This window comes from Xiphias gladius, chromosome 2 (genome assembly GCF_016859285.1).
Source record: "Xiphias gladius isolate SHS-SW01 ecotype Sanya breed wild chromosome 2, ASM1685928v1, whole genome shotgun sequence".
Taxonomy (NCBI): Eukaryota; Metazoa; Chordata; class Actinopteri; order Istiophoriformes; family Xiphiidae; genus Xiphias; species Xiphias gladius.
In genome coordinates this window covers 76,579-357,571 of record NC_053401.1, presented here as the reverse complement: position 1 = coordinate 357,571, position 280,993 = coordinate 76,579, and the positions used below count along the sequence as shown (strand labels likewise).

At 42.1% G+C, this 280,993-nt stretch overlaps 18 protein-coding genes and 1 long non-coding RNA gene across 41 annotated transcripts in view; 12 read left to right on the top strand and 7 right to left on the bottom strand.

Moving 5' to 3' along the window:
- The window catches only part of LOC120801193 (potassium voltage-gated channel subfamily D member 2-like), a 73,201-nt gene extending 68,591 nt beyond the window's left edge, over window positions 1-4,610 (top strand). For 2 of the 3 annotated variants that reach the window (XM_040147835.1, XM_040147826.1), the window contains 3 exons: window positions 298-393; window positions 1,105-1,343; window positions 3,202-4,610. In XM_040147835.1, coding sequence (XP_040003769.1) covers window positions 298-393; window positions 1,105-1,343; window positions 3,202-3,388 — 522 coding nt within the window. In that variant the 3' untranslated portion in view covers window positions 3,389-4,610. The remainder of the gene's footprint in view (window positions 1-297; window positions 394-1,104; window positions 1,344-3,201) is intronic. The other variant, XR_005709062.1, reaches the window with a different exon arrangement.
- An 8,231-nt stretch (window positions 4,611-12,841) lies between these two features.
- Window positions 12,842-25,884, bottom strand: tspan12 (tetraspanin 12). 2 transcript variants are annotated; one of them, XM_040150104.1, is made up of 7 exons: window positions 24,905-25,884; window positions 22,911-22,993; window positions 21,398-21,533; window positions 18,333-18,398; window positions 15,950-16,057; window positions 15,411-15,554; window positions 12,842-14,698 (listed from the first exon to the last, which is right to left on the bottom strand). In XM_040150104.1, exons 1-7 carry the CDS (start codon window positions 24,968-24,970, stop codon window positions 14,360-14,362), a joined length of 942 nt encoding a protein of 313 aa, XP_040006038.1. In that variant the 5' UTR covers window positions 24,971-25,884; the 3' UTR covers window positions 12,842-14,359. The 2 variants fall into 2 exon arrangements, with proteins under 2 accessions (XP_040006038.1, XP_040006048.1); XM_040150114.1 differs by lacking the exon at window positions 24,905-25,884 and adding an exon at window positions 23,740-24,330.
- A 1,490-nt stretch (window positions 25,885-27,374) lies between these two features.
- ing3 (inhibitor of growth family, member 3) lies at window positions 27,375-34,370 on the top strand. Its single transcript, XM_040147393.1, has 12 exons — window positions 27,375-27,520; window positions 27,662-27,733; window positions 28,920-29,020; window positions 29,527-29,592; window positions 30,278-30,374; window positions 30,526-30,597; window positions 31,226-31,342; window positions 31,450-31,613; window positions 32,522-32,712; window positions 32,983-33,175; window positions 33,670-33,708; window positions 33,984-34,370. The coding sequence occupies exons 1-12, from the start codon at window positions 27,493-27,495 to the stop codon at window positions 34,098-34,100; spliced, it is 1,257 nt and encodes a 418-aa protein (XP_040003327.1). The 5' UTR covers window positions 27,375-27,492; the 3' UTR covers window positions 34,101-34,370.
- Window positions 34,371-39,730: 5,360 nt separating this feature from the next.
- Window positions 39,731-84,052, top strand: cped1 (cadherin-like and PC-esterase domain containing 1). 4 transcript variants are annotated; one of them, XM_040151571.1, is made up of 21 exons: window positions 39,731-41,227; window positions 50,337-50,511; window positions 53,593-53,687; window positions 53,789-53,873; window positions 54,314-54,383; window positions 54,481-54,628; window positions 55,299-55,429; window positions 56,530-56,602; window positions 59,770-59,916; window positions 60,765-60,869; window positions 61,527-61,633; window positions 61,752-61,822; window positions 62,534-62,720; window positions 62,798-62,969; window positions 78,022-78,121; window positions 78,264-78,400; window positions 78,747-78,967; window positions 79,064-79,165; window positions 79,527-79,614; window positions 80,323-80,469; window positions 82,577-84,052. In XM_040151571.1, exons 1-21 carry the CDS (start codon window positions 40,955-40,957, stop codon window positions 82,790-82,792), a joined length of 2,850 nt encoding a protein of 949 aa, XP_040007505.1. In that variant the 5' UTR covers window positions 39,731-40,954; the 3' UTR covers window positions 82,793-84,052. The 4 variants fall into 4 exon arrangements, with proteins under 4 accessions (XP_040007505.1, XP_040007498.1, XP_040007508.1 ...); XM_040151564.1 differs by having other exon boundaries at window positions 61,749-61,822; XM_040151574.1 differs by lacking the exon at window positions 82,577-84,052 and adding an exon at window positions 81,817-81,933 and having other exon boundaries at window positions 61,749-61,822.
- An 865-nt stretch (window positions 84,053-84,917) lies between these two features.
- wnt16 (wingless-type MMTV integration site family, member 16) lies at window positions 84,918-92,494 on the top strand. Of its 2 annotated transcripts, XM_040140769.1 has the most exons (4): window positions 84,918-85,018; window positions 87,129-87,355; window positions 89,750-90,039; window positions 91,301-92,192. In XM_040140769.1, the coding sequence occupies exons 1-4, from the start codon at window positions 84,927-84,929 to the stop codon at window positions 91,757-91,759; spliced, it is 1,068 nt and encodes a 355-aa protein (XP_039996703.1). In that variant the 5' UTR covers window positions 84,918-84,926; the 3' UTR covers window positions 91,760-92,192. The 2 variants fall into 2 exon arrangements, with proteins under 2 accessions (XP_039996703.1, XP_039996692.1); XM_040140758.1 differs by lacking the exons at window positions 84,918-85,018; window positions 87,129-87,355 and having other exon boundaries at window positions 89,768-90,039; window positions 91,301-91,751; window positions 92,077-92,494.
- A 4,562-nt stretch (window positions 92,495-97,056) lies between these two features.
- On the top strand, window positions 97,057-138,169 carry stab2 (stabilin 2). 2 transcript variants are annotated; one of them, XM_040143226.1, is made up of 69 exons: window positions 97,057-97,192; window positions 99,836-99,960; window positions 100,055-100,170; window positions 102,052-102,137; window positions 103,049-103,115; window positions 103,242-103,337; window positions 103,571-103,693; window positions 104,781-104,977; window positions 105,519-105,646; window positions 105,729-105,862; window positions 106,397-106,476; window positions 106,753-106,902; window positions 108,353-108,490; window positions 108,602-108,664; window positions 109,242-109,358; window positions 109,952-110,005; window positions 110,106-110,186; window positions 110,538-110,690; window positions 111,390-111,449; window positions 111,576-111,677; window positions 112,074-112,160; window positions 113,543-113,651; window positions 113,735-113,915; window positions 114,359-114,452; window positions 114,610-114,768; window positions 115,677-115,772; window positions 116,098-116,190; window positions 116,272-116,319; window positions 117,003-117,136; window positions 117,358-117,460; window positions 117,749-117,826; window positions 117,920-118,009; window positions 118,117-118,224; window positions 118,424-118,555; window positions 118,676-118,804; window positions 118,892-118,954; window positions 120,036-120,134; window positions 120,242-120,437; window positions 120,524-120,619; window positions 121,159-121,216; window positions 121,380-121,453; window positions 121,650-121,775; window positions 121,946-122,019; window positions 122,170-122,241; window positions 122,966-123,085; window positions 123,167-123,211; window positions 123,289-123,381; window positions 124,200-124,355; window positions 125,498-125,626; window positions 125,846-125,905; window positions 126,121-126,297; window positions 127,125-127,214; window positions 127,294-127,440; window positions 128,345-128,404; window positions 128,497-128,620; window positions 129,607-129,756; window positions 129,848-129,952; window positions 130,739-130,846; window positions 131,768-131,961; window positions 132,047-132,188; window positions 133,295-133,428; window positions 133,500-133,665; window positions 134,787-134,893; window positions 135,062-135,181; window positions 135,264-135,410; window positions 136,158-136,268; window positions 136,411-136,542; window positions 137,254-137,364; window positions 137,687-138,169. In XM_040143226.1, exons 1-69 carry the CDS (start codon window positions 97,097-97,099, stop codon window positions 137,744-137,746), a joined length of 7,653 nt encoding a protein of 2,550 aa, XP_039999160.1. In that variant the 5' UTR covers window positions 97,057-97,096; the 3' UTR covers window positions 137,747-138,169. The 2 variants fall into 2 exon arrangements, with proteins under 2 accessions (XP_039999160.1, XP_039999153.1); XM_040143219.1 differs by having other exon boundaries at window positions 136,158-136,280.
- A 299-nt stretch (window positions 138,170-138,468) lies between these two features.
- Window positions 138,469-144,776, bottom strand: ovch1 (ovochymase 1). 3 transcript variants are annotated; one of them, XM_040143239.1, is made up of 13 exons: window positions 144,490-144,606; window positions 144,080-144,166; window positions 143,550-143,733; window positions 143,205-143,280; window positions 142,277-142,466; window positions 142,047-142,186; window positions 141,059-141,209; window positions 140,931-140,972; window positions 140,453-140,675; window positions 140,219-140,376; window positions 139,970-140,068; window positions 139,540-139,676; window positions 138,470-138,984 (listed from the first exon to the last, which is right to left on the bottom strand). In XM_040143239.1, exons 1-13 carry the CDS (start codon window positions 144,572-144,574, stop codon window positions 138,823-138,825), a joined length of 1,734 nt encoding a protein of 577 aa, XP_039999173.1. In that variant the 5' UTR covers window positions 144,575-144,606; the 3' UTR covers window positions 138,470-138,822. The 3 variants fall into 3 exon arrangements, with proteins under 3 accessions (XP_039999190.1, XP_039999173.1, XP_039999182.1); XM_040143248.1 differs by lacking the exon at window positions 144,490-144,606 and adding an exon at window positions 144,613-144,776 and having other exon boundaries at window positions 138,471-138,984; XM_040143256.1 differs by lacking the exons at window positions 142,047-142,186; window positions 142,277-142,466 and having other exon boundaries at window positions 138,469-138,984.
- An 841-nt stretch (window positions 144,777-145,617) lies between these two features.
- parp12b (poly (ADP-ribose) polymerase family, member 12b) lies at window positions 145,618-154,416 on the top strand. 3 transcript variants are annotated; one of them, XM_040143304.1, is made up of 8 exons: window positions 145,618-146,189; window positions 147,562-147,697; window positions 149,991-150,255; window positions 150,432-150,527; window positions 151,226-151,352; window positions 151,444-151,612; window positions 151,915-152,035; window positions 152,556-154,416. In XM_040143304.1, exons 1-8 carry the CDS (start codon window positions 145,870-145,872, stop codon window positions 152,654-152,656), a joined length of 1,335 nt encoding a protein of 444 aa, XP_039999238.1. In that variant the 5' UTR covers window positions 145,618-145,869; the 3' UTR covers window positions 152,657-154,416. The 3 variants fall into 3 exon arrangements, with proteins under 3 accessions (XP_039999238.1, XP_039999226.1, XP_039999247.1); XM_040143292.1 differs by having other exon boundaries at window positions 145,618-146,204; XM_040143313.1 differs by lacking the exon at window positions 152,556-154,416 and adding an exon at window positions 152,208-152,242 and having other exon boundaries at window positions 145,618-146,204.
- A 2,908-nt stretch (window positions 154,417-157,324) lies between these two features.
- On the top strand, window positions 157,325-174,426 carry si:dkeyp-27e10.3 (UPF0606 protein KIAA1549). Its single transcript, XM_040152568.1, has 20 exons — window positions 157,325-157,472; window positions 161,245-162,579; window positions 162,918-163,000; window positions 163,445-163,744; window positions 164,048-164,234; window positions 164,844-164,903; window positions 165,310-165,461; window positions 165,739-165,916; window positions 166,542-166,720; window positions 166,810-167,015; window positions 167,469-167,596; window positions 167,912-167,926; window positions 168,885-169,093; window positions 169,177-169,412; window positions 169,898-170,033; window positions 171,145-171,339; window positions 171,527-171,579; window positions 171,666-171,793; window positions 172,068-172,222; window positions 172,786-174,426. The coding sequence occupies exons 1-20, from the start codon at window positions 157,325-157,327 to the stop codon at window positions 173,008-173,010; spliced, it is 4,308 nt and encodes a 1,435-aa protein (XP_040008502.1). The 3' UTR covers window positions 173,011-174,426.
- A 2,198-nt stretch (window positions 174,427-176,624) lies between these two features.
- LOC120798745 lies at window positions 176,625-179,583 on the bottom strand. Its single transcript, XR_005708739.1, has 3 exons — window positions 179,100-179,583; window positions 178,722-178,911; window positions 176,625-177,630 (listed from the first exon to the last, which is right to left on the bottom strand). It is a non-coding gene; the product is annotated as an uncharacterized LOC120798745 (long non-coding RNA).
- Window positions 178,737-189,210, top strand: svopl (SVOP-like). 2 transcript variants are annotated; one of them, XM_040143279.1, is made up of 16 exons: window positions 178,737-178,930; window positions 181,219-181,347; window positions 182,199-182,290; window positions 182,471-182,569; window positions 182,737-182,808; window positions 182,902-183,026; window positions 184,260-184,323; window positions 184,640-184,765; window positions 185,260-185,388; window positions 185,613-185,686; window positions 186,668-186,864; window positions 187,531-187,642; window positions 187,757-187,838; window positions 187,942-188,031; window positions 188,121-188,234; window positions 188,333-189,210. In XM_040143279.1, exons 2-16 carry the CDS (start codon window positions 181,245-181,247, stop codon window positions 188,342-188,344), a joined length of 1,491 nt encoding a protein of 496 aa, XP_039999213.1. In that variant the 5' UTR covers window positions 178,737-178,930; window positions 181,219-181,244; the 3' UTR covers window positions 188,345-189,210. The 2 variants fall into 2 exon arrangements, with proteins under 2 accessions (XP_039999213.1, XP_039999205.1); XM_040143271.1 differs by having other exon boundaries at window positions 182,196-182,290.
- A 5,366-nt stretch (window positions 189,211-194,576) lies between these two features.
- LOC120804093 (protein-methionine sulfoxide oxidase mical3b-like) lies at window positions 194,577-221,670 on the top strand. Its single transcript, XM_040153298.1, has 33 exons — window positions 194,577-194,840; window positions 195,059-195,266; window positions 195,346-195,462; window positions 195,562-195,663; window positions 197,113-197,268; window positions 197,348-197,448; window positions 197,724-197,981; window positions 198,109-198,224; window positions 198,326-198,452; window positions 198,929-199,022; window positions 199,148-199,295; window positions 200,113-200,309; window positions 200,892-200,992; window positions 201,084-201,146; window positions 201,803-201,982; window positions 203,092-203,169; window positions 204,571-204,657; window positions 207,318-207,406; window positions 208,498-208,643; window positions 209,870-209,973; window positions 210,780-210,852; window positions 211,002-211,167; window positions 211,986-212,230; window positions 213,997-214,677; window positions 214,757-214,845; window positions 215,961-216,035; window positions 216,361-216,423; window positions 216,524-216,769; window positions 217,716-217,809; window positions 217,931-217,981; window positions 219,007-219,106; window positions 219,244-219,317; window positions 220,276-221,670. The coding sequence occupies exons 1-33, from the start codon at window positions 194,577-194,579 to the stop codon at window positions 220,458-220,460; spliced, it is 4,878 nt and encodes a 1,625-aa protein (XP_040009232.1). The 3' UTR covers window positions 220,461-221,670.
- A 2,965-nt stretch (window positions 221,671-224,635) lies between these two features.
- Window positions 224,636-234,098, bottom strand: lta4h (leukotriene A4 hydrolase). The gene is made up of 19 exons (XM_040150981.1): window positions 233,862-234,098; window positions 231,280-231,410; window positions 231,066-231,186; window positions 229,462-229,530; window positions 229,153-229,257; window positions 228,492-228,544; window positions 228,333-228,405; window positions 227,241-227,381; window positions 227,067-227,090; window positions 226,904-226,974; window positions 226,507-226,618; window positions 226,251-226,395; window positions 226,042-226,145; window positions 225,791-225,861; window positions 225,651-225,705; window positions 225,473-225,568; window positions 225,324-225,406; window positions 225,135-225,239; window positions 224,636-225,001 (listed from the first exon to the last, which is right to left on the bottom strand). The coding sequence occupies exons 1-19, from the start codon at window positions 234,009-234,011 to the stop codon at window positions 224,863-224,865; spliced, it is 1,848 nt and encodes a 615-aa protein (XP_040006915.1). The 5' UTR covers window positions 234,012-234,098; the 3' UTR covers window positions 224,636-224,862.
- A 901-nt stretch (window positions 234,099-234,999) lies between these two features.
- On the bottom strand, window positions 235,000-243,315 carry LOC120798626 (ADP-ribosylation factor 4). Its single transcript, XM_040143052.1, has 6 exons — window positions 243,083-243,315; window positions 242,606-242,686; window positions 240,671-240,780; window positions 240,343-240,414; window positions 238,932-239,057; window positions 235,000-237,344 (listed from the first exon to the last, which is right to left on the bottom strand). Exons 1-6 carry the CDS (start codon window positions 243,147-243,149, stop codon window positions 237,258-237,260), a joined length of 543 nt encoding a protein of 180 aa, XP_039998986.1. The 5' UTR covers window positions 243,150-243,315; the 3' UTR covers window positions 235,000-237,257.
- A 748-nt stretch (window positions 243,316-244,063) lies between these two features.
- Window positions 244,064-250,156, top strand: gcc1 (GRIP and coiled-coil domain containing 1). Of its 3 annotated transcripts, none has more exons than XM_040143040.1 (5): window positions 244,064-244,192; window positions 244,297-244,329; window positions 245,310-245,830; window positions 247,485-248,159; window positions 248,345-250,156. In XM_040143040.1, exons 3-5 carry the CDS (start codon window positions 245,441-245,443, stop codon window positions 249,602-249,604), a joined length of 2,325 nt encoding a protein of 774 aa, XP_039998974.1. In that variant the 5' UTR covers window positions 244,064-244,192; window positions 244,297-244,329; window positions 245,310-245,440; the 3' UTR covers window positions 249,605-250,156. The 3 variants fall into 3 exon arrangements, with proteins under 3 accessions (XP_039998974.1, XP_039998956.1, XP_039998966.1); XM_040143022.1 differs by having other exon boundaries at window positions 244,064-244,197; XM_040143032.1 differs by lacking the exon at window positions 244,064-244,192 and having other exon boundaries at window positions 244,204-244,329.
- A 655-nt stretch (window positions 250,157-250,811) lies between these two features.
- Window positions 250,812-262,517, bottom strand: dennd6b (DENN/MADD domain containing 6B). The gene is made up of 20 exons (XM_040150842.1): window positions 262,277-262,517; window positions 261,137-261,175; window positions 260,979-261,021; window positions 260,786-260,895; window positions 259,776-259,856; window positions 259,007-259,112; window positions 258,843-258,922; window positions 257,026-257,088; window positions 256,889-256,944; window positions 256,551-256,673; window positions 255,822-255,917; window positions 255,415-255,509; window positions 254,305-254,370; window positions 254,121-254,185; window positions 253,946-254,035; window positions 253,476-253,529; window positions 253,268-253,377; window positions 253,065-253,167; window positions 252,451-252,525; window positions 250,812-252,019 (listed from the first exon to the last, which is right to left on the bottom strand). The coding sequence occupies exons 1-20, from the start codon at window positions 262,421-262,423 to the stop codon at window positions 251,897-251,899; spliced, it is 1,725 nt and encodes a 574-aa protein (XP_040006776.1). The 5' UTR covers window positions 262,424-262,517; the 3' UTR covers window positions 250,812-251,896.
- Window positions 262,518-262,940: 423 nt separating this feature from the next.
- Window positions 262,941-265,295, bottom strand: lamtor4 (late endosomal/lysosomal adaptor, MAPK and MTOR activator 4). 4 transcript variants are annotated; one of them, XM_040139993.1, is made up of 5 exons: window positions 265,190-265,295; window positions 264,922-265,005; window positions 263,447-263,564; window positions 263,168-263,285; window positions 262,941-263,134 (listed from the first exon to the last, which is right to left on the bottom strand). In XM_040139993.1, exons 1-4 carry the CDS (start codon window positions 265,190-265,192, stop codon window positions 263,188-263,190), a joined length of 303 nt encoding a protein of 100 aa, XP_039995927.1. In that variant the 5' UTR covers window positions 265,193-265,295; the 3' UTR covers window positions 262,941-263,134; window positions 263,168-263,187. The 4 variants fall into 4 exon arrangements, with proteins under 4 accessions (XP_039995927.1, XP_039995912.1, XP_039995904.1 ...); XM_040139978.1 differs by having other exon boundaries at window positions 262,941-263,131; XM_040139970.1 differs by having other exon boundaries at window positions 262,941-263,124.
- Window positions 265,296-265,998: 703 nt separating this feature from the next.
- atp6v1f (ATPase H+ transporting V1 subunit F) lies at window positions 265,999-268,019 on the top strand. The gene is made up of 2 exons (XM_040139958.1): window positions 265,999-266,292; window positions 267,333-268,019. The coding sequence occupies exons 1-2, from the start codon at window positions 266,135-266,137 to the stop codon at window positions 267,532-267,534; spliced, it is 360 nt and encodes a 119-aa protein (XP_039995892.1). The 5' UTR covers window positions 265,999-266,134; the 3' UTR covers window positions 267,535-268,019.
- Window positions 268,020-269,560: 1,541 nt separating this feature from the next.
- zgc:193726 (uncharacterized protein LOC561161 homolog) lies at window positions 269,561-276,995 on the top strand. Of its 5 annotated transcripts, none has more exons than XM_040149237.1 (6): window positions 269,561-269,690; window positions 269,820-269,882; window positions 270,962-271,009; window positions 271,238-271,288; window positions 275,549-275,584; window positions 276,262-276,995. In XM_040149237.1, the coding sequence occupies exons 1-6, from the start codon at window positions 269,581-269,583 to the stop codon at window positions 276,395-276,397; spliced, it is 444 nt and encodes a 147-aa protein (XP_040005171.1). In that variant the 5' UTR covers window positions 269,561-269,580; the 3' UTR covers window positions 276,398-276,995. The 5 variants fall into 5 exon arrangements, with proteins under 5 accessions (XP_040005171.1, XP_040005194.1, XP_040005202.1 ...); XM_040149260.1 differs by having other exon boundaries at window positions 276,267-276,354; XM_040149268.1 differs by lacking the exons at window positions 275,549-275,584; window positions 276,262-276,995 and adding exons at window positions 271,531-271,545; window positions 273,343-273,445.
- The last annotated feature ends 3,998 nt before the right edge of the window (window positions 276,996-280,993 follow it).

Sequence of the window (280,993 nt, the reverse complement as noted above, 5' to 3'; positions counted from 1 at the left end):
ACACATTTAGGAAAGAAGTGATAAAGCTGCTGCTCGGCTGCTGTCGGTGTTTGAACCAGTGAGAAACTAGTCATTTTCTAACTAACTCTGACACAGGAGGGGATTTTGGGCAGAAAACTGGACATCTGTAAACGTTCTTACAGCAGACTGTTACCAGAAAGGGGTGAGAACGTTAGCCCTGACCAGGCGTGTGGCAATGGAGTGGCCTGTCTTTGTACTGTGGTTCTGTGCAGAGTGCAGGCGAGTGTGATGGTGGGATCACTGTGTGGTCATTTGATTTCTGTTTGTGCCCTGAAGGCGTCCAAGGAAGCAGGACAGGCGCTGGTGTGTAATACCAACCCCAACTTTGATGTGCAGCATCATCACCTCCTGCACTGTCTGGAGAAAACCACAGTGAGTTCTCACACACACATATACACACAGACACACACACACACACGCACAGACACACACAGAAACACACACACAGACACACACACACACACACACACACACACAGACACAGACACACACACACACACACGCACACACACACACACACACACACACAGATGCACAGACACACACAGACACACACACAGACATGCACAGACACACACACACACACACACACACACACACACACACACACACACACACACACACACAGACACATACTGTCATTTCTAAACTGTACAATAAGTGAGTTGTTTGATTAGTTATCCTTTCTGTTGTTTCCTTTCTTTTTGTGTTTAGGTTTAGGTTTTGTTTTCTCTCCTCTTGGTTTCGTTTTGTCATGTTTGATTAGTTATCCTTCCAGTTGTTGGCATGAAACCAAAGTTTCAGTCACTCACCCAATGTTTGTTTTTCCACTTGCTTTTTATTTTCCCTTATTTTGATTATTTGTGTTTACTTGTGTGCATTATTCTTTCTTTCTTTTCTATTTCTGCTGAGATTTGATCCCAGGTTTCCAATGGTGTTTACTGCTGTTGGCCACTGTGACAGTGTCTCTTTTGGTGCTGCCACTGGGAGTCGCCAGAGTCCCAAATTCTAAGATCTAGTAGCTTTGATGTGATAAAGGTTTACTGATATTAATTTGATTAACACCCCACCCGTGTTTCTCAGAACCACGAGTTCGTAGACGAGAAGACGTATGAGGGGAGCTGCAGGGAGGTGACTCTGGTGAAGCAGGTTTCTCGTTCTTCATCCATCTCCTCCTCCTCACCTCACGGCCTCACCTCCTGCTGCGCCCGCAGGAAGAGGAAGACTTTCACCGTCCCAAACTCCAACATGTCTGTGGGTCTGCAAGGCAGTGTCCAGGAGCTGAGCACCATTCAGATCAGAGAGAGACCACTCATCAACAGGTAGGAAACAGAAGACCCTCAGGTATTACACTGTAAAAGTGTCAACGAAGAGGGAAACATTAACATCCGTACAGTGTGAGGAGGAAGATGTTAAAGGAAAACTCTGTATTTTTGTACCCATGCATTTCTTTTAATTAAGGTGATATTTTATCCAGTTATTTATTGGGGAGCTCCATATGAAGGTTGTAGAGGTCCTCAGAGAGGTTAGCAGACATCCTTGAAGAGATTTCCGGGGTCATTAAGGAGGTTGCAGAGGTTATTGAGGACATTTTGAAGGTCTTTAAAGAGTTTGGAGGGGCCCTTGAAAAGATTTAAAAGATATTTGGGGAGGATTCAGAGTTTCCTGTGAAGGTTGTAGAGGTCTCAGGAGGTTCTAGGAGTCATTAAGGAGGTTGGAAAGGTCAATAAGAAGGTTTTAGTTGACCTTGAGGAGACTGCATTCCTTTGGGGAGGTTTTGGAGTTCGTCCCAGGATTCATCGACGAGGTACCACAAGTCTTGAGGTTCCTTGTGTTCCTTGTGAAGGTTCAAGAGGTCCTGAAGAAGTTATAATGGTCCTTGGGGAGGTTGGGAAAGTTCTCAGGGGGCTTGATGATGTTCTAAAAGGGTCCTTGATGAGGTTTTAGAGGAACTTGAGGAACTGCAAGTTGCAGAAGTGCTTAACAAAGCACAAGAGGTTGTTGAGAAGGTTTTGAAACTCCTTGTTAAGGTTTTATTTATATTCAAGTCATTGATATATTAAGTCCTTAAAGAGGCTGTAGAAGTCCTAAAGGAGGTATTAAACATCGGTGAGAACGTATGAGGGATCCTTGAGGACTTTGCATCGGTTCTTGAGTAATTTAGTGGTAAGGCAGTATGAAGAATCAGTCCTGTTACTATGGTTACCTGCAGTTCAATAAAGCCCGAGCCTTCATTCAGAGTGATGGTTAAACTGTTGAGCTGAAGTAGGATTGACTATAACGGACAGCTGACAGCCAATGAGAAGGCAGGAAATTCTCAGGCTATGATGTAAATTCAAATATAATGACCTTCTTTTTTCTTCCAAAACCTTCTTTGCTAAAGCTTAGTAGTTGCATCTGAATGTGATTTGTAAAGTATGAGGTTGGAAAAAAATACTTTTCCTTTTATAGAAGAATTGAGCAGGAGACGGTCTGACATAACTTAACTTATAAATATATTGAATGAAGTTATAAACATTAACGGTTTGAGCCACAAACTCAGACACACTGTTTATAAACACATGGCACCAGAGATCATGTGACAGTGTATTCCCATGTACAGTAAGAGAGAAGGAATCCAGAATATGTCCAGCTGTGGGAGGTCTGTGAGCTCTGGGAACTTTCTCCTAAACAAGGACAGCTGGGAAACCAACTCCTCCCTTTTTATATCCTCCTCCTCGCTCTGTCTGACTTACTCACTACTGAAACTCTTCATCTTAACTCTTGACAGACTCAACGTTTTAACAGTCATTGATCCGACGGCTGTGTGTAAATACGATTCCAAATGAAAAGTAGCTGTCCATATAGCTGCTAACCAGTGAGCCTGGACCTGGTGACTCACTGGCCGGAGGCTGAAAACATGGACATGGCCCCAGTGCAAAGTCTAGAGTCTCAATATCCACCAGCAAAAGGAGCAGTGCGTGAGACAGACATCTGCCACACTGATTTTTCTGCCTGATAAATAGCACATTTCCTTTAAAAGTATCATACTGCTGTACTGCCACCAGTTTCTGCAGGACCGCTGCGTGTAAATTTGGCTGCAATTGCACAATGCTCAAGAGTTTCTTTAAAAAATCACAAAGACTCGTGAACGTGTTTTACCAATGAATCGAAACGTTACTCTTTCCTCTCTCTCTGTAGTCGTTCCAGTCGATCCAGTCTGAATGCCAAATTTGAGGAGACGGTTCCACTGAACTGCAACCAGCCGTACATCACCGCTGCCATCATCAGCATGCCCACGCCACCTGGCACCACGCCCGAAGGCGACGAATCAACCAGCTCCACCGACTACTCCCAGGCCAACATCGTCCGGGTGTCAGCACTCTAGATAATATCGCCCCCCTCCAACACGGAAACACAGCCTAACCCGGCAGGAGGACGACGGGGGTTCAGGGTCGAGGGTCGACAGCCCCGGCACCACAACAGACTCAGACGGCAGGGTTGGGTAGCTGCACCATGTGTCTACGCTGGAAGTGACGGGTTAGCTCAAATGATTTTCGGCTCCGCCTCTCGTGGAGGAAAACATCGATCTGAACGCAGCAAAATGCAGCCAACCCCGCCTTGGATTGTAACATTTTCTGCGTTTTCTTTTAGGAAGGATTTTTACTCCAGCAGTGAAACATCGAAGAAGAGAAAATGATAGCGCTTCGGCTGATAACTAATCTCTTTCTGAGATAAATTTAAACCGTTGTCGTTGCTATTTTTCCAATCCTGTATGTCTTCAAATTTTATGTTGTAAAACACAAAGAAAGCTGATGCTAACGTAGATTTGTTTATTTTGAATGCAGCGTAAAGGAGACGTCTGACATTTTAGGAACTACACTGTTAACGATCTTACCAGAGTCAATTTTCGATATCTTTTTCGCCTAGCATAGCACAGAGACTGGATGCAGGGGGAAACTGCTAGCCAAGCTCCAGCGAAAGTGAAAAAAATTCAATCTTTCAGCAGCTCCAAAGCTCTTTGATTTACATGTCGTATCTCAGAATCAGAATGAAAAAAAACTTTATTGATCCCAATCAGTTAGGAAAGAAGGAAGTAAAGAGCATAAAAGTGAAAACAACTACTATAAAACAGTTATGATAATAAATACACAGTAAGTGAATAGAAAAATGTACAAATGCAAATGTGCAAAAAGTAAAGTGTACAGTGTTCTGTGATTGATGTCCCTGCAGATCATGAAGAAGCCCTGGGGGGCAGAGTCTGCCATCTCGCAGCCATAGAACTGATTACGTCCAACAAGTGAGAACCCGTGAACATTTAGTACGGACGTAGCCCCACGGCTAACAGTTTGATACCTGGGACGCAGGAACGACTTGGCATCAAAGAATCATCCAGTAGTTAGTGTGCCTCCAAATGACCTCTGCTAAACCATGTTCTTGTCAAAGACAAAATTACAATTTTCTCTCTCCATGGTGTCCTATGATTCTTTTATCTGTTGAAGGAGTTGGGCTAACGGGCTTCCAGAGCTAAATGTTCCCAAAACCACAATGTCTCATTTTCTACTTCCAATTGTGTGATATAAACAAGACACAATATTTAAAGTAAGATGGCTTTGAAATTGGTGGGAGAAACTTTTCTCCTTGTAAGATAAGCTTCCGCTCAGCCAGCCTAGAAGTTTTCCCGTCTTCTCATCTTGCTCTTGGTATGTTAACCCTGATTCAGGACAGTGTGGACAGTCTTCTCGTGGAAAGCTTCTCACGGGTATTTCGGTCACTCAGTTGTCACTCAGTGAAAAATATGTTAAAAACAGGAACTCACCATGTGGATGAAAATAAAGTGTTGAAAATGCTGAGGCTATGTTTCAGAGCTACTAGTGATTTATATGGTAGTTTCATTTAAATTACATCATATTTTTGTGACGTGAACCTGGCTGACATTGGATTTTTCTCCACTTTAAAACTGCCTACTGGTGAGTTTGTATTTTGGAAATGTATCCAATAACTCATTTTATGAGCTGCCGAGTGACTGAAATGTCCAGGCTCAGGCTTTATCAGACTTTTATTTGTGGCCTCAACACTCCATACGATACTTCAAGATTAATGTGAAGATTTTCACGTTTTCACGTGATCCTGTTCCCTAAACCTTAGAGGAAAAATAAGGATGTTAAAATTTGCCTGTTGTCCAGCAGAAGGTTGCATCTTCAGAAGGATTTTCATAATCTCACAGATGTTTGCTCTGCCTGAATGATAAACTTTTTGCAGGGGGTGAAAACGACATTTGAATTCAAAATTTCCTCTACTTCCATAATGTTGTGTAAAGGCCAAGCTAGCACTGAGGACATTGAGGTCACATACACTCAGTTGTAAGTTTACGAAGTACACCTAAGGCGTTCAGAAAGTGTGTTAAAGAGGTGTTGATTCAACTGTATGATCATTCTGGAGGCTGTTTAACTGTATTGTGTTATGTTGACATGCGTTCCTATTATTTTGTCCACCCCATTCAAATCAGCGAAGGTACGCTAAACAACAGACACGCACAGTTCAAACAGACCACATCCTCCTCGGCGATCACACAGGTGAATCAACAAGTCTCTGAAACAGTTTCAACACCAACTGAACATCAGGACTTGGCGGAGGAGTTATCACAGGCCTGTCGGATCAGGCTGACCAGCTCTAGCGAGGTGTTCCTAATAAACTGACAACTGAGTGTATGATACAATTCTAATTACATAACTACAATTATATAATAATATACATTTATTGTTTTATTATTTTGAAGCCATCAAAAGAAATTTGCCTTTGAAAGAAGTTTTACAGAACATATGACTGAACTGAAGCTAACTTAATGAATATAATATCGAATGGGACTTGGACTATTTTTTTTACTGCTATATTACTTTATTTTATTCTAATTGTGTTATTTTGTTTAGATGTTTAGTTCCTTTTTTTTGATTACTATTTATTTTCGATTCTATATTTATTCTATTTATTTATTATTTTTGATAATCATCGATACACTTTATTCATAATTTCTTATTTTTTGTTCACATTTATATTTCTTCATCTATTCTTTTTATTTGAGCTGTTGATTTTAATTCTCGAAGTTGTGACCAAATCACAGAGTGGTTGTAAGGAGTGTTGAGGTCTTAAACGTGGCTTTCCAGGACCCTGATGTAGTGTGACTTCTGGATCAGGGCTGCGTAAGATGGTTAACAAATGTTCTTCCCGAAACGATGAGCTTCTTGTTTTAATTCGCTGAGTTAGAGGAGGAGGTTTTGTATTTGCAGCTTGAGGTGGAACGATAAGATGAGGAGGACTTTCAGCATGTTCAGTATCTGTGTGTGTTTGACTGCATGGGCCGGGTGTGTTTTCATTTGTCGGGTCGCTCCTCTGCATGCAGATCTGATCGAATGTGTGTACGACCGAACCGCGGCGATACGAACGGTCCGGGTCTAGTCCTGACTGTGTATATATTCGATTTTTACCTGATCTTTCTGTCGGAGCTGACCACCTTCCTCTCTGCTGTACAGAAACATGAACACAAAAGAAACGCCATCTTGAAAAACTTTGATGTCAGTTTGTGATAAGAAAAATCTTTTTGTCTTTGCACTGGAGCTGGCATTTATCTTATCTTATCTAGCTCTCTCGCTTGCTGGTTTATTTAACGCACATGTTGCCTAATGCTGTTGTTGTTGTTGTTTTCGTACCAGGGTTAAATCACTGTGTCGGGCAGATACTTGGACACCTGTCTTTTATCAATTCACAAGTTGACAAAACTGGTTTCAGGGACAGAACTGGTTTCTGCACTGTACTAACAGCTGCAGCCACAATTTAAAAATATAAAGCTATTATAATGACTACTAATGAACGACCCCCTTGTATCGTAAAATGGCCCGTCACTACAGCCCTCTTTCTTTCACACACGTATGGGCATTTGGGGGCGGGGGCCATTTTGTTGGAGGTGCAAACAAAGAGGATATCGGCGTTGAGATTGCAAGATCGATCGATGGTCGCTCTATTTTCCGGCCTCCTTGCAACAAAATTGAAGACAATGGATAGTAAAAGCCATTCAGCCATTAATCATTGCTAATTAATTGGATTAATTAATTAATGATGATTAATAATTGATGATTAATGATTGTTCTCACAAGTAGACATCTACTGAATGAGGTGGTACTTAATCAGTCGTTTCGGAACAGTTTGCAATAAATGGAATTCAAGTACGCTCTGAAGCAGTTGTAAGTATCTAACACGTTACTATGTAGAACACTCACGCAAATATTAATATTCTCAAATTCCAAACAAAGCCATTGTGAGTAATCAATGTATCAGCCGCTCATAGCACGACCTAACGATTATAAATATCTCAAGATTTCGATGATTTGATGCAGGCTACTAACCAGGGGTGGGTATCAGGTAGGATCATTCAACAGAACATCTCCAGACAATCTGTGGGGACGATCACGCGCCAAAAAAAAGCACCGCCTGTCGGGTTTCTTTGCACCTCCAACACGTAACGTGACGTCACTGTGTGTAAGAGAATACGAAGGGCAGGAGGTGCTGCTAGCAGCTTCTTAATTTCTACATTTCATCAGCTGCACCAACATTTATTTTGTGAGTTAGCCAAACTTCTGTCTAGGCTAGCATTTTAATAGTTAGCGAGGACTGTGCGTTTTTGCTGTTCACAAAGACCAAAAGAGTGACGAGTCTGGGCGTACACGTAATTCCCCAGCACCGTACGTTGTCGCTAGATAGCAGTCGCGTATTGATCATATTGATCGACAACTAATACTAGCATGGTAAATAAAAGTCAGAATCCCTCAGTGATACTTTTAAGAATATCACATAAATATCTTGATAACAGGATCTTCGGACGTTCAGGGCAGAGCAAAAACTTTTACCGTCAGTCTGTGAATTTATAACATTAGCTAACGTTAGCTACGTATCATTAGGTCAGCGGCTTATGGTCAGACTCACGGTTTCAACAGGATCAATTTATATGTTATCTGATGTCCTCAGCTTTGACAGACAAGACCTACCAGCAGTTTGTCATTATGACCGCAAGTAGACGCCTACAAAACAGTCGTCATTTACTTTCTTTTGCACGTAATGATTAAAATAATGAAACAGTAGTTTGACGTATCACACTAATGAAGCTGTTTTCACTAAAGCTGAGCTGCAATAAACTGTAGAAATGTTATCTTACTGATTCTGACAGCTAAGGGAATTAAACATGAAGGGAAATTAATTTATTCGCTTTTTTTTCTCAGACTGAAATGTTCAGATTGACGTAATCTCATGTCTGTGTGTTATGTACAGAGCTAGCATCAGGAAAAGTGTATATATATATATATGTGTGTGTGTGTGTGTGTGTGTGTATACGCTTGTATATGTATATCTATATGTATATGTATATCTATAGATATACATATAGATATATTTATATATGAATCACAAACTGTTGTTTTTACAGATTCTGTTTATTCTGCTTTGTAGGTGTTAGCAGGTGTGTTTACACAAAGCCACGCTAGCTGTGTCCCCCGGCTTCCAGTCTTGGAAGCACGCTACGCTAGGCTAGCACAAAAATCTCACTCTCAGAAGTAAAGGGATTAAGAGTATTTCCCAAAATGCTGAACTATTTCTTTTACCGTCAGAATTAGGAAGATAATATCTCTTCTCCATGTTTTAGAAGGCAACACCAAAATCTGTAAATGTTTTGGTGAATGTTTTATGTTGCAGTCCTCATTTTGCTTTCCTTTGGAGCCCCCAAAGTCCCAAAATATTGTATTTTTACCTTTTTATATTTTAACTTTTTATCAGTTTTTTTTATCTGCGTTACGTTAAACATTACATGATTCGCTGATTTTATTTCATTGTTAAGACTTGTTTCACAATGACAACTAGTCATTGAGAGAGAATATTCAGTAGTTTGGGTTTGAGTGGAGGGTTTTACTGTAAACTGACAAATGGGAAAACACTGAAGATTTCTGACTTTTGGTATGAAACCGTTTAATGTTGGATAAGTGTTGGATATTATTTCTCAGAATCATCGGTATCTGCCCCAAATGCTCGAACCCGAGTCACAGCGTACCATCTCACTAGTGGTGAACTGAAACGTCTAAGGATGAACTCTGGATCCATTTTGATACAATGACAATGTTCCTTTTCCTACCAAACTATGAAAACGCTTCCTTCCGCTGTGGGGAGATTTTGTTCATTCACTGTTGGATTTTACCGATTTGATGAGGATTTTTTCTGGATTCACCTTGTGGACGTTTCTGTGCCACGAGTGGATTAAAAAATTGTCGGGAGAAAAGAGCACAGCAGATCACGTTCAAATGATCTGCATTTAAATGTTTGCTTTGTCTGCCATCGGAGCGCCAAAGTATTGTCACCTGAACATTTGTGGATGACTGAAAATCAGTTCAGTATCGATGCAGTTATATTCAAAAAAGTTTAAATGACTGATATTTCATCGTTCAATGCTGGCATTTCATCTGATTGTTTTTCTTTGTTGACAAAGGTTTCCCAAATTCGACTTTTGAGGATTGAAGATGCAAATGGCCAACCCGGCTAGCTGCCCCCTAATTAACCCCCCATCACCAATCACTGCTTGACAGTAATGTTACATATGCAACCAACTTCTTTTTAATTTTTTCTTTTTTTGTTTTGGAAAGACTCCGGAAATAGGGAAGAGGAAAGAGGGAAAAAATCTCTAGAAACATATTTTTGAGGATCATAATGTAGAATTTTGTTTGTAAAAGAAAGAAATGAGGATTATTATGATTACTGTTGCCAGTGCACATGTGCTGTAATTGTTCTTTGGTGTAGTAAATCATTTCTTATTGTTTTCAATAATTTCATAATGAGGTGTAGTGCCCTATGTTCGGTTAACATTCCACGTGGTATTTTTCTAAAGCGTTCCCGATACAACGTGCATGCGTTTGGACCAGTTGTCATGTCGGAGGGAGAAGGTATTATAAAAGGATTTACCTGTAAATTTAAGACATTTTGCGGATGATTGTGATCATTTTACTTTTGATATGTTACAGCTTGTGTTATACTGATAAAAAAAAATGAATTATTGAGGATAATATTAAAAAAGAGAAGCTTCCATGGTTTTAGTCCGGTGCAGTGTCTGAGTAAATAAGAATAAAAACATTGTCCTATTGAAACACTCAAGCAAGTCTGGGTGTCTCTTTTCATTCAGAACGGATGGTCTGAATGCCCCAAAGCACACGGTCAACCTTTCTATTTTTTTTGTGTCTGTAGATGAAAGGGGACGTTACAGTACAATAAGATGCAAAAAGAGCGGATACAGTGTGATATGCTACAATAAAATACGGTGCGTTGCAATAAGATACCACACATGACGAGAACATTATATCCCATATATGATAGGATACAAGGACATCTGGGAACAATGCGAAATTACAGACACGACGCATCATGACGAGATAAAATGACGTCAGAACCATATGTTTTGTTGTGATAAGATATGGTACACCATAAGCAAATACGATATAATAAGAACTGCTATGCTAAAGCGTGATACGTCATGATATGATATGGGACTTAATAAGAAGAAGAAATAAGAAGATCTGATATGATGTACTGTATATGTGTTATGATACGGCACGCTACAAGATAAAATCCAGTCCGTTACAGTGAGCTACAGTACTTTACAATAAGACACAATACTATACACTGTGACGCAATCATGTACTATTTACAACGCGATGTCGTAGGTTACCAGAAGCTCAGGTACATCAGAGTAAAACACTTTATGATATTGTGATAAGATCTGGTGCATTACGAGAAAAATAAGATAAGATTCGATACTTTACCTTGCGGTAACGTATGGTACATTATGATAAGACCGGATATGATTTGATGTTACAGAGAGATGTGATAAGATACAGTGGGATAAGGAATCGTTGAATGGGAAATGTTACGATAAGCCACGGTAGGATGTGACATATAGAAATAGAGAGCTGCACTCATGGTGTCACATCTGGGCTGCCCTCTGTCCCACCAGCTTCAGTAACTGGAGGCCATTTCCCACTCGCCATCTCCTTCATCAGCCTTTATGAGAAACTGAAACGTGTTTCTGGGGATTTTCTGTCCATATTCTAAAGCCCAATCGCCACCGACTAGAGCAGCTGGGATGACAAATGGAAACCTTCGTGATTTTAACAAGTTACCAAGTGAGCACAGAAAAAACTAGAGCTCCGAAGAAGAAACTACTTGTAGTGTTCGGTCCTCCCTGTCATCCATCATTACAGACATGTCTGAACTTGCTCATGGACGCGCAGCTTCTGTCGAGCAGTAATGTTTAGCCCACGAACGCCCAGGGCCGGAGGGAATGGGACCTTGTTAATGGCCAGTAAAACTGTAGATACCGAATAAACAACGACATGAGATCGTTTCACGACGAACTACCTTATTTACCTAAACACATCAAGCCTGCCACGTGTCATTCTGTTGTGAGAGGCTCTTTTCAGAGGCTGGATCTCTAGTTCCTGGCGTAGTTGTAAAAATCAGTGAGGTCTTCTTACTTCTGGATCAGAGCCCAGAAGTTCTGGTTTCACTTCATCCCTCTACGGACCCAGTGCGTAAAGGGAGATGATCGTGCATTCGTTGGACAGTGACACACTGATTTTAATGGCAGCAGGTCGTCTCCAACAGCTGAGACATCAGTGGAGATTGAGGGTAAACGAACTATTAATACTGTTTACAGTGGTTGTGGAGGTAAGATTTCATACATGCTGGATGTTAAGAACAGCTGAGACTCTGTACATATGTGTGTGTTGTGATCTCCACTTTCTGCAGCAGCTGCAGCAGGACTTCAGGAATGAAGGTGAGATGTTTGTGAATCCAGTGTTTCTGAGCCTTAAAGCTTCTCTCAGCAGCTCAGATAGACGCCACCAGAAAACCACGTGTCAGAGTTTCTCCGTCATTTCCACAAACTGTTATAGTGCTATGAAAACTTACGTTAATATGACCATGTAATATGCACTCCGTGTCCACTTTATTAGGTACGAACGCACAGTCTGCGCCTTGTACTGGACTTCTTTATATTCAGAGGCGTTCCCAACATTCGGACCCCCTCGTGTATGTTGATAGGGAGGACAAAGAGAGGAGGAATGAGACCGCTCTCAGTGGGATGTAGTCCAGGACAACACTGCCACCTTTACCTCTGAGCTCAGTAAGAATCCCAGACCCGAACTGACACATTTCTGACAGTGTCAACATCTGAGCAGGTCGGTTGTATTGGACTAGACTGTACAGGTGCAACTAATAAAGTGGCCACTGAGTGTGTGTATCAATAGATAATTCTGAATTTTTCAGGCAACTGAATATCTAAAATGTGAAACTGAATCACCACTGAATACTTTGTGTTGAAATTTAAATATCACTGAAATATCTGACTTTGAAAAACCATCGGTCTGAATTATGTGGTTTGCTTTCTCCCCTTTAAAATTTCCAGTGGGTCATTTCAGCTTTTTAACTCAAAACTTGAAGTTGGGTCAAATTGGACCGGTGACATCCACGTGTTAACATTTGAGGTGAAAAATTCAAATCTGGCAACTCGAGAAGCTTTGAAGTCGGAATTTTTTCAGGATTGGAATTTGAATGTCCACATTTTACCAATCCGCTCTGAGCAAACTCATGACCTGACCAACTGAATCATTACATTTTACAGGTAATAATTTGTGAACCAAATTGCCCCTCGGGGACATGAAAGCTCTACCCTATCCTTACTCCACCCGGGTCATCTGCAGAGTCTGGCAACTAAATCAAACATCCACGTTCTGAAGACAGTTCAGTGTCACCCTGCTTTAATGTTTAGTTTTTATTCCAGTGATAAAATGATCAAACGCTCCAATAACTGTGAGACAAATATAATTAAATATTCAACACCATGCACAGTTTCTCATATACAATGTAACACTCCGATAAACACGGTTGCTTATCTTCCAGTGGGTTCTGACACGCCTCAGCAACAGACAGAAACAACTGCCTTTTGTTCTGAAAGTTCAGAAAAATGTTTTTAATACGGTCTGGATGAAAAAATTTCAAACAGTGAACGTCAGGAGGTTTTTCTGTCTCTTTAGTGGTAAAAGTGAGTATTCCCAAAATTCCTCCTTTCTCAGACAGTGGTTCTTTCCTTTCGTGTTTCGTTTCACGTTCTTGTCCAGTGGAGAACCACAAAGTACCAAAAACAAAGTACCACAATCCATCCTGTTTCTGCAGAATTAGCCCAGGTTCAGTTTGTAGGTCACGGAGCCTTTTCTCTTTGTACCGCTGACGTGTTCCTTCCTTTGTGTTTTCTTCGAATCTGCTGTGATTTAATTAAAAGTGAACCTCAGTTTATTCCAACTCTGGTCGTTTTTATGGTTTTCTCCATCATTTCTATCAGTAATAATAACATTGTACTCGCAAAGGTCATATCTGACATCTAGGAACATGGTGACATGACAAAAAAAAGAAAAAGAAAAACGCAGTCAGACGATCAGACAGATTGGACAGAAACTAGATTGATGCTACTTGAACCCAGCTCAGCATCAGTTTAATTGCATCACCTTCCTCCGCTTCCTCCCACCTGTGATGTTCCCCAAGGCTCCGTCCTCCGCCCTCTTTTGTTCTCTGTTTTCACGCATGTTTTCTATTTATCAGTCACACCCAGCTCAAGCTGAGTCGGTCTGATCCGACAGTCCTGTGATAAATCCTCCTTCATGGAGGTTCTAATGTTCAGTCTACGTTGAAACGGTTTTAGAAAGATGTTGATTGACCTGTGTGTTTTGAAGGCAGCAGGTTGTGGTGCTTCTGGCTTATACTGTATTGTACTGAGGTGTTTCTAATTTTTTGTTTGCCCTTGTTGATAAAAATGGGTCGGACGAAATATTTGATGTTTTATCTGTTTCGTTTGTTTTCCTCTTTTTCAATCAGCTTTTATTGCTGTTTATTTTTATATTTTTGTACATTTATGTGCCTGAACTGCAGCCACGGTCGGATTGACCTGTTAGGGCGGCCTGGGGAGAGACCTTGCTGTTTGACCCATGCTGACCCTCCCCGACAAAACCGTGTGAGCACAGCTACTGTAAGTGGAGTGGGTCAAATGTGAAGCCGAGGGTTCCCGGTTTCCTACCTGTGTGATCGTCTGTCTGCTCGTGTTCGTTTTTAGTCGGGTCAGCACCCTGTTCTCAGATCTCAGATATTAACATGGTAAAGGAAAATGTAAAATGTAATTACAACTGAACCAAATTATGGATAAACCAATGAATAACGAGCCAGAATTTTTCTGCAGCTTCCCGCGGTTGGCTTCAGGCCGCGGCTTGAAGCCGCCCTGCGTCTGCTACGACAGACGCTCCATCTCAAACTGGTGTTCGTGTGGCTTGGAGGCAGCAGCAGCAGGGATGTTAGTGCAGCCTTTATTAGTGCGGCTGCAGCCTGATTTTGAAGCTTCAGCCGAGGGTCCGTGCGTCACCGTAAGCGGGGTGGAATCGTCCGGCGGCGTCGGCGCCGCTGTGGAGTCCAGCTCTGGAGACTTTCGTCCATAATAAAGCGCCCAGAGCAGCGTGAGGGTGAGCGCCATGGCCAGGATCTGAGCCACCCCGATGGACACGCCCAGGAAACGCAACACCTGCAGCTGCTTCGTCCCACGAATGAAACTGTAGATCTTTGGACCACAGCCCTGAAACACACACAACCCATCCAGGAGAAACACCAGGGACAAAGAGCAGCCATCAGTCTACAGCTGTTTTAAATTTCCTACGCTCACTTTTCTTTACAAGCTGAAAAACCCCCACTCTGGATTAGAGCACAACAGATACACCAGCATGGTCGATGTATTGTGATGAGCTAAAACTGACTGATACGATCTCGTCACAGGTAAATCGGTATCCTCATGTATGTGGACAGAAAATCACAGGAAACGTCCTGCTTCTTTGAAGACTTTGACAGGTCTGTAAAAGACACGTTTACATTTAGTCTTAGTCCAGCTCTCTCCTGTTAACAGGAACAGGATTATTTTTAATCTCTCTGTTGCCGTGGAGACGTGTGAACGGTGGATGGCTGCAATGTGACGATGCTGCGTCGACACTGCCACAAATAAAAGATGAAGAAGAGGAGGAGGAAACAGACTCACTGTAATAATTTACTTTAAAAGTCTGTTTTCATCAGCCTGTATCCTGTCGCCTCCATCAATAAGTCACGATTTCCTCAGTTTAGAGGAAAACTGTGTGGAGATCTTGTCACGTTGTTGCTATTTTCTCAAAGCTCCACAAAGACGTGAACAAAAAACAAACACGGCTTAAATTTCCCTTTCAAGATTTCAGCGCTGACTCTACGAACGTCGTTCCGGATGAAAACCCTCTCTCGTCCAATCAGAGTCGGCAGGGTCTCACCTCTTGGTGCAGGTCACTCAGGTCGTGGTAGTGGGCGTGGCGAGCACAGCCTGGATACTGATTGGAGCAGCAGGAGTCAGGTGGCCACTCCATCTCGGTCATCTCCAGCCAATCAGTGAAGTAGATCACCCCGCAGCATTTAAACTGTCCGCAGGTAAACACACAGGTCACATGACCACAGGACATCTGTCTGTGTGTATGTGTTTGTCTGTTTGTCTGTGTGTGTGTGCGTGCGTGTGTGTGTGTGTGCGCGTGTGTTTGTGTGTGTGTGTGTGTGTGTGTTTTTCTGTTTATCTGTGTGTGTGTGTGTGCGTGCGTGTGCGTGCGTGCGTGTGTGTTTGTCAGTTTGTCTGTGTGTGTGCGTGTGTGTGCGTGTATGTCTGTTTGTCTGTGTGTGTGTGTGTTTGTCTTTTTATCTGTGTGTGTGTTTGTGTGTGCATGCGTGTGTGCGTGTGTGTGTGTGTTTGTCTGTTTGTGTGTGTGTGTGTGTGTGTGTGTGTGTGCGCGTCTGTGTGTGCGCGTCTGTGTATGTATGTTACCTCTGTCTGGAAGCTGTTCCAGGTGTGTGTGAGCCACTGGTAACGCTGCAGGCCGTAGTTTGGCATCCGAGACTTCAGACTGATCATGTCAGAGCGCTGCACTGGCGGCTGAACACACACACACACACACACACACACACACACGATTAGCCGATCAGATATTCATTTTAAGTCATTTATGAAATGAAAACATCAAATATCTGTAGGTTGCAGCTGGTCTGACCTGAGGATTTATAGCTTTTCTTTGTCTTGTATCGTATTTTTCAAACTGAAACACTTTGGGTTTTTTGTTTGGACATAAAGTCGCCTGCACACTGTCAACACTTCACTGTCAACAGCTAAGTTTCAGTACCATCATCAGGAAATTCATAGCGACAAGTGACAACAAGTTCAATTGCTCGGTTTCTCATTATAACGAGGGAAAAAAAGATGTTCTAACAAGATATTTTTCATTTTATAATGACATTTTTTTCTTTTGTTGTTAATTATTCTTATTTGAATCCAACAAAAATACAACAAAAGTTATTTGATTTAAGAAGATTCGCTGATTTTGTGTAATAAAGTGAGATAAAGGGATGTGATGTTGAACAAGAAAAGGTTTCTTCCTAAAATCTAATTATTTATTACAAACAGAAAAATATGTCATTACAACATGTTAGTATATCTCGGTAGAACTAGAAGAGGATCTTCTGCAAACAAGAAAAGCGAACTTAAGATCTTTATTATTTAATTTGACATTTTCTGTCATTGGACCACAGACCTCTAGAAGAGGTTTGATTTATCACTCGCTGCCATCTCGGTGGAACTGTAGTTGAGGTTTGGTTAAATGCGAAGGAAGTCTGGGCGGAGCTATGATGGGATGACTGAGGATGAAACTCTTCGGTTCTTGATAGGCGAGACTTCATGAGTTTAAAGACGCATTGAATCACTTTCTTTTATTGTGCCAACGACAGGACGAAACGTCCACTTACGTCCACAACAGGAAAGTTGTCGCGACATATATGGAGGATGAACCCTTCAGGTTTTCTACATTGTATGAATATATATTTGAAAGTAAAGTTAGTTATATTTTATTCTTTCGTTCTCGGACTGCTACTGCTTAAACACCCCCCCGATTTGATAATCGGCCTGACAGCCAGGTGTCCGCTCTCTGCTCCGCTGATAAGAACCTGTCACACTGACTACAGTACCCACAACCCCCTGCAGGCAGCCAGGAAGGCAGGTGAGGCCTGGGGTGATGGAGTGCAGGTGAGATAAAAAGGTAAAGACACACACAGCTGCGGTGAGATAAACTACAGCCTGAAGCAGAGAGAGACAGAGGCTGGAGTTTGTCTTCACAGCGACTTCGGCCGCTCTGTTCCAACATAAAGCAGCAGTTTGTAAAGTTCTGTCTCCGTTCGCCTGCATTATTTAGCTTAATGCTCCTGCTGGCGTGTTGTTGTTGTGTCTCTGTGGTGGGCGGTGAAAGAGGAGCTGATCTGTGAGCAGCGGCGAGCCGGACATGTCTGACATTTCTGGTTATTCTTAGAAAGTGAGACGTGTCGGTAACTTAACTCTGCAGCTGCTCAAGACCGCAGCTCTGATTGGTCGTGACGGACGTCCAGTGGTGGACCAAACATTCACAAACTCTATGAAAGGAAAAACTATCACAGTATTACACCAACCTCAGGAACAGAGTTGTGTAATCTGAAAAGAAAACACATCTTAATATTATTAGAATAAGTTGAAAAGTTACATTTTATAAATAGTTGTAATTTTACGAGAAAACACATCCTGAGGTAAAGTCGTTTACAAGAAAATGATACGAGATGAAGTCGTCAGTTTGAGAAAAAATAATTTTAAGGAAAAGTCCCGATATTACGAGACAAAGTTGTAGTTTAATGATAAAACTTGTCAGGATGTTATGAAATGAATAGAGTGATTTTACAAGACAAGTCATAGCAGTTATAATGTTTCGAGAATAAAGTTGTAATGCAAAGTCTTCATTCAGTGACGCAGTTTTAATAGTAAACTTTTCAAGTATTAAGTTGGAATTTCAAGAAAACAAGATAAGAGTCATAATCATATGAAATAAAGTTGTAATTTTATGAGAAAGCATCGTGATATTTTGAGATAAAAGTCCCAACTTTAAGAGAAAACACACTGTAAGATTACAGGATAAAGTTTTGACTTTACAAGAATAAAGTCTCCATTTTATGAGAATATATACCACAAGCTGAAATAATAATTTTAGACAAGACTGTTTGACTGTTGTTTAGACAAAGATTGTAAAAAAAAAAATTATATACCTGCTGTAAACAAAGCTCTGTATTGTTTATAGAATCTTTGGGACACTGTCAATTTCTGATGTAGTAAAGAGAAATAAACCCCTCAGTTTTCTCACCTCATCATAGGTCCAAACAGCGCTGGCCAACTCCACACAGAAGATGACTAAGAGGCTGCCGAAATACTGAAACAAAGACAGGAACAGACACGAAGACAGTTTGTTTAGTCTGAGGAACATGTTCGGTGTCAAACCTCCTCTGTGACCTGAGGACTCAGGTTTACTGCAGAGACGTCTGGAATAATGACAGGATGTGCTGTAAGTCAAATGTGATGTCGTCTCCAAAAAGGTAAATCATCAGAGTGTTTGTTCCTATTGTGGCTGTCATCAACCCTGCGGCCTGTAGGGGGCGCTGGCAGGACATTGCGCATTGTTGCCCTCAACTAGTTAATATAACAGCGAACGAACTCAGGTACAGTGAATAAGGTACTGAAAGTAAATGGGGAGTTCAATGTGCACGTGGTTATTGCAAACACGACAAAGATAACGTGCGCATGTAACAGCAACTCGCATGTTTGTGTGTGTTACAAGTAACGGAAATGTAAACACGGGTGTAACTTCCACTAACAGGGAGCATATGAGGCAAGTTCACGCAAATTCACAAACCTCATTACACACAGAACCGCAGCTAAAAGAATATGGCAAATATTTTCTATTTTGCATTTAACATGAATTTACATACAAAACTAAGCAGAAAGAGAAGAGAATATATTGCAAATTTGTGTATTTGATTTCTTTATCATTTATACCAATATAACTCCAGTATCACAGTTTTTCATAAAAACCTGTCTGTGAGTCAAGGAGTGTATCGCCAACATATATCACAAGTTTACATACGGATGTAACCACAGAATTTTGTGAATTAGTGTAAACGACCCGTTCGACACGTTTCTGGACGTAACTCACTGCAGCTCAGGGAGAGTGTATGTCTCTGTGCATGGAAATGTTAACAAAACCATACTGCCAGTTTTTATTTTTCCAGAAGAAATAGTCGAATCTAACAGGAAATACTCCAGGAAAGAGGCTTCAGACCACATCTACACACACACACACACACTTACTCAGCACAGCGAAGATGAATGTGTGTGTCCTCGGTGTGTTTGCAGAGTGTAAATATCAGCAGACTGATGGTTTCTGCTCTCTGATCTGTTAGTGCTGAACTCCATTTAGAGCTCACACACTGAAACAATGCACACTCAGAAACACAGACACACGCCATACACACCCTCCCTCTGCCGTCTGTCAGGTTAGTGGGAGGATGGACTTTTGACCTCCGCGATTCATCCAACACAAACACTTTAACACACACACCTCTCCTTCCACAGTGAAAAGCAGCAGGTGAGAAAATATGAACCCACTCTGAACCTTTTTTCTCTTTCTGCTGGAAACCGATTCGGCCAGAGATCAGGAGACAGATGTTTACAGCTGCTGCAAACCCAGCCCTTGTCCTCACTCTGATTTATGACAGAGGAATAGGACAGGGTCAGAGGTTAAAGTCAGCCTGACACTGAACACATGTCTCTGCATCTGCAGGTCAGATCACCAGCAACCACCCTGAACGTACAGAGGAGGAGCGGGACGAAGGGTGGTTGCAGCAGCTGAGGTTTAAGTTTAGTCAGAGGAGATCGGTGTCTTTGAGTTGAGGGGAAACCTATTAATAATCGACCTCCTCCTCATTTAATGGAAACACAGTACGTGACACAGAAACCTCAGAGAATGACCGTTGACACGTCTGCGTGAAGAATCATCATCGTCCATTTCACACGTAATACATGTTTAATACGACCTTCACCACGAAACATGTTCTATTTAGTTTTTTCAGAAAAAGTCAAACCTCAATATGATCTTCTGCAAATAATATAACAACATCTGCAAACAAGATATCAGATAAAATCTTGTTTATTATTTGATTATCTTGCGCAAACACGACAAAAACTTGTGTGTCACTGAGTCCGACGCGCTAGAGGAAAGGTCCCAGAGCCTAAAAACTAAAGGGTTCATCCTCTGGAAAGCAGGAATATAAAGAGTCACCATTGCATATTCACGTACGGACAACTACGGGAAAGAGTCTTGCACTGATGTGGTCAGAGCCAAGACAGATTTTGGTTCGTTGTTGACAGATTTACTGCTGCTCTCTGAAAAAATAAAGTATCCGTGTAAATTTCCCATTCGTGCAAATAATAAACGTCGCATCTGTTGCTGCTGTTCACCTCCTCTGAATGAGAGCGGCTGTAAATCTGGGACGGTCCTACTGAGTCTTTTTAAAAACAACAGGATGAGGTGGAGCGGTTGTTTCTATTGTGATGTGATCTCCCAGGTGTCCTGGGGGTGACAGAGGTAGGGTGGGGGCACTTCCTGTCTCTACCGGTTTCCCATCATCCTCTCTTGGAGTCCATTCATGGGCCTTAAGCTGCTCTCTGTGTCTCAACATCTAGTCTTTCAGGGACAGACTGAAGGAACAATCTTATCTCCTCTGAGGGACAATAGAGACACCTGACACCTGGCCCCGCCCACTCAGCTGACAGCAGACAGGTGATCTGCACCGCAGACCGGACCCCGTTCGAAAAGCAGACAGACTGACCTGTGTTCGGACCTGATCTAACCGTGAACTGCATGTAATGAGGAGGACGTAGACAACCTGTCCATGTAGTTCCCACAGCGGCTGAACAGTGAAAAGACACAATAACCAGGTTTCTATGAAACCGGAGATCTGTCTGCAGACTCCGTGGTAACCTGGTTAATCTTCATCAGTTCACATGTAGCAGGTCAGTACTTAGATTTCTCTCTTACACACTCACCCTGTTTTGGAACAATGACCTACCTTCGCTGGGACATCAGTCAACTCTGAAACTCTGATTCTCTACATTCAAATTCAAACTGGAAAACTTGACAATTTATGAATAAATATATTTTTTCAGGAAGGATGATGTCGTTCAGTCCGACACTCATTCATCACAGCTCCGCTGAGTAAACCACACACTTGTAAACACTGTAGGTGGGGGAGGATGGATCTCCTTGATAATTGACTGAGAGAATTAGCTGATTTTGAGGAAGTTATAATCAATACATTTTCTTTCAACTGGTTAATTGTCTAATGATACACATTGGCGGGGATGAACACGTACCCAGGACAGCAGCAGCGGGTTACATTTGAGCGTGCCGCAGTATCCCACCATGGCCACGATGATGAGAAAACAGCACACGGCGATGATGACGGGATGGACAGCTGGAGAATACGTGAGGACGGCTGCTTCCTCCAACCTGCGGACACACAAGCGGAGTCAAGACTTTTCCTTTATTTATCTCTCTGCCGCATCCTGATTAATCCTGCAGCTCGAACGGTGAGCGAACGTTGCAGGAATGTGAGCGAACACGGTTTGACTCAACTCCTCCCGCGTGGATGAGAAATGAGCTTTCCGAGTCCTCACGGGGTTTATACAGGATACATGCATTTGGAATTTACACACACTGGGCACTTTCATCTCTGGCAGAATAGATCTCCCTTTGTGAAATACATATTTACACGTTTACATGCATTTTGATACCGTCAGTAAAATCACCTTTAGTATTAATCGTTTCAAACCTGATTTTCATCGTCGTCCCCTGACAATAATCCTTAGGAAGAATCTGAATTTGAATCATCTGAATTGCTACGACACAAATCGGAGTAATTTCATTTGATGTGAAATATTATAATATTATTAAGTGGTGTTTGAAAATGTCTTACGTTGGCACCGTCTGGTGGTCGTATCAAGAATGAGAAGTTAGCTTCACTGTAGAGATGCATGGTGTTGAAACTACAGTGGTGGAAGAAGTACGCACATCCTTTACTTAAGTAAAAGTGGTAGTAAAGTAGTACTAGTAGTAAAAGTCCTGCTTTTAAATACTTAAAGCATCAAGAAGTAAAAGTACACGTTTTAAAGAAAAAGGGCTCCTTTGATGGTGCTGTATAATAAATACATGTATGGTAGGATTATTATTACTGATGTATTAATGGGTAAGTTACTGTTGTGGTTGGTTGAAGTGGAGAAACTTTCAATTATTCTGTTGCAGAAACTGCTGGAAAGTTTTAATCGTGAAAACTCTTCAATCTAATGAAGACATTTCTAATTATAATTACGTCCTAAAAACCTTGTTTTCTTCAAACCAATTTAAAAAATCTGTCAGTGCAGTAGGAATACTGAATTCACTGAGTTTTTACTTTAAATTTGTTTAAATGATCTGAAAAGCAGATTCAGACACAATGAGGCAGGAAAAATGAAACTGTCTTAGAAAAATGCTGTAAACTGCACAGAAAACAGGTTGGAATATTCCTACTGCACTGTGAGAGTGAAAAGTGCAGTATTTGTCTTTGAAATGTGGTGAAGTAGAAGGAAGCGTGAAATGGAAACACTGAATTAATATACAAATACCTCAGAACTGTAAATAAGTACAGTACTTGAGTAAATGCACTTAGTTAGTTTCCACCACTGGACACAGAGTTGTTGGAGAGAGATCAGGAAGGCAGTGCGATGCTTTTAGATGTCGTCAGACGATATGTCAGACGACCAAGTTCACTTGGAGCAGCTCCACATCCATCAGGGCTCATCATCGGGTCTGACTGTGTTACCAGAACCCTGCCAGTCTGCCTGGACTCACCTGGTGTGGGCTGTCAGGGTCAGGACGGTGTTCAGAGAGTCTCTGATCCACGCTGCCACTCCCAGCACACATGCTGACATCAGCTGGACACACACACAAATAAACACACACAGAAATAAACACACATGGATCAGTTTCTGCTGCCTACAAATAACATCTCGGAATGTGGAACACTCTTTCACAGACAGACGGTGGCCTACTTTCACTGCAAACCTTAACTTTCACTGCAAACACTAACACTCACTGCAACCTTTACCTTTCACTTCAACTTTTAACTTCCACTGCAACTTTTAGCTTTCACTGCAACTTTTAGTTTTCACTGCAACTTTTAGCTTTCACTACAAACACTACCATTCACTGCAACCTTTACCTATCACTTCAACTTTTAACTTCCACTTCAAGTTTTGACTTTCACTGTAAACCTTAACTTTCACTGCAACCTCTACCTTTCACTGCAACCTTTAACTATCACTGCAACTTATGGCTCTCACTGCAATTTTCAACTTTCACTGCAACCTTTACCTTTCACTTCAACTTTTAACTTTCGCTTCGACGTTTAACTTTCACTGCACCTTTTAGCTTTCACTACAAACACTACCATTCCCTGCAACCTTTACCTATCACTGCAACTTTTAACTTCCACTTCAAGTTTTGACTTTCACTGTAAACCTTAACTTTCACTGCAAACACTAACTTTCACTGCAACCTCTACCTTTCACTGCAACCTTTAACTCTCACTGCAACTTTTGACTCTCACTGCAATTTTCACCTTTCACTGTAAACTTTAACTTTATCATGACAAAGAGTTTTCTCGCGATCACACACTCACTTTTGCATTTTGTCCAGACAGGTTATGCTAATATTAGCGGTGGAGAGCAACTAAGCAAGTGAGTTATATTCGGAGATTAAGATAATTAACTTGTGACCAGAAGGAGTCTGCAGATCGCATCTATCTCAGCCGGTTTCGTCCTTAGGCCGTGGTTGACAGTTAAATCCCATTATCCTGAAGTAATGATTTCATTATACTGTCAGGCATTAACGGCAGACTAGGCCTCTCAGCGATGACATCTGGAGTGCTAATTATGTTGTGTCCTTTGCAAAATGAGTCCTCTCATGTTTGAAATCGTCTCTCCCTTTGACCTAAATATACCAGAGGTTACGTCATACATCAGACAACATTTTAACAGTTACTTAAGTGAACTTGTCCTTTGACCCTTTGGGGTCTGGGATGTTGTTTCACGTATGATATGTTTTCACAAGTTTTGATTTCTTGTAAGGGGTTCAGTCCTGACATGAGAAACACATGACGTGCGATATCACACGTGAAATCCCAACTGCCACATGTGAATTATCTGAGAATCGTGTCTTGATATCATGAATTTATCACATGATAACAGCCGGAATGAAACTCCATGTTCCATGAATGAATTCATCATGTAAATGACTGTTTCACGCGTTACATTGAATTGAAATGTGAATTCACGCCGTTTCACGTGCGATATTATTTGTGATCTCGTTGCTTTTGTAGGTGTGTGCATGTCTTTCATTTCCCACGTGAACTACCTGAAAATCCCACGTGGCTATGGTTATATGTGAAATTCTCCCATGCAGAACCATATCTCTCATGGCTCACCGCGTGTGGTAAGTATGTAAAAATGAATGTTTTCACGTGTCTGGAATGTCTGAAAGCCACAACATGCATGTGTGTGAGTTTGTGGGACACACTGTGGGAAATTCTCAGATAAAACCCCAGATAGTCTGCGCATGTTAGTCTATGCGCAAGACTATCTGAAGGTAACGTGTGCCTGTGTGTAAATATCTCAGGTCTCCACATGCGATAAACATGTGGGAGACTCATATTTACTGTAGACTTCGTGCCGTTTGTCCCTGTCCTGATGAGTTAGCGGTGAATAAAGCGGATTCGTCGTGTCAGCAGAAGCCTGACGGGGTTAGTAAACGTCCCGCAGCTGCCTCACACCGGCGGCTCCTCTCACCCAGAACAGCAGGTTGAGCGCGTACAGCAGGCAGCGCAGGCACCTCACCGCGTCCTCCCGAGCCATCCCGACCGGAGCTCCGCCGTCCGGCTCATCTGAGCCCGGGGCACCATGGCAACATGCTCACTGCAAACACACAACACGGAGCCCGGGGAGAGGTCTGCAGAGATTATCACTCATCAGACGGGAGCCTCTTCTGGGAAGCGGCGTGCTCCGTGCATAAAACCCGCATTCCGCTGTCTCGCGTCTCCCTCTCGGCTCTGTCCGGCGTCTTGTTTGAGCAGCTCGGGTTTATTCGTGAGAAGCTCCAGGAAAGTTTCACAACAGGTGGTTTCTCACTTTCCCCTCAGCCCCGCCGGGATGATGGAGTGCGCGGAGCTGCGCGCAGCGGCGGCGCTGACATTTCCAAATCAATCATCACTCACTTAGCGGGACGCCACCAGAAAAACCACAGCATGGATCCAATGTTAACCACTTTCTACAGGGATTCACAGACAAAAACCCGCATTTCACTTTTGGTATGTGATCCAGAATCTTCAAAGCGAAACTCCAAAGCTGAAAAACACTAAATCCAAATCCAGAAAACGGCACAAACATCCACCGGTCTGCTTCAAATCTTCCTTCACAACTCTCTCCTAAAGCTGACTTCCACGCGTAAACCCGCCCTCCGCTGCGTGAAAGCTCGACCCAGACTGTCGAGCTGAGGTCCGCAGAGTTGGCGGCAGTTGGAGCCGGAGCCCGGAGCAGTGTGGAGGGGGGTGGTGTGCCGTCCCGTCCCGTCCCGTCCAGCTGCCGTTTCTCCTTCTTCCTCACTAATTAAATGCGTGCAGCAGCAGCAGCAGCAGCAGCCGCTCCCTCCCTCCCCCGCCAGTGAGTCCTGGGGGAGGACAGAGGAATGTGTCCGCCTCCAGCCGCGGAGCCGCCGGGTCAGCAGGCCAACAGGCTGGGAGTGTTGTTGTGTTGAGGAGGACGTAGCTGCAGAGAGGAAAACAGGCAGACACGTGGAGGCCTCTGCTGGCAGCACGTCGACCCGCAGAGGGAGGAAAATGACAATAAAACAGATGTGTAAATAGGCGACATGCTCAAAAGTATGTGGACAGAAAGCGCTCTCTGTCTACTGGTTCATAACCTCGTACTTATGGCCAGCGTGCCGCGTGGATGATACGGCAGAATGCGATGCCTCTGTGTTTGTAGCTCTCCGGTAGCGTTAGTTCGACACAAACTGTGGGATAAATAGAGAGACGGAATGGCCAAAAAGATGTGGACGGAAACTAGGCGTTATCAGCCGAACTATGTGGCCAGAAGAAGGATAGATAAGTTATTTGGCCAAAAGTATGTGGAAGCCACCTATTGAGACGCACTACAGTATATGGCCAAAAGTCCGTGTATGTGGATGCAAAATGCCCGATAGGTAGATAGACTACTTGGCCAAAAGTATGTAGACAAAACCTACAACCTGTGTCCGCATATTTTAGGCCATATAGTCTATCTATCTGTCTGTCTGTCTTGTAGTTTGTGTCCACATACTTGTGGCTAAATGTGACATTGAGGCATTCTTATGAACTGTGGTCAGAGGTGAGATGGTTTAATTAAAAAAAACACATTTTTTCAGACCTGTATTTTTTATTTTTATTTGAAATCCCTTATGTTTGGTAAGAACCAATTCATTTGTTGGTCCACTTTACCTGAACGCAACCGACACCCACACTGATGATGCCACACAGCAGAAGTGAGTGCTGAGTGACAGGCAATGTGACAGGCAATGCATTGTCTAAAAAGACAATGCATTAATGCATTAATGTCCAGCTGCTACCTAAACCTCTCTACATCACGCCGATGTAATCATCATATGTACATTTAATACTTTCAGTTGATAATCACATTGGACTTCATGTAAAGTTATGAATTAAGTTGCAGCACACAGAATATATTTTGTCCCTTTTGGATAAAACAGTCTTTGAGGAATCCGAAAATGTTTCCAAGCCAGCTGCAAGTGTCATTAAAAGGCCTCAAGGTTTTTTCACATCAGATAAAAAAAAAAGGCTAATTTTGGGGGAGATTTATTTTTTTAAAGAAACATTATATAATGGATTGTTTTACGAAGATGCAGAAGCCCCCATTGTTGGTAGGATGTCTTCAGTAAATGAGAAAATAAAGTCTTACTGGGAACAATCGTAGAAAAAAAAACCATTTGTTTTGTGAATGTTCATAATGACAATAAAACACAAAACAAAGAAACAGGGTTTTAGTTATTTTGATGTTAGATCATTTCATAAATATGGCGATTTACAATATAATATATAAATAATTTAAATACAGTCATTTTGGGACTACTTTTGGGGCTGTGTTTAACTAGAAAACGAGCTGGACACGTTTTGAACTCCAACTCCCATGAAGCGCATGTTCTGCGGACGCAAATTAACGCCCGCGTAGGTTTCAACCAATCAGAGCACAGGCAGCCGTTTGCGTCACCTTTTCTGACCTCAGTTTTTCGGGGTATTTTTTTCTGACAGAGACAGCGACTTGCGGCGCCATATTGAAAGAGGGAAATTGTTCCATAAAACGCGTAAAACGTCAAATTTACCGCCATGCTGTACCTGGAGGATTACCTCGAAAGTGAGTATGCGACGGCATCAAAGCGGTGGCGGCGTTGTTGGGGCTTTTTGTGCGTCAAATGTACGTTATTTGCAGATCTGTGCGGCTCCGGCCGTTAGCCTAGCCGTGCTAGCAGGTAACGGCTTCTTCTTTTCTTGGCAGTGATCGAGCAGCTACCCATGGATCTCCGCGACAGGTTTACGGAAATGAGGGAGATGGACCTGCAGGTTCAGAGTACGTATAGCCAGCCGGTGACGGCAGTCACACCCCCCGCAACACACCGAGAACAGACACGTTTAACGTGCACACACAGCGTTTCGTTCAGACGTTTATAATTATTTATCATTGGAGTCTATGTGTAGTTAGCGCGAAGGTTAGCAGCAGCCGGTTAACATAGGCTAGCCGACTGGACCTGTTCTTAACGGGAGTGTTTATTTACTGAATACCACCTGTTTACACAGGTGTTACACCCTTCCAGTGACAGCCAGCTCTGTTGTCACTGCAAACGTTTTCATTATATATTTAATCCCAGACTATTTTTAAAGTCGGTACCAAACACACACTTGTTTATTTATTTTCGTATTTATTTTCTGGGACAGTGCACATTGATTAGTGTCACTGGGATTTTCATCTATTGTCCCTTTGCCAAATGTTAAATCAGAGATGACAACAACATGTAGAATTAAAACAGGAGAAAGCAGTTGAAAAAGCTGAGATGGAGCAAGGAAGCAACATGCAGAGTGGGACATGTACACAGCAGGCAGTTCACACTAAACGGTGTGAAGCAGACATCATGAAATATCATTACACTACAGACAATAGCGGTAAAACCAGATGAAACAAAAAACTGTATATTAACACCATTCAGCCACAACATTAAAACTGGTAACTGGTTTTAACGTTGTGGCCTATTAGACTGTATGTTGCATTGTGAGCTTCCTTTCTAATGTGGCAGCAGGAAAGGCAGTGATAATCATGTGAAAAGTTGAAATTGCAACATTTCCCACTGCAGTCACGTTATCCTTTTTTCCACTGTAGTTTAGATTTATTTTTGCTGTTTAAATAAAAAGACTCGAGATTTAAAACCTGTACTTATAGATCTACAACATCAGATAGATAAAATTATGTCACCAATATCACCAATGATGTCACAAAATCAGACCAATCAGTGAGAAGCAGCTGACCTGAGTGTACAATAAACAGCTGTGTCAGAAAACAGGGATCGTTTTGAAAAGAAAATTGTTTCATTCTAGCATTCTCACAAGCTGCTGAATATAAAGCATAACATCGTCTTCTAAAAAAAAGTGACTGTGGTTTTGTATTTATATAATTAGCTGATTTTTATTATCTGAAGTCATTTTCACCTGAAGGACATTTTTTTTGTTTTTGAAGTCTTATTTTCCTTCTTGTCCTGTTACAGACGCCACGGATCAGCTGGAGCAGAAAGTGATCGAGTTCTTCGTCAACGCAAAGAAGAACAAACCGGAGTGGAGAGAAGAACAGATGGAGGTTATTAAAAAGGTCAGAAAACCTGTTGGAAACCAGAGTTTACTGTTTGTAGAACCTTCTTATTTAACCAAATATGTTCAAGAGGAAACACATAATCTCAGTGACAAATTTAGATCTTGTTCCTCCTAATAGCTGAGCTTCTGAGAGGCCAGTACATTACAGATTTTGGTTGATTAAGGAGTAGTCACATGAGCCTTAAGTGCAAGCGAAGTTTGAATCTCTATTTACAGTAACATCCAAGGTTTCCTGCTGTGGTTAATCCTGGAGGTTACCTGCCTAACTGAAATAAAGAGCACCATGGCTAACATCAAAAGAAAGTAATAAACATTAAATGATTTTTTTTCTCCATATATGAGACCTGCACAAAAAGAAATGCATCAGTCCTATAAAAGTACTATAAACCTCAGTAGCTCTTCTGTCATGGAGTTGCATTGAATAATGACGTGCAGATTTCCTGGAAAGTAGTCTTTATAAAAGTTGGATCAGTCTGTAATTAATTTGTTTGACTTGTGTTCCAGGATTATTACAAAGCTCTGGAAGATGCAGATGAGAAAGTCCAGCTGGCCAATCAGATTTATGATCTGGTGAGTAAAAGGTGGTTAAAGAAAAGGCGGTCACAGTAGGTACAGACTGACCAGGCACTATGTTGTATTACCAAGAAAACATTTTCAAACTTCATCCACTGTTAGTAAACATTATTTGGAACATTTAATAAATCTCTACTTCAGTAAAACTCAGTATTTAAATTTTCAGGTTTAGTACTTCAGTGTTATTCAGTCAAACCACTGCAAGATGGCAGATATACAGAGGAAACTACTTCATCAATAGAGACACATAAAAACATGAACAGGCCTGATATGCGGTGAAAAACATACGGTTATGGTGGCACTGACTTTAATGTTAGAAAGTAAACTTTATTAACTGACACTGTGAGCAGGAAAAAAGCCTGATGATGTTACAGGTTATATTGTATATTTTACTCTCTGCTTAATGGCTGAGATGTTGTTATGCAGTAAAATCTGTAGAACAGAGTGTAGTAGAGGAAGTAACACCTGCAGATAAGACGATTTTATTTAAACAGTTAATTCCTGTCATTTCACAGAGGGAGTAGGTCGTTCAATTTACTTTTAAAACATTCTGATAGTGTCAGAATTAATTCATTGGCTTAACAAAATGAGTCTTTAAAAAGCCAAAGGACATTTCCTCTCACTGTCCTAAGCTGAGTGGCTTAGGGTATGTGTTTTTAACTATTTATCTATCTTTCCACAGGTGGACCGTCACCTGCGTAAACTGGACCAGGAACTGGCCAAGTTTAAGATGGAGCTGGAGGCCGATAACGCCGGCATCACCGAGATCCTGGAGAGACGTAAGTCACTAAGACTGACGGCTTTTGAAATCGTGTGTGTGCCGTTGATCACGGTTCCCCTTAAATGTTGATAGATTATTGGCATTTTTTTTTGACAAATATGAGGATGCTGATGTTATTTAATTTCCTGTGCTTTTCTTCCTCTCTTCAGGATCTTTAGAGATGGACAGTCCATCTCAGCCTGTCAACAACCATCATGTCCACTCTCACACCACAGCTGAGAGTAAGTACCAACCGATCTGCAAGTGTTCTTATTAGAGAAGCTCAGCTCTGCTGGATCGGTACCAGGGCCAATACTGACTTTATTAATCAGATCAGGTATCCGCCAGTTGCTACCGAGCTGCATTAAATACAGTTTCATCATCAATTTCATTATAAAATAAATGTTTTTTATGTCAGTTACATTTACCACAGACTTTCCATTTGGAAAAAAGAGATCGGTGTCATCTGATCAGTAATTGGTATCAGCAGATACTCTGAGGTGAGGTATCAGTATCAAGAGAGGAATGCGATTGCAGAATTTTTCAGTTCACACTGATAAGGCAAGTTTTCATTTGAAGAAAACTGAGACAGTTTAGATGAATATAGGTGCTGTGTATGATTTCATAGCAGAGCTTACCACAGATCTGTCTCTTGATGTATATGAGTTGCTGCGGCCCACGGGATTTTTTACATTCAGATATTGTTATTGGCCTTGAAAATTCAGCCCTGTTTTTGAAGTTGGTGTGTAAACAGTATGGACGAAGTGTGAGGAGGTTTTTTTAGCGTCTTCAGAAAAAAAGTCTTGGTGTTGAAATGTCTGGGGAGATTCTGTGATTTTAAACATATTTGTGCTCTATGTGTTGTAACAGAGAGGAAGTACAGCGCTCCAACTCACCACACTACAGAACATGTTCCAGAGAAGAAGTTCAAATCTGAAGCTCTGCTGTCCACGCTCACATCAGATGCCTCCAAGGAGAACACACCAGGTAACAGCACAGTCAGACACTTCACCTGTACACTGACTGACTGACTGACCTCAACCTGTAAACTCCTCAGTGTGTCTGTTAACTGTCTAACTCTGTGTCCCCTGCAGGCTGCCGCACCAACAGCACATCCTCGTCCACCAACAACGTGTACAGTGTGAACTCCTCTCAGCCTCTGGCCTCCTACAACCTTAGCTCTCTACCAGCGGGGCCTGGGGCTGGAGCTGGGGCCATCACCATGGCTGCTGCCCAGGCTGTACAGGCCACAGCACAGGTCCAAAAAGCATTCACACTCAGAGTTTTTTTTCAGAGGGGTAATTCTGGTTTGTATTTCAAGGGTTCTACTTCAGCCAAACACTTTGTCCGGAGTGAAATATCGCTGCAGTTCTTTTATATCACAGTTTTGGTTTCGGACTCCTGCGCGAACAAAACCAGACATTTAATCACATCAACTTGAACTCTGAGACTCTGATTTTTATTTTTATTTATTTTTTCTATTGTACAACATTTCGAATATGAAACTAGTCATTAATCACTCAAAAAAGTAATCGACAAAAACCTTGAGAGAAAATAGTAGTTAGTTGCAGCGAGATATGAAACCTTTCGTTTCAAGTCAGTGGACAGGAAATGAATCAGCATCTATTTTGATAATTGATTAATCGTTTGCGTCATTTTATTATAATTTTTTTTAATAGGCAAAAATCCCAGTATAAACAGTTTCTACCTTTTCAAATGTGAATATTTGCAGGTTTTCTTTGTCCTCTATGCTAATTAAATGTTATGATGCTTTTTTGGACTGTTGGTCGGATGTAGCAGGTTTGAAATAGTCATCTTGGTCTTTGGGAATTTCGGACCGGCACTTTGTACGCTTCCGCACCAGCGACAGCTGTGTTCGGAAGCATTACGTTTTCAGGTTGTCTCTCCATCTGTCTGTCCGGACAAATGGAAAGTCAAACAGACATATATGAGATTCCTATATACTGTGATATGCACACCTCTAATAAAATGCGAACTGTAAGCATCTTAATGTTGCCATACTAACATGCTTAAGTGCAAAACGTTTCTTGTGGTATGTTATAAACTAAACATCAGCTTGTTCACATTGAAGTTAATGTAAACAAACTAGCAGTACTGAAAAGAGTCATCAGTCACTTTTGTGATGATTGTTTTGTGTGTGTTCAGATGAAGGAAGGCAGGCGGACGTCCAGTCTGAAAGCCAGCTACGAGGCCATCAAGAACAACGACTTCCAGCTGGGCAGAGAGTTCTCTCTGTCCCGGGAAAACACAGGATACTCCTCCTCTGCTCTGGCCTCCACCCTCACCCAGACCCTCACCCCCACCACCACATCTGACTCCAGGGGACGCAAGTCCAAGTAAGACCTCCATACACCCACCTGTACTTTCATCAGCATGTCACCTCATACTGTGTGTTCATACAAGAACGACAAAATACAGATCTATAATAAATGATATCTATGACAGAAGGATGTGTCAGTGACAAACATGCTTATCTATATTAAAAATGTATATATCTTTGACAAATACGTTAAATTTATATCGGACTGGTTAGTGTGTCTGTTCAGACATTTAAATCATTGTAGGGAAACGGTTGCCTTATCTTTTCTTCTTCTTCTGTTTTCCAGAAGCAGCATCAAGTCTTCCAACCATCAGTCATCTTCATCGTCCTCCTCTTCCTCGCTCTCATCATGCTCTTCATCGTCAGCACTGGCTCAGGAGCTCTCCCAACAGGCCTCAGCTCTACCTGAGGCTGAGGCCAACAGCCAGGTGGACTGGACCTACGACCCCAACGAGCCCCGATACTGCATCTGTAACCAGGTATGTAGTAAAAGGAGAGGAACAGTTTCACATATTTAATACAGGCATTTTTTGCTGCGGCCTCTACCTGCTTACCTGTCAACATAGATAACATTCTTATGAAAACTCCCCTTCTTTCCTCTTCCCTTGGTTTGGTCCACAGAAACTTCGGTTTTTTATCATTTGAGTTTGGGAGTGTAATGTAATAAATACAGTAGAATAGTAGAAGCTGCTTCGCTGCCGAGAGAAATCTTCAATCTGGTTTCTCTGGAGAGTGAACACAGGTACATGAAAAGAACTGGAAAAGATGGAAAAGGGGATAAATGGCTTAGGACAGATGTTCAAACCCTGCCTACTTTTATACATTCACACACGTGGCCAGAGATGATGGACCGTCCATTTCAGAAAGTTAAAGGCTGTGTGTATTAAAATGTGCTCTCAGTTTCTGTATTAGTCTCGATAATAATAATAATGTGATTTTAACAACTAAAAATTTGAAAAATGTTTTTTTTCAGGTTTCTTATGGAGAAATGGTCGGCTGTGATAATACAGATGTAAGTGTCATGTTTTCATATTGTGGAAAGATATGACCCCATGCTTAGAATAGGTTGCCTACTTAATCATTAAGTAGTCATTAATAATTATGAAGTTGTTAGTAAAATTATTGGTGATGAATTTTCAATCAGTCGGCCAATCAGTTTGTTTCAGCTTTTGTTTAGAGTAACAGTCCAGGCAGCCTGGCTGGTTGATAGTAAAATCATAGAACTTTTTTTCTGATGGGTTCATTTGTTCAGTCCATATATAAATCTTTTATTTTCCCTCTCCCCAGTGTCCAATCGAGTGGTTCCACTACGGCTGTGTTGGTCTGACGGAGGCTCCGAAGGGAAAGTGGTATTGTCCTCAGTGTACGGCCGCCATGAAGAGGAGAGGCAGCCGTCACAAATAGACTCATCGCTGTCTTCCCGCCATGTTGGATTTTAACCTCCAGATCGTCATCGTAAAACACAACGACAACAACAAAAGCCAACACACTGCAGAGAGACAGAGGTCAGAGGCTGCTCACACACACAGCAGCAAGTTGACAGATAAAATACTTAGTGCCAACACAAATCGTCTTTGGAACAACAGAAATGGATTAAAACCACGTGAAGAAAAACCATTTGAGTTCTGAGATTAAAATCGCAAGTCTGAAAATAAAATCATCTCATAACTCATATGTTTTAGTTTCACTCAGTACAAATCATCCTTCAAAAATACCTGACTATGTCAAAGCCCGAAAAACTGCAGTAACTGTGTGTTTTCCCTTTATCTTCCTATTTGTCTTTATGAACCAGACTTATTCCCAGAATTATGATTTAAATCTTACCACTTAGAATTTATTTGATCAAACATGTCTTTAGTAAATTTATTTGATCAAATTAAAGTCAGAAGTCTGAAAATAAAATCCAAATTTTCCGGGTTCAATATTGAGATTAATGCCGTAACTCAGATATTTTAGTTTCACTCTGCCCTAAACAAACACACCGTTTTACTGCACCAGAAACTACAGGAATTAGTTTTTTTCATCTGGTCATGTTGTCAAAAGTCTTCTGAGGCCTCGTTCAGATCACAAAAGACTAAAATTCAAATTAAAAGTCTCCACTGAAAACCGGGACAATGAAAATATCAACAAACTCGACCTCTTGTTGAATCTGATGAAAACTTTGCATCATCCATCCGGATTATTAAAGACGTTTTCACACTGGACAAACAGGTGTAACCTGCAGTTTACGTGCGATTTTAAGGTCGGAGTTTCCCTTGGAGTTGTTGTGGAAATCCTAAAAAGGATCTGCAGGGATGACTTGACACATTTTGGGTCTTCACCTGAGGAACAAAAGAAGAACCTTGCACCCAGAATTAAAACAGGATCAAACTGAATCCGATTTTGGCCGTTACGTCAGCTGACTGATGCAGACCACACACCGAGCTCACCTGGTCAGGCGAGAGGTCAGAGGTCAACCTGTCAGGCTCAGGTTGTGGATTTAAATATAGAGTGTGATGGGGGATCAGAGCAAAAAACAAGCTCAGTTCTGAGGTTTATCTGTGAAACATCTGAAAAAGTCAGAATATCAGAATTAATGAAGAATTTAACTTAATCTCATAATTGTGATTTTGACATCTTCTCAAGCAAATTCAGACTTTGATAGAATTAAGTCAGGATTATTAAAGATGGCTGTTATGGTCACTATTCAGACTTTTACTCATAAATCTGACTTAAATCTCAAAATTCAGACTTTAGGAATGTTGACTTAAAGTTGATTGATTGATTTAAATCTTTCTGTGAAAAACATTTGATTCTTAAAATTTTGACTCTATAAACAGAAATTTGTCTTTTCTCAGTGTCTCACTTAATTTGCAAACTTCTCACAATCTTTAATGTCCAAATTTGATGTCAGATTTTTTTTACTTCGGACTTCCTCCCATTTTCTTCCTGTAAATCTCACTATTTAACTCGTCTGACCCATAATCCTCAGATTAATTTTGGAGCTGATTCTTCCCAAGTGGTTGTGCTCCTCTACCTGAAAAGAACTACAGGACGAGCTTTTGGACTACAACTACAGAAGCCTGACTAACCGTCTCCTTGTGTCATTAGAACATTTGAACCTGATGAGATTAAATGAGACTTTACAGACAAATTGATTTTAACATTTAAGAGGATAAAAAATGAACCGGAGCTGATTTGTTTCCTCTGACCTCGGTAAACGTTTTCAGAATGTACTGAGTCAGAACAAAGTCACAGCTGAAACGTCTGTGTGTGTGTGTGTGTGTCTGTGTGTCTGTGTGTCTGTATGTTTTCAGTCATTCTGACTTGACCGTGTGTTTGTTTCCAGGGATGTTTTTCAAAAAAAAAAAAAAAAAAGTCCAATAAAATGGTCAAGATGTTTGGTAAGTCCTGTGATTAAACTCATGTTTTCATATTTTACTTCCTTAATCAGTTGACCCAAAATAATATGCAGCTGATGATTATTTTAAATAATCAATTAATGTGCAGATTATTTTTTTCGATTAATCATTTTGTCTATATAATTCTAGATTACATCTTCGGATTTTTCAGTTTGTCCAACCAACAGTCCAAAACCCAACGATTCAGTCCACAATTCTATAAAACAGAGGCGGGCGGGAAATCTTCTTATTTGATATTTGAATAATATGCTTATTTGAAATGATCTTATTTGATAATAGTCGCCAATTATTTTCCTTTCAAATCAAATTGTTGCAGCTCAAAAATCAGTTCTAGCTCAATTCGCTTCAGGAATGGGCTGAAAAGTCACAGGTTCAGGAAGTGGTCGAGGCGTCATTTTAACCGGAAACAGTAAAAACAGGTCAAATTTAAAGCTGAAGTGCAGAGTCAGTGTCAGTTGGTGTGGGAATAGTGACAGCATCTAAAATGTCAAAAATTAGTTGGAGTGTCAGGGGAGTTATTTTCAAAGCTTTGAAAGATTTTATATTTTGTATTGAAGCACAGATTTCCCAGTGAAGCTGAACATTTCAAAGCTCAAAGCACATTTCCATGTGGATGTCGTGAATGACTGAAATGCATCCATAAATCATTAAAATAATATAAATAAATACTGCAATATGTTATATAAATAATTAGTTATATAGGTCAGAGTATAGTGTGCTTTGCTGAAAGTATATTGATAAAAATAATTTTCTGACTTGCTTTCAAAAGAAAATGTAATAAATGAAGAAAAGTGTTGAAGCTGAACCCACAGCAGCAAAAATTATTTCTGTACATAACTGTAGATAACGACGGTAATACAAGGCTCATTTCTACTGCAGCCACCGGACCTGGTTCTACACCAGGTTTCAGCAGGGTTTCTGCAGTTCTTAAAGCCTTAAAAAGCTCAGATTTCAGTTATCTCAAAAACAAACAAATAATCCTTAGAAGGGATTCGGTTTATTCATACAGGATCTTTTAATGAATATTCTTGTTTTATTTTTAAAGGAGTCTTTACTAGTTTGTTTTATTGAATTTATTTTATAGATCAGAAAAGAGAGAATTGTTGGGTTTCAGCCCGAACTTTAACATTCTGAAGGAAATTTGGTTGGCAGACGTTAAATACACAGGTCACTTGAATACATTGATGATTGTGGACAGCAACAATCCGAAGTCTCAGGCCCCAATAACGTTCCAGTCCTCCAACAAAACAAAACAAAACATAAATTGGTTATTTTTAATTGATTCACCCAATCAATTTTCTGCTGCATATCCAGGTCCAGGTTCTGTTTAATGATAAATTAAGAGTAGTACTAGTACTAATAATGAGACAAAAATACCATAAATTTCATGCACTTGTTAAAAAGAACTAAATGAATGAAAAGTATGAAAAATAGAAATCAAGTCTTGCATTTTTATTTTCGATTCTTTGGTGAAACAGGTTTTAAATTTAAGTAAAGGCCTGGCAAAGCATCTCAAGGGAGGAAACTCAGCGTTTGGTGACGTCCATGGTTTCCAGACATCAGACAGTCACTGACTGCAAAGGATTTTCATCCAAGTATTAAAAATAATCCTTCTATTTATAATTATGTTGGTTTGTCCAATTACTTTTGAGCCTCTGAAAATGAGGGACTGTATAAAAATGGCTGTAATTGCTAAACGTTTAATGTGATATTTTTGTTAAACCCCTTGAATTAAAGCTGAAAGTCTACTCTTCAATCGCTTCGTTTCAAATCCATCGTGGTGGTGTACAGACACAAAATTACAAAAACTGTGTCACTGTCCAAATACCTGCGGACCCGACTTTAAATATAGAAGCCGGGATGAAATCAGAGGAAATTGTCTGAAATGGAAACTAGACTCTGCTGAGAGACGTCCTGCTGCTGGTTGACGAGGCCCATCTGAGAAATCAGACAACAAGGAGAATTTATTTCCACACTGACGAGATCAGACAGAGAAGATGACTGTGAATCACATCAGGGTCAGATTTATTCTGTTTTTTTGTCCGTAGCCGATAAATGACTAAAAAAGGAACAAGTGCTGTAACATCCCGTTAAATGTTCAAATGCAAATACTCGACTAAAACTACTCAGTGGTTAATGACACTGTGTCGGCTCGTGTATTGTTGTTACTGTGACCGTCTCTGTGCTGCAGTCCTGGAGGATCTGCTCTGAACCAGCCTCTCACTCTGCAGCTATCTGACGTTTCGCAGACTTTTACAGTCAAAACAACTTTGATAAATAGTTTTTGTTTGGAGGTTTGTGAGTAAAAATGACAGGTTTTTACTTCTTAATCAAACTTCTGAAAGTCAAATATATAAAACAGTCCCGAGCAGACACGGTGCAGAAGCTACATGTGAGCACCAGGGGGCTCTGTAAGACAGGAAATCTGCAGGTCTTTAAAACAGTGAATTCAGTTTCCTCAAAGAAGAGGTTAGAGGGTTTAAAGAGCGTTAAATGTAATGAAGCAAAGACTTAGATGTTGTCAGTTGCTGCTGTGGCAGTAAAGTTAGCTACTGGATGTCAGGAGACGTTCTCCACCTCCACACTAACGGTGGCTGAGCTGCAGGAGGCTGTTGAGTCAAACTCAGACCGGTCAATATTTAACTGAAACTGGCATGAACGCTTTTTACTTCTTTGATCCATCCCTTATCCACTGCTTATTAAGGTCCAGGTCTCTTTGGTTTTATTAATTCTATCACCAGAATTATTGTTATGTACTGGGAAGTACTGAATAATGTTATAATGATGACAAATAATCTCACTCCATATGTCCCTGCTGGTTTTCCATCGTACTGTCATGCTCAGACGGTATCATCATGAAACGGGTATTAAATTTCATCCTGCATGATGTTAAAAAGCCTTTAAAAGTCACCTGGTGAATCCTGATGAAAACCTTGTTGAAGGATTTAAAGGGTTTTAAAAAATCTTTTTAAACATGTTGATGGTTGATTTTAATTATTTGTGTTTGGTTTTTTTTTAAAAACAAAAATGCCATAAATTTGATGGTTTCAGGTACTCGAATGCAAGAATTTGCTTCTCACAGGATGTTAAGGTGGATATTTTTTTTAATTTTCTTTTTTTCTCTTTTTTTTTAGCCCTCGTTGCAGTGAACAGAGCTTTTTTTTTTCATGTAGATGGTTGAAAGGGTCTTTGAGGAGTCTGGAAATATCTTGAAAAAGCAGTAAATAAACCTCTGGCAGGGTTTTTCCAAACATCAACTCTTAAAGTATTTTAACTAAAACTGATGCTGAGCTCTGTGGCAGGAATGTAGTTAGATCACAGGCACAAACTGAGGCAAATGAAGACCATGTGAGAGGGTCGAAAGCCCTGAAACAAGCCTGGAGATAGACCTTGAGATTAAATTGTTTTATCACTTGGTTTGTGGAGCACATTCAGCCAACTTTGCAACAACCACTATGCATTCATGTAGGAGGGCTGTGCCACCAAACTCCACTCAAAACAAGGACGTTTTTAAATTTGTTTAGTGTGTGTGTGTGTGTGTGTGTGTGTGTGTTCCCGAAATAACCCAGCCTTCAGAGTGTTTCAGCAGGAGGGAGGGAGGGAGGAGGGTGAGGAGGTGCTGACCTACAGAGTCGCAGCAGAATTTTTAACTGACCGGAGTTCAACTGAAAAACTGAAGAAAAAACCAAGTCCATTTTGAATCTGTGCAGAAAAATAAACCCAGAGAAGAAGCGAAGAGTCCAGGTCCATCCGGCGAAGGACGGACTGGAAATCTGACCACCGTGGCTTCTTTTTTCTTCTCCTGTTGGATTTAACTCAAACCAGATGGTCCGCCTGCCAGACTCCACCGCCAGACTGGTTGTTTTTAACCTCTCCCCGACGCCACCGAACTTCGTGTGTGTTTTTCGTCTAGTTGTAACCCTCGACTTTCAACGGAAAATGCGTGGTTGTAGCTCTGTTTAATGGGTCTTTTGGGCTTTTCCCCGTTCTTCTGAGGGTCCCGTTAGGATTCCAGTTTTAGTTTGACTTTTCATCAGCTGACAGGACGTGGGTTTTTTCTGCTCAGACGGGGATCAAAACGAAGACGCAGCACTAGGTCGTAGTGCGGTGTTGCGCACTCTGGATTTAGGAGGATTCTTGGGAAATCATCCAGGAGAATCATCTGCCTTTGAAGTGTCATGGCCATCTTTAAACCCACATGATCTCACCAAGGGAGGCAGAGGATGAAGCTCAGCCGCTTTGAAGCGCCGTGCGTTTTGGCCGCTCTTCTTCTTTTTGGGTCTCCGCGGCGCACAGAGCGTCCGACTCAAAATTAGGGAGTTTTAAACTGTGATTCGTTATTGATGAGAGGTCCTTGGATTTAAAGCATGACTTAATACCTTCCCGTACTCTCACGAATCCACTAGTATCTTCGGCATAAATATAATTCATCAGAATGATCTCTATTTAGATAAAACAGTCACATTTACCAAACTTTCCAACAACCGATATGCACTCATGTTTGGGGGGTAGCAGTATATCGCCGAACGTAACTGAAAATGAGTCTATTTTAAAATGTGTCTGGTTATCGATAAACGTTCTTGGGGTTAATGGCACGAGTTAATAGCCTGCCCTTTCAGACTCCCTCGGGTCCACTAGTAAAGTTGGGATAAATATGATTCAACAAAACTTATTTTAATTTTAGTGACACGCTCGCTTTTACCACATTTTCTAACAGTCCCGATGCATTCATGTTAAGGTGGACAACGGGCCGAACCTCACTTAAAATCATCAGGCTCTGAGGACTGAGATGAAGCGGATGAAGACGAAGATACAAAGGGAAACCCTCGGGGATGTAAAGTGAAGGTTTTTCCTCTCATGCGGTGCCTCCTGGCTTCAGCCGGCGGACGTCTCCTGAGGGACTCCGGGATGCTGCTGCGCCGCCGGTCCTGCTCCGGCCCGCTGCTGCTGCTGCTCGGGGTGGCGGTGTGTCTCTTTTACCAGACCCTGATGGTGGCCCGGAACCGCCTCCGGTCCGGACATCAGCTACCCGCCGCTGATGTTCGCAGCAGGAAATCTTCAGATCAGGTCCTGGTGGAGAAGACCAGAAGGTTTATTTCTATTCTGGAAACTTTACAGAGAGAGACTCAGGTGAGTTTTACCTGCTCCTCAGGTGTGTGTGTGTGTGTGTGTGTGTGTGTGTGTGTGTGTGTGTGTGTGTACGTGTACTGTGGCGAAAACTGCTTCCCCAGACTCCGTTACAAATTCAGGCAATTAAAAATAATTTTATCTGTTAATCATTTATCAGACACTTTTGGGATTACCTGTAAATTCTGCATCGTCCTCCAATACCACAATGGCCTATTTCTTTCAGTTTTATTTTATTTCTTTAAAATAAACATTTCAACTGGTGGACGTTCTTTGCTTATTTTATAGTAACTCTAGATCTCACGTTGAGCCTTAAACGTTCTTGTTGACCTTGGGTCAAAACGTAGTTTTCCGTAGCTTTCAACAACATCTCAGGATCCACTGAGGAAGACAGTGAGCCTGGGGTAGAACGCTTCTGCAAAGCTAGAAGGTGAACCTTGAGTTTAGGCTTTTTTATTTATTATTTTTTTCCATCAAGTGTCCATCATAATGTTTAATTTTAAGAAAACACTTGCATTGAAAAAACTAAGAAAAATTCATGTCAGGGGGCAAACTAGGATTTTGCCAAACTTCACTCAGAGTTTAAAATTTGCTTGATTAATGGCAAAAGTCTTTGGAATAAAGATAGAGCAAATACTTTCTTAGACTCTTGCAAATTGACAAGTAAATTCAGCATAAATACTATCCATTAAAAATGTATGCTTCAGTGAAACACCCACATTTAACAAACATTTAATAGAGACTTTCTTTTGCTATTACTATCACCAAACTTCATCCAAAAAAATTGCATTTTAAAATGTGTTAAAAATTGTTCATCTTCACAACAGTAGCAAATAGTTTTCTGGACTTTAAAATATCAACTCAAGAATGTGGAATGAATATAATCCGTCAAGAAGGAATTTCATTTTAATAAAACAGTGATATTCTTATCCAATCCTGGAGAAAACTACTATTGCCAATCTTCATTTAATACAGAGCATTTTAAGATTTGTTTTTTAAGATCTTTTGTAGATTCTGATGGCTCTACTGATAAATTCAGTTTATATGTTTATTATCCAGCAGTACAGTCTTTATTAACTAAAATGATCTATGAAATCATTTTACCAGTGCAGCAGTTTGATGAATTATAAGAATACTAAACTGACCACAACATCAACCTGACTACTTAACCCTTCTGATCAACATTTTATAAAATGTTTATTTTGCCTTTAAGCATGATATCTTAAAAGAAACAGATTTTTGAATGGAGTTTTGTGTGTATAGTGTCAGTAACAGAAGAGAAAGCGTCATGCCTGCTGTGCCAAAGCTCCCTCTGGCTCATTGTTCCAGTATTTTTAGATTATAAGGGGATCAATGGCCGTGTGCACCAGGGTTTCATTTTACTACAGGATAATTGACAGCTGCAACGCTCTATTGTTTACATACGTGTTCTGTTTACACAAGGAACAGTTCTGTTTAAATAAGGAACAGTTCTGTTTACGTACGTTTTCTGTTTACATAAGGAACAGTTCTGTTTACGTACGTGTTCTGTTTACACAAGGAACAGTTCTGTTTACACAAGGAACAGTTCTGTTTACGTACGTGTTCTTTTTACGTACGTGTTCTGTTTACATAAGGAACAGTTCTGTTTACACAAGGAACAGTTCTGTTTACACAAGGAAGAGTTCTGTTTACGTACGTTCTGTTTACACAAGGAACAGTTCTGTTTACGTACGTGTTCTGTTTACATAAGGAACAGTTCTGTTTACGTACGTGTTCTGTTTACCTAGGTGTTCTGTTTACATACGTGTTCTGTTTACACAAGGAACAGTTCTGTTTACACAAGGAAGAGTTCTGTTTACGTACGTTCTGTTTACACAAGGAAGAGTTCTGTTTACGTACGTTCTGTTTACACAAGGAAGAGTTCTGTTTACGTACGTGTTCTGTTTACACAAGGAACAGTTCTGTTTACGTACGTGTTCTGTTTACATAAGGAACAGTTCTGTTTACGTACGTTTTCTGTTTACATAAGGAACAGTTCTGTTTACACAAGGACATAAGGAACAGTTATGTTTACGTACGTTTTCTGTTTACACAAGGAACAGTTCTGTTTACACAAGGAACAGTTCTGTTTACGTACGTTTTCTGTTTACATAAGGAACAGTTCTGTTTACACAAGGAACAGTTCTGTTTACGTACGTTTTCTGTTTACATAAGGAACAGTTCTGTTTACACAAGGAACAGTTCTGTTTACGTACGTGTTCTGTTTACATAAGGAACAGTTCTGTTTATGTACGTGTTCTGTTTACATAAGGAACAGTTCTGTTTACACAAGGAACAGTTCTGTTTACGTACGTGTTCTGTTTACATAAGGAACAGTTCTGTTTATGTACGTGTTCTGTTTACATAAGGAACAGTTCTGTTTACACAAGGAACAGTTCTGTTTACATACGTGTTCTGTTTACATAAGGAACAGTTCTGTTTACATACGTGTTCTGTTTACATAACGAACAGTTCTGTTTACATACGTGTTCTGTTTACATAAGGAACGGTTCTGTTTACGTACGTGTTCTGTTTACATAAGGAACAGTTCTGTTTACGTACGTGTTCTGTTTACATAAGGAACAGTTCTGTTTACACAAGGAACAGTTCTGTTTACACAAGGAACAGTTCTGTTTACATACGTGTTCTGTTTACATAAGGAACAGTTCTGTTTACGTACGTGTTCTGTTTACGTACGTGTTCTGTATACATAGGTGTTCTGTTTACATAAGGAACAGTTCTGTTTGCACAAGCAGCCGTATTCACATACGTAGATGTGAGTATGTGTCAGCACGGTCACTAGTTCTGGGTTCTAGTCTGTGCAGACGAACTTTATGTCACATGAACCAAATTTTGAGTCTGGTCTCTAGGTCCGTAGAGGACCAGAAGCGGTCTTGGTTGGACGTGCAGGTATCGAACCTAAACTGGATGTACGCATGTGAACCAGGACTGGGCCTGGGATGACCCACATGCAACTAATTTTGATCTGCATGTCGCTGTGACGTCAAGATGTTTATTGGGAGAATGCTGATCCCCAAAGTCCCAAAATATTTTATTTTCATTGATCCTTACAGATACTTACGTGCAGAGTTAGAAGCTCAGAGGAGACCTTTACACAGTCCTGAGTCCTGATCCGGACTAATCAGTGTCATGTGACATTACTGTCCTGAGTTCACAAGATATAAAAATCTTTCCTGACACTGGAGGCTGTGTACACAGTTCTGAAAAGCTGAGTCATAACAACCAAAAAGCATGGAATTTTTTCTTTTGATTCAGCCCATGAGCTTGTGTGGCTGAGGACAGACTGGTTGTCTTAACTATAGTAATGACAATAATATTATATTTTATTTATAGACCTTGTTGTCCTCTGCCTGTTTTCATTACGTTGTGTTGATGTTCAGTGTTGGCTGTCAGCCATCAGCTGTTCACCTCTCTGGTTTCCCTCCACAACTTCCAGTCTGACTGAGAAAACCTGCACTCTGTCTGCTTTTTACTGCAGGGGACAGATCCACAAGAGTCCGCAAGAGTCCAGGAGGGTCTATTTTTATGTCATTCTGCAGTCTGTGGAGTCCGAACAGAGGTGGGGCTGAGAGAAACGTAAACCCACATAAATCAGTTCAGACGGTTTCCTGACCGTCTGTGTGCATGTGTCCCTCTGTAGACACGAGAGACGCAGCGGTCAGTTAATTAATCAGTGAGTTGACAGAAAATTAACTGGGAACCACTTTGATAATCAGTTCATCGTCTCAATAACGTTTCCCAACAAAAATGTCAAAAATCTGTTGAAACCACAGTCGAGAGAATGTCTGTGGTTTTTAGACAAAACACGGCGTCGCACTGTGACGGGTGATTTTACTGTTGTTCGGTCTTGTACCAATCAAACGATTAATTGATCAATCCAGGGAAAGAATGGGCAGATTCATCCATACTGACCCTAAGCATTAGATTCAGCCCCAGGAGATACTTACAATGCAGGTTTTGACATTGTTATATTCTCCACAAAAGGCCTCATTTTCCTTGTTTTATACTTCATCTTAAAGCCATGAGATCTCTCTTGGTAGAAGATTAGATTGTGATTAGTGAAAGAAGTATTCAGATCCTTTACATTAGTAAAAACTGCAGTTCTTCAGAATAAAGATACTCCATTACAAGTAAAAGTAAAGAAGTATCATCATCAGCTAAATTCGCTTTGCGAAGGACTCAGAGTCCTGGTTGTGTAGAGGTTCGCAGTTCGGGCTCCGATGTGAATCGGTCATAGTACAGGACTGGTGCCAACTCTTTAACATCGAGGCAGCATCTCAGTGTTGTCCAGCTGCAGCTTATTGAACTACTTTAAATAAATCCTGTTTTATACACTGATCCTCTGTGACATGTCAAATCTGAATCTGTAAAGTAGCCGCAGCTGTCAGGTGACTGTAGAGCAGTAAGAAGGTCAGTACTTCTCCCTGACATGTGGTGGAGCAGCAAACTGAAAGACAAGAGGACAGAGGTACAAGTACCTCAACTGTGTACTAGACTGTAGCAGTGAGGTGAACGTACGGGGTTACCCTCCCCCTCTGTGGCTGGGTGAACTGAGCTGAAAGCCGCCTGGATGTGAACAGAGGGTTTCTGATATACGACGCGTCTGCCGGTGCTAACTGCTGCTGCGGAGGCTCAGAGAGGCTCCGTGTTGTTTAAAATGACAACGTGCAGGTGTGCCCTCCTGCTGTGTGACTGACAGCAGGTCAGAGGGACAGGCAGGGGCCGGGCAGGGGCCGGGCAGGGGACGGGCAGGGGCCGGGCAGGGGACAGACGTTAAAACAGTGTTGTTACAGCTGGAGCTGTGAAGCTGCTTTTACTCTCTGATGTTTTTGGGGAGAACAACTGTTGTGTGTCCAGCAGTGACCGGGTCTGTCTCACATCTCAGCCTGCCTCCCCGTCTTCACTCCGTCTGACATCAGTGACCCTGGTAACTGCTGTCATGAGGCTGGTTATCAGCTGGTCCAGTGAACTCCCAACATGAATCAGATCTGCTCTCTGGGTCTAAAGATGACTGATGCCATCTGATCATTGGACCTGAACCAGAAACCGGAGAAACCCTCATTGTGTTAAAGTGAACTTATACTGTGTGTAACTCTTGCACCCTATCCCCATTTCTTCTTCCTCTTTATTTCCTTAAATTCTATTTTTCCTTTTTTCCCTCATTTTGAACCTAAATATTTCCTGGGATTTTTAATGATTCTTCTGTTTTGTGTGAAACTGAGGAAAATCGGAATAAAAACCGTGAATGAAGTATTTAATATGAAATGAGATGAAACGTGCAGCTAAATTCAGATACAGCTACAGCAGAAAGCAAAGGGTGAAATGTAAAGAAAAAAGCCATGAATGTCTCACTGACATGATCTAATTAACGGTGTGGTTATTTTCTGATATACTTTTTATTTACAGTTATCGTCCCCATGAACCCACAAACATTTGATGTTATTTTGAGGTGCGGCGTCAGAAATCCTGCCGGTTCGCGTGGAGCTCGGCGGTTTCGTCTCGGACACAATTATCGTGGAAATGTAAGGGATTGGATCAGAGTGAAGGGAGGAAATTTTATTTCCTTCAGCTTCTCAGCTGCTTCGGTTTGAGGCCACAAGCTTCAGCGCCTGCTGCTGCGACTGACCGTGGTCCTGTTGTTGTCTCAGCTGCAGGTCTGTGGTCTTATATATGATGGTTTGTTATAAGTTGTATCGTGTGTAGTGTCCAGACTTCACCCCACAGAGTCGGTGTGTTTGTGTCTTCGGTCTGAGTCACTGATTCAGATCGGTCCAGATCCAGACCACATGTGCAGTAAGTAGAGATGTTACTGAAGTGCTCAGCAGTGAAGCTGCATGTCCCAGGAGTAAACTTGTATTTATTACAGGACTGTTTTGTGCATGAAGAGGTGTAAACGCTTTATTCTAAAATCCTTCTGGGCCAAACATTTGACTGTTGTCCTCAGGTCCCGATTAAAATGAACCCACTAAGGACAGTTCGCTTGTTTTGAAGTTGTTTTTGGACAAAAGAAGCTGTTGAGCACAGAGAGAGAGGCACCAGACTCTGATGGCCCCTAATGACTTCAGTCACTGTGATGTTTAGATAGATCTACATATAGAATTATATTAATATTCTAACTCATATTTACTCCCTAAGAACTTACAAAATGCCCTCAAATTGTCTGTCTTATCAGCACAAAGAAAACGGGTCCATTTATTCATGCAAGAGTCAGTCAGTATCCTCGTTAATATCCTCATCATGTCTTTACCTGAGGGGGAGCGGATCAGGGACAAGATGGCTCTGGTCTTGTCCTGGGTTTACCTAACGGCTCCCAGATCACTACCTCTGCCCTTTGTTTCTCGAGAGCCGTGTTGCCACTGAAAACGAAATGCGTCTGACGAGCGCGGCTGTGCGGATGCGGATGCAGCTAAAAACCAAGCGTTTTCAGCCACAATCAGATTCGTCTTCTGGTCGGCCATTTTGTTTTTTCCGCTGCTGACTCCAGGTCAGTGCATCTGCTGACAGTTTGTCCTCGGCGTTTGTCTGATGCTACAGACCAGCTGAATGCTACCTGATGTCTCAGACGGGTCATGTGATCAGTGTGTGTTATGTGTTGGTGTGCGATGACTCGGTTCATCGGTCTGTGGTATGAGACCTCGTTAGCGTCTCTGTTTGTGGACACGAAGCTGTCACACAGCTGTGGGAAAGTGCTGGTAGTGTCGGCGTGTGTGTTGTAAGTGAGACACATGCTCTGTGTCCACAGGGAGACTTTTCTACTAGAGCCGGTCAGATCCACCGTAGGTACTCGCGGTCCACAGAGGGGGAACCTTGACGATTTGCTGCGGCGCCTCGTGTGGCTGATAATCAGACTGAATTTCCACTTCATTTCTCTTCATTTTTCCGTTGGATTTTCAGTGGACTCCGGAGCGGTGGTAGAGGTTGTTAGGAGCAGTGAACCGTGTACGGATTACTGAACAGGTCTACCAGGCGCAAGACCACGGGCCCGAGAGGTCAGGGGGCCCCTGGTCCAGAGCCTCAGTATGAAGCGACCACCACAAAGAGACGTAAAATTACCAAAAGGTCCGAGAGTCCTATATGGCAGGCGTTTCTGTGGGGTTCATTGTCTCCTGATTCGTCCGTGCAGTCGACTTAACATTTGTCGTGTTAAGAGTCGTTACAACTTTCCATAAAATGCAGCCTAATTAAACGTGTTCCTCATACAACACCCTAGAGACTGACGTCCAGCAGTGAGGAGTTTGATACGTCTTTCAAAAAATATCTTCAACATGATGTTGGATTCACATTTAAGGAGAGACGGAAGCTGCCGTCTTCTAAGAGCTGTTTCTCTCGTTACTGTCTGTTGAGTTTTTTTTCTTTAGTTGGTTTAAAAGGTTTCATTCAGTTTGTCACTTCATTTAAATCTGCTGAACAGTGAGAGAAACTCAACTCCCCACAGTAAGAGGGAAACAAACAGGGGTTGCTTAAAGTAAAAACGTTGACTGTAAACTTGGAACAGGTGAAATCCATCCGTTTGATATCACGTCACCAGTTTAAAATGAAAATCACAGAGAGAGTCGGCCCTTGTTTGCCCTCTTGCATGTCTCCATCTGTCCAGGTCTCGCTGGGTCTTAGAAACTGAGAGGAAGAAAAACAGACTGAAGTCAGACGCTGCCAGCTTCTTCTCACCAACATGGACTGAATACTAACAGACGCAGAGCTTAGACTAAACCCGTCTGTCAAACTCTAAATGTACAAAGGAAAATCCACTGACACACAGGAGGTGAAGGTTCCATTTAGTTTCGAAGGACGGTTAAATCTCTTCTTCAGTCTGTTTTACTGCTTCTGTGGTTTTAAACAAACTGCTCACCCACTTTTATGTTTCATGTCATCTGCCCCTCAGCCCTGGTGGTAGCGGCCTTATGAAAAAAAACAAAAAAAAACATGTGAAATCCATTTGAAAGCAGAAGCAAAAGCTTTTAAAACTGGAAACATCTAATACACTGTACATAACACTGTCCTCCACAGGAGGCTGGTAGTTCAGAACAAACCAAATCAGTCAAGGAAAATACAGTTTCCCCTCAATTATTGGCTGAAGACTCCGTTTAAAGCTTTGTTCATAGAAACAGGAGCATTTGTCCAAAGTTCAGCTATCACACAACAAGATAACATCACCTAGAGCTTTAGATGCATAATATACGTAATAAAATACAGTTAAATAAAAATATATTGTGAGATTTCTTGAGAGGAGGAATAAAGTATGAAAAACCTCACTTGACTGACACCGTGCTCATCTCACTGTTGTTTTGCTGCTCACTGCTGTGTTTCTTGTGAATTACTGGATGATTTCAACTCTTACCCTCACGTGACCAGGGCTCACAAGGAAACGACACTTACACCGAACCTCAACCTGAGTCCAACTTTAAAGGCCTCGACACAGACCAATAGGCGACATGAAAATGCGAAACGCTCGCCTGTGAAATGTGTGTCTGTAACATCGTTATGTGGACGGAACTTTCTACCAACTGACAACGATGACACTGTTATATCTTTCAGACAATAATGAGGCTGAAAAACAGGCAAAGAGAGAATATTGGATAAGAATTAAAGAGGGACAGACTCGATGCTTTTCTTTGGCTTGTGTTTTCCATGTAAAGCTGATTCTTTCGGTTTCTTCTGTTTGGTCAAATAGTTCAGACTGTTTTCTTTTCCCCTCTCCTGTGATGTTAAATAGTTAAACCAACACACAGATTCCTCCCCCAACACTGTGCATTTTACCCTTTTTTCCAGTCCACGAAGCCTCATAGAATTTCTGCCATAAAACAAAATCTACATCGTAAAGTCTGAGAGCAGGTGAAACCCTCCTGCTGAGCTGTAACTCAAATTGTGTCTGAACGAAATGACTAAACTAACACTGAAGCTCCTCCTCCACCAGTCTTTGTGCTAAGCTAGGCTAAACACGTTCTGGACCTGTCTCTGTTCTGGATCAGAGGTGGAACTGAAGTCCATCTGCAGGCTCAGTCTCAGACAGTTTCTTTTGGGAAAGTATGAGACGGGAGACAAAATGATTTGTTTTATGTTCCTCTCTCTTCAGGTCCAGGTGTGGTCTCAGAAACCCCCGCGGCGTCGTTGGGCAGTGGTTCTGACGGGTCGACACTTGGTCTCTGACACTGAGGTCCAGCTGTACCAGCAGGTTCTGCAGCAGATGGGCTACGAAGTCCAGATGTCCAGATACGCCGAGACCAGTAGCTTCCTCAGAACAAACCAGGGTAAATATACAAATCCAGTCTTATAGGTAAACATATTTAACGTAGAGTATTAAGGCATATAAAAGCAGAAAAACACCGACGTATAGAAATTTAAAGAGACGTATAAACATATATCCACATGTATCATCTGAACATAAACATGTATAACATGCATGAAAACACACAGACGTACAGTATATAAACATGCTTTGGTTTTAAAGTTAAATAATTAAAACTGGAGACCATCACACCAGCCGCGACGCCAGATCCACGAGTCTGGTGCAGTTGAACACACAATATGAGAGAAGCGAGTTTGGCCAGATTTCTTCAATATAAACCACCTAAAGTCTTCGAGTGGACGGGAACGACTGGAACTGGGAAACACTGACCCGCAACTTAAAACACATGTAGGACAGGGGTATAAAGTGGGGGAGCAATGGCCCCTTCCCTGCTTCCTGTCCCCACATTTGTAGAGTCTTTGCTTGCCTGGTGTTTCTACCAGGAGGAGGAGGAGGAGAAAAAGAGGGAGGAGGAGGAGTAAAAGAAGGAGGAGGAGGAGGAGAAAAAGAGGGAGGAGGAGGAGGAGGAGGAGGAGGAAGGAGGAGGAGGAGAAAAAGAGGGAGGAGGAGAAGGAGGAGGAGGAGGAGAAAAGACGAAGGAGGAGGAGGAGGAGGAGGAGGAGGAGAAAAAGAGGAAGGAGGAGGAGGAGGAGGAGGAGGAGGAGGAGAAAAAGAGGAAGGAGGAGGAGGAGGAGGAGAAAAAGAGGAAGGAGGAGGAGGAGGAGAAAAAGAGAGGAGGAGAAGGAGGAGAAAAGGAGGAAGGAGGAGGAGGAGGAGAAAAGAGGAAGGAGGAGGAGGAGGAGAAAAAGAGGAAGGAGGAGGAGGAGAAAAAGAGGAAGGAGGAGGAGAAGGAGAAAAAGGAAGGAGAAGAAGAAAGAGAGGGAAGGAGGGGAAGGAGAAGAAAAAGAGGGAAGGAGGAGAAGGAGAAGAAAAAGAGGAAAGGAGGAGAAGGAGTAAAAGGAAGGAGAAGAAGAAAAAGAGGAAAGGAGGAGAAGGAGAATGAAAAATAAGAAGAGGAAAGAGAAGGAGGACAAAAAGAGGAAAGGAGAAGGAGGACAAAAAGAGGAAGGAGGAGAAGAAGAAGGAGAGGAAGAGGAAGAAGGAGAAAAAGAGGAAAGGAGGAGGAGAATGAAAAATAAGAAGAAGAGGAAGGAGAAGAAGGGAGAAGAGAGTGGTGAGTGAGTGAGCAGCTCTTCCTCAGTCCATCATTGAACAGGTGATTTACTGCAACCACTTTGATTTAACCGATCAGTCTTAGGGAATCAGACACACTGAGGCCTCGGACCAGGCCTCGTGGTTCAGGAAGTCTGCTCAGTGCAGAAAAACATTTTTACATATGGAATAAAAAGGAAAAGGGGATGGCTCAAAGAGTCTCATCAGGATCAGGATCAGGTTTAAACTGAACTCAGTCTGTGTATAAACTGGCTGTGTGTTGTTGGAGAAACTTCCTCCTGTTTTTTTTCTTTCTGCCTGGAAACTCTAGAGACCGAAACAGGAGCAGCTTCAGCCAAAAACCAGACCACAACATTTCCTGTCGGTCCACGTGTCCACTCTGTCCATATCTGCTCAGACATCTTTTATTTGGACAGACACTTCCCGTTTCCACTCCCTTCCTCCTCCCTCTCTGTTATTCATTACTCAGAGGTCCGGTTTTTCTCTCCTCTGTCCACAACCATGTCCATTAAACCCTCCGATCCGTCCCAACTGGAATCCCGTCTTTCAAACCAAACCACACGTCTCTCGTTACTTCACGTTAAACTTTCAGATCAATTTCCTGCTCCACATTTTTCAGCCGTGACTCTCAGCATTGGAGCAAGGAAATGACCTCAGCTTTTTCCAGATTCTGGGTTTTTTTTGCAGGTATTTGTCTGTTTGAAGCTGTTTACTTGGGTGTTTTATTGTCTCCAGTTTTAATGACACTCAGCGAGCACTTTATTAGGAACACCACACTAATACTGGCGAGTTCCCCCCTTTGCTCTCAAACAGCCTTAATTCTTTGTGGCCTTGATTCCACCAGATGTTGGAAACCTTGCTCTGAGATTCTGGTCCATGTCGACATGACTGCATCACATCATTTCTGCAGATTTGTCGGCGTCACATTCACGCTGCCAGTCTCCTGTTCTACCACATCCTTATGGGTTTTCTACTGGATCCAGACCTGGTGACTGGGGAGGCCACTGAAGTTCACTGAACTCATTATCATGTTCATGAAACCAGTTTGAGATGATTTTTACTTTGCGACATGGAAGTAGCCATTAGAAGATGGTAAACTGTGGCCATAAAGGGAAAGACATGGTCAGCAACGATACTCAGACAGGCTGTGGCATTCAGACCATGATTGATTGATATTAGGGGCCCAGAGTGAGCCAAGAAAACGTTCCCCACACCGTTACACCACCACCACCAGCCTGGACTGTTGACACAAGGCAGGTTGGGTCCATGGATTCATGCTATTGACGCCAGATTCTGACCCAACCGTCTGCTGCCTCAGCAGGAATCCAGATTCATCAGACCAGGCTATCAGGTCGTCAACTGTCCAGTGCTGTTGAGCCTGTGCCCACTTCGGCCTCGGGTTTCTGTTCTTGGCTGACAGCAGTGGAACCGGACGTGGTCTTCTGCTGTTGTAGTTCATCCACCTCAAGGTTGGACTTGTTGTTGATTCTGAGCTGCTTTTCTGCTCACCACGGTTGTAAAGAGTGGTTATCTGAGTTACCACAGCCTTTCTGTCAGCTCCAACCAGTCTGGCCGTTCTCCTCTGACCTCTCTCATCAACACGAACTGCTGCTCATGTTTCTGGTTTCTGGCTCCATTCTGAGTAAAAGCTCTAGAGACCGTTGGAGATCAGCAGTTTCAGAAACACTCAAACCAGCCGTCTGGCACCAACAATCCTGCCACGGTCACAGTCACTGATCACATTTCTCCCCATTCTGATGTTTGATGAACATTAACTGAAGCTCCTGACCTGTAGCTGCAGGATTTTAATACATTACACCGCTGCCACAGTTACAGGTGTGACGTCCTGTCTGTGTCTCCACGGTTACAGGTGTGAGTGGGTGGAGCCTGTTGCTGTGTCTCAGTAGTTCAGAGCGGAGCTGTCTGAGGAGAATCTCCTTCGCTAACCTGCAGCCTCATCAGACGGTGAGACTCACCTGTGCGCTTGTTTGTTCCAGCCAATCACAGACTGACTGAGCGTCCCACCTGAAGTCTTAATGAACTCACCTGTGTCTCTGCATCCTCAGGTGAACCTGATTCCTGGGCTGATGGAGGCCTTCTCTGATGCAGGTGGAGGTCTCTGTCACTTCTACGTTCACTCACACCTGACAGGTGAGTCTGAAGAGCTGGTTTCTTTGTAGTGAGTTTAGAGAGAAGTCTGCTACAGGTTCAGAAACAGTGTTAAAGAGGTGGGTTACTGAAGTGGACTCTCACTGTGTCAGCAGGTTATTCTCACGTTTTAAAGGAAAAAGGTGAGTAAAGACTATTTTAGACCCAGCGAACATTAAAACAACGGAGTTACATTCTTTTTGTGGACAGCAGAACAGACGGGGGTCGGAACAGGAAGATGTTCAGTGATGTTCCTCACACAGCTCATTTAGTCCAAGTCAACCTTCAGGTTTTGTTTTTCTTAAAGAGAGTTAAAACTTTGCTTTAAAATCTGAAATCTCTAGAACATGAAATATTTCCATGACTAAAGAAGCAGCAAACCGTTGGAAGACTCAGGTGTGTTCATATTTACCCGTCTCTGTGTCTTCGATTCCTCCTCTCAGGATCAGATTTACCCATGAAGCCATACTCCTGTGCATCGACCGGTCAGAAGCTGCAGATTCCTCAGGACAGGTGAGTATCAGATCACCTGTCAGAATAATGAAATGTACGGTGAATAGACATCTGTCTGGACATCTCTCGCTGTGCTCACCTTCTTTCTCACTGACAGTCGGTCACCTGTCGGAGCCGCGCCCCCTGGTCTGCTAGCCGTGGTGAATGTTTACGTCCTGGTGACCTCAGTCAGACCGCTGACATCATTCCTGCATGACATCAGCGTGGTGACGACCAATCGGGAGGTGAAGGGACAACCCACGAAGGTAAAGCCCCCGTGAATCACTTCAGGATCATGTGAACCTGTTTTTAAACCACAGTCAGATCATCAGTGACGACCAACAGGCCCTTTAAACTCCAACGATCCTCACAAACGTACACAAATGTTCATATTTTTGTTATGTCATTAAGTAAGTTTAATGTCCAAGTCAAATATTTCTAATTCTGCGGAGGTTAAAAAAACCTCAAATATGAGATTGAGCTCCTTCCCTCCAGGAATTTTTCTGTGAGTAAAGATTCGTGACCTGCACGCTGTGGAGAGGATCCCACCGAGCCTTCAGCTACAGAGTGATGGAAATAAAACGCATCAAACGAGCGAAATCGCTGTTTAACACTCTACTGTTTCTATTAGTCTTGTTCTTCTCTCTCTCTCTCTCTCTCTCTCCATTGTTTTCATTTGCAGTGTGAATGTACCTGAAACCTGCTGAAAAATGAACTGTTCCTCTGTGTTTGTGTCCAGCTGATGTTCATTAGTAAAAAAATAAAACTCACTGAACACCTCTGTCTACTCAGTTCTGGAGACACTGAACTGAACTGAATCGAACCGAACCGAACCGAACTGAAGAAATGTCTGCGGTCTTTCAGTATTTTGGGTGAACTGAGCCTTTAACAAAGCTCTTCCTGTCTGTTGCTGCCCCCCCAACCCTACCCCCTCAGCTCAGGGACTTCCTGCTGCAGCAGCTGGGACCAATGAGCTCCCATCAGGCTTTGAGGCAGATGAAGCAGGTGATAGGTGAAGTGCTGCAGGCCGTAGTGTCGACCGACGCGAAGAAACAAGCAGGCAACAGGTAAAAAAAACTACGAGCTCTCTGACCAGACAACAGACAAAAAGTTTCAAGAGTTTTCTAAAAAATCAGACTGTCCTCTGCTCCCAACAACCACACTACATTCAGTTTTTGCTTGAGTTTTAGAACTCGTAGGGTTGCATTCAACTCTCACTCAGTCCTTTGGTTTATACCTGTCCACACCTGTCCAAACCTGGGGAGCGGTGAATCTGAAAACGGTGTGTACCGTTTTGCTACAGGTTCCGGGTCGAATGACACGTTTCCTCGAATCACGACTGATAAATTGGCCGGGCTCTAGAGGAAATATCACCGCACCTTTTATTTCTTTACCTGAAACTGGACAAATAAAAGCATGTGATTCTAAAGCAGGGACCTTGGGCTTTTACTTTGACGGGACAAAGCCTCTTTATTATGCAGTGGTGGTTGTAAACAGTCTGGAGAAGCTGAACTTGAACAGTGTCTTGTTTAAAAAAAGGCTTAGTGACTCTGACACCGTGTGGAAAAGAGAAGAACTGCAGCACTGTCCAGACCCTGCTACAGAACCAGTCTCTTCGTCTCTGGCTTTATTCTGTCCTGATGTTTCATCAGCCAGAACCTCTCAGAACCTCCTGCAGAGAACATGTAGTCTGAACTGAAAAGCCGAAGAAATAAGACACTTTTAGCTCCTTTAAGTCTTTTGAGAAACACGTTTCTCATGTGGACAAGAGCTGGGTGTCGAACCTCCACATGACGATGGGAGCTGAAATGGGTGCGTCTGGTTTCTGATACAATCTGCTTTTACTCCACTGTTGGTTTTTTTACCCCTAAGTTTTTGAACATCTGCCGGTGTTGAAAGATGAAATAGTGAAGCATTTGAGACGTTCAGCACATTTTTTCACACAAACACAGAAGAAAAACCGGTTCACGTGTTTGAGGGTCCTGACCCTGGTACAGTGCCTGTTCTTGTTTTCTTCTTATTTTACAGTCAGATGTTGAAAGTTTAACAGGAAATTGAACCTGGACGTGTCAGAAGTCAGAGAGACGACCTGCAGCAGGGAGGGACCCTGTTGTTTATTCTGATTCTGATTCACTGATTGATTATTGAGTGGTGTTGTGTGTTCCAGGTGTGTGTTGTGTTACCAGCTGCTCACCTTCGCTCTGCTGTTCAGTGGCTCCATCACACCTGTTGTGGTCCAGGTAAGAGACAGACTGCATGTTGGGGTTGATGTTGGGATGCTGAGGAAGAACCTGATCATCAGCGCTCCTTCCTCTGGGCGTCTAACATTTTGATGCGGAGTGAGACCTCTGGGTCCGGTGCACATCTTTGCTGCTTTGACAGTTTTTCTCCCTGACCGCAGTAGAGATAAGAGGTTTCCACTCAGCAGTGACACCTGCCAGCCCTTCTTCAAAATAAAAGCCTTTTGCTGCTGAATTCAAAATTCTAGACCGATAATGTGACGCAAATGAAGATGATCACCAGGCGCTAATGACTCGGTCCTGACATAGTTAAAATACATATGACACGGCTGCTTTCTGTTGTGCTCCTAGTTTGAAAAGGAGGAAGGTGACGGATGTTTAAGAGGTAAAAAAACACACCGAGGAAAACAAACTGACGTCACACTGGCTGGTTTCGTCTCCTGTCAGTCTGTAGTTCTACCACAGAGCTCCTGAGTCTGAAAGGAAGCACATTCTGTGGTCATTTGTTGTTAGTTGTTCAAGTCACCGGGACATAAATTAATTTGTATCATTCCTCCACTGTGTCTTGCTGATAACGTTGTTTTAACTGATGTGGAGTTTGTTTTTGATGAGCTGTGGAGAATTCAAACTCTGGAAACTAAAGAAAAAAGACCTTTAGCTTCACTGATCCTTCCACATTTTTTTTGAAGGAGACAGAGATGTTCAGTTACTCGATCGACTATCAACGATTTCAATAATTAATGAATTGTTTTCGTTGTCTGGTGTCAGTTTGTCCGGAGTCTCAGATTTTCTGCTGTTTTCTGTTTTGATTAAATTCGATGATAAAATCCGGTGTTGAATCTTATCAGTTTTATCTTCCGACATTTGTAACTAAAGTGTGAAAGAACTCACGGATGTCTGATCAGTTTTGTCGTGAGAATCAGAAACTCACAGTTTTTAATGTTGAAAACCTGAAACTGATCTGAAGCTGCAGATTCACAGCTGTGCAAAATGTTGAAGCGGGAGATTCTTAAACTGACGTGAGATAAGTGTCAGTTTAAGAGTCTCCCAGTCTGATATCAGATCAGCATTTTAAAGCGTTTTTATTTTCTCTGCAGAGAAGAGCCTCCACTCTGCTGAACTACACAAACACAGAGTGAAGTGTCTTCTCACTCACAATCTTTGTGTGAAGACAGACAGCAGCAGCACAGACACGCGGACTTTACCGTCGCCTGCTGATCTGACGTCAGTTTAACCGAAGTCAGACACGGTCAGTTAACCCCGAGACGCTGCTGCCGACATGGTTTCTGTGGTGCAGACCGGGAACCGGATCCAAAGTGGAACCAGCTTTTAAGAAAACAGTAAACTGAACCTCCTTCCCTTTTTGACACTGGACTGTGGGAGCCTGAGAGGGACATTTCACTGTCTTCTGTAATCATTAGAGTCCCGGCTCTGTCCTCAGGTCTCCTGTGGTCTTGTTTCTTTACACAGGTACAGACCAGGTATAAACACTGTGACGAGTTCAGTTCCACAGAACAAACAGGCTGCTGTATTCACGACGGGTTTATTAGAGGCTGATCTGTGATCAGTCAAGCACATCATTCAAACAGCTGGACACACAGACTCCAGTGTTTCTGTTCAGATACCAGAGAAGCACCTGACTTTATTTAGCATCAAACACAACAGGTGATCACAAAGGTGACAGACGGGTGACAGCTAGCAGGCAGACAGGTAAAAGACAGGTGACAGGCAGACAGGTGACAGACAGACAAGTAAAAGACAAGTGACAGACAGACAAGTGACAGACAGACAAGTGACAGACAAAAAAGTAAAAGACAAGTGACAGACAGACAAGTGACAGACAGACAAGTGACAGACAGACAAGTGACAGACAGACACGTAAAAGACAGGTGACAGACAAAAAGTAAAAGACAAGTGACAGACAGACAGGTGACAGACAAAAAAGTAAAAGACAAGTGACAGGCAGACAAGTGACAGACAAGACAGGTGATAGACAAAAAAGTAAAAGACAAGTGACAGGCAGACAGGTGACAGGCAGACACGTAAAAGACAGGTGACAGACAGACAAGTGACAGACAGACAAGTGACAGACAGACAAGTGACAGACAAAAAAGTAAAAGACAAGTGACAGACAGACAAGTGACAGACAGACAAGTGACAGACAGACAAGTGACAGACAAGTGACAGACAGACACGTAAAAGACAGGTGACGGACAGACAAGTAAAAGACAGGTGACAGGCAGACAGGTGACAGGCAGACACGTAAAAGACAGGTGACGGACAGACAAGTAAAGGACAGGTGACGGACAGACAAGTAAAAGACAGGTGACAGGCAGACAGGTGACAGACAGACACGTAAAAGACAGGTGACAGACAGACAGGTCATAGACAAAAAAGTAAAAGACAAGTGACAGACAGACAAGACAGGTGACAGACAGACAAGACAGGTAAAAGACAGGTGACAGACAGACACGTAAAAGACAGGTGACAGACAGACAAGTGACAGACAGACAGGTCATAGACAAAAAAGTAAAAGACAGGTGACAGACAGACAAGACAGGTGACAGACAGACAGGTGACAGACAGACACGTAAAAGACAGGTGACAGGCAGAAGCGTGACAGACAGACAGGTGACAGACAGACAGGTACTGTGAAATGAGCTGTGGATGTTTTACCTCCTCACGTGAAGGCTGAGCTGTTTCCTTCTTTCCTTCATCTCCTCCTCTTCCCGTTTCTCTCCTCCCTCCTTTGCTCCCTTCTTTTCCCACCTCCTCCTGTTCTTGTGTTTCCTCTCTCTCCTTACCAACCTTGAACTTTCTTTCTGCACCTCTTTCTTTCCATCCCTTGCCTATCTCCTTCTTTCCTTTTTCTTCCAAATGTCCTCCTTTCCTTTCATTTCCTTTCCTTTCCTTTCCTTTGTGTCCTTTCCCTCCTTTCTTTCCTTTCCTTTCCTAATCTTTCCCCCTTTCTTTTCTTCTTTTCTGACCTCTTTTTGTGATTAATTGAAATCCTCACGTTTTCTTCAGACAGAAATGAAAAAGGTTTTTCCTCAGCTGAGCTGCAGGTAAACGTCCACCAGAGGTCACTGTGTCCCCAGCAGCTCCTCTCTCGCTGCAGACTGATCTCTTTGTGGGCACTGATTTAACAGTTGTCTCTGTCTCTTCAGGTGGACACTGATTTAACATTTTCTGCTCTGAGTGAAGACTCGTTTGACGGACAGATCACCAAAGACCTGATCCTGGAGGACACTCTGCACTTCCTGCTGACAACACACACACACCTGTCCTCAGAGACACAGACAGAGGGGAGACAGGTGAGACTCCACTACAATAAACTAACTCAGGCTGATGAATTTCCTCTGCGGGATTTAGTTCCACTTGTTGACTGAAGCTCGCTCAGATCACTGGACGCAACCTGTGTGTTAAAATGATCAGTTTAACAGCAAAAATCCCGCAGTTAAATCCTGCTCCTCTTCCTCCTCTTCCTCCATCTTGTATCTGAAGAAGCGTCACTGTGTTCAAAGCTTATTTTTATTTTAAAAAAGAAAAAGATCTGATTCTGAAATATTAAATAGATGAAATATGTCCCGGTCTCAGGTCAGTTTCGCAGGTATCAGAGTTTTCTAGTCCAGATCTTGGATGGAAACGGGTTTAATTCCTCCCACCACTTTGGCGGGTTTGTAGAAAATGATTTTAATCCTAAATAATGTAGAAAATGGCCTCTGTAGGAAATATCAGGATTACTGCCACATTGAGGAGAAACTGGAATCATCTTTAAATGTGTTGAAAATACTTCTTTCTAATGATTTGCTCTTCACAGCCAGAGAGTTTATCTCACTGCTCACGGGAGAAGGGCTTCTTTCCCAAGAAAAATGACTTTTTCGAAAAACGTTCCTGCGGATTACACAGTAACAAATATTCACTGAAACACCTTTCATTTCAAATCTTCTTCAAAGATTCTTGAAATTTTTAAATTCATGAAAAGATTCTGTGAAGAAAACACGGTCATGAAATCTACATTGGTCCAAATTCAGTTTAAAAAAACAAAACAGTGTCACTGCTGTTTGTTCTTCTCATGCAGATACTGGACGATGTGAACGTGGTTTTTGTTTCAGTCGAGTTTCCGGAAGGTTTGAATAATCCTCTCTGTCTGTGTCATCAGTACGGTGGCTGCAGAGGGACACACGGCCTGTGTTTGTCAAAGGATGAGTTTCTTCTTCTGCTTCAGTTTCAGCGACAGATGACGATGCCCTCAGCCTTTCAACTGGTAAAAAGACACATATATATTACTACGACTGTGACCTCGTACCACGCTGTATGTAACTAAATACTGCAGTAACTGCCAGGGTCAGTCTGGTGTACGCAGTATTCGTACCAGAACTGAAGTCTTGGTTCTATACATAAAACCTACATTTGTTCTTCAGATACACACACACATTCTGTTCAGAGAGAACTTCTTACAACACGACAGGACGAAATCAGTCTCACTCTGGAAAGTAACAGACTCTTTACGTGCTGCTGGATTTGAGCTTCAGTGCTTCTGTCTGAGTCCAAACAGATCAGACAGACAGGTTCCCAAAGGACTCTGCAAAATATTACAGGAAACCACCTGGAAAACCCGAAATGGTAAAAGAGAGGATATTATGGACGGCAGGCACCAAACAGCAAAAAAACCCAACTCAAATACACCTCACGCCTGGGGGGCGGCGCTGCTGCAGCACCCGCAGCACACGACGCACCGCAGGGGGGCACTGTACACCAACACACCCCCGACCCCCACCCCTCACCGACGGGCACGATTCTGCATTACACAAGCTCCAACCCTAAAATTCATAGAAACGTCTTGAACTCCAGAGTGAGTGAGGGAATCGAGGGTCTTTATTAGGGTGTCCTGGTCTGATGCTATGGGTTTTTTTCTCCGCAGCTGTATCCCAGCACCTCCTCCTGCTCCACCTCCGGTCCTCTGAGCGTCTCTGATCTCCTGATCAGGATCAGCCGTTACTACGAGCTCCAGAGAAACCTCAGCTCCAGGTGAGGAATGAATCCAGAAACATCCCATAATTCCCTCCTCCAACAGTCTGTGACTCATTCCCAGAGTTATTGTTGAGAAATGACTGGTGACTGACGAGTTTCCTGTTTCTGGCAGAAGTGATGAGACAGAGGCTTTGGCCAATCAGGAGTCAGCTGTGTCCTCTTCACAGGAAGGAGCTGCAGGTAAAGGTGAGACACTGACTCCATCCGTACGATACAACATCTACAACAACAGGATTTATTGCTGCTCACACCAGACCAACAGACCAAAGCAGTGGTTCCCAACTGGTGGGTTGTGGTCCAGTCCTGGGTCCGTTTTCAGCGGGTCTGTGGGTTTCTCGTATGAAACGTAGTTTCATTTTCTGACTGTTCAGGTCCCGTGTGTTGTTGATCAGCCCTGTTTTATCAGGAGCTCTGTCATCTCCATTTTCTATGGATGAATAAATTGAACCTTTGAACTCTATTTTGAAGTGTAGCGAACGTTTGGCTCAGTGCTTTTACTTTGTATTGCAGTTTCCTGCAGTAGAGTGCAGCGCTACGACGACGAGCTCAGTCCCCGAAACTAAACTCAAGTACGAGACACAAAATACATAAGGAAAAAATCCACGTGTTTAACATTAACTTGGTTTTACACCGGAGACAAGAGCAGACGCACAACTTTTCTACTCCTCAACACAGGAAAAGGTTTTTTTGTCCCGTTATTTTCAGACCTGTTTACATGTTCTGTTGAAAAATCCATTTTAAGTAAAGTCCATTTAGTAGCTGTTGAGGAGCTTCTGATCGCTTCACGTGGTCTTCATCAGCACAAGGAGGTTCCCAGTGAGCAAAAAACACAGAGTGGTACCTTGACACCCGCTCTGCCATCCAGACCTGTGATTGGTTGATGTCTCTGTCTTTCAGGTCCCTGTGTGGACCCCCACCTGAGACAGATCTACACCGACCCCCCCCTCACCCTGACTCCCCCCTTCAACCCCTGGGTGAAAGAGTACCATGCCGAGGTGACCTTTGACACGGTGACAGTTCGAATCCGGCCGGAGCCCTTCAGCTCGGCTTGCCGGGTCCACCTGGACGAGCACCGAGGACCCAGGTGGGACCAGGACCTGACCCCCTACCCCCTACCCCCGACCCCTGACCCCAGACCTCACTTAAATTTTTTGTCTTCAGGATGGCGAACTACCCAGTCGGTCTGGGCAACAGCAGGATCAGCATCCTGGTGACGGATGACGCCGACCGTCATGAGCCCGTCGTCATGACGATCTACACCGTCCACATGTACCGCGAGAGCCGACCAAGCCTGCCCATGTTTGGAGATCATGTGATATGCAGCTTTGTGCAGGTAGGTCATCTGCTTTCCTATTGGCTGCTGGGCTTTGGGGAGGATGTGATGTCATAATTCTGAGATAAAAAGTGTGTTTTAAAAATCTCTAACACTCTTTGGTCAAATCTCTGCTTGGACTGTAAATGTGTTGTGGTTTTTCGGTTTTGGAGGAAAACATGGACACAGTTAAAGCTCACTGAGCTGATTAACATTCAGAGAACATCAGCAAAACTCTACAGACGTGACCTTTGTCTCTGAAACACTGCTGCAGTAACAGAGGCAGAGACAGAAGACTCAGAGCAGGACGGTCTGTAGACACAGACTCAGATTCAGAGCAGGACGGTCTGTAGACTCAGAGCAGGACGGTCTGTAGACTCAGAGCAGGACGGTCTGTAGACTCAGACTCAGAGCAGGACGGTCTGTAGATCCAGACTCAGAGCAGGACGGTCTGTAGACTCAGAGCAGGACGGTCTGTAGACTCAGACTCAGAGCAGGACGGTCTGTAGATCCAGACTCGGAGCAGGACGGTCTGTAGACTTAGACTCAGATTCAGAGCAGGACGGTCTGTAGACTCAGAGCAGGACGGTCTGTAGACTCAGACTCAGAGCAGGACGGTCTCTCAGACTAGAGCAGACGCAGGGGGGGGTCTAGAGCCAGACTCGGAGCAGGGCGGTCTGTACAGACCAGAGGCGGTCTGTAGATCCAGACTCGGAGGAGGGGCGTTCTGTAGACTCAGACTCAGAGGAGGACAGTCTGTAGACTTAGACTCAGATTCAGAGCAGGACGGTCTGTAGACTCAGAGCAGGACGGTCTGTAGACTCAGACTCAGAGCAGGACGGTCTGTAGACTCAGACTCAGAGCAGGACGGTCTGTAGACCCAGACTCGGAGCAGGACGGTCTGTAGACCCAGACTCGGAGCAGGACGGTCTGTAGACCCAGACTCGGAGCAGGACGGTCTGTAGACCCAGACTCGGAGCAGGACGGTCTGTAGACCCAGACTCAGAGGAGGACAGTCTGTAGACTTAGACTCAGATTCAGAGCAGGACGGTCTGTAGACTCAGACTCGGAGCAGGACGGTCTGTAGACCCAGACTCGGAGCAGGACGGTCTGTAGACCCAGACTCAGAGGAGGACAGTCTGTAGACTTAGACTCAGATTCAGAGCAGGACGGTCTGTAGACTCAGAGCAGGACGGTCTGTAGACTCAGACTCAGAGCAGGACGGTCTGTAGACCCAGACTCAAACTCAGAGCAGGACGGTCTGTAGACACAGACTCAGTTTCAGAGCAGGACGGTCTGTAGACCCAGACTCAAACTCAGAGCAGGACGGTCTGTAGTCTGTAGACTCAGACTCGGAGCAGGACGGTCTGTAGACCCAGACTCAGAGCGGTCTGCAGACTGTCAGAAGACTTTGCTTCTGAGAGTAGCAGGAACAGAGCGCTGGCTCAGCTGGCTGTTCACGGCATCGTTCACCTCGTTTCCCTTAAATTGTTAAGTCTCCTCACATAACATAAACAAACAACCTCTGCAGCAGAGCTCAAGCGTGAGTCTGCATCAGCTCCAGTCAGTCCCAATCATGATGATATTTAGATGATCTTCTCATTAGCTTCCTGCTCATCAGAGCATGACGAACCCTGGAGATTTTAATCACTCGACATCTGTGCTCAGGATAAACTTTCCGCTGCTGGTACCAATCTAAGAACAGATAAATCGTGGTTGGGGGGGGTAGGGGGGGCTGAGGGGGCTTTTTAAATCATGTCTCATAAAAATCATTTTAATTTTTTGTGTTTGTTACATTTTCTTGTGGTTTAATTCATCCTGATGACGGTGTCTTCACATCAGCTGCTGTCTTCATCATTTGCCTAGTTATGAATAGAGCAGAAAGTAGATAATAAGATAGAACTAATACAAATTAAGTATGTAAGAAGTAGAAATGGACACAGGTGGAGGCAGTGAGACAGCTACACTCTCTGAATAAAACTAAATGGGAGAAGTAAATTTGTATTTGTAGTTAATATTCTCCTAAAAGAAAACCGTCATTAAAGATGCAGCCGTAAAGGACGCAGTTCCTCGTACAACGGTAAAGATGCAAACGCATTATCTGTCATTTCTATCGAGGAAACTAAACACGATTTTAAAAGTCCATCAGATTATCGCCCAGCCCCGGTGAACTGCAACGTTTCAGCCCAACCACAGAGAGGAGCTGTACATCAGTCACCCCACAGCCCTGCTTGAATAAATGTGTTAGCTAACAAGAGAAGGTGGATGTGAAGAAAGTGTGTGTGTTGGAACAACCTGCAGTGAACAGCGGCGACGTTTTTTCTGCTTTGTATGAAAGATGAAGTTTGAGTGTGGATGTGAGGACGTGAAGCTGTTAAACAGAAACGGGGCTGAGGGTTGAATTTATCTGCATTCCTGTCGGTCTGCAGAGAGACGCGGTTGCTGGGCTTTAATGCTTCCCTTCTGTTGCTGCTTTGACTCCAGCAGCTGCTGAGTGTTTTCCTACAACACGTTCACACTGTGTGTTACTGCTGAAGGACTGCGCGCAAACACACACACACACTCGTTCACTTCAAAAACAGATATTTCCTCAAAGTGTGAAGGACGTCCAGTACATGCGGTGCTGACCTTGTGTGGTCTGAGATGATCAACAGGAGGTTTTCTGCATATAATGAGATTTACCTCTGCTAATGTCCGTGATGCTTGGACATTTGAAATATGGTTGCCTCACACTGCGGCCTCCTGGGGGAAATAGGCCCATTGGTTGGAGGGGTTTTGAAAAGTTGAACAAGTCCCACAAAACAGAAAAGCCACAGACTCCTGTTTGTATCGTCATGGACAGAAGCTTCCTCAGACTCAGCTCATTTGTTATTGTCTTGTCCAAAAGGAACAAACGATGAGTGATGAACAGTGTGTCGGTTCGGTCCAAATATTTGGGGTTTCTGAGTTTTTCCAAATTGTCTGCATATGTACACACAACAAAAACATGTGTTTTTATCTTTTAAAATGCAAACATCAGAATAAATGTTTCGACAGTATTTAACTTTATGGAAAAAGCGGCTCTGAATGGCTGAGACTGAAGATTAGAGAGCGACGATCTTTTCAGACACTTGTAAATATTTTTCACTTCGTATGGATCTGCATTCTGTCACGTCTTGTGTCTCATAAGTGGCTAAGATCCAAATCTGATTTATACCCTTTGGTTTACACTGTCTCTACATGCATCCCCGTTAGATTAGAACGGAAAACAGAACCACATGTTCTGGGAAACGGTGAGAAAGAAAAGTGTTGGAAGTGAAACCAAATTCACTCCAGGCTGCTGTGTTTTGGGCCGTGGTGAGATGAGCTAACTCTCTGCTCAGGTAAAATGGAGGCGTGAGTGTTTTAGAAGTGGTCCTCTGAGTCTGTCCTGTTCTTCTTCTGCCTCTGAAGTTTCATACTTTCATCCCCTCCCTCACCTGTCCTCTCCGATCCACCTGCGATCCACCTGTGATCCACCTGTAGGGCTCAATTAGATGAGACGGATGAAGAGAGTAGGCGTCCGCTCGTCCTGCTGGGGGGTCAGCGGGGCCCCTGGAGAACAGAGAGGCCATTGATGCAGTGTGGGGTCTGTTCTTTGAAGCTCTGTCATGTGAAGGTAAATGAAAGCTGCAGCTGTCTGCTGAGCACAGGTACACAACAGGTGCTCTCTGTGGGTCGACTTTGTTCATTAATCAGAGGTGATAACCCACTTAGAGCCGAGCCCGACTCGCCCGGTCTCCTGGTTAATGTAGATCGTAGCTGCAGGTCCACTGTGGACCTGTGAGCGTTTCTATCCAGTTAGTTAGTTTAGAGTTCGGTTCGTTCACTCTGCATGTGTCATGTTTGATGTTGGTTTGAATCTGTCTTTTTCTTTCTGTCTTTGTTGTAGCCACTATTTGAGTTTACACGTGTTATGTGCAGGTTGTTTTATGACAGAACCAAACCAAGCCGTAGACTAACCCCTAAACAACGGCCAACCATACTGAACGGTTTGAGGAAATATCTGCGGCTGTAGTCTCCCGGTCGACCCGTCGACTGGCCGGTCGATACGCTCGCCGTCTCTTTCATTACGTTACCTTCATAAGGAGCAAAGCGCCACATCAACAGCCTCCAGGACTAATCCGTTATTTACTGCGGCGGTGGGAGGGACGGGGGGTGTTGGTAAAACACAACTTTGAACTTCCTGTTTAACGCTTGAGGCTTTGAGTGGTCGATCGCTGGTCAGCTCTGAGGCTGCTGTTATCACTTCAGTATAAAATAATCAGGTTAACATGATACTCATGTAGGCTAATACAGCTGCCAGGCAGAGTGCACTCGGGGCACGGTGGCTGATTTAGTTCATCCAGAGATAACGCGCAGGGTATTCTTCCCTGCGACCGATCGATTGGTTGAAGAGTAGGTACGATTTTTTTTCTGGTTGACTACGGCCCTAGAAACATCTGACTGTGGTTTTTCTGATCAACTTTGATTATTTCCTATAAGTTCAACTCCGGCTGCTACTGGTGTTCTGCAGAGTGTTAAACGACATGTGACTGTACCAACAACATTTACAACATGTTTCTACCTGAAAGAAAAAAAAAGATTAATAATTGTTCCTTGTTGAGGGATTTTTTTTCAGACCAGTCAGGTGGAAGAAACTTCAGATCCAGGTCAGGCACATTTAAAGGTTAAACCCTCATTAGTGTTACTGACAGAACGATCATTTCTACGCACGCAGTTGACTGGTTATGGTCGTAACGATGGACGTGTGGAGGTCGGGTTCAGAGCTTTCAAGGTGACCAGTTTAAAAACTGTTCTGACGTCTGCTCCCTGTCCTCCTGCTGTCTGCTGACTGTGGAGGAGAACCGGAGTTCTCCTCCACAGCAACAGTTTCACTTGGAAGGTTATTGTTACCATTAACACCTGGAGTTAATCTAAAACCGCTTTTATTCTTAATCTTTGTTAACTGACCTTCTATCAAATGACCATCAACGCTAAATATTTTTATATTTTTCTGTGTGAACTGACCAAGAAGTCCTTTAGATGAAACAGCGAACTGTATCTGCTGTCGGCAGATTCACACTGTAGGAAAATAACTTTCAGGTCAGGTCAGAGGAACAAGTTAAAAACAGCTGCTCCGTTCGGGAACGACTGTGGTCAACAGAAACGTTCTCACAGTGAGACATGACAGGAAGTTTCATCCTGAATAAAATACAGTCTGAAGGCCTCTTTCCAGAGTGTGTCAGGAAGAGAGTGATGACGTGATTATTTAAATCCAAAGAGGAACAGATGAACTTGGAGCAGGTGACAGTTTCTGATGCTCGATGCTACAGACACATTTCAGTTCTGAGGTTTTTAGAAGAAGAAAACTGCCGTCCGTCCGTTCATTACGTCAGACTGAGACACACACACACACACACCCACACAGCTGATGAGAGGACACACGTTTAATGACGCTTTTTTAGGCCATCAGTTTAAAAGCTCAGAGTGATGCTGAGGAGGAGAGATGATGTTGAAATGGTCAGCACAGAAGTTTCATTTCAAATCGTTGATAAAACATCCAATCCAAAATCCAGTCAGAAGAATTAGCTGTTTCTCTGCAGCCCAGTACAGAAGCAGGATCCCAGTATGAATCTCTGGACCTCGGAGCCACCGTGTCTTTTCTGTCTCCGTGTGAGACGTTTGTCTGCCGACGAACGGCTGGTGGTCGATGTTTATTCATCAGCGTCCAACGCGAGAGACACTGTGGCCACCGACTCTCGAAAACACTTCAATTCTTCAAGCATGAAAAATCGCATCTGCGTTCGTTGACTGGTGTTTCCATGGTAACACAGTGTGTGCTCAGTGGCCGTGTTTTCCACGGCAACAACGCCGAGTCCACATCAAGGATCAGATGCGTATGGCTTCACAGCGTAACAGCCAGAGTTTAGATAACCTGTCATTTTGTAGAGTGTAATGACGAAGCTGCAGGCAGTGAGGAAGAGGAGGAGGATGATGATCTGACACAGAACCTGATCCCTCTGATGAAACTGTTTATTTGAAGGACAAACCCTGAAGACGAGCTTCATTTCTTCCTCTACGACTCGTCTTCTCCATCGAGTCTGTCCAACAACCGGAGAACTGAGCTCTGCAGTTCCACATGATTTACAGTTACACACTGTCAGACCTGCTCCGTCACATCCAACTAGTCCTCCACCCCGAGGGATCGCATGGGGTCCTCCACCCCGGGGGACCGCATGGGGTCCTCCACCCCGGGGGATCGCATGGGGTCCTCCCCCCCGGGGGACCGCATGGTTAGTCAGTGTCTTAGTCAGTGTTTTGCTGCGAGACCGTGGTGTGAGCGTTCGCTAATGGTGGCTAATGTTAGCAGAGTCAGGGTGCGGTGCCGGCGATTTTATTAACGACATTGGTGAAGCTGATATCCTAAACCCTGGTTCTGGTTCTGGTTCTGATTCTAGTCCCAGTTTTGGTTCTGGTTCTGGTTCTAGCTCCGGTTCTAGCTTTGGTTCTAGTCCTCGTTCTGGTTCTAGTTCGTATTCTCATTCTAGTTCTAATTATGAGTCTAGTCCTAGTTCTGATTCTGGTTCTAGTCCTAGTTCTGGTTCTAGTTTGGATTCTAGTCGTAATTCTGATTCTGGTTCTGGTTATAGTCCTGGCTCTGATTCTGGTTCTAACTCTGGTCCTAGTCTTAATTCTGGCTGTAGTTCTGGTTCTCTACCTGAGCTGCTGTTTAGCACTCAGCATTATTCTGTGATAGTGTTTAGGTTAAACCAGTCTCCTTTAACAGAGCGGGACTGTCAGTCTGAGACTCTGAGTCCTGATCTGATCTCTGCTGATGATCCAGATGGACCAGATCCAGGATCTCAGCATCTGCACCGTGGCGTAGGGTTCACAGAGCGGGTTCCCTGTGCGTTGTGGACTGTGACACGTTCCTCACGTCACCTCTCAGCTGGTTTTCTGTCGTTACTTTCTGCTGATCACGACTCGCCGGTTGTTCTTTATTTTCATGGACCCAACAACACGTGATTGTTGTTCCTGTGAATGTTGAGTTCAGACTCATCGTTTCAGACTGAATAACCAATATTTTTTAACCAAATTCAAGCAGTAGTTTGGCTTTAATGTCCTGACATCGGCCGTCTCAGCTGTGGAAACCCTGCCGAGGCCTCTCCTCCTCTCATCAGTTACAGCATCTCAGATCCGGCTGGACCCGAGGATTTTCTCTGCTCCTCTATGGAGGTTTATCGTGTAAGGGCTCTGACTGAAAGTCTGATGGCCGGCAGGGAAAACTGATCGGCACCTGTACAGTTACAAAACTGCAAAGATCTGAAGATCTCGGTCTGGATGTTTTTCCAGACTGAAAGAGGAGCTGACTGTGGATCTGAACTCAGCAGCAGGAAAATAAAGACTAAAAGCTGCTGAACACAAACTGATGAAAACGTCGGATGCAGAGATATGAAAAGTATGTGTGTGTTTAAAGTTTCACTCTCACAGGAGCAGTTCACACCGAGTTTCTGTTTTCACATTCACGTGTTTTATTATTTTCCAGAATCAAAGTAGATTTAACGTGTCACAGATCAACCAACACACAAAAACTTTTGAATTTCCACAGCGATCGACGAGAATTACAGGTGTGTGCGCGTGTGTGTGTTTGTGTGTGTGTGTGTGTGTGTGTGTGTGTGTGTGTGTGTGTGGTGTCATGTTACACTGATGTCTAATGTATGCGATTAGTCCTGTCTTCATTTCCTGTCTCTGTTATTGAAGTTTTTATCTGATGAAACCTCTGAAGTTCATGACTGTGACTGAACACACACACTCTGTGTGCGTGTGTGTGTGTGTGTGTGTGAGAGAATCTCATTACCTGTGTTAATGTGATACCTCATGTCTGCAGCACATCACTATACAGTTACACCTTCAGTTTGAACCAAAGTGCTCACTCTCTCACTGTCTCAGTGTCTGAAAGAAAAACCTGTAGACGCTACTCAGGACTTAAATGTCCAGCAACTACATTTTTAGGTTAAATTAACGTGATCTGTTTTTGTCTAGAGTTGATATTCTTCTAAAAACGTGTTAGAACGGAACATCAGTAAAGAGGAGAGGGTTCAGCACAGTCTGTGTCTGTGTAGCAGGGATGAAAGTGAAGAAGGTGATGGAGAACCACATGGAGAACGTGATGGAAACCTGACCTTTCTGCTGGTTCCGTGTGTTGATGTGAGGAAGGTTCCAGCCTCCTCACGGCTCCTCACAGACCTGATGGTTTCCTCTCTTCACGCTTCGGTCTGTTTTCAGTCTGTTTTCACACACAGACTGAAAACAGACTTTGTGCTGCTGGACTAATACAGGACAACATCAGGCCTGAGACTCTGAGTCCTGATCTGATCTCTGCTGATGATCCAGATGGACCAGATCCAGGATCTCAGCATCTGCACCGTGGCGTAGGGTTCACAGAGCGGGTTCCTGTGCGTTGTGGACTGTGACACGTTCCTCACGTCACCTCTCAGCTGGTTTTCTGTCGTTATTTTCTGCTGATCACGACTCGCCGGTTGTTCTTTATTTTCATGGACCCAACAACACGTGATTGTTGTTCCTGTGAATGTTGAGTTCAGACTCATCGTTTCAGACTGAATAACCAATATTTTTTAACCAAATTCAAGCAGTAGTTTGGCTTTAATGTCCTGACATCGGCCGTCTCAGCTGTGGAAACCCTGCCGAGGCCTCTCCTCCTCTCATCAGTTACAGCATCTCAGATCCGGCTGGACCCGAGGATTTTCTCTGCTCCTCTATGGAGGTTTATCGTGTAAGGGCTCTGACTGAAAGTCTGATGGCCGGCAGAGAAAACTGATCGGCACCTGTACATTTACAAAACTGCAAAGATCTGAAGATCTCGGTCTGGATGTTTTTCCAGACTGAAAGAGGAGCTGACTGTGGATCTGAACTCAGCAGCAGGAAAATAAAGGCTAAAAGCTGCTGAACACAAACTGATGAAAACGTCGGATGCAGAAATATGAAAAGTATGTGTGTGTTTAAAGTTTCACTCTCACAGGAGCAGTTCACACCGAGTTTCTGTTTTCACATTCACGTGTTTTATTATTTTCCAGAATCAAAGTAGATTTAACGTGTCACAGATCGACCGACACACAAAAACTTTTGAATTTCCACAGCGATCGACGAGAATTACAGGTGTGTGCGCGTGTGTGTGTTTGTGTGTGTGTGTGTGTGTGTGTGTGTGTGTGTGTGTGTGTGTGGTGTCATGTTACACTGATGTCTAATGTATGCGATTAGTCTTGTCTTCATTTCCTGTCTCTGTTATTGAAGTTTTTATCTGATGAAACCTCTGAAGTTCATGACTGTGACTGAACACACACACTCTGTGTGCGTGTGTGTGTGTGTGTGTGTGAGAGAATCTCATTACCTGTGTTAATGTGATACCTCATGTCTGCAGCACATCACTATACAGTTACACCTTCAGTTTGAACCAAAGTGCTCACTCTCTCACTGTCTCAGTGTCTGAAAGAAAAACCTGTAGACGCTACTCAGGACTTAAATGTCCAGCAACTACATTTTTAGGTTAAATTAACGTGATCTGTTTTTGTCTAGAGTTGATATTCTTCTAAAAACGTGTTAGAACGGAACATCAGTAAAGAGGAGAGGGTTCAGCACAGTCTGTGTCTGTGTAGCAGGGATGAAAGTGAAGAAGGTGATGGAGAACCACATGGAGAACGTGATGGAAACCTGACCTTTCTGCTGGTTCCGTGTGTTGATGTGAGGAAGGTTCCAGCCTCCTCACGGCTCCTCACAGACCTGATGGTTTCCTCTCTTCACGCTTCGGTCTGTTTTCAGTCTGTTTTCACACACAGACTGAAAACAGACTTTGTGCTGCTGGACTAATACAGGACAACATCAGGCCTGAGACTCTGAGCTTCACTCTGATTAGTCCTCGTCGAGCTTTAACGAAGCTGTGACCCCTCCCAGTGTGATCCTGACCCCCAACAATTGGACTGACTGAGAATCAAGAAAACCCTCTGTTTTCATCCTGAGAGTCAACGCTGTGGGATAAAAGATGTTTGTGTGTGAAGGTGAAGCTGCTTCATTCCTCCGTTAAACAGAGCGAAACGATTTGGCAGAAACTCGGTGACCTTTGACCTCTTCTCGCCTCCGTTCACACGTTTGTCAGATAACAAACCTGCAGACATTTAACTTAATCCCGTTTCTGACAGATGACGCCAAACCTCATCTGAAGGACAGGAAATCACCGGTCACGGCAGGGAAAGGAGAAGAGAAGAAGAAGAAGAGAAAAGGAAGGAAAGAAGGAAAGGAAAGAAGTGAAAGTTGTAGTGTGACATGGGATGAGACGTTTTAAAGGGAGCAGACAGATGAGTCTTTGTCGTCTTCATTTTGCCTCATTGTTCTTCACATAACTGGAACAGAGTCTTGAATCAGAGCAAAATCAGATTTAGTCTTTTGTTTCTCACAGTTTCGGTCTCTCTGCAGAACAACTGGAGTGTTTCTCTGTGTTTGTGTTGCAGCTGGGAATTCCTGATTATCCATCCTCTGCTCTCACTCCACGAGGTCCACTCGCTCATGGGTTTTAGTTTTTTTAGCAAGTCTCTCACTCTGTCTCCCAAAAAGGGGCCGGCAGTCAGATCAGGTCAGATCAGATGATGATGATCAAATCAGAGGATTTTCTCTTTATCTTTGTTCTGCTGTTTCTAGAGTTGGTCGAATATAAATGATGATGATGTTTTACAGGAGTCTGGTGTAAAGTGAAGCTGAAGTCAACTCTTGGTTAATGTTACCAGGTTTCCCGTCCGAAGGTCGTGGATCCATGTTGAGAGAATATTCAACCTCCTCTGTAAACAGAGACACAAGAAACAGTTTTAATTCCTCCACTTTCTCATCATTTCCAAAGTCTTTTCCTTCTCTCCGTTGGTTTCTATTTATTTGACTTTGTATGAAAATCATCTTTAGTCAATTCATCATCAGAGTGATAATCACATCTGAAGGACAGAGACACAGAGTCCTGCCTCCTCCAGCACAAATCCCACCCAACAAATCTTTGACAAGCCAAACTCCACACAATTCTCTGGGTATTTTTTTTTTTATTTCAAAATTCATCACTTTATTGATTCATTTAACAGTTTGATTATATTTTCATACATTTAATCGCTCTACATGATGTGTTTTTATGTTATGACTCATTTCTTATTCTTAAAATTTGCCAAAGTGTGTTTGCTTTTTTTAGTATCTTTTGCTCTCATTTATTTATGAATGAATATTTCATGCCCCACATTTTAATAAACCCAAATCAGAACATCCATACCTGACTCCCTCTAAAAAACATGAAATAAAATGAAATAATGATAATAAATAAAGTAAGACATATATCAAGGTAAAAATAAAAACCAAGGCAGCCACAAACCCCCAGCTGAAAAATAAATAAAATCATTTTCCACAAGGATGACAGATTTTATTTTCTTCAAATTTTATTTTGAGCTCCAAAATATATATAAATATACTGTATATCAACCTATATCAGAAACACGTCACTGAGTAAACAAAACCATCTAATTAATAAACGTAAAACGTGAATATACCTAAACATAAATCTTTATACTCTGCTCATACATGAAAATACCAATTTATCAGTTTTCCTTAATTTCACAGCTAAAGTCACAAGTTCAAAAGTTTAAAATATAATTATTTTAAAATGTTTGACGCCTGAATTTAAATATGCAGATCTGTGTGTTTCTGCTGTTTCTAGAGTTGGTTGAATATAAGTTATGATGATATGTTACCGGAGTCTGGTGTAAGGTGAAGCTGAAGTCAACTCTTTCATAATGTTACCAGGTTTCCGAACAGTTTGGTTTCTCGATACACCTTCACTTTCTCTCTTTAAATGCTCGTCGGCCCCGACAACGCGTGAGCCTCATTTATGCCAAAGAATCTAAGCACTGATCTTATTAAATTCTATATTATTTGAGTCGTAGCTTTTCACTGAAAGACACGTGGTTTATTTCCCATTTTGGGTTTGACACAAGAACATTTTAGTTGGTTTCTTTGTTGGTTTGTGTTTGTCTTTCTCTCTCCGTGTCCTCTTATATCTTATTTAATTGTATATTATTTGTGTCCTACCATTTTCCAGTGTTTAATTCCTATTTTGTGTTTTGTGTTCTCATGTGAGAAGAAACTAAACTTTTTGCCCATTTAAATTTGAATTAATTAGTGTTATTACCTCTGTCTCAGGAGAGATGTGTAATGTAGTGCACATACTTCATAAAGCAGATAAATAAAATAAAGTTTATCTGGATAATGAGCTTTTTCACTCCAAGGATTTATCCAACTAACTTGTGTTTTATCAACACTTGAACAAAACTGAGTTTGCTCTTCACACACAAAACATTAAAGTTAGTTCAACAAATCCTGGAACTTTAGGCTCTCTGTGAACTTTAGACTGGTAGCACTGGTTTTTCTGCCGTTATTTGTGTTATTTATTTTCACATAGATATTTAATTAGAGAGAGTACAATTAATGTTGCAGCATATGGTTTTTCCCTTGGTTTTTGTACGTGCAGTGCTGGAAAGTAACTAAGTACAGTTACTCTGTACCTCAGGACAAATCTGAGTATTTCCATTTCATCATCGCGTTTTCACTTCTATCAAACAGACTTTTCTCCTCTGAACGTCTCACGTTTCATTTCAAGAACTCTTCAAATTTTACAACGTGTCACCAAAAATCAAAGGTGAGAGAAAAGTCCAGAAACTGAATCCAGATCAGTGAATTAGATCTGTGTTTCTTCTTCTTCTTTCCTCTCCCATGAATCATCTGACGACCCCTCAGGTTCACCTGGTGACCCCTCTGGAGGGGCCCGACCCCCGGGTTGGGAACCAGTGGACTAAACTCTCTCCCTGTCTATGACGTAGCTAAAAGCAGCTCCAGCAGTAAAACGCTGCTGAAGCCTCTGTGACTCAGGATTAACTCTTTAAAATCCACCTCGGCCTTGGTAGAGCTGCTTCAGGTGTGTTCTGGTCTGAAGTGGACTCTGTCTTCACTCAACCCTGACAAATTCTACGCTCTAAGTCTCCTGATTCTGTCTGTGCAAAGTCTTTTAGGATCCTCACGTCACGTGGTTCAGACTTGTGGCTCCAGACTGTTTTCTCCTACCACAGGCCTTCGATCCTCTTTTTAAAGACATAAAAGTGATTTCCACCAAGTCTGTGCCTCCGACATTTTGGTTCGGTGTCTCTTATCTTCATTATGACTTTTTGGTTGTAAAATTTAAGGAGTTTCCTTCCAGATGAGACCAGGGTCATGACTGTGATCAGAAGGGTTGAAGAACAGGAACCTTTTTATTCTGGGTAGATTCTGCTGCTACTACTTGTGTACTCTGACTGAAGTAGGACTTTAACCTGCAACAGAGTATTTTCACGGTGTTTTACTGGTACTTCATATTATAGACGTGTGCGTTGATGTTTGACAAAAAAGCAAGTGACTTGTGATCCAATACGGGATAAATATCTGGAAATAAAGTTGTTTACTCCAGGATCGCTGCAGCAGAAGCGGTTTAAGCGTGGTCTCCGTCGTTCTACGTGGCAGCAGCTCTGAGACTTTACACAGAGAGGATGAAAGCCGTCGGTGTTTTTGGTGTTTTTCACTGGGTGTCGGTGTGTTTTCATGGCCTGGCGGCGGCTGATCCCAGACCAGCATCGTGTCTGTTTGAGCGTTTACACTGAGCTCAGGTACGAACAAGAAAATCCCTGTTAAGTTTTCTTGTTGCACTTTGTTGTGAGCTGCGACGCTGCAGTGAGGAATGTGACGCGGCCGCCACGAAACCTGCAGCGGGAGAAGAAGAAGAGGGTGTGTGAGTGTGTGTGTGTCTGTGTGTGTGTGTGTGTGTGTGTGTGTGTGTGTGTGTGTGTGTGTTTGTGAAACTTAACTAGGACCTCAGATATTAGGTTTTGCCTTATTAGGACTCATAGGGGTTTTGGTCCCCATAAGGACTACTGGTCCTGACAAGGTCCGTTTTTATGCCGGAAAAGGACCCAAAGAAAAATGAGTTGGTGTGTGTGTGTGTGTGTGTGTGTCGGTACAGTGTATTTGACAGTGGTGTCTCTGAACTCACGGCCAGACGTGGCGGCTCTCACGGGGCCTCTGAGCCGAGCTGGTTGAGTTTATTTGACCTCTGACCTCTGACCATAAGACGACGATGGAACGACAGATCTGTGACACAAAGGGAAAAAGAGGAAGAAGAAGAAAGCTTTGATTTAAAAGTTAGAACAGAAGAAGAGAAATGGGTCAGAGAGGAAAAGAGAGGACGTGATGTTTCACATCAGACAAACGGAGCTGCAGCAGAAAAACCAAACGAGTCCTGATTCGTTAAAATCTCCTGAAAAAGTTCTGGTCGCGGGTTTTTGTTTGAGTACACGTCATCTTTACTTTCTACCAGACTCCTGTGAAATATCATCCTCTTTTACATTAAATCTCCCTTTCATTAACTGAATTTAATAGATCAGTTTTTCAGTTACATTATCACATTCAGAACTTCTAGTCATGTTTGATTCTTCTAACTTGAGCTAATGAGTCGACTAAATTTCCACCTGATTGTTCACTGAACTCATCAAGTTGTTTAGAAACTTCATTAGCATACGCTTCCCAGCATGCATTGCGTTCAAATTAAAATTCAAACGTGAAGACCTGCGATGGTGACACGATGGAGGTTTGTTCATACAGGAGCCTCAGAGGAGTCTCAGATGCGTCTTTGATCCTGGGATCTAAAATGAGTAAATGAACAGAAATGAAAACTCGGCTCGGGCTCGTTTAGAAACTGAGAGTTCCTTGTGGTTCCAGATTAAAGTTACATAAAGGCAACTAGCAGAAGGGAAAACTTTGTATTACTTCACGTTGGAGGAAGTTAGCAGGAGACACAACTACATAAAGTTGAATTTTTACTGAAAACTTCATAGTTTTCTTGAAAATGTCTTAAGTGACAGTTGGACTGAGAAGGACAACTGTGTCCTCTCCGTCTTCTCTACGGAAACCGAACCTCAGTCCTGCTCTGTCCTCTGTATTCTGGTTTCAGGACTGCGGTCTGCTGGTTCGGCCGAGTCGGTCCTGCGGTCTTCAGCCCTTCATCGGGTCTCAGAGTCCACTTCGGACCTGCAGCTCAGGACATGTGTCAGGTCTGATGTCACTTCCTGTCCTCAGTAACAGATCAGTCTCTGTTCAGTCTGTTACATCTGAGAATTTACAGCTTTATCATCTGTGTCATGTCACCTGTCTCTGTCTCACCTGTCTCTGTCTGTCACCGCTGTGTCTCACCAGGTCAGTGGGTGGTTCCGTGTCTCAGCTGTTCTGACAACAGGACGTGTGATTGGAGGGAGGTTGCCTGGCAACCAGATGGCTGTTACCACCTGTTAGTGGACCGCCCCCTGCTGCAGGACTGTATGACGGATAGGAAGGTGAGGTCATGTGATCACAGGTGAGGTCAGGTGACCTGACATTAGACTACAGACATTAAACAGTCAGTTCTTCCTTCCTTCCTTTCCTTTCTTCCTTCCCTTTTCTGCTCTCCTTTCTTTTATTTTGCTGTCCTGTCTTTCTTCCTTCATTCCTTCTTGTCTGTGGTTCTTCATCTCCTCCTTCCTAGAGGACAGAACATAGAAGATAAAAAAAACTAATGAAAGAACTGAAACTGGTCCCACAAGAAGAAAAAGCAGTGAAACTGTTCTCAGATCAGCTCCGGTATGTGGACAGGTGTCCTGAGGATGGAGGTGACTCACCTGTCGAATCGTCCCTCCTCCTCAGGTGTTGTTTATTGGCGACTCGACCAATCGTGGGATGATGTACTTCCTGATGGAGCGGGTGAACTCCAGTCTGGAGGACTGGGGGAAAGCTCATGACACGCTGGTCTACGGAAACCTGAACGGGGGACGGACTCTGGTCAGCTACTCGTATTATCCTCAGTTCTGGTTGGAGAAGAAGCAGAGGCCGACATTCAGGCAGGCGCTGCTGCAGCTCCTCGACAGGTGAGAGCAGAATGGGGCGGTCACGGGGGGGTGCAGGTGTACTTTATGGGAGCACTGACACAAATCCATACGTTTCTTTCTTTACCGTCCCCTCAGGTCGCGGCCTCTGGCAAACTCTAACCTGACGGTGCTGGTGGTGGGTGGAGTCCAGTGGCTCAACACCAATCACCTGAGCACAGTCAGAGAGGTGCTGGACAGGTGAGCATGTGTTTCCACAGAGTCCAGGAAGAGATCATGAGGGGAAACTAGACTCTTAGCCGTTGTTACATGTGGTGACGGGTCAGGACGTTTCAAACTGTACACAGGACGGATATTTGACTACAGCTTAAAACGAATATAGTTTATTTTCCTGGATTCAGTTCATGGAGATGGAAAGATTCAGTTTCTCTAGTTCTCTGCAGAGGCCGGGGGGTCGGGACCAGGTGAGAAACAGGCTGCCTGTGAGGCTCAACTCATGGCAAGAATTAGCTGTTATCTTACCGTCCGGCTAGCACAGGCATCAAAGTCAGGACTGTGGTTACTATGACAACACGCGGCGGTGACTTCTGCTTCTCCTCAGAGAGTCTCTCAGTAACATCCTGGTGGTGGTGAAGTCTTTGGGGATGGGCTTCCATCTTCCTGTGGACGGGATCAGATCTCTCAGTCTGGTAGGTTCCTGTCGACTGCTGCACGTTACCGTGTCCACTGTAATGCAGATACATTTAAAAGCTCATCTTTTTATTATTGTCTTCATCTTGTGTCCACACTTAACTGCTGAGAAGTGTAGAAATATCACTGAACATGAATCTGCGCCCATATAAAACAATGATCTAATTATTTTTTTATTCGCTGATAAATCAAATTTTTATGAGCCGAAAATCCCAGAGCTCCCTGTGGTAAACGCAGGGAGCTCTGGGAAATCAGATGTTAATATTCTCCAGCTGCTCAGATTTGTCTCTGAGCCACAACATCAGCATCATCGCTGCTCAAATGCAGAAACTCAAATCAGTGAAAACTCATTTTCAGTAGGGAAGGATGAAACAGAGGAAATATTAGGAAAGACGAAGTGAGAATACCCGAGTTTTCCAAGTGTAAATAATGACAAAAAAGATTATTTCTATTTGGAGATTTACATTTTAAGATGACATCATGACTCCTCAGACAAAAACTTAAGATAAAGTTACAACCTCTCAGGTCAAAACGCTGACTTTTTAAGACAAAATTATGAGGTACTGAATCAGAAACGCGTTTCTGTAGGATTCTGACTGCTTTATTCCGAGTCAGCAGCTGTGGTCACAACTCTTAAAAACCTATAAATATCTCCATCTTAAACCGGATCTGTTTTTCTTTTTCTTTTTTAAAAATTGATCTTTCAGAGAGAAATCCAAGATCTCGACAAAGAGAACAACAACATCATCTCCGCAGCAGAGCATCATGGATACGAGGCCATCGACACGTTCAGCGTCACGATGGGTCGATACAAAGAGTTCCTGCAGGGACGATGTGCCTGCCACTTTCATGAGGTAACAGAGCCTGATTTATCTCCAAATAACACGTTCACTGATCCTCAAACAGTCCATAAAGGGACATACACGAGGAGTCCGACCTGATTGAGCCCCTCAGGGTGCAAGTCTTTGTCCCCTTCTGTTCAATCCCAGTGTGACTCCACAACATCCTCCAACCCAGGTAGTTTCCAGTGCCCAAGAGTTTCTAATGCACACCAGCTATTTTCTATGGTGAATAATTAAAGTAGAAAATGTAATAAATAACGACTCACGGAATGGTTTGATGAATATGAAAATGATTTGAATTGTATTTTGCGGCCTTCAGTCACCAGACTGTCGGAGCAACTATGGGAGACTGGGCACTTGAAAGCTTGAAGTGGCACAATTTAATGTGTTTTTTTCTTACAGGAAGACTGTTTCAGCAGTTGTCAACAGGAAAAATAAAATAAAACACCAAACAACCAAATAAAAGTGGAAATGTGGCACACAAAGCCAATGGCTGTGATTAAAGACTGTTTTTTGAATGCATTTTCAGTTAACTTTATATTATTAGAGGGACGCAGCATCGACCACCACCAAGAACCACAGCATCAACAGCCTGCAGCTATTCGGGTGATTTTCCCAAGATCTAAAAAGTCTCCAAAGGTTCAGATCATGAACCAAATAAAATTAATCAGCATTTTCTGATGGCTGAGGAAACTGGAGCTTTCTAGACGTAAACATCCAAACCCACCACTTCCACTTCCTTTTAAAAATCTGCTTTTTGTTGGTAATTTCGTATAAAATCAGCGTCTGTGGGAGTGAATGTGTGATTACCAATTAGAGGGAGTTTTACTAGTTCATAAATAACTTTCTGAGAGCAGCTGATTTCAGACTGAATGTGTGGTCAAACCTCTGAACTTGTGGCTGTTAAAATGACAAACAGCTGGTAAACAAAGACGGCAGATTTTAAAACACTGCACAGACACATCTGAGCTGATGTCTGCAGAAATATTCACGTTGTCATCAAATGTTTTCTGTATCTGGGAAGATCCAAACTTAGTGATAATGACTTTTAATGGTTCTGCTTTTTAGATGGATGTTTAGAAACTTGGGTTTTCAGACCGTTTTTAGGGTGAAAAAATGTTTCGACCATGTTTAAGACAAGATACTTTATACTTTATTGTCCCCTGAGGGAAATTTGTCTTGGGCTCAGCGTCGCTGCATCGCAGGCTTAAAAGCATCTTAACTAATTTATCCCAGGAGATGCTCCCAGAAATTGTCAAATTAAAAATAAATGTTACTGAATAAAATCCAGAGATTGAGTTATATTAACCCAGATAACTTAATTTTCTTAACTATTTCTATGTTCTTGTGGATTTACAGGATATCGGGTCAAAAACAGAGAGCTCATCTCCTCTTGGTGACTTCGTAGGAAGCTCTTTTAACTCACCAAACTATAAAGAAAACCAGGAACCGTTCATCACCTCGTCAAAGTAAAAGTCAGGAGAAATATCAGTGTTTTCTAGGTACCAACTGATGATATCAATACTGTGATTTCATTGGTGCAATATCAGCGTGGGTGGGCACTAAATGAAGTTTGCTATATCAGTGTGATATATTTGATAGAGTATAACACTTCAGCTCAGCCTGACGCAGCAGTCGGTCACATGGCTCTGTCCTGTTTGTCTTGATTGATGAGATGAAGACTCTGTGATAAAGTTTCCTTATTGGATTCTGATTATGGAGTCCCTCAAGGAAGCATTCTGGGTCCTGTTCTTTTCTTCTTTATACCTGCTGCCTCTGGAAAACATTATTTGTCAGCATGATGTCAGTTTTCACTTTACACAAATTTTATCTCACACCTTTTTATCAAATTTACCAAAGTTTCCACTCACGTTTTTTTTATGTACAATCTGAAAATTTGCCTAAAACGTGGATAGAAACAGACTTGTTGTCCAAACGGCCAGTTTAGGCCAGAAGAGGCAGCTGAGCCGTAAACTCTATATTCGATAAAAGTTGTAGCTCAGCTTCTTCACTGAGAACCAACTGAACCTGATCAGAAATGTCCTGGACCAATCAGAGAAGGAGTTTTAAATAAGTAAAAACTCTTAAAATAAAAGTCTTTCTTCTTCTGCATTTACAGGTGGAGAAATTTTGCTCCTCCAGGCCTCCAGACGACACAACGTCCACCACCAACAGAACCTGTTCCTTCAGACCTGGACTCAGCAGCCAATCAGCCGTGCAGGACAAGGACCGGGAGGCGGGGCCCGACGCCTTGACCTATCATGTGAGAGGACCAGTGAACCAGGTGTACTCTGAGATCCTGCTGAGCCGCCTGTGTCCCAAAACCAGAAACTAAACATCAGAGTGTGAGTGTGAGTGTGAGTGTGAGTGTGAGTGTGAGTGTGAGTGTGAGTGTGAGTGTGAGTGTCAGGCCGTAACAGGTGAGGCCTGTAGAAAGACTCACCTGTATTTTGAAGCTGGGTGGAGGGAGGATGGATAAAGGAAACAGAGGAGGAGAAAAGACAAATAATGAGGAAAGTAAAAGAAAAAGAGAGAAACTTTTTTAAAACTCCACTTTCCACTTTTCTTCTTCTGGACACAGAGGTATGGTTCTTCTTTATTTTCGCAGGATCACACTTTTATTTTGTGATTCCACCACCAACAAACCCTTGAAGTGACAAACAAAAATAAAATAAATATCAAATTCTCAGAGTTTTTTGAGAGTCCAGGGAAAGACGTATCTGAACCAATTACTGACATACAACAGATCATCAAGCTCAAATACAAAGTGAAGTCCAGTTTGTGAAGCTTTTAGTGAGCGCCAGCTACTTTCCAATGACCTCCAGTGATGTTCTGCTCGGCAGTTGATTTCTAATGAGCACCTGCCAGGTGGGCTTCACATGCACCCAGCTACGTTCTACTGTGCATCTGCTATTTCCTAATCTGTGCCTCCAAGTAAACGCCCAGCAACTAGTCTTACCACACACCGGCTGGTCCCTGATGCATGCTGACTAGCTTCTGACGTCCAACAGGTTTTTCCACATCTGTGCTCAGCCGAAGCTCCTCTGTCATGTCAGAAGTGAATATCCGATATTTAATCAAACACTAATATTCCCCTGATATTGATCGGCCTGACCAGCCTCTCTGTCTCTCAGCGTCTCCTCCGTATCTATTTATATTTCTACATACCTCAGTCATCGACCTTATTGTGTATATGAGCTAATATCCAAAGCCAAAGACTCGGTGATAACTGTGTTTATCATGTGAAAGAAATGTCTTAGATTTGATTCTCTGCTTATATTTTCTATATATTTTTCTACAGATGTTTATTGTGCCTTTATCTCTAAACATGTTTACATGCTGGAAAAAGATTATATGAATATTTATGTGAATGTTATCATTTCTCTCTGCTCTCTAAAGTATGAAAACGTTTAACACATTTGATCATTAACAAATGCGACTGTGAAGACATGAAATCTGTCTTTTTTATTTGTCTATGAGTTTTAAACTTTCACCTCCGTCCTGTTTAATACATGAATGTTGAAGAATCACCTCAATTTATAATCTGTTGTTTCCTCTTTCTAAACTTTCACTCGTTCACTTTTTACTAATAAAAAAAGTGTAACTTGATCCATTTGAATAAATCTTCTGTCGTAAGAGAGAGAGTTTTCTCACCGGCTGCTCGTCTCGTTTTCACCTCTGAACTCGCTCACCTTCAGCCCAGACAGGTTTTTGAAAGAGCTGGTGGATTTTGAGAGAGGCGGTTTCCCGTCAGATTTAAGGGGGACCGAGTGAAAAAGCGTCTAGTCCAACTGATGAGCCTCAGGTCCTCCCTGAAGTCCGACCAAAACTAGCGTGTAAGTTCAGTCTTGGCCTTTGAATCCACTGAGATGTGGCTGAAAGCTCTGGGAAACCACAGGACGTGGATTTCTTTCTTTATTGGTTAAACAGATTTTTTATTTCTTATTTTTTATGCTTCGCATGTAACGTTCTTCGGTTGTTTTCTAACGGTTGAAACCTTCAGACCAAACTCCATTCAAAAATCCAAGAGTTTTCTGGGGTGTTACGTCTTAATCGCCGATCAGATGTGAACGCGGAACATCGGGCCGATGATCCACAAACCGGTCTGTGTCTGTGTCTCTGACCCGTCCGTCCAATTGGAGTCCAGTTCTGACGTCAACTGCTGAATATGAATCCTCCGCTGGTCCAATGAGGATCCTCCGGGACTCAGATTGGCCCAGGTGGTCCCGTTTCTTCTCCTGCAGAATAAAGACTTGTCTGGAAGCTGAAGAAACTCCAGCAGGAGGTTTTTCCAAGCGTCTCATCACCGGCAGCGGGGAGGGAGGCCGCCGGCTCACCGGAGGACCATCAATGGACTGAGACCGGGATTACTGAGTCTGCTCCCGGAGCGGGTTTTAGTATGAGACAGAGACTCCCGCTGATGGACAGAGTAAGAGCGCAGCCCGACGGCTCAGATAGATGAAGAGGTCATGGAGAGACGGATCTGCGGAGTCCGACACATGTGCGCTCTGACTCTGCTGCTGGTCTCCGTGTGTCCGCTCCGCTGCAGAGCCAGCTGGATGTGAGTATGAGCCCGCAGGTTCACGGGGCCCGATCCGAAGAAGCCGCAGATTAACCCTGAACAAGCAACAAAACGAGAACTCCGTTCAAGAATCGGTCCATTTAAGGCTTCCCCGTGTATCTGTTCGGGCAGTAACCGTTTCAGATACACTTCCATACGCGTCCTTCACTTCGGCGAAGACTGTTGTTGATCCCATAAATAGAACTAATGTGAATGAAATACCAATTGTTTATCACTGATTTATTCAGTCTTTTGCCACAAAACCAAACAGAAGCGAACGATGTAAATAACCTAAAATCCGTGATCAATAAATGATGAAATAACTGTAGAATTTCCACGGAGACCAGTTCCTCTCACAAAGTGGCTGGATTCAAGTCGAACCTGTTGGTTAACGGGGTCCGAGCTCAGGTGGTCGTACGCGCATCGGTTTTACGCAATGGCCTTCGGAGAGAAGCAGAAACGAAATTCCGTTTAAAAAACGGTCAATTTAAGAGGCCCCTGCACATCTGCGTAGGCTAACACTGCAGCGGGTATCACTCGGTGTAGGTCCTGGCGTGAAGAGACCCACTTTCCAGTTCGGCGTACACAACAAACACTTTAGTAAATAAAACACCATCTTATTCTTCGGGACCATCTGTTACCATTCGGTGCTTTTCCTTTTCTTCAGAAGCGCACGGTGGAAGCAAGCAATCTGAGTCCAGTTGAGATTTTATAGGAACAAGTCCAGGACTTCCAGGGCGTCTCAGAGATCCAACTGGATGTTTGATCTGGGCTGGAGCGCGCCGGGTTTACGTATGAACCCAGCAGAGCCGGTACAATCGAAATCCATGCGTAAAACTGTCAATTTAAGGCGTCCCTGTGTATCCGTTCAATCCCGCACCACTGCACATATTATTCAGTAAAGCCTCTGGAGTGAAGAGACACACTCTTCACTCCGGCTCACCTGAACCCAGTAACACTAGTTAGTATTCACGTAGGTAGATAAATTAAATTAAGCTTTTTATTCTGTTTCCTTTTTTGTCCTTTTCTTTAAAACAAAAAAAAAAAAAACGAGCGACCTGAAAGTCAAATATTCGGGAAAATTCATTTCCAGTTTTCCATCTGGGTGCAAGTTTTTTTTCGTGGCTCAAACCAAACTCCATTGAAAAAAACCGAACATTTGAATGACGCCTACTCTTTAATTCGGTTTTAAATAAAATCCACAATACGGCACCTGGGTTGATAAAATACCAACATTGCGTCCAGGTCCGTCTGTCAGTCAAACGGTCTGGTGTGCGTCGGCTTGACGCGGTCGACTCTGGGAAACCGCGAGGCGCCAGGTCTCATTGAGAAAACTCTATATTTGATATTCGTTTCGTACAGGTTCTGTTGACTGGACCCAGTAGGCAGAGGTCCAGCTGACAAAACCAGATTTCCTCTACGGAACCCGCCAGTTCACCGGCTCCTGATGTAACTCGGTAGATCATCCGGAGCGACGGAAGCCTCTGCGGTTCGGCCTCGTATTCTCTCAGTATTTTCTATCAATAACCACAAGTCCGAAAACGTGCCATCAGTCGAGCCTAAACTTGGGAGATGCTGTGGAGCTAAATACGGAGTTTCCATAGAAAAATGCATCGTTTAGTCATTTTGCTCCGGGGCTAAAATAATAAGCGCGTGACTCCTCATATGACGGTTTTACGTGAAATGCGTTTAAAGACGAGGTGAAGCCGAATTCCACCGAAATCGGTGAATTTCAGTGCCCGGACGCGCCACGTAAGACGGACCAGATGTGGCTCCCTTATCCCGCGGAGACGCACGGCCCACTCTCTAATTAAAACCCACAGAGTCACACTTCTATAAATGAGCTGTTTTACTGGAGCTCGTGTCTCATTATCCACATGTTCAGCACGAGACCTTCAGTCAGTGGATGACCGTGACGCTTTCATTACATTTATCAGCCAGAACTTTACCCTCGGTTCTGTTGGTTCTAATTTGCCCTGAAGTGTTACTGACTTCGGGCTGATTTCAAAAATTGAACACTTTTCCAACGAAGTCTGGCGTTCCTTCCTTCAGCGAGGGCTGCAGCTGTCGGGGGACGCAGCGGGACAGTAACGGCCGGTGTTCCCCACAGGTGGCTGGGCGTGACCTCGGCGGGAGTCCCGGAGAACCTGGGCTGCGCCGACCTGCCTCTGAGCCACAAACAGCGGGAGCTGTGCCGGAAGAAGCCGTTCCTGCTGCCCAGCATCCAGGAGGGAGCCCGGCTGGCCGTCGCTGAGTGTCAGAGCCAGTTCAGACACGAGAGGTGGAACTGCTCCACCACCGAAGACCCGTCCGTGTTCGGATACGAGTTGACGAGCGGTGAGGCCGGTTCAAAACCCTGCAGCCAAAACCAGGCGCTCAGGCTGGAGAAAAGAGGAGAGGTTTTCTCCACCCTGAGCGGTGAAACCGTAAAGCTGGTCCTGATAGTGGCGCCAGAGGAAAAGAGGGGCCGGAATCCAAATCGTTAAAACGGGGGGTTCTTAATCCTTAATGTGGCCCAACCATGAAAACGCCACGTCAAACCTCTTCAGACATTAAAGCCTCGTTAGGACGTTTCATCAAAACATCGAGTGAATGAGTGGACGAAACCCCATAAATGTCCCACACGATTTTACAGGGGCCTTTTTCATTTTTCAGCTGAGGTGTAAAGTCAGTGGTTTATTCTTTAGGGAGTAAAAAAACTGACCAAATAACATGAAAGCAACTCCTGAATTTTCACCTGAACTGAAAAATCAAATGATGGATCTCCTGTTATTTTAACATCATTAAACTCCTTCGTCTAAAAATAAGGATCCACTTTGAACACTGAGGTGCTTTTGAGGCGTTTCATCTCTGTCTGTGGCAACCGAACACCTTCAAGTGTTTGCTGTGTTTTCAGGGCGAGGGTTCATTTTAAGGGATTGTTGTTTCATAATTACTATGGATATTTTGTTCTCACCGTTTACACCATTTAGGGTGGAGAAAGTATCGAAACACGACCTAATGAACTGGACAATGAGCGGAAAGTCCAGGAGGGTATTTAGAAGGTTAAAGGGCTTCTGCTTGCAAAATAGCAGAATCCCACAGGAGCTTCGAAGGGGGAAGCGTTGACATGCTACGCAGACAGAGTTCGTTTCAGGACTGTACGTGTTTCTTTTGTTCCTAAAGCTCAACTTTAATTGAATAAGAAGGATTTTATAGCAGCTTCAATTGTACTTAATGCAGCAGAATTTCCGCCCGTTAATCTCTAGTCATCAAAGTGTCACTTAAATATGTAAGTAAAAACGTCAGGACAGGACATGTGATGTTATGTATATAAATTCAATTTAAAGATAAAAACCGATGCGAAAGATGCACAGATTCTGTTCTACATGAGCCGACCACGTGTTTCAGATCAGGACATTAGAGACACGAGGCGTCGTAGATCTGTCTTACGACCCTGCAGGGCCTCCTGGGTCTCCTCTGATTTATTTGTTCCTTTGTGTGATTTAAACTGAACTCGACTTCCCAGAATTCCTCGGGCTTCACACCAGTGCTAGAACTCTGCCCACGGACCCGACAATCAGCCAGTGATGAGTCCAGGGCCTCAAAATCCCAGGGCTCCCTTTGCTCAGCCCCACCCCCAGAACACAACTACACACAAACAGACACACACACACACACACAGACACACACACACACAGACGGGCACACGCACACCCACACACAGACACACACACACAGAAACACACACACCCAGACACACACAGACACACGTACACCCACACGCACACACGCACACACACACACAAGCAGACACACACACACACACACGGTCACACAAACAGACACACACACAGACATAAAACCCCACACACACAAGCAGACACACACAGACACACACAGACACACTAACAGACACACACAGACACACACAGACACACACAGACACACTAACAGACACAAGCAGACACACACAGACACACACGCAGACACACACACACACACACACACATACGCACAGACAGACACACACAGACACACACACGCACGCTTGTGTATCGCACCGTTGGTTAGATTAGACGTTGTGCGTTTTTCCTCTTGTCACCTGTTGAATAAATGCTGCTGAATGTACCTGCTGGTCCGTTGAATGTTCTGAGAGAGTGAAAGTCGCCAACCTCTGCAGAGTCCGACCCTCCAGCCTTTACCAGCCTTTGACGGGTAAGTTCGTCATTAATCGGAGGCCAAACTGACAGTTAGAATACAATGAGACTGGATCGGTGATTTCGCTCCTTTCCCTTTTTAGGGGTGGTGCCCCGAGGTGGATTTAATGTAAATTAAAGCCCATTACTTACTGTAATTATGAATTATTTCCGATGGCCAAAATTGATAAGCTGTCGCACCTTCAAAATCCCCTACAGCTCCCAGTCAGTGATCGAGGACAAAAATGAACTGGAAAATACTTTAAACATAATTCAATTTTACAGTCGTCAATTGTTCTTCATCCCGATTCACGTGTTTTATGTTTAAATTCATATACGTGGGAAAGTGCCGTGAGTTAAAGATCAGTGCTTTTAAACCGCCGCTCCTGACCTGGGACTCGATTTGGAACGTGCAGGTCTTGATGGTCTTTGGAGATGCAGGTCCCCAATGTGTCCTGAAGTAGTTTAACTACTTTCACTCCGATCTTTGAGCTTCCTCTTGAATCTGGGATTAATGACGTCACACGGACCCTCCCTCCCTCTTGTCCAATAGGAACTAAAGAAACGGCGTTTATCTACGCGGTGATGGCGGCGGGGCTGGTCCACGCCATCACGCGCTCCTGCAGTCACGGCAACATGACGGAGTGCGGCTGCGACACTCGGTTGCAGGGGGGCGGCTTGGCGGCGGAGGGCTGGCACTGGGGCGGCTGCTCGGACCACATCCAGTACGGGACCTGGTTCAGCCGCAAGTTCATCGACAACGCCGTCAAAAACATGTCGACGAGCAGAGGAGGGTACACGCTGATCACCATGAACCAGCACAACACCGAGGCCGGACGACAGGTGAGACAGAAATAAATGGACAAAACGTTTGATCGATTAACCACGAAGATGAACCGATAATGGAAATAATCCTCATCTGCGGCCTTTCAATTCTGTATAATGTTACTTCGACTTGGCCATTTGAATGATCGGTGTGAAGCTCAGGCGCAGGAAGTGCCTAAACTCTTCAACACTTCCTACATTTGAGTTTCAAATTTAAAGCTTAAAAGAAAGAAAGGAAAAGCTGCACATCCATAACTCTAACACACTCTTTTATTTCAGCTTTTGAAGATTATGCAAACTGCTTCTTCAAAATGAAATCCATCAGTGTCCAGGCCGGCGTTTTAAATCAGAGCTCAACATGTTCACGGAGAAATAGAGCACAGAGAGAGAACTATGAACCCAAGTAAACATCAAGCACAAACCAGCAAAATACAGAATAAAAATCAACGTAGAAAGACCTTTTGAGTGCTTCCATTCAAAGTTAGTAATGAGATCACAAAATATAAATATAAATCTGAGCTTCAACTAGTGTTTAAGGTCAATATTTCATGTCTTTGTTTGATGACTGTTGCATTTTCCTACAGTCTCACGTGAAAAACGCAACAGGAAACAGAGAATTCATGCCCTTCGAGCTGCTGAAAGGCTTTTAATGTGAAACATCCGCAGGATGTTGTTTAAAGCAGCTTAAGACAGATCAAAAGAGCAACAAAGTAGATCCACCGGAGGTAACACTTTATTTCACAGTAGCAGAGGTTTTCTACAAGACGTCTGTGTAATTTGGTACCGGTTACACGGAAAGAGGAATTTCCTTCAAAGTAAAGCTGCATTTAAAGCCAAATAAACATTCATTTATTTTATTTTTTAATCTTCAGCTGAATCCGTCTTTGTTACAGGAGCATTTAATTTGAAGTGACTGACCCACCGAGGCAGATTCACCTCTGGGACAATAAAGTTTTAATTTATCGCTAAAGAAAAAAGACATATCCTGTCTGATTAGTATCCGGATAATCAGTGTGTTGTCTGTCCTGTCCAACACTTGGACGGTCTAACTCGGTTTCTGTGCAGGACTCGGGTCCTTCTCTAATGTCCCGACCTGTTGTTTTCATGATGTTCCGACCAGAACAGAGACCTGAGACCATCAACAGCATGAGAACATCAGCGCCCGAGACTCCGAGCTGCTTTATCACCTCTGACACTACAGAAGCTCCTTCTCATTACCAGGAGTTTAAACCATGTCTCACACAGAGCTGTCCTTCCTGTCTGTGTCTGTGTCCTTCAGGCGATTGACAGGACGATGTCGACAGACTGTCGTTGTCACGGTGTTTCCGGTTCCTGTGCAGTGAAGACGTGTTGGAGGACGATGGCGCCATTTGAGCGCGTCGGCGTTTATCTGAAGGAGCGATACGAGCGCAGTGTTCAGGTGTCGGACCGCTCGAGGAGGAAGACGAGGAGGAAGGACCAGCGACGCCTCCCCGTGGACAAACACCAGCTCATCTTCTTCAACAAGTCTCCCAACTACTGCCTGGAGGACCGACGGCGGGGCGTCTCCGGCACCAGAGGACGCCGCTGCAACCGGACGTCCGCCGGGTCGGACGGCTGCAACCTGCTGTGCTGCGGCCGAGGATACAACACACACGTGGTGAGACACGTCCAACGCTGCGAGTGCAAGTTCGTCTGGTGCTGCTACGTCCGCTGCAGGCGCTGCGAGAGCATGAACGACATGCACACCTGTAAGTAAAGACAACAGCACACCTGAGGGTAAAGGTCACACCTGAGGGCAAAGGTCACACCAGCGAATTAACCAGACTTTAGTAAAAAGATTTGACTGTGCTGAGACACGCAGATGAGTCAGTGATGGACTAATGCTATTGGATTTCTCTGCGACCAATCGGGAACCTTTCCCCACCTGCCACACCTGCGCAGCAGACGACAGGCTGTGATTGGTTGATGCTGCAGAGGGGGAGCTCCAGATTTTTCCAGAGTTTATTTATGAATTGTTTCAGTGTCTCTACCCTCCCATGAAGACTTTTACCTGGATTGATTTTTTTTTTACAGCGCCCCCATCAGGACGTCCGTTTACGCTGCATCGTGCTCTGCTGCATTTTCATGAAATGAAAGCTCCCTGTGGACTTTTACAGTTTCTGTTTCATTACTCAGTGTCTCACACAGAATCACTGAGCTCGAACAAAGCCGTTAAATTTCCCCTCAAAACACTTGTGACGATGACACTTAAACTGTTTTCAGTCTTGCATTGTTTACATCAGGTTTGCAGGCGTCTTCTTTCCCTCCTTTGTCGGCGCATCGCCTCCACCTGTAGATCAGTGGAATAAAGTGAAACCATCGACAGGACTGCGTCACGTCCTCCTGGACCTGCGCTGCTTCGTACCTGTTCTAGCGCCCAGAAACGCCTCAGGAACCTGGGAGTGAAGATTAAAACTGAGCGTGCATCATATATTCAGGAGTGAAGGAACCAAATTTGTTTTGCAGGTTTTGCAGGACTGCAGCAGTTTTTCGTCTGTCTGGTGAAATCTTGGAGACTTTGGCCAAAACAGCTGATTTATTCAGATTTTTCAATTTCAATTTCAAGCTTTGAAAATGAAAAACTCCATTTATCTAGTGAGACTGATCTTCAGTTCCATTTTAGTGGATGGGAAACCAGTGTCAAGAGATTCTGGGTCCTGTTCAGACTGCTCCGGATTCTCAGTTTGAGACTCAATGATCACAGTTCAAGACTCTCCGAGAAAGTGATTCTGGATCTGTTCCGGAGCAGAGGAGACATTCTTGTGAAGACACAGACCGACCACCTCGTCCTCTCTGACGTTTTAGATGTCAGAACATTAATAACTGCCCGTTGTGTTTCTTTAATAACAGACTAATTCAGGAAAATCAGAAAACAAAACTGGAAATATTTTTGGCCATAAACATTTATTTATGTGTCAATATTTCTCTGTTTAATTTTTGAAAATTAACTCTGGAAATATTAACAGATTATGTTCAGATTTTCTGCCAGTTTCAGGACCAAACAGTGTTTAAAACAGAAGGAAAAAAAAAACTCTTGTTTCTGTTTTATTCTGTCAAACACTTTGTACTAAACATATCTGAAGATACACAGATTCAAAGAGTTATGTACAGCATATATGAAGATTAAAGACCAGATAAATTGCATGAAACAGTCAAGATGAACACGACGTGGGACACAAACATTTAAAATGATTTTTAAACATAATACCAAGTTATTACAAATAAATCAAACAAATTGTTTAATGAGATCAAATGGTTTTTTATTGAAAATTTGGTTTTAAAATTTTGGCACCAACTCCCAGGAAATTCCTGAAAGCAGCAGATTTGTATGAGAAACAGTTGAAATCATCTCACACCAGCGGCTGATGTTTGTCTGTTTGAAGAGATTTAGTCTCCAACAGGTGAAAGGTTTGAATAAAACGATAGGATGACGGTGATTTTTCTCTTCTCTCGGTTGAGATCCTTCAGTTGAATTCCTCTTGCTGAGTCTAAATATTCAGACCTCTTCCTCCTTTTCCTCCTTTCACCTCCTCGCCTGAATAACAGGCTGATGTGTGAGAAGTGACGGCGCTGCGTCAGATACTCGGAGACTTTGGACTGACGGAAACCAAAATGGAAGAAAAAGGACAAACTGTTACTCATTTTACTTGTTGCTGAAAATCTGCAGTTTAACAATTTAAGTATCTGAACACGTTGAGTCCGAGCAGCTTTCGAAAAGTCTTTGTGTGACAGTACATTTACTCAAGGACTGTACTTTACTTCAGTATTTCCATTTTCTGGTACTTTCTACTTCGCCGCCTCTCGGAGGGAAATTTGTACTTTCTATCGCATCACATTAATCTGACAGTGGCTGCAGTTACAGGCGTCAGAAAGACGTTCCGAACAAAACGTGATCAGCTTCTAAAATACGACGTATTGTTACAAATTAAACTACTCAACTGTACGTGAAATACTGGGCTCCATTTCACCAAATACAAGAGGGATATGTTACCTGAACAATAATGTATCAATAAAAAACGAGTATTGTTGTACTCACAGGCCAGTTTCCCCCATGGAGTACTTTTACACACACGTACACATTAACATTAATCCCATTATGAACTGATAAATCTGAGTTTTAAGAAGTGATTTAAAGGAAGACAGTGATGTGGTGAGTCTGAGCTGCTCAGGCAGGTTGTTCCAGAGTCCAGTGCCCAAGCAGCAGAGTCCTGATCCCCTCTGGTCTTAAATCTCACACTTGAACTGCCAGCGGGTCCTCGTCTAAAAAACCTCAGGTTGGCCACAGGTTGATGATGAGAGCAACTCTTAAATATCATCTTAAAAGTAATCAGTAAAATCTTTGAATCAATCCTGAAGCAAATCGGCAGCCGGTGCGCACTCCACATGTTATCGGGGCCGAAGATCTGACACTGTCACCACTGAAACAAGAAACTTCCCACCAGACAAATATCACCTGTATCAGGTGCAGCAGCGTAACGCTGAGGGCTTCCAGACATCTCCACCCTGACTGGAACCGAAGCACAGCTTGAGGTTAAACTGCTGAGTTTTGGTAGAAGTTTCAGTTTAAATGTTAAGTGCTGAGACGAAGCTGAATCACCGGCTGAAGTACGGCAGTGAAAGCAGTTGAGGCGCAAGTGGCAAAAAGAGCCGAAGCGTCAGTTGACGTCCTGAAAGGACATGGTGTCAGCGCAAGTCTAAAAACCTGAAAGCAGATGACACCTGAAGTGTATTTTAAATCCTCCTCTGTTGCTCCTCCTGCAGTGTCTCTCTTTTGCTCCTGATAAAGGCTTCGGAGAGTTTTTCTTCATCTGAATCTTAGAATACAGAATGTGATGATCTGTACAGAATGTAAAATCCCCGAATACAAATCTGTGATCTGTGAGATAAACGATCTGACTCTGCTGCCTCCTGAAGGACTGAAGGAGGAAAAACATCCCGAGACCGAACCTCACTGAGACCAGACTGAAAAACACGTCAACGTTCTGATGATTTCAACGTCTGTTTAAACATTCAAATACTCAAAGTGTCTCCTTGAAGGCTCTGCTGTTACAGACTAATCTTAATCTTAATGAGGATAATAACATTTATTCCTGTGGCCCTTTTCGATAACAGAAACGTATAAAGTTAACAGGGTAAAGGCTCGCTGACGGTTTCATAGCAAAGATGACTCGCTTCTACCGTGAGCCCACATTTGCGAAAGTCGTATTCATCCACTAGATCAGTCACATCCAGCAGGTATCCAGGTCAGATTGAAAAGGAGCTGGTAGATATATCGAGTAGATTTAATGCCCCAGAGGGGTAAACGGCTCACAGACAGCAGCCAGTCAGTAACAATACAGAAAATCTAGAAAAGAAATCTAGAAAACGTTCAACACAGATGAATCTGCACTAAAACCTCTGAGCTTCCTGAAGGAAAATGACCTTTGGTTTGACTAACTGAGAATAAAGCTGCTGTTGGTGTCAGTGGTGAGTTTATTGTCCAGATGTTGGCGCAGTTGAAGAGCAATTAATGGTCACTCCCCAAATCTTTCTAAATCTGGACTGACCTGCACTGGACTGACCTGGACCGGACTGGGGTGGACTGTAGAAACCTGATGTAAAATTTAAGACGAGTTGTTTTTTGGTGAACATGTGATTTATGATGAGTTTGAATGAAAAACAAAGACGACTCTTGCTGGTTCTGACAGTCAGCACAAAGTGGTGTGTGTGTGTGTGTGTGTGTGTGTGTGTGTGTGTGTGTGTGTGTGTGTGTGTGTGTGTGTGTGTGTGTGTGTGTGTGTGTGTGTGTGTGTGTGTGTGTGTGTGTGTGTGTGTGTTTGTGTTTGTTATCAGCAGTGTGTGATGACAGGGCAGAAAGTTCCAGGAAAGAGAAAACAGCAACGGATTCTAATTTACAGTCCAGGATTTCCTGCTATTCACTGCACACACACACACTGTGACATTAGTTAACTGCAGTGTGTGTGTGTGTGTGTGTGTGTGTAAACTCATCATCTGAACAGAAGAAACACTGTGACCACTTCACTGACCTGGAGCTTCCAACTTAAAATCATTCCTGGTTTTTCTGCTTGTTTGTAAACCTCCTGTGTGTCAGAGACACGTCAGGAGTTAAAACAGTCACATTTGATGAAAAACTATTTTAATCCATTTTCACACTTTACGTTAGAGTCAAAAATGACTGAAATGAAATATGTGCATATACACAGTGAGATGATGCAGCTGACGGTTGAATTTTATTTTAGAGCGATTAGAGAGTGAAACTGTTCAGTGCTTTGATTTTTTTTTTTTTAAATGTCATTAATATTTTTATTAGATGCAGTAGTGGTAGTGTTGCTGCTGCTGTTGCTGTTGCTGTTGCTGTTGCTGTTGCTGTTGCTGTTGCTGTTGCTGCTGCTGCTGCTGCTGCTGTTGCTGTTGTTGCTGCTGTTGCTGTTGTTAATTTGATATTTGAGATTATTTAGCAACTGCCGCTGCTGATGAGGGACCTTCACACACCATCACGCTGTTTCATAGTTTTTTTTTCTGTGTACAAATAGTGACACAGTAATTTTTTTACAAGCTTGAGCTGTTCTATAATAATTAAGGTGTGGACATGTTTACAGACGACTTTCTCACTTGGGTCTTGGTTCCTTGCAGCTTTATACTCTGTTAAATTGGCCAAATGAAGAGTCTGTGCTGAGAGAGGACACGACGCACGTGGGCTGAGGACAGTTTAAAAGCTGCTAAACAGAGACAAACATGTAGATGTGTAAATCCACATCACGCAGGACCCCGCAGGGTTAAATGCTCTGCGCCTGCATGATATTGCTAGAAGCCTGATGAAAACTATTTTAATTTTCTCCGCGACTGTAGAGCACAAACTTTTCAACACCTCCTCGTCTGTGTGGTTAAATAGAGTTATGTCGGTCTGTGAAAACCAGCTGAGTCAGACATTATCTCTGAGCTGGATTTTCAGGAAACACATGGAGGGTTCAGAGGAGGAGGAGGAACGATGGGAGGCTGAAAAGAGTCTGACAGGAGGAGTCCGGGACAGACAGGACAGACCAGGACACGAGACATGGAGGTCTGTCAGAGGTTTAGGCTGCTGGTTGTCTCTCTGATGACGATGATGATGATGATGGACGAGATGAAGACCTCAACTGCATCACAACAGGTGACATCATTCATTCATTCATTTATTCTTTCGGAGACATTTCCTGCTGTGGACCTGAGAACCAGACTGGTTCATTTAAAACCCTTACAACCAACTTTTAATCCTAAACCTGAATGTAAGACCTCAGAATTAACGTTTATGTTTTTAATGATTAATGTGTAAATTAAAATTCTTAATCACTCACGTCAGAGAAACTAAAGAACCCTCTGGTTTCACATCTAAAACAGCTCAAAGTCCTGTAAAGGTGGAACATGGATCAGATAAGTCACTTTAGATCACTGAAATAAAAACTGAACTAAGCTTCACTAATCAGTGAGTGTTGAAGTTTTCCTTATCTGTGGAGTTAAAGGAGCAAAGTTTTTCCTTGAGCAGTTTCAGTCCAAATGAACAAAATATGGAACAAAGTGAACATTTTTGCTATTTCAAACTTTTCTGTCCTTAAATTGTTCCAGTAATTATTTTTTCTTCCTACACTGAGTTTTCTCTCAAGGAAATGAAGTGACTCAAAGTCAAAGATTTTATTTGTGCAACGAAAGCGTTGCAGAAAAACCTGAAGGCAGTTTTGCTGCTGATTCAAACCTTTTCCAGGTTATTTTGCTGTCTGGAAGCCAATGATAAAGTAGTCCAGGTTTGTCCAGGTCTTTCCAGGAGCTGAGTGAGTGTTTCTGAGTGTTTCCTGGGTGGATCAGATGCAGCTGATAACAGCAGCAGCCGTTAGAATTATTACAGTCACTTCCTGTTTACGCTCCACTCCGACTTCATGCGGTTTGAAAGTTTTGATTTCTGGGCCTGGGGAGTTTGGAGAAGTTTCTCAGGTCTGGAAACATAAATCTGGTTTGACACTGAGACACACACAACCTGCAAAAACTGTTAAAAAACACAAACAAACACATTTTCTGTGGTAGTGAAAACTCAAATCTTACTTTCTAATGAAAAAATCATGTGACCTGTTTCCAACACAAATCAACATTTTTTTAAAGACTTTTATCAGAATAAAGTATCATTTCTACAGTGACCTGGTAAATGCTACATCTCTACTATTTTTTAGGCTGATTCCCTTCAAAAGTTAAATCCTGGCAAAAATCAAATCTGTCACACGAGTCGTAATAAAAGATGTCGGACGGCAGAAGAGCCCTGTGACATGTTTTTATTCAAAGCATGAGACCAGGAGATAAAAGATCAACACCTTATCTTATAGATTTGTAATTCCAACAGTTTAGTTTATCTTATCTTAGCTTAGCTTAGTTTAGTTTTACTCAGTTTATTCTAGCTTAGTTTAGCTTAGTATAGCTTAGTTTAGTGCAGTTCAGTTTAGTTTAGTTTAGTTTAGTCTGGGTGTGTTAAAGGTTCGATGTGTAACATTCAGAATATCCTTTTTTATCACTGACACCAGTGGCCGTGAAGCAAACTGCCGTCAGTGTCCTGTTGCTGATGCGTGTGCTCACACTACGTAGGTAGGCACGAGCGAGCATCCTCGGCCTCGGCTAAAACAGTCACCTGGTGAGGTACCTGAAGTTACACTGTTATTCTAGATTGACTATAAACTATATTTGACTCTCCGGCGCTAGCACGGCGTTAAAACAATGTGTGGAGATAGTTTGACTAATCGTTATCAGCTTGCTAGCTAGGACCGTATAGACTAGTGACGTTGAGCCAGTCCCTTCTCATTACGTGACACACTGACTGCATTTATATGATACATCGGCGTTAGCTAGCTAGCCAGCTTTATCGGTTGCTGTGTGTCCAGCTTTCACTGAGGCTCAGGGACATCAGCACAGCTAAATATGCTGAATCTTAATGCTAACGGTTAGTGAACAAGATGGAATTTTATAAATAAGATGTGTTGCCACAATTCATCATTGATGTGATAGTTTCCATCACAAGCTCTCATTCCACTAAATCAATGCGCTAATGTTTTAGCATAATAGAACAGACCTTTTATGTCGTTAGGTAACGTTACTGTACTGAATGGGTCCGGCGGTGGCAGCTAACGTTAGCTAGTGTTGCACACTGTTGCGCTGAGGCACTGAGGCACTCGGGAGCTTAAACGTCACGTCCTTTGGATTTTACCGCAAAAGTCGCCCGTGTCCTTGACGTAGAAATCAGGCCACAGGCTGTTACAGACAACCCAGAAAGTCAGGGAAGGTCTCATTTTTAAAGTCGCATTACAATCCGTTCACACATGGGAAATAAGACAGGGATCATTACATGTAAATTGCTTCACATTCTTACATATAGTACCTTTAATTTCATGATCAGTTACTGATTTTTATTGGAATTTATTTATCAATTTTAATCAAATTTGCAGAAAAAAACTGCACATTTAACAAAGACTAGTTTAAATAATTACACAATTGTAGGTGCTTTCTTTTTGGGGGCTGTGGAGGGGGACCCAGCCCTGACAGGCTCAACAAAGTGTTGGGTTGAGGTGTTTTGTTGCGTAACACTTTGGGTTCTGGTCGGGTTCGAGCGTCAGTTTGAGACCTGTACAAAACTCTGCTCTGTGTGTGGTAATTTGTTTAATACTACAAATTAGTCTGTGAACATGCACCACGCAGTGATGACCCGTCAGCGAACTGTCAGACAGTTAAAACTCAAAGTGCTCACTCATATTAAAACTCGTCTTGTTTTTGTTTGTGTCAGAACTTCTGCTCCAACTCGACGGTGCTGAAGACTCGGACGGCCTGTCACTCCTGCAGCATCAGCATGCTGATCCCCTGTCCATCAGGATACAAACAGACCCCCAGGTCCACCGCTCAAGACTGCAAGTGAGTTTGAACATCCAGCGGCAGAAAACAGCTGTTTGGTGCGTCCAGAAACCTGTATCGAGGGTCTGTCTGTCTCTCTCTGTTCTTATGTCAGGTACTTCATCAGAACCGCCAGTATGAAGTTAGGCATCAACGGCTGCTCCTTCAAGTGTTACAGAGAGGTGGAGGTGAAGAGCTGCTGTCCAGGTTACTGGGGCCCAGACTGTATCGGTGAGGACACAAAGACGTTAATGTCATTAAAATATAAAGGGTTCCTCCTCAGGAGCAGGAATGAAATGGATCAAATTTATATACATCAGCCTGTCGGATTCAGATCTGAATTTTGTCATGCTGAAGCACAGAGCAGGGACACATTTAGCTGCATTTTCAATCATTTCAAATATCCAGTTTAAATTTCTTACAGAGAAGCCAATATTTACAATTCAGTTCTGGATAATTCTGTAAACTTTCCCCCAAAATGTATGAAGAAACTCCTCATTGCCAACTGCAAGTACAGCAGTGCAGGGCCCATTGTTCTGATAACAGCTGATAACAGCTGCACGGATTTCTACAAACACTCAAAGTTTTACAGGAAGGCAGAACTTCAGAGAGGTGATGACACTGAACACACTTTAAAGTAAGTTTGAAAGTTTAACTGTCTGTAAACTGCTGAAATTCAAATATAGAGAAATCACAAAGTGCTAATGTTGTAATCAAAGAACAAAGAAATGTTTTATACTTGGAATTATTCCGTAGGAGAACGAACGTTAAAGTCAGAGTCCTTCAGTTTTCATGATATCATTTATGGCCTGCATTGATTTCAGCACTAGCCATTCAATGTGTTTACTGTACGTTCAGTAATTATTTCTTTATATAGTGGTATTCATTGTTAGTGTTCGCCATCCCCAGGCTGGATTCACATTACCTTCACAGTGCTCCAGTGTTACTGACATCAACCTCACTGTTTCAACAGAGCTGCATTAGCTTAATGCTAACGCAACATTTCCTGCTGCTGCTGCCTCACATTAAAACACTTCACCGGGCTTTTATTGTGAAGCAGCCACAGGAAACAGCGTAATAGTCTAAAAAACAAAACAACAGTCATGTCATTAAGTGTTTCACAGTGAATCAGTTAGTAAGCACCTGCTGTTACCACGGTAACCAGGGGTACCAATGAATGACGGAGACCTGTGGGATTAAAACTTGATGTTGAGTCAGCAGAGCCTTTTATGATTCGTGTCACTGGCTGAAAGTCAGTCTAACAAAGTCGGACGGTCCTCTGAAGTACAAATTCACTTTATATCAAAGAATACAAACTGAACGATGCAAATAAACCAACGGGTTCATGAAATTGACTTTACAGACCATTAGAGTTGTTGTCTGGAGTAATTTTGCTCCTGAGTCTTATTTTTCTGCATTTCAACTTGTTGTTGACTTTTGGTTTTATACCGTCACCGAATAGCTTCTGCGGGGGATCGTAACACAACATTTTCTTGAATAAGTTTCCGCCAAGATTTATCTGACAAAATACAGAAATATATTTTGTAACAGATGGAGCTGGAGGAGGAGGAGTTGTTCAGCAGTCCTCCAGGTGACTTCTGTCACATGGTCAGTCCTGCAGGATGCAGATCGTCCTGCAGGGATCAGGACTTCCTTCCCCTTTGCAGACTCCGAGTCAGCAGGACAGAAATGTGCTGACAGTTACACATGGAGCTGGACTGACTTCAAACCCTCCAACGCACAAACATACATGTCCACAGGTGGTCCTGGGAGTCAAACCAGCAGCTTTTACTGTCTCTTGTTAACTCTGTCCTCTCCGACTCTCCGTTGGGAATCTTGTGAAGTGATTCGATCTCGATGAATTTTGAAATGCTGGTCGGGACGTCTTTGTTCTGTGAGAGGAAAACTGAGAGTGAAAAGGAGGAAACAGAGACAGCCGGTGGAGTGATAACATGCAGAGATAAGACAGGGATAGAGGAAGAGGACTGAAGAGAGGGACGAAGCGAGGAAGGATGCAGGGAGCTTCAGCTTCCTCAGAGAAAACATAAGAACAAACCTCTGCTGACTGCTTCCTGTTGTGTTGTCAGCGAGGTGTGAATGTTTGTGTTTCAGAGTGTCCCGATCAGCACAACAGTCCCTGCAGCAACAGAGGAGTCTGCTCTGATGGACTGGGAGGAAACGGGACCTGCAGCTGTCAGGTAACACACCTGGATACAGTAAGAAGGTTATAAAGGTCTTCTAGATAGTTCTTGAGTTCAATCAAGAGGTTCTCCATTACATTTCCATTTACTCATTTGGCAGACACTTTTATCCAAAGTGACTTACAAGTGAGGCAACTTAGTGTTCAGTGCCTTGCCCAAGGACACTACAGCACACAGAGATTAGGAGCCAGGGATCACACCGCCAACCCCTTCGATCAGTGGACAACCTGCTCTACCACCTGAGCCACAGCCGCCCATTCGGTAGTTCAAGTGGTCATTCAAGTGATTGTGGTGATCACTGAGGAGGTTCTGGGTATTCTTCAAAAGGTTGTAGTGGTCACTGAGGGGGATGTTGGGGTCCAGAAGAAAGATGATTTAGATTAACATCCCTGAAGCTGTTCCGGAGGCTCATGGCGGACCAGCGCCTTACTGAAACACTGGATGTCGGGGTCTTTTGGGTGATTCTAGGAGGTACTTTAGGAGGTTCTAGTGGTCACTGAGAAGCATATATAAAACATTTTAAAATGTTCCAATAGTCTCTTAGGATGTTCTAATAGTGACTGGTGAGGTTTGAGAGGACTCTTAGGTGGTTCTACTGGTCATTGAGGAGCTTATAGGGGTTTTGTAAGTATTAGTAGTCATTTTTTAGGAGGTTCCTGGGGTACGATAGGTAGTTCTAGTCATCCTTTGGGAAGTCAGTTTTCATCTGCACAAGGCTGTAGAAATTCTTGAAGATGTTCTAGTGGTCACCGTGCAGGTTCAAAATGGCACTGATATGGTTCTAGTCAACCATTATCAGAAATTCTCACTGAAGAGGTTCTGGAGGACCTGCAGCTGATTGTACTGGTCGCCTAAGAGGTTATAATCATGTGCCCATTGGTGTGTGTGTGTGTGTGTGTTGGATTCAGGTGGGTTTTGCAGGAACTGCATGTGAGGATTGTGCACCTGGTCGATATGGTTCCACCTGCACCTCAGGTAAATTCAAACTAATTTTTCATAAAATCAGTCTAATATTTATATTTATAGCTCATACATTGTTTTTGTTGCTTGTGTGTTTGTGTGTTTGTTTGTTTGTTTTGTTTGTCCATAAATCTGGTCCAGTGTGTTCCTGTGTCCACGGTCTTTGTAACTCTGGATTAAAAGGTGACGGTAGATGCACCTGTTTCTCTGGATACAGAGGTCCAAACTGTGACCAAGGTCAGTCACTCTGATCATTAACGTTTGATTTTCTGATCATCAAGCAATAATTATTTCACAGTGTCATCATTACATGAACACGGGCAAGATTTAACAAGTTACCTGTGCCATGCTATTGTTACCTGTAAACCTTTAAACCTTTAAACCTTTACCTGTTACCTATACTGTTTCTGTTTCTGCTACCTGTCGGCTGTTACCTGTATCTTTCTCCTGTTACCTTTCCCGTGTTATAGAGTTACCTGAGTGTGCGGCTCTCAGCTGTCGGCAGAACTCTCGTTGTATTGAAGAGGCTCTGACGGGTCAGCTGGTGTGTCAGTGTTTACCTGGTTACCAGAAATCAGGAGATCAGTGTTTATGTGAGTTTCTATATAAACTATATCACCGTGAGCTCATACATTCTGTCATTGTGCAAATTTAATAACCTGTTTTCCATGTTTTTATAAGAGTAAAAGTTCAAACACCCATTTCTGAAAAAAAAAAAAAAAAATACAGAACTTTTCTTACCAAAGTTCAGCTCTGTGAGTTTCAACGAATAAATAACAAGACTAGGTCAACATCTACAATTTAGATAGACCAGCTGTGTTCACATATAGAGAATTTTAATACAGCTGAATTCCAAATAAAGCTGTTCTCATTCACATGTTTTTCTGTTTGTGAAAAACTGACTGTAACGTGGCCCGTTAAGACGACATTTTAACCAGCAGTCACTTCCAAACCATTTCCAAGCTGCTGCTCTGCTGCTAAAATCCTGATTTTATAATCACGACGTCGTCTGACAGAATCCCCAGACACATTAGTTAAAGGCGACGGCTGTGCTGTGATATCAGCTATACTTACCTGTAAAATGATCAGTCAGAGAGAAAGTTAGAAGCTCATTCACGTCTATACAGCTGATGTGGGGTCAGTTGAAGGAGACACTTGGAGAGGTGTGTCTCCGGGGGGAAAGACCACACACTCAACCACATGCTTTCAGGGCAACACTGGCAACTCTCTTCTATGGAAAGTAGGTAAAGTTTGTCCAAAAAGTTGCTAGATCTGTCGTTTGGTGCTTTGGTGAAGAAAAGTTGCCAAAGGATGTGAAAAGTCATTAAATGTAGCAACAAAGGTGCTAAATTGGCAACAATGCCTGTAAACGTAATGTAAATGTAATAGAAACTGTTTACGCCAATCCATTTTGAAAGAGCAATGACCAGTGTAGCAGTGGAAGCATGGGGCGTATTCATATCACAGATAATTATAAGGCTTGAGTATCACTGTTGACTTTCATAAGCATCAGTGCCAAAGGAAAAGTCTTGTTCAGACACTGCAGTTTTGGTAGCAAAGGAAACAGCAGCACGTTTACCGATTGTGGTTTTTGTTCTCATCACTGACAAGTTCATTTGTCCAGTGGGACATTTTTAAGACTGAAGAAACGTCTTAAAACTTTGACCTCTGTCTCCTCAGCTATAAACCCGTGTCTCCAGCGGCTCTGTCATGTCCACGCCTCCTGTGTCCACACTGGTCCAAACCAGCACCTGTGTGCCTGTAATGAGGGTTACAGCGGGGACGGACGAGTCTGCATGGCCATCGACCCATGTCAGACCCAACAGGGAGGCTGCTCCGCCAAGTCCACCCGATGTGTCTACGACGGACCAGGAAAGGTAATAAAATACTGGGAGGTCAGGATCAAGGACGAGAGCAGGACTAAGATCAGAATCTGGAACAAGAACAAGAGCAGGTAAAAGATCAGGATCTGGATCTAGAGCCAAGTCAGGAAAACTTTAGCATCAGGATCATGAAAAAGATCACAGGACAGGAACATGATTAGGAACCAGTCCAGTATCAGGAACAAGACTGGGATAAGGAACGGCATCAGTATTGAGTAGGGGCCAGGATTAGAAGGAGAAAGAGGATTAGGATCAAATTCAGCAACAAGATCAGGATTAGGGATCAGAAACAGGAACATGATCATGATCAGGAACAGGAACAGGACGAGGAACAAGATCAGTATCAGGTTTATGAACAGAAGCAGGATCAGGATCAAGCTCAGGTAGAGCACCAAGATCAGAAAAAGAAAACAGTTGGGATCCGGCTAAGGATCAGGGTGAGGAATGGTATCAGGAACAGTATCAGGATCTGGTTAGGAGGACCAGCTCATATGAGTAAATTTAACCCTCTGCATCTCTGCTGTGTTTGGTTTAGTCTCACTGTGAGTGTCTTCCTGGTTTTGACAACCTTTCTAACGGTGGCTGTAGCCTGAAGGACTCCTGTAGACCTGATTCCTGCCACAAGAATGCCAACTGTACCACCGTGGCCCCAGGAAGAGTGGAGTCAGTCACTTGTATTTTCTTCATTTTCACCTCTGGATCTCCTGCATGTACAGATGTTTTTAACGTGTCACCTGTCCCTCAGGTGTACCTGTCTCCAGGGTTACCTGGGTAACGGTAAAGTTTGTTATGGGAACATCATGCAGCGCCTGAACGATCTGAACACGGAACCTGGAGGACAGTGGAGCGGTCAGCTGAGCAACGCCATCTCTCTGTTCGGTATGATGATGGATTATCATTCTGATTCTGATTCTGGTTGACCGTCCCACAAGCAGTTTGCACAGAGTACCCCGGCCCGTTTAGGGTGGAGAGCTGGATCTGGGCATTCAGGACAATGACAAGGTTATTCTGGAGAAATATTGACACAGTTGCTCAAAAAGGGCTTAAAGAAATAACAAAACCGGTTAAATGTCCTAATAATGAAGAGATGATCTCAGAGTCCCAAGGAATGAGGCTCCCACTGGACCATCCAGTGGTCTGGGTTCTCCCTGGGAGTCAAATTAAGTGGAAGCTGCAGTTAAAATCATGGTCATTTACAGAAGAGATACTGCAGCTGTTCCAGTTATGTCACCTAAACATCATTTATTACTGGGTTTGAGAAATTCACCGACATTTCTGCACATTTGGAGTAAGAGTCTCAGTCTGCCTCTTCTCACTTTTTAAGTTCACAGGAAATCATTTTGTTAAGATAACATGTCATTATCATGTTGTTTACACGAATATAAAGAACGTTCTGCTCGTGTCTGTTTTCAGGGTCTCTGTCGTGGCCACTGCAGAACTCGGGTCCTTTCACTCTATTTGTCCCGATCAATAAAGGCTTCAGAGGAATTTCGGTGAGAATCACATCAAAAAACTGATCGATCAGCTAAAGTTAAAGTTAAAAGTCACTTGACTTTAAAGGAAAATTTCAGTGTTTATTTTGGAACTTTTGCTTCCTTTCGGCTCTGACAACAGTTTTGAAGGTTAATTTCAGAGACAAAATACCTGTAGAGGAAATTTGTCTAAATAAAATACATGATGAATGTTCTTTTTACTGTTTTAAATCAGGAATCATCTTACTGAAGAAGAGCCTGTAGAAATGACTGTTTCCTTTAAATGGTGTTCCCCAGGTGAACACTCTGAAAGCGGACTTGTCCAAAGCTAAATACCTGTGTAAGATGCACCTGGTTGCTGGGGTGATGCCATTTGACACTTTGAAGAAAACTGACGTCTTTTACACCCTGACTGGAAAATCAGCTGAGACTGACACATCAGAGGGGGTAAGAGAGACACAAACAGGCTTCCACGACCATGAGCGTTTCGTATTATAAAGAACACCTGGAGCACTGAGGAGGTGAGGGGAGATCAAACACGACAAGAGACAAACATTAAAACCATCAAACGAATAAAACAAAAAACACCAGGAAGGAAAAAAATGTTAAATTTAGACACAACATGAATCAAAAACAATTTCTGCCTCTTCAACAACAAAAAAGAAATTGAGGATTAATGAGATGGTTTAAAGTTTTTATTTTGGCTTTGAGTTTAGCTTTATTTCTTTAGAGCAAAGGTTTCAGTCAGAAATCAGTTCATTTTGGTGAAATTGCTGCAGTCAATGAGTTCACTCAATGAGATGAAATAAATCCACACAAGCTTTCACGTAGTTCACCTTTGGCCAACTTTGACCTACGATGCAGCACGTGCCATGGTCTAAAAAAAAACAAAACGCAGTATAATAGACAAAATCGGAAGTATATCCACGTCTCCACCCAAAATCAGTCAGCTCTTTAAGATTAGATTGCCTACGATATGACATCTTCATTTGCACTGCGTCAGAATTATAAACGTGTGCACAATCACAAATGAATTGGTTACACAGAAAACACAGGTCCAAGGCGACTGTTGCCATCTTTATCAAGAGTTTAGTCTTTTAAAAGTGACAATAAAACACATGCAACAGGGAACGTGCTGTAAACTAAATGAAAAGTAAAAGGTCTGAAAGAGGACGGTGGTCCGGCAGGACACACACGTTAGCTGAACTGCTGACTGTTGGAAACACACAGTTCCTGTTTCCTTTTGTCATAAACTCCTGAGACCTCAGTCTGCTTCAAACAAAATCTTTTTCAGATCATCTGAAACTTCCTCTCTGCTACAGGTTCAACCAGAATTAACCTCATTTCAAAAGCTATAAAATTTATTGCAGTAATCTGTCCAATCCGATATTTCCTGAAAAAAGCAGTTAAAGAGTAAAATCCTTTATCCTTTCACAGTGACGGCAGCTTGTCTTCTTCCGCATTAAACCCGGATTAGTAGATCAACATTTTCGACTTAAGATGCAGTCAGACATCACTTTACACAAAAAAGTTTGAGATCACATCATTCAAAAATAAGATCATCCCCAGGAGATTTACTACACACAGACAAAACGCGTCACGTTCTAAAGATTGGACTTCAGCCGATACAGGATTTACATGAGATGAAAGAAATCAGAAATTGACCCAGTGCCACAAGGGAGAGATATATCTTCTAAAAAGCGATAAAGGGAATCATATTTTTTATTTTTAGGCTATTCTTTATGAGAAGGGTTTAATTACAAATTCATCGTTTAATATGTTTATTTAAGACAACTTGTCGAACATCCCCCAGCTCCCCCCAACACCAGACGGTTGGTTGTCAGGTGGCGTTGAGTCAATTTTCAGTCCACAGATCATCTTGTTGGTTTTCTTCCAGGACACTAAAATCCGTATCCATGGCAGCAGAAAGAAGGGCTTGATCATCCAGTCTGATCTTCTCGCATCCAACGGGATGATCCACATTATCAATAAGCTGATGGACAGCGTCTCAGCCACCGTGGAGAGTGATACTGAGGTACATAAAGTTTGGTTTCACGCCGGATCCGATCAGTGACAAAACTGTGACAAAACCGTGAACTGATTCACCAACTGATTGTTTTTATTGATTCACTATTTTTTTTCACAGGAGAACCTGATGAAGATTATTTCTGACTATGGAAAATTTGACAAGTTCAAGTCTTTGTTAGAGGTAAGGAGATTACTGTTCATTTGCAGTGTACGATAGGAAATGCTGGTCTGCACCATTTAGATTCAGATTCAAACACAAAATTTCATTATAGTCAGTCAGATCCTGGATCTTGCTCTGACTGATAAAATATGTTGAAAGCTGTTGTGCTGATTTCCATTAAACTTCTGGATCACATTCCTGTTCCTCAGAAGATGAACCTCTCAGATTGATGGACAGCGTTCAGGGTTGAGTTCAACCGATAGTTGTGAATCACTGTTGTTCCATTGGTTGTTTTAAACTTTGACAACATGTCCAGATGATCAGTTTGCCTCTGGGTAAAACTGTATGATCAGGATCAGGACAATGTGCAGGTAGTTTTAGTATAAAGTTCTGATGTGTCGGTTTGATCAGTTTGGATTAAGAAAATCGGTTTGATTAGTTTAGAAGTTCTGTAATCATCAATACTCACTCTGCATTGAAACTGAATGTGGGATGAAGGACTCAACTCAAGAGAACGGATATCAAATTTATGTAGCTGCAACTCAGGGAGAGTGTAGCTCACAAATTGACTAATGTGGGCCGTTCCCTTCCTCTGCAGAAAACTGACCTGGCGTCTGTCATGGACCGTCCTGGGCCCATCACCGTCTTCGCTCCCAGCAGCTCAGCTTTCGATGCGATGACTGAAGGACACCTGCCTTTCCTCAGCAGTGCTGAAGTGAGAACCACTCAGCACATGAATTTTAAGGGGTGTGAAAATGTGTGCTGGACCCAACAATGACTAATTGACCAAAAATTGAAATGGACCCACCCAGTCAACCCTTGTCTGCAAATAAAATTCACACAAATGGCTAAATTAAGGCAATTTTAAGGTTAAAATGTACCCATGATCCATTACGTATAAAGTATGGTATTTTTCATACTTGAATGTACTAAGAAAAAGATTTTAAAAGATTTTTCTTACTGCTCTTTCTGCATTTTTTAAGGAGAAAGACTTCAGAGGGTATATCCCAAATAACAAAAAGTGTTTTTATCCAATAAAAAGCAAGAAAACGCATTACACATCAATTAGCACCACATCTAGAGTCATCTTTACTAAATAGAAAAGATACACAATTGTAGCGTGATTGAAAAATGCAGGTAATTCTAAGGTAAAAAAGCTGATTTTCTTGATAAGGCTTTTACACCTTAAAACCCTTAATCCATCCACAAAACCCATTAAAACCCAATCAAAGACCTGGTTTCTGTTGGGTTCTTGGGTTTTCTAACTTTCTTTCCATCTTATTTGAAATCTTTATTCTGAATCTGCAGGGTCACAACAAGCTGGTGGAGTTTCTCAGGAACCACATTGTCCTCTCCACCACAGTGAGTACAACTGTCCGCTGACTCACTCATGTCTTAATTCAGTTAATACAGTTTCCATTGCTCTGATCTTCTCATCATGATTCATTTTCCTGATTTGAAGCTGGAAGTCTACTTTGCCGTGTCAAGTCCCAGAATTGTGACCATGGCCAATCAGGTTCTGACGATTAACGTGACAGAAAATGTGAGTGTGGTCTAAACCTCTGTTTATAAGGTTCTCAGGTCTCTCCAGTGAAAAGATTCTCATTTCAATGACAGACTGCGTTGAGTTTTTTCTTCATTTTTCTTCAGGGTTCTTTTTACGCCATTTTAAGATTCCAGTATCACAGCGATGCTTATTTTGGGGGCTTAGAAAACAGAACAGTCAAAGTAGAAATATAGCAGCATTATATTACAATTAAAGCCAGTGGTGGAAAGTAACTAAGTACATTTACCTGAGTCTGAGTCTGAGTACTTCCTCCACCGCAGAGTGCGGACCATGCTTGATGTTGCATTCAGTGTCGTCTGGATTTTTGAGCGGTGTTTTGTTTCTCAGGGTCAGATTCTGGTTAACGGAGCGGCAGTGTTGGAGGCGGCAGTGGAAGCTAAAAACGGACGTCTGTATGTGCTGGATGGAATTTTGACTCCGTCCTCCATCGAACCTTTGCTGCCCCACAGATGCGACGTCAGCGAGACCAAGACCATCAAGGTGACATTCAAAGCTGCCATGTTCCTTTTTTTTTGTTTGTTTTAGTCTTTTGATGAAAATGTCCCACACTGAAACTTCAAGCACATCAAACACAGAGCCTCAGCAACATTCATTAAACAGCCTTAAACACACAGGAACAGCGTAAGACGTTAGATCTGGGGTTTTCAGCGTGAAACCTCCACAGCTTCATCAGATCCAGATCTCTGAGCAGATCTCTGCAGCTAACAGCTGATTCTGCTCTGAGACAGAACCTTACTGAATAGAAAATGCTGCTGAACCAGAGATGATATCATTGGCCGGTGGAGGAAACATTTTAACCGATCAGGAGCCAAAGTTTGTGATTCTGCAGCTTGTTGAATAAAACTTTACAGTAAAACCATTTTTCAGTTGATTTGTTTCATTTTTTTAAGAAAAAAAGCCAAACGTTCTGGATCATTGGCTCCAGTTTGTCTGATATGATGATTTTCTGTTTTTCTTTCACATTAACGTGGAGGAGATCCCAGGATATGTTTTTCGTTTTTATTCCAACAGGCTAAAATCACAAATCAAAACTTGGCCTTAACAGTCGTACAATCTGTGCGGCGTAAAACCACTTCCCTCCTCACAGCCTCTGCACATACGAGGAAAACACACCAGGGTTTACTGTAAGTTTACCTCGATGTGCTTTGGAGATCTTTAAGAATCTCCTCTCTTTTTCAGGGTGAATGTGTCAGCTGCTCAAAAGTAAAACTATCCCAGTGCTCGTCTGGAGTTTATACAGTAAGACGTCTCACTCTGTTGAGTTTTTCTTGGTTTTTTATGGACCTACACTCATATGTTAACTGTCTCTGTATGAAACAGAGATCTGTGTCTCAGTGTATGATGATCTCTCTGTGCGCTGATCAGGGCTCCTCCACTTTTGGATGTGTTTACACTCTCTCCATTGGCAGTCCAGCTGTCAACATCCCGGCAACCGGTTGCTCACCGCTCTGCAACGCAACTGTAACGGTACATAAGTGATTCGGATGTTATAAATGTACTGAATTCATTTTCAGATCAGTGGCCCTGGGCAGCATCTGTGACCAACTTTAGTTACAAATTACTGAAATGTTATAATGAAAGTAAGTGGAAACAGCAGTTGACAAAACAATGTCATATCAAGGTCCGTTTAAAAGCTGTTCTGGACCTTCTGATCACATCACATGATCTTCAGTACAAACAGAGCTGCCCAGTTGTCTCAGAATTGCTGATCTCAAATCATCTCTTTCCGAGCTCTTTCCGGACTTATTGGGCAATTTCAGTTAAAAAAAAAAAAGAAAGAAAAATGAAACAATTGAAATGGAAAATTTGACCTTTTCAAACCCATTTGAATTTGTCCAGTGATGTGTACCTGTGTGTGTTCAGACCCCAGCGTGTTGTAAAGGTTTCTATGGTCCAGACTGCACCCCCTGTCCAGGTGGATACCAGAATCCCTGCTCTGGACACGGTCAGGTCAGGCTTTCGACACACTCAACACAGTTATAACGTCCTACATGCTTCCACAAAACAGAAATTGGACTTCCTAACGGAAACATTTTTTAATGTGCCCGACAGTATTTAACTGTGTGTTAATAAGGGTTTTAAATGAGGGTTTTATTAATGGTTAGTATTAAGGTGTTTTTTTTGTAAGTATTTTAGGAGCATTTTGGAGCCATCATTTGACAGTAGAGATGACACAAACTGATGGGTAGAGATGGTTAATGATATGAAGTAAAGGTCACCGGCCTCAATGGAAGCAGGCGCATTGTGACTACAGTGTATATAAATGTTCGAACTCCTAGCCACAAGAATGGCCACATATTAATGCAGTTTTTATTGTTTTTATGCATAATTTAAGGAGTAAAGTCATTTTTTTATTTTTAAATTTAAAGGATAATTATTTTTTTTTAATTAAGGTTAAAATTCAGGTATGGCTTTAATGCCAATTGATAAAATTTAAAACCCTTAAAATTGTAAAATACCAGGAAAGCTATCTGTTTTTCTCCATCCGTTTTTATACCTTAAAAACCCTTCATTTTTTAAATATTTTAAAATTCAGGGATTGATTTAATATGGTTTATCAAGTACAAAAAGTCATCCCCTAATTTAAAAAACAAGGCAATTTTAAAGTGATTCAGAGGTTAATTTCATGGTAAATAATTAAAATAATAAATAATTTCTAGAGTAAATTTAAACTTAAACTTATAAACTTGATGTGAAAATTTTTTTGGGCAACTTGAGGGGTTTTTGAGAGATTTTTACCCCTTTAAAAACCACATAAAATTCCTTAAGTAACACGAAAGCTTACTTTAATTTATACCTTAAAACTTTACAAATAAGGTGAAAATTCAGGGATAGTTTTTGTTGATGGTTATTTGGTCAAATTTAACTTTTAATTAACCCCTTAAAACCCATTAATCCATGCACAAAAGTCTTTAAAACCTGTTCAAAAACTCCACCTGGCTGTTGCATTTTATCAGCTTTTATTTTAATATTTTACAGGGTTTGTTTGCGACTGAAGGAACCTGAAGTGTTGTTTTTTACAGTGTTTTAAGAGGACTGAAGGGATCTGAAGTGGGGTTTTTTTACAGTGTTTTTAGAGGACTGAAGGGATCTGAAGTGGGGGGTTTTTTTACAGTGTTTTAAGAGGACTGAAGGGAACTGAAGTGTTTTTTACAGTGTTTTAAGAGGACTGAAGGGAACTGAAGTGGTTTTTACAGTGTTTTAAGAGGACTGAAGGGAACTGAAGTGGGGGGTTTTTACAGTGTTTTTAAAGGACTGAAAGGAACTGAAGTGGGGAATTTTTACAGTGTTTTAAGAGGACTGAAGGGAACTGAAATGTTTTCTGTTTTCAGTGTTTGGAGGGGATTGGAGGAAATGGAATGTGTATCTGTGATTCGAACTTCAGAGGCTCTCGTTGCCAGTACTGCTCCTCCAACAAATATGGACCAAACTGTGACACAAGTAAGTCTGACTCATCTCAACTCATGACGTCGTACAGGTGGGAGCGATGACAGGACGATGTAACCACACCTGTGTGCCCACAGCCTGTCCCTGTATCCACGGACAATGTGATAACCGGCCGGACTCAGATGGTCGATGTAAACCTGAGTCGTGTCTGAAGGGTTTCACAGGCTGGTTCTGCGATCGACAGACGGCGGCCTGCGGCGTTCAGGCTCAGTTCTGTCATGCCCACGCCGACTGCGACTTCAGCAAGCGGACAACAAGGTGAGTTTACCTGTATCGATCACACTCGGTTTTAACTTTAAAACAATAACTGTGTCACATTTCTCCGCTCAACCTCAAGAGTCAGACGTCTGATGAAGAGCTCATGGGAAACTCAGATGACCGAGTCCTGACGTTCAGTGACTCTACAGGAGGTAGTGAGGCCTTTATATGGAGAGGTGGACAGAGGAGAGGTGGAGGTCAGGGTGGTGGATGGATGTACAGCATGTCTGACTCTCATACAGGAGACCAGAGTTCACATCCTGGTACAGACCTGTATTTAATGTTCACCTCTTTATTATTTTGTTGGCGAGCCCTTCAGTATCTTTGGTTGCGGTGCCCACAACGCTAAACTCTGACACCTCTCGCTTCAGACTGAGAATTGTTACCAGTGCGTCACCTCTTTATACCACACATAGTTCAATTTGTGTACTGTGTATTTTTAGGTGTGTATGTAAACCTGGTTACCAAGGTGATGGTATCACCTGTGTGGAGTCTGACCCCTGTGCTCCACCTCTCCGAGGCGGTTGCAGCGTGAATGTAAGTCGCACCAACTCTAAAATAATATCTACTGAGCTTTTAACAGTCCCAACTGTGTGTTAACCTGAATGAACACCGACGTCTGGCTCATCCGTCCTGATGCCTCACTGTCCAGTGTCGTTGTCTTTGGCTTTGTGCCGGCTGGTGCCCTCTGCAGGCTAAATGTATAAAGACGGGACCGGGGACTCACTCCTGCCAGTGTCTGACAGGATGGAGGCAGGACGGAGACGAGTGTCAACCAATCAACAACTGTAACAGTCCTGACAGAGGAGGCTGTCACCCCAACGCCACCTGCATCCACGTCGGACCTGGACAGGTAAGGTCCACTGAGGTTTTATCGTCACACGTTTCCAAAAACTAAACCATGACTTTATTCCCTTATAGGTCATATTTTCTAACCTTAAGATTTCTTATCTTTCCACCCTCCTGGCAATACGTTATCCTTGTTTCTTTTTTTGATAATATTTTCAAGTCTATGGTTCTCAATAAAAAAAAAAGAAATAAAATGTTGTCTGTCCAAAAGTGTTTCTCTGGCAGGTAAAATTTTTTAGAACAACAGATTTTTGGGTGAGTAAACAGTGTCAGTTTGATCACTGCCATATTTGTTTCCATTTTGATGAATCTGCACCATGAGAAGTCATATTTTATTAGCTGCTGGTAGCTGCTGTAAGCATGGAGACAAGATCTGATGTTAAGGAGTTTTGAACGTTTATCCACTAAGGACCTTTGAGATTCTGTGACACTGGAAAGGATGAGTTGTGCTGATCTCAGCAGTGTGTATGATGTGTGTATTCAGTTTCAGTTTCCTTTATTTCACCAGGATAATCTATTCAGTATGAAAGCTGCCTTCCATGGTGCAGCCACGGAGCCTTGGGTGCATTTATGAAAAACAGATAGAACAGTACAGTCGGTACTAAATTCCTCTGAGGAGGGGGAGGACAAGAGTGCAGCAAGGACAAAAGTCAGTGTAAACCGTGAAAAATGAAAGATGGCGGCATCGGCCCCGCCAACGCTGCTTGACTTAAATGTTAAGTCTCTCATTTGTACGAGACCTTTCTCGGTTGCTGTCTGCGGACATCACGTTCACATTATGATAAGAAACCGCAGAGGCAGAAACACTTTGAGTGTCAAAGCTGTCATCTCCTACCGGTTGGGCACCAGAGGGTCTCTCACATTTCCTGCTCTCGCTCTTTGAACACGTTCGGTTCTTTGCTAAACCAACAGAGTGACTGCAGCTGTAAGTCCGGGTACAAAGGAGACGGACGAGACTGTGAAGCCGTTAACCAGTGTGTAACTGGGAATGGAGGCTGTCATTACCTGGTGAGTGCGATAAACCCGATTCCAGACTGTAGAATGACAAACCCGGTTACTGTTCTGTCTGTTGTCTTATTACTAAAGACATATCTCTGAATCATGAAACACAAGTTCGGCGATAGTTTTTCACTGGTTTGAGTCTTTGAGGCTAAAAATGTTGTTTTTGACAGTTGTGACAAAATAATTACTGAACACCAGACAACAAAGCTTCTGACATCAAAATAAAACGTAAAATGAATATTTCATGATCAAAAGATGCCAAATCTACAAAAAACGCACCTGTGGCCGCTCGTTCTTGAATGTGATGTAACTTTGCTGTTCATGTCTTCAGGCCAGCTGTCGCCTGCTGTCTTCTCAGTGGACGTGTGTCTGCGATGAAGGATATAGTGGAAATGGACGTATATGTTTCGGTTCGGTGGAACAGGTGAGTGACGGCCATGCTCGAACGTTAGACAGTGTGGTATCTTCACTACCAAACCTGAGTGTGTTTTCCTGATGATTCCAGGAGCTGATGGCTGTGCCCGATGCCGGGGAGTTCTTCTCATGGACTCTTGTGAGTATCACTCACGTCTGAGGCCTTTGGATGTAAAACATAGTCAGAGAGTAGAGGCCTGCTCAGACCGGCATTTAGATCTGGGCCAGAAATCAATTCGTTTCGATAAATTCTCAACGAGATAATTAAATAATTTACAGGAGTAAATGGGGAACTCCATGTGCATGTGGTTATAATGAATGTCACAAATTTGCAAATCTAACTGCAACTAAAGCAGCGTGTATGTACGAATAATGACCGCAACTAAATGACAACATTCTTTATGTACATATGGAGTTGCAACTCAAGCTGGGTGTACATTACACATTTAATTGGTGTATAATTTTATATCCCAAAGTACAACTCATGTACATACTGTAGGTAAAAACAAGTTCAGAAGAGCCTATATCACTAATGTGCATGTATCGTATCATACATTTATTTAACCAAAACTCCAGTTGGGTGTATATTAAAGAACTGTGTTCAATATAAGACAGATGTGCATACATGCAGAACTAAAACTCCAGGAGACCACATATTGCAAAGTTGCCTGTATCACAAATGTCATCAGTGTTGCAAATGTTAATTATGATTTTTGTTGGCCTGGATTTCGGTTCAAACCTTACATTTTGAGCCCCTTTAAGTCTTCCTGCTGTTAGCAGTGTCGGAGTTTATACTTCTGTCTTTGTGCCTCCCTCTGTCAGAGGACCGGTCTGTTTCAATCTCTGTCGGATCAGAACCTCACGCTGCTGGTTCCGTCTTTAGCTGCTGTCGCAAAAATGTCTTCAGAGGACAAAAACTTCTGGATCAACAAAGGAAACCTGCCGAGTCTCATCAGGTTACAACTTTTTCAATTTTAATGTGGCTCATATCTTTTTACTTACTGGTGCTTTTACAAGTCGGACGTTCAGCATTTTTTATTTCATGGCTGGTGGCTTCCTGAGCTAAAATATTAACCTGAAAATGTTTTGAATGGCAACAGACTGAAATTAAATTTAGCTCTGGCTCCAGCAGTTTTTGAACATTTGTAACATCTTCCATTTGTCCCGTATCTGACAGAAATCACATGATCCCGGGTTACTATCCATTGTCCATCCTGAGCACCGTTTCCTCTGTGACTTCACTTCTCAAGACAAGACTTTCTGTTTCAACAACCAGTGAGGTGATGCTTACTGTCATTTAACATCACTTCTGCCCAGAAGAGAAGATTCAGGGTTTATTTTTTAGATGAACTATCCACATTTTGGCTGTTAGCAAATATCTTCTAATGAGAATGTTTTATTAATTGAGCGCCACATGTTTAGAAACATGAAAAAACCCAAGATGTAAAATTCCTAACTATTAACTTTTCTTCTTCATATGAAACTGTGATACATCCAAAAATAAACCCTTTGATTTATAAAAGAAATGTGTCTCTCTGTGATTTTATTCTGCGTGTTTGTTCTATCAGCTCACGGCTGTTGGTGGAGCGACCGTCACCACATCGGATATAGCTGCAACCAACGGACTGATCCACGTCATCGATAAGGTACGAGGCTCACGGTGTTAGTGATGCTGATGAAGCTTTGACGCCACAGACTGAGAGGCTGTCCTTTCTGTCTCTGCCTGTTTTCATCTGCAGGTTTTGGTTCCTGACAGGAAGCTGAGTGAAGGGCTGCTGGCGACGCTCGACCTTAGACCCGAGTTCTCTCTCTTCAGATCATATCTCATCGTATGAACACACAAGCACAGGCAGCACTTTACATTCTGAGCTTTAACTCTGGAGAAATATTTGTAATGTTTCTTTACAGTAAGTATTTGTGTCTGTTTGTGGTTCAGGACTACAACATCACAGACGAGATCGAACAAACCAACGAATTTACTGTCTTCGCTCCGACGGATGCTGCCATTAACGATTACCTCAAGAAAATGGCTGCAACTGCCCTGGTGCGTGGTGTTTGACATGGATAGCAGCGTGAACTCATTTATGTCTTTAAAGTCCAAAGAACATAAACAGGTCCCTTATTTATCCAATGAAAAAATAAAAAGTCCGGTGCTTAGAAATGGCTGAGCTGTTGCTGGAAGCTGCTTAGAAGAATCTCACTGAAAAAAGTCTCGGTGCTTTCATTTTTCTTGCTGTTAATAGGATGTGAATACGACTCGTTACCACGTGGTGGCGGCAGAGCGTCTGTTAAAGACCGACCTGCAGTCTGGAGGATACAAACAGACGCTGCTCGGATTCTCCTTCCAGCTTGGCTTCTTCCCCCGAGACGGAAAGGTATAAAACATAGAAAATCAGATAATGATACCATAATTGTGAGACCAGATCCATCTGATCTCATGATTATCTGGACAAAATAATCCAAACTCTCTGTCTCTCTGTTTGTCTCTCCTCCAGTTGTTTGTGAACGATGCTCAGATAAACTCCTCCAACATCCTGAGTGGTGAAGGAGTGGTTCACGGTCTGACCGCTGTTCTGCAGATCAACAGGAACCGCTGTGATGAAATAACACACCAGAAAGTCGTGGTAAAGTCACCCAATAGCTACAGAGACTGAATGACACAAGCTGAACTGATGATGAATATTAATGACGTCCTCTTTTTTTCTCCTCAGGGACTTTGTGTCGACTGTTTGTTCCCACGAGGCAAAATCTGCCCGAACGACACCGTTCCTGATGTAGGATTTCTGAAATCCAAATCCTACTGAAAATCACACACAGCATTAATGTTCCTTCACAAAATGTAGAAATTGGAATGTAATTAAAAAGCAGAACAGTGAACAAACTGTCAGACAGCAAAAACAATTTCATCCACTAAAGGCTTCAAATAGTCACTTCAAATTCTCAAACTCTGTGGGAATAAGAAGAAGGGGCACTAGGCAGCAATCTAACCTTTATCTCCAAAACCTGGACAGAAAGAAGAACTAAGTGGCACAAACACAGGAAAAGAAAAGTTTAAAATCAGATTGTTTGCAGATGATTTGATTTTATATTTAAGTAATATTAGATGATCATTGATGTCACTAAAATATCTGTGATATATTATAACTGTAATATTCTACAAGATGAACGTTGAAAGAACTGAGTTGATGCAAATTAATACAAGATTTTGACGTATTCCAGAAACATTAATCACTACAGACTACATTAATACCTTGTCTTCTCTATTTTTACACTTTGTCTATTTCCGAAAATCTTAAATTTCAGATGGTCCATAAAAAATGCCAAATTTGAGAATCACACAATGATAAATTGATATTTACTTGGGTTTAGGTGGAGCAGTACTTTCAAGTGAATCCCTCTGAAAATCAACCACTGCTGATACTTCATATTTAGTATTTTTAAATTATTATACACTTTAGTATTTTTTGCACAGGAAACAAAACACAAAAACCTAGAACATTAATAGATTTTTTTTAAAAGAAATTATATATGAGAAAAACCACCAAAACAAAAGGGTTTATAGTGACTCCTCACTAAATAGGAAATAAAATACCAACAACTATAATTACAACTGATCGATGAAGAATTTTAAAAAGCAATAAATATAAAAAAAACAAAAAAAAAACAGACTGACCAGAAATGATTTTAGTTTGTGTGAACTGACCCTTTAAAGTAAAATCTCTCAGACTTTTTTTTTTTTGTCAAGAACATGTGAGTGTACAAGCATTGAACATTTTACAACACAGACGATCTATGTGACATTAAACTTAAAAAATAAAAACCGACTCACCTTTGACAACTTGCTGTTCTCTGCAGAAATCAGTGAGGACTAGGAAATGTATGTTCACTCGGATGTTTGAAGAAGAGCGACTGCTGACCATCGGCTGCAGAGCCGCCTGCCTCAGGAAGAGCATTGTATGTCACTTCTGCTGTTAGAAATAAAAGTAAAACACATAACAGGGATAAAAACAGGCTGTTCCTTGACAATATGAAAGACTTTAAAAGGTATTCTCTCTTTTCAGGTGCGGAGGTGCTGTGGAGGGTTTTTTGGGGAGCACTGTGAACCGTGTCCCGGTCCAAAGGGTCGGCCCTGCTTCGGTAACGGAGTGTGTTTGGACGGGACGAACGGGACCGGAGTCTGTCAGTGTAACAGAGGTTTCAACGGGACAGCTTGTGAGACCTGCAATAGCGGGAAATATGGAGTCCACTGTGATCAGGGTTAATATACCTCATACAATAAACAATGAATAAAATGAAAATCCATTTGCAGAAACTGTGAGTCTACCTGTTCCTTCCTTCCTCAGATTGTGGATGTAAAAATGGCCGCTGTAACGAGGGGATCACCGGCGACGGGACGTGCGAGTGTGACATTGGCTGGAGAGGAGTCCTCTGTGATGAAAGTAGGAAAATAAAAGCTCACACTACACCATTTTCGCCCTGATTTCAGTCCCCAGATCAGAGGCAGATCCTCGCTCGACCGCATCATTTCCCGTGTCACTCGTCGCGTGTTTTCATCACAAAGTGCGGTTTGGAGACCAGACAGACTTGTTGGGGATTCCTCCTGGTGAAAGACCTTGTAATTTGTGACCCCTGTCGCTGATTAGTCGTGTAGATGTCAAGAATTTCCCAATTACAAGACAACAAGTGGTGTAGTGCGAACGGTACGGCAATCTGACGACTTTCGAGAGTTCGAGAGCAGTCACACTGTTGTGACAATAAAGTTGTGATTTTACAAGAAAAACTCAATATTCTTAGAATTAAAAAAAGTTGCAATTTTAAGGCACAAAGTTAGAAAACGCAACATTTTCACAACATTTTTCTCATAAGTGGTGACTTTAATTTATGACGTTTGTCTGGTAAATTTTCCATTTCATACTTAGACATGAAGACTTTGCCCCGTAACGCTCCATCCCATGACTGTGTGTCTGCTGTTTTGCAGAGATTGAATCCAAAGCTGATGAGCTGTGCGGCTCAGTGAAATGTCACACCAGCGCAAAGTAAGTCCATGCAAACTGTTAACAGACTCCTTCATTTTCATCTCTTTGAAACATACGGAAGGCCCCACCCACTGCAGCGCCCCCTTCAGGATTTTATTGTTTTTACATACTTCCGTAAAGGAAGTTTCAAGTTTCAGATTTTCTGTTTTCCCTTGTCTGATAGTTGTGTGATCAGACCGTCCGGCCCTCAGTGTCGCTGTGCTGCAGGATTCGAAGGAAACGGGACCTTCTGTCAAGGTAAAAGCAACGACCTAACAGTACCAGAGGAGTTCAGACAGCTTCGTTCTTCTCACCTGAACGAACGTGCGAGGTCAAAGTTTAAACAAACTGGCTACAAATGAGTTGCCTGTTCATTTTCCTGAGGTTGGTTTGGGAAATTTTGTCTTGGTGATGACTATGAAGATGATGATGATGATGATGATGATGATTGCAGCTAAAGACCCATGTTTGGTGGATAATGGCGGCTGCAGTCTGTATGCGGTCTGTAAAAGGACTCGACCTGGACGTAGAGACTGCGTCTGTACCAGCGGATACTCTGGAGATGGACTCGTGTGTGTCGGTAGGTGATCTGCTCTTACTATTCTTTATTTCTGTCAAGGGTTTTATGTTTTTCTCAGGTCCCTTGAGGTCCACCTGTTTAAGATTTTTTGCCATTGTATAATCATCAGGGAAACAAACAGAATGTGTGATGCCTTCGAGTGCCGCGGGGGTTTTGTGTTTCTCCCACAGAGATCAATCCCTGTCTGGAAGGAAGCGGAGGCTGCCACGTCAACGCAGACTGCGTCCATGTCGGACCCAACAAAGTAAAAACTGATTTTACTCTCTGATGTGGAATTTTTAATAAGCACAACGATCTGCAGATGACGAGGGCACTTTTCATACAGAGCAGGTCTAGGCTATGCTCTTTTCAATATTGTGGTACGATGTAATTTTCGTTCACTCGCTTCATTCAGACGTCCTGTGCCTGCACTGAAGGTTACTCTGGTGACGGACAGAACTGTCAGATGATCAACTTGTGTCGAAAGGTGAGTTTGTCTCCACTCTTAACTAAAACTCATAAACCGTGTGAATTGTTGGTTTGATAGTGATTCAGTTTAATTTGAGAGTGATCTGATTTGAGATCATATCACTTTGTTGAATTTAATCAAAAATGATTGTGATTATGATATGAATTATATCACAGGCGCTAAGTACTGGTGGAAAACTGAGAGGCAACGCATAGGTCTAAGTAAAGTACTGCAAAGTAACACAAAACTTCCACGAGGTAACACAAAACTATTGCGAGGTAGCTCAAAAGTGTATTCCAAGAGAATGCAAAAGTACTGCGAGGTACTGAAAAAGTATGTGGGAGCATTCAAACGTACTGCAAAGACACACACAGCTGTGTGAGGCGATACAGAAATATTATGGGGAAGACGGAGGTTTTCCTGGAGTAGACAGAAGTATTTCAAGCTATCACAAAAGTAGCATTAGCGGTCATCAGTCTGAAATGAAACTCTGTCCTGTGACTTAGCAGCAGTTTGTCAGTATTACTGTGAGTCCGGATCTTCAGCAAGTGAGTAACGTCACAGCTACAAATGGGATGTCTCGGGTTTATTTTTCTGTCTTGTGAGGTGATTTTTTTATAATCCCGGTGGAAAGCATATTTATAATTTTGATGAGAAAACGACGGATCTGTTTTCCTCAGATCTTTCCGTTCTACGCAGCAACACGCTCGTATCTTTAACCTGTTACTGCTGATGTTCCCAGAAAAACGGGGGCTGTCACCAGTATGCTAGGTGCAACATGACCAGTCCAGGGGTTCGCACCTGTACGTGCACCGGCAACTTCATCGGAGATGGCCTCATCTGCAGAGGCACCGTGGGGAAGGTGAGCAGCTGAAACCCCAGACACTGAAACAGAATGAAACCGTCTCCACGGTTCTTTAACCTAACAGCTGGCTCTCTGCAGGAAATCCTGACGAGGAAGCTGAGAGACTTTTACATCGGTCTGATGGTGAGTGACGAGACGTTTCACTCCGTCGCCTCCTGCAGGTCAAAGCAGATTAACAGAAGTAAAAACTCTGGTTTCAGATGGTGGAGATTTCTCTGAAAGGTCGCGGCCCGTTCACCGTCTTCGCTCCGAGCAGCGGCGCCTTCGCAGCGGACAAAAACGGACCCGGCAAGGTGACAAATTAAAATTTCTTGATTCAGAGTCAGATGTTTTCTGAACAAACTGACTTTACTTATTTAAATCTGTAGCCAGGTTAGCAGCAACCATTGGATGGACTTTGACGACATGTGGTTCAGACGTTCATGTTCCCCTCAGGATGAAGTGTAATAACTCTGCTGATCCCCTGACTTTTCATCTAGCGCCACCATCAGGTTGACATTTTAATTTGTCCTGTACTTTGGTTTATGACCAAATAAGGTAACATAAGGCCGTTGCAGTCAGGCAGTCAAAACCACTTATTCTTTAGAAGCAAACGATTGGGTTAAAAACTCAGGTATACAGATACGAAAACAACACAACTTAGAAAACTGAGGCAAGCAGCAAAGAAAAAGGCTGGATAAAGGAAACGGTAATAACAGAAGTGAACTTTTTACCAACTCAGCATCACAGCGAATAATTTGATGGTTTAGAGCAGAACATTTGCATAAGGGAATCTAGACTTGTAGATATTAGACACATCGAATGCTAACGGCATTTTTTTGTGGGAAATTTTTAAATGGAGTTCTGAGTATTGTTGACAGAAAAATTTGAATTATTAAAGAATTAGTTTGATATAACACTGATAAGCTGTCCTAAAATTTAACCCTAAGTTTAGGAATTTAGAAATTTGGGACATTAACAATGATCTTTAAAGTTTTTTGAGTGTCATACTTGATCAGAAATTATTCTGGAAAACCAGTTTCATTCATGTGAAATAAAAAAGAGCAAAATCAATTGCACTGCTAAACAGCGCAGAGGATTTATTTGTATTATTTATTTGTTTTCTTTTCAGATGAAATCCTTGATGTCGGATAATCATAAAGAACGATACGCCGCCGTCCTGCGCAGCCACATCGTTATGTGTCACACTCTGCTGCTCGCAGACCTGAGTCAACCCCGAAACCTGACGTCTCTGTCCGGACTCGTCCTGACCACCAGGTCCATCCAGGTGACCGATCGGAGGGCAGAAACAGGCTCCGGGTTCATTTGTTCACACGATTAACCGTCTTAAAGTATGAATGAAAGAATCCAAAAGTCCCGTAATCCCTGTCCTGTGTAAGGAAATAACATACTACTTCAGAACAGGATAAAACTGTTTTTAGACATCCAGCACTTGTTGAAACAATGTCCACACCTCACACCTCCGAGACGCTGTTTCCCATCACGACGTCCGACTGACGCGAGACATTCGGAGTCCTAGTTATCAACCACCAGCCATGTGAGCTGTTTGTCCGCTAACGTGGCTGAATCAACCTATGAGGGAGCCCCAAGGCAAAAATTCATTGTTGGGCCCCTACTGACCCCCCACCTCCCAAATCGTAAGCAAGACCTGACCAGTAATGTATTAGCAGTGATATTAAGGTGATACGCTCTGTACCAGTGGTCGCCTGTGGTAATGCAACCAAAGCACTTTTCCCAGAGACCTCAGATATAAGAGAGAGACGTCTGAAAGGCCTCCGCCTGCAAACAGGCTCGGTTGTGACTCTTTGTGTTCTGATTTTTTAATCCACGAAGGGGCCGTTGTGGAGTCCGGTATCCTGTTCTTATGACGCGTCCATGAGACCAACCAGTAGCCTCCGCCTGCGCTAGAATTACTACTGGGCTTCTGGTAATTTTATTAAACACAACTCTATTCAGGAACATGCACTGTGTGAGTGCAATAGAAACTAAAAGCTAGTATTCATGTTAATTTCTACATCTCTAATATCTGGGAGTCAGCGCAAATAAGTAGGTCACTCACAAGTAAAGGCTGGTTAAAACGAACATTGAGGGGTTGGAATACCTGCAGCCTACTACAACGGCTCACATGTTAACTTCAGTGTACTGTTCATTTCTACAGATGTGCTGCTCTCACTTTCTCGGATTTAATAAAAATAAGGTTTTCATTCCGGTTTCTACACATTCTTCTGTGTTTCCCAACCAATGTAATGACGCTGTCAATGAAACTAAAGAAATTCCGGACGTCTTCACACTGAAGCCTAATAAAAACGAACAAGAGGCGCGCTGAAAATGTTTTAAGGGATAAAATATTGTCTTTTGGTTGGCAGTAAATAAAAGCCGTGTGACTGTTTGTATGTTGAACATTTTCAGGGCAGCATTTTCATCAACCAGGCTAACGTGACGTACAGCCATGACGTCAGCATTAACGGGGTTTTCCACGAGATCAACAGGATTCTGTTTCCTCCCAACGTGGACAGAGACGAGGATCCAGACGTCCCTGTCAGTTCACAACACAGGCTGCACATTCGTCTATCGATTGGTTTCTGATTAATTCATTAGTGCTGATCCGTAGAACCCAAAGTCATATCTTCAAACTGGTAACAAGATAATATCTAGGATATTTACTGGTTATGTGACGGGACCAGTTGTTGTTTTTTCTGTAAATCCACTAATCAATGAGTCATCTAACTCCTGCCTACACACGTTTTTCTCCCACAGCGGAACCTGACCGATGTGGCTGAACATCATGGCTATAAAGCCTTCTACAAACTGCTCAAGGTGAGACACCTAAACTTTGTACTACACCGAAATGACAACGTGTTTAAACCTGGTCAGGAGGGTCAAGCCCGTACAGGTTCACTGGGACCTGGTTTCAGCTTGATTTATTTTCTAACAGCTTTCATTCTCTCCTTCCTCCGACGTGTCCCCTCCACACTCTCAGTGCAGACCCACTGGATTTAGTCACAGGGTGATGACTGTTACCTGTGTTTCAGGACACAGGTGTGACGGACCTGTTGAATGATGGGATGTACCAGCCGGTGACGGTCTTCCTGCCCTCAGACGGCGTCATGGCGTCTCTGCCGCAGGAGCAGAAGGACTTCCTGTTCCACCAGGACAACCGACCTCAGCTGGTGGAATACCTGAAGTACCACATCCTGCAGGCCCAGAAGGTGAGGAACATTAAAGTACCAATAGAAAACTGTTTTAAACAGAGGCTACAACATCAATTACAACAAAATATGAACGAGTTCACTTTCAACAACTCTTCATTAAACTTTCTTCACCACAAACACTTTGTTGGAATCTACTCGAATCTTCGCTCCCCGTTGGCCCATCACTTTCTGGAAACTCCTACTGCTATAGGCTTTTATTCAACCAGGGAGTTTTCCAGATAATTCTTCTTATTATTTTATTTTATTTTTCTTCTTATTATTATCTTTTTTTAAAAACTTTTACGTGGGGAAAACCATGTTAAACCAAATATTAATCATAGCAGAGTATTGTTTTCATAATTTAAAACGTGCCTGGAGGGGAACTTTAAAATTTTCAGCGGTTATATACACTAAACTGTATACAGTATATTTACTTGAGGTTTTCCCATTTTACACATGAAGAGGAAAAACAGAGTAGTAAGAAAATGAAAGGAAATAAAACCCATCCCTGATGTTGGAAACAGATAAATCCCCCCAGTTGTTCTCGGGAAGGTCGCACATAAATGATTAACCCTATATCGTGATAAAAATACTCAGAGATAACAAGATCTTGATATGAGATCTCAAGACAAGACAGTAGGACGTAAGGGGAGGCTAGGACGGGACTTGAACTGTGGCAGAGATATGGTTTGTGCTCAGCCACTCTGAATTTATGAACCTGAATGTCAGGATCTTTTCAGCGTTTCTTGAAGTAACAGTTTTTCCTCTCAGGACTCCTCCTCCTGAACAGATTCCCTCTGTTTCTCGTTTATTTTTCTCCTTCACCTTTTTCTGGCCAAACTCAGATTTACGCAGAAGGTCTGATCCATCTGGACTCGGCTCGGACTCTGCAGGGCTCGCCGCTCTCCTTCACCTGCGGAGGGGTGGACGCCATCGTAAGTACAACAGAAACGGGAATTAAGGAGAAAGAGATGAGATGGGCCCTTATCAAACGATTGTCTCTGCTTTGAACAGGGAGAAATCTTTGTTAATCCCGGGAAGTGTCGGATCGTTCAGAGACACCTCATCTTTAACGGTGGAATCGCCTACGGGATCGACTGCCTGCTGACGCCGCCCAGCCTCGGAGGACGCTGCGATGAACAGACGACCTTTGACCTCCAGGTGAATCTCACTTTACTGACTGCGCACTAAATCCTGCTTTCCTTAGCCCCTCTCTGCAGCGCCCCCTAGTGTGTGGACATTGGCGTCTACGATGTGCTTTTTGTGTGAAACAGTTGCTCATCAAGCAAAACTAAGGTCTGTGTCAAAGAAACGCGGGTCTCGACATTTTCAGCAAATTATAAGATACAAATATGTGAAGTTAGAAGTTTCACGTCAGTGCTGCTGCTGTTTTGTAATGAATCAAAATGTCTTGCAAACCTCCTCCTGGTTTTGTTACAGCCAAGTTGTGCGTGCATTTGAGCAATTTAAAGGAATTTCAAATCTCTTTTAACATTTTCTTTCACCATCAAAATTGTTTACTGTAACAACAACATCAAAAAAACGCTACTTCCTAAAATACTGAAAAGCACATTGGAACCATTTTGGAGAGGTTTGGCCTCAAGAGGATGCCTCAGTACACGGCCTAGTAATTGCCCTGTAAAACTTTAATAGTTATAGATATTGACATGAGATCTCGTACACTTATGGACAAGATGTGCGGGAACCAGGAAATGTAAAATTTATAGAGTTTTATAATTCATATTTTAGTAGGTTGACTGTAAAACAACAAAAGAAAACTATAGATTAGAAATACACAATAAATTACTTGGACAACCACCACAAAAGTAACAATTCATTTGTTTTTATTGTCAAACTTTAGTTTAACTTTTCTCATGTGAAAGTCCCCGAACACGAGGACTAACTGGTCAGGGAATCTTCCCCAGAGATTACCTGACCTGACCAGTAAATATCAGGAGAGAGCTGATAACTCGGGTAAACACACAGAGGAGGTTGACCCGGTTCCAAGGCAGACATGGATCTGGTTTTATTTTTCTGTTGTTTTTTTTCCTTCCTTCTGTGGTAGATGAGTTGTGGACTGTGCACCTCCTCAGCTGTTCGCTGTCCTAGAGGCTCCAAAGTGAAGGTCTGATCACCATCATCTTCTAAATTCTTCAGGAAACGTGAAGCCCGTCTGTTTGTGACTCCGATGTCTCCTCCGTGTTGTTTTGTGTTCAGGAGGTTCAGAAGTGTGATCTTCCCACCATGTTCGTTACTAAAAACTCCGGCTGTCGCAGCGTCTGCACCGTCAACTTCTGGCAACCAAAGTGTTGTCATGGTTACCACGGACGAGACTGTCTGGGTGAGACAACCCGGCAACTACATACCGACCATTTTATAGCAAATTTGTCGCTACGTTTAGCAACTACTCAGATCTCTTCGATGCATTCTTACCAGATAAATGTAAAACATATCAAAGTCAGAGATAACGAATAAATGTTTTCGTGGTAAAAACTGAAAAACTGTGGTAAAAAGTGAAAATTGTGACTTATTTCGTCTAATTTATTCACTAGTGTCTCATAAATCTTACTTATGAGATCGAAAGTCGAAATTCAAGATAACTACGTGTTTCTACGTGTTAACACGTAATTTTGACTCTGTCATAATTTTATCCAAGTAACAACATTTTAACTTAAAGGTGATAATTTTCACCTAAAAAGTAAAAATTTTAAGTTAGAGTACAAAGTATAACTTCTAAACTTAAAACGATTACTTATGTCATTACTTTAAAAGGTACAATTTTGACTTGGTATCGTAGTTTTGATGTAACAGCTACAATTTTAACTACAAAAGTTATATATCTGTCTTTACAAGTTATATTTTTAACTTATAATTTTGCCCGAAACGTTACAATTTTAATGAAAAAGCCATAATTCTGACCTACTATCATAATTTTGGTATTTGAGTTTTTGTGACTTTTACTTAAAAAATAATTTTTTTACTTGATATTTTTACAAGTCAACTATAATGTAATGTAATGAATTGTACTTTCTATCGTTTTTACTCACCATGAACATTTTTATTTTTATCATTCCTAAATTTTCCTCTATTTTCTTTCTTCCTTCGCTCACTGAAAGTCGTTGGACATAATTTCTTTCCATTATGTTTAAAGAATGTTTTCGTTGTTGTGATAATTTAATAATTCTATGATTGTAATTTGAATTTGCAGTAAAAAGGAAAAACTGTGTGCGGCACTGAGGATGTCTCTGATTTAAAAACGTAGTTTATTTTCTTGCTCGTTCATGAAACGTTTGGACGTGCGAATGATCCTCTCCTGTCTCCGTCCAGTGTGTCCAGGTGGAGTCGGCTCACTCTGCAGTAACCGTGGTAAATGTGATGACGGTCACCTCGGTAACGGCACCTGTACCTGTGACGCAGGTTTCAGGGGTGTGGCCTGTGAGCAGTGCAGCGACGGATTCTACGGACCCACCTGTAAAGGTGAGCATCAGTCAGACAGCCTCCGGTCTGACATCTGGTCCTCCAGCTTTTCTGGTTCTAACAGTTTGTTTTTAATCCGCTTGTTTTTCAGCCTGTAACTGCTCAGAACACGGGTCATGTGACGACGGACGTAAAGGTACAGGTTCGTGTTTCTGTGAGACCGGTTGGACCGGAGACCGATGTGAGACTGAGCAATGTGAGTTTGAGAGAATTTTAAAAGCGTTGATGGATAAATGCAAATGCGATCAGACCAGCAGTTCAACTTTTTCTTTATGTGGTTAAAATCAAACAAAATGACACAAATAGCTTAAAATTGAAAAGCCCAGGAAGAGCGACTGATTTTATTCTGAAACCTGCTCTGTAGGACTTTTAAGTACGATGTCAGAGGTAAGGGGGGAAATTTTTTTGTTTTTTTATGAAAATTGTTCTGGTTCCCAAAATTGGGAAAAAAAAAACCTTATATAAATTTTGCTCCAATGGTTTTGTGTTGTTCTTTTTATATTTTGTTTTATTTCTGTCTTTGGCCACTTCACGTGAGTCCTGTTGCATTAATTAATGAATTTAATTTCATTTATGCTGCTTATCTTTTAATTCATTTTTCCAATTTATTTTACCTTTTTTTGTGATTTGGGGGATAAAAATGGTTTGGGGCACTGATGAAACCGAGGACTCAGGCCCACCATAGACCTGAATCCTTTCTTGTTCTTTTTGCACTCATATTAAGTGACAGAACATCTGCCCCAAGGTTTGGAACCACTGAAACTACAAGGTCCATTTAGTTGCTTTGGCGGAGTTTTCGCTCGTATCACATGATCTTCATCAGCAGGTGGAGGTCATGGAATTCTAGATGGTCAAGTTTGTGTTTTTCAGAGTACGTTGAGGACGTCCTGTCCGGCGATTAATTCCCGAACGAGTACGCAGCTTCGTGTGAATCACTTGTGTGAACATCACCAGACTAACAGTATCTCCGTGTCTCCTGCAGCTGAAGTCTTCGAGTGTTCGCCGTCCTGTTCCCCCAAAGCCGTCTGTAAGGACAACAACACCTGCATCTGTCGGCCATTTTATGAAGGAGATGGATTCACCTGTACAGGTAAATACACTATAAATGCAATACAAAGAGATGGTATGTAGGATTTTCAACATGTTTAGCTTCTGCTGTAGATCAGAGGTTTTTAGTGTGAGGCGCCTCCCCAGGGGGGAGTGAGAGACTTGGACTGAGGGCAGCAATTTGCACCAAAAATCCTCCTCCTTCTCAGAGTCCTAACTGATTTAGATCTGAACTGAAAGAAATGAGACAAATGTTGATATGATTCAGTTTGACATCCACTTCCTGAGGACATCATTATCTCTGATGTCCCTCCAGAATAAAGCTCCAGAAATCCACTTAGAAACCAGAGGAAAAAGAGGCTGCAGAACTTCATTCAGAATCTCCCTGTTTTTAAGTTTCCTTCAGTATCACAGTGACCCAGTGACAGTTGTCTGAACGTCCACGGCTACACTGAGAACAGGAGCTGATCACAGCTGGTTCAGCAGCTTTTAAAGGGACAGTTTGACTGAATGGAAACAGATACAGGCTTAAAAAAAAAAAAAAAAATCAAAGTTATTGCAACAGATTTTGTTTTTATGTGTAGCAGTTTCATTATGTTGAGTGATGAAAATGATTTGCTTTACGAGACTAAGTTGTCAGGTGTGAACCGTTCTTAAGTTCAAAGTTTCTTTAATTCTGTGAACTTTCTTAACTGTACCCCATCAATCCTCCTCTTCCTCACACAGGGTGGAGCTCTCACCTTACTTGCTTATGTCCCGCAGAGCATTATGGGAACTGTAGTCCCAAAAACTAGGTGCATGATTATCCCCCAAATAGAAGTAAGACAAAGAGTAATAATAGGAGGGTCAAAATCCATTTATATTAACTTTTTCGTATTGAATGAATGAATGAATGAATGCATATTTTTTGACATTAGTGAGGCTCAGGATGTCCCTGTCCCTGTCCCTGTCTCTGTCTCTTTAGTGGTGGAAATGTGTAAGGTCTGGAACGGTGGTTGTGCTACAGGAGCTAAATGTTCTCAGAAAGGAGGAAAGGTGAGCTGCACCTGTCCTAACGGTCACTCTGGAGACGGGTTCACCTGTCAGCCCATCGACCCCTGCGTCTCTGGAGACAACGGAGGCTGCCACGAACACGCTACCTGCACCATGATAGCTCCAGTGAGACTGAACTGGGAATTATTTTCAAAGGTTTGGACGTCCAATATCTTAGCCACAGTAGCATGAAAAGTGTTTGTGTGAACAGGGGAAGAAGACGTGCAAGTGTAAAGACAACTACATTGGAGACGGAGTGACCTGTGAGGGCAAACAGCTGCCAATCAGCCGCTGTCTCCAAGACAACGGGCAATGTCATCAAGACGCCAAATGTACAGACCTACACTTTGAAGGTATTTCGATCCAATAGCGGTTTTGTAAAATGTCACGGGACAGCGTGAGGTTACAATTTGTGCCTGGTCGGACTACAGTGATATTTTAGACCAATGTTTCGCTGCTGGTCCGGCCTTGGCCGCCACACTTCTCCTCGCTCGTTGAGTCACCCGATTCGAACCTGCTGTCCCTTTCATTATGTCTCACAGAATGGAAAACGAAAATAGACTAAGGGAAACTGGGGTTTAATTAAACAGCTGCTTTGATAAAAAGAATAAACAATAATACCATAGACTGTAATTCAATAGTTTATCCATGAATTAATCTATTTAGCTGATGTTGCTGCTGATGCTCTGTTCAGGAGACAAACACATAACAGAGATAGCATCAGTCTGCACTATAAAACTACAATCCTGTAAAATGTTCCCAATTAATCCTTATTTTAACCTGAAAAATATCATTTCGTTTTATTTAATATGAGTTTGACATTACAGAAAAATTAAGGCCTCTTAGGTAAAAATGAGCAGATGTCTTTCATCATTTTGATAAGTTTGTTCGCTTTAAAAACACCCCAAAACTTTAACAGTATAGATTTAGTATTATAAAATATTATCCATTAATTATGGCCATAAAACCCCTTAAAATACCTTAATTATGTCATTATTACTGGGTAAATTAATGGAATTTTCAAATGTAAAGTTACGAGTTTCATATTACTAATGTCGGCGTTAGAAGCAGCATTAATGTTTTTCTTGAAATCTACTGAATTTGACCATTAAGGCCTCTGGAAATAAAAGCGTTTTTTAAGGGCTTTAGTCTTTGCCTGTTGTGAATCCCTCATGAGTCGTAGTAACAGATGAAACTAAGGGATTGAGGGATTTTCTTAATTAAAGCTTCTTCAAACCTGGATTTATTTGTAAGGGGTTTTGTTTTCATCTTAACAAATTAATGACCATCTTAAATAATCTCTGGATGCCGCAGCAAACACATTAAGCTTTCAGTAGTGAATTAAGGAATAACTAGGGGTATTTTGAGGGATTCTTTGGTGCAGTTTCCAGATATCGCTACGTTTAAACAGTGTGTTGGTTTAAAATGTGTGTTTTTGTTGTTGTGCGTTTGTGTGCAGATGCGACTCTTGGTGTGTTTCACTACCGTTCGGATAAAGGTCAGTACAAACTGAACTACAGTGCGGCTCAACAGGCCTGCAATGCAGAGGGAGGCAGCCTGGCTACGTACACTCAGCTGTCCTACGCTCAGCAGGTCAGTGAACACAACACACACACAACCAGTGATATCTGTTGTTCTCTGATTAAAGCTGCTGTCTGCTGTAGGGCGGGTTGAACGTGTGTGCTGCTGGCTGGTTGGACCAGGCCCAGGTGGCCTACCCCACCACCTACTCCAACCCCAACTGCGGCTTCGGACACGTGGGCATCGTGGACTACGGGATCCGCAAAAACTTGAGCGAGACCTGGGACACCTTCTGCTACCGGATGAAGGGTGAGCAAGGAGGAGGAGGGATGATGTGGTACAGCTAAGGTTCACAGAATTAAAGAAACTTTAAAGTCTCTGTAAAACAAATCATTTTCATGCATCACTCAACATAATGAAACTGCTGCACACAAAAACAAAATCTGTTGCAATAACTTTGACGCTTAGTTCTCTTTTAATCACAGAATCATTTTCTGAACTCAACCTTATACGTTTTGGTTATTTGTGGTCATGTCAACATGACAGGTTTCGTTTTGTTCCCTCAAAATTTTTTTATAACAAAGGTTTCAGAACAACATTTGGGTTGAGGTTAGAGTGCCGTCTTCTCACAGCACAGAGCCTAAGAATTGAATAAAACATGACAAAATTAAAATGCTGACAAAGGAGAAAGGAAAATCTAGGTAAAGGTTCAATATGCATTGCAAATATTACTTGTTTTAACTGCTTTTAATTTATATTGCAACTACATAGAAATGGAACACTGTAGTCTTTTTGAACATTTACATTTTTGAATGAGTGATTTGGCATTATAAGAATTACATTTATGAAAAAAGCTAAATCAGAGTACGTACACGATGACCCAATTTATATCTTTGAAGAAATTTCTCGCAACTTTGCTCGTCTGTCTTGCACAACCAGGTCCTTGTTTCTTTATTTGAACTCGTGCCACCACTACACCTTCCCCATCTCTCTGACTGGGCGGACTGGGTGTGAAGTCGTCGTTGTCAGTGTGTGAAATTTTGACATTAAAGCTAATCTGATAGGGGAAAAACAGCATTATCTTGATAATCATACACACAGATTTCAAGTGAGGTTCAACATTCAATTTATTCATCAATAAAATCTTGCAAGTTACACAGCTCCCATCTTTATCAACCGAGAAACAAATCAAAGTAAATAAAACCAATATAAACCTAGAATTTACAATAGAAATGTTTCAGAATACGGTAAAAGAACTATTTTTTTTTTTAAAAGCATAAAATGCATGGATTAAAATTAAAATTACATTAATTACAAGGCAAGCATGCTCTGCCACTTGAGCTGTCATTTCATTATTAATAATCATTATTATGATGACGGAACAATGAACTATAACCAGCAGACATCAGAGAACCTGTTGTTTGTTTCAGAGGTGAAGTGTGAGTGTAAGACTGGTTACATCGGAGACGGCTTCAGTTGCACAGGAAATCTGCTGCAGGTGCTCAAGTCCACGCCGACCTTCTCCAACTTCCTCACAGTGAGTCTGAAACATCACACGGTTGATTCCTAAAACCAGGATTAGTTTATGGCTGACTTGCATAGAAAAGAAAACACGATTAATTCTCACATAATTCTGAGACCTTTAAGTTATTGTCCTCATCGAATGTTGCCATGAAACCTTCATCGTGGCCTTTTACTTCTTCAGCAAATCCTGAACTACTCTCAGGAGTCCGATTCAGGGAAGCACTTTGTGAAGCGTCTCAGCAACCTGACGGTCCAGTCCACTCTGTTTGTACCTGACAACAACGGCCTTCCTGATAACCAGGTGAATGAGGGAGAAAGATCTAAGCACAGGCACTGTAACTGTACTCGTTGATGTGTCCTCACCCGTCCATGTGTCCCTGCAGACTCTGTCTCAGCGGGACATTGAGTTCCACCTGTCAGAGGGTCAGGCTCTGCCTCTCAGCCAGCTGAAGAACGGCAGTCGGATCAGAACCAGAGTTGGAAGTCTGACCATCCTCGGAGTCGCGGACCTGCTCGACCCCTCAGCTCTGGTCAGATTTTTTACTACGTCTGTACACCAGAGGCCCAGACCGCCCCCCCCACGGGATTACAAATAGCGGATTTTTAAAAAAAAAGCAGCACCAAAGAAGCAACATTAAGTATTTGACTGTTTCTGACAGTTACTGCTACAGACAAAGTTTAATTTGTGGTCAAATATTGTTCTGGTTATTTTCTAAGTGACGTTTTCTTCCTGTATTTTATCCCAGTCCTGTCGCAGCCCAATGCTTGGGCACGACCTCCCTCACCTGTAGGCTGCTGATCTGGTCTGGCTCAACGTTTGTAGGAAACATAATCCTACCTTTGACTGATTTTCTAAATATAGTTGACCCTGAGCAAATAGTATCTCATTAAGATCACCTGGGGTGTGTTGTTTGCTAAACATCATCTGTGTCAGTAACTGAAGCCGCAAAATGCTAATTTGGGCAAAGAGGCTGCAGACAGAACAAAGCGAACAGAAACAACAGCAGCTGACTGTGATCGGCTTATACTCCCGTCAATCGGAGTAAACATGCTCCAGAAAAATAATAGTTCACTTTAAGCCTGATTGTGTTCCTAAAGCAACAATGATTCTCCACTGAGACACTTAAGAAGAAATGAAAACCGTTGCAAGAGGCAAAGTTCTCGAGTAAAGATGAGTTCAGTTGCTTCCGTCAATGGTTCTTATCATGTTCACGTAGCTTCGGTTGTCAGAAAACATTTTGTTTTCTGAGAGTTTGACTCCTTTTTTATCTCCTCAGTCATCCCGTTACATCAACGACCGCTTTGTCACCAACTCAGACATCTTGGCCTCAAACGGGATCATACATGTTCTCCAGGGACCCCTGAAAGCCTCGCCCCCGCGCCAAGAGGCGAGTGTCATCGTAAGATCACTGTTGTTTACGCAGCAACGGGACGTAACTGCTGGAACTGTTTTCCCCCAAAAAAGAAAGAAAAATCTCCTTGTGTTTTCTCCTGTTTGACCTCTGCCCTCGTCTCTGATTGGCTCTGCAGATGCACGCGGCACACAAGGCGGGGATGGGAGTTGGAGTGGTGCTGCTGATTGTTTTGGTGGCAGGAGTCATCTTTGTTGGATACCACTTCTACACCCACACCACCAAACCTTTCCAGTTCCACTACTTTAAGGTCAGAGACAGAGAGAGACCATGTTTGTCAATCCAGCACTTTGAGTTTTCTACAGTGTTTCAGTTGAGACATACCTCAGATGTCAGGTTGAAATGATCTCAGCACATTTCATATTGTGGCTGTAAGCAACATTGCAATCACTTGGGGATGTTAGCAGGAGTTTATGCTGGTAGCCATATTGTCAGCATGTCTATTGCTCACAGTATAATACATTTATTTTAATTTGTATAATATATTTTTAGTATCAGTATAGTGCATTTGTTTTTCGTTAGTATTAGTAAAAGACATTTGGTCTTTATTGAAATACCTTTACTGTGTAAGACATTTGTTAAAAGAAGTGTTAAGCATTAGTATGTGTTAGTCTTTATAGTATTTATTAGTATGAGTATTTAAAATGTTTTTTTAATATGTTTTTACCATTAGAATAATACCATCTTCACTATTATCAGTGGTATACCGTCGTAGTACTAGCTACTGCATTTATTAGTATTAGCTCAATGCATTTACTGTATTCAGTGAAAACATTTTCAGTTTAACATAAAACCATATGATTAAATGTGTAAGACTCATTTGTCTGTTTTAGCATTAGTCTGACACATTAATTAGGGTTAGTTTAGTATCAGTCTAATATCATTTTAGCTGTTAGTAAAAGACACCGAATAGTGTTAGATACAAACATGTCTTAGTTCTGACCTCTCTCCTGTTTGTCAGGAGGATGAATGCGAGGAAGAGGCTCCACCCGCAGACAGCAGTCGCAGCATCTGTAACCCGGTTTATGAAGCAGCTCCAGAACCTGCCGAGTCCAGCGCGTCTGATGTCGCAGTGAGTCGGCAGCCGAGTCATGGTTCACTATAAACGCAGTAATCAGTTAATGCAACGATGGCCAACGGGTCCTCGTTTCTCAAATGTAAAGACTTGCTTGCTTTTGTCTTATTCCACATTTGCATCAATTAAAAACATTATGGGGTCGTAAAATGGTTACGTGTCAGAGGTCATCTTAAGATTTCACTTTGTCATTAACACTGACGTTTATAGACTGAACAAATGAGTCATAGATTGACAATGACTATAATTTAAGTTACATCTGTAGTTTCAGGCTAAATAACCAGTACAGAGGTGTTAACTGCAGACTTACTGTTTGCAGGCGGACGACAAACACAAGGTGGTGAATGGAGGATCGTATGACCTGCTGCAGGACAGCTGAGGGAAGCTGCTGCTGCTCCCGCTGCTCCCTGCTGGACTGGAACCCTCACAACTGTTTTTATACCTCTAAGAAGTGAAAACCCTCGGAGCAGCTGATTTAACACCGGATCCTGTTTCAGGGTTCGCAGCTGTGTTCTTTTTTTGAGAACTGACGGACGGCATCACCTACCCTCGCAGAAAACCAACACTATTGATGCATTCAGGTGCTCTGAATCAACTTTAAAAAGTCTGAAATCTCCAGAAACAACTGTTTCTACCCAGGTTTGTTGCCAGGAAAGCCTCTGTTTTTTGCTCTATTTGTTTGGAAAGTTTAAACCTTGTTTACCATTTTAGATTAATCTGTAAACATAGAAAATTCAGTGAGGATTCATGTATAACTGAAAAGTTAGAGGTTGATTTAAAAAAAAAAAAAAAATCATGAAGATTTGTGCTCTATTTTTTGTTTCTAGTGTTTTTTTTTCCCCTGCCGTCAAATAAAACCCAGACATAAAACACCAGCAAGAGTTACAGTAAACTCCAGTGAAAACCCTGGACCACTGATTCACTGTAGGAAAATATGGGAGAATAAAGGCAAAACTTGAAGACACAGATTACTTCTGTGGCCAATAAGCAACAAAGCACATTCAGAAAAGTTTTGAAAATTTCTATTCACATGAAAAGACACATGATTAGACAATGTTTGAAACACCTTTAAGTCAAAGTTTTATACAGAATTTTAGTTTATCGAAAGATAGAAGATAATTCTGAAATCTGGACTTAAACATGCACTTTGTCAAAAATTGCTATCAAACTGCAATTTTCCTTTGAATTTAGTGCCACATCTTGATTCTGGACCAAACAAGGGTCGGGGCTTGTTCAAGACCTTCCGGGGAACTCGGCAGAATTAGATTGTTGGAATAGTCATTCCACGATGAATATTTGGTACAGGATGAAAATGTCTTGGTCATCAACCACTAAACCAATTAAACATGATTCAAGGAGACTGGTGCCTGATGGGGAGATTTGGCCCCAGTTAACGGCTCGGAGGACAAACAGCTTCCAGTTGAATTAGTTTATTTTATAAACAGAACCACTCGTTCAGATGTCCTCGGTCACCTCAGTGATCCATGAACGATAATCGGATATTCTGGTGAAGATGGCCGGTTTGTCTGCATCACAGCGCTGGCTGCCCCACGTGACCACACCAAACAGGAAGTAGGCGCCATGTTTCCGACAGAACAGAGGAGCCCCGGAGTCGCCCTGCAGACAAAACGTAAGGTCTCAATCTTAAGAAGTTACTGGGTTTGTAAGTCAGTCAGAAAAGTGGGGAAAACAAAAAGTTGCTAATGAAAATGGATTCACGACTGGAACTTTCTGTAACTGATCCTTTCTAAACCCCCCACGCTCTTAATCACCGTTAGACACAGCTTTTGTTGTGATTTACAGTATGTGATCGTGTCCACAGAGCAGCTACTGTGATTAAAGAGCCTGTCAGGGCTAACGGAGATTGGTGTTGGGGTTTATGCCACATCCACATCAGTAAAGTCAGGCGGGTTGCATGGGCACAATTACAATATATCCATTAAAAGTGGGTTTAATTACATTCAACAATGGACTTCAGCTGACATTAGGCGTCCACGTTTGATTGGTTTGCAGGAAATTCTCTATGATAAAGCTGCAGTTCGGATGAATCGGAGCTTTCTTGAGAGTTTCTCCGTCATAATTACAACTTGGATAATGACGTGAATACTATTTACAATTCAGAATCTCATGATTACAATAAATCTGATACAACGTGAATATGGCATTAATCACCATGCAGGAGGTGGAGCCTGCGGGATGAGAGCAGATGTGAGAGTCACTGATGAGTCCTCCTCCCCACTTCTCCCTGCAGGTGGTCTGATTAACCAGAGTCAGTCCGACGTGGTGCAGCTCATCCGGATTGATGTCAGCTACACAAGAAATAAGACAAGAGAGCAGCACACGTGCACAAAAGTTTGATTAAAACAGTCAAACGACCACAGCTTTGCTTGTTACAGGAATCCATTTAAGGTTGCATTTCATAGTGCTGAGGAAATTTGGTGGACGTGTCATTGTATGTCCTGAGGATTCAGCCGTTTTACCTCCACAGAGTCGTAAGATCCCAGGTCAAGTATCAGCAGCTGTGACACCTGCTGGTTGTGTGATAACCACAACTTTGAGTCATTCATGTTTCTGGCTGGAAATGTAGAAATTTTCAGGTCACCTGTTGCTTTAGTGGCTCCCCAGCCGGTTGTGAAACAATGCCAGCTGTTATCGAGCTCCTCGTCCTCATCAGGGACACAAACTGGACACACATTAGAGCCTGGAGACAGAACCGGAGGACACACGCAGCCTCAGTATAGAGCTGGAACAACATTGTACACAACATACCTTATATGATACTAGGGGGAAATTTAAGTGTAAAACATTGAGTTTCAGAGTTTGTGCGGTATATTTTTTTAAGCGTTCCTACTGAATCTGGCCGTCACACTGAGGTGGAGCAGAGACAGGTCCGATTTTGGAGGGAAGCTGCCGTCCTGTGGCAGGTTGAAGACTTCATCCACCGGGACGACTTGAGACGATGTGAAGCGGAGGTCATGAATTCCCAGGGCCACCACGTCCTCTTTGGCTCTACGGTGGAAGATAAAGGTCAGCAGTAACAGTAGTGCTGGAAGCTGCGCTCAGCGGCGCTCCTGCGACACTTTACCTGACGTTGCAGTGTTTAGCGGTGATGACCCAGCGGCGGTGGATGAGCACCCCGCTGCAGTAGTGGCGTCCATTGGACTGCAGACTGACCTGCCACGGCCAGAAGAAGGGGCAGGACTCAGTCACGTTCCCCACAGACACCTCACCATCCTGGGACACGGAGAGACCAGCGAGGCCTGGAGCACGATCACAGCTGGAGTTCTGTCGCTTACCGCACCTGTCCTCTGTCACCCAGGGGAACAATATAACCATACGGGGGTAGATTGAGGAATTCAGCATTATGTTTTGTTTTCTTTATAAATAATAACACCGAAAGTTGATTCATTTCAGATCTGTACGGATGGAGTTCAGGTTCTCCCCAGCAAGTAAGTGTAGTGGGTCAGCATAATACAGAAATATTATATAGAAATAAGATTAAAAATAATAGTTTGCAATTGAAAAACAAACTTTCTAGATGAAAAGACTAAGGTTAAACATACCTTCATTAGTGAGGTCATCCGCATACATTACGTTCTGATCATCTAATGAGGAACAGAACATGAGCTCTTCAGACAGAATCCATCTCTTACAGGTAAAATCTCAGGTGTTGATTATCTGAGGAACTTACTCATCATGTCATAGATCCACTGAGTGTGTTGCTGGATTTTGGTGTAGACCCCTGGTCTTCTGACTCGTCCACAACCGACTCCCCAACTCACCAGACCTGCCAACTCATACCTGCTGCCAGTGAAGCAGGACAGAGGACCTCCGGAGTCCCCCTGAGACACAGGAGACAATGTTACAGTGACAACATGAGACAGAGACAAGAGTGGATAAGAAGAGATGAGACGGGACAATAAAAGAGACAAAAGAGGACAACGAAAAAGCAAGACAGCATAAGAAAGAGACAAGATGGAATGAACAACAAGACAACATTTAGAGAGATGAAACATGTCAAAAAAATGGGAGGACAAATATATCACAGGAGAAGAGACCAGACAGGACGATAAACAGTCAAGACAGGATACCCAAGATAAAAGACAGCATGAAAAACAACAGGATGATAGAGATGAGATAGTACATCAAAGATACAAGACAAGAAAAGATGGAACCAGTTAATGACAAACGAGCAACAAGACAGCAGCAGAAAAGGACAAGAGCAAGACGAGAGTGAAGACAGGACAACAATGAAACAAGATGGTATGAGAAAGCTTTACAAAATGGCGAGACTAAGTGGAGACAGGATGATTACGAGACGAGACGTGACAAAGAAACGAGACAGGACAAGAAAGAGATGAGGATGGTGGGGAGACAAATCAGGGCCATGAAAAGAAGACGGGACAACAAAGAAACGAGATTGTCATCCTCTTGGTCACCCTGACAGCAAGATTTTGAGACAACGATGAGGATGACATCGAAACAAGGAAGAATGGTGGAGAGGAAGGACAGGACAGCAAGGATACAACACCGATCCTATTATTTGGACTCTAAAGTCATCAAATCTCTCTCTCTCTCTCTCATGTCTCCGACTAGTCCTAAGTGCTTCTGAGTCCAGATTCTGAGCTTGTATGGTCTTTCTTGACCCTTTTCGGACTCTGGAGGTGCTCAGGTCTAACCTGACAGGCATCGGCTCCTCCTCCGTCCTTCCCAGCACAGAACATGGAGGACCTGATCCTCCCCAGGTAGTACCGGTTACAGACTTCAGGGGGCAGGATGGTCACATTCACCTCCTGCAGTCTATTAACTCGGGGACCATCTGGTGAAAAAGCCAGAAACATCCTGTCAGCTCAGATTCAGCCTCAAGAGTTCTTGGGTTTTCTAGAAAGGAGTCTAAACATGTCCTCACTCTCTCGGGTGGAGCCCCAGCCGGTGATGGTGCACTTCCTGAAGAGAGGTAGCGGAGTCATCCAGATGTCAATGGGTCTGACGAACTGGTTGAAGACCAGAGGCTGCTGCAGCTTCAGCAGAGCCATGTCACACTCTTTAGTCCGAGTGTTGTAGCCGTAATGATTGACGATCGCTGAGACTCCGACCAACTGAACAGTGAGTTTACAGAAGAACTGAGTTTCTGTTCCTTTATGAACGTTCACGCCAAGAATTTTCTGCTTTTTTTCCTTCTTATTTTTATAATTTCGTTCATCATTCTCAACAGTAGTGAAAAACAACACATTTTTGCACAACATAAGTCCTGTGGATTTTGTTTCCCCATCACTTACACTATTAAGAGGGGCTTCCACCGTGGTGATGATTACAGCAAGAAAAACCTGCTACAGTGCTCATGTGGACTCCTGACTGCAGTTTTGAGACTGACTTTCATAGAAAAATTGTGAATTTGTCCTTTTAAGTACTTTGGTTTCCTAACCACAGAGGATTCAGGATCCTCTGAGGTTAAGGAAAGATGGTTTCCCACACAGACACATATTTAGTTGCCGTCATTGTCAGAAAAAAAAAAAAAAAGAAAAAGAAAAACTTTGTCATTGAACACTATACTGACGTGTCCACGGACCACTGGTTGAAAAAACGTGATTAAGACCCTTATTCAGACAGGAAGACTTTACCGAATGCCAGTTAGATTGTCAAGGTTGACTTTATTGTCCCCCCTTAGAGAAAACTGTCTTGGATTAAAAGGAACTGCTGCATAAAACCAAACATCTGCCGAAAACACATTAAATAAACACAAGCGCACACACACACACGGACACCAGCCAGAGATAAAATAAAACAAATCAGTCACAGTCCATCTGATCCATCAAAACGGACTGCGTGTTTCTGACCTGTTGTCCAGGTTCCTGAGGATTATCCAGGTCGTGTTTTCCAGCGACAACTGTCCAGAATGAGGCTTTCTTGAACCTGCAAACAGGTTTCATTCATCAGCTGTTTGGACTCTGGCTGGAGACGGTCTGACACGATTAGCGCTCGCTTACTGTAGCATTTGAAACCGTGACGTTTTAGGCAGAAATCAGTTCATTTCAACAGCGGTGAAGAAAACTGATCAAGGGCTTTTCCATAAATTCAACTTTGGTGAAATCTGACATGGAAATGCTCCGTAGGCCAATCAGGAGTCAGAACTAATCAGAACTAATCCTGGTCTAACTCAGCAGATGTTGATGACCTCTGACCTTTTGAAGCAGTGCGCGGCAGAGATAACCCACTGTGGGCCGATGATGGCCCCCCCACAGGCCGGCATGGAGGCAAAACGAAGAGAAACCTGCCAGGGCCACGAGTGAGCCCAGGCCTCCTGACCCCCGATGATCCTGGACTCCATCTCCTGCTCTGGACTGAAGGACCGAACCCCTGCCAGGTCTGGGGTGGCATGTTGAAAGAGTTAGTTCAGTGAGTTAGAACAACCAAGACTGCTGCCACAGAGAAACCACAGGGTTTAATCAAAAAGGTTGGAGTTAGCACTGAAAAGCTCATCTGCTTATCTGAGTATGTTTTATTTTTTAACAATTAATGATGCGTTACAAAATTCAAAAAAAGAATTGTAAAAAAAGCTTTTTACTAAATAAACAAAGAAAAAACGTTCATTATAAAAGTATTTTAGCACATAAGTTTTTCATCTGTGTTAGGTCAGATCCATAAATAAAACATTTGATCAAATTATCGACATTTAACATGTTTAAACCAGTTGTTACTGTATTGAATGTACCAGTGAATCCAAAGTGTCCAGAGAAAGTTCCATGTTCCTGCAGAACAGTTTCATTTACCGTCACATTCAGCGGATTCGGGTCTAAATCTGCAGACGAAGAGGAAAACGTCTTCAGATGTTAACTGGTTCATCTCTCATTTATAAACTCGCTCAACCTAGTTTCAGATTTATCTAATAAATAAAGTTGTGTGCAAGTTTAAGTCACGACATCAGCAAATGTCATGCCTTTGAACTAAATTAATCTGTTTGAATGCTTCAAACTGCAACTGGGTTCGCTCTTCACTGTCGTGAAATGACAGTTGAACAGATTTGAATCTCTGCTTCAATCCGACCAAGGATCAGAAAAGTCCCGGATTAAGTCAAACTCCGTGATGGTTTTAAATCTACAGCACATGAGAGCAGATCCCCACCTGCCGCCGTGTGGTTGCGGTCGGTCCTGTTTGATGGTTTCTGACTAAATTCAGCTGCACAAACGGAAAATCCCCGTTTAAACATAGAACTAAAAACGGTAGAACGTGAAATGCGTTCCTCACCTGTCTGCAGCGTAAACAGACAAACGGACAGAAGACAGATCAGAGACAGCATCGTGTCCAAGCCACGTCTTGATCTGCTGTGACTCAAACACCAAACTCTTCATTAGTCGCCCGCTTCAGTCACACCTGTGTGATTAGAGACACCCGGAGGTCAGACCGCTCCCGAACCGGAGCCCTGTTGGTCTGCGTTCAGGGCCGGTGCGTGCAAAGCCACGCAGCCACGTCTCATTCTTAAACGCATCAAAATTAGAAGTGACTGCGCTTTTATTTTTCCATCAAAGAAAGAGTGCGACGAAGAAAGTGTTCAGACTCGGTTTTTGCTCCCAAACTGAAACTGATTTCGGTCTATAAGCACGCGACGGTTTGGGAAGAAATGTTGTGTGTTTACAACAGAAAGAAGAGAAAGTGACGAATAAAAACAAAGGAGAGAAAAAGGGTGAAACACGAAAGACACAGTCGACGAGAAGTGAAGTCGCTCTGGCGGGTGTACACCTGGTCCAGCTGGACCAGGTAAACCCCGTCACATTCATGTTTGGACAGATGATCCGAGTCAGAGTCGGTCCGTTTCCGTTTATCTGGATTCGAGATCTGCGGTCCTCCTCCTGGCTTCAGCGTGTCCGCCCGACTGCTCTGCCCCTCCCACCGCCTGTCTCTGGGAGGAGGCTGCAGGTGAACTGCGTTACCCGTTCTCCACACACGGCGAGATGTGGCTGATAGATGAAGCTCTCGGTTGCCTGGTTACAGAGCGGAGCGTGAGGTCGTCCGACCCGCGCTCGGGGCAGCCGACACACAAATCCATGACGTGTTTGGTGAAGTGTGAGCTCAGCGGGCTTCTCGGAGGCTACTTCGTCATTTAAAGTCCTGTCCATCTAAGATGGAGGTCTCCCTCGTCGCACACAGGCTGCGGTCCGCTCCGCAGCTCAGGTGAGACATGAAAGCGAGTCTCTCCGATTGGCTGAACGAACGACCGCGTGGAACAGCGCTCAGGTGGTTCCGGGGGGCCGACAGGTGCCGACAGGTGCGGGCCAGAGGCCGGCCTCCCTCCCTCCAGCCCGCTGCGGTCTGCAGCTTTGGAACCACCAGACCAGGGACCCGTAGCGCGGGAAGCGCTTTCTCTTTCCTCGTCCTCTGTTTCCGGACGTGGCGTGCTTTTATTGTGACAGTCTCAGAGCGGATGTGTGCTTGCCGTGGAGCCGTCGGCCCTCCCCGGTGAATCCGCACATCCTCAGTGAGTGAGAGGCCCGCCGATCGGTCGACATGTCCCGCTACAGCCGGGAGATCCTGCTGGCCACCAGCTTCCTGTGCGGCAGCAGAGGAGCCATGCAGCTGCTGGAGCTGTACCGGAAGCTGCTGCAGCGCTGCGACATCACCGAGGAACAGTTCTGCCTGATCGTGCGGCAGTGTCCCCGCTTCCTGCTGGTCCGCGCCCCGGCGGGGGACGGCGGGGAGCGGCCGGAGGACTGCACGGTGGTGGCGAAGACGTCGCTGCGGCTGTGCAGGAGCTACGGGCGGGAGGAGCAGTGCGGGGAGTGCCAGCAGCTGCACCTCTGCAAATTCTTCATCTACGGAAACTGCAGGTTCGGCAAGGGCAGGTGAGCCGCGCTCACGCGCACAGGTGTGTCCGTGGCGCAGTCAAGAGGTTCGGTTTCTCCTCAGTCGGAGTCCTGGCAGCAGCGGAGGGATTCACGCGGTTATTTTCCTCCGCTACCGGCGCAGGAAACTGGCTCTATTCTCTTTGTTTGGCCCGCTTTCTTCCAGGCTTCCGTAGTGGTTAGACAACGGTGAACGGACGGACGCTGTGCTGATGCGGTCGCTGCTCGCGAGCTTTGATTGCCCGTCTTCTCATCCTGTCGATCTCCGGGGACTACTTTATCTTCGCTCCGCCGCGGACCGATACGCGCCTCCCGCAGCGGTGAAGAGAAACGAAACTTAGGGAAAAGTGAGGCTGAGCGTTTCGGCGGATGCTGATGATAAAGTCCGATCCTCCGATCGCGGTCACACCTACAAAGAGTCCAGGGTCGTGACAAACGCTTTACCTGTCGTCGGCCGGTCGAGTCCGATGCGCAGCGAAACGAAACTTAGAAACGAAAAGAAACCGACGAGCAGGTGTCAAGCTTCATCAGAAATCTTTCCTGGTGGATTATCTGCTGATTTCCGGTTTTAAAACCATGCTCGCATGTCGCTGGGGGTGTTGTGGTGTGTATCTCAGTTCCCCTGTTCGCACTGGCTGCGCAGAGCCCCCCCCCCCCAGGTGTGAGAAGTCTCCCCGCACTTAGCGAGGGACTCCACCAGACCCAGTCTGGCACCTGGAGCGGAGGTTTTCAGACCCACTGTTCCTCTGCGGCAGCTCGACGACAAACTGTGAAAAGGAAACGGGGAGATTTTGAACGAAACCCGGTAACGAAGCTCCGTGTGAACCTCAGCCCGACGTCAGGCGGACGACGGAGGGTTCAGTCTTCCGTCGCTTACCGGTGTGAACAGGAGGACCGAGCCCACCTACGACACCGGGACAGGGTCGTGGGGGTGTGAGCGGATCGCGAAGGGGGCTGTTGGTCCCCACGCATCAGACCAGCTGCTCTCGGGTGGAAAGTCGCTCGTTCGTTTTCACTGCAGTTTGTGTTTAAATGCACATCTGGGCTACGTGACTCGAGTGTTTCCGTTGCGACTTCCCACCTGGCAGCCGGAAGTTGCTTTCAGTTCCCGAGATTATCATTTTACAATCAAAGCATGTGATTCGTTAAAAACAGGATTTTTTTCTTCAGTAAACAACGGATATAACTGTATGTATAGTAGTTCAAACCAGCACCGGCAGGATGGCGCGTGTGTGTGCGTGCGTGCGTGTCTGTGTGCGTGTGTGCGCGTGTGTGCGCGTGCGTGTTGCTGAAGGAACATGTCACCCAGTTAAAACCCACTGATCTCAGATCATCAACGTTGCTGTTGTTCTCACAGGAAACCGTGTAAATTCTCCCACGACATTCGATCAGGTCACAACTATCGATTACTGAGAGAGTGCACGCTTCACGAGCTGGACGAGGACGACCTGTTCCTGCTGCTGCTGCAGAACGACCCCGCGCTGCTGCCGGAGGTGACACACACTCACACCTGGCGCGCCTGGCGCACCTGGCACACCTGGCACACCTGGCCTACTTTTTCTGACCGCTGGTGTCGCTTATATGTCGGCCAATGAGTAAAAGTGAATGACGTGTCTCAGACGTCTCCATCGGGGGACACGTTAGTAGACCAGGACCTGGGCACAGACAGTTAGAGGTGCTGCAGATGGTTTAAAGATGCCCCTCGACTTCATTATTCTGGGGACGAGGAGAGGAATCTCAGCGGCCGCTTCTGGTCCACGTCGAGGGTTTTTACATGGACGTTAGTGTCCCGGTTCCGTAGTTGCCCGGTGGGTTTTTGGGGAACCCTGGTCGTGCGGTGAACATGTGAACTTAGCTCTGACGGTACAGAAACGAGATGTGGAGAAATCACTGAGCACAAGTTTGATTTAACGAGTTCACACCCGGCGACGCTGCGAGAGACACGCGGTGGAAACATGACCCGCTCGTCGGGAATAACACGAGGATGAAAAACAATCAGATATCAGACTCCGACCGCTCGGGACTCTGATCCCGATCGTGATATTCCCAATTCTGACCGAGCGGCGTGACTTTCAGCGGGAAATGTTGGTAACCAGAGCTGGAAATAACATAGATTTCCATTATTGATTACTTATATTTAAAACACCGATCGGTTCCGAGGTGACGTCTTCAAATGTCGCCAACGGAGATTCACTTCACTGTGATGTCAAACCGACAAACACCGAAAATCCGGGACCTCGGAGAAACTGGCGGGGAGGAATGTTTGGTTGAAAAATGAAGTCAAATCCGAGTCGATCGCCTGTTCGACAGAAAACGAATAGCAACTATTCCGAGAGAAATCCCGGTTTTAGCCTTTGAAACGTGTCAGGTTTTCCCGTCACGGTAAGCTGGTCCGTTTTGGGTTTTCGGCTGGCGTCACTCTGGACTCCCAGAAACTAAGGTGGACGTTAGTTGTCGTTTTACAGACCGGTCCGTCCCGGAAATAATCCAGGTCCCTCAGTAGAGACCGTAAGCGTTAGTTGCAGCCGACAGTCTTTGGCTCTGCCCCGTCTTTAAAATCCAAACGTATGTGCTGCGTTTTTGTAAAATAACAAACGTCAGCTGATAGATCGTCGTTAATAACGCACCTTCAATCGTTTTATTACCGGTGTGTCGGTCGGACTCCAGCTGTATCTGAAGCTGAATTCTTCCGTCTGATCTTCAAACATGTTTGTGTTGCAGGTGTTTCTGCAGCTAGTCTGGCCAAAGGGAAATGTTTGCGTGCTCGCTTGCTTTCGCGCTTTTCCCTCCTCTTTTCTGGAGAGGGAGGGTCCAGAGTAGTTTCTGTCCTGACTCTTATGGATGGGAGGAGAGGATGAAGAGCAGTTTATGGAAAGAGAGGACAGAGGAGAGAGAATATGAGAGAGTAGGCCGACCTTCACGTCTTGAGGCCGTAGCAGCGAAAAAGCTCTGCGGCCACAATGTAAAAGCCCAGAGAGGGTGAAGAAGAACCCGATGAAGAGAAGCCTTGAGGATCCAGAAAGAAGAAGTTAAAGAAAAAAAGGAAAAGAGGACAAATCAAAGAAATAAAAAAGAAAAAACGAAAGGTGTCCTGTTGACTGAGGGAAGTTTCCAAAGAGGTAAAGTAAAACACTTGCGCTGTCAGGTTCGACTGTTTTCATACCAAACACCAAACGGTGGTTTGCACCAAACGAAAATACGAGATGTGTTCTCATAACGACTTAACTTCTCATAATGACAAAACAAGGAAATCTGTGTCTCATAACCTTTTCATCGATCCAAGGCTTTTTCCTTTCATCAAGAGGTTAGAAATACCAGAACTCTCGTGTTGTGTGAAAACTCTTTCAAGATCTCGTCATTTTCATGATTGTGAGCTTCTGAGAAAACTGCCTCTTTTAATTATGAGATCTTTATTCTGCCGTTATTGAATCTAAACATTGGGAGAAAAGAAGGGTCCATCGCGAATTGGAGAAAAGTATCTCCTACAAACATGAGCTTTATCTCATAATAGCGAGACCTCATAATCTCAAGATCCGTGTCTATGGGCTCTTCGTGTTGAAATTAGACATCGGACAAAGATTTCGAGATTACGCAGGAAATTTGTGTCCAAAACCAAGATCTTTATTTCCTAACGAAGAGACGTTAAGTCACAGTTACAGGAAACATCTCTTTGTGTTCTTGGGTCGTTTTCCTTTCATCCCCCCATCCCTCTGGTGTTACACCATGTTTCCTGGCAGCTGCTTTAATCCCCCGTTCTGTATGTTTCTGGATTCCGTCTCGTCTCAGGTGTGTTTGCACTATAACAAAGGCTCCGGTCCTCACGGCTGCTGCACCTTCCAGAGCGCCTGCACCAAAGTTCACCTGTGTCAGCACTTCGTTCAGGGCGACTGCATGTTCGGGGCCAAGTGCAAACGCCAACACGCCATCGACGATCACGGCCGCCGCATGCTGGAGGACAGGGGGCTGAGCGGCGACATCATCCACAATCTGCCCTTCATCTACAGGAACATCCACCACCTGACCGCTGCTCCTGCCGCCACCTCACCCACGGGTGAGGCTAACACACCTGCTGGCTGAGTATTCGGCTCTGGGGGGGCACAGACGGGTCCTTCACACAGCCATTTAGACAGAAAAAATCCGTGAAGCTGTCGGAGTTTATTTTCCGAGATGATTCTCGTCCGGTTGCTTTTCACCAACGTGGCTCTTCTTGTCTCGTCTTTCTGTCAGAGAATATTCCGGATGCTTTCTGTAAACCTGCTGCTCAGACAGACGAGACGGACGACATCTGTCTGCACTTCATCAGAAACAGCTGCAAGTTTCACAGTGAGTTCGTTTCTAGATTTTCATCTGATGGCTTTGCTCTGGTCGCACCGAGAGGAAACGACACACACCTGATGTGTTTGTCGCCTGATCCACAGCTAAAGCTGGGATCTGCTCTGAAAGCTCTCCCGTCATATCATCTCTGGTCTGTGACTTCCACCAGATGGCTGCAAAGAGTCAAAGGTGTCGCTCCGTGTCTCGGTCCTGAGCCACACGCTGATTCTCGGCAGGTCTACAGTCTGAGACCGTTGACTCCAAACGACGCTGTAAAAACGTCCCGTTTGGTGCAAAATGGTTAAATGTGTTGATTTCCTGTGAACTAACTCAGAGGAAAAAAGGGTAGTGTGTCACACATACTGACCTCTGGAGTAATGTCCTTCCTTTACGAGTCATTCAAGGAATACCGTAACCTTTTTAATTTGTACTCATTCATCAGTTTTTATAATAAATGAATTATATATGAAATTTGTTGTTAATTGGTTTGACAATGTGTCATTTCAATAAAGTTAAAGAAAATAAAGTTTCAGATTTATGCTTCATTTGCTCGTCAGCAGAAAACAGCAGATCTGGTTGAGTTGGGTTTTGTTGTCATGTAGACTGATTAAAACTGCTGTTTTTTAAATAGAAGTCTTGTCTGGTTTCGTCTTCACATCTTGAGCGGTGACTGTAGTTGAGTTTTATTTTTGTCTCTCTTTGCGTAGACGAGTGCCGCCGAGTTCACTTCCACCTGCCCTACAAGTGGGAGGTGTTTGACGGCATCAACTGGACGGACCTGCAGCACACGGAGGACATCGAGCGAGATTTCTGCGACCCCTCTAAGACACAGAGGTCAGAGGTCAAGTGCCCCCTGCGGTCTGGTTCGTATTTAATCGGCTCTTAATGAGGCAGCAGCTGAAGCTTCTCTTTTCTGCCTTTGTAGCTCCGGCGATCGGCCCGTCGACTTCTTGACGATGACTCGGGAGTCGCAGCGTGTTCGCCGTCTCTCCACAGTTTCCTCAGTAACAAAGCCACCTCACTACATGCTGACCACGGGGTGGCGGTGGTACTACAGGGGGGACCAGGGAAAGTGGGTGGAGTACGGACAGCCGGTGAGTCGGACTACTGGGGGAAGTTTAAGAATGAAGGTTTGGAGGTCAGAGATAGGTGGACTAGCTGCAGAGGTCTGGGGACTAGCTGCAGAGGTCTGGGGACTAGCTGCAGAGGCCTGGGGACTAGCTGCAGAGGCCTTGGGACTAACTGTAGATGTCTGGGACTAGCCAAAGAGGGCGTAGACAGAGAGAAAGTCCGGGGGTCCCAGAGCTCAGTCTCAACCTGAGGATGGGATGATGCTGGGATCGTAATGTTAGCCCGTTAGCATGCTAACCCCTCTGTGTCTGCACGCTTCCCTCAGGACGACAAGAATCGCACCACATCGGTGACGTCCAGGACTCTGGAGGAGGCGTTTCTGTCTGACAGAACGGCTGAGGTCAGAGTGGTGAAAGGCCTGAGGGAGTACGTCATCAGCTTCAAAGGTACGACTTCTGCCACCTTAGAAGTCCAGAGTCGAGACAGCTAAGTCCCAAATCCAGTCCCAGGTCACGGCAGGCAAGTCTCAAGATCAGACAGTTAAGACCCAACGAAAGTCTTATGTCATGTCAGGTAGGTCTCAAGACAAATCCGAGGTCTTGACAGCAAAGTCTAAAGACATGTACCAAGTCAAATAGCAAGTTGAGTCCAGAGCCAAGACACAAAACACAGGTAGGTCCAAGATCCAAATCAACACAGAGGTTTAAGCCTTGTATTTGAGTCCCGAACAAGTCGTCATCATCACCAAATTTAATATCATTTTCATTTTTCGTACTGAGTAACAGTTAGTTTACAGAAATAATGAATAGTTAAGAACACGTGTATTAATCACGTCCAAGTGAAGGTGATGAATAATTTGTGATTTTTGAGCTGAATGTTTTGCCGTTGCCCAGCAGCTGAATAAATTTACCTTCTTCTTCTTCTTCTCCGCTTCAACTCTGATGTTTCCTGTCTTCCTCACCGCAGACATGTACCAGAGGAACCCCAAACACAACACCAAGAGGAAAGTCCGGCGCCGTCCTCACTTCGTCTCTGTGGCCGAGGTGGAGAAACAAACGGCTCAGTAGAAAAACCACGAACTGGTGTGGTCCTGGCTGACTTGACTGGACCTGAATGAGTGCCTTATCTGGGCTTAGCACTTATGGATTCGTTCCTTGTCTAAGCCGTCACTCCACTGTTTGCTTCAAGTCACTCTGGGACTTTCTCTCCTACTGTTACATGGACGCTTCTGTTACGGTAGATCTGATGGATTTTGAGGCGTTGACGGTCTGTCAGTCAGTCAGTCCTCCACTTTGGTTCAGACTAAAGTATCTCAACAACTTTCACCTCCTGACGACTTGGGTGATGACCTGACTTAAAACCTTGAGTCCTTTCACCAGAGGTTTTCAAACCTTGAGGCGCAAGGGGAGACGTGAAGCGTGAGCCGCAGTTTGCGTCCAAATGAAGACTTCTCGATGTGACTTCCGCTTCCTGAGGATATTATTATCCCTGCTAACAGCTAATTCAGCTACTTTTAATGGGCAGTTTGACTAAATGCAAACAGATATAGGCTTTATGTAATATATGCAACTTCCCACATCCCAAGGTGACGTCTTCACTCGTCTTGTTTTGTCCGACCAACAGTACAAGCTGCAAATGGAGAATCTTTGGTGTTTCAATGCACATTAATCAACATTGACTCTTATTAACAAAATCAGTGTAACTTCATCTTTCATTCAATGTTCATTTTATCAAAGACAAACTGGCAAAAAGACACAAACTTTATATTGGTTATATTTACTTTATGACTTAAGTTAAACAGCAATGAATTTGTTAGCTGACAAAAAATGGAAAATTTTTACCAGTGTAAACCTGAAGGCCATGAGAAACAAAATTATTGGATAAACAATAATATAAGTTTGTGTTTTAAAAAAAAACACATCGTCCTTATCTAAACGTGAAGGGAACCACAACACGTACTGCCGAAGACCAGTTCTGTTCGAAGACCTCAGGAGCTGGAGGTTCCGGTTTCACTTCAGTTCACATCGCTAAAAACGACACAGTGTGCCACAAAAATATCTGATGTCACTGAAAACACCAAGACCGTTTCAAAATGTTAGAAGCTGAGAAAAAAACCTGTTTCATTTTTCATTTCTATGTGTCAAAATAGGATTTTAGTGTTTATATTGACTAGTAAATGTTACTTGGACGGCAGAAGTCAGATGCATTAAATAGCTTTATATTTTTAGTTTATTCACATGTTTGCTACGTTTTTTTTCTTTGATAAAATAGAAAAGCTTCTGTTTTTAATTTAAACTATAACCCACAGATATCCGGGACCTTGGTGTGTGGACTATTTACTTTGTATTGTAGTGGTTATTTTCTGAATGTAGCCGTTTGTAGCTCGGTCACCGTTTATTCAGGCTGGTGTTTGGTTCGTTTTCATCAAGCGTTTTATCCATTCAATCACTCATTTGTTTGTGGTGCTGGTTTAATATCCATGTGCACATATTTAGCCGTTAGTGTGTGGTTTCATTTCAACTTGGCAGCACTTTCCACTGCTGGAAAATAAAGTGAGGCTGTGTAAATGTTGTAAATTTATCTTTCATAATGATATTTGGATAAGAAGAAACGTCTTGGCAGCTTCTCAGATAATCTATTAGTTACAGCAAGAAACGACTTGGCCTGTAACTCCACGCTGCACACCGACACAAGCAAAACAACATACATGTATGCCGTCTGTATTACATACTAATCATCCCACTGTTTTAATTACACAAGAATATCAACTTTACTCTAATACAATCCGAATATTATACAACATGTACAACCTTTCAATGTCACTGCCAATTAAACTTTACAGATTGAAGTGATTTCGCTGAGATTGGATTCTTCTTCTTTAGTTTTCTCGGATCCTCCTTCCACCTGCAGTGTATTTGAATGTTTTCCAGATGAGAGCAGTTTATTCGTCCTTTTGCACCTGATTTTCATTTAGTTTCAGTCTCAGACGGGAATGTTTCCCAGTTTTAGTTTGTAGGAGACATTAAGATGAAGGTTTCGATGTTTGTGGCTCCTTTCTTCTGACAGAGACTGAAAGTTACTGAGGGGAGGAACCACAGTGAGGTTCCGCGGCTCCTTACAACTCCAGAGTCCCTGGTTCATTATCATTTGGTCTAACTGAACTCACCAGGGACTGAAGCCTGACCCAGGATCAGCGTGGAGTCTGTCCCAACATCACATGCTGACCAGTGTCTCAACAGCCAAACTAACGTGGACAAAGTGTCTCCGTCAAATTCAGTCAAACCGACTCAAAGTCATTTAAAAAGTAGTTTTTAATGTTGCACGTTTGAGGTTTCTGGATTTTGTGGCCTTGAAACGACTCGATGAGGTTTTCAGTCGCTTCTGGATCTCGGTGTCTTCTCAGACTGGTTTTGTGTTTTCATGTTGTCACATGATGAACCTGTGCAGACTGGCAGCTGGATCCCCACAGCCTGTCCCAGATCTTTCAGCTGAGGTCCAGGCTCCATCAGGATCAGTCTGGATTCTGCAGAACTGATCCGAGCTCAGCTCAGAGAAAACCTCTGAAAGACAACAAAATGTCGTTTGAATTGCAGATTTGGATCAAATGATGCTCGGCGGGCGGAGCCGGGTCAGACTGGTACGGAGACCGGACGTGCCCTGAATCTGACGGATCCGGGACCGGTACGGACGGATCCAGATCAACGTGCGGAGGAGGACATTTCCATAAAGACGTAGGGGGTGAAGAAGACTGCGGACAGAGAGAGGAGGAAGGTCTGATTCTGCGGGGACTCTCCGCCTCCCCCTTCCCCGCGCAGGGAGCGCGCCGCGCGGCTGTGGAGAGGCGTGACGCGCCCGAACCGCATCTCCAGGATGGCAGGTAGGTCTCATCTCCGACCGCGGGATAAAACGGGTCCCGTAACGTTAGCTAGCTAAACGGCTCGGCTCGGCTCGGCTCGGCTCCCTCTCAATGAAATGCTTTCGTTTTAATCATCGGTAGTAAGAAGGGGGTGGGGCGGGCGGCCGCTGATCTGATCCGCATCGCCGGTGCTCGGTGCCGGTTTTAGCAGCATGGAGGCTCCAGCTGCGGCTGTCGGCACGCTCACAGCCGCCGTTTTGGATCACATACAGAAGGGAGGAGGCTCGGGATGCTCCCGTTCATCAGAAAAACACGGTCGGTTCTTCAAAATCACCGGATCGCGTTGAACCGGAGCCGGACCGGATCGGACCGGACAATTAGGGCACAGATCCTCCGCAGCTCGAACCCCGGGACGGGGACTGTAGAGCGGAATGAAAGCAGCCGTCCTGCCCGCTGAGAGATGTGTCACAGGCCGGGGATGTTAGCGGGTTATGTGTCCGATAATGGGGTCAGAGTGAGAGGAGACCGAGCCGAGCCGAGCCGAGCCAGGCTAGCAGAGGTGTGAGCGGCCTGGAAACGCTGCTGGACCCACAGCAGGGCCGGAACAGACCTGAACAGGGCCCGAGCAGAGCGGGAGGACGTATGGATAAATGGAGGTTCTGCTGATGGGAGTTAGGACAGGCCTGCACCTCACTGCTGAACCAGGCGGCTGGTTATTCGATCAGTAGATCCACAGAGCGTCCGCCTCTGGGCGGGGGTCCCGGGGGGGTCCCGGGGGGGTGGGGGTCTCCAGAAAAAACATGTTAGAGTAAAGTGTGTTGATTTGGTCTGAGTGTGAAATTCTGCAACGACCAACGGGCTCTAAACCCCTTCAAATGAAACCCTCAGCTCCCGCTGAAGGGTCATGCGCCGCCTCATTCTGAGGGTCCACAAGACCAACAGGTCTAGGAATCGGTCCGGAACCTCCACTGGTCCTCTGCTGTCGCTTTGTCCAATGTCCCAGATCTTCGGTTTTTCTCTGGTTTCTGTCGCAGTAACTGAAGATCCCTGGGTTTGGGACAAATCCTTCGAAGTCCTGAGAGCTCTGGAATTTCCTGATTTTTATGGATCAATAAATTGAATCTTGAACCCAGTGGGGGAAAGTAACTGAGTAACTTTATTGCAGTACTCTACTTACATACGGTTTTGAGTTACTTTACTTTACAGAGTATTTCTACTGCACTCTCTTTCTGTTTCTATATCTACCCGGCAGAATATGGAGTAATTAAGCTCAGCCCCACTTTTACCAGCTGCAGCATTAAAGTAGACCTTTATTTTCTTAACTGATCAATCGACATCTCGTTTTATTGAGCAATTGTTGAAGCTCGACATTAAAGTGATGAACACATTAATGCAGTAATTGGATATATGTTATTCTGTGTGATGAGTACATTTACTTTTGGTACTTTAAGTATATTTTGATGCTGATACTTTGTACTTTTACTCAAGTAAAGTTTTGAATGCAGGACTTTTACTTGTAACAGAGTATTCCTATAGTGTGGTATTAGTACTATTACTGAAGTTAAAGATCTGAGTGCTTCGTCCGGCTGACTGAAACTTTAACCTTTGGGCGAATATCGACCACGTACAAGTTTAGTATCGGTTAGAGAGTGACGTCCCCTCGTACCCGAGAAAGCGACAGGGAAGACGGTGTCAGAGCGGCGTGGGGTCGCTCTTGCGTCACTGGTGGTTGGAGTCTCCCGAACCTCAGGGATACGAAAATTGCCGTTCTCTCAGGTCTGCACCTGCGACTCTTCACTCTCCTCCTGTGGCGTTCAGGTCCTCCTGATGGGCCCTCGGTGCTCTTTACCGGGATCCGACCGGCGGCCCTCTGAGGACGATGGACCCTGTGATCCCGCCGGACCCCGGCTCCAGGACCAGGACCAGGATGGACCCCAGAATCTCAGCGTGCAGGCGAACAATCGGTGTGATCCTGCTACTAACGGGCACGCTGGTTTCCATGGTGACCTCAACCTCACCTGCTGCAGGTAAGAAGGTTTTATTTTTTTAAAGGAGCAGTCCACTGCTCTGACTGCTGGTCGTGGTTAATGCTGCTCAGGCTGTGGAAACAGCCGTGTAGTGTCTTCTAGCTCTGGAGGATTTTATCAGAGTATTTTGCCCATGGTAACGGTTTATCGCAGCGATATGTCACAATATCTGGAGCAGGAGAGGGAAAGTTCCACGTGTTTCTCAAAAAGTAGGAGAGAGTGAGATGATGAGAATAATTCAATAACAGAATATCAAACCTCGGATTGAGCCTTTGTTAACACACGGCTATCCGACAGCCAGAAACTGGATCCAGTAACCTGCAGAGGGACACCACACTGAGCTCTTTAGGTCTGGTTCTCAGTCCGAAGGTGCCGGGTCGGGGTTGAGGGCAGGACTCTGAGCGGTCGGCCAGCGTCCTCCACAACAAACCTGTGGAAAATCATTACTTATCTCAACTCAAAATCTAATTTTAACCAGATTATGAAAGTTGTCTCGAGGGTTGGCGTTGAGCTGCCGACCTCTGACCTTTCTTCTACCTGTAGAAAACAGGAAGTGAAAGGTGGATGCCCTTATAAGGAGATCCGAAATGTGTGATTCTCGGCTGAAGCAGGAGGAAATCTTATTTTCAGTCTTGATCAACCTTCATGTTCTCGTCCTCCCACCGATACTGGGTTAGTCTGTCAACACACACACATGCGCACGCGGAACATATATTTTCTTTTTTCATTTGTGTGGACAAGGCACATTAATTACCGTTTCTGTAAATGTGTGATGTGTGATTTTCAGCTGCAGTCGAAATGTTCAAGTGCAGATCATACAGAGCAACAGGAAGCAGCAGAATTTACAGTGACCACGTCCTCTGTTACATTCTGCACACACCAGCCATCCTCAGCAGTGAAACGTATTAACACCCAAGAGTTTTGACCTCAATAAGATGTTAGTGAAATAGATAAAAGTTGGTAAAATGGTGACATGACACATTAAACATGTGAGACATGCAGCACAATGTATTTAATATCATTATAAATCCTGATCTCTGATGTCCCTCCAGAATAAAGCTCCAGAAATCCACTTAGAAACCGGAGGAAAAAGAGGCTGCAGAACTTCATTCAGAATCTTCCTCTTTTTAAGTTTCCTTCAGTATGACAGTGACCCAGTGACAGTTGTCTGTACATCCCACGAATCAGCAGTGGACCACTGCTGGAACAGTGACAGTAACTAACTGTAACACACAGCTGATATCTTCAGGCTCCTATAGGGCATATTAGTACAGGTTGGTGTAATTATACAGGTGGATTTATGGACTTTCAGGTGCAGATTTTATAATACACTGTGTTATCTGTCCATCTGTCTATCTCTCTATCTATCCGTTTGTCTATCTATCTATCATTATTCTATCTATCTATCTAACTATCTATCTATCTATCTGTGTATCTGTCTATCTGTGTATCGTGGGGTTTGAGGGCGTCGTCTCCTGAATATCAATGACTCGACTCCGTTCGGCACGTGATGCTGCCGCAAAGCACGGCGTCACCACAGCAACAAGGCCAGCACCAGATGAAAGAGACCCAGTCAAAGCTGTGTGTGTGTGTGTGTGTGTGTGTGTGTGTGTGTGTGTGTGTGTGTGTGCGTGTGCGTGTGCGATGACACGTAGACAAATAGGTTTAAAAAGACTGCAGCAGAGGGAACAGAGGAGAGGAGTTAAAGCCATTGTGTTCATGCTGTGTGTGAATTTATGTGAACCTAAATTATTAACACCATTAACGCTATATTGTTCATATGGAATAATAAAGAATACAACAAGTTATAAGATAATTAAATATAATCAAAGAAATATATTTATTTTAGGTCTTCAAGTTTTTTTTAAACTATTCCAATAGATTAAAAACATAATACAACATCAGACAACATACAGTATTACAGTTAATCAACAAAGAAGAGGTAAAAAAAAAAAAAAATCTGGGCACATTCAGCAAAAAATCCAAGTAAAATTAACCGAATTAATGAAATTAAGGAGAAAAAAGAGGCAACAGCCAAAAAGGGCACAAAGTAGAAATAAAATACAACAGAAATCCAAGCGAAATGGGGTTTTCATTATAAAAATAGTAGGATTTTCATTCTCTCTTGTTTCTTCTTATATTTTAAAAAGTGATACCAAACTTCATAAAACTTGTGGTTTTTAGTCATTGTGATTGAGAACGCAAAAGAGCAAATGTCGTCATTAATTTTAAGGATTCAGCAAATCCAGACTCTGTCTGACTCTTCTTTTTTTCTCCACATCTTTTTTATTAAGTTTTCTGCAGACATGAAAAGTCAGTACAGTACAATTATTGGACCCCGTATGTCATGGTCACACACAAACAGAAAAAAAGAAGGAAAAAAAGGTAAATAATCAAGCACATAAAATGAATAGATAATGAAATGGAAGAGGCACGTAGCAGAGAAGGCTGCGGGTGAGGAGGATCATAGGGAAGGAATCGTGAGGGTCGAGCTCTACTTAGGAAGCACCTCCCTGCTGAAACGATTTAATTCGGGGAATTCACGCCGAGGCACTGATTACACCGGCCTGTTGAGCTGGGAGCCTCCCAGCTTTGTCCCCCCCGTTCAAGGAGGCATTACTTGGACTGTCTTAAATGTCTCTCTGCTGTGGGTGACGTCAACAGGTCGTGTTCAAAACATAGAAAAAGGGGTGGGGGAGTGGGAGGAGGAGTCGTTTCCATCAAGTTTGAAAAGCTCATTTGTGATTTCTGACAGCTTAGACTTTTCAGCCCTTCTCTCCTGTAGAGGAGATGACCTGCCCTCAGACAGAGGGTGTAAGAGCCTCCCACAGAGTACCGCTGCCAACGCCGGGGGTTTCATTAAACTGGTCATGGGAGCGAATCTCTGTGGCAACAAGTCTTCAAACTCACTGTCTGACGGCAAGTGAGAGCTGAATTTCCAAGATGTCAGGGGGTTATACCAAGAGGGAAATAGATGTCAACTGATGTCAGGGCATGATCAGAGATGGCTGTAGCATGGTGGTCACGTGAACTGACCCCATTCAACAGATTGTCATCAAGCAAGAACAAATAAATCTGTGTGAATGTATGGCGCACATGTGAGGAAAAAGGAGAACACTTTACCCTGGAGGTTTAAAGTCTCCCAGGGTCTGAGATTCCTAATGGGGATGGGTAATTCAACACTACCTTGGCAGATTTGGATAGGGTGGCTTGTTTAGGGGATGATCTGTCAAGACTCACATCTTGAACCAAGTTAAAATCGCCACCTATAATTATGTGCTGATTGTCAGCGTTTGGGATTTCAGCAAAGAGGTTAGCAGAAAATTGGTCGTTATCCCAGGTGGGTGCATAAAAAGAAGCCAAGATTACTGGTGTGTCTTGCAACATGCCCGAAACTATGACATAACGGCCATTAACATGGAGTATAGTATGTGTCGGTTTGAGCGTGACACTCTGACACAGCCTCCCTGAGCTTTAACAGAGAATTTCAAGTGCAACAGAAGTCTCTATGGTGCCGGGTGAAAGCACTGGCGTGCGGGACAGTAGCGTAAGGCGAGGAGATGCAGTAGTGAACAGTCTGATTCTAAAATAACGACCCCCCAAGTGCAAAGCAACAACCTCTCAACCTCAGCCCAGTTCCTGTAAAAATAAACATTCAATAAATAAATGAAGATAACGTTTAACAGGCCACAGTCTGGGTCTTTGGCTTTGGATATAATTCAAATTGAAGTTGACATTTTAAAATTTCTGTCCCTCCGGCTCTCGCCCACAGGTGTGTTGGACTTCAACAGGACGGCAGAGCCTTCGTTACCTCGTTCAACACCATCGCTCTCCTCCCCTCCCAGACCCCCCGCCCCCAGCCCGCCCTCAGATTCGGGTTACCATGGTGACATCGGCGGCACAGGCTCCCTAGAGGACTCGGACTCTGGCGCTCAGGGGATACACCTCCTCCTGAGACCCCCGGACCTCCTGTCCCCCAGCCTTCCCCCGCCTCTCCCCCCTCATGCCCAGCCCACCCTCACCCCTCCTCCACCCTGGGAGCAAGGCCCCTCCCTGGAGGAAGCCTGGGGCTCTGGTGACTACCTAGAGACTCTATCCTTCATGGTGCCCGACGGCGAGGAGCTGGCGCTGGCCACGCCGCTGCCCAGCCACCCCTACGATGATGATGACGACGGGGACTGGGTCTCCTACGACACCGCCTTCCCAGCCCGTCCAACCCTCCCCCTCTCCACTCGCCTCCCCCTCTCACCCTCATCCTCCACCCCCAGCATCCCACTGCACACTCGCCCCACCCATCTGGACGTCTTCCCCACCTGGGACGAAGACTACGACCTGGAGGACATGATTCCTCTTGAGCCAACGGAGCTGCTGCTACCAGACATGAACAGTCTGGAGTACTACACCAACCTGCTGGCCCGGGAGAGGGAGAGGGAGAGGGAGAGGGAGAGGGAGAAGGAGAGGGAGAAGGAGAAGGAGAAGGAGAAGGAGAAAGAAAGAGAGAGAGACAGGGAGAGAGACCAGGACCAAGTCAAGCAGACCGACTTCAAACCCCCCATTGCTCCTACAACAACACAAACTCCCCTTTCACCTCCATCTCCATCCCCAAGCTCTGGCCCTCTTTCAGGACAGGAGCCCAGGCGTCCTCTGGTGGGGCCAACCCCTCCCCTCACCCTCTCACCTACCCTCACAGGTGAGAAGAAACCACCTGTTGCATCAACCACCCTCAAAACCCCCTCCACCCCTCTTCCTCCTGCTCCCAAACCCAAAGATAAATTCCCAGTCCTGGGCAGACACCCTCCTCGCCCCCCATCCAACACCACTGGCCGGGTGCCTCCCCCTCCCCCGCTGGGACCACCCACCCGCCCCGACAGACCGGAGAGGCCTCCAGTGGTCACAGAGAAGCCGGCGAAGGCTCCACCCACCAGGACCACCACCACCACCACCACCACCAAGGCAACCACCACCACCATCACCACCACCACCCAGATCACAGCCATCAGCCTGACCAGAGCCCCTCCTGTCACCACACCAAGAGTGGCCCAGACCCCCCCTGCCAGACAGTACCTGTGTAACGTCACCAAACCAGAGATGTACCTGGTCAGAGTAGGTAAGACCGCCAAGGGTCCGGTGACAGGACCACCAGGTACTTTGTCACATTTACAGTTTCTGAAACTGATTATATGATTTTAGCCAATGAGCCTAAGTGCAGCTGCAATACTTCGGATTCAGTTGTACTTAGATTTAGCCAAACCCAAGTACAGCTGAGTGTTTAACTAAGTACTCAGGCCTGTGAAACTAAGAAAATAGGTGAGCAAGTAAATACTAACGACTTAGGCTCAGCTGTACTTTGTGATTCAATGTAGACTCTTTGAATGACCCTTTATTCTCCTTTGTTATCTGACCATCATGTGTCAGCTCATGTGTTTCTTTTAAACTGATCTGCAGTCAGCACCAAGGGTTCATCGGCTGGTTTCAGTCAGGTCAGAGATCTTCTGAAGAGACAGTTCAACCGCTCAGTGGAGCTCCAGGTAAACATCACGTAATCCACCACAGCACAGATCAGACTGTTGTACGTTAACGCCAGACTACATAGCTACTGTTTATATGAATGACTTCATAGATCGTTTCATCACTGAGTGTCTTTTCAAAGATCTTTGGCCCTTTTGCCCTCTCTGACTTAATTCACTTCACTTTACTTTACAGCTGAGTACAAGGGAATAACATTAACTCTGCTGTAAATTAACATAAAGCAAGTTCAATTTAATTTAGGACTGGATGGGACGTAAACATGTCCTCGTGTTACCTGTACCTGTAGTGATGTTGTATGTCAGGTTGTCTAAACAAACTGAAGCCACTGTGACTATCACTGTTCTCAACTATCCAAATCCAAACTGTTCCTGCTCCCGAGTGAACACACCTTGTTGACATCAGATGATCGACAGCTGTCCGTCATCTTTCTGTTTCCTCTTCAGTTCCTGAGAACGCCATCCAGCTTTGCCTTTCGTGTCGTATCAGGACCGCTGATCTTTACTGCCATGTCCGTCATCAACGCCCTCCGCCAACCGCCGCGCTCCTTCGGCCCGGTTCCCACCGTGTCACCGCTCTACACCGTGCCCGATCTCAGGTATCAGATCCACTCCGTGCTGCAGTTTGTCCCCGCCCACATCGACGTCCAAGTCTGTAACTTCAGCGAACGAGTGGAGAGAGGGCTGACGATGGCATACGCCGAGACGCAGAGACGGTCACACGAGGCGGGAAACGTCACCGTACAGGTGGGTCTGTCACCTGTTTATGATTAACGACGTCACTGTACAGATGAGTCTGTTACCTGTTAACTGGGGCCCTGGGGTAAAAACGAGGAGTGGGCCCTATACAGCCACTTTTACGCCTTGAATTATTTAAGCACTCTCTGTAAATACCCGTTATCATTATTTTCATCACTTCACACCTCAGGGTCAGTGTGATTTTCAGCCTTTTACCGCTTATTGCAAAAAAATCAGGGGGCAACACGAAAAACTTTAAAAACTCAGTCTAAAGATAAAAATATCCACACACAATGTGCACATCCTCTCCAGCTGTTGAACATCACCATGGGCACGTCCCGGCCGACGGCCGAGCAGAAGGTTCCCGTCGACATCACGTTTGCGGTGCGCGATGGGCGGGGCTACCTGCCGGGGTCAGAGGTCAGCAAACACCTGAGGAAGCTCAGCCTGGTCGAGTTCAGCTTCTACGTCGGGTTTCCTGCCCTGCAGATCGCAGAACGTACGACACACACGCACTCATAGTTTGTTTATACCCACACGTGTTGATGCAAATGCTCATCATTTTGCTATCACTGTCAATGTGTGTTAAGTGTTTGTGTGAAATGATTGTTGAAAGTCTCTCTAATCTGGATTAAACCTGTGTTTAACGTATAAAACATATGTTAAACATTGTTAATGTGAAGCATGTGTTAAACCCCTTGACACATGTAGGTTTAACACGTTTAACATACATTTAACAAATGTTTATACACATGTACATCTGTTTACACACATTTAACACTGATTTAGCACGTAACTTGCATTTAATGCGGGTTTGGCACGGTTCTTAACTAACATTCAGGCGTGTGTTAGACGTGTGGTTATCATGTGTAACATGTTAAAACAAGCATTAAACATGCATTAACTATGCGTTATAAACATGTTAAATGAGTGTTAAATGTGTCAAAATGTGTTTACTTTCCGTTAGTTTGTTAAACATTTGTCAAATGTCCCTTATCCATGTGTTAAATGTGTAAAAGGTACGTAAACGTATATGTATTAAATTAACAATTGTTAAACCTGTGTTAAATGTGTGTTAAATATGTTAAATATTTGTTTTTGTCCACAGCCTTCCACTACCCTGAGCTGAACACGTCTCACCACTTGCGCTCCACCTGGGTCCGTACAGGTGAGATCACACACCTGCTTTGGTTTTTTGCCCCCGTCTTGGTCCGAGTCAATTACAGTGTTATGAAAACACCCTGCCCCCCGTGAATAACACGCATCACCAGCAGAAGGAAGCAAACTGCCGGGACTGCCGGTTGGAAAATACGACACTTTGTGATTTGGGTGAACTGACTCCATAAATAAACTATATGTAGTACATCTTCACAGTGCATATTTAGCCAGAATACCTACATTAAAACAAGTTAAGGCAAGTACATTTACATGAGACAGATTTGGTTTTACATTACGAGAGTATAACCTGCACCAGTTTTGCACTGATTATCTCATGTAGTGTTTTCTATGGTGTTTGTGGGATATCTGTGGATTAGGAGAGAGTGGGACATGACTGTTTTCATGTGTTGTGTCAGTCCTGCTGGGAGTTCAGGAGCAGCTGGTGGCTGAGAGAAGTTTTAAAGCTCGTCTGGAGAGACGTCTGGCTCTGCTGCTGGAGGAGGGACTGCAGGAGTCCAGCAGGAGGCGCTGGAGGAGAGCTACAGCTGTGGGCAACAACAGTCTACAGGTACAGTATATAGACAACATCCAGGTACAGTATACACAGCTATGCAGACATCATACAGGCAGAAGTGTACAGAAATACATGTATAGCCGTATGACGTAATAACACTACAAAGTGCGCCTGCGCTTCACATCTGTGTTCTGACTCTGTTTTCAGCTTGTTTTTTCTGTTCAAACCAAACTGAATGAATCCTGAATATTAATTATTAATATTAATATTAATATTGATGAATTTATTATTAGGTGTGGATGTGACATGTGACTCACCTGTTGCGTCTCAGGTGGTGCGGGTGGCGAGGGTGTCGGGGGCGGAGCGCCCCCTGGAGGTCCTGTATTTTGTGGAGGGTGTAAGCGGTGAGCGGATCCCGGCTGAGACAACCGCGGCAACCTTGAACCGTCTGGACCTTCAGAGAGCCGCCATCGTCCTCGGACACCGAGTCAAGAGACCGCTGGCCCAACGTGAGTCAAAAACTGAATCTGTCAATCAAATAGATATTTGTCCTGCAATATATATTGTTCCTTGACCCTTTGAACCTCACTGACTCGACTTACTGAAAGAATAAAAAACCTTTCCTCCTCAGAGTCATAAGTCCACCAATTCTGATGTTTTGGACTTTCAGTACATTTCTTGACCCATCAGAATTGTTCTTCTATCCCTTTAACACTCTCCTCTGTTCATTCATGTGCAGATATTTATTGTGTGATGAAAACTTGTGGTAATACAGACAAAAAAAAAAAAATTAAATGATGTAAAACACGTATTTGTTAATAAAAACAGTTGTGGAACATGTTTAGCACCGGTGGCGTGGCAACTGGGGGCATTTCCCAGTAGTAACTGAAAATAACAATATGAGACATGAATGGATAAGACATGTAGTGACTCTGCTAAAGGCGACAGTCGACATTATCCAGATGGAAGTTAGGCCTCCTCCAAAAATTATTTGGCAAAGCCTCTAAGGAGTTTATAAATGTGAAGAGACAGTTTGGGAAGGTTGGACAGTGACAACACACGATCCTTCAGTCACTTCTTATTTGCCTCCCCTGTCCCTCACCTGAACCTCCCCTGTCCCTCACCGGTGTCCAGCTGTGGAGACTCCGTCTGTCCCTCCGGCGGAGAGTCAGAGCATCTGGCTGATCGTCGGCGTGGTCGTCCCCGTCCTGCTGGCTGTCTTCATCATCATCATCCTCTACTGGAAACTGTGCGGCTCGGAGAAACTCGAGTTCCAGCCAGACGCCATCAACACCATCCAGCAGAGGCAGAAGGTCAGAGGTCAATAGGGAGCTGTCAGCTCTGTCCTGTCCCGTAAACATGTAAATATAAACTCTGGCAGCTGAGACCTGTCCTCTGTTAGCTTCAGGCTCCCAGTGTGAAAGGCTTCGACTTTGCAAAGCTCCACCTCGGTCAGCACAGTAAAGACGACATCATGGTGATCCAGGAGCCCGGGCCGCTGCCTGTCCCCGTCAAAGAAGCCACGCCCTCTGACGGCGGAGACCTCAACACCCCCAAATCTAAAGGATCGTCCACCAAGGCAGGCCGGTCCAGCCGCCGCAGGGGAAGGTCAGACATGTTTGTTCCTGTATACCAACCCTGCCTGATGGCGTTTCTGAGTACTCCAGCTGAAAATAAAAAATACACACCGATCAGCCACGACATTAAAATCGGTAACTGGTTTTAATGTTGTTTTAATGTTGTGGCTGATCAGCGTACATCAGCGGCATTCCATCAGGACAAGCAAGGCAAGCAGCACTTGAACAGTTGAAGCTAAAAATAGACATCAGTTAGAACGATACTGAAGTCTAAGGAGAGATATCTGATGTCGCTTGTTGGCATTCATCTTGTAACGTACTGCCCTCTTGTGGCCGCAGCTGGCTGTTGTCTCTGGAAGCCAGGTTGACGAGCAGAACCAAAAACAAATTGGATTGTCATGCTGCTGCTCTGCGTGTACCCCATTTTACAAATGTTTCCTCACAGACAACATTAACAGGAATAAAAACGCCTCTCTCCTGTCAGGCTCAGCCCATCAGACGGCGACTCGTTAGGCAGCGACCAATCCAGCGGAAGAGAGTCAGCAGAGGAGAGCACCCGACCTGCGGCCACACCCAGTGAGGGGAAACAGCACAGGAAGACGCCCAAAAATGGTCAGAGACACGGTGACATCATCGCCTAAACTGATTTTTAATATCCAGTTCTGACGAGTGAGAGCATATAGAACAGTAGAAATGTAGAGATGTCAGATGGAACTCAGTGTGAATATGTGAACTTCCCCGGAGATGAACATCTGCTGTCTCAGCAGGAAACAGCTGATTGAGATTCGAAAACAATCCACAGGATAGAAAAGAGAGGAGGAGAGAGGGATAGAGGGATGAAAGTGTGGAGGACAAGTGACGATACAGAGCTGTTATTCTGTTTTACCAAACTTCATCTGTCTTCTTTTTAATGCCTCTGGACTGAAGGGAGGAGCAAGATGGGTACGTTTATATTCATTCATCATCACCTTTGTTACCCACTACTATTACACTACCATTACACTAATTAATATTTTTACGCTAAGAACATATTAAGAAGCTGTAAAAAGCCACTGGCCACTACCTGCTCAGCAGCACACAGCAGACTGACAGAGTTAGAGACCAGCTGGTGAACATAGTGGAGCATTTAGCAGCTAAAGAGACAGATATTAACAAAGAAACCCGGGAGTCTCCGGGATAAACATACTACAGGTTTATGTTCTGACCATTGGTTTGAATTATTAGGGATCCAATAACCTACACTTTTGAAACCTGCGTTTTTAAGTGGTTCTGGAGTCCAAACCCAAACACCTTCTTATTAATCGTTTAAATGTCACCAACTTTGGTATATATGCCCAATTACTCTTTAGGTATGGTCAGTGTTGCAAATACCACCAGCTGTACCACAGATTTTTATATTTAATATATTCAATAATTAATGACAATATTTTACCTCCAGGTCACCTATACAATTTCAAAATACACCAAATTTGATTTGTACATCCTGCTCCAAATTTTGTGACATTAGGTGGCATCTTGAAACAATTTGGCTCCTACCCCCCCAGTAAATTGTTTAAATGATACCAAATTAGCTTTGTACATTCATATGTTGTCCAGTATTGTCATTTTAAATTAGAAGAACATTTCACATTATAAAAATTATAATACATAAAACAGTCTAGTTCCAAGTTAAGTCAAGTCTAGTTTCAACCTAAACTAGACTTGAGAAATGCTCCCATCTTCCCAATCACCCGGGGTTAATGTGCCTTTGTTCTATACCTGATTGCAAATCTAGTTCAAACTTTGTTTCAGATTGGTGGATGAATCAAAGTAAGACCGTAATCATGAGCTTCAGTGGCCATTGTTGCGGAGAAGAAGCCATAAGGCTTTGAAGAATTAAAATCAGATTTTCTTCCTCCAGCAGCTCCATCAGGCAGCGGGCCAGATGAGCTTCTCTCCTCATCCTCCATCTTTGATCATGTGGACCGTCTGTCTCGCGGCTCATCTGACGGCACTCGTCGGCAGGCCAACAAGGTGCAGCTCATCGCCATGCAGCCACGACCAAGTCCTCCGCCGCCACATGCCCTGTCACAACCAAGCCCCACGCTCACAGAGAAGGTCAACACGGAGGTAATGCAGTCATTAAAAAAAATCATACCCTCACTCCTTGCCATGAGGATATATTAAACCTATGTTCACCTGTGCTCCTGCAGGTGGCGCTGAGACATAAGTCAGAGATCGAACACCACAGGAACAAACTTCGGCAGCGTGCTAAGAGGCGAGGTCAGTGTGAATTTCCCTCCATGGACGACATTATGGACGCCTTCGGAGATGGGCCAGTGCAGAGCGAGGTAGCACAGCGCCTCTACAGCTCCGCCCATGACCACATGGACTGCATCCTACAGGCCGATGCTCCCTCACCCCCTACTCCCAGCGACTCCAGGAAGAGGTCAGACTTCACCTGAGAACACTTGACCTGATGAATTGAAGGATTAATTGTTGAAGTGATTTTATATATTAAAGTTTTGCCATTTTAAACATAACCAAGAAAAAAGTTCTCATTTTACACCAAAAACTTGGCTCTGGAGTGACTAAAAAATTCTTGGTATTTTATTTTTTAACACTTTATGAGTAAAACACCTGTCAATCAGTAATGCTGAATGGACTTTAAAGATTCAAATTTGCCTTTTTAATAGATAGCAGACAGTAAAGTTCCGGCCATCAATGAAGAAAGAGCGAAAGGAGGATAACGTGCAACTAACGTCTCTGACTGGATTCAAGCTGGGGACATTGCTAATGTGTTTAGTGTCTTATGAACATTAATTTCAGAGAAGGCTCTGCAAAACCTCTTTTTTACGATATGCTCCTTACATCTTAAAGAAGTAAACACTATAAATTTTATAAATGATGATCTCTGTGTGTTTGTCCTTCCAGGGGGAGGCGCTCTCCTCGGGGTCGACATGCTCAGCCGGGACCTGGAAGTCTTCCTGATACAGACAGAGACAGGTTGCTCACCGATCAGAGTGCCACCTACAGGAAATACCCAGGACTCAACAACGTGGCCTACATGGTGAGACAAAAACTAATGTTTACTCATGATGGATTTCAATAGGTGTCAGAGTGTTTAACCAGTTAACAGCACATCTGATCTTACAACTGACTGAATTTGGAGTTCCTCAGGGTAGTGTTTTGGGTCCTCTTTACCTTTCATTCCATATTAATCATTTAAAGTCATCCTGCTCAATTTTTATATGCAGATGACTGTTTTTTTAGTATGTCATAAACACAAAACCATAGTGGACTGGTCTCTCAGTGAGGCTCTTCAGAAAGAAAGTGTTTTACTGTCTAAGAATAAGTTCTCACCCCACTACAAAAACGGAAGATATACTGTAGATATATTCTACATGTAAAAGGATACTCAGACACAACCTTAATTTTACAGTTAAAAATGCGGAATCTTTGATTACCATTAAAGATTGTGTAGCGTAACGTATTTTGGTCATGTATTTTAAACAATATAAAGTGAGGAATAGTGAGTTCAGCTTAACATCTTCTTCCTGGAGTTTTGGTTCAGTTTCACTTGACAGAGTGTAGAGTCTGACAAGGTGAGTCTGAGATACCCTGAAAAGGCTGCCATACAGAGGATGACCTTTCCTCTAATGCCACCATTGTGACAAAATTTACATTTATTACCCTTTTAGTGGTAATGGGTTATGAACAGAGAAGCTGTGTTTTCGGTTTTCATCCAACAGTTTAATTTTCTGGTGTGTAAGGAAAATAACAGCATCAGAGCGGCAGTAGTCAGGCTGTAGAGATTAAGTCTGTTGTAAGCAAAGCTTGCCAAACCTTAATATGTGATATAACCTTGACATCGTGGACCAATATTAATGTTTTGCATATTATAAGCAATCCACTTTTTTCATAGAAATATAGAATAACTTAATAAAAGTGGTCTGGAGATCATCAAAAGATTACTGAAGGAACGGTCTGAAGTAGCATTGATGGATACAAGATGGTATCAGTGGTGTAAAAGTGGACATTGCAGTGATGAGTTGTACAATAATTATTATGAAATGTAAATCACAGTGGACCTGAGGTTGATACTTGATGAACGCCTTTATTAATAGTTGGAGGTTGATCACAATGAACATCTAGTCTATATTCTGTCTCTTCTCTCACAGTCGGACCCTGACCTGCCCCCAGATCACGGCAGTCCATCCCCTACTGACGAGGTGTTTGACTCAGCCCCAGCCCCACCCCCCTACATGCCCCCCCAGCCATCCATCGAGGAGGCCCGGCAACAGATGCACTCTCTACTGGACGACGCCTTTGCTCTGGTGTCACCGTCCTCGCAGGGCAGCGCCGGGTTGAGCGGGGTAAGCCCTGCCCTGCCCAGCCCCTCCCCTCAGGCCCGCCCCCCGGGCAGACAGTGGGGTTCTTACCCAGCAGCCCCCTCCCACAGCCCGTTCTCTGCAGTGAGTGTGTCGACCTGCAGCTGAGGCGCAATACTTCTGTCATTAATCCATGTTCAGGTTTCACTGTTTTCTTCTCTTCTTCCTGCAGAGGTACGCAGAGCTAGGAATGTCTCCTACATCAGTCCAGGGTCTGCTGCAGAGGTCAGTGTCAGTGCACTTAAAACAAGGTCCAAGTCTGTAGGCTGGACCTGAACCAGTACTGACACTCTGTTTTTTGTTTAAACCAGGCAGGGCCTGAGCTCAGGAGGGTATGTTTCTACTGGAGATCAGTTGCAGGAGTCGGTTTACTCCAACAGGGGGCAGTATGAGGACCCACCCTCATCCTCCAGGCCACGACCTGTAGGGGGCAGCACAGGTACAGTCATCAGTCATCTGGATGTACTGATCACATACATTGATGTTTTTGATATGATCTCACATGCATATTAATGGGGTTACGATATTTGTGATTATCAATAGTATTTGTTGTGATAGTTAATAGGTAAACTGCTCTCATTTAAGATTACTGAAACACTGCTAATCAGCCTGTCCCCATCTCTTACGCACATTTAAAACTTTATACCACTCTTTCCTCAAGTTGGGGGCTAAACTTTTTTCTATTTGTTGACTTTACTCCTTTTTACCTCCAGGTGCACAGCTCCACCACTTGACGCAGGTGGGTTTGTCCAGTCAGATCGGTGCTTACCCTGGGGTGGGTCGCAGCATGTCTGGCCCCACTGGCTCAAGTTGGAACCAGCAGCACTCAGACCAGGACCTATCCAGACCAGGAGCCAGCAGAGAGAGTGTGAGTCCGCTGATGGGAAATTGGACCAAACCAACTAGTTCTGTTGTTTAAATATCAGTGTAGTAATGAGAGGTATGTTGATGTAGGGCAAAGTTCAGAGCAGTCTTAACTAGTCCAGACTATGCCAGACAGTCCACTGAAGTGCAGACCAGATCATTCAGACAAGTGCTAACCAGAAAAGTTCACACCAGTCTGGTATATACCATTCCAGACAGGTCCTGATGAGACCTATCTAGACCAGTCCTTAGAGGTGCAGATCACTCCTGGTAAGACTAGTCCATACCAGTCCAGACTAGGTGAGACTGTCCTGTGTTCAGAACTGAGCTGACTTTCAGTGTGCAAAGCAGACTTACTTGTTTTTGTCTTCCTTCCAAATCAAAGTGAAAAAGTCATGGAGTCTCTTTCACATTATTCAGGTACATGTATATGTCTGGTATATACATGTACCTTCTTTTACTGCTGACAAAGTGCAGAAAAGTGCTTTGCAGTTTTTTTCCCTCATTTTTTAAATCTGAATTTATTTTCTGGTCTTCACCTCACCCTCTCTTCCTTTCTCCCCACAGGTGCTGTCGTTCCCTGAGTTCTCCTCCTCCTCTGTTTTCCAGATGCCCAGTTCCTCGTTGCGGGACCCGTCGGCACCACCTCTCCTCCTGACCTCAGCGACTCCAGAATACCCACCAGAGGATGCCTCACCCTCCGCACACACCTCTGCCTCGCTTATCAAGGCTATCAGGGAGGAGCTGCGTCGTTTGGCCCAGAAACAGGCTGCAGTGACCAGCTACCCTTAGACTGATCTGGACCGGTTTGGATCAGGACTCAACTGGTTTCAACCGTTATTGTTTTAAACCACTCAGAGCCTGTTAGGACTGGATTAAAATCCTAAAATGAAATGATCCACACTCTGAACTCTCTTGAACTAATCTACGTCTGTGTCGCTAAGGCCACAATAACTCTGGACCACGATCCAAGTCTCCTGTCTCCTGAATGAAAGACCTCCGGTACTTTACAGGGTCCCGTCTGCCCATCAGTCTGTTTGTCATTCTTCAGCTCAGTGTTTCATCAGACGGGAGCTGGACTCTTCATGTTTCCACTGAAGTGCTTCCTGGACTGGATTGTCCCTCCTAGAGTTTTAGATTGGATCATGCTTTCTGAATTTGTGGAGAGGATGGTCCCTCCTGAACTTCTGGTGTCAATCATCCCTGCTGGAGTTCTGGAACAGATTTTACTTCCTGGAGTTCTGGAGTGGATGGTCCATCTTGACCTTCTGGAGTGGATCACCCTTCCAGACCTTCTGCAGTGGAGGTTCACTCCTAATATTATGGAGTGGGAGGTGCCTCCTGACCTTATGGAGTGGAATGTTCTGTCTGAACTTCTGGATTGGGCTGATCCCTCCTAACAGTCTGGAATGAATGGTCCCCTATTAATCTCTAGAGTTGGTGTTCCCCCATGAACTTCAGGAGCAGATGGTCCTTTCTGATCCTCTGGAGTGGATGGTCCTACCATATCTCCTAAAGTGGATGGTCTATCCTAACCTTCTGCAGTGGATGGTCCTCTCTGATCCTCTGGAGTGGATTGTTCTTCCTAGAGTTCTTGAGTGGCAATTCATTCCTGAACTTCTGGAGGGTATCGCTTTTTTCAAACTTCTGGACCAGCTTGTTCCTACTGAACCTCTGGAATGGATAGTCCTTCCTTACGTTATGGAACGGATTGTCCTTCCTGGAGTTGATGATCCACCCTAATCTTCTAGTGTGGATCATTCCATCTGAACATCTGAAAAGATTGTCCCTCCAGGATTTCTGATTTGGATAGTCCCTTCTGACCTTATGGAGTGGATAGTCCTTTCTGGGATACTGGAGTCGATCATCCTTCCTGGAGTTCTGGAGTAGATTGTCCCTCTGGACCTTCTGTGGTGCTAACCGTCAGTCTCATACCATCTCCTCATTGACCACGTATTGCCTTCCACACTCCCATCAGCCATTGAGATTAGGTCTCTGTTCGTAAACCATAATCGATGAGGTCTTTGCACTGTTGACAGCAGGAGGTGGCATACAGTTCCTACAGCAAAGGAACGCAAAATGGGAAAAAAAAGTATACATGAATATATATAAGAATTAATATAAATACATGTAAAGAGATAGAATCCCAATGAGCACAATATTAATGTAAGAGTTATTATTAGAGTATTGAGATGTTACTTATTTTTTATTGCTTATATATGAAAGTATACTTTAAATCCTTTATTTTGATGAAAAAAAAGACCAAACTACTGTTCTGTGGTTGTAATCCTCTTGTGTTTGAGCTTGCTGTAGATTTTGAGCCGGCTTTTGTTTCTCCGTGGAGACGTTGCTTAGCATAGCTGCTCGCTCGCGTGTTCGTTTGTCGATGGCAATGAAAAGAAAATTGCGCTTAATATTGAGTTCTTTCGTTTCTGATTTGTTGCATCCATCAGTCTGTGGGCAGAATGCTGGGTCTGTCAGGTGACAGGCAGGTAAAACGTGTTTCTGTTGGGGGGGCTGATATGTGAAAACAGTCATTCAGCATAACCAGAAACTAAAACTACGTCTAAAAGCAGACACACCAGCGCCCCCCGGGGGCTGTAGTATTTATTGCACTCAAAAAAACAGATTCTTTCCACTATCAGTCATCAGTGTACCAGATAAGAGATACCTTCTTCTTGTCTGCATAAGAGGTTGCAGATACGAGGTAGACAAAATAGGACCCAGGAAGATCAGCTTTTAAAAGCTGCCTCGTTAGTGCCCCCGATGCCATTATGTTTATTACACACCAGAAAACTACACTGTTCCATGAAAAGTGGTGAGGCCACGTCTCTATTCTTACCATTCCTTTTAAGTGGGTTAGGGTAACCTGTTACCTAAATGGAAGGATTTAGTCTTGTCAAACCTGGTCTCAATAAACTGTGATCCACTGGAGCAGTTTGGGGTTCAGGGCCTTGCTCAAGAGCACCTCAGTGGTGGTAATGAGAGAGGGCAAGTGCTGTGCTTTAACCTTCCCAACCAGATTTATTCTGCTGGACCAGGGCTCAGACTGACCTCTTGGCCACAACCTTCAGGCCACTGTAGTCTAAATGATAAGTGTTGCATATTGGCCTTGAGTAAATGAGTCCAGTTTAGGAAGCTGTAATGTCCCAGTCAGATTTTAGTAATAATCTCTATGGCTGAATTCAAATGTCCACCCTTCAGATTTGAGGACTGAGCCCTCACATAGTTTGGTCATTTGTATATCAACTTGTTCATCATCATGACTTACGACCTTAATAATTTCCATTTTTTTAACAGTTCTTTGTGGTATTGACATCAGTACATCATAACATAACATCAGTTATGCAGGATGGATGGGGGGAGGAAAGTGGGTCAGATTTATTTTTCTTAATTGGAGGAAAACTAACTTTTAACTAATTCTGTGCATTAAAATTAACAAATTGAATTATGATGATGATGATGATGAAGAAATAGCACTTCTTTTACATCATCACATCGATTTCACGAAGAACTATGGGTGGTATTCTGAGTGATGTCTGCCCCCCAAAAAGACTCTCCGAAAGTTTGCAGAAGTCCATTTGAGGCACTCTGCAGACTTGAACCGTAGATTTAGACAGACCTTGTCACTCGTGGACTTCCCGGGGATCTACCTATTAAGTTCACAAGTCTAGAGGAGTGGTGAAGTCCGGACATTTGGATTCAGCCTTTATCTTCATGTGTTGGTTGTACAGCTGAATGACTGGTTCCCTACTTCTGGTTGGATGTTTTCTCTTTAGTGTCGTGAAGAAGTCGGGTGCTCGTAAAATCTGGTTCCACTGGGCACGAGGGGGTTTGTCGTCTTTGTTCTCTGCTCTATTTCAGCATGTTCGACTAAATTTGAGGCTTTAGCTACTCGTGATGTTCCAGTTAATGTTTAGCATGCTGCTAAAAGATGTTAAAAACAAAGTTTATAAAAGTGATGAGTTGTTCCGCATCAAGTCAAGAGAGAGCAAAGAGTGATTAATGTCACAGTGCCATAAAACCATTATTCATCTGAACACAGTAGAGAAAAAAATACATCATATAAAACATCATTCATTTTTTTGTTTGTTTTGCATTTACAAAAGATATTTTTGAATCTAAATGAAGGTGGTTACATTTAAGCTGTATAAATGAGAGTGGATATGGTGTTGAATAGAAAAGATATTTAGAAAATATTTTATCTGTGAACTCTCTGCTGAAAGGACTCATAGATCTGCCCGGCAATGAGGCCAACACATCTTTCATGGACCAGAACTCTTGACTGCCTGGAGAATCTCTGATTGGACTTAGCACCTGTCAGTCAAACTGTGGGACTTAGTCAAGCCTACAGGATCACATGGTGCTAATTCAACAACTCAAGGTGTGTCTGCAACTTTCCGATCACACACAAAACATGAAAAAAGATAAAACCCTGCAGGTGTCGTGATTGAAAAGGGAAGTTTGTCTTCTCACCTTGAACTCTGGATTCAAGCTGCTGCTCAGCAGGTTTCACAAACTTCTCCTGAATGTTTCCTTCAATGTTTTCTAGAGTTTCTGTGTTTTCTAGATCTGTGATCCTCAGTGAGAATCCAGCAGAGGACCAGTCGCACTGTGGATGTTTCATTCATGACAAAACTACTGATCCAGACTGGACTCTCTCAGACCCACCTGGTACTAAAATATATAGACAACCCAAACATCCTGAAAGGTGACATTTTATCTGGTTCACACAAGAAATTAACTTGTGTGCACAAGTTATGGATCTGAGTAACGTGTGAAAACAAGATCCTAACAATTGCGTATAACTTATCGGCTTCTTCAAGCAAGATACTAACTTGTGCAAACAAGATGCTAACTTACACACGTAAGTGATATTAAACTGTGCGAACAAATTATTTACTCTTGACGTAACGTATACAAACAAAATACTGACTTGTGAGCGAAAGGCATGAACTCATGCAAACAAGATATATAGTCAGATTCCGTGGAAAAAATCCTCCCAACTGATTGAACTTCACCTCCACCTCTTCATGCTATCTCAAACTGCCTGTCAAAACAAAAACTACATGCGAGAACTTTCTCTGCAAAGATTAAATAAGTAGAACCTATAATGCAGTTAATACCAGTTGTTGGTATAAACCTGTGATCTACTCAGAACTTGTTCTATTCTTAAAGTTTGCAGGTGTGTTTTCAGATCTTTACTTATCAGATTGTTTCAGCAGTTTTGTCAAGAATTAACTTCCATGCAGCTGCAGCTCTGAGTCGAATCGCATTCCCGTTGTTCCTGTCTGGACTCTGTTCCAACGCGCAGCTTCACTGAGTCCAAACTCAGACCAGGTGAGTTCACATCAGTCCAGGTTCCAGGCATGATCCAGGTAACTCAATGAAGCTGCTTTGTGGAAACAGAGCCTGAAGGAAGAGTTATATTCATGTCAAATCAGTGACCTGGGAACACTGCCAGCGGTCTCGCCTGTTCAACAGCAGCCAGGTGAGCTCTCAGCTGATCTGACCGTGCCAAATGACAGGACCTGTTCTACCCAAACTCTGTATGAGCTGCATCCTGTGGTGTTTCAAATCTAAACGATTGTGTTAACAAACATTAAAGAGACGTGTTCAAATTCAAACTCTGGGAGCTGATTTTTCATCTTCCTTAATTAACATTTACTTTTCATTTAGAAATGAATCGTGATTTAAAATGTTGTTACTCATGCGTCTGCTGCATTTAAAACTAATGTTTAACAACGTTGGTCCATGATCCGTCAAATCGTTCCCCTGTGAGACAATGTTGGGCAACGTTACACCCCCAAAAAACACAAAACTACTTTCCATACAGAAGAGTTTCGTGGAAACATATTTTGGGCAGAAAAAGGAAAATAAAACAGACGAGGTCAAGATTTAGGAAGTTTAGACTTTTAAAGTCAAAGTTTTGATTGAATAAGTCAACATTATGTTATTCATCACAGAGAATCAGGACCCAATGTTCAACGACAGATTCTGGGAACAGTCCGTTTTATTCATTCATTCATATATGAGGAGTAAAAAGCCTTTTAATCTCGTAAATAAAGTTATAAAGTTTAAAAAAAATACATTTGTAATTCTTATTGTAGAGAAGTTGCAATATTAGGAGAATAAAGTTGTATCATTTCATGAAAAAGACAACATTTTGGGAATAATATGATATTTCGACAGTAAAGCTCTAAAACTGAGAAAATGTTGTAATATTTCCAAACTTAACTTCTCATGTTTCCAGACAAAGAAAACAACTTTCAGTGTTTTGAGAATAAACTCTTAATGTTTTAAAAGAAGGACGGAATATTTGGAGAATGAACTCATACAATTTGGAGAAAACAAACTATAAATATAGCAACAAAACTTTCTCATATTCATATTCCTCCTGACAGAGGCCTAATTCTCTGCTGCAATTGTGCTACACAAAATCAAATGATGACTGTCCTATTGTGGAAAAGAGTAAACCTGCCCTAATAGGACTCCACACTTACCTGAGAAACGTTTACGACCTGAGCCCCTCCCAGTTAGAAAACCCCTCCCTCCGGTTCCCCGGTGACGACGACGCTTCCTGATACACCTGGTCAGGTCGACATCAGCAGTTTGTTCCGGAATAAGCTGCCGATGGTTGTGTGTCAGACTCCAACGCCTGCAGCATGAAGAGACGCAACCAGCAGCTCCAGGCTTAAAAACAAACCGTTGCGTGAGTACATTCGTTCTTTATGCAGAAAACTAAGGTCAATGCAGACAAACACTTGTTGTTCCAAAAACTTTCAGCCAAACCCGCTGATTTAAAGTTTTCGCTTCCGTTTAGGCTGAAAAAATTCTACAATCATGGCAGAAAATGTGCAAGGACCTTTCTAAAGGTTCACCTGCTCGACTCGGCTCTGAAATCGGCCGCTTTCAACGCTCGGGTCACAGAAGATCTAGTTTCGTGAGTCGGTTCTCGGTGGAAACGGGCTAAACAAACGAACTGGAGATCGCTTACACGCGTTCAGATTCATTTAAATCGCCAAACATGTCTCGGTGTGTTGGATTTTCTTTAACTTTTAGCCCAGAAGTTCTGCAGTCTCGGGCGTTTACAGCCTTGGGGGTGGCGAACTCGAGCACAGACGGAGTTTGGTTTTAGTTTCTGTCGATCCAGAACGAACTGTGGGATCCAAGATCCAACTCTGGGACAGGAGGTGAAAGCTGCTGCCTTTGTTCAGCGTTTCTCCACCGACAACCTGTTTCACACACATGAAGTAAATCCCTGTGTATGCGAGGTCACGTCCGGAGAAGTCTGTGAAAGGCTTGTGTTTATTGTTACAGAGCAGGTGTGAGCCCGTGTGAGAGTCACGGTGTCTGCCGGGACAGAAGGTGTGGAAACAGGCATCGGTCTCAACTAATCAGTTCCCGTTCAAAACAGCTGAGGTCAAGGCTGAGCTGTGGACAAATTCCACCTTCCAAGAGTTTTCACGCCGTTCGTGTCTGAAAATAAACCGACGGGTTATTTAGTCTGAACAGATCTGGAGAAAACCTGAATTAAAGCAGCGACAGTTCGATAAAATGGGACAATAATACTTTGAAACATGAAAACAACTCAGAGCAACGTGTCGGCGAATCCAAAAACCGAACCCGCAGGTTCAGCTCCTGAGGGGCCCTGGGACAAACATTGGTTGTTGGGCCCCCGTTGACCCCAGTCTACATGACAGTCTCGTTATTTCTCCAGAAACCAACCAGGACTCTGCACCTGAAATGATGAGCTGATGAAATTTCATTCATTTATTGATAGAAAATGAATCGGCAACAATCTTGAAAATTGACGAATTGTTTAAGTCGTTTTTTTTAAACAAAAACTCTCCGGTCGCAGCTTCTGACGAGAATATTTCCCAGTTTCTCTGTTTTGTCTGACAGTGAATAAACATGTTTGTGCCTTTGACTGCTGCTCAGACGAAACAGGCAATCTGATAATGTTGATATGTTGTTTTTCTTCTGACCTTTAATTCCCTGAACAATCAATCGATTATTGAAGGAAATACCTGTCAGACGTATCGATGATGAAGACACCTGTTGGTTCTCCTCTGATGGGATTAAAACGACCTCACCCACGGTTTTTCTGTCTCTTCATGACTCAACACGGTGAAGAAATTAAAGCAACTTGATAAAACACAAGTTCACAACGAACGAGCGACAAACACGAACTGAAACAGTTCAGGTCTTAGAACTGGATTTGGACACAGAGTCCCTCTACAAGACCAGGACCTCAACATGGAGGACGGAGGTCCAGTCAGAGCTGATATTTTACTGTTACTGTTTTGAATTGAACAGCAATATTCCATCTTTTAATTCAGTGGATCTTTTATACAAGTTTCCATCTGACTGCAATATGTTGACTGACTGAGTTTATTCAGTATCAGATTACTACGAATCAGCCGATGATGAATGTTGGGATGAAATTTAAGACCTCAGTTAAACAAGGGGACAGAGTTTTGGTGAATATAACTGTTTTAAAATCATTTCTACAGTTGAATTTCACTGCCTGTGTTGACGAGGAACTGTTTCAATATTAAAAACATCATTCTATTCAGACAAAATATTGTTAAGAGCATAAAGAGCTGAGAGCCAAAGCCGTCCAAACTTCACTCATGAAAACTGGGAAAGTTTATGAATTGAGAATAATTGTTTTCAAATCATTCCTTGGTTTATTTAGAACTGTGCACATTCAGAATAATTTTAATAATAATAATTTTTTATTTAAAGGGTCTGTTCACCACCATACTTCCTCCTAACGTCTGGTGGTACCTGACCATGCACATGAGACATCTGTTTTTAATGTCTCTAAAATAAAGGTTTCACAGACATTAAAAACATTCAGCGTTACAGTGGCCGCTGAATTTCTCCACTAAAGTGATGAAAACACGAATAAACCACAGTTTATAATCTGTGCGCACGGATTTGTTAACCAAGAGTACGGACTTACACGCGGCTCTTTTTTTTTTTTTTTCTCAGCTGACCCCGGGGGGGCTCCGTACAGGATGGGTGATTGTGACATACAGCTGGTGACCGCCATCCATTTGCAAGAGGTGGAACTGCAGGAGAAACCTGCAGACAACCAGCAGGGCACAAAGAACAACCATGGTGAGTCTGAGATCAATAACCAGCAGTGCTGATCATCAGTCTTTACTTTATTACCCAGTAATATTTCTTTGTATTCATTTTAACTTTTGCAAACAAGATAACATCCTGAAGTTTGATCCATTTTTCCTCTAAGGGGTGAAGTTTCTCTTAATGTGAGTCGAGGCTGGAGAGAGAGAGGCTGTCGAATATTGGACCGATTTATAAAAGTCTGTGAGATAAATCTGGGTAGAAAGAAAAGTTAGGTGAGTTCTGCAGGAGGCCTGAGCGACACAACAGCGTGAAACGCTGCAAACAACAAGACATCATATGTCAGACAGATAAAACAAATCGAAAACATCACTACATGACTAGCAGGGTCAAAAAGACCCATGAACAGAGATGATTCACAGAGAATCCGTCCTCGGTCTTTCTCCCCGTTACATCCGGTCAGATTTTATTTATACAGTCTACAATCTGCGCAGCACCCGACCTCTTCTCTCCTCAGAGCCTGAACTGGATGAGGAAGAACTCCCGAAAACGCCATTCAACAGGAAATAAACGGAAGAAACCTGCCTGTGCATCAGGGACAGGGAGCAGATATGCACCCAGTGTCCACTTTATTATGTCCACCAGGACAAAACGGAAGTTGTCTACGCCATCAACTCTGAGATAAAGCCTCCTTTAGTGGATGATCACTTTGGAGGATGGAGTTTGTTATACTGAACGGTGTCGCTAATAATCAGAACACACGCACCCCGACAACCAGGGATCTGGGAGACGATAATCTGAGACGATACACTGATCCAGCTCCTGTCAGATAAAGTAAAGGCTCCGTTCAACGTTAACCCGGCGTCTCTGTCCTCCTGCAGCAGCAGATCAGACGTACACGGTGGAGGAAGCTGTGGAAATGATCGGCTTCGGTCGGTTTCACATCCTGCTGTTCGTCATCATGGGGAGCTCCAACGTAAGAATCACTGACTTTTACATGATCGGGTCCAAACGTAGGAGTCAGATCTGCAGACGGAACCGATGGTCCATTAGATCTTCATGCATCTGGTGTCTGATTTAATAAGACTGGGACCATTGATATGTGGATACGTGGGCTTTTGTATCCGTGTGTGTCTGTGTGTTTACGTATGCGCAGATAGTGGAGGCGATGGAGATCATGCTCTTGGCTGTAGTTTCTCCTGAGATTCGATGTGAGTGGCGTCTGGACGACTGGCAGGTGGCTCTAGTCTCCACTGTGAGTTCTTACATAATCAATGACTGGACTATTTTATTATCAGTGAACCTCTTCGCAACCCAGAGGAACGTCTTGACGTGTCAAAACCCAGTAATCAATTATTTACCCCATAGAAAGAAAATGCTGTGTGTTTGGTTTTATAACTGACCCTGTGTGTTTTTTATCAGATGGTGTTTTTTGGTTTCATGGTGTGTGGCGTCCTGGGCGGATACATCGCTGACAGATACGGGCGCTGGAAGGTTAAACACACTTTAAAATTTACACTGCAGATTACATTTGTCCTGGACTGGCTGCCTGACTGTCTGTGTGTGTGTGTGTACACACGTAATCAGGTGGTGTTTGGAGGTTTTGTGTGGAGCGCCTACTTCTCCTTCCTCACCTCGTTCGCTCCGTCCTACGGTTGGTTCGTCTTCCTGCGCAGCATGGTGGGCTGCGGGGTCGCAGGAGTGTCGCAGGGGTCAGCTGATCCACACATCTGGAAACACACCAGAACGCACATCAACACTAAAAGAAAATGTTCTTTTTAAAGGGTCAATTCACCCCAATTAAAAACATGCGGCCAGGTTTTCAGGTTTCGGGTGAATGGAGTTTAGTTTGTGCTGCTCACACGTTTGAAACGTGACATTTAAAACATCCAACGGCAACATGTGTGTCAGAAACAACACGTGAGTCTCTCTGAGTCCACGACATTGTTCACAAACTTCACTCCATCATACAGATTTTCATGTATGAAACCTACAGAAAACCCTTTCAGCTAAAAAGACACAGTGGATACAAACCAATGAAACACACAACACTGATGTAAAATACACAACATAGAATATGAACCAACATTAATATCAAGTCACATAATAAGCTTATTCTCAGTCACTCAGAAGAAAAGTCAGTCAGTTATGTTGCTGTACAGATTCTGCCGTAAATAAAAAGTAAATATACTAGTTGCTTAAATGTGTTTATGTATTTTTTTTGTAAAACTAGCTCAACTTTAGTTTTCAAGGAGGTTTGAGTTCACCAGTCCTATACCTTCATTTAAAAGAGTTTTTAGTGCGTTTTGTCGCTTGTTTCTTCAGTTTTGATGTTTAAAAATATGAATGTAGTTAATTAGGTAACACTTTATTTTCCAGGTTTGTTGTTTCTACAAAGAAATGTGTAATTTGGAACAAACTTCAGGAAAATTAGAGTCAAAGTCCGGCCACTGTTCAGTTGATCTGTTCGATTTAAAAGCAGTTGGAACCTCTTTGAAAACAGCTGCTCCGTTAAAGCACAAGAAAAGTTTTTTTTCATCATTCACTGATTATTGGAAACTGCTGACTTAGACCTGCTGTGCACTGATTAAAAGGGTCTAGGTTATGCTAATTTAGCATTTAACTGGAACTGATTATTTGGTAGTTTACCAGTTGGACACTGTCTGTATTGTAACATTCTTTCCAGGAACCCTTCTAGGAAATTATCAGGAATTTATTGACCTGTAAAATTAAGCATCGCCATGTTTAAATGTTGTTATGTGGTGAAAGGTTGTTAAAAATGTACAGTAAAAAAAAATAGGAATGAACGAATCTTGTGGCACTCGTTGAGCCACTGAGCCAGATGATCTACGCACTCGTCTGGAGACAGTTTTCTTCTGTGTTTGTGTTTTTATTTTGAGTGAGCTGGGCCTTAACATTTCGGTCACATTTGCTTTTACCTTTAGGTTTGTGTTGAAGACGGAGTTCATCCCAACAAAGTATCGGACCTACCTGCTGCCGCTGGCTACTGTGAGTCTGAGTGCAGTCTCTTTATCGTCTACTGTAAAAACCACTTTCACCAGTTTGATCCTAGAGATTATTGCGGATGAAGACCAACAGTGAAGTCACCACTTCGTGTTGCCACAGTTTCTCTGTTCGCTGTTTGTTCTCTACCGGTTAAAAACAGAGTCAAAACCGTCGCCTGACAGGATTTAAACACTGTAAAGCTGCACATGTGTTATTATCAACTTTTTGAAATAATTTAATACCATCTGATCCCTGTCCGATGTGTGATGTCATGGGTGCAGATTTCCCAGCATGCTCTCTGCCTCCGTTTGTGTATCAGATCTTCTGGATGATTGGCTCCATGCTGATCATCGTTCTGGGGATGGTGGTGGTTCCCTCTCTGGGCTGGAGGTGGATGATCCGGCTCTCTGTGACCCCCAGTGTCATCCTCATCTTCCTCTTCAAGGTGAGACGTCTTCCTCGCCATATAGTTGTTACCGTCCTTGCCGATGTCTTTACCAGTCCTCTCCGTGTGCCTGTCAGTCAAGGTGTGCGTGGTCCAGGACAGCACTGGCCAGTCACAATACGCACTAGCAACACACAATATGTAATCAATCAATTAATCGATCAATCGACCCTCACCGACCCGACCTGAGTCGGGTTGATTGACGACGTCATTTTAACCGGAGAAGGCAGCGGCCACAAACGAGACGCTGCTGACATTACCTGCATGTTTTCTGCATCAGCCTTTGATCATAAAAAATAACCGGGAGAGATTTAATTGAATTTGATTAATCCAGGTACTTTCTGACCGAGAACCAGATCCAAAAACACTATAAACACTGCTCTAGTTTGAAGACATTTACAGAAGTGTTCATGTAAATCCGTAAATGTCCCCTCTGTGTTTCCTCAGGACAAACTGACTTGTCGCTCTCTCTGTCTGTATTGATCTTCAATCAGTTTATTCCAGAGTCGGCTCGTTACAACGTGTCAGCAGGAAACGTTCAGGCTGCTGTTAAAACTCTGCAGTGGATTGCTAAAATGAACAGAGCTTCTCTTCCTCCAGGACGACTGGTGGAGCCTCCTGAGGTGCATTCACTCTGGTGTTAAACGAACCAGACCTTTATTTCTAATTTTGTTTCTATCTTTTGTCTATAGACCATATTTTAGTAACAGGCCCAACTTAATGCTTCCTTCGTGTTTAACTGTTCTCTTTATAGATTCAGTATAATTTAGGTGAAGTTATGGAAGATATCCAAGGTAGACTCTGCATGCAGATGTTTGGTGTAAATAACCTTGTACGTTTGTTTCAGAAAGAAAGAGGCAATTGGAGGATTCTGCTCAGTTCATCTTTCAGGAGAACGTCTCTACTGCTGTGGTACTCATGGTAATGGTATTTTATTTATATACTTTTCAGAGACAAGTTACAACGTGCTTCACAAACAATTAAAGAGTACTAAAGTAAATTGGATTAAAGTAAAGCGCAAATTTACCAGATGAAATTAACAGAAGATGTCATGCAAAAGCAGGGAATGAAGACAATTTCCGCGGCATTGTGAACCAAGTTAGAAGTGGTTGTATTAACTCAGACAGGAATACAGGAATAACTCAGACTAATAATAGAATTTAATAAAAGCCCAGGTTACAGTTTAAGTGCTTTGCAGATTAAAAAAAAGTTTTGTTTGTTTTTAAAAATTTTTTTTTAATTTCTTTAAAATAAACAAAAACCAAAATTTAGTTTAGTGATGTTTTATTTTAAATTTTTTAAAGTAAGGTGAGTTCATTTTATTTGTATGAATTCCCTAATTCATACATACATACATTAATAAAAAGAGATGAAGTAACAGGAACTGTCTGAAATGGAAGCTAAAATAAAAGCAAACTGGAGTATGGAGAGAGAATTTCTGCTGCTGGTAGACAAGCACCAGAGAAGAAAAATGATATTAGTTTATTTTTCATATCGAAGGGTTCAGACAGTGAATATGATGGAAATTATTGCAAATGCCAGCTCTTTTTTTGTCTTTGTGCCCCTGACAAAAGTGATGTAACATCCTGTCAAATGATCGAATCAATTCAGATAGTCGGCTAAAGTGATCCTGTTGTAGATTACACACACATGGCTTCAGATAATGTCCCGTTATTCATCATGACCGTGGTAAACTGTACAATCACTCTGAAATTCTGAGACCCTTGCCCCTCTCTAAGATTTGGAGTCTTTTTAAGTTGTAAGAGATTTGATGACAACCTTTTATTCTTAAGGTTTTGTGTAAGAAAGAAAGCGAAGCTTTTTTACTTTTAGCAGTTTGATAAATACAGGCCCAGGGTTCCAGGGTTCAACTTTCTGACTGATGGTCTTTTCATCGGTCAGGTTCGTGGCGTCCTTTGCCTACTACGGTTCAGTGCTAAGCAGTTCGGAGCTGTTGGAGAAAAACTTGTTGTGCGTGACGGACGCCGACAGGGAACATCAGGTCAAACACAGCCACGAGGACGGACTGTGTTACTGCATCCCCTTCGGATTCAGCGACTACCAGACGCTGCTCATCAGCTGCCTGGGAGAGGTTGCACGTAAGTCGTCGGCAGGGATCCAGAGCTGCGTTTAACAGAGTTTTGAGGTTTATCAGTTTTCAGCTACAGCCACGTCGTTTCAGGATGATAGAAACACAGACATCGCGAGTCCAAATTCACCCCAGGAGAACTCCACACACTTCGGAGACTTTTGACAAGTCACCAAACAAACTCTGTACAATTTTCTGAGTATTTAAGGGATCACGAAATATCCAAATTTGTTTTATGACTCAAGTGCTAAATAGTGTAGTTTGTAAATTTTATCCCCCAACTACCTGACGGTCTAAATGTTGCTTCTGAACCTTCTCTCTACCAATAGCATCCTCCATTTTAGACTCACTGGCTCCCCGTTTCCTCAAAGATCAGCTCTGTCAAGACGGTTTGTTATTGGTCAACAGAGCACGTTTGTGGGTCAAAGCTCATCAAAGATGCATTTAAAAAATCTTGCACAGATCTAGTGCTGCTAAGCATCACTCCAGTCGATAAGCAAGTTAGAAGCTGTGTGTCACCTTTGATTTTACATGGTTTATATAAACTGGAATGTGAAAGACCTTTCTCTGTCTGAGTAGTGTTTTTTTGTTACTTTACACCTGCCTGAAGGTGTTTTCATGATGATGGTCTTGGATCAGATCCACTGTCTAACCCTCACCTCCTCTTTCCTCCCAGTGGTCCCGGTAAACATCTGTCTGCTGAATGTGTTCGGACGGAAGATGAGTCTGACGGTCCTGCAGCTGCTGGCGGCCATTTTGTTCATGATGGTCAATATCTGCACCACCATGTAAGAACCTCACGGACCCTTCTTCTTTGTCTGGTGGTTCATCGACTGTGTGCAGGTTCATGGGTCCTCCGGTCTGACTTCCTGAGCTCCTTCTGTCCCTGTCTTTCTCTCCAGGTTTGGGTTCACAGCGTTGCTGTTCCTGCTCCGGTCTCTGGTCTCCATGAACTTTAATGTGGTTTATATTTACACCGCTGAGGTATGTCCAAACTGGTTTTACTGCTGGTTTTGACTGAGGTGGTTTTTGTCTCCCAGCTTTCTATCAATCAGGTCTCAGGTAACAGGTGTTTTTTTATTCCCAGGTGTATCCCACCGTGGCTCGGTCTCTAGGGATGGGTTTCTGTACATCGTTCAGTCGGATTGGAGGAGTAATCGCTCCATTTATCGCTCAGGTTGGTTCAGTTTTCTGCACGGGAACCGCTCAGGTGAGTTCCAGGTGTCTCTGTCGTCCATGTTTGACGTTAATCTGTGTGAACTTCAGGTGTTGATGTCTCAGTCAGTGATTCTGGCTCTCAGTCCATTCGCTGTGGCTTGCGTGGTCTGTGCTCTGGGAAGCTTTCTGCTGCCGATAGAAACTAAAGGACGAGGCCTGCTGGTGAGAAATAAGTTACTGTTTGCACTTAGTACAAACTTTATTTCATCTTTTATCCCAGAACAAACATTCTGGTTTTAATTTTCTTTTTCTTTTTTCAGCAAAACTCTTGACGTCTCCACTATTAAATTTCTGTTGCTGTTTGTCATTTTATCATCACACGTGAGATCAGGTGTTACATTGCATTTCATTATCATTCTTAAGTAGATTAATTGATTAATTTATGAATGAAAGATGGATAATAAGTCAGAGAACACCTCTGTTTAGATAGCTTCAGATTAGCATGTGTTATTCAAATGTTCTGTACAATTAAAAACTATATTTCATACAGCTAATTAATTTTGCAGTAAATAGAGGCAAAGTGTCAGGCAAGATCACTAAAGAGAGGTTTTCATTCTTTTTTTTAAATTTCTAATCACATAACCAGTAACGATTAGAATTAAAAGTATATTTTCAATTCTTATTACTGTCAATGTTGTAATCACCACAGGAGGGAGCCTGCTGTTTATAGAACTTTATATAAAGTTGTTTTCATGTTTAACCTATTTTTTTTTTATGTTTTTATTTTTATGTGTAAGTTGGGCACTTATTGTTCTACAGAAAGTTTACATGTTTATGTGATAATATGTTCTTTTCCTTGCATGGATTCTTACACATGCATAAGGCACAAGAGTAGATAAGTTCAGCAGGCTCTCATATTTAAACGTGCTGACCTCATCCTCTGGTGACAGGAAGAATTTAGGGATGACATGGGTAGACGACAGGTTCTGGGAAACTTGTCTAGGCAAAGTATCTGAAGTCTAGGGGGGTTGGCAGTGTCCGTATATGGTGACACTGAGAGGGGAGTATAACAGACACAGCTGCTGCTCTCTTACTGTTTAGGCAGCTCCAGTCTTTGTCAAATTGTCATTACCTGCTACTGATTCTGTCTTTAGTGCGACTAAACCGAACTCGTCATTAAACTTGTTAGAGATTGTTTGTGGGTGTCTTGACTCTTTTTTTCAACTACTTGGACACCGTCGCTTAAATCCACAATTACATTATGTTTTAAAGAATGGTGTGTTTAAAATGAAAAAGATGAATTTAGCCGTTAAAGTATACAATTAAAATGGTTGGAAATATTATTTCTGTAACTATCACGACAAAATCTTTATTTATTTTTAATTTTTTTAAATTTAGCCAAGAAAGCCTCATGAAAATTAAAGTCTCTTTTGAACAGTGCCCTGGCACTACCGAAGATCAGACAGAAACACAAACTATGTCAAAAAAAAGAAATGCAATTATAACCTCAAGAGGAAAACTTTTAATACAATCAAAGATTTTATCGCAGAAGAAACCTAAATGTCTGACACCATAAAATAAATCAGACCAGTCTGAAACTACAAGTTAATTAACCTAAAATTCCTCAACTCAGCAGCAGCCAGAGGAGAAAAGAGCATGATTTCAGTTTTAAAATGTGTCTTTTACCTCATTCAGTGAGAAACTGTAGAGCAGAGATGGTCACATTTCGTTGACATATTGAGAGGAGAAGAAAAAAAATCAAGCTGTATAAATATATTTTTAAACTCTTCATCAGAAGACGAAAACATCTGCTGGTCTGTGTATTAGGACTGAGGAGGTGCTAATTAGTGGATTCATTAATCACAGGTTTGGCGCACCACCCAGTGGGCACCTTAAGTGAACCAAATCAAAGACACCCACAAAGCTACATCATGACCAACAGTGAGTCCTACATTTACTGAGAAACTTCTACCTTCGGGGAGTCTGCACCACCTCTCTGCTGTTTCTGACTGTTGAGTGTCATTCAGCTCAACATCTGAAAACTTTATATTTTCTTATTTATTTATTTATTATTACTGTTATTATTTATAAACAGGCTAAATGGACTGGTTATGTTTAATATATTATTATTATTATTATTATTATTTATGGACAGAGACTGAGTGGAGTGTACTGCCACCGTAGAGAGAATAAACCCTTTGATTGATGTAACGTGACATTTACTGAAACTTTATGCTTTCACCCCAATGAACGTAACGAGCTGAGATTCGAAAGAGAAGTTGTTCCTTAATTTTTTTTTTTAATCAAAGTGTGTTTTTTTAAAGTGTGTAATGAACCTGATGGCCTCATGGTGGCGCTGTTGTTTCTGTAAATGTTGAAAATGAGGATGAAGATGATCTCGGGCTCCTGATCTCCTCCTGCTAATCTCCTTGGCTCAGACACTCACTCAGATTACAGGTTACTGTCTGTCCTCAGGGGGGCGGGTCTGCTCTTCACTGACCCCGCCCCCCTGACCTCAGACACTGTTTGTTTGTTTCTGTGTGTGTGTGTGTGTGTGTGTGTGTGCGTGCGTGCGTGCGTGCGTGTGTGTGTGTGTGTGATTAAAGTGGATTTAGTGTTGGACTGGCAACAGTAGAAGATGAAGCCAAGCAGCAGACAGTCAGCAGCTTTCTGAGACGTGAGTACACACTGACTCATTTAACACATTTACATGAGTGAACATTATCTTGAAGTGTGTTTAAAAACTCTAAACTGTGTTGCAGAACGTGAAGCTTTAGTCTTTCAATTAGGCAGAAGTTAACTCTGCTAAATTTAAACAAATTGATTATTTTTTATCATCGGATTCTTCTGATGAATTTGGACATAGTGTTTTTTCTTGTATTTCTGTCTCTGTTGCACAGTCAGGCTGCCGTGAAGGCAGGAGACAGCGGATTTATAGCTTCGGTTGTATATTGTGTATTATAAAGTAGGTAGGACAGGTTACTTGTACTATGTATACTGTATATACTCAAAGATGTAACCATGTCACCCTGCCCATATGGCGTTAAAATCTAAAACAAAACAAAACAAAACAAAAGAGTAAAGTTTTAATTATCAGTACACTTATCATAGTAAAATTGACCAGTAGTCGCTGCCCAAGACTGTTAACGTGGCTGGTTGAGCCAGACTTCGCCCACCCTGAGTCTGGTTCTGTGGGAGGTTTGTTCCTATAAAGGGGTGTTTTTCCTCTTCGCTGTTACCAAGTGTTTGCTCATGGTGGAACTGTTGGGTTTCTCTGTATAATATTGTAAAGTCTTGACCTCACTCTGTGCCTTGAGATAATTTGTGTTGTGATTTTGAGCTATATCAATAAAATTGACCTGAATTGAACTAAAAAGAATTCATGTCCAGTTCTACAAACATACAACATCAACATTTAAGATTATTAAAATATCAAAGAACCAGTGCCTCAACAATCGTACAGGTTTGATACTGTAAAATGATTCATTTCAATATGCACATTGTAATCGATCAAATGTGTCCAGATTGTGTCTATTATCTCAATATTTTACAGTTTGTTTTGTAAACTGTTTGTTATCAGCTGTATGTCTGGTTGCTGTGTGTGTGTGTGTGTGTGTGTGTGTGTGTGTGTGTGTGTGTGTGTGTGTGCGTGTGCATGTGTGTGTGTGTGCATGTGTTGGTTGGTACTTGGTACAGATGGATCTGTTCTGTATGAGCCTCTTTGTTTCTATTCACACAGATTCACTGTGACACACACTGAAATCCTGTAAATGACGACTGGTCATGTGACTAACAACAGACTGAGATCATTATAAAACATTTAAAGCCGACAATGACAGGAAACTTTTTATTATAATAATAAGAGGAAAAAGAAAAACTGCAGCTCGAGAAGATTTATATGAAGAGTAATAACTTAAAACTAAAAAGAAAAAGTTTACAAAAGTTTAACAACAGTTATACAGCAACGCAGAATGGGAGTGGAATTATTCACAGTTAAAAAATAAAAAATAATAGCAACAGCAATGTGGGTGTGTCACACACACACACACACACACACACACACACACACACACACACATATGCACCGATCAGCCACAACCTTAAAACCATTTACTGGTTTTAAGGTTGTGGCTGGCTGGGCCACTCAAGGACATTCACAGAGTTGTCCCTAAGCCACTCCTGCGTTGTCTTGGCTGTTTGCTTAGCGTCGTTGTCCTGTTGGAAGGTGGACCTTTGGTCCAGTCAGAGGTCCTCAGTGCTCTGGACCGGGTCTCCATCAAGGATATCTCTGTACTTTGCTTGGTTCAAATTTCCCTCAACCCTGACCAGTCTCCTTGTCCCTGCTGCTGAAAAAACATCCCCACAGCATGATGCTGCCCCCCCCATGCTTCACTATAGGGATGGTATTGGGCAGGTGATGAGAGGTGCCTGACAGGACACTTAGTTTCCCCCAGACCTGACACTTAGACTCGAGGTCAAACAGTTAAATCCTGGTTTCGTCAGACCAGAGAATCTTGTTTCACACAGTCTGAGAGTCCTTCAAGTGCTTTTTTGAAAACTCCAAGCAGCTTTCATGTGTCTTTCATTGAGGAGTGGCTTCACCACTCTGCCATAAAGCCCAGATCTGTGGAGTGCTGCAGTGATGGTTGTCCTCCTGGAAGTTTCTCCCCTCTTCACACAAGATCTCTGGAACTCGGCCACAGTGACCAGCGGGTTCTTGGTCACGCTTCCCATTGGTACTAGTTTGATAAAAACTGTTGGCAAAGTCACAAGGTCCACTTACTGCAAATTCTTCCACAGTGACTCACTCTGCCGATGAAGGCCATGAGATGTGGCTGAAAACGGCCGAAAATTTCAAGTGGACCTTGCTAAAGATTTTTAGTTGCCACCATTGTCATCTTAATAAACATAATAAAAATTTTAGTTGGAGTATGAGGAACAGATCATAGATAAAATCAAGGCAAAAAGGAGAGTTTTTAACAGGAACTTGCAGCCTCTGTTTCAGAGTCAGAATTCAACAGTTTGGGTCCAGAAGTACAGAGAACAGTTCCACTGTGTGTCAGAGTTTTTGGTAAAACTCGAGTTTCTGTCAGCTGTTGACAGGAGCACAGATGATAAAATACCTGCAGTTACTGAGCCGGATGAACATTCAGCTTATGCTCTGTTTCAACCTCCGACAGAACAGACCTACAGTATGTCTGTTTTAAATGACACAGTACCGCTGAATGCATCTACATGCACACTGATATCCGGTTATGATCAGGATTGTAGTGTCTGAGATGCTGAGAAATCAAGACACAAACTGAACATAGATTATCAGAAACAGTGGATACTGTTAGAGTCATTTAAACATGGAGGTGAATAACCACGTTTCTCATGTTCCATCCTGAACATGATCAAAACCAGGATGAGAGTCAACACCGGGATACTAATGTGCGTGTAAACATACTTAGTAGTGATTGTCTGGAACTTTAAGACTCCATGTTTTAGTCTGGTCTTAAACTCTTCTCTCAGCAGGAGTTCAGGTTTTATCAGCAGACGTCTGGACTTCATCCAGCAGCTTCACCGTCACACTGTTGCAACCTGGCACACACTGTTAGAGATCGGTAAACACTGGCACACACTGTTAGAGATCGGTAAACACTGGTACACACTAGTTAGTTGTGTCTGTTGAATTTTATTGTCGAAAAACAGGAAACCATTTCACCCGTCATTTTCGATTTGTTTTTTGTTGTTTGTTTTGATTTTACGAAACCAGACTTTAAGGCTCATTAAAATACTAAAAAACTTGTTAAGATGGTCATTTTTTAAAATTCATTTTTGCAGTATAATTACTTTTGTCATGACCAATCAGAATAAGTTAGATGATGTAAAATTAGGGTCCCCTTCAACCTCTTCTAGTTGTGACTTGAGAGTTTTATTTTTAAGTACAAAACTAAACAAAGTAATTCAGTTTTAAAAAGTGCAACCCATTTCCAAAGTCACAATTTCACCTGTACTACCCTCACCTCCCTCCACCTCCTACCCCCACCCCCCTGATCGAAAGTAAATTTTTTCATTTGCAAACGAGAAATTTGACGAAAAAATCTTAACTCTGTCCACTTACTGGATTTTTCGGGAGCTTTTGACAACATTTTATGGTCTATCTCAGCAAATGGAGTTTGCTCAGTCGGAGAAATTAAATAATTATGGTAGAAACTACATAGGGCAACTTTGGTAATATTTATGTATTATAAATCAAAAATAACAGTGGTCCTTGTATGGAGCCCTGATGAACACCACACTGTAATCTCACCTAGAAAGAATGGAAACCATCGCATTAACACATTATTCATTGATGGAAATATAGCTTTATGCCATAACCATGCTGAAAAATGAAAATCATACTTTTGTCACGTCTTTAGAAAGTTGTTGTGGCTATAGACTTGGACGAATCACATGTTATTCCATTTCCTGTCCTTTCAGCCTCTCTCTGACATCAGCAGGCGAGCTGGAGTCCCTCAGTGACATCAAAATCAACAGGTGACGGCCTTCCCATGGTGCCCTGCTTCCTCTTGGGTCGCCATGGGAGACGAGTCTTACCCAGACTTCCGAGCTCAGGAGCTGTTTGATAAATTTGTATCGGCGTCGACCTGCAGGACAGTGCTGCGGTCCTTCAGCCAGCTGTGTGAAAATCTGCAGCTGGACCAGAACACCGCTGAGAGGCCGCTTTACCAACCAATCAAACGTCGCCTCAACTACTGGAGGGCCAATGCCCTGTGGGCCAAATTGGACAGAAGGGCAGCACAGCAAGAATACCTGAAGGCCCGCATCTGCAACAATACCACGGTACATATACTGAGGAGAGCTAACTAGGACTAGTAAACTACTACTGTTAATTAGAGTAGCCCTTTAAGAACAACAGTGTAATGTAAAAACACAATGTTGATTACAAAACCCTAAGCAGACATAAAAGTAGTGACATAATGAAAATGAAAGCACAAACTACTGAGTGTCTCTGATTAGTCAGCTGTGTCCTCTCTCTCTCTCTCTCTCTGACTGGTCAGTGTGTGATTATCGGGGCAGGGCCCTGCGGTCTGAGGATGGCAGTGGAGCTGTGCTTCATGGGAGCTCGGGTGGTGCTGCTGGAGAAGAGAGACTCGTTCTCCAGGAACAACGTGCTCCACCTGTGGCCCTTCACAATCTTTGACCTGCGTGGCCTCGGAGCCAAAAAGTTCTACGGAAAGTTCTGCGCTGGCTCCATCGACCACATCAGTGAGTGTTTGATCTATTTTACATATGTGATCAAAACAGCTGGATTGTCCTATCAGCACCGCATGTTTCCTGTCGTCAGGTATCCGTCAGCTGCAGCTGGTCCTCCTAAAGGTCGCCTTATTGCTGGGGGTTGAAGTTCATGTCAACGTGGAGTTTAAAAACCTGGTGGAGCCGCCCGAAGACCAGTACAGACACAGTGAGGACTAAAGTTATTTTAATAAAGAGGCGGATTTCTTTAATTGGTTGTAAATAAAATGATCTGTCTGTATACCTGTGTACCTGTGTACCTGTCCAGAGGTGGGCTGGAGAATGGAGGTGAGTCCAGAGTCTCATCCTGTCAGTCAACTGGAGTTTGATGTCATAATTGGAGCAGACGGACGCAGGAACACGCTGCCAGGTACAACAACAAAGTCTGCATCTTTATACCCTGAAAGGATTAAAACAGATGAATATCTGTCTTCCAACATTATGTCAGCATTCACCTCAGTGCACAGCTGAGTCTGATAAAAGTTCAGTTTAACCTAATGAAAGTTTGTCCCAGTCTGACAAACTGAGCCTGAGATGTCTTTCAGACTACAAAATTTACAGCTGAGCCCAAGTACAGCTGAGCCTGACAAAATCCATTTTAGACAAGGTTGAGCCAAATCTGAGTCAGAGTCATTCTTCAGACTACATTAAATGCATACTAAAGCAATCACAGCTGAGCCTAAATCCAATCTGTTGAAAGCTGATCTGAGCCTGACACTGTAGAGCTGAGTCTGACAGCACTGTAGTATAAGTCGGTTCATATAACTTCAGCTTGAAGACAGCTGGGTTTAAGTGCATCAAGCCCGGTTTAGACTGATAAACGTCAAGCAAAGACTCAGGAGCTGAGTCTGGGTCATCTTCAGACTTCAGTAAATTACAGACCACACAGAATTCAGCCTCAGCTGTACCTTGAGATTAATGCTAACTAGGCATGTTAACATTTAGCATGTCAGCATGCTAACATGCACGCTTTACATCCTAACTGTCGGAAAACATGAGCATGTTCGTAAACGTTCAGCACGCAGTACAACTGAGCCGAATTCTAAGTCTTATACTGACAAAGGTTAATCCAGATTTGACAGTGCCGAGTTGAGTTCAGACTGAATTAAAAAACAGACTGCACAGTACAGAGAAACCATGACAACTAGTCATAATTATTTTCAAAATGTTTTTTTTAACTTAAAGTAATATGACTTTGTCTCGTAAAATTACAACCTAATCAAAAATCTTACAACTTCATTTCTCGAAATATAACAACTTTAATCTAGAAAATTTAAAAAACTTTTTTTGGTAAAATTACAACCTTATCTTGAAATATTACAGTTTCTCTCACCGTAATGTTACTTTATTCTCAACATATTATGACTATTCTCAAAATATAATGCCTTTATTCTTGTAACATTAAAACTTATAATAATAATTTACTTCTTGACATCAGATTTTCCTTGTAAAATCACAGCTTTCTCTTGAAAAGTTGTGATTTTATTCCAAAACTATTACGACTTTCTTTCTCAAAATCTTACACATTTTCCTCTAAGTATTGTGACCTTTGCCTCTCAATGTTACAACGGTATCGTTTGAAATAATGACTCAAAATACAGACTTGATTCTTAAAATCTCAGGTTAGTTTTTCCCAACATTCGCCGTGATACTTCATCATATTGTGTTTACCATCCCAGGAGGAATTTAGTTTTACAGGCTGCACATGTACATTTTAATTTGTTAGTTTTATTTAGATTTACCTGTTTGTATTAATTCATCTGATTGGACAGAATATGATCCTTCTGATCAGTCTCTTTTTAACTGTCTTTGTGAACAGGTTTCAGGCGTAAAGAATTCAGAGGGAAGCTGGCCATCGCAATCACAGCAAACTTTAAAAACAGAAACACCACAGCTGAGGCCAAAGTGGAGGAGATCAGTGGAGTGGCTTTCATCTTCAACCAGCGGTTCTTCCAGGAACTACGACAGGAAACTGGTCCGTTTTAAATTATGTCTGATTAAGTTAATGAAACACATTTTTAGTCTGTCATTGTTCATTCATCTGAATCTTTCAGGGATCGACCTGGAGAACATTGTGTACTATAAGGACGATACTCACTACTTTGTGATGACGGCAAAAAAGCAGAGTCTGTTAGAGAAAGGAGTCATTCTACAGGTAAAAACACACACCTGGATACACAACAGAGATACACACTACAGTTCTAGTCCAGTTGTACTTTTGGTTGTGTTGTATTCAAAACACAACGTCTGCAGCAACATGGCAAGTTTTATAACTTCATGTGAATCACATGAACATTTCAAAGTAAATTAAATTGTTTAAAGCAAGTCAGAGTCAAAACAGTCACGTGACCGAGACAAGTCAGAGGCAAACACCCACGGGATCGAGGCAGGTCTGAAGCAACGAGAAATTATCTCCTCCTCCTCCATCAGGACTTTGCAGACACTGAGCAGCTCCTCTCTTGGGGCAATGTGGACCAGAATGCATTGCAGGAGTACGCCCGCGAGGCCGCCAACTTCTCCACCAATCGCCAGCTGCCATCTTTGGACTTCGCCATGAACCACTACGGTCAGCCGGACGTGGCCATGTTCGACTTCACCTGCATGTACGCATCCGAGAACGCCGCCATGGTCCGCCAACGCCACGGACACCAGCTGCTCGTCACACTGGTGGGAGACAGCCTGCTAGAGGTGAGACAGGTGGAGAGACGGACAGATAATCAGACAGATAGTTAGTAAAATAACCTGTGTCCCTTTCCTCCTTCTCTCTTCCTTACCGTCCCCCTGTCTGTCCTCCTGTCTCTCTATCCTTCCGCAGCCCTTCTGGCCGATGGGAACAGGAGTAGCCCGTGGGTTTCTGGCTGCTCTGGATTCTGCCTGGATGATCAGGAGCTGGGCGCAGGGAGGAGCTCCTCTGGACGTCCTGGCTGAGAGGTGAACAGACACACCTGGACAGGACACACCTGCTGCCGTCTCGTCTGTTATCACCTGGTAACACCGTGTCCCCTGTTTCTTTTTCTTTTTCTGTCTTTCAGAGAGAGTTTGTACCGTCTCCTTCCTCAGACGACTCCAGAGAACATGCAGAAGAACATCAGTCTGTTCTCTGTAGATCCGACAACGCGATACCTCAACATCAACCCTCTGACCATCACACCTGCTCAGGTACGCACTCTGTCAAAGACACACCAGGTACTCAGTGTTAACCCTTTAGTTAACAGCATGTTGATTCCACTGGTGGACAAAGAACTCAGAGCTTTCACTTCAGTAAAAGTTGAAAAGTACTTGTAAACCTATAATTAAAGGAAAAGTACTTCTGGGAGTGTTATTTTATTGTGTGTTACATTACTGGACTACTTTTTCTAACGTGTAAATGAAAGTAGCGTCTTACTGTTGGAGCTGTGTGTCATACTTGATAAGTTGAACACATGTTTTGGATGTAAAATTTCATTTTGAAAAGTAACCGGTGACTCCAGCTGTTAGATAAATGTAGTAGAGTAGAAGTATGAAGTCACAGGAAAAGGAAATACCTCGAAGTACCTCAAGATGGCACTTAATATTCAGATACTTTTCATTACTGGTTGAGCCACAGCAGTAGACCTTACCTTTACTGATACCTAATTTTACTTTTTCCTCTTAAGGTGAGACACCTGGTGGACACAGGAGAGGAGGCGGGGCTAAATACAAATTGTGGCGACATCATCCGCCTGCCTACACCCAGATTCCTCAAAGAGGGTGAGTACAGTTTATCATATTGTTATTACTCCAAGTTTACTGTAAAGTTTTACTACTCACAGTTTACTGTTCTTCACAGTAAAGCTTTAATCTGATTGGTCCCCTGTCTCCTCTCTACCTGACAGAGTCCTTCTCTCAGTCCAATCAGCTGCTGGCTTGGTGTCAGGAGCAGACTCGTGGTTACCGTGGCGTTGCCGTGGTCGACCTGACTACTTCCTGGAAGAGTGGCCTTGCTCTGTGTGCTCTTATTCACCGATACCAACCTGATCTCATGTAAGACATTGATTTTAATTCGAGATTTAATGAAAACATTCAAAAAGAGAAGAAATAATTAGTTGATTAACCCTCTGGAGTCCAGCTTCATTTTAATCAACTTTCTATACGTTCATGTTTGTCTTTAGCAGCTTTTAAACTTCATATGCATGCTTATTATAGAGTATAACAATATACACTTCAAGGTTGTAAAAAATATTTTCTCATTATTTATACATACAAATACAGCAGAAAATTGTCAGAAATAAAACTATAATAGAGTCTATTTACATTTAAAGTGATTCTGTTTTCACTGAAAGTTTTAATTATTCACAGTTTTAAACATTTGTTAAAGAACATTGTTATAGTCTCTACTGACTCGAATGAGAACCGAAACACTGGTTTTCTCAGCCTGTCTCCAAATGATGTATGAATAAAGTAATGCTGCTGGAAATAAAAACTGATCACTGGATTCACTGATCAATAGACAAACTCCAGAGAGTTGATCAACAGAGAATTAAACTGTTTACTTTCATGGAAACATGTTGAGCTTGAAGCTTTTTGAAAATGTTCATAATAAAACAGCAATTTGACAAAAAAATACAAAATTGTCAATTATTATAATAAATAAATACCTACAATATTAAAATAAGAAATATGAATATTAAAACAACAGTGTTATTTCATCATTCTTTGTTTGAGTTATAATTGTTGACAAATTTACTAACAAAACATTGAAAAATGTTCATATATTTCCTTAGAAAGTATGTTTTAGTATATTATAAACCCATTAACGGTTTATTACAGGTGCTAATCAAACCTTCTTTTCTCTCCTCAGAGACTTTGACTCGCTGGACAAGTCGTCGCTAGAAGAAAACACTCGTCTTGGTTTCGACGTGGCTGAACGAGAGTTTGGGATTTCTCCTCTGATGACGGTGGAAGAAATGTCGTCTGTAGGAGAACCAGACTCTCTTTCTATGGTGATGTACCTGAGTCAGTTCTACCAGCTGCTCAAAGACTCGCCGCCCCCCACCGGTGAGACCACCACACCTCTCTCTGAAAAAACTCTCAACCCTTCCATCCATGAATTATGAGGAAAAACAATACAATTTTTTTTTAAAATTGTTATTATAACAGCAGGAAAGACTCACAGGACAAGACTGTTTAAGCCAAAACCCTTAAAGAAAAAGAGTCCAAAACATAAAAGTGTTAAATGAAGAAAAAAGACGTAATTTAAGATTATTAAACAAAGGAAAAAATCTTAAATGTAACAAGTTTGAACAAAATGAAAAACAAGACTTTTACTACTGAATTAATAAAACAGTCTCTCAATGAAGAAAACTAAGAAAAATAATGACGTAGGATCATCTGAAAATAAAATGACTCTTATCTCCGACAAAGAAGAACAACTTAAAGGTTAAAGACAAAAGAATCCCCTTAAAGAAAGAGAAGTAAAGATTTAAATGAAAGAAAAAAGACTGTCAGAAAAGATTCTTAAACAGAGAAAAAACTTTTCATGAATAAAAAGTCAGAGAATAAACCGTTAGGTAAAGCTTTAGTTTCACAGAAACTGTTTCCAGATCAGTAAAGTATCTGTGACATCTCTGTTTGTTGAAGGTTGTTTGTGTCAGATCTCTGACCTGAGATCAGCTCTTATCACTCCGGCCTCCCTCCTCAGCAGACTGGGACACAGTCCGTCTAGGAAAAAAAACCCAAAGGTAAATGTTTATGTATGTAGCCTACATGCTGTTTGTCTTTATGAATATATGTTTCATATTCACTCAGCTGTATTTGCCTCTGTATCTACAGGAGCAGAGAGAAGTTACATGTAAAAGGAGGAAGACCGGTCGACCGGGTCAAGAGCAGCAGGAGGTCAGTGTAACTGAAGTTGCTGATAGAAAACATTTATTTCTCCATCCTCAGCCCCCAGAAAGTGTCCTATGTTTATTCCTCTGACCAAACACATGACTCTTAAAGACTGACAAGATTGAGCGGATATTAAATAGAGTAAAACTTTAAAACTAAGAAAAATAAATGCTCTAATTAAAGAAAACATCTCAAACAAGAAGAAAAAAACAATTGTTTAACAAAGAAAAAAGACATAAATGAAGAAAGTCTTTTAAAGCAGAAAAATGGTTATTTAACGAAGGAAAAAGAAAAATGAACAACTGCTAGACCAAGAAAAATAGTCTTTAATAGCAGAAAGAAACAGAAGAAAATACTTAACGCAAACTCTTAAAAAAGAAAAATGAAGACTTAAATAAAAGAAAAGACTCAAACTAGGAAACATAAAGACTAAAGGAATAAGCTCATACTCTCAGAGAAATAAACTGATCATGGGTCCTGAAACATTTGTCCAGGTTTCAGACTGATGATGCAAATGAAAACATATTCAGAACCTGCGTTCAGTTCATTTTTTATACCGAATGTAAATTGAAGCTTCCTGATCTGTAAGTCAGAACCGACGGAACCAACGGAACCAACGGAACTCGACGTTTCCTGTGTTAATGACTTTTTCTGTGTTCCAGTCATGTGACCTGAACAGTGACGTCGACAGCCAGGTGTGTGACGAGGAGTTTGTGGGCGGGTCCAGTGGATCCAGAGTTCGTCTGATGGCCAATCAGCTGCAGGCGAAGCTGGACGAGAGCTTGTCTACCTGCAGGAGTTCTTCTTCCTCTTCGTCTACTGCAGCTGCTTTACATCAACAGGTGAGTTCAATCTGACGTCAGACAGAGAAGTTTCTGAGTTCTCCTGGATAATATTGAACTTCCGGATCATCGGGCTAGAGTCCACTGACGGATGTCAGATTGTCAACAACAGTATTTAGCATTTGTTCAAACAACACAAAGATTTTTTATTTTATATTACTTAAAGGACCAGTGTGTAGGAGTTTAGTGGCATCAAGTGGTGAGGTTGCAGATTGCAACCAACCGAATACCTCTCCCTCCTCACTCCCTTTCCAAGCGGGTGGGAGAACCTCCGGTGGCCTTCAGGTAACATAAAAACGCTAAAGGCCCTCTCCAGAGCCAGTGTTTCTGGGCTACTGCAGAAACAACGATTCTTATCGCAGGTGATTATACACCAATGAAAACAAAATTATGAATACCACATTTCATTTCTGCCAATAGATCCGCCTAAATCCTGCACACTGGTCCTTTAAGAGACTGTTTAATATAAATGAGTCTTTCAGTTACTGCAGGGGGCAGGGTGAGCTGCAGGTTATGGATGTTAGCTGGTGAGTGTACAGTGAGAAGAGCCAAGGAGAGAGCACACGGCCCCGAGGGGCTCCAGTGCTGAGGGTCCGGGGACTGGATGTGGTGTTATTCACCTTGACACGTGATCCTGTTCCACATGGAAGGGTTAGTGTAGAAGTGGGGCAGAAGTTTGACTGGATATATGGTCTGAACAGACTAAGGATGTAGGTGTTATGTGCTATAGATACAAATATATTATAGCCTTACACTATTATAACTGATACATTCATGGGTAAGTTGCTTTTCACAAGTTTTAACTATTGAATAAACTGTTGGGAGGTTTAATCTGCACCCAACTACAAAGTTACTGAGCCTGCGGAACATTAATAAAAGAGATTGTAATATTAGTAAAAAACATCATGCAGGACATGATTATACTAAATGATCAGGTATTTAAAACATGCAACACAGAAAATCATAATAAAAGACTTACAGAGAAATGATGTGGAATATTAATGTAAATAGAAATATGGACCAAATAAGACAACAACCTTACAAATGGAGACAGTATTAACAACAACAGCAGCGATAATAGAGTCTGTGTCACTTCCTGTGTTGATCAGCGGGGGGAGGTGTTGTCCAGCTCCCCTCCTCCCTCAGAGTCCGCGGATGCTGCTGCCCAGCCATCGTCATGGAGACCGGTAAAGATTGGCAGACTATAGGAGCAGTAGATACCAGTAGAGACAGATGAGCCCTCGCTGATTTAGTCCCCCCCGAGATTCAAACACCAGTACTGTTGGATCCCTGATAACCTTTAGAGCCAAAACCCAGTCCTCCAGTTTGACTTGGTTCATGTAGAAAAAAAACAACCCAGCTTTGTTTCCCTTTAAAGGTGCTATATGTGAGTTTTTGCCATTGCTACATAGCCAACGTTAGCATTAACAGCTGTTAAGAAATGCTATGAGTTCAGCATCAAACTGCTTTCCTTTACAAAACCAATGTTAACTTTTATTCTTCTACTGAAGTTAGCATGCTATCCAGCTAGCCCCGGCTTGTAACACAACTTTGCGATAGTGACTCACTGTAGCGTCCAGTCTGAACTCAGTCCAACATGAGAGGATGAAGCAGTAGCTCTGCTCAGAGGACGTAGTCTAACCTCAGGTCTTGTAAACGCAATGATGGCTAAAGCTCTTGGGAAGTAAACAGCTGCTAATGCTAATGTTAAGTATGTAGCAATAGGAAAAACTTATATATAGCACCTTTAAGAAAATCAGTATATTGGTCTGATCGTATGAAAGTGTGAGAGGATGTAATTTAACTTAAAAAAAACTTGAGACAAAGAGAAAAAAGTAGGAACAACGGTGCAAAAGTGAAGAGCTTGTTTCAGCTGCATTTTACTAATAGACTTCAGACATTATTCCACAGTCGCCGCTCAAAAGGCACAATGACACAGTTACAAATATGACCAGAAAAACAAAATAAAGTAAAACGGCTATAGCTATTTAAAACACAGAACAGGATCTGTTTTCGGCCTCTGCTCTAAAAATACACCAAAAAGTTTATCATTCATCAGCAATCATCTCCTCGACTCACCACACACAACACAATCTGCTACACTGCAGTGATGCTGCAGTACTTTCTGCCACATAAACAGTCACGTCTGGGTGAAAAAACTAAACACGTCTCAAATTTAATCTCAACCATATCTGATTTTATATGATTAAATGTCTGGTTGTACCCAAAAACACTTGGTCCTGAACTTGGTTTCAGCATTTTAATTTGACCTTTTTAAACTTTTTGCAAAACTATTTGTGAAATATTTCACTTTAACATTATGAAAACCTCAAACTTCAAACCAGGCCCGGGGGCTCCGACAATGAGACTAGACACACAAGTTTTGTTCTTCACAAACGACTTCAGAAGTTTAATATATTATTTCCATGTAAAGTTCCAACCTCCAGCATCTTATCGTAGAATGTCATAGTATTTTAAACCTGTAGTCTGGATCCTGAGTCTTGAATCCCTGAATCCAGCTTTCACTGACCAGTCCTCATCTGAAACTTCTCCCTGTCCTGTTTCTGTCGGTGAAACATCTGCATCAGAGAAAACGAACTCTTCAACAGGAACAGTTGAGTTTTCGATTCAAACAGAAGATCAAGTCTCAGTGTGTCCTCAGCAGGGACGAACAGGTACCATGCTGCAATGCACTGTGGGTGTCCGTGGTGTGTTGTAGACCTGTTAGATCCTGTATTTTAAATGTTGTTTTTTTCAGGTGAGTTCTGGATGAAATCGAGGGCCAACATTTCAACATTCAGCTTCAGTCTGAGCTTCAATCTGACCTGAACTCAGTCTGTAAGAGTCAGTGGTCGTTCTCTCCTCAGGCTCACTTTTATTTCTTGGCATCATCAGGAGTTAAATGTTCAGCCAGTGTTTTAGTTAAAGCTCTGCAGGGCACATTGGTTCATGTGATGAATCTGCAGATCAACAACAAACCGTCTTCACTGTGAGTCACATGAATAGTTTCTGTTGAAGAGAAGAGCTGACTGCAGATCAGCCTGCAGCTGTTACAAACAAACCACTGAACGGTGATGTGTATGCTGACTGAGCAGCTGGACTTGCTCCTGTTTTTAACAATAAAATCTTCAGTGAATCTTCAGTGACACCTGAAAATACAGATTTTTCTCTCCAGAGGGGATAAATTAACCTTGCCCTCTTGTTTCGGCTTGGATGATAAGTTTCAGTTCAAGTTCATGTTTATTTGGCATCAAATATATGAGAAATAAAGGTGAAAAGAGACATAATTTCTTCAGGACAAAGGCATAGAATCGGATAAATCATCAGATAAAACAAACCATGAGACTTCCTGAGCATTTGGAGATCGATGATGTGAGTCTGGTCTTTTCAGGCTGTAGTTTGCTTAGTGTGGATGTCGTTTATCTCTCTTGCTTCTGTGCGTTTGTGTTGTAGATCTGTGTACAAAGAGTCAAATCCCTGACCCACTTTACAATCCAGACTCTGTTCCACTCACCTCCGCTGCACTGTTCAAAATGTCCTCATTCTCAAGTCATCTTTGTTGGTACTTGAGTCTGAAAAGTTTACTTTTTATGAAACAAGTGAAAGAATGTGCCAGAGAAAGATTTTTTCAAACTCAGCCTGTTTACCTGCACTTCAGTAACTTTATTGACCGAGTATGTTTACACATACACACAACGAACTTGACTCCAGTTTCCAGTGGCTCACAGTGCAAAGATAAACCCATATATCTATTGTGTCCAGGCAAGTAGCTGCAAAAATTTATGCACAGTATAAACAACACTGGACGATGTGAAAGAAGAGAACACTACATGTAGAGAAATATCCTCATATTTAGAATAATTTCATTCAAAATCCAAACGAAACCCACTTTATGTAGACTCCAGAAGTGTGACTAACCACTACTGAACAGTTCAAATCCAAATAAAGAGGCTTCCCCAGACTTTTGAACTTAACAGGCTCGTTCCTGGGGTAGAGCTGATGAGTTACAAGTCTGCAATTCATCGAGTTTGCCTGAGGCCTCAAAGAGACTTTCTGCAGATTTACAGTCTGACAGGAGGAGGTTGGTTTTAATCCAACTAAGAACCAAATCCAACCTCCTACATACGATGTGAGGATCCTCAGCTGAGAGATCCATCTTAATTCTCATGTAAAGGGAAGAAGTTACGGTTAACTCTGAGGGAGGGACCCACATTTGGAATGTACCTCTGATGGGGAATGTGATCTGGGCGTGACAGTGGATGGGACCAAGTCAGACCAGGTCTGGTCCAGTCTAGGTCAGTTGGTCTGTTCCAGTCTGGATCAGTTGGTGTTGACAGTCTGAGGTCTGGTGGACTTAGTCTAAGGTTTCTGCTCCTTACTGACTGCAAGAGATGAAAACATTTGTGACAGTCGGTGGAAACAATCTTCATGTTGGTTTGTCTGGTCTTTGTACCACTGGGTTCATCTTCAGCTTTGTCCTGAGCTTAAGTAAAGCAGCTGACCTATTACATATCCATTAATAATTAATAATCAGTGGGATTACTGTTAAGACTGGTCAGAAAAGTACTCGAGACAGGCTACAGGGTCAAAAGTTTGCATCTATGGAAACAACTTAGGTCATGTTTTATTCCCTCACAGTTTAGAAGTCAAGTCAGTTTTATCAATATAGCGCCAAATCATAACAGAGGTTATCTCAGGGCACTTTTCATATAGACCAGGTCTAGACCAGACTCTTTATAGTTATATTTACAGAGACCTGACATTCCCTCATGAGCAAGAACTTGGCGACAGGGGCAAGAAAAAACTCCCTTTAACAGGGAGAAACCTTGAACAGAACCCGGCTCATGGCGGGCGGCCGTCTGCCTCGACCGGCTGGGTTGAGAGAGAGAGAGAGAGCGAGGGAGAGAGGGAGACTGAAAGGGCTGTTTTAATGTTCCTCTACTAGAGATGAGTAATAGGCTGCTCTGGCATTACAGAGGGCTTTCCTATATGTTTTTAGACTATCATGCCAGGCTAAGCGGCATTCTTCACAGTGTTTGCTTTAATATGCCGGTTTGGGGGTTAAACCACGGAGCTAACCTCCTTTGTTCTATTATCTTCTTTTCCAGAGGGGTAACAGAGTCAAGTGTTATTTTTGATGAGCAATTTAAATACATAAAAGCACAAGTCCGTGAGGGCTCAGTGTGCAGGTTGGTGGGTCAACATTAGGATTAAACTACAGTGGAACAGAATCTAATCTGGAAGTGGAGCAGGACTTTGGTTCTGTTCTGTTAGTTTCCTCATGTCTGTTGTTGTCGTGTCTGTTCTCTACCTCATGTCTGGTGTCTGATCAAAGTGTCTTCAGATGTACACTGGTGGAGTGAGCTCATTGGCTGAGCAGATAGCCAATCAGATTCAGAGTCGGGATGAGGTCAGTTTGCCGAGGTTCATATTCATTCACCTTCTTCAGGTACGCTCACATTAAACTTCTGTCTCTCGTTCACTTCAACTGAAAACCTGCATGTCTGATAGATTCAAGTGTGGGAGTCCTGTTTTGGTGCAGTCTCCAGTGGACTCTGGTGGACTCAAAGGTCAGTTATTTAACCTTTGACTGAGCAGATGTGCAGCGCACCAGGTTGAGCCTAACATAGATTCTTGAGCTTGGAAACAGCAAGTGACACATTCATGTCACCACAAGTTCTACTCGCTTGCTAGTTCTGGAGCTTCTGTATATTGAGTTCGTCTCAATCTGCTGATGAGGACTACTTGAAAGCCCCAGAACAATGCAGTAAGTGGACCTTGAGTTGAGTGTTTTGCCAGCTGTTGCTTCCAAGGTCAAGAATAAAACTCATTCAATCGAACTTAATCAAATTATATTTTTAAATCATGGATAAAAACTCCTTAAAGTGCTCAGAAACATAGAAAAACTGAACATCTATAATTTCATGAAAAATGAGTAAACTACATCTGCTGATGAAGAGTCAAAAGCGACTGAGCAATGCAGAAAGTGGACCTTTGTTGTTTTGATGCACTTTGTTTGAAAATGGAAAAGTTATTCTTCCTGTTTAGACTCGGTGATCTGTATGATCAATATCTATTTTAATCAGAGCAGTGGAAGAAATATTCAAAGCTTTTACTTCAGTAAAAGCAGCAGTACCACAAAGTAAAAATACTTCATTACATGTAAAAGACCTGCATTCAAAATCCTACTCAAGGAAAAGTGTTGTCAGCAAATTGCACTTAAAGTTTAGTCATTCTGCAGACAAGGTTTTCTTTGATGGTGTTGTATTATTTAAATTGTGTATATATATTTCATTGATCAGAAGTCTAATGTGATTGTGTGACCTCAGACTCTTACCTATCAGATTATACCAGGTTGTTATCCATGTACCAGGATAATAACCAACATGAAATTAACTCCATCAGTCTCCATCAGACAGTCTCCAAAGATCTGAACCTGACATCACATCATCACCGGATTAACTCTTCAGCTTCCTCTAATTGCTTCCGTCTCTACAGTTTTCCGTGGGCTGCAGTGACGTCTGTTTCTTCTGTAAGAAGAGAGTTTATGTGATGGAGCGTCTGAGTGCAGAGGGATTGTTCTTCCATCGCAGTTGTTTCCAGTGTGATTACTGCAGCAGCACGCTCAGACTCGCTGCGTACGCCTACGACCGACACAACGGTCAGTTTCAGTCCCGAAAACATCTCTTCATCGTCATAATTCAGTCAAAGGCTCGGTTCACCCAAGTTACAAACAGAAAGTCTTACTCTCCCCTCCTTCTTCCAGTATCATTCCAGTCACATAGTTTTGGTTTTATGTGTCCATATTTCTTTCTTTTTATGAGAAGCTTTGATCATAAAAGTTGTAATAAAGAAGTTTAAATCTTCTGACTGGAGCAGCAGCTGCACACGGACAAACACAAGATATGAAAGAAATGGAAACTGACCACATTTAGAATCAATCCTTTATATATTTTATCCTTTTTTTTTCATAACCTCGTCATTTTTCCCTCTTCTTTTGAGTTTCAAGGGAACAGTTTCCAGCCTGTGGGGGTTGGGGACGTATAGACATGTAGACACATCCAGCTCTTTGTCAGGCTGTTAAATAACTGAACACCAGGGACTCATGACCACTGCCTGTTGGCGGTTTTACATGTGAACTCAGAGACCAAGGTACCGTATCTGGACCGGGTTTAAAAAGCGACTGACAGCAAAGTTTCTCCTCTGTGGTCGGACAAACCAGTGGAGGTCAGCGGGTGTGGAGTTACTGTTTAATGTGAATCCATCCAACAGGGGTCGTGGTATTTCAGTCTGCGGAGGGATGAGGCTACTGTCGGTGATGTTGTGTGACCGCACCATCAGGTCATCTGTTGTAGGTCCATCAGCGATTTCACACTGATCGCTGCTGCTCAACACAGTACTCTGGTTAAAACCACATGATGCTGCCATGTGACCTCTGAGTGTGTGTGTTGAAGTGCAGCTCATGAACATTTACAATTAGCTCTCCGTTAGAGCCTCGAGCCTCGCCCACAAACCTCTCTGTGGTCGTCTATTTCAGAGTGTGCGTTAATATGTGTTGCTGCTAATGTGTTTGTATTTTTGTCCCACAAAGTGTATATTGTGCCTTTGAGCTTCAGGACAAACAAGATCTCCTGTTTGTTTGGTTTGAGCCCTCAGCACCCAGTCAGAGCGGAGTGGTCACATGACCAGAGTTTGAAGTCCCAGGCAGAAAAAGATTTGAATCTTGGTATAAAAACCACAAGGCTCAGTCAGTGATCAAACGTCTGATGATGGAGACAGCTCATTGTAAAGCGTCCTCGCCCTCCGACCTGTGGTGTGAACATCTGTCCTAAACATCTGTTCTTATGTTTTTGACAGAAGTGTTTTTTCCTTCCTATTGTGTCTCAGGGAGGTTTTACTGTCTTCAGCACTACGACTGTCGTCTGGACGCTCCGACCGTGAGGAAGAGACCGACGCCGTCCGACAGAGCTGCTACGCACCGAACATCAATAGTAAGAAACCGCAACATTTTCTGAAAGAAACTGAAGTGTGCTCACTTACACCAAAAAATGAATCCCTTTAAAATATTGATTACTGAAAGTATTAGAAATGTCGGTTTTAATACAAATTGTAGGTGTCAACATTGCAAACAAGTTAAACATCTTAAAATGTCGATTGCTGAAAGCAGCTGAACTGTCAGTTTGAGGAGCAAGAGCTGAGACACAGCTGCACAGTGACAGTGACAGTGAAAGTGAGCCAAGTTTCACCAGTGCCACGGATAATGCAGGTGTCGACACCGTAAACGTCTTCACATTCACAGTCTTCAAATGTTGGTCTTTGAAAGCAGCGGGTGACACATTGTGAACAGGCTAAACTGTGAGAAAATGTTGACTGACAGGTGAGGGGTCAGTTGATGAGTGGTGGTGGCGGGATTCTGGATTCTGGATTCTGGAGCAGTGCTGTTCAAAAAAGCTGGCAGACTGTTTCTGAGAGGTTGCCAGATGGTTATGCAGTCGAACAGCAGCAGCCACACACACACACACGTAAAGTCAGTCACCTCACACCACGTTTACTCAGCAAACGTACTTTTTAGAGGTGGATGCTTCAGGTTTGTGGAACTTTTGTCTGGTGGTTTGCAGTTTTGCATCCTGTTGCCGGGAGAAGAAACATTTAATCAAAGTGTATATTTCGTGGTTGAAATGAACCTAATAAATCCGGACATGATTCGGGCTCAGCAGCAGTAACTCGCTGTGACAAATCCACTTGATATAATATATGATCGGCACGACAAGCACTGGGTGTGTTTGTGTCCTTACAGGCATCTCTGGCTTCAGCTCCCTCCCTCTCCTCCGCGGACTCTGAGATCTCACCCGAACGTCGTCGCTCGTCAGGTGAGCTCCCTTCACCTACGTCGTCCTTTCAGTCTTCTCACCTGTTCACACTGAGCACGCTCCTTAAACTGGAATCAATGTGGGCTTTAGTGTGTGTGTGTTTCTGTGTGTGTCTGTGTGTGTGTGCGGCTGCGTTGGTGTGTTTGCAGCGATTTCTGTGATGGCGGCGACGCCCGAGAGGATCGAGCTGGAAAACTACCGACGGAGCTCGACCAAGGTGGAGACGGAGGTGCAAGAGGAGCCCGAGGGTGTCTCCGAAGAGACCCTGAACCGGTTCAACCTGAGTCTGGACCAGACACACGACCACAGGTCCAGGTTAGAGAAAAACAGGTCAATGTAAAAGAAACGGTTCCAGTCTGAGCCACGAGGAAGGTCATTAACGTCAGAAAAAGACAAAACTACATGAGATGTTAGGTACGAAAAAAATATATATATATACATACTCCTTTAAGTCAAAAATAAGACTTTTTACATCCAACGTTTGATTTTTTTTAAAAGTAAAAATTAAAACTTAAAGTCAACGATACGAATTTTTAAGTCGCAATTATGACTTTTTACGTTTAAAATTAAGTCCGAATTATGAATTTTAAATAAAAACTACATTTGACAACTTCTTAATGTTAATTCATGACTTTTCATGCTACATTTATTACTAGTAAAGTAAAAACTATGATGTTTTAAATCAGAATTCTTACGTTTTAACACAGTTGTATCATATAAATCAAAATTGGGAATGACAGTTATGACTTTTGAAGTCGAGATTATAAAAACCTACATCACAATGCCTCTTTTTACATCGAAATTATGTTTTGTAAGTCAGATGTATGACTTTTTATGTCCCCAACCTTAACACTAGTATGACCTTTCATGTCAACATTGTGACTTTTGAATTTAAAATGAACTTTTTAAGTCAAATTTACAATATTTTAAAGTATGCAAACTTATGAATTTTTTGTCTGAATCTTTAAAAATGAATCCAAAGTATGATTTAGCATTCCACAATTTGGACTCACAATGAGTATTTTACCAACTTTTCATCCATTTATTGTCGTGACTGTACTGGTCTTCCATACCTCTGTGACCTCCTCCTGCTCTGTGTGAAACCAGGTGAACTTTCCTTTTTCTGTTTTCAGTTCAGAGTCTGAGATGGAGGAGGAGGAGGACGAGGAGGACGAGGAGGAGGAGGAGGAGGAGCTGGGAGGAGGAATTCGACGACGTTTGACCTCAGAGGTGGTCAGAGCCTCATGGAGGGAAGCACTGCAGCTCCACCTCCGCCCGAGAGATGACCAGGAGGGAGAGGAGGAGGAGATGGAGGAGGGGGAGGTGGATGAAGATGAAGATGGAGAGGAGGGAGGCAGTGAGGTGGAGACCAGTGATGGTGAGTCTCAGTTATTTTTCTGTTCCTGTCAGCTCTGCAGTTTGAATCCTCTGCTTGTCTCTGTGTGGCTATGTCATGTGATGTTGTGTGTATGTTATGTATATGTGATGTGATGTTTTGTAAATCTGTTGTCGCTTGTCTTCATGTTGTGTTGTGTGTACGTGTCTCCCCCTGCTGGTAGAGGGGGAGTACAGCCCCTGGGAGATGGAGCGTCACTCTGGCTTGTGGCTCCTGTTAGAGGAGGAGACAGGTAGAATCCAAACCGCTTTAATAAAAACATCGAATTTAGATTAATGTCCTTGCATTAACACTTTGCAAGAAGCTGCTGTGTCTGCTGGCATGGGTTCATTTTAACAACATGAATGTTCTTTTAACCAGCTGCTTATGAACAGTTTGTCTAATACAGCTTTAATTTCTGTTTATTGAGGTTCAAAGTAAAAAAGTAACACAGGCAGTAAAAGGTCAACGTTTACTGTTTGGAAAAAGTGCATAGATACAAATGCAGTACTAAAGAACAGTTTGGAGGTAACATTAAACAAGGTAATAATTATTACTATTAAATAGTGAAAATTTAAATATCACTATAGTTATTCGTGGTGTAGTTAGATTTGTTTAGATAAATTAATTGATCCTAAACTAGTTTGTTCAAAATTTGGATTAATCCGCCACTGAAAATAGTCCCCAACAGAGTCACTGTTCCCTCCTGTTTGTTTGATTACAAATTACAGTGAGCAGCTGTTTTAGGAAATTACTGAGGCTTCTTTAGAAAATGAAGCTGAATATTTGTGCGATGTCTTTAAAGACTTACGTACTCAGTAGGAACCAATGGGCTCGGAGCTATGAACCACAGACAGACAGACAAGAGCTAACACAGCGTTGGTTTGAGACTTAACATTTAATGGCATGAAATATGACATGAATATAGAATAAGACAATTTTGATGATAATCGCGGAGCAGGGCAATAATTCTATGTTATTATGCTGTATATGGATTTTAATGGAAGCATACCAACGTAATTATGTAATAATACAAATAATGATTAAACTTCATTAGTATATGGTTTATAAAATTCTGTTGTCACAATTACTGGTACTGATTTCAAGAAAATTGCGATTAAAAACTAACAGGATGAATTAATGAAGTTTTTGGTTTAGATGCAAAGACTTTTGACTCATTTTCATTTTGCATGTCAGTAGAAAATAGTACATTGTAATTTACTCTCACTGCTGAAACACTGAAACGGCTGAAGTTGTAGTAAAAGTGCACTGGTTACCTGTATCTTTTAGAATAGATTTTAAAGTCTTTTACTTGTTTTTAAAGTCTTACATAACATTCTCCTTCATTTATCGATGATTGCCTTTTATTTAAGTTTCAACAATAACTCTCAGATCTTTGCTTCCAACGAGGAATCGGCTGTTTTTTCTATTTTTATGGATCTTTAAAAAGAAATTAAACACTGATCTTTTTAATCTGACTATTACTTTGCATTAATCCAACCTTGACAGTTCTCAAATGTTTATCTTTGGTATTTGCATAATTTCTACGTGTTGGTTTTATTGGGGTTGTTTTTAATGTTTTGTTATTAAATGTTTGTTTATTGTTATTGTGTATTTTCATTTTTGTTTTTGACATTTTTTGACCATTGTTTTTAATTGTGTTTTACAAGAAACTTTCAGCTGCATCTTTGCATGAAAGTTATACAAATAAAGTTATTGTTATTACTTATTACTTACATCCTGAACTGACTCTTGCGCCCCCCCCCCAGAGGAGGAGTTTTCTCCTCTCAACTCTCGGAGTGTCTCCGCAGCGGAGGGAAGTGTAATCACACACTCTCACACACCTGTGGAGCCTGACTCCACCTCCAGCCTGCCGCCCAGCATCACCTCCTCCACACCTTCATCTGCGACTCCGCCCTCTGGCACCACACCCTCCACTTGCTCCTTGATCACCACACCTGATTCCACCATTGATGAGAGCAGAGACACAGCTCCACCCACAGAGCTCACACCTGACGTCGACATTGAAATAGTTGTTCAGAGACATGCCCCCCAACAACCTGCCGCTAGAGGGTGGTTTGATGACATCAGCTCTGAACTGCTTTCGAAGAGGCCCCTCTTCCGGCAGGAGAGAGGGGCGGGGTCAGAGAAGGAGGGGGTGTACCAACATGAGGAGGAGACGGAGTCAGAGTGGCTGAGGAGGAGGAGGAGGAGGCATAGAGGAGCCCACAGCCTCCCCCCTCTGCAGGGTGGGGGCGGGGCACTCCTCCTCCAGCTGAAGGGGCTCAGGGAAGGTCTGCCCCCCGGACCGATGGATGTGGAAGGAGGCGGGGCCAGAGCTCTGTGGAGGGCGATGTTCTCTGGAAACAAGAAGGATAAGAGCAAGAGGGGCAGGACTTTACCACCTGAGAGGCTGAGGAAGGAAACAGCCAATCAGAGGAGAGCTACAGGTGATGACGTAATAAACACACACATTCAGGCAGACTTAGCTCACTGTGATGAAGTAATAATAGTCCTTCCTGTCTCCAGATGTGAGAGGAGGTCTGAGTCTGACAGAAGAGACTGATCTGGACTCGTCCACTCTGCTGCAGAGATGTTCACTGAAACCCAGTAACAACGTAAGAACCAAGCACACGACAGCTCTCTACACCAGCAACAACTTCACTGACACTACGCTACACTGCAAACCAACCCATCTGAATACGACTATAAACCAACCAATCCGAGTAACGCTACAAACCAGGCAATCGCAGTAAAGCTACAAACCAGGCAATCGCAGTAAAGCTACAAACCAACCAATCAGAGTAATGCTACAAGCCAACCGATCAAAATACCACTATAAACCAGCCAATAGCAGTAAAGCTACAAACCAGGCAATCGCAGTAAAGCTACAAACCAACCAATCAGAGTAAGGCTACAAGCCAACCGATCCAAATACCACTACAAACCAGCCAATCGCAGTAAAACTACAAACCAACCAATCAGAGTAAGGCTACAAACCAACTCATCTGAATACGACTATAAACCAGCCAATCGCAGTAAAGCTACAAACCAGCAAATCGCAGTAAAACTACAAACCAACCAATCAGAGTAACGCTACAAACCTACCGATCAAAATACCTCTACAAACCAGCCAATCGCAGTAAAGCTACAAACCAACCCATCTGAATACGACTATAAACCAACCAATCAGAGTAACGCTACAAGCCAACCGATCAAAATACCACTATAAACCAGCCAATCGCATTAAAGCTACAAACCAGCCAATCGCAGTAAAGCTACAAACCAGCCAATCGCAGTAAAGCTACAAACCAGCCAATCTTAGTAAAGCTACAAACCAACCAATCACAGTACGGCTACAAACAACCAATCAGAATACAACTATAAACAAATTTATTTTGAAGTGTAGTGCTTTTATGAATACATAGTGTAAATAGGAATGATTTTATTTTGAAGTACCATTTCCTGCTTCCTAGAGGCTACAGCATGTGGGGGTAGAAAAACTGAGGTTTATGATCACCAATGACAACAGATGTTCCTAACATTTTTCTGGTCAGTCCAGATGTGTTTCTATGATCCACAGTATCAAAGGCCGCAGTACAACCACGTCCAGTGTCCTGTGTGCTCAGTTAAGGGATCAGACTAATAACTGGATTCAAGGCAGAAACTCTGAAACAATGTGAAACACACCTGTAGATATCCTCAGATAAACTGTCCTGTCTGATGTTTGTAGCTGCGTTTGGAGCTCTTCGACCTCACATCTGAAATTCAGAGAGTCACAATAAAGGAGGAGGAGGAGAACCAGGAGGTATCAGCTCTGATAGATACAGGAAACACATTGTTGTTTATATAGAAATCAGTATTTTGTGCTGTGATGGTGGTCTAGGTTCTGTGAGTGTCTCAGTTTTATATTAGCAGCCTAGAGACCGAGTGAAGCCCTCTGTCATCATGTTACAATTGATCAGGGGAGAGATTTTATCTATAGACCTTACCTGCAGCGGTGAGACTAAAGCCTCGAAACTTGACCCGGACTTGTCTCAGCCGATTTAAAACTCGTCCAGACCTACTTGGACTTGTGTTGACAATTTGTTTGATTGTTTTTGTCCTTCATGTTTCTTCTTCATGCGTCTCAGCCTGTGTATGTTCCTCATGCTCTGGCTTTTAAACGATCGTACGCCATCAAGGTACAGACAGATGTTGTGACTGCTTAGGGTTACAGTGCTAGTCTGATAATCATCTGAAGCCCTGGCAAACTCCTGTAATGTAATAAAAACACTGTTGTTTGTATTGTTCCAGAGACGCTCTGTGAAGGACAGAGTCTCCCCCCAGGACTCTGACGGATCGTCCTCTTGTCCCACGGAGGTTTTGGGGGTCCTAGTCCAGCCGAAGGAGCCGTCCAGTTTGAGCGTGAAGGAGGCCATGTTCCAAAGGGAACGAGAGGACCAAGACGAAGACCTGGATGCGAAAATCACCCGACGAGTTCAGAGAGCCGCTCGAAGACAGGCAAAACAGGAACAGCTGAAGAGACTCCACAAGGCTCAGGTGAGTTTACCTGAGGACAGAGGCCGTCAGGGACACATGGAGGAGGTCCAGGTTAGAGTCCAGGGGGTTTGAAATGACTGTTATCTCCCTACACAGATATATACACCTGTGTTAAAACGTACATATGCGTGTGTTATTACAACACATAGTTGTGACTTCACTTATATGAGCCACTTTTAATGCTCCTCAACTTCTCCATTATCTTTTTACTTTTTTCCGTCATGTGGTAAAATTGTTTTGTATTTTTTAATCGCCTTCAATATGTCGTTTTACAGACTGTGAAATGTGGTTGAAAGCTCCTTTAAAAACTGGACCTTGAGCTGAGACTTTTTTTTGGCAAACACTGTGTCCAAGGTCAAGACTAAACTCATCAATACTGAATGAATTCATTTGAGACCACTTTCCTCCATGACACCTGCCAGGCTCTGTGGTTCTGTGCCTTTTGTAAATCATTTTATAAAGCTGAGATAATCCTTTACACCAGCAGAGGGCAGCGGAGTCAAACTGACCCTGAACCAGCGAGAACTGACGTGAACTGTCACCTTACACCTGCTGGGTTGGGTTCAGGTGAACTCAGGTGTATTTGCCTGTTTTGGTTTGGTTTGTTTTAACTGCTGTTAAACAAACGCCAGTGAGGACTAAACAACTGAAGTGAGACCGCCTGAAAGGGAGGGTCTCAGTCTGGTGGGATTGTGGTCTGAAGGCAAAAGGATTTAATGATTGTACATCTGGGGTTTTTACATCATTGAAAAGGATAAACTGCTTTTAAATCCACCTGCTGATTGTAAAACTGTTAGGGAGCGATCTTATGAGTGATCTGTTAATTTTGACGTGTTGAGGACAACTAGAGATCTTATTTTTTTAACTTGGTTCAGACTCAATAAGCTGAACCACAGGTGCGGAAGAGAGATCCTTTCTCAGGTAAGAGTCTCTGAATGTGTTTCAGATGATCCAGAGACAGCTGCAGCAGGTGGAGGAGAAACAGAGGCAGCTGGAGGAGAGAGGCGTGATGGTGGAGAAAGCTCTCAGAGGAGAAGCTGGTACACACTTATACTGTGTACATACACTGATATATACACACAGATACACACTGATATATATATATACATGCACACAGACTGGATGATCACCTGAACTCACCTGTGTCTGTGTTTGTGTCAGATTACTGGGGAGACTCGAACAACAGTCAGGACATCGACCTTCACCTGGGAGGTTCGTTCACCTTCCGATTCTGCATTTCGAACAACCCGCTGTACAGTAGAGTACTATAGTAATTGATTATATAATGAACCAGCTGTTGTTGGCTGTCCTATACTTTGCACAGTGATAGCACACTATATTCCATACCACATTATACTATATATTACCGTACTTGAGTATATTATACTATGCACCTTCTTTACTATATGAAATTATTCTATATGATACTATACTATACCACCCCATACAATACTTTTCCCCACTGCCATACTCTGGATTAGTATTCTATACTTCGCCATACTATGCAATAATATAAAATACTACGCTATACTATTCGGCAGTATACTGCCATGCCATACTACAATATACAATACGTTACACATAGTATCCTACAGTATACTATACTTTGTATTTCATAGTGTAATGAAACAACTGAGATGTTACTATATACAGATACATAATGATAATAAAGTCTTTTTGTTTTTAAGTACTAAGCATGAAAATATGAATCTGTATATTTGATTTAACCCTCAGAACCAAAACTAAACAGATTCTCATCTACCTGCCTACCTATGGTCAAGTTTCCATCCAAATGTAGCTCAAATTTGAACAGAATTTCCAGAAAATGTTCCAAATAAAACATGAGTGAAGTCTAGTTTGCCTCCACTGCTCCTGTGGGAACATGAGATGATAAACAGCTGGTGGAGCTGGTTCTCCAGTTGATGCCAGAGTTCCAGTCAAAGCTGAGACGATGGAGAACCGCGTGGAGAACATGATGGTTTCATGTGTTAATGTGAGGAAGGCTCCAGCCTCCTCATGGCTCCTCACAGATCTGACGGTTTCATCTCTACATGCTTCATCTACGTCAGCGTTTATTCACTTTGGCTTTTATCCACAGCTACTGATCCACCCAACACCACAAACCCTTTCTACACTGATTTAGAGTCTTATTTATTTATGATGTATCCACTCAGGTTTTTTTATGAGCAAATTAAAAATACGAAAAAAACAGACTTTGTCCGTCTCTGTCTCTGTAGGACTGGGTAGACTGGATAATCCGGCTCTGATGCAGCAGTGGTTCCAGCTGGTTCAGCAGAAGAACTCTCTGGTTCGATATGAGTCTGAACTCATGATATTGTGAGTATATGACCTTTGACCTGCAGGTTTAGCCCAAGAGAAGCTGGTTCAAGCAGGTTCGGGGTTCATCAGGTCTCTATCAGGACAGTCTTGATCTGGATCAGGGTTCAGGTTTTGACCCGTGTGCTGTGTTTCAGTGCTCGAGAGCTGGAGTTGGAGGACAGACAGAGTCGGCTGCAGCAGGAGCTCAGAGAGAGGATGGCTGTGGACGGTAACACTCATTCACACTGACTGATGGACACAGCTGATTAAACCCAGCAGATGTTCCTGTCAGCTTCTCATTTCAACCCTCAAACAGCGTCACCTCTCTCACTGTGATCAGAGGAAAAGCAGCATTTCATACAAATTTGAAACACATGATACCAAACAACAGAGGGTTCGGGTTGGGGGGTATTTTTATATTGGCTCTGAGTACTTCCTCCAGTAGTGACTAACAGTTTTACATCTGCTAGCAAAGAAACCAGTGGAAAGAAGCCACAACACGCAACATTTAAGTAGTTCATCTCATCAAAATAGCTCAAAGCCGGAATATGAAGTTTAATAAAGAGGAGGATCTCGTTGTAAGATGATGATATTTATCCCACAGAGAATCAGGAGAGTTGTTCTAAATCTTTAAGACCCTTGGAACCACATTGTATATTTTCATCTCCATGCGTAGATAAAAATACATGTGGGGTATGTATTTCCTTTGGAAGTATAAGCTAAGATTTGAATCACAGATGAGTGGAGCTGGTTGTTCGATGTGTGACAAATCTCTCAGTAAGGTCAGTGGAACAAGTGGCAGGTATGTGTGAGGTTACCGTAAAGAGTTAACAAACATTTACGATGAACCAAACGGTGCCAACGGATTTGTTCTCGTTCTGCAAACTGAATGAGTAAAACACAAAGAAATCTTTAAGCTGAGACCTGAGAGCTCCAGATATTTACAGTAATTTCTGTTTGTGGCAGTAAAAATCATGAATATTCATGAAATTAGATTAATTAACATTAAAAGAAATTTTGTTTAGTTTGAACTATTTAATAATTTGCTTGATTCTTAATCAGAATTAGGCTCAGACATGTTTCTGTCTGATGGTTTGATGCAGACCCAAAACACAGTAACTGGATCTAATGCTGTGTGTCGTGTGTCCTGTGTTGGGTTGTCGAGTTATTGTGTTGTCGTAATCCAGACCACCTGAAGGAAGACTGGCAGCTGGTGGAGGAGCGTCTGATCCTGGAGGAGATGTTGGAGGTGGTGGAGCAGAGAGACTCTCTGGTGTCTCTGCTGGAGGAACAAAGGCTGCAGGAACGACAGGAAGACCAGGACCTGGAGGAGGTCGTGATGACGCGGCGACTGGGACTCAGCTGGACCTGAAACTGGTCTGGGCTAGTCTGAACTAATCTGCATCTGATCCAGTCTGGACACCATGAAAACAAGAAACACTACGCCAACAGCTGCTTTGAGTTTTTGAGAATTTTGGACCGAATCTGAAACGGATTAACAGAACCTGCCCCCCGCCCCCAAAATAATCTAAGCAACTCGTCGTGTGAGCACAGCTTGTTCTGGACACAGTCCCCCTGACCCGTGGACAGAGTCGGACAGAACCACCGAAACAACACGAAGTGAAGTCAGGAGCAGTTACTGTCACTAACATGTGAAGCTCGGTTTGAATCATCACTGAAATGGTGCAACGGTGGTGAATGTCAAGTATTTAGGTAAACATCAGTAGCAAAACCCCCGATAACTTTCATTTTTATCACAAGTATAAACCAGAATTAAAATAATTCAAATATTCTCTTTTGCCTGAGGAAAGAGAGACATTTAGTTTCCCACTAGTTTTACCGAGAGTTTCAAAGCAGTTGGATCCGATGTCAGCAGATGCACTGACCACCAGGGGGCACTGGTCTGTTACTGTCTGTCATTCAGCCTCTTGTTAGAGTCAGTGATTTCAGGTGTTCAGCTGACGGTGTGTGAAGGTGAGCGCCTGCAGTTCACCTGACAGAAAAGTAAACAGGAGTCATAGGTTTGGATGTCAGCTCCACCGCACCGCACGCATGTTGTATATGATCCGACCGAATGGTGCTTTTTATAAATGTATACGCACGATTATTTATACTCATGAGCTGGTTTTGCTAAGGGCTGGTTAGGACTATGTTCTCATGTACCGTTCACACTACATCAGCGGCGTCAAGCGTAAAAGGCCTTTGTCTCCATTTAAACCCGCCCTTTAAGTTACGCAAAAACTCTGCTCAAGAACAACGGGGTTAACTGAGTAACTGGCTGTGTGGTGACCAGGCTTTAGTCTCCACCGCTGTAGTGAAGGAGGCAGTTTGAGCTTCAGAACTACATGCTCAGTGTTAAATTTGACTTAGTGTTTCTCAGCTGTATAAAGCAGCTTTATTGATATGTATTGATTATTGTGCCAACACTATCAGCTGTTGATCACCTGTCTGCCTTATCTCATCTCCACCTGCCGTCTGATCAATAACTGTTTATTAACACCGATGATGTGAGCCACGTGGCTGTGATGAGCTGATGTTGTTAATGTATCTAACTGTAAATCACAGCCTTCTAACTGGAATCTTTCTTTTCCAAAGCTTTATATCTTCTGCTTTAATAAAAAAATTAGCTGTGAAATTTCTGCATATGATCAGGTTTTGTTGAACTATTATTGAGTCCATGTTAGTTTTTACTTTCTCGGACTGTTGTGTTATTTAACTGCAGGTCAGATATGTCAGAGCTTTCAGAACAATCAGGGTTACAGTTGTGATTATGAATCTAAAAGCTGTTTACAAATCACAAACTGCTGATGACGAAACCTCCCGTATGATATATCAGCCGTCGCTCACAGTGGATAAAGAGGGTGAGTTATGTCTGTTGCCTGGAGCAGCGCTTAACATATAAAATCATTTCCAGTTGTTCTCATTGTCCTCTCCATGTTGCAGGATCAGATGCTCCAGGTACGGCTCTCTGGTAATCATTCAATGATACTTCTTGGTTTGTCGGGCAGCGAACAGTCTCTGTGGTTTATCCTTTTTATTTGGTAATACCCACGTCCGGGTTTTATTATAACCCAGCATGTCTAATAAAAGTTGATTTTGTTCCAGATGTTCAGCAGCTGTCTGTTAGAGGATCCACCTGATGGATGAAAGAACTAAATGAAAAGGTGCATCTGCTGGAGCTTTTAATCTCAAGTTTTCTTCCATAAATATATTTTTACATCCTGAAAATACAGAGTTTCTACCCCGACAAGTCGTTTCTGTAAACCGGTCTTTTTCTACTCGCTGACACGCATTCTTTTGTTGCACAGAGATTTTAAACAGGTTCAGAAAGGATCAAGTGAAACATCATGTTGTGAAACAGGGTCTGAACATTTTGACACAACCTCAGAATCGTTGTCTTCATACAGTCCGCCAGTGTGTTGTTTGTTCCTCTTCCTCTTCTGCATGTTTCTGTGCTGTAATTCTTTTTGTTGGTTCGTGACTCTGAGCATCATCCTCTGATGTTGAAACTCAGCAGAAATTGCACTAAACACTGATCCACACTAAACCAACAAGGTGACACAACAAAGAACAATACAGAGAGGTTGATGTTCACATGTATTTACTTCTGACTGACTCTAACAGCCCCGCGAGGCTGCGATGTTCATCACACTCCACAAACACAAGTTTAAGCTTTTCACTCTGGGTCAGAGGTCTCAGATTTTCCTGATGTTTAGAATTTATTCTTAATTATTTTCCCCAATAAGATTTGTCCCACCTTTTCTTGTAGTATAGTCATTGGATTTTCTATCAAGTCTGCAAAATTACAGCATAAAAACTGACTTTTATTTCATATTGAACACTGAAAAAGCTCTGAGCATAAACACTTTATCTGTGACACAGCTCTCTGATTTACTCTGAAATGTCTTTATAAAGCTAAAACAAAGTTTAACTGGAGGAAGCCGCAAACAGTTTCAACTCAGTGAGTACTTCTTTAGTTTTCTGCTCTGATTAATTTCACTTTATTATATGAACTTTGCAAGAAACCTTCCTGTGTTAAACTTACACCGTCAATCATAAAGCAATAATCTGATCATTAATTCATGGAAATGTGTGTTTGCTCATCTGCAGAGTGAAGAAGATGGAGGCCGGAGGTGAGGAGCCTTCAGCCGTCACACTGGTATGAGAAATACTCTCTGATACTTCTGTAATCCATCCACCTCTGAATATTTGAACTTTAGAAATGTTAACATTTACATTTATAATTAAAAACGTACACAGTTGATATTTTATGCGCTTACTCTTGTATTTTTAGACTCACTAAGGTTAAATTTGACCTTTTAGGCCAAGAATATAATGAACAAATCCAAGTTTCAGTTCACTTCTACGACTACAAAGTTTCCTGTCAGTGCAGCGCTTTAAAACAATGTGTAGACTGTCATGTTGGAAATATAACTGAAGAAAAATAAACTATGGAAAGTCTAATTAGAAATACATGTAGAGCCCTTTTGCTTTGTGGACCTCAGTATTAGCTGATGCTCATTTGTCTACAGTTTATTCATCCTTTATTTTGCAGAAGACATTCTCAGATCTCGTCAGAACATTTTACGGTTATACACAAGATCAGTATTTCAAGGACTGAGTCCAGTATTTTAGACTAGGTAGAGTTAAATTTGACCACTTTAAAAAAAATTACACAAAAACTGAACACAAAGTAATAACCAAACTTTTAATGAAGTGCAGTTGTGACTATCATCTAAGATATTACTGGACTATTGTCACTGATGATTATTACACTAAACATATAAGCAGCATTTTAGTGTTGTGGCTGATTTAACTGTTATTTGTGTAAAGTGTGAATGCACTCAATTTACCTGTCAGATAAATTGAGTGCAGTAAAAAGTATATTTTCACTTGTGTTTCACCTGTCGAGGATTCGACTGAGCGTCACAGCTGCAGGTTCGATATTTGATGTGTTAAACAAGAGATGACCTTTAACACGTAATGTGATGTTTTATAAGAAATGTACCTGCAGGTGTCATGGACAAAAACAAATGAAATATGTGCAAATATCAGCAATATATACAGTATAATGCTATGATCTGTCAATGTGTACACATTTTTAATTATAATTTCAAGGACATGATTTCTTCATGAGACTATCTATTTGCATCCAGGTGAGAATAGTCACATGGAAACTACTCTGCTATTTACACCTGGCCCCTCAAGCCCCACCCCCTGCCTCCACAAAAACGTAAACACTCCGTTGCATGCATGGTTGCACGTCATGACCTGAGTTGATAGCTACATGCCTCAACGGCTGAGGGCGCCAAACTGGGATACAAATATAAAAAGTCGGTTATATCAAACACAAAATATGCCCTTTCCAACACCGCTATGTTTTCCGCTAGCTTAACGTTAGTTAGCCAAGTTGAACATGCTGCTTAATTTAGGGTTAGGGGTATTTGGATGCAAATAGCATCGGCCTTTATTCATTTGTGCAGACAACAGTAGGATTTCTTCCTCCATGACACCAGCCGATTTTGGTGTGAAAGATGAAGACAACAGTTCACTTTAGACAGTTTTATTTCTTTATAAAATCTTTAATTCTTTTCTGCCCTGAGATGAAACATTACGAAGACAGAAAAAAATGTATCCAGATGAAACCAAATAAATCATTAGCGATACAGTCCGAGAGAAAAGCTAATGACAGGTTTCTCACCTGTCGGGAAGAAACGAGAGCTTGGACTTGTTGCTGATACTGTTGTGTGTATTCATACTGGTTTTTGACTTGTTTACAGACTGGTGGTTTTGCTGGCATCCACCTTCAGGTCTTTGGCGACCAGTCCGGCGGTGACTGGGTGCATCGCTGCTCGGTGAGCCAGAAACATTTGAAGCGCTTCATCACGATACTTTTCGAAGTTAAAGACCTCTCTGAAATGAATAGAGAGACACACACACACACACACACACACACACACACACACAGTCAGATCAACAAATGAATTTAAATAAGTCATCAAACAAGAAGCAACGTTAAACGTTGGTTAAGTGTGAGAAGAAATACCTTAACAGTGGTCTTGTGAACTTCATCCTGCCCTGTTCTGTTGCCATCTTCAGCGCCATAGGAACTGCTTCCTCCCACCTGGACCGAACACACAACCGCAGCCACCTGCAGGGAGAAAACAGCCAATCAGGAGGAGGAAGGGTTTAAAAACATAGTAAATCCACTGAGGACCTGATGCATGACTCTCACCTGAAGCGGATCTCTGAGTTCATGCAGGCGTTGAAATCATAAACCTCCTGCATCCTCTTCACATGACTCAGAGGGAGAGGACCCTAAAGAAACAGGCAGGTGAAGTGGACTTTCAGTGAAGTGAACTGTGGTGATTTGAAGTGGTTTACCTCCTGAAGCAGGAGAGACAGGAACTCGATCAGCTGGTGGGAAGACAGCGTCTTCACGTCACACTCTTTGAAGTTGCTCAGATCCTGGTCTTTGGCCTGAAGGGGGGACATGGGATGGAGGTTTCATAGCTGTACTTAAAGACAATAAAAACAGGTCTACGTACGGTCCAGGTCTTACCTTGATCCACCTCTGGCTCAGAGTAATGCAGGCTTCAGCCAGCGTGGTGTCGTACCTGAAACAACGATGAAACTACATCAACAAACTGATCAGGTATAAGGACCCGTGGACCTGATGGAGGTCTGAGAGGATCCACTTACTGAGGTTTGACAGGAGGCATCCCAGGAGTGAACATCCAGGCGTTCCAGTCCACCTTGTTCAGGACATCCACCTGAGAGACAAAACAGGGACCATTACTGAAAGTACAAACCAGCTGCAGGACCTGAAGAACTGAAGAAACCTCAAACATCTCCAGGTTCTCTGAAAACAAGTCCACAATCAGGACTTCAGAAGACCTTTTTCACCTCCTGACTGACACAAAACAAGACTTCCTCCACTGCCCCTTTCTCACCTTGTCTTTGAAGTAGGTGAACAGGTAGTTCTTCCACTCCTCTGTAGTGACACTGCTGTAAGCAAACAGCTGGATGTAAGACTTCACAAAACCCATAAACACCTCTGAGGGAGATAAACAAATAAAAAAGTGAATAAACACTTTACATTACGAAGTACCTCATCATGAATGTGTTTACAGAGGTGTGTACAGGTGTGTGCAGATGTTACCTGGGCCTCCCATCAGCTCCTCCAGGTGATATAGCAGAGCAAAGCCTTTCTCATAGGGAACAGAGGAGAAGGCATCGTCAGGATTGACTTCCTCCAGACTGGGGACCAGGTTAGTCAGAGGGTTGTTGGCCCCGAAAGTGTTCACCTGATGGACGACACGGACAGGTAAGAAGAAGAAACCTGGCAACCTCAGATCAGTTAGTACAATATGAAATAGGCGAGGTTCAACGTGTCAAAACAGGGCTCAGGTTCTCACCGAGTCCTGCAGTTCCTTCCAGCCCCCCATGGCTTTAAACTGTCTGAACTGTTCACTCTCCATACACCTGCCAATCATCCTCTCCAGGTACACCGTGTGACCCTCATTCAACCTGAGGATACAACGAACAACAAGCAGCAGTGGAATCGAGTTTAATCTTTCTGGCTGCTCTAATCATAGGACGGATTTCTTCATTCAGCATCTACAAAAAGCACCACAACTTGACCGCATCATAACATTTGAGAACAGAAGACCAAGTGCATGATTGAAAACATCCATGTATTCTGTTGCAACAAAACAATTGTGCGTTTTCTTCTGAAGCAATGCCAAGGTCCGTTTTTTTCAAAATGAATCAGAAATCATCTCTGTTAAACAGTACTTGAGTGTGTGTGTTTACCAGAAGTGTTCCCAGGTCTTGTTGGTCACCAGATTACCCGTCCAGCTGTGAGAGATCTCATGGGCGATGACCTGACAGGATGAACAACATATCATGAACACAAGAAGAAAGGGGACGGGTTCACGTGAAGCTGAACTTGAGAACAGCGTCAGGTTTTACTCACATTAGAAAGAGATTTATCTCCTGCCTGTAAAGAGACGGACACACAGTAAACAGCTGACCAAAGGTCACATGATGCTACTCCACAGGTCAGGTGACGCGAGGACTTCACCAATACATTTCATGATTTTGATGGGTTAATACGTCTTAGTGTATACGTGCATGTGTGTATATTTACCAGCAGCGTAGGGGTGGCGAAGGTCAGACAGGGGTTTTCCATTCCTCCGTAGGGGAAAGATGGAGGAAGAACCAGGATGTCGTACTGACCCCAAACGTACGGTCCAGCCAGGCCCTCGGCTGTCTTCAACATGGTCTCTGTCTGACAGACACATGTACGCTTCAGTCATTAATATGCTCTATGGTTCTATACGGACAGGATTTGTATGCTGTTTATAGTAAAGTAACTGTGTTTATGAATTAAAAGTAAAAAATTAGTAAAGTCCCAAGTCTGTTTCCTCTGGAGAGTCAAAATATTCTTTTGTCCTCTTCAAACTTGTTAAAATAACTAGTTTTCGTTTTTGCTTAAATAAATAGTCTGAAAATATGAATGAATGAATGAATGTCGGTATGTGTGCGTTATTTACAGTATGTTTGCACGAATTAATGAACGTCTATGAATGTATGGAGGTATATACCATATGTATTAAAGTATGTAGGTATGAATGTAAGTATGAGTGAAGTATGCATGTATGATTGCATGTGTTTATATATTTATTTATGAGAGATTGAATGAATGCATGTACCGCATGTATTTGTGTGTGCATGAATGAATGCATGTGTGAAACAGTGAACGAATGTAGGTATGAATGGGTGAATGAATAAATTAGAATTAACGAATATATTTATGTAAGTATGTAGATAAGTAGCTATGCTGTACATATGTAAATCTGTGTATTTGAATGAATGAATGTATGCATGAATTAAAGCATGTATGTATTTAAGAACAAGTGTGTGTACGTATTTGTGTAACCATGAATGTACGTACGCAAACGTACAAGTTAAATGCGTATGTATGTATATATGAATGAAAGTACATACGTCAGACTGTATGTATAACTTTATGCATGAAGGAATGAATGAGTGAATGTATGTATGAAACTATGTGAACATGTATGTATGTTCTACGTATAAATTAAAAAATGAGGTAATAAAAACAACATTAGAATCTCTACAAATCTCAGTAGGTGGCCGTGGTCCGGTCAGTGAGGTGCTGGTCCCAGTAAAAAAACCAGTGTGTTTCATGCAAATCACAGCTTTGATGGTGATTCACCTCTGAGAACTCAAACGCTGCTTTATCCACAAACTCTTTCTCAGACCAGACTCTGGACCTCGGACCGATCTCCCTGTCAACCAATGAGAACACAGATACACTCCGTTACCTGCAGCTAGTAACATGATGACATCAGTGAACAGGTGATCGAGAGAGTACCTGCTCTCCAGAGCTCCAACCACAATCGCTATCAGGTAGGAAGGCATGGGCACCTGAGGACAGAGGGCAAACGGTGGCTATTTAAACTTATCTAACAACACGAATAAATGTCGTGGGTTCATCGGCAGGTGCATGTGGTTACCGCTGCTGAAGTGATCCATCGGACTGAGCAGAGTAGGCATTTTATTATCATTTTGATCAATAAAACATCGGAAAACTTTGAAATTGTCCATCTGAGTTTCCTCAAGCCCAAGGGGCAGTCTTCAAATGTCCTTTTTTATCCAACCAACGGTCCAAAAAGATTTTCAGTTTACCGTGGTATTACAATAAGACAACCGGCAAATATTCACATTTGAGAAGCTGGAACCAGAGAATGTTTAACCATGTTTTTGCTTACAATGACAAACAAATAACTGACTACTGAAAACGCTACTGATTAACTTTCTGCATATTGAGTAATTGATCAAAGTTTCAGCTTTATTATGAGTCTATTGACCGTTATATGGCACCAGGATAAAAAGCCTTAATAACTTTCTGGGATCATTTATTATTTCCTGGAAAGAAATAATTTGGTACCAATTATAAACTTAGTGTTAACGCTGCTTTCAATGTAAGTTGGTAAAAAAAAAAGACTTCAGGGTGTAGAGGAGTAGATACCGACCGGCTGTCTGAATCTGTAGATGATGCGATTATTGTCCTGAGGATCGACTTCCTGTCCGTCTCTCACTGCACTCATCACAGCTACCAGATCCTTAGGTACAGACACCTGTAGAAGACAGAGGACAGGTACAGACACCTGAGAGACCGGTACAGACACCTGAAGAAAAAAAAGAGGACAGGTACAGACATCTGAAGAAGAAAGAGGACAGGTACAGACACCTGAGAGGAGAGAGGGGACACGGTCACACCCGTGGAGAAGGAGGTCAAGGTCTGCAGACACGCAGGTGATACAGGTGTATCAGTTTGTTACCTGAGCATAGTAGGTGTGTTTGACAGACGGACTGTCCTGACAGGGGACCATACTCCTGCAGTGATGAGCCTGTGAGACAACACACAGGATGACAGTAACTCATGAAGAAGAATCAGGTAGGACATCAGGTGTGTTGAAACGACCAGTCTCCAGTCTTTCACACATTTTCTGTTTAAAAGAGAAACGTTTCCCCTCAGCCAAAAGATCGGTTCGAATTATTCAAATTAGGTAAAGCGAGAATGAAACAAGAATGTGAAAAACAGACAAACTAATTACGGTTTTAATGTCAAGTCTGTGTGGAAAGCGAAGAAAAATTTGATCTATCCTTTGACGACTGTGTTGCGTTTCCTTTGAGATGTCAGAATCCAGGAGCTCCACGGATATTTAAAACATCTAAGAACAGAGTTACTCCGCAGACTTAATGTTGATCTTTCACTGTCTCTAATATGCAGGCCATCACTGAAGAAAAACATCAGAACCCTCCTTTAAAACAGAGCTCATGAAGAATGCTTGTCTTGTTTAAAGATAAAATCCGTATAAAAGAGGAAGGATGTAGAGAGAGGAACAGACACACAGTAGGTCTGTCTTCATCATTTTAAACCTCAAACTGAAACACTGAGGAAGGTTTGTGGTGGAGAAATCTGTCACAACAACAAACTGTCCAGAATTACACAAGGATTTATGAGTCAAGACACCAGTCAGTTTTCAGGTGTAGTGTACAAACATCTATCTTTAGATGAATATCTGTACGCCTTATACCTGTCAGGTGAATGTTGATCAGCTGATGTTAAGCTGGTCTCTGCGACAATGAAAAGGACTGGGTCAAAACCTAGTATGTGACTGAACCGCCCTTTATCTGTCAGCTTCTCTCCTGCTGTCACTGTGCCACATATACAGTAATTTAACGCAGCTGAATTCCCAATAAATCTGTTCTCATTCACATGTTTTTCTGTTTCTGTTGTCAGACGATGGAACAAGTATGAATCAGTGATTGAAACGTGGCCCATTGAGACGACATGTTAACCAGCAGTCACTTCCAGCTGTTTCCAAGCTGCTGCTCTGCTGCTGAAATCCTACCAGACACATGAGTTAAAGATGACGGCTGTGCTGTGGTTTCAGCTTTATTTACTCGTAAAATGATAATTCAGAGAGAAAGTTAGAAGCTAATTCATCTCTGTGTCAGCTGCCGTGAGGTCCGATGAATGAGACACATACAGAGATGTGCCCGTGGAGGGAGAGCCCGACCTTGTGCTGGCGGGACAATACTGGCGACTCTCTTCTACGGAAAGTAGCTAAGGTTTGTCCAGAAAGTCGCCGGATTTGTCGCTTGGTGCTTTGGTGAAAATCGCTCAAGGGGTGTGAAAATTTGTTAAATTCAGCAACAAAGGCGCTAAATTGGCAACACTGCCTGTAAACGCCCCCTGATGACCCAATAGAAACACAAATTTATTTTGAAAAAACACCGGCCAACGGGGAAACTCCAGCACTGGGCCGGCCGACCAGTGCTGTATCTTCATCACTCAGTCAGTCAGTCAGCGACATTTGCGTTTATAGGGCTGGCCTTGCTGTTGTGTACCAGCCAAAAATAAATTGTGAGAGTTCACCTGACACTGGCTGAACAGGTAAGGCTGTTTCTTCCCAGCAGTCTGTTCAGGTGTGAGCCACTGCAGAGCCGATGCAGACGGAGAGGTCTCATAGGTCACCTCCACGATTACATGCTGCCCTCTAATTGGTCCAGAGCACAAACATAACACTGTCATTACATGTTATACTGAAAGAGAAGAAGACAGTTACAACATGTCGGACAGGTGAGGTCACCTAGAGAGATCAAAAGGCAGTGTGATGTCCAATGGCGTCCCCTTGAAGCTGTGTTTGGGGCCCAGACTGAAGCGGGCTGCCTGTCCATTGGCCAACACTGAGATGATCTTCAGGTCTATGGTGTCCAAAGTCTGCAGCAGATAAAACAACACTTTTAATAAATGTGACTCTGAGATTAAAGTGAGACAAAGTTCAAAGTTCAAAATAATACAACCACGATAAGTTCAGTTTGTCTAAAATCTCTGCAATGTAAAACCAAACTCCATTAAAAAACATATCGATATGAATCATTTAGCTGCTAGAATTAAATCTCAACTTTTTGCATGATTCCAGCCTGCAATAAGTTTTGATGACAGAGTGGAAATAACAGATGAATCAAGCTGAAATATTAATACAAATATTTAAGTTAATAATACAGATTTAACGAGTGTCATCTAAACTGTTTATTTAACATTTCTGATCAACAGTATTTTATTGGATTGCCTGATTTCTACAGATTTTGGCTTTTTGACAGGTAAATTCTGATTATGGAAGTCAGATGAAAGTCAGCTCTGCTGTGCTCCTGATAAACACTCAGCTGTCACACTGATCTCAGGTGAACACATCTGTTCTGGTGGATCCGCCTTTAAGTCCAAGTCCAGGATGACACAGACCCTATAAACTCAGTCTTACAAGATAACTATGTTGTGCCAAACTCCACTCAAAAACAAAGACATTTAAAAGCTTACTTATAAATATGTAAGACACTAAACTGATTGATCAATCAGTAATTATTAAGATGAAATCTCAACTTTTGTTGAAAAAAATCATTACAGATAGTAAACAGGGTTATGCTGATTTTAATAGAAGATCCTAAAGGATAAAAAAAAACTTCTTATCTAACATTTGCACAGAATGAGTTCACAGCAGATCGAATCTGTAGAATTTGACGTTTTGTAAACTGCAAAGTGAAAATCAGCTCTGCTGCACACCCGATACACACCTGTCAAATTTTAATCTCAGATCAACACACCCGTTGTACCAGCTCAACTTTAAAGTGAAAGTCGATGATGACTCAGCACATTAAATTCTCAAGTATGTCCCAATCCAAAACTCCATTCAAATTAATTGAAATTTAGAGCTGCCTTGGCGAAAAACAAGTATAAACATATCGATAAAACTTCAGAAATATTTTCATGAGTAGTGACGAGCTCAGCATCTGAGGGACTGATCCATCAGAAGCTGGTAGAATGAAATATGAACTTTACGAGGATTTATATCTAACATTTTTGAACAATTAAGTTACATTAGATTGTAAGTTTGTGTATTTCACAGTAAATTCTGTTCATTAAACTGCAAAGTAAAAGTCAGCTGCACGCTTGATTAACACAGATTTCAGGTTCACATAATAACAAAGCAAGTCCAGTTAGACTTACAGGTCCACACACCTATTTTTTTTACTGACACTTCTGCCTCCAAGACAAAGTCCAGGACAAAACTCACTCTGCCTTACAGCTCAAGTTCATCATGTCAAACGCCTCTAAAAAAGACACCAGTGTAAAGGTTCCTTACTCAAACAACACGAACCTCACAAGAAAAAATATAAAACATGTAAACTGACACATGATGAACTGTTATGCTGATTTAAATGGTAACACCTGATGGATCTGAAAATGTCGTATATAACATTTGTGAACAACGGCATCAGTTTCTGTAGAGTTTGGCGCGTTTGCAGGTACGTTCCGTTCATTTCTGAAAAGTGAAAGTGACCTCTTCTGCACACATGATACACACCTGTCATATTATAATTCCAGGTCCATACACCTGGCTTTTTCTGGTGACTCAGTCTTTACAGCACAGTCCAGGACCAAACAGCCCCGATGAAATGTTTATATTGCCAAGTGCTTCACGCCAAACTCTCCTTAAAAACATTGTAATTTAACGTTTCCTTACCATTCTAGCTTAGGGTCAGTGAACACTTCGCTAAAGTCCTCGATAAATCAGCAGTTATTAAAATGAAATCTAAACCTGGAAAAGTGGTTTTGTCACGATGCATTTAATTTGGCTTCCGTCAGGTCAAGTACATCACGCCAAACTCCATGTAAAAAAACACCGATTTAAGGTTTCCTTGCTTAAACGATGTTCATTGAGAGCAGGCGACCTCAGTTGTAAGAGTTAAGAATGTATTGCATGTAAATGGCATACGAGGAACTGGATTGGGCCGAATTACGGAGTGACATCTAAAAGATATGAAAACTTCAGATCTAACACGTAGGGACGGTAAAGTCGCAGCAAACTGTCGAGGAAATCATGTCCATTCAAGCAAAAGTCAGGACTGCAATCACGGCAACACAGTAAACAGAGCTGCCAGGCGGAGGTCAAACACACAAATTGACGGTGAACTACCGTGTACGAACACACAGCTGACTTCACGTAAACTGCAGGAGTTTAGATTTATCTGATCGATTCAGGGTCCAGAAACGCGGCCTGGAAAAAGAACCTTCGGCCCGTTTTTCACTGAATGAGAGAGACCGTTAGCTTGGAGGCTAACGTGCGGCTGCACCGGAGAAGAGCTCCGGGTGTATCGGTTCCGGTGAAGTTACCAGAGCAGAGAAACGATCCTGCAGAACCTCCACGGTGAGCTCCACCTTGGCTCTGATGACGTGCCTGTCGAAGTCCACGTGGAAGGACAGGTTCAGGTGCTTGGTGACGCACCTGCTGAAGGAGGAGAAGGAGCACGGATCCGAAGACATGACGACCTGCCCTGTCACAATGCCACAGAGAGACTGGACCGGCTGTAACGCACATAGCCCGGTTATCTACCGGAACGTGCTGTACTCACGTCCGGTGCCAGCCTTTCCAGAATAAAAGAGGCCAAATGAGTGGCACAGTAGAATACATGCTTTTATTTTGAAGCCTTGCAGATAGTGCGTTACACTTTTTTTGGGGGGGGGGGGGGGCAGGAGGTAAAATGTTATAGCGGTGATAATGATTATATGATAAAACTCTTAAATAAAAAAAAACAAACATCTTTAGGCTACCAGGTGTATATGCAGGTATTTCAATGCACATACACCGTTCCCAGGTGGGAACCGCACCGAAAGCAACCAATAGATTCAGGTCGGGCAGTTACAGGTCTGTGGACTCCGCAGCCGCAGTTACATATATCAAACAGCTGCCTCATCTTACAGAGTGAACAGCAGAATAAAGCAGCAGAAGAGGCGGAGATGTGTAAACAACCAACTCCGCAGCAGCTGCCGCCGACAAGCGGACAAAACGTAGTTGTTGACGGTCTCCTCTGTGCCGTGAGGCATTTGTTGCACTCACCTGTCCGAGGGTCACTCTGTGAGGTCCTCCACCGTCGGCTCTAAATGAAACTTCTCTGCTGGTGTGGAACAGAACCAGTCCGCTCGGCCTCTCTGGTCTCACTGCCCGTCCGGGTTTTGAGACCCCGAGCTGAATGAGCGCTGCAGGCACAACAGAGAAGACCAACATCAGCAGAAAGATAGTGAACACCTGACTGAGACAGACGTGAACGCAGAAGTCAAGGCTGAAGGATCTACCCTCGGTGTCTCAGCATGCACCCGTTGGTTACGCAGCATGGCAGGTGTGTTTGATTTGGCACACTGGCCGTGGTCGCCGGGTGGTGCATTCAATCAGGCGCGTCTCCTCTGCTGCTGCTGCTGCTGCAGCTGCTGCTGCTGTGGCCCCTGGTCATAGAGTTCCCGTTCTGCTCCGACCCTGGTGTTTCCAGTAGCTTTTAGAGTTTGCTGCTGTTGTTGCTCGCGAGGCTCCTGGTTGGTCGGAGGCCCGGGGCTCGAGCCCAGGTGAGCCCGTGCATGAAGGCGCCACTGCCTATTACTGTCATATTGTTTTTTGTTATAACAGGATGAGTTTGTACGTTAAAACACAAAGTTATAACAAGAGTATTTTTGTTTTAACGAGATGCGCTGACTTTGTGTAACAATCTCAAAGTTGTAATATAACAGAAACTACTGCAGCATAAAAAAATCAGTTCTGTTACTTGTTGAGGAAAATTAATTTCTACGAGTTCCTTTACAAGATATTTTCTAAACCATGAACATTTATTTCTCGATAAATTGACAGCGATGTTTAATTTTATCACAAAACTTAATTACACAAAATCAATTCAATGCACAAGTTGATGTGTTCACAAAAAACATACTTCTGTTATAATTGAAAAGAGTTTGTCTTTAAAGAGATGTTAATTTAGCGTACTAATGAGAACTTATCAAGACAACATAAAGTGAAACATTGTTATAACAGAAAAGTTTCCTGTTACAACAGAATAATTTATTAATGAGAAAAAAGTCATAAAATGAAAAATATCTCGTTAAAACAAAGTTAGATATTTTTTGTCTTGGTGGCTGTAAAAACATACCTCATTTAAATGGAATATTTTCTTGTTAGAATACAATAAATTGGTGCGTTAACATACCAACATAACACGAGAAAGTTTCTTGATATAACACAAGGTTTTTAATAAGATCTTTTCCACATTATAAAATATTTCTCATGTTATGACATATTTTTCCCGTTATTGTGGAATACCAAATTATTCCCCCTTAAAAAAACATCTCTTTATCTTTCTCATTATTCCATAAAATATCCTGTTAAAAAAAAAGGCGAGAAAACGTTCTCGCCACACAAAATAAATTTATAAGGAAAAAAATGTCGTAACATGAAAAATACAACTATAGTGAATAAGATCTTGTTAAAACAAACAAAAAAAAATCTTGTGAGGAGAAACAGCAAATTAATTTTTAACTTTTTATATCACTAAATGTTCAGTACGATATGTTCAAACACCAACTTATGTTATAACAAGAAAATATTCTCTTTATAACCAACAATAATTTTATAACAAAAAAAGATTGTTAAAACATATTATGTATTAATAGCAATAAAAAAGCAATAACATGAAAAATATTATCTTGTTAAAATGTGAAAATCTTGTTAAAACAAATTTTTCTTATAACAAAAACAGCAATTTTTTATCTCATTATAACACAAAACTCATTTTTACACAAAACCTACGTATCTCGTTAAAACAGGTACATTTTCGTGATATAACACGATGAACTGATATGTTCAAACACCAACTTATGTTATAAAAAGAAAATTTTCTCCTTATAACAAAAACTAAGCAAATATTTAATGAACCTTTGTGGACCTTGCCAATTTTACTTTGGATGATTTGGGTTTCAGAACCATGTGAAGCTAATAATCTTAATTATTAGAATAAAAAAATAAAAACTAAAAAAAAAAATAAAAAATCTGTCAACAGGAAACAGGTGAGAAGAAAAAAAACCTTTATTGCATCATCATTGTCTCTGTTTCTTCTTCTTCACATTGATAAGGAATGACGAGGCCTTCGGGTTCAGCTCTGTGGAATGAGTCATCACATGACGGGTAACTATCACCTGTAGGTAATTCTGTCCCCTGCCCCAAGAGGTAATGCTCACCTGTCACAAACCCTGCACCCTGTCCCCCCACAGGTAACGGTCACCTGTCACAAATCCCGCCTCCTTCAGGTAAATGTGACCTGTCACAAACCCCGCCCCTGGTCCCCTTCAGGTAACAGTCAACTGTCACGAACCCCGCCCCGTACAGGTAACTTTGACCTGCCATAAACCCTGCCCCTCATGATCCACTTCCTGTCACATGATTCAGTTAAAACATGCGGATTAAAAGAAAAAACAGATCTAACAAACATCTGCGGGAAGAACAGAAGAAGAAGAGGATGATGGGAAATCAAGGTGTGCTCAGAGTCCATGACATCACATCCTCCTACAGACAGACACATTTATAATTTAAAAAAAACAAAACAAAAACAGTCCTGTGAAACGCTCCTCCTCCTGCTGCACCTGCTGCTGCCCCTCCTCCTCCTCCCCTTCATCAGTTTGTACATGGTGACATCAGTTGATGACATCGGTTGATGACATCGGTCTGCCGCTTCCTGTTACCCGTCCGGTAGGTTAGCGTTTTGACAGCTCACCAGAAAGCCAGTCCAGACCCTCGTACAGACCTGTACCCTGAGTGGCACAGGTGGCCTGAACGTGCCACTGAAGAGACAACAAAAGTTAAATGTGTTGTTAGACACACCTGAACAGGTATACTGCATGATGAGGTTATATTGAGTGATGGTGCGCTCTTATTTTGAAATCAAGGCAATATGAGTACAGAGATTAAACCCACATGAACATAAACACCTGGATACTCTTCACACTTTAACGAGACAAGACAAAATTTAAAAAATGAAAATAATTTAAAAAAGAAAAAGGATTATCTGTTGTTCTTTTTATATCCCAAACTTTTATTACACAAAGGACTTTAGCATTAAAACAAGAAACATCTCATTATAACATTTTCTCTTTACTATTAAAACCAAACGATTCTGTCTTAGACAGAACTCCTGTCTCATTGCAATATAGTGTATTTAAGTCATTTATATCATGTAACATTTTTGTTATACACAAAGATTATTTTGTACATTAATACACAAACGTATCACTTTATCATGTTATAACAGACTTAGTTTTATGGTAACTGCAAGAAAATGTCCTAATGTGAAAAATACTGTTATAATTTCAAAGGATCTTTTTTAGTCACTGTATGAACATGCTGCCCTATCCTCCAACGTACGTAACAATTTTTAATATTTCTAGCTTTACTGATTTTTATTCATTTAAGCAAAAATGCCTAACAAATGTGCAATTGCTTCTCAAATCTGAAGATTTGATGCTTTTCTTTGTTATACACGACAGTATACTGAGTATTTTATTTTTTGTTTTTTATCATTATAATGTTATTATTACATATAAAATCATCTAAAATTAGAATCTCATATTACGGGATCTAAGTCTAAACTGAAACATACTAGTGGATTAACGGATTAGTCGATCAGTCGATTATTCAGTCAAGTTATTTTTTACCATGTCATTTTTTAAAGTTTGTCCAGTGACTGAGTTTCTGTCTTTTCAATATCACATCAAACTAATTATCTTTGGAGTTTTGAACTGTTGGTCACGTATACTGATACTCTGACAGAAATGATTGATAAATCTAATCTTAATCTGTGGTTTTAGAGCCTTTAACCAGCATCAGGTTTCATTTCTAAAGATGATATTTTTGGGTGTTTTGATTTTCTGTAAAAGTCACAGTACTTGCTCCTGTCAGACCTTAACATCTTTCTCTTTCAACACGACTCCAGTCTAAACTGAAGTCAGATTAACATGAAAACTGCAGCAGAACAAAAACATGCAGAGACAAATGCACAAAGAAAATAAAATCTTTAATAATCTATGAAACTCTGAAAGTTTTAAGTCGTTGAGGCAATTCTTCTCAGATCAGACCAGTCTATAAAAACTCTTTTCCCTCTTGCTGTGCGACTGCAGTAGAAGAGGTTTAAAAACCCTCGTACAACCACAGAAATAATCTGAGCAGACGGCATATTCCACGTCTGAAAAGTGACTATCAGACTGAACTGTGGCGGCTGCAGTTATCTGCTTCATTAGGGAACTTTCTTTTAAAGAGGTTCTTTATCTAAAACCGAGGCGAGGCCTGGTTTCAACTCTACCCATGTCCTCATTTCAAAATAAGAGCACAGTGTTGATTTAGATATTATTGATACTTTGACTACTGATCCTTACAGTTCTGCTGCGTAGGCTGTGCAGGCCCAGTTTGTCGGTGAGTTCACTGACTCCCATGGCGTTGGGAAGATCCTGTTTGTTAGCAAACACCAGAAGAACCGCCTCCTTCAACTCATCCTCCTGGATCTACAGAGAGAAAGAGAGAGAGTCATGTGACTGATGATGTCATGGATCTACAGGGCCGTGTGACTGATGACTGAAGATGTCAGTATTAATCATTTTATTTTCTCCTCCCTCATTAAACTCAAGGTCTTTACTTTGGATGCAGCTGCTCTGGTCGTTTTCCCTAAAGATTAATAACAATATTATATTTTAGAAAAGTGTAATAATGTATTCTGATGGTACTGACGACATTCTTTATCTCAGGAGAGACACAACAACTCTACTAGATAAGACTGACACTAAACATTTCCGTCAGATTCAACATCATTATTATCATCATTTCTATTATTATATGAGGTGCGGTGGTTAAATATTATGACACAATCCAAAAACAAAAAAGTCACACAATCAAAATTACTACTGATTCTACAATAGAGCTGCAACGCTTTGTCGACTGACATAAAGTTAATTTGGAAACTATTTTAAATAATGAATTAATTGTTTTCATCTTTTTTTTAAAGCAAAAACTCCAAACATTTTCTCGTTAAAACTTCTCAAACGCGAGGATTCGGTAAACTGAATGTCTTTGTTTTGGACTTTTAGTCAGTTGAATACATTTCTCTGTTTTCTGACATTTTATAGACAAAACGATACTACTGGTGCAAACACTGAAAGTCACAAACCGAAGGTTACAGTGTGCAGTTTCTGCTACTCTGATTTATATTTACAGCATCTGTAGAACATTAAAATATGAAACATTGTGCAGACAAAGACATAATAAATGAATAAAATAACAAATATATAAATAAAAAAAGACATTAGATTAAAGGGGCTATATGTAAGTTTTATCTACTGGGTGGTGGTGATGGTCACGAGCCTAGACTTTCAGTCATCGTTGCGTTTTTAAGACAAGAGGTTAGAATACGTCCTCTGAGCAGATCTACTTCTTCATTGTCTTATGCTGGACTGAGGACAGACTGGACGCTACAGACACTAACCACGTACAAAGTGGCGTTACCAGCTGGGGCTAGCTGGTTAGCATGCTAAATTCAGTAGAATAAAAGTGAAAGAAATAGAGGAAAAATAGTTAACATCAGCGTTTCTTTCCACCTCTGGATGCAGCTCTTGGCGCGTAAAGGACTGAAACTTGATGCTGAACTCACAACGTTTCTTCTAGACTGGTGAGTACACAACAGCTGTTGATGCTAACGTTGTCTATGTAGCAATAGCAAAAACTCACATATAGCAGCTTTAAAGAAAATAAAAGCAAGAGTTGTTGTTCAAATAATCATTTCTCAGTGTTGCTCACCATCTTGGAGAGTTCCTCAGCAGACTCTGCTACTCTCTCTCTGTCATTACTGTCCACTACAAAGATCAGACCCTACACAGCAAACACAGAGGGGTCAGAGGTCACACCGATCGATATCGTCAACATCAGAGATCACACAGTTCATATCAATATAATCAATATCACCAGTCTCAGTCTGAGTGTGAGTGTAGAACAGTTTGACCTCTACAGATTTCTGTATCTGATTAATTTCAGAAACATTTAATCACAGAGTGGTACCAATGTAATAAATCAGACTGTGAATTCTCATCAACCAGGCTCTGATGAGTCTCTGGTTCTGGTTCAGTACCTGTGTGTTCTGGAAGTAGTGTCTCCACAGAGGTCTGATCTTGTCCTGACCACCGACATCCCAGACTGTGAAACAGATGTTCTTGTACTCAACCGTCTCCACATTAAAACCTGAAACAGACACAGCATTTTACTGATGTTACTCTCAGATTGGTTCAGTTCTAATGTTAGTCAAATACAGAAAGCAACATGTATATTACATGTATGTTTTAGCTTCTCTTGACTATCCATACACATTCTACAGTTCACATATATAAGTTTTTCTTATTAAACACCTGTGTGTACTTTACTAATGTCACCTCCCTCGTTCCAACAACACAATCAGACTGAGTTAATTATGATCCTTTTGCAGCAGCTTAATTCTGTAATATCCTAAAATCTCCTACAATAACGTGCTTTCTGGTCAAACCTCAAACTTCAGGACTTCCATGTTTGTAATGTGTACATGGTACAATTAAGGTATGATGAAAAAAACAATATCACAATAATGTTCATTATAATCATGTCCTTCAAACTCTTTAAGAAATAGTAATAGAGCTGACAGTAAAATGATTTGGTCAAACCTAACGAACACTGAACAGTGAAACTAAACTCTGCAAAAACATTCATATATAAAATAAAAATGAAAACATTGTTGGTTGGAAATTACTGTAAATGCAGCTTAGTGTCTTTTTTAAAGTTATTTTTTTCATTCTTTTTTTGTAATTTCTTTGAATGTTAATAATTTTAAAAAGCAAAATGTTTTAAATATAATTCGACCAGCGTATTGGCTCTCCATGATGGTTAAATTAAATCAGACAGCTAATGAAGATAGGAGATGATGATACTGTAAGGATGCTAATAGCCAGTGGTGGTGTTACCATCAAAATATTTCACTGTCATATATAATAAAACATGTACACCGGTATACCTCTAATCCACGTCCTGCATTTTGACACAGGCAGCTCTCCCCTCTTTACAACAACTAAGTATTATTAAAGAAAATTCAACAGGTACTTTATCCTCAAACTATTTACACTTTAGTCTCTAGTCATCTTTTCTGGTCCCACATAGAATTAGTGGATAGACAAAACAGACAAAGGTAAAACTTTAAATCCCCCAATTTATCCAGCATTATCAGTATAAAGAAGTGTAATAACATCTTTATAAAAGACTGTCATTTATAAGCACATCTGAGAACATGTTTGTTTTAATTACATTCGGTATTTGTTGTAACTTCTCCTATGAAGACATATTATTCCAGCTGTTTCACAATATTGTTGTTCATTATCTGTTTATATAGCAGCCTCCACTTATGTGTGTCCACAGGAGGAGTTTGAGTTGTAAACACAGACATTAATAAACACTTAGATCAGATTACAGTGACATTATAGTCTGTTAGAAACCAGTTATTAAACCTTTATATACTGATTATAGCTATAAATAAACCAGTTAATATATTATATATTATTAATATTATAGAGGAGAAATAAAGCACTTATTACATCTTTATATACTATTTACACAGGATAAATGGGGGAGTTAAAATGTTCCATGGCAAATTAATCAGAAACTATTTTGCTAATCAGTTAATCCTTTCAGTCGTCCCTTGAGCAAAATATCTCTCGTTCCAGTTTCTCTAATGAGAGGATTTTCAATTTTTCACTGTTTTCTGTCTCAGTATCTGAATCTCTTTGGGTCTAGAACCAAACAAGACATTTGAAGACTCAACAAGGACATTTTTACTGTTTTATAAATCTTACAGACCAAACCAGTAGTTAGTTAAACAGGAAAATAATTAATAATGAATATTTGGAACATTATGTCAGAGTTATAATCTGTCTGCTGATGTGGAATTTGTGTATTTCAGATAATCAGAGAAACAAACAGTATTTGACAGACACACGTTACACTGACAGTTATCACCTTATCACAGGTGTGATTATTGATTATTTACCAATAGTTGGGATGGTGGTGACGATCTCCCCGAGCTTCAGTTTGTAGAGGATCGTTGTTTTTCCAGCTGCGTCCAAACCCACTAAAACATGACAAATATCACTGTTAAACTACAAAAAACACTGGCTTTAAACTCCTGATAACAACTTCAGTTTCAGTCTGCATCAACCTGGCACTAACGGGAGGTTAAAGTAAACAGATGCAGATTTAAACTCCGCAGTGAAGACGACGCTGACCGGTCAGACCGCTCCGTTAGCCCTGAGGGTTAGCCTCTAACGGCTAGCTGTGTTGACTTCTATTTCTTACATTTTCTGTTAAATAAGGAGGTTTGGTTCAAGCAGCTGGGACTTAGTAACCGGGAGCATGATAAAATTAGTCTGCTTGATGACATAAACCAGAGTATGAAGCGTGTTGTCAGCCCCCCGCAGGTCTCTGGCCGGTTCGCTTCGGAGCTAGTTAGCCTAGCCGCGGCGCTCACCCATCAGGATCCTCATCTGCTTTTTCCCGAAGAACCGGGAGAACAGAGACGAGATCGTCAGGCCCATTTTACTAAAACGTCCCGGTTCAGCGGCGGCAGGAGGTCAGCCGTTAGTCCGGGAGTAGCTGTTGGTCAGAGCCGGGGAACAGACCGGGAACAGGCGGAGATGAATCGGAGTGGGCGCAGCTCCTCCTCGGTGCCACGTCCAGGCCAACGCGGAATAAATGACGTCACTGTTTTGAAAAAACTTTATTAACAAAATGAATGTTGCTGCGTTCACGATCTACTGGAAAGACTATGCATTCGAGAACTTTGTATTTCACTCCACACAACAGTCCTGTAGTGGAAAAAAAACACCCAAAACATCAATTAAATCGCAGCCCCCACAAAGTGACAGTGTTTTTTTTAATTTCCCTGTTTTATTACAGCTATAAAACTCTGTATATCATCATTTTTATTCACCATTATTATTATTTAATTTATTCATTTTATTCCTTATTATTTAAATTCATGGTTCAACATGTTTATCAATAAAATCATGGAAATCATATCTTTATCAACCATTACCGAAACACAGAAAGTAAATAAAGTTAAAAGTTTGAATGTCCATGTTGTAATTTTCAAAATATTTTTTGTGCCTCAAAGCGCTTAATGGGCTACATCGTGCCATCAGTCATCAGACTCCAAAACGCCAAAGCATCCAGTATCTCCTACCTCCACTGACTGAGACTTACATTGCACATGTACTGTATATACACATAGATCTTTTTATTGTATCTATTATTCCCTTTTTATCTTATTTTTTTACTTACTTTTTTTCCTGATGTATAAATAATTATGAAAATGTTTTTCTTTGATTGACTATATTCCTTTGTGCTGCTGTGTCAAATTGAATTAACCCTACGTGGGATCAATAAAGGTACATTCTCATTCACCTTATATTAGGTAACTACAATAATTTAATTTGAAAACCTACGTTTTTCACCGTCTGTCAATTTGGTAGGGGTGATGTAATATTCCTGACGGCGATGAACGCATCACTGCGTTCCCGCCTCCTCCTCCTTCAGATCCGGTTCAGTACAACATGGCGACTGTTAGCTGACAGTTTATGTTAGGTATTTTTTTACATTCAGAGTTTTACGATAAATAAGATCAGTATAGTTTTTCTAAATAATGTTTTTCTGATTAAATAAATACACTTTGTTTGATTTCAGCTCGTTGAAACCGGCTGACTGCTGTTTAATCAGGTAAGAACCGGAGAAAAGTCGTTGATTAATGTCAGTGTTTGTCGGAAAACGTTAAAGTTTTTTGAGTCTGAGCTTTAAACCGGGATTAATAAATTAATGAATGGTTAACATGTCATCCTTATACTGTGTCTTATCACATATGTCACTTCAGATGAATAAATAACTTAATTAAATCAAACGTTAACTTACAGTGTTCAAAAACAACTGGAATAAAATAGAAACTGAACCAAAGACCTGGACCTTTCTCTTTGACTCTAACACTGAATATTCAGTCGACGGTGAACAGATTTTTCATCATCTGTCTCAAAACCAGTCTCACACAGTCAACACGGTTTTTATTAAAGCACAGTGTTTGAAATCAGTTTCTGAAGACTTGTGCTTTTGTTTTTCTCTCTTTTTGCCGTTTATATCCAGAGCTGCCACTAACGATTATTTTCATTATCAATTAATGTGACGATTATTTTTCTAATTAATCGTTTTTTTGCAAAATGCAAATAAAAAGTACAGATGCCAGTGTTATTCCTTCCTAGACTTGTTTTGTTAGTTTACTGTCATTTAAGAAAAAGAAAAACATCAAAGACAATTATTCAATTATCAGAATACTTGCCAGATAATTTTCTACCGATTAATCAATTAATTGAGTAATTGTTGTAGCTCTGGTTATATCATCACCACTGAAGTAAGTTTCTGATTCTTCAGTTTAGCATAACTTCAGCTAACTTTAGTGTTGTTATTTCTGAGTCAGCTTCACATCTTTCTGTGGCAGAGTGATTTTGCCCTGAGGTTTTTGTCGTAAAAACTGAAATGTAACATGATCACAATCAGGCCAAAGCACTTGTGATTTTAAGTAGGATTAATAATACACCAGATAGCGCTGGCGTTTCTAATTCTGTTGGATTGTGTCTATAAATGCAGCTTTAAAATACTGTTATGTTACACCACTGACTGACAGTTTCCTAATGAAATGCGACTCTTTTCAGAAACTGACACGAGTCCAGCATGGCTTCAGTTTTCACCATGATCAGATCCAGATGAACCAGTTATGGTCCTGATGACGGATGGAGTCTGATCCGAGACTTGTGTACTAGCAGTCTGTGAGTCCAGCAGAGTCATGGAGAAGTTCGGGATGAGTTTTGGGGGCGGTCCCAGTAGGAAGGAACTGCTGGACACCATCGAGTCCCAGAAAAAGCAGTTGGTCCAGTATCAGACCCGCTTCAAGGACGTGGTCAGGGCCTACAAGAGTCTTCTGAAGGAGAAGGAGGCTCTGGAGGCCAGTTTGAAGGTATTGACGGTGACCCAGGAGGTGGAACTGAACCAGCGGGGCCAGGACACCACCACCACCACCAGCACCGCTGCCCCTGACCTCTCAGAGGACGGCTGCTCGCTGCACAGTGAGGACAGCGTGGACACAGTGGCGTCTGTGGACACGCTAAGTGAAACCACCAGAGGGGACCAGTCTGAGGAAGACCAGGGAGTAGTGGGAGGAAAATTAAGCTCAATGGTACGTTTGAAAAAGTCCAGTGACCGAAATGTCATCTGAAATGTCATCCAGCAAACAGAACAGATCCAACTTCATTTTATAAATGTTTATCATCAAACTACAAATAACACAACAAAGAAAATAATGCAGCTAAAATTCAACAACAAATGTTTTGAGAACAAGAGGGGACTGCAATCAATGCGACTAGAGTCGGACAGAAGTTCAATTCCGTTCCATTTTATTTATACAGCGCCAAATCTGGGTTTTTCCTGGCTCAAAATCAGGTGGAGGTGGTACCATCCTGATCATGTGCACTCACATGCGTGTACCATACCTTCAACTGGCTCAAACAAACACTTTTCACGAGCAACATATTTTAGGAGTTCTAGTGAATCCTGAGGGATTTCCAAAAGGACAATAACAAACACTAACAATTTAGGAGATGTCACCTTGTGCCTTTTTTTTACAATTTCATGACATTTTAAAGACTAAATTAAATGATTAATCAACTGATCAATCAGCAATGAAAATAATATTTTCTTTCAGCTCTACAGCAGATTTTAATTTTATTTAATTTTTAAAATCTGTACCGGTTGAATATTTTTCCAGCGCATATTTGGCTGAATGAGAAAACTTTTTTTTTTTTTTTTAATTGTATTTTTTTCATGCTTTTGTCATTCTACCAAAATTCGGATTATTTTACAGTGAAGAAAGACAAAGACTGTTCAAATGTCTACAACAAAGGACTATGTTTAAAAGAAATACTGTGTTTTGTCTTTATCAAACAATATCTGAAATACACAAACTCTAATTATTTCAGGTCTCAGGGGCGTTTTTAGTTTAAATGTCTTTGGGGAAGATGAATAAAAAGTGACGTTAAAATAACAGACGTTGGCTTTACATTAATACTCTCCTAACAACTCCACAACTGAAAACCCCTCTTTGGGTTAATGTCCTGTCTTGCACTGTCTTGACTCTGATTCTCTCCATCACTGGTCCCTTCCACTTCTTGTGCTCTCCTTTCAGACCTGATAAATTTACAGAACCTCGTCAGTAACATGAATTATGACTTTGCAACTGCCTGTGATAATCAGATGATTTCAGGGTGAGAATAGGGAAGGAAGAGGAAAAACTCCCTTTAACAGGAAGAAACCTCCGATAGAACCGGACTCAGGGTGGGTGGCCGTCTGCCTCGACGGATTGGGTTGAGTGGAGAGAAATGGGGGAGAGGGGAGAGAGAGAGAGACCAGGATCCGCTCTATGTACTGTTATATTCAAGCACTGTCAGACTGGTCGTCAAACTGCGATGAAAACGTGATAAACATGACGAGAGAGTGACAGAAGTACGATTAGAGTGCAACAGTAGTGACTAGGACGTGACGGACGCGATGGGAGTCTGACAAAGGTGCCGCGAGCGCGGTGCGAGTTCTACAGATGCAGCAAGTGTGACAGAAGTTTGACAAATGCAACTAGAGTGCGACGGGAATGATATAATGCAACTACAATGCGACAAAATGCAACTAGGCACAATGAAATGCTACTAGTGTGCAATGTGAGCATGAAAAATGCGATATTCTTTTCCAGCTATGTCGCAGCTACTGTTCCAATTCATCACGTTTGTCTACGCAAACGAATGTGATGAATCGGCTCCTCATACTGATGTTTCTTCCTGCAGACTCCAAGGGCAGAGAGGGCAGAGCTTGAGGCTGGCGGTGCAGAGAGCAGCAGTGTGGGGGTGGAGCCTCATCAACAGACCACGCCCCTTCCCAGTGGGGAGGCAGAGCGTAGAGTCGCCCAGCTGAAGAGCCAACTGAGCACGCTCACCAGCGCCCTGGCCACAGTGACGCAGGAGAAGTCTCGGATGGAGGCGAGTTTCCAGGCCGACAAGCGCCAGCTGAAGCAGGAGGTGGAGGAGCTGCAGGATCGCCTGGTCGCTGTGATGGCGCAGCAGGAGGCGGAGTTGCGTACTCTACAGCAGCAGCTGGCCGAGAGTCGTGCTCGCATCATCACGCAGCAGCACGAGAGGGAGCAGGAGCAGGGAGACCACGTCCAGCAGCTGCGGGAGCTGCAGAGGATCCTGCAGCAGGAACGAGACCTGCGACAGGATGCGGAGCTCCGTCTACAGGACGCCAACACCACCCTTCTGATGACATCACAGGCCGTAGACCGGGGGATGGAGTCTGAGGCTCACCTGAACCAGGTGAGGGAGGAGAGAGATGAGCTGAAGAGGAGGCTGCAGGCCGCAGAGGAGGACCAGAAGAAACCAGATCCCAGAGTGGATGAAATGCAGCAGGAGCTAACAGAACTGAAAAACCACTTCCAGATGCAGATCCACAATGAGACCAGGAAGGTAAGGCCGAGACCAGAACTAACTAAAACCAGATCCACAGCGAGACCAGGGCGGTAGGACTGAGACCAGAGCTAACTAAAAGGGTTTAGTCTCAGCAGGTTTTAGTCTCAGCAAGTTGAAGGCTTCGGGTTTAGTGTCAGCAGGTTGTAGTCCTCAGTGTGTCTGAACTCTCTGTGTATTTTCAGGCGTGTGAGGTGGAGGAGCGTGCTCGTGAGCGTGCTCAGGCTGCAGAGATCAGGGTTGCAGGTCTGGAGCAGCGGGTCTCTGAGCTGTCGGAGCTGCTGGGTTCCTGTGAGACGGCGAGGCAGCGAGACCAGCAGACCACTCAGCGACTCAGAGACAGGATCCTGCAGCTAGACACTGAGAACAAAACGCTGGCCATCGCTGCCTCCAGCAGGTCGACCTCTGACCTCACCGCGGACGAGTCGCAGCTGGACATCAGCGCGCTGAAGGACAAGCTGGAGAAGGTGAAGAAGCTGCTGCTGGCGGCTCAGAGGAACCAGGACCAGAACATCCGGGACCTGGCAGAGACCGAGGCAGAGCCGGGCGGGGACAAAGCCTTGGTGCTGGTCTACCAGCAGGAGCTACGGCAGCTGAAGGACGAGTTTGAGCGCTACAAGCTGCGAGCACAGGTGGTGCTGAAGAACAAGAATGCCAAAGACGGCTGCCAGGCCAAAGAGCTGGAGGAGGTCCGGGACCAGCTGTCGGAGCTGAAAGAAAAGTACATCAACCTGCGGATCCAGAGTGATGAGGCGGAGGCCCGACACCGGCGCGAGCTGGAGGAGCGGCAGCAGGCAACAGTGACGCTGCAGCAGAGCCACAGACAGGAAGCAGAGCGGGTAGAGACGCTGCATCGCGACGAGCTGCTGCGACTGGAGGCCGAACTGCACAAACACAGGGAGAGGACCATGGCCCTGCTAGACGAGAAGGACCAGGAGCTGGAGAGGCTGCGGGCCGTCGCAGTCGGCCGCAGCAACGACTGCGACGAGGCGGCCCACAATGAGCACGAGCCCGACCCCGAGAGCGAGGGCGACATCGTCGGCCTGGCCCTGCGGCGGGTCGCACCCGCTGAGCCCACGCTGCTGCTGTACGCTGAACAGCTGGCCAGGAAGGAGGTGGAGGTGGGCGGCCTGCGGCGACACAAACACCGGCTGGAGGAGGACCTCCACCAGCTGCAGGCCAGGCTCATCGCTAACGGAGAGCGACACGACGAGGAGGTGATGGAGCTGCGGGGACAACTTGACAAACTGATCCGAGACCAGAGCAGAGAGGGCGCCAACATGGAGTACCTGAAGAACGTCATCTACAAGTTCCTGACACTGCAGGACGCCAGTGGGAGGCAGCAGACGCTTTCTGCCATCCTCACCATCCTGCACTTTAGCCCGCAGGAAAAACACCACGTCCTGAGGATGCAGGGGGCAACATGGTGGACCAACAAGAGATAATAAAACACCTGAAAAAGAAACACCTGAGGCTGAAATAATATTCAGATATAATTTCAGCCTGTTTGTAACTCAGTAAATTTACACATTCCCAGACTTTAATTTCCCCTGCAGTCTTTTCAGTGGCTTACAAAGGAAATCTAAAGTCACAGGCTTGAACCAATTTCTGAACTGTTTTTACAAGCAAAGAATCTTATTGTCCCTTCTTTGATCCTGTACTGATGCTCCCCAACTTAAACCCCACTTCATTAAACCAAAACCAGACTCTTACATGATGTTTATTTATGACGGGAGCTATAGTTTAGGTGATTATCTGATGTTTAAATTGATATAAGAACCTAATGCAGTTCAGTTTCTATCAGCTGCTCACTGAGCTCCACTTCTCCTGTAGACAATGTGTATATATGAATATTTAAACATATATGATTATGACTGTCACTGTGAGTAAACTTAAAGAAAACATTTAAAAGATGAGTTTGGTTAACGCATTCTTCATATCATTGATATGTATATTTTTGATTCCCTTGTTGAAATTAAACTATATTTCCTGCTTCACATACTTAGTTTGGTTAATTCTGGTCTTCTAAAATTAATTAGTTAATTAAATAAATAAAATAATAATGAAAACAGTTCATTCATTTTAGGGTTTTATAATGGAGGCAATTTAAACACTTTATTCAAAATATTTCTCCCCAGAACATTCAGATTTTTTTTTTTTTTTTGTCTAAACATCTGCATGATCATTATCATGACTTTTTTAAATATAACATTACAATTTCATTATGACTTTACTCAAAATATTACCACTTTTTCTCAAAACATTTGACTTTTTGTGTCATTACAAAAAGTGATTTTTTTCTCGTAACAGAACAAATGTTTTTTTTTTAAACTACAACTTTTTTCAAAACATTGCGATTTTTCCTACAACAAATTTTTACAACTTTTTTCTTTGTTACTCTGTTATCATAACTTTTTTTTTTAGCATATTCAGGGTTTTGATCATAACATCCCAACTTTGTTGTATAAATAGACAAAAGTAACCTGCGGGACGAAAGAGCAGAGATGCTGATGACTCTGGGTGTCCTATCGCCTCTGCTGAGGATTTCCTGAGGGGAGAAACATGAAACACGTTTATGAAATACGAACGGCCGACATCATTTAGACCGATATATCGACCCGTTGGCACCAGGAGTAATTAAACTACATAATGTGAACATGATTCAAGTTTTACTTCTCAAAACAAAACAAAATATTTACAGACAGTTCGGGAGAAACAGGACATAAACGTAAACACATTATTATCATTATTATTGTGAGTGTTACATTCGCGAGGATCAGTTAGAGTTTGTGGATTACAGCTGTGATTCAATAATAGAAAAATATCACTTCATCTGTGGTCAGTGTGAAGTTATATGGAAAATTCAGCATTTAATCAAAGTCTAACAAATAAAGTGGAATCAAACACACATCATTATATAGCAGAGGTAAACAGACATTTTTTTTTAGCTTTTTGTCTTTGATGAACTGTGTGGTTCTTTGTGGATTTTCATTTATACAGGTTTTACAAATATTCTATAATGTTATGTTTGTGACGCTGAACGTTAAATGACTGCAAGTTAGTTTCAGAGTGAAAAGAAAATGAATCCACAACATCTCTGTTATTATGACAAGGTATCAGGAAATTAAGTCGTAATATTTTGAGAAACAGTCAAAAATTGCAGGAATAAAGTCGTAATATTTCAGGAATGAAGTCATAATATTTTGAGAAAAAGTTAAGATAGGAATGAAGTCATTTTGAGAATAAAGTTATATTTTGGGTGAGGTCATATTTTGGGAATTAAGTAGTAAAGTTTTAAATTGAGACATTTAAGTTGAGACGATTAGGAGAAAGTTTTTAAGTTGAAAAAAGTCATAACATTGCTTTTTACTTAAGAATTTGTTTTAATCTTTGCATTGTGACTTTTCGTCATGCAGCTGTCCTGATATTTTCTGCTGATAACCGAAACATCCAGAGCAACAGATTCATCTCTGCTTCAAAACAACAAACAGCAGCTGTAACATGTTCCCATACTTTTATTTGCTGTCCTCACATGTAATCACATCTCAACTTAAAGAAGGCATCATGAAGCTCAAGCCTCAAAGCTTCTATTCATAAGATTAGTCAGACCTAAATTTACAGAATTTATTCCCGTGTCATAGGTTTTGGGTTGCAAACTGAGATGATCTGGTAAAAGAGCAGCCGTCAGTGTGTGTGTGTCAGTGTGTATTCAGTGTGTTTCAGTTCGTCAGTGTGTGTCAGTGTGTGTTCAGTACAGTCTGCAGGTCTTCCGGCAGTGAGCCGGTGATGGAGTTTATAAAAGTGTCCAGTTTGTCCAAAACTCCGTCCTTCACCTGCAGCTGCTGCCTGCGAGCTTTAATCTGAAAAACAGTCAGAAACACACTTCCTGTCTTTCATGTACACACTGACACGACATAATCTACAACAGCCTATTAGGGTCAATATTAAAGGTAAAAGTTGATTTAAAAAATGAACTGAAATGAAAATGAGTAGAAAGTTTAATATGAAAATACCAGAGTGAGAATGAAGTGAAATGATAAAAGTTCTACTTTGAAAATATAACAAAGTGCTGTTTTTTCTGATTAGATTGCATCTATTTACTAACACAGAGTATTAAAATAAATCCGTTTTTTTTCTCAAAACTTTTTTTTTTTTTTTCAAAAACAAACTTATTACTCTTTTCTCAAAAATATTCTATTTTTGGTGAAATTACTGCAAATTCTCAGTTCAGAACAACTTTCCTCACCAGATCTCAGATTTTATTTTCCTGCACAGGCCCTGAGTCACTCACCAGTTTCTCTCTGAGCTTCAGAATCAGATCGACAATTTCCACCTCAGACTTTTCTTTGGTCCAACTGAGCAAGTCCTGGAGAGACCAGAACATCAGAGTTAGATGATCCAGATGTTTAAAGGTTTGCTATGCAGGATTTTCCTAGAAAACAATGTTCAGACTCGTACAGCAGGAATCCCCCTCAGTCATCAGTTATGACCCAGTAGAAGTGTGCGGTGGTGTATCTATCTGCACAGACCCTGGCCTCTGCCTGTATTTTCCCATTCTCTTCTTATTTTTCTGTGTTGGGACGTTTCTGGGCGTCAACCTTTGGGCCAGGGGTGTGTAGCCCCCAGCCAATAACAGCATGCAGGGTGTGAGGGTGAGGCTCTATAAAACCGCTGTTACCAGGTCACATCGCTGTCTCCACCTCTGTCCTCTGCTCTCACTCTGTGTCATGGATGTATAACCGCCGTAAAACAATCAGAAAATAATGTCTTATTTCTGATTCACTGCTTTGTTGTCGCTCCCTCTCTTCACTCTCTAGCTCGCTCAACCACCACTGCTGCACGCTTTCAACACTTGTCTGACAGTCGGCCAGTGATCTGGATGTTTGATGAGATAAACTAACTCACAGCATCACAGATGACCTCCAGGTGAAGACTCTCCAGTTTCTGAGTCATCTCTTTGTGTCGCTGACGGTACCAACCGTCAAAGTTCGGAGACCTGAAGAACTTCCTGTCAAGAACCAAGAAAATGTGAAATTTATTCTGTGTTCAATAAAATACGTCTGAGCACAGGAACACGAAGAGGACCTGAAGACACCGGAGTGACTCACCTGTACAGTCCCATCCAATCACCTTTGAGCACTGAGGTGAGCTGAGGCCCGGTGTGATCCAGAGTGGACATGAACTCGTCCTGACTGAAGGGTCGAATCTGCGGAGGAGTCTGAACAAATAAAACAAATTAAACGTATAAATCACCTGTCATCTCCAATCTGATGACATCACTGTGACTTCATCACTGATGGTCCACTTCCTGTTTACCTTCCAGGCCGTCACAGATCTCTGCAGAGGCATCAGGCTTGCCATGTACCTTTCCTGACAGACAAAACACAGGGTTAATGTGATGACAGGAGGGTTAGATTTCCTGCTCTTTGATTTCACATTTTGACCTTTGATTTAAACCATTACGATTTTCATTTTAGAAGATTACAACTTTTTCCACAAAACATTTCAACTTTTAATTCAGAAAATTTCCACATTTATCTCAAACTATTACGACTTTTCTGTCAAAGCAGCGCTGACGCCAGCGACACCAACGTAAATTTCAGCTGGAACATTTTCTTTCTCTTTCTCTACAGCGAGCTGTAAACTGAGACTTCACACTCTAACTGTGTTAATTTCTTTTACACGTCCAGCTGAAATTTAGAGTTGAGATAAACTGGAAGTCATTAAATACAGCCACACGTAATAAAAATCTGACATTCCAGGGATCTGATTGGCTGATTTCTCACCAGAGGGATGATAAAGCTCTGAGTGAGCTCTAACAGGTGTCTCCTCAAGATGGCGCTCTGAACCTCTGAAGGTCTCTTCCTCTGAATACCCTGAAAATGCAGATGGAGACTCGTACTCGTTAAAACAGATTTACATCGTCATGTGTTCAGGTGTGTAAGAGTTCTGCTGGTTCACCTTCAACAGTCTTTTAATCAGAATCTTGTCTTTGTGTAGAAACGTCTTGTACGCCGTGTAGATCCCTACAGACACAAACACACAACATTTAACATTGCGAAACATACGTTTATTAAAAACACAACAGGCTCATAAAGATTCAGGCTGGTGCCGGTTTTGACCTGGTAGTCATCCGTCAGGTTACCTGGTTTGGTGTCGAGTGTTTTCAGTTTGGACAGTTTCTTCACCTTCACCTGTTTAGGTAAATCACCTGCAAGTGATCAGAAAGGTTTACATGAGGCTGTGTCATTGTTATATTAACTGTAATAATCACTTCATATCCTCTGTCTCTGTGATCCTACGTAGATGATGCATCACACGTTGAATTAAGTCTCCACCAGGTCAGCGTCCAACTCAACTGAGCTGAATTTACTTTAATGCAGAGATTTGATTGGATTTCACACAAGGAAACATTCCTCTGATCTGTAATTAATAATGATAATAATAATAATAATCATCATCATCAGAAACGTTGTTGTTTTCCAAACAGCACAAAGAGAGTTTTTATTTATGACATAAAATGCTCACATGTAAATAACTGAATATTTCATCACACTGTTATCTGTCAGGGATTTGAATCAGCTTTCTAAACTTTATTGACTGAACACAGTCAAAGTTTCAGTCAAAGTAAAATGCTGGGAGGTCAAAGACTGAAAGACAGATTAAGAAAGAAGTTTAAAAAATAAGACAACTGGATTCTATTATTATGAAAATAAATTTGTTAAGATTTACTAATTTGATTCAATTTGCTGATATTAAACATCTATTTTGCATAAATAACCAGCTCCTCAGGCGCTCGGCGAGCTGATCTTCTGCGTGTTGTTTTATGGACTTCTATTGTGTCATTGTTTGTGTTTTGTGTTGTTCTCTCTGTATTTTAATGCTGAGTTTTGTGTATTTTAAGGCCCATCAGGGACAAGTGCTGCAAACAAGCTCAGGCTGGAACTTCTGTGATATCTGACGCTGGTTCATGTTATGTACTTGTTCAGGCAAAAACCAGCGTTTCAGGGTACATCTCAACTAAAATAAAATCTTTAAACATGTGTACTGCAACACCGAAGACAGATGTTTGTTTAAAATGGAAACAGAGAGTAAAAGAAGAATGTAAAGAAACAGCTGAAAAAGAAGAAGAAAATGAAAAGAAGGAGATAACAAAATACAAACAGAGGAAAGGATGATAGATAAACCAGGGAATAAGAAGAAAAGAAAAAATAAATAAATAAAAAGAAAGAAAGAAAGCAAGGAGAGAAAATACCTGCCATCCTGATCTCTCCCAGTCTGATGATATGAGGCCAGGACTGAAAAGTCTTAATGAAGAACGGGTTGGTAACTCCCAGAACCACGTTAGGTCTAAGAGAGACAGAACAGGTGAGTTCAGACAGACAGGTTAACTCGGCTGTGAGTTCAGACAGGCAGGTAAAATCGGATGTGCGTTCATACAGACAGGTAAAGTCAGGTGAGTTTAGACAGGTAAAGTCAGGTAAGTTCAGACAGACAGGTGAACTCAGGTGAGTTCAGACAGACAGGTAAACTCAGGTGAGTTCGGACAGACAGGTAAACTCAGGTGAGTTCAGACAGACAGGTAAACGAGGTGAGTTCAGACAGACAGGTAAACTCAGGTGAGTTCAGACAGGTAAACTCAGTTATGTGTTGGTAACTCACGGGGCCTGTGTCCTGGTGGTGTACTCTCTGAACTCGCTGTCATGGATGGTGAAATAAGGACGAAAGTCACAGCAGAACTTCAGAGGACTGATGGAGCTGAGGAGACACATGGTGTTACCACGGCAACACCACAAACACTGCTCAATCATTAGCTGCCATGAGCTCATTAAACTTCTGACACCACAACACAGTTTTGTTTTTGTGTCCATATTTAAGACTAATTCACAATGATTTATCACTTCCCTGTACATCAGGGAATGTGCTGTTGATTGTGAAGAAGGTCTGTGACACTTAATAAAAAACCACACTGGGAACTGGGTGATGATATAAAAAAGAAACGTTTGTATTTACAAATGTTGTTTTTCTAAAATATTAGATATTTTCTCTAATCGGAGGCTCTAAAAACCCATAGATGTCTGAAGGCGTCTGTCTCCGTGTGCCAGCCCTGTGATTGACAGGTGACCTTTCCAGGTATACTGCGCCTCTTGCCCACTGTTACCTGGGATCGGCTCCAGCCAGCACGACAGAAGAGATGTCATGGTCCGATGTATTCAAAAAATACTAATTTGAGAGTTTATTGCGATAAAATCTGAATCCTAAACTGCATATATACGAAAAATTTGTACTAAATCATTTCAGTTTTTGGAAGAAAAATGTTTTCTCCAACATTCAGGTCTGAAATATTTCAAGATGGATGCAAAAATGAATTCTGATTGGCCGTTCAGTTACCTGACAAGAGTCAGAACGGTCTCTGAGGAGATGGTGGGAGATGGCGCCATGACGACCACCGGTTCCCCAAGTAACATGAGCTCCCAGAGCATCTGCAGGTGGATGAGCAGTGACTGGAAACACCTGGGCAGAGGTCAGAGGTCACATTAGACAGATGGAAACAGTCTGCTGCAGAGTTTATTCAGTCGAAAAAAACATCTGCTGAACAAAAACCAGACTAAAACTAGAATAATCACGACTGAAGTGTGACTGAAACTAATAAATGTATTTGACAAAGAATAAAAACTAAAAGTAAATCAGGCCTAGAACATCAGTAGCAAGAAGAACTGATCTCTGACTTGAAGAGGTCCAGTTCGTGAATGGTGGGCAGCAGAGTCGGAGCCGGCAGGAGGTTCTGAGGAAGGAAAAATTATAATGAAACTTTATTTATGAAAGAAACTCTGAGTGAATGAAGGATAAACAGCCTCTCTCTGACCTCTTTAGCAGCCTGTCTGACCGGACTTCCTCCTGGCTTGTCGGTTTTCGAAGGAATCCTCACCTGGAAAATTAAAACTCTTTCATGAAAACACGAACAGGAAATTTTGTTTTTCCCGAAACTCTAAGTTACAGCAGGAGAAGCTGATGCCTGGGAAAAGACAGCAAGTATATATACAAAGTGGAACATTCACATACCACATTCAAATTACACATTTAGATAAATCTAATCAATCTAATAAATCAATACATTTTTTTCTGCTTTTTACATAAATATTTTGAAAGTACATGGAAGTACACAGTGTTGTATATAAATATACGTTTTGACATTTTGTAGCTTAGTTAATGTACCACTGGCAGATGTCTAGTTATAGTTTTGATGTTTGATGAATACCTGTTGTTAACTAATGTTTGGCATGATATGGAATTTAACAAAAAACTACTCATACACATAACAAAGGATAGATATATGAAAATACAATGAAAATTGAAATAATTCAATTATGCAAATTAGTTGCATGCTACATTTTTATTTCAGTTTTTTAAAAGTTTTAACAGCCTTTTTGTTCAAATAAGAAATACCTTCCACAGTTTTCTACATCATTTATAAAAACAGAAAGTAAGAGTTTACTTGTTAAATTTTAATTTATGGATGTACAGTAGTATTAAACCAAAAAAATTAATACTAAATGTTAATCACATTAAAGACTCACAGTCCTTTTCAGAAAGAACATTTTCAAACCTCAAAGAAATTTTCATGAACACAGGACCTGTTATAATAATCACAGAACAGATATAAATGTCTTTAATGTGAATGTCTGGCCTACTAACTGATAATTATCCATGACACCAATATGATAACTGATAGAACTACAGAGATGTGAAGAAGTCAATAAAGGCTTATTCTTAGACCGACAAGTATATTTTCCCACTAGTTACACCAACGTTATCTCAATTTATTTTTATTATCATTTCAATTTTTTAAATTTTATTTTACGGCAATTCTGAAATTCAAACCAATGTTTTTCCTGTGACCTCAGAATGACATTTTCAGTTGTCACGAAATTTGGTATTGTCACAGTCATACCACATTTTATGCAAAAATGACAATAGGTGGCGCTGTCTCACTGTTTTGAATATCTTGAATATCTATCTCCAGATCATTAATACATTTTTCATCCAGTATACGCTCCAGATTATCTGACAATAGGTGGCGCTATGGCCTCGGGACGAGAAGAACTATCCATCCATCCATCTATTTGGGTATTAGCTCACCAGTACATTATTCAATTGTCGCCAAATTCGAGATGCACATCCAGTATGTTGTCCCGTAGGGTCGTACCACATCTGAAGAAAATCTCACAATGTTTCACATCACTTTAAATGTTATCTGAATAATTACTCAGCTGGTTTCATGCTGCCATCTAAAGGCCTGTCTAAGTCTTACACTCTGATAAGGACACTGGACAGCAGCATGAAACCATGAAATTGTTCCACAGTTGTTCCAAAGTTGTTTCAGGGTTTTATCAGGTGTATGGACCTTTCTTTACCTGCAAAGTCTAGTTTCAAATGTCAAATGTCGGTTTGGTGATTATCTGCTTTTGCCACGGGGAAGAAGCCAGTTTCCAGTGACAGAACGTGAAGCTCTGTGATTGACTGTTCGTTGGTGAAATGAACCCTAGGAGTTGTAGTTGACTTGTCTCCTTCAGTTTTTATGTTTCACATCTACACCTCCTCATCTCACCTGTAAACCCACACCCCTCACCTGTAAAACCTCTTCCCCTCATCTCACCTGCAAACCACGCCCCCTTCTCTCACCTGTAAAACCACACCCATCACAGGCAAGTTGAGGGTCAGCCCAGGTACGGGTGAAGGCCACTGGTCGATCTCGTTACAAACTGTGAGGACGAATAAAAGTCAGGTGACATTCAGCATTCTGCTCTGATTGGTTTGTGGTTATGATGTAGACGTGACTTCATCACCTGCTTCGAGGCAGGGCTCCAGCTTCTCAAAGAACTCAGGTGCCACGTTCTGAAGCAACGAATGGAACAGGTGAGTGTACGGCAACCTGGACACGAACACCAGAGACTGAAACACAGACAGTCATGTGATCAGAGACCCCACAGCTGTCAATCAAACTTAACAGGTGGGATTAGGTGTGAAACAGAGGGTCGTTTCATTAAGGAGACTCAGAAAAGCAGCTTTTATTGTTAAAAGCCTGACCTGAACCAGGATCCGTCTGAATCTGGTTTACCTCAAACTGACACCGATCACATCAGTTCACAGATCTTTAAAGTTAAAAATGAAATGTTCGCTGACGCAGAGCAGAGTGTTAAAATTAATCAGACAAAAGAACTTCAATAAATATTAAAACATTACAGCAATAAACAAAGGCTAAGAGAAGCAGGATGTAGAGCAGTTAGCTCTGTTAGCTCCTCTGGAATCAATCAGCTTCTGTACCTGTTCATAGACGGGAACTTTGTATTCATTCGTTTTAGTCTGATAGACCAACTGTAACACTGGTTCAGCCTGTAAACTAACCTCACGTGGACCAGGTTAGTCTGGAGGAGCAGTTTCCATGGTAACTCAGGGTAGACTGATTGAAAACCTGAGACTGAATTTACTGAAACAAAGCTGGTTTAACTGGTAGACTGTGCCCAGGTGTCAGACTGTCCAGGTAAGTCTCAAGGATCTGCTATGTGAAACAGACAGGTGTTAGACTGTGACCAGGTGAGTACAGGTGACCCTCACCTTTTGGAAGTATCCTCTCTTCACCGAGACGTCCTTCACTTGTCTGAAATAGACGTAACCAAAGAAATGGGACATTTCCCTCTGGGGACGCAAGAAAAAAACAGTTTACAGGACGGACCAACTGCAAGTTTTTTTATATCCCAGAATTTATTTCCAATTCGATGTCGAATGTTTCCCAAAGTGTGACGAAAAGTGTGTTTTTGGTTAATTCAGACTAATATAATCAGATATTAGAATGAGACGGCAACATCTGTGACAGTGATACAGTTTTATTGTGTCAGTATTCATTATAATGATGATGATGATGATGATGATTATTATTATTATTATATGAACCAATTCCGGTTCTCTACACTCACGAAACACAATAGTGCGTCTACTGCCACTAATACTTAATATGATTCAATTTACAGACCATGAACACTTATTTTCTCAATGAGCTTCTTGCTACAGAAATAATTTGCGTTTTTACAAATTTAAAAATTTTATGAGCTCATCCATAAACAGTTTCTTACAGTTATAACAGTTATGATTATTTTCCAGTGCTTTTCCCTGAGTCCTCTAGTTTTAACGTGGCCACGGCTCGGTTGGAAAAAGGGGACATCATGTACGTCCATGTACCAATATTTAACAAAACCCGAACCAAAACCTGTGGGATTGTTTGTTTGTGGTCTTAATATAACAACAACTTCAGTCACACAATACAGTGCAACAGATTTTACAAAGTTATCTAAGGACATACTAAATGTTTATTACAAAATAGCTGAAATGATATCATGTGAAACATTGATCAATATCAAACACTGGCTTTTTTAACTTTTCAAACAGGAACCGAAAACGTTAATAACTATTAAAAGTTTCAGTCCCTGTCTTTCAAAGCCTGTCGAATCTTAAGTGACAGCGTCTGGTCTGGTGCTCTGATCCGGTAACAACTAATCAAATAATCACTCGTATTGCAGACAAACTGATGGATCATGAACAGCAGTTGTCTGTTTCCTGTGTGACCTCACCTGCAGAGTGACAGGAGCGTCTTGGTTATAAACGTCGTTTCTGAACCTTGAAGCTCTGCGTCCAACCGACTGACGTAACCTGAAGCTGAACTGAGTGTCACCGAGGCATCCTGGGAAATAAAACAAACAGATCATGTGACCTCTGACCTGTTATCTACAGCACTGCTAAGCATTATCAGACAACAGAATTTACCGGAGTATGAGTCAGGGAAGGACAGGTAGCAGATGCTGGTTTTCTGACAACAAAACACAACAATCGTTAGCAATAAAATTATCATCGATAGACATAATATCAGTCGACAAAGTTAATCCAGCAAATTACACATGATGTAGACAGATGTAAAAAATTACCTCCTTCTCAGTGAGTTTCACATTTGGAGGATACACCAGCTGAAAATACCCAGAAAGGACAAAAAGGACTTTCACCAAATTCCTTTCAAAGTTATGCAAAATTTATCACATCTTTCACAATCATTAACCTGTGAAATGGCACTTCAAAAATGTACAAATCCCGAATATATAATGTTCACTTCAGATCACAGATCATCTCAACAGCAGTCACGTCAATAAAATCTAAAACTGTTGTGTAATGATTCACCCTTATAATCCCACAATCATCCAAAGAAGAAAATATGTTCGTTCATAAACGTTTGGTGGACTAGAGGCATGCCGAACTCAACAGCAGACTCTCAACAGTAGACTCTAGTCGTGTATTATAGTCATTGCAAAGGAAAGTGCATTTGCCGAGAGCGAATGCAACATTAAATAATAGTCTGTTGTACAAACGGAGTTTGGTCTAAGTACCAGCAACACAAGAGAAAAGTGCAGGGGTCTGTGGGATGAACAAGAGCTGTGTTTTGTTTAGTCATCGATGATGATAGTGTCCTCGCTGACTTTAGACACCACATATAATCACAGAATGTTGTAGCGGTCCTTACCAATACGTACCGAGTTTTGGGAGAGAAACCAATAAAACCAAATCCCATTCAATAGCTATCAGCCTTTCACCAAGCTGTAAAATGTCTCTTAATACCTTTTAACATATCCCGAGGGTATAAAGTTCCCTGCGGCTTACACATCAACACTAGTCCTTTAAATAAAATGCTAACTTTTATTCCCACAAACGTCTGATTAACAGCAGCAAGGATGTGAAAAAAATATTAAATTTCAGATAGATCGATGCTGTTTGGTGCACTGATGCATGCCGAAATCAACAGTAAACTATTTGTTTTACTATATAGTTTTTCATTTGAGGCATTTATTTACGAAAGGTATATTTAGAAAGTTAAATCAAAGAATTGTTAGTTTTTCAAACGGAGCTTGGTACATCTGTCCCCAACACAATGAACAAGACAGATTTGGTTAACAACGTTTAGCGGTGAGTGAATCCTGCCGTCAGCATCTGAACCGTCTGTTCTGATCACTTATAGAACATTTATTTGATCGATCACCCTGATAAACGATGCTAACGATGCTAAGCTAACACCGTACCTCTATGGCTTGTCCGAGCTCCAGGTCGAAGGTAACGACACACACACACTCCAACCAGGAGGCGAAGCGGGACCACGGACCACGGCTGTCCCCGCTGTTCGCTGCCTCCTCATGTCGAGGAGAACCGGAGCCGTCAAATGGGTTCATCACGACGGGATCAGAGATCCGCAACCTCCATCGGTCCTCCTCCAGTCCTCCATCACATGAACCGGTAAAGATACCGACGGAGAACACAGAGTGTAGCGCGGGAGACCTCCGGTGGACAATATGAGATACTGCAACAATAGAACCACAAACCGGGTCGTCCCCGTCTCCCTCGCATCCAGATGGTCATGTGGCATGTGCCCCCCCCCGTGCTGGATCTTACAAGTTGTAAATGTCCAGGATCACAAGTCGACCTAAACCCTAATGCTGCCCTGCTGAACCTACATACATCAGTTCACGTTTATTCCAAAAGCACCTCTACATATATATTTTTGTTAGTTAACTTACAGTAATCATCTTATTAAATACGTTTCTTCCTTTTATTTCTAGGCTCCCCCCTCCAGCGAAGTTTTCCTTACTTCTGCTGTGAGTGGTTCCCGTGTGCTCCATGTGTGCTGGATTTAATCACGAAGTTTGAATCGTTTCTCTGCTGATTCTGGACAAAATGTGACAAAGCGCAAAACCTCAAATCATTTTATTGAGACAAACAGATTTAATACGACAAAACAACAATGGACATCAAACACATACTGAGTTCACCAGAGTTAGAAACTGATCAGAAATCAGCTGCAGATAACTGTGATGGGCAAACTGTTGACCCCTGACCTTTACCACCATCATCATCATCATCATCATCATCATCATCATCATCATCATCATCATCATCATCATCATCATCATCATCATGACCACCTGACCTCAATCTTTTAAACACTGACTGGCTCCTGCTGGTTGTTCTGACGTTTGACCACGAAAACTTTCTGACCAGAAACCGTCACCGTGTAAACGAATTCCTCCAGAATCACTGAGGACAGAAAACACATGACCACAGGTGAGTGCAGGTGAGAGGGTTAACTTTAGTTTAATGCAGGATAACCTGAGCATCATTAAAACTGCGACTAGAAAATAAGAGGAAAACAAATTAAGTCTGGTGTGTGTGTGTGTGTGTGTGTGTGTGTGTGTTACCTGACATGCGTTTGAAAGGTGGATCAGCTGATCCAGGTAACTTGAAACGACTCGCTGTTCGAACCATCTCCATCATCACACCTGCTGTGTGTTCATCGTTCTCCAGCTCACCTGCAGACTGAAAACGTGGAAACATCCGGGGTCAAAGCTCAGAGGTCAGGACAATCCCTGACGAACCAACTGGCAAGAAACCTTTTAATCAGGATATTTGTAATATTTTATTACTAACTTCTTCTGATGTATATAGATCACATACTATACACCAGCCTCCATTCAAAATTCCATCAATTTAGCATTTTGTCATCTTTTCATGCCTACGAAACGTCTTGGTAATTTTATAATGGCTGAATTCTCCATGTTTAAACAATAACTAATCCAAACACCAAACTCCATTCAAAAATTAAGCAGTTTAAAATTATTAATTCCTCATCTAAATTGTTGGATTTTTTTCCCCCCTCAATTTTATAAATGCTTAGTTCACCTTTATTCAGTATCAATTCGAGTGAAGTTTGGTTACACATTTTAGGGTCAATAATCTGGTCAACAAACCATCCATTTAAAAAACCCACCAAATTTCATTAAACAAACAGTTTATTATTTTCTTATCCATTAATTCCTTATAGACATTGACTGACTATATTTATAATCATCAGGGACCAAAATATCAAATCCGCATATAACTAATCCAGCAACCAATGCAGAATTCATTAGCCGTCCTGTCCAGTCATAAAGTGTTTTAAAATTTGTTACACTAGGTTCACATTAACTGGTATCAGCAGGAATGTTTATTGCTAGAAATGTGAATGGGGTTTGGTTTTTCTGTGTCAATTATCTCAGTTTTCGCTTCCCTGCCGTGTGCTCTGTGCTGTCACTAAACTACCCCAAACACCAAACTAAATACAGAAACCAAAAATTGAAACGGTTTTATATCGATTAATTCCTCTTAAAACATAATAACTGAAAATACTTTTAATGCTTAGCTACAAAACGTCAAATCAACATTTCAACAATCGAGCAAAAAATGCTGAATTAATCAGTAGCTCATATCATTTCATCAACGGTCTTTACTCTCGTTATGCTACGTTCAAATTTACCAGTATCAACAGGAATGTTAATCTGATAGATATTTGAATCGAGTTTGGTGTTTCTGTGTTCCATTATTAGCCTCTCTGTGATTAAAATATGCCTCACACGAAAATCCAGCAATTTAATATTTTCTTGTCTATGACGTCCTTGCAGAATTTGACTGAAAATATTTTATTAATCATCAGCCACCAAATGTCAAAACAGGACATAAATAATCCAGAATAAACCAGTAGCTCCTGTTGTTTTTATATGATTTCTTTATTTTTGTTATACTGGGTGAAGGTTTATGAGGATCAACGGGAATGTTAAAATGACAGAAATGTGAACGGAGTTTAGTCATGTAACTCAGTAAACATAGCTCAATTAGCTGTTCAAGATAAAACACTCACGGCCAGAACCCCGTCTTCACTGATGACCAGGTACCCGAGCTGATCCGGGATCCGCTCCAGACCCGCAGTTAGAGCTGCTGTCGTCTGAAGACCACAGAGAAAGGGTAAAGTGAAGCAAGTAGGCTGCTAACTGCTAATAGGCTAATCAGCGTTAACTGTGAGAGTTAAACAACGTTATAAAGACTGAGAGTTGCACAACTTTATAAAGATGATAAAAATATATATATATAAAAAGAAACAACAGAAAACATTTACGTGTCACACTCACCATTCTTCCTTTTATTCTCTATTTACAAGTTGTAACTCAGCCGCACTTCCGTTTTTCTTGTGATTTTTCACGTGACCAATGAGGCCTTCATGTGCTGCTGTAAATTACAAAACAACTGAAAATCAACACGATCAGTGAAATTTAAACTGATTCATTACCGATATATTTTATGAAGACTTATGTCCACACGTTTACAACACACTTTATTTAATGATAGTAATTTCACTTTTACGTTATTTCATTTTTATTACATTTGATTACATTATTATTATTATTGTTGTTATTATTATTAATGATAATAATAATAATTATCATTATTATAACCATCACAAGTACATATATATGTATGTATTTGGATATTTATATAAATATTTATTGGGCGTCTCCGCATGAAGGACACGAACTTTTTTCTTTCTCTCTTTCTTTTTATGATAAGATTTTGCACATCACACCCACGTCCACAACTGTAAAAACATAATGAAGTGTTGTTTTTTATTATTATGAAATTAATGATTCATATTAATGAGAATATAAAAAACAACACTCGGGACAGTACTAGTATTAGTAACATAAAAAAAATTATAAAAGCTAATACTTGAAGTGTTGAATAAGACCGTTAAATATACACTAAAAAAACCTTTTTGTTACAGAGAAAAACTTGTCCCATCAAACCACATTAACGGTCAAAACGTTTTTAACTTTTAAAGATTTTAAGGAAAGAGTTTAAAACCAGTTTAGTTTAAAACTACCGGTTTGATTTTATATTTATTTTGACATGTTTTGTCCTCCGATCAGCAGAGAGCGCGAACCTCTGTAACTAAACCGGAAGTTGCAGTCAGCTGATATTCTCACATGATCTGTATGATCTGCATGATCTGTCAGTAAAAAAAAGGCTGAATATTTTCTCCGTTTCTCGGTTAAATCTTAATATTTGAACGCTCCGCGATGGCCGGCCGCGGGAAACTGATCGCCGTGATCGGTGATGAGGACACTTGCACCGGCTTCCTGCTCGGTGGGATCGGTGAACTCAACAAGAACCGAAAACCGAATTTCTTGGTGGTGGAGAAGGACACTAGCATCACGGAGATCGAGGAGACCTTCAAGTAACAACGATTTACTGTTATTTACTGAGGGATGTTGCACTAAACTCCATTCCTATATCATGCAATTTAAAGTTTTACTCATCTTTTAATGAACTGATTTCTTTGGCTGAATTTTTTTTAAAAGCCAGAAGCCAAATGTCAACTCGGAATTTAAATAATTCAGAAAGCAACGAATATGAATTAATCGAAACTTTTTTAGTAGTCTGCTAAAGGCTGGATTCAAAATTATTCAGCATCATACGGAATGCTCTTCTGATTAAAAAAAAATAATAATAATAAATTGAATGGAGTATGGTCTGGTGTTTTTGGATCCATACTCCCAGTTGTAGCCTTTGAGACCTTTCGTCCTGTACTGGGTTTATGACTAAACTAACCATTAACCGAAAACAAAACTCCATTCGAAATTCACGTATTTTTAAGTTTTCTTGTGGATTAATTCTTTGCAGAACTTGGCTGAAAACAGTTTTAATCATCAGGGACCAAATGTCACCTCTGCATATAGATAATGCAGCTAGCAACAAATATTAATTAATTAAAAACATGTTTTCATTTCAAAATGCTGAATTCAAAATGTATCAGCATAAACAATAATGTTAAATTGGTCGAAAATTTGAATGGAGTTCTCTTGGGTGTAATTTGAGGTTAGTAATCCTAGTGAAATGTGTTCTCTACCGTGAATAAATGTGTTTATTCTGGAATCCCAACACCAAACTCCATCCAGAAATTAAACAGTTTAAAGTTATTCTCATCTATTAATCTGTTGTAGAAGTTGACTGAAACATTTTTTAATAAACAGATAACATTTTTTTAAAATAATTAAATTAATTTTTAAATGGTTAATTCACATATGGCTGCTATTAGTTCATAAAATAACATAACTTACATAAGTATTTTACTAAATGCACATTTCCCTCTATGTCAAATAATGTTAAATAGATATAAATGTGAATGGAGTTTGGTGTGGTGTTTGTCAGTTTTTCCATGTTCTCTTAACCGAGGGACTTAACCCAGTCCCTCTCCTTCTACCTCTCTCTCTGCAGGAGCTTCTTGGCGCGTAACGACATTGGCATCATCCTGATCAACCAGTTCATCGCTGAGATGATCCGTCACGCCATCGACGCTCACATGCAGTCGATCCCAGCCGTGCTGGAAATCCCATCCAAAGAGCATCCGTACGACGCGTCCAAGGACTCCATCCTGCGCCGGGCCAAGGGCATGTTCTCAGCCGACGACTTCCGATAAACAACAAACTGTCCAAACGCACAAACACACAGAACGTTTACACACTGTGTGATTAATAGAAATGTCCCTGAGATGTTGTTTTCCTGCACAGTGATGGTGGATTATCTGTATCAGTAACTGAACATATTGATTTGTTCCTGTTCATTCCACTTCACGTTGTTTTCAGTTTTTATTTCTGCCTTTTGGAAACAAGTCTGGAAACATTTTGCTTTAATTTTCACTAAAAACAATTTTTCAGGAAGTGGAGGATATTTCGATTTACATGTGACTGAGTCTCATTCTGTCGCTTTTAGACAAATATAAAGTTTTCCTTCCTCTGCTGGAAATATCTCATGTGATGGAAATTATTACAAAATGGAAACAGTGATGTGTTGTTTTTTTGCTTTTTGTTTTTGTCTGGTCAGCCAGTTTGGGATTGTTTAAATATATTAACTTATAAAATATAATAGATGTTGAGGAAAATAAATGCTCTTGTTGGCTGTGAAGTTCCGGTTCTTCTGTTTATAATCATTTAATTTTACATTTTATATCTTATATATACATGTCTGACAACATGTTGACTTTTATATTGAGTTGATTTGTTTTCACATTTCAAATGTCACTGTCAAAGACGTGATAAGATGATAATCTGTGGAATAATAGCATTGTGTCTCTCCCTAGTTTATAATAATATAACATTTCATATGATTTCTGCATCAGTGTGATGACATTTTTTGATCTGTCTGGTAAGGAGTTTGCTAAATTTGAAACTAAAGTACCCACATAATTGGCACTTTTTCAGTGAATGAACTAAACGATGATATAGTTCATATAAATAAAAATGAGACTTCAAAACAGGATTTTATCAGTCAGAGACACTAATAAAAGTAAATGAATTTATGTGAATGAAGACAAAATAAATGTAAAAAACATAAAAATAAATTGATAATAGGTAAAGAATTCGATTAATGTTCTTTCAGTTGAATTTTAAAGGCGTAAAGAGCTATTTAATATTAGATATGTATAAAAAGAAACATGTAGGAAAGCGATGTTTGAAGCCTCCACGAGAACTGCTCAGACAGAGTGTCAGACAGACAGACGGAAAGATAGAAAGAGTCAGATGGACAGACAGAAAGATAGAAAGACAGACGGACAAAAAGACAGAAAGATAAAAAGACAGAGACAAAGATAGAAAGAAAGAGTCAGATGGACAGACAGACAGAAAGATAGAAAAACAAATAGAAAGACAGACAGAAAGATAGAAAGACAGATAGAAAGACAAGCATACAGACGGACAAAACACAGATAGAAAGACAGATGGACAAAAAGACAGATAGAAAGACAGAGACAGATGGAAAGATAGAAAGACAGAAAGAGTCAGATGGACAGGCCGACAGAAAGATAGAAAAACAGATAGAAAGACAAGCTTACTGACGGACAGACAGAAAGATAGAAAGACAGACAACAGACAGATGGACAGACAGAAAGATAGGACAGTCAGACAGACATACAGACGAAAGAGAAATGGAAGGACAGACAGAAAGATAGAAAGACAGACAGACAGAGATTCTTCCGTTTATAGCTAGATATACTGTTTGTGTATATATGAGAGAAGAAAATAAAGGCCCTGTTCTCACTTTTGTGTGCTGATGTCATGATGAAATCATCTTATCTGACTTGAACTAAAGCTGTTTCCATTGCGATGAACTTGAACAAACCAACAAACTGATCAGAGATCAGGGCTGTTCGCACGAAGCTGCTGATATCAGCTGATAAGGTCCAACAGTAAATATTGAAACAGCACCGAGGATCCTCATCATTCATCCTGTAGACAGACAGAGGGTCAGCTGAAGGTTAGCTGAAGGTCGGCTGATGCCAGGAAACACGCATGATGTCTGTTTTCTGAGGTCGGATTTTAACCTGGGCAGGTTAAAATCTGATCTCAGACCTGCTGATGCTGTGACCTTGAAACAAACTGAGTGTTCACTATAAATACAGCCTGTTGGGGCGAGCCCCCTCCACTCTGAATGACAGACCTCCTCTCTCTCTCCGTCTGTTGTGCCTCAGATGATGAAGTCTGTTCAGCCTGTTGCTCTGCTTCTCATGATAATGATGATGATGATGATGATAGGTTCTGTGTCTGCTGGTCCTCTTCCTCCTTCACCCAACCATTCCAGGTGAGATCTAAACTCACACCTGAAACACAACAAGTGTTTAATGATGTGAAGATAAAATAAGATTCATATTCTGAATTAATGAGAGGAATCTGACAGAGTTGTGATGATTTTTTTGTTTCCTGTCTGAAGAGATGATGATCAGGACGCTGGGAGTCTTCACCTGTTGGAGGACGGAAAGGAAAACTCCACCAGGTGAGTCTGAAGGAAATGTAACTTAACATATGGGTTAAACAAAAGTACAGGGTCTGATTTATCATAATGACAAGACTCAATCGATTTTTCTGTCTCATAAAAAAGTCAAATAATCTTGAGATCCTTCTCTCATCAGTAGGAGATCTGAACTGTGTACACAGTTATGAGGCAAATCTTGTAATTGTAAGAACACAATCTCATACATAATTATGAACAAAACAAATATTATAATTGTGACAGTTATGAGAAAAAATGTCAATACTATTACTTTGTATTATATTATATTGTAATTATAAGACCTAGATTTTTGTTTTGAGCTAATGAAACAAATCTTGTAGTTTTGACACAGGTATGAGGAAAAAGTCCTGTATTTATAAGAGCAAACTTACACATCATTTTGAAATATTATGAGAAAATATCTAGTCTAGTCTTGTATGTATTTATGAGATTACATTGTTGAACATAATAATGACATAATCATAAAAATGAAATCTCATAATTATAGGATCAGAGTTTCGTACATTATTCTGATGTAATTATGAGAAAAAAATCACGACTGTGAGATCCTTATCTTTTCATTATAAGATCAAAATCTCCTACATAATTATGAATGTTGTGAGATTGTTCTAATTAGAGTTCTTCATAATCATGACGTAGTTATTAGATCAAAACTTCATGAGATCTGCATCTTCTGCATAATTATAACATAGAAATGAGAAAAAAACTTTTGATAAGAATATGTCACGTGATCAGAGTCCTGTACATAATTATTACATACATATAAGAATATAATCTAAAATATATGATTATTAGTCAGAAAAAGGTTTCATAATTATGACATGCTGTATTTTTGAGAAAAAAATCTTATTATTATAAGTCCATTACTATGTAATTATAACATCCATACAAGAGGAACAAACATGTAATATAAGATCAGAATGGTGTAAGATCAGGGTGACATTTTAATTCTGTGTCTTGTTAATATGAGATTTTAAGTCATAATTCTGAGGAACGGTGTTTCATTTTTGTGTTGGGCTTCTGTTGAAAACTGGTTGTCCTGTTTTCTGCTCCGTCTTTAGGTTTGAGTCTCGTCAGAATGTCAACAACACGCTGGGCAACTTCACAGGGTCAGTTCAGAAAATATTCTGATACACTGAGAGTAAGACACATCACACATGTCTGAATTATTATTTATATCTATGTCTCTGGTGTTAACTGGCTTTTTCTTACTTGATGTTAAGTACTGAACAGTAGAATCACCAATTTTACCAAAACATTGCTGCAGTTTTAGAAAGAAGAATATGTCATTTAAAAAAATTATAGTTTGTTTGATTAAGTTTTATTTTTATCCTCAGAAGCGTCACATTGAACAGTGGGATGAATGAGACAGGTTTATGTCCCTTCGTGTAAGTAAATTAATTTCATATTTTTTAAAAATCAGGTTTCAGGGTTGAATAAGGTTCAAACTGGTCAAACTGTTTTCCGGCTTTTGTCTTCCACTGGCCACTGTGTAAGATTTTCCTCCTCATGAAAGCATTCAGTAGATATTTACCTGTACAGATACTTACCTGTATAGCTGTAGTATTTACAGGTAAACATCTGTCCAGGTGTGAAACTCTGTGTGTTGCTTTCTCTCTTTGTGTTTCAGGGAATCTTCTCCATAGTACGTATGACCGCAGGACTTTTTATTCTGACCTTTGACCTCTGACCTCTGGGAGATAATCTGATTAGCTGAGGGCAAACATCAGTGGGTGGAGCCAAAGAACTTCCTTTTAGAGAAGTCGCCAACAGCGGTGAATAATGATCCTTGATTAATGATCTTTGATCTGTTATCTTGACGTAAAAGATGTGTCCAGTGGCAACATCATCATCGTCATGATCAGGAGAAATTATCATGTTTCAGTGCAGATTCGTGGATTTATAAAAACAGTATCAGGATGATGAGATAATTAGGTCCAGACTGAGATCATCATTATATATTTAGTATTTCAAACCATTATCTTCAGACCTCAATTTACTTATTTTGTTAATTTGCTGCTCGTTAACACTGACGCTGGAGTAAAGTGGCTACAACTGGAAACCATGAGATACTGTTTGAGTTGAAAGGCAGCTCATGTTATTTAAAAACCTGGCTGCAGTTTTTGAGTCCTACCAGAGGTGGATCTGAACACATGTAGATATGATTCAGCGTGACTTCCACTTCCTTAGGTTATCATGATCTCTGATGTCCCTCCAGAATAAAGCTCTAGAAATCCACTTAGAAACCAGAGGAAAAAGCGGCTGCAGAACTTCAGTCAGAATCTTCCTGTTTTTAAGTTTCCTTCAGTATCACAGTGACCCAGTGGCAGTTGTCCGTACATCAACGGCTACACTGCAAACAGGAGCTGATCACAGCTGACTCAGCAGCTTTTAATGGAACAGTTTGACTAAATCGAAACAGATCTAGACTAAAAAAACAGTGCTCAAGTTGTAACTCACAGCTAACTCCATGGCATTATGGGAAGTGTGGTCCCAAAACTTACAGCATGACCTTAGAGCGTATTCCCCAAAGAATAATAACAGCAGTGGCAAAATCCAAAAATATTAACTTTCTTCATATTGCAGTATTTTTTGGATATTAGAGCAAATCTGATAATGAAAAAACTAATTTAGCATATCGTTGTAATTCAATTATTACCTCAAGATAACAGGATTAAAAATACTAATGTGAGAAACATCTCTCATGTACTGATAATGAGATAATTAACAGAAAGAAAAAGAAGAACGAGTGATGAGAATCTTCAACCTGCTCTACCTGTGTTTTTTGAGCCTCTGTAAAAGGCTCAGAAAACACAAAAAAGGCTCAGACTTCAAAGTTGATTTGAAGTCAGGAGATAAAATCTCACATCTAAAGATAAAAAGATAACGAACAAATCGCCCTGGGGTGATGATCATTAACAGCTGCTCTTCTGTCCTTAAACTTTATATTTTAGTCTATATTTTTAAAACAGAAAAACTGATTTTTTTCATCTCTCCACCCTCTAATGTTTTAATTCAGCCAATCAGATAAACCTCCTATCAACACTCATATCAATACACAAGATATTAGAAACACTGACGTTATGAGTCCAGGTCCCCGAACATTCCAAATCTGTTTTTAATTATTTGTATTTTTCTTCCTATGACAAATATTATTAATAATGGTTGCCATTATATAGTTGGAAATACATGGTGTTTCAAAGCTTTCTGCGCAGTTAAGAGTGTCAATACTGCATCTTTTATTTATTCAGTCAATACCAGCTTAAAATCACTCATGTTCACATATATGACGTCCAACAACACTGAAATCTGTAAGGTTTTAACTGTACAAAGTGAACTCCCAACTTTCTAAGAAAAACCTGAGGAACATCCTCAGTCTCAGGTTTGTTTGAGTCTCACCTGTGATCTCTGTCTTTACCTGTCTCACCTTCAGTATCACAAGGATGAGCCCACAACGTTGCATCCTCCCCACCTGTTTAACAGCGAACCTTGGCTCCTCCCTGCAGGTGGGGGATGAGAAGGCCGGTGGCGCTACCACCGACCCGTTCGGCGTCGGAAAGAAATGAAACGAAGCAGCCGTTTAATCAACATAACTGCAGAATCTCCACGTGATCTGCTCACTGTTCATCCAACACACGTTTTTATCTTCTCACGTGGACAGCTTCAAACTGGTTCTCATTGTTTGTGGGTCGAGACAGAACAATAACCGATCAAATTTATTTTAAAGGTCCTGAGGAGATGACACACACCCATATATCAAAGAAAGGTTTTTATGATGCAGTGAAGTGTGAGGGGCTGCTGGTTCCTGCAACATGCAACTCTCCTGCTCCCGTCATCAGAAAAAAATGATGAAGCTGCAGTACAACATATCTGCTTCTTTGATAAAAAAAATGTCAAAGCTACAAGGTGCCTGTGTACATAAAAACTTTGAGGTAAACATAAACTGCGACTCCCAAGATGCATTTGGGCATGAAACCGCCAGTCACAGACCTTAAAATTCTCTGATGTCAGCCGCTAACAGTGAGTGGAAGTTAAAGATGAATTTGTTGAGAAAACTGAAAACAATCTGAACCTTACAGCAGTTCACTGCTAAAATCTAGCTGAGCTGTGGGTGAATTCAGTAACCACGTCGACCTGCTTTGAATTCAACACCTGCTCTGATGGCAACGACAGCAGAGGCTCATGGGTACTGTAGTATTTAGATCCATTTGCCAAAATGAAGGACAGATTCGGATTAGTCAGAAACAGAGACTAAATAATTCAAACTGGTGTCAGAACATGTTCAGCTAGTTTTGAAGTTTTAATTTCAGTAACACTGGGGATATTGTTGAAAGAAAAATGCTAACTGTGAAAAAGGATTCGTTAAAAGTTTCACAGCTCTGTTTTTCCTGAGCTAGAAATTCACACAGCAGAGGAAACTTTTTTTTCCTTTGTTGATCTCCCCAGTGTTCTTCAACGTAGAAACTCAGGAGTCTCCTGGATAATTTTACTTCATGTTCTTACCGACAGTTTGAATTACTTGGATTTCTACCACCAACACTGGTAAAACTCTGTTGCTTTTGTTTGCAATTTTATCAGTATTATTTTTATTTTTCTGGCTAATTTCAGACCATGACCATTGTTCCAAATGATCAAATTAGAGCCAATAAGAGCCATTCATCCATCTATGTATCTATTTAGCTATTAGGTCACCAGTACATTATTCAAATGTCACCGAAGTTGACTTGCACATCCGGTATGTCGTCCAATACTGTCGTACCAAATCTGGAGAAAATATGATGGTGTTTCACTTTTTAAAAATTTCTTACATAATATTACTCAGCGGTTCGAAATTCCTCAAGCTTTCTGATCAGAGTTGTATCAGCTGTTTGGACCCTGGTTTACTAGTTGCAGTTAAAAGAAATAAGACTTATATATAATTATCCCATCTTCCCGATCGCCCCAGATCAGTGTGCCTGTGGTTCAGTGTTGTCTCGGTTGCTATGTTTGCAAGTCTAGTTTAATATATCATATGTCAGTTTGGTGGATATCTTTAAATAATACAATACCCATAAGCCTCAGCTGCTGTTGCCATGGATAAGAAGACAGTCAGAGGCATGAATGTTTCTAATGACAAAATGTGAAGCTCTGTGATCAGCTGTTTGTTTGGAATGCACCCCCTCTTTCTTTTCTTTCTTTTCTTTTATTCAGGTTGAGAATCACTGTGTTCAAAATCTTAAAAACTGTTAATAATAAACACCATTTATAAACCTGACTCCTGGAATTAATCTATTAAACATAAAGTGAATAAAAACAGAAATAATGTTACATTGAATTCTGTAAACTCACATTCAAATGAATCATAATATGAATTAAAAACTGAATAAAAGGACTGTGTACTCTTACTGTGGTTGTAAATTGAAACTTTAACCAGAACAGGGATGTTTTCTGTCTGAGGTGGAAAATAAAACACATGGTCAGAGGTCAAAGGTTAGAGGTCAAACTTTGAAAATAAACCGTAATGACTCAAATTAAAGAAATTGGAAAAAATAATAAAAATATTACATTTTTTTTTTACATGTCAGTAGGTTGGAGGAGATGATGCAGGAGCTGAACAAAACTGAAGATGTCGCAATTCTCACTTAATTTTGCTTTGTGTTTTGCTGCAGGAAGGATCCTCACTTTACATACAGTGGAGCTAAATTGTGAGTAACTAAACACAACAATTAACATATGGTTTTTACACTGAAGTCACTCAAATTTTATAGCAAACATCCAGAAAAATAACTGTCCTACTTATCCTTTACAATCAGTATTTAAAGACATAATAGTTGGTTCCTAACAGTTCTCTTCTTAACGTCTTGGTTACCAACTCTAACTCCTCCTGTGGACACACATCAGTGGAGGCTGTTGGATAAACAGATAATGGATGACAGCATAGTAATACACAGCTGGAATAATGTAAAATATGTCTTCATAGGAGAAGTTAGAACAAAGACTGAACATTAATTAACACACATTCTTAGATCTGCATATAAGCTACATTAGCGCCTGCTATAAACCAGTGACTAACTGTCCAGATACTTACTATAAATGATAGATGGGGGGATTTAAAGGAAAGCGTCCCTGACAGTGTGTCCATGTATTTGTGATATTTTTAGCACTTGTGTAATTATTCCTCTTGTTCATATTGACTGTGAAGAAACTGATCTCTAAACACTGTAAGAGATGAACGAGCAAATCCAAAGTCCTCAAAGTCCTGTGTACTGTAGGTGTCATTTTCACTCTGTGAAAGTCCATCAGTCTGCACATCAATAAAATCTAACATTCTATTATTCAGTGATTATTGATCGATTTATAGATTGACGTCTCGATCTCTCAGGATAGCTGGATATGCAGTTCCTGCTGCCTGCCAGCTGAGTATCTGTGCTCTGATGAATCTCGGTAATGACCTTCAGTCCGGTGGAGACCAGCGAGCCGGTCAAGCTTCTTCTGATCCATTTGGACATGGGAAATGATGTCAGAGGTCACGCCCACGTCTGACCGACCAATTAGACGTCCAGTCATCGACCAATCAGAGACAGACGTTCAATCACTGACCAATCGGAACAAATTGAACAAATTGAGCAAAGCCCATTGTTTTTCCTGTTTCAGATTTAATTTAAGGTTTAATCCTGTCAGATGATGTTCGATGAGAACAAACAGGAAAAATATGAATTATTATGTGTTTTTGATGGTCTTTGTTCTGTCGAATGTCCTTTTGTCCTCCTGGTTCTTCTTCAGATGCAGTTTAACTCCTTCAGTCTTCATCAAAGTTCATTTGCTGTGTCATTTATTCACTGTTCAGTGAACGTGTGCCTGGTTTTAATTATGTTTGTACAACTGTTAATAGATTTACAATCACAGGAACACATCGCATTCACACCAGAAACATAAACTGGAGATATTATCTATCCATATCTAGTATTTTTAAGATACATTTTTTTCCAAATTTGAGATCTTAGAAAGCAAAACAGTTTGATGAAAAACTGAGACTACAAAAACTGTTGGAAGCAATAAAACAGATCAGGGTGTTTGAAACACATTAAATCAAAATGACAACCAAAACTTTCAAATTAATCAGTATTTCTTATTTATTTATCTAGGTTTTGTTTAATTTTCTGTCACTTATTTTTTGTGTTATTGTGGCTGTATCTATTAGATTTATTTTGAATAATATTCTGTTTACATATATACAGTCAAAGCCGCAACATGAGTATTTTGTTGTCCAGTTTTTGTCCTGCAGATGGCAGCAGAGGAACAGCAGATACTGAAAGTAGAAAACGGTGAAAAATAATTCTACTCAAAGAAAAGACATGAGAAACCTATGATTTTTAAATGAAAAACACAAAATAATCCGAGTTCAGTTCGACTGAGAGTCTGTTGGAGGCTGATTTAATTTCTACTGTTTGCTGCTGCTGAAATGAAGCCACAGGTACAATAAACAGGCATGTGATGATGGGGACGGTGATAATGAAGATCATCATCATGATCGTGAGGGTGATGATGATTATTATAATAAAAGAAAAAGAAGTTTATCTTAGTCATCAGTTTGCTGACTCATCTGAGACATTGCAGACAAACTTAAATGAATGATTGTTTCATAGATTCTGACAGATGGTTTATTACTGAAGATGTGTTTGCAGCAGCTTCATCTGATCTTAAGCTTTCAGCAGATTTTTACATGAAACATCGTCAGACATATTGTTTATGAATTGATGAGTTTATTCTGAGACAATCAATAACAGCAGATCAGTAACAGCAGATTGACACGACTCCTCTGTCAGAGGGTTAGAAAACACGTTTGTGTTTGTCAGACTGAGAAAAACTTCAGATTGAGGTTGTTTCTGTCCTTGAATCAGTTTTTCCTTGAGGTGTAAAACAGTGTGATAACAGATGACGATGATGGAGGAGGAGCATGTTTGCAGAAACAGTTGTGACAGGTATATGAAGAACACTCGTTGTCAGGTAACAACATGATGTAGAAGAGACAGAAGAGAGGATGAAGAGGAGATTCATGAGAATAAAAAGAGAAAGAAAGACTGAAGTTACAAAAAACTCTAAATAACAAAAAAACATCAGTGATGTGATTGGTTGTATGCAACACACAAACACGGTACACTGTGTGAAGGTAGCAGAGGAAACTCGCCACCATAAACTGGAGATTAGACCGAAATTAGACCGAGATTAGACCGAGATGAGCTCCCACCAACCAGAACTGAAAATGCAACAAGCAGCATTAAGTCAGAGGGTGATATGACAGAACCGTCGCCGTGTTTGACAGATGAGGTGGTGGCTTTGGTTTGTGAGCTGTTGCTGTTTTTCTCCACACAGTCCTCCTTCCATAGTTTTGACAGAGGTTGATTTTTGTTTCATCCGTCCATAGAACGTTGTTCCAGAACTCTACTGGTTCCTTCCTGTGTGTTTTTGTGAACTACAGCCTGGCCTTTCTGTTTTTTGGGTTAACCTAGGGTTTGCATCTTGTGGTGACGTTCTGGTCATTAAGTCTTCTCTTGATCGCTGACAAGAAAACAGTGTCTGTATTCAACAACAACTTCACTGAAAGAATTTTATCTGAACAAAACGTGCAGAGAATGCCTTGATAAATCTTGTGGTTGTATTGAACTCAAAATGTTTTAATTTATTAGATGTTCCTACAGCGACCTGTAAAACATGATTTAACTTGGGCCGATTGTTTAGTACAGAGATCCTGTGATTGATTAAATGGCTCTTCAGTAAATGTCAAACTCTTAATGTGGAGTGAGATGACATTTTGTTGGGACTCTGAGCTCTGATGAAGTTTGTGAGACTGATGGAAATCCAACCTGACTGAAGGAAAAGAGGAGGTGATTTACTGCCCACCTTTAGGTCTTTTAGAATAACTCAGCGTTAACAGGCAGAACAGATTCCTCTGTTCCAACATGATGAATCTGTTTGTTTCCTGATAGCAGTGGTTCTTCAGTATAAATGGAAAGTCATGTGATCAAACATTAATGCCGCCACACCTACTCCTACAAACAAACAATTCAAAAAAATAAAAACCTCCCACAACAAACCACCTTCAGCAGCTCTGAACAGAAACAGTTTAACGCCTTTAAGCTTCAAACAGCAGCAGAACGTTTTTATTCTTCAGTCTGTTCTGTTAGAAAAAGAGTCAGATCCTCATTCATGATCACATCTGATTATATCTGAGAGATTTTATTTGTGCTGTGGAGAATTTTCTTCCTCCGTTCATCCTCCTCCGACAGAACGCATTTATATTCTAATATGACTTCACCTTTAACTTCTTATGGTGCAGACTGAAGATTTGGTTAAGGAAAACAAAGAGCTTAAAACACAGCTCTGTGTTCTCTATGACATCTGTCCACAGAGGGACGTTTGCATCCACAAGACCACCTGGTGATAAACTGTTTATGGTGATCTGATCTGGATCACATTGTCCAGACCACATCCAAAGGTGGTCAGAGAGAGAGACATGAAAAGGGAAAACAGGTACCGGTACATCAGTGGGAACAAGGTGTTTGTACAGTGACAGGAACAAGGACAGGAAACTGCAAAAACATACAGGTACAGGAACGTGAATGACAAGAAAGGTCCAGGCACAGAGACAGGGACAGGGACAGGCTCCAGGTACAAGAATCAGTACTAGAAAAGGGAAGGGTAAAGGTACAAGCACAGGTACATGAATGGCACCAAAGTAGAGCTACAGAGTACAGCTACAGGTGGAGGACCAGGAACAGGAATGAAAACAAACCACAGGAATAGAAAGAGGAACAAGGTAAAGGTACAGGGATGAAGTAAAAGTACAGTGACAGGAACAAGTACGCAAAGTACTGGAACCAGTACAGGTACGAGGACAGGTACAACAACTGGAACAGGAACAAAGTACAGGTACAGACACGGAAAGAGGGACAGAGTGCAGGGATAGGAAGAGTGGTGGAAATCCATTAGTCAGGGCAAAGTGTTTAATTTCATATGCATAGTTAAAAACAAGTTTCCCTGTACAATGAAACTCTAACTTTGCCATCCGTCAATACGGAAACACAAGGTATAGAAATAAAAATTGAAAAAATAAAGAAAATAAATAAATCAAATTTCAGAAGAGATAAAGATTGGGTAGGTGTCTGTGAGTGTACTGTGTGGAGTGTGCATGTGCATGTGTGTGTATGTGTGTGTGTGTGTGTGGAGGATGGAGGGCAGCGGAAGCTATCTGGGTCATAAGGTGGGTCAGGGTGGGGGCAGGGGCACTGGATTAGAGCTGTTGATCAGTCTGAGGGCCTGAGGATAAAAGCCGTCCCTCAGCCTAGAGGTCCTGCATGTCACACTTCTGTACCTGTGGCTCTCTGAGGACACCTGGAGGACAGCTGGGACAAAATTTGTTTCCTTTGAATCAGAAACATTCAGTCTTTTTTCTTTTTCTTTTCTACAACTGTTTTCATGTTTATAAAGAACTCGTCCTCATTAATATTCAATGCATTTTCAAACAGGTGTTTCAGTTTTAAATATTCTTGATCTTACAGTGAACTGTTAATAGAATCTGATGCAGATGTTTTTACTTTATGTAAATCATGAGAAACTTTAAGTAAAAAGATGCAGACGGAGAGAAGCAAAAACTAAACGTTTCTTCCTGGTGCTAAAACTGGTTCAGTTTGATTGAATATATTTATTTCATATTCACTCTAATTATTGTTAATGTGCTGAAACATGCAATCTGATAATCTTAGTCATAAAAGTCTTTATCACATCAGGCAGAAATATTTAGTCCACAGACGCTATTTGAAAAGACGTCTCTGCAGCTTTATTAGTTAAGCAGAAAATCTTTAACCTGCAGGTAAGCACCTTTTTTAATGTCAGGTCACCTAATGCAGGTGGATCTAATTCTGTCTTTCCTCAGTCAGAACAGCTAAATTTATTTTACTTTAGCTTCACCTTATCTGTCTGACCAAACAGGGGACAAAAAAGTTTAAAAATCTTCAAAATGTTAGAAATGGTCAGTCCAAAGTTTCTGATCATCAGCCACAAACATTAATATGTCGTATGCAATATAAACGTCACTACTACAGCTAGATGTGTAG

Excerpts from the sequence above, each read along its gene's own strand:
- svopl (XM_040143271.1), top strand. The coding sequence starts at position 181,245 with ATGGGTGATTGTGACATACAGCTGGTGACCGCCATCCATTTGCAAGAG. Across the intron at positions 182,291-182,470 it reads TCATCATGGGGAGCTCCAAC|ATAGTGGAGGCGATGGAGAT; the intron begins GTAAGAATCACT and ends ACGTATGCGCAG. Across the intron at positions 185,687-186,667 it reads CTACTGCTGTGGTACTCATG|GTTCGTGGCGTCCTTTGCCT; the intron begins GTAATGGTATTT and ends TTCATCGGTCAG.
- gcc1 (XM_040143040.1), top strand. The coding sequence starts at position 245,441 with ATGGAGAAGTTCGGGATGAGTTTTGGGGGCGGTCCCAGTAGGAAGGAA. Across the intron at positions 245,831-247,484 it reads GAGGAAAATTAAGCTCAATG|ACTCCAAGGGCAGAGAGGGC; the intron begins GTACGTTTGAAA and ends TTCTTCCTGCAG. Across the intron at positions 248,160-248,344 it reads TCCACAATGAGACCAGGAAG|GCGTGTGAGGTGGAGGAGCG; the intron begins GTAAGGCCGAGA and ends GTGTATTTTCAG.
- ovch1 (XM_040143239.1), bottom strand. The coding sequence starts at position 144,574 with ATGTTTAAACGGGGATTTTCCGTTTGTGCAGCTGAATTTAGTCAGAAA. Across the intron at positions 142,187-142,276 it reads CTGGGGCTCCACCCGAGAGA|ATGGTCCCCGAGTTAATAGA; the intron begins GTGAGGACATGT and ends CTTTTTCACCAG. Across the intron at positions 141,210-142,046 it reads GAGGAGCCGATGCCTGTCAG|GGGGACTCCGGAGGTCCTCT; the intron begins GTTAGACCTGAG and ends CCTGTGTCTCAG.
- wnt16 (XM_040140769.1), top strand. The coding sequence starts at position 84,927 with ATGGAGAGACGGATCTGCGGAGTCCGACACATGTGCGCTCTGACTCTG. Across the intron at positions 87,356-89,749 it reads CGGATACGAGTTGACGAGCG|GAACTAAAGAAACGGCGTTT; the intron begins GTGAGGCCGGTT and ends CTTGTCCAATAG. Across the intron at positions 90,040-91,300 it reads ACACCGAGGCCGGACGACAG|GCGATTGACAGGACGATGTC; the intron begins GTGAGACAGAAA and ends TGTGTCCTTCAG.
- stab2 (XM_040143219.1), top strand. The coding sequence starts at position 97,097 with ATGGAGGTCTGTCAGAGGTTTAGGCTGCTGGTTGTCTCTCTGATGACG. Across the intron at positions 118,225-118,423 it reads AAATGGCTGCAACTGCCCTG|GATGTGAATACGACTCGTTA; the intron begins GTGCGTGGTGTT and ends TGCTGTTAATAG. Across the intron at positions 120,135-120,241 it reads CCTGCCTCAGGAAGAGCATT|GTGCGGAGGTGCTGTGGAGG; the intron begins GTATGTCACTTC and ends CTCTCTTTTCAG.
- zgc:193726 (XM_040149237.1), top strand. The coding sequence starts at position 269,581 with ATGATGAAGTCTGTTCAGCCTGTTGCTCTGCTTCTCATGATAATGATG. Across the intron at positions 269,691-269,819 it reads CCTTCACCCAACCATTCCAG|AGATGATGATCAGGACGCTG; the intron begins GTGAGATCTAAA and ends TCCTGTCTGAAG. Across the intron at positions 271,289-275,548 it reads ACAGGTTTATGTCCCTTCGT|GAAGGATCCTCACTTTACAT; the intron begins GTAAGTAAATTA and ends GTTTTGCTGCAG.
- LOC120798626 (XM_040143052.1), bottom strand. The coding sequence starts at position 243,149 with ATGGGCCTGACGATCTCGTCTCTGTTCTCCCGGTTCTTCGGGAAAAAG. Across the intron at positions 240,781-242,605 it reads CACCACCATCCCAACTATTG|GTTTTAATGTGGAGACGGTT; the intron begins GTAAATAATCAA and ends TGTCTGTTTCAG. Across the intron at positions 240,415-240,670 it reads ACTACTTCCAGAACACACAG|GGTCTGATCTTTGTAGTGGA; the intron begins GTACTGAACCAG and ends TTTGCTGTGTAG.
- lta4h (XM_040150981.1), bottom strand. The coding sequence starts at position 234,011 with ATGTCTTCGGATCCGTGCTCCTTCTCCTCCTTCAGCAGGTGCGTCACC. Across the intron at positions 229,531-231,065 it reads ACCTGTTCAGCCAGTGTCAG|GCTCATCACTGCAGGAGTAT; the intron begins GTGAACTCTCAC and ends GTTGTCTCACAG. Across the intron at positions 225,569-225,650 it reads TGAGCCAGAGGTGGATCAAG|GCCAAAGACCAGGATCTGAG; the intron begins GTAAGACCTGGA and ends TCCCCCCTTCAG.
- cped1 (XM_040151564.1), top strand. The coding sequence starts at position 40,955 with ATGCGGTGCCTCCTGGCTTCAGCCGGCGGACGTCTCCTGAGGGACTCC. Across the intron at positions 54,629-55,298 it reads TGAAGGGACAACCCACGAAG|CTCAGGGACTTCCTGCTGCA; the intron begins GTAAAGCCCCCG and ends CTACCCCCTCAG. Across the intron at positions 78,401-78,746 it reads ACTGTATGACGGATAGGAAG|GTGTTGTTTATTGGCGACTC; the intron begins GTGAGGTCATGT and ends CCTCCTCCTCAG.
- dennd6b (XM_040150842.1), bottom strand. The coding sequence starts at position 262,423 with ATGAACCCATTTGACGGCTCCGGTTCTCCTCGACATGAGGAGGCAGCG. Across the intron at positions 253,378-253,475 it reads GATCTGTGACGGCCTGGAAG|ACTCCTCCGCAGATTCGACC; the intron begins GTAAACAGGAAG and ends TTATTTGTTCAG. Across the intron at positions 252,526-253,064 it reads TGGAGGTCATCTGTGATGCT|GACTTGCTCAGTTGGACCAA; the intron begins GTGAGTTAGTTT and ends TGGTCTCTCCAG.
- ing3 (XM_040147393.1), top strand. The coding sequence starts at position 27,493 with ATGCTGTACCTGGAGGATTACCTCGAAA. Across the intron at positions 32,713-32,982 it reads TCCAGGGGACGCAAGTCCAA|AAGCAGCATCAAGTCTTCCA; the intron begins GTAAGACCTCCA and ends TCTGTTTTCCAG. Across the intron at positions 33,176-33,669 it reads GATACTGCATCTGTAACCAG|GTTTCTTATGGAGAAATGGT; the intron begins GTATGTAGTAAA and ends GTTTTTTTTCAG.
- LOC120804093 (XM_040153298.1), top strand. The coding sequence starts at position 194,577 with ATGGGAGACGAGTCTTACCCAGACTTCCGAGCTCAGGAGCTGTTTGAT. Across the intron at positions 208,644-209,869 it reads CGCCTACGACCGACACAACG|GGAGGTTTTACTGTCTTCAG; the intron begins GTCAGTTTCAGT and ends ATTGTGTCTCAG. Across the intron at positions 216,424-216,523 it reads CCATCAAGGTACAGACAGAT|AGACGCTCTGTGAAGGACAG; the intron begins GTTGTGACTGCT and ends GTATTGTTCCAG.
- atp6v1f (XM_040139958.1), top strand. The coding sequence starts at position 266,135 with ATGGCCGGCCGCGGGAAACTGATCGCCGTGATCGGTGATGAGGACACT. Across the intron at positions 266,293-267,332 it reads GAGATCGAGGAGACCTTCAA|GAGCTTCTTGGCGCGTAACG; the intron begins GTAACAACGATT and ends CTCTCTCTGCAG.
- si:dkeyp-27e10.3 (XM_040152568.1), top strand. The coding sequence starts at position 157,325 with ATGGACCCTGTGATCCCGCCGGACCCCGGCTCCAGGACCAGGACCAGG. Across the intron at positions 157,473-161,244 it reads CTCAACCTCACCTGCTGCAG|GTGTGTTGGACTTCAACAGG; the intron begins GTAAGAAGGTTT and ends TCTCGCCCACAG. Across the intron at positions 166,721-166,809 it reads CCATCCAGCAGAGGCAGAAG|CTTCAGGCTCCCAGTGTGAA; the intron begins GTCAGAGGTCAA and ends GTCCTCTGTTAG.
- lamtor4 (XM_040139993.1), bottom strand. Across the intron at positions 263,565-264,921 it reads GTGAAGACGGGGTTCTGGCC|TCTGCAGGTGAGCTGGAGAA; the intron begins GTGAGTGTTTTA and ends CCACGTTTTCAG. Across the intron at positions 263,286-263,446 it reads ACCTTTCAAACGCATGTCAG|TGATTCTGGAGGAATTCGTT; the intron begins GTAACACACACA and ends TTCTGTCCTCAG.
- tspan12 (XM_040150104.1), bottom strand. The coding sequence starts at position 24,970 with ATGGCTCGGGAGGACGCGGTGAGGTGCCTGCGCTGCCTGCTGTACGCG. Across the intron at positions 21,534-22,910 it reads ACCCTGACAGCCCACACCAG|GTTGGAGGAAGCAGCCGTCC; the intron begins GTGAGTCCAGGC and ends GTGTGTCCGCAG. Across the intron at positions 14,699-15,410 it reads TGAGTGACCTGCACCAAGAG|GGCTGTGGTCCAAAGATCTA; the intron begins GTGAGACCCTGC and ends TGTGTGTTTCAG.
- parp12b (XM_040143292.1), top strand. The coding sequence starts at position 145,870 with ATGTCCCGCTACAGCCGGGAGATCCTGCTGGCCACCAGCTTCCTGTGC. Across the intron at positions 146,205-147,561 it reads TGCAGGTTCGGCAAGGGCAG|GAAACCGTGTAAATTCTCCC; the intron begins GTGAGCCGCGCT and ends TTGTTCTCACAG. Across the intron at positions 147,698-149,990 it reads ACCCCGCGCTGCTGCCGGAG|GTGTGTTTGCACTATAACAA; the intron begins GTGACACACACT and ends GTCTCGTCTCAG.